At 39.5% G+C, this 252,658-nt stretch overlaps 5 protein-coding genes across 10 annotated transcripts; 1 reads left to right on the forward strand and 4 right to left on the reverse strand.

Moving 5' to 3' along the window:
* Positions 1-15,340: 15,340 nt before the first annotated feature.
* Positions 15,341-69,507, reverse strand: TPH2 (tryptophan hydroxylase 2). 2 transcript variants are annotated; one of them, XM_064655638.1, is made up of 11 exons: positions 69,014-69,501; positions 65,970-66,122; positions 63,329-63,512; positions 63,120-63,220; positions 60,229-60,296; positions 52,799-52,995; positions 50,403-50,538; positions 45,317-45,443; positions 24,385-24,480; positions 16,240-16,373; positions 15,341-16,151 (listed from the first exon to the last, which is right to left on the reverse strand). In XM_064655638.1, exons 1-11 carry the CDS (start codon positions 69,116-69,118, stop codon positions 15,977-15,979), a joined length of 1,476 nt encoding a protein of 491 aa, XP_064511708.1. In that variant the 5' UTR covers positions 69,119-69,501; the 3' UTR covers positions 15,341-15,976. The 2 variants fall into 2 exon arrangements, 1 of the variants encoding a protein (XP_064511708.1); XR_010430766.1 differs by lacking the exons at positions 15,341-16,151; positions 16,240-16,373 and adding an exon at positions 29,805-35,401 and having other exon boundaries at positions 24,394-24,480; positions 69,014-69,507.
* A 9,770-nt stretch (positions 69,508-79,277) lies between these two features.
* On the reverse strand, positions 79,278-115,887 carry TBC1D15 (TBC1 domain family member 15). The gene is made up of 17 exons (XM_064655639.1): positions 115,766-115,887; positions 104,221-104,319; positions 103,900-103,974; positions 103,040-103,178; positions 100,999-101,209; positions 96,926-97,025; positions 95,724-95,921; positions 94,054-94,182; positions 92,143-92,246; positions 91,760-91,854; positions 90,227-90,343; positions 87,397-87,497; positions 86,589-86,688; positions 86,212-86,309; positions 81,999-82,115; positions 81,303-81,389; positions 79,278-80,650 (listed from the first exon to the last, which is right to left on the reverse strand). Exons 1-17 carry the CDS (start codon positions 115,790-115,792, stop codon positions 80,444-80,446), a joined length of 2,004 nt encoding a protein of 667 aa, XP_064511709.1. The 5' UTR covers positions 115,793-115,887; the 3' UTR covers positions 79,278-80,443.
* A 13,384-nt stretch (positions 115,888-129,271) lies between these two features.
* RAB21 (RAB21, member RAS oncogene family) lies at positions 129,272-144,360 on the reverse strand. The gene is made up of 7 exons (XM_064655641.1): positions 143,996-144,360; positions 137,255-137,314; positions 136,962-137,069; positions 133,057-133,120; positions 132,187-132,241; positions 131,687-131,775; positions 129,272-130,774 (listed from the first exon to the last, which is right to left on the reverse strand). Exons 1-7 carry the CDS (start codon positions 144,140-144,142, stop codon positions 130,635-130,637), a joined length of 663 nt encoding a protein of 220 aa, XP_064511711.1. The 5' UTR covers positions 144,143-144,360; the 3' UTR covers positions 129,272-130,634.
* Positions 144,361-155,740: 11,380 nt separating this feature from the next.
* TMEM19 (transmembrane protein 19) lies at positions 155,741-167,308 on the reverse strand. Of its 3 annotated transcripts, none has more exons than XM_064655643.1 (7): positions 167,220-167,308; positions 166,833-166,983; positions 163,720-163,833; positions 162,231-162,368; positions 161,655-161,909; positions 160,440-160,649; positions 155,741-157,585 (listed from the first exon to the last, which is right to left on the reverse strand). In XM_064655643.1, the coding sequence occupies exons 2-7, from the start codon at positions 166,960-166,962 to the stop codon at positions 157,422-157,424; spliced, it is 1,011 nt and encodes a 336-aa protein (XP_064511713.1). In that variant the 5' UTR covers positions 166,963-166,983; positions 167,220-167,308; the 3' UTR covers positions 155,741-157,421. The 3 variants fall into 3 exon arrangements, with proteins under 3 accessions (XP_064511713.1, XP_064511714.1, XP_064511712.1); XM_064655644.1 differs by having other exon boundaries at positions 166,845-166,983; positions 167,220-167,264; XM_064655642.1 differs by lacking the exon at positions 167,220-167,308 and having other exon boundaries at positions 166,833-167,160.
* Positions 167,309-191,087: 23,779 nt separating this feature from the next.
* ZFC3H1 (zinc finger C3H1-type containing) lies at positions 191,088-233,113 on the forward strand. Of its 3 annotated transcripts, none has more exons than XM_064655646.1 (35): positions 191,088-191,725; positions 196,531-196,950; positions 199,597-199,661; positions 199,925-200,120; positions 200,312-200,538; positions 202,133-202,256; positions 203,859-203,956; positions 204,923-205,126; positions 205,852-206,016; positions 207,597-207,734; positions 208,126-208,244; positions 208,574-208,720; positions 209,811-209,985; positions 210,204-210,335; positions 211,032-211,580; positions 211,664-211,773; positions 212,982-213,113; positions 214,094-214,215; positions 214,765-214,866; positions 215,227-215,343; positions 216,198-216,381; positions 218,138-218,324; positions 218,790-218,981; positions 220,887-221,124; positions 222,255-222,360; positions 222,437-222,635; positions 223,112-223,206; positions 224,173-224,283; positions 226,514-226,618; positions 226,708-226,873; positions 227,603-227,703; positions 228,878-228,979; positions 229,580-229,619; positions 232,073-232,135; positions 232,261-233,113. In XM_064655646.1, exons 1-35 carry the CDS (start codon positions 191,140-191,142, stop codon positions 232,396-232,398), a joined length of 5,955 nt encoding a protein of 1,984 aa, XP_064511716.1. In that variant the 5' UTR covers positions 191,088-191,139; the 3' UTR covers positions 232,399-233,113. The 3 variants fall into 3 exon arrangements, with proteins under 3 accessions (XP_064511716.1, XP_064511717.1, XP_064511715.1); XM_064655647.1 differs by having other exon boundaries at positions 199,922-200,120; positions 232,073-232,166; positions 232,261-232,449; XM_064655645.1 differs by having other exon boundaries at positions 191,089-191,725; positions 199,922-200,120.
* The last annotated feature ends 19,545 nt before the right edge of the window (positions 233,114-252,658 follow it).

Here is a 252,658-nt window from a genome sequence, read left to right on the forward strand (position 1 = left end):
CAAAAGTATTCCAGATCTATGATAATAATTTTCCTACATTTGAAAATTACTCCCACTCCGTGTCATTTGAACCACGTCTGTCTTCATAATAGAGACTTCCCATCTTCCACATCAATACATTTAATTCTTTAGTGTTCTGGTGTCAGCAAGGACATTGTTTAAAACTGTTAAGAAACATGCCAGTAAAACATATGCCCATTAAGTAAATTCTATGAATGCAGTGGTACTAAAAGCTGTGCCATTATGTTAATACTATTGAAAACACGTATCTGCATGTAAATGAATAGATATATGTATGTGTGAGTAGCTATTTTGATACAGTAAGTGTATGTGTGAAATCCAGCCTAGTGCTGTCAGTACCAAAATTCCCTGTGGATCCAAACAGAACTTCATCTTATATCTAATAAACAAATTTATAGGTATTCTAGCTGAGATTTTGAAGACCATTAGGAGGAATTGGCATCCGAATTCCATATGGAATCTCAAAAGTTTTTGCTTTGCTTTGTGTCTATGTAGTCAACCACATTAATCAGTAGTCATATACAACTCCAGGTTGCTGTCAAATTATTGTTCACTAATTGCAAATAATTTCAGGTGCACATTTGTATGAACTTTATTTATGAACATGTTTTCCAAGAAGCACAGCTGTGAGTGCAAATGTATACATCCTGTCCTGACAATTCAGTCCTTATCTTGGATCTGCTATTTAGTCTCTCAAAATAAAAAAAAGCCCACAACAGCAAACAAACAAACAAAAAGAATTAAAAAGCTTTTCCTCAGACTTCCCCTGGAGCAATATCCAAAATATACTGTTGGGTTTATTCCTGATGAAATCTTGAAACAAAACAAGAAACCTCCCTTGGATGAACTCCCCAGGCCTGAGCAGATCTAGTTTAATTTGCCACAGTCCTTTGTGGAGCTGCTGTTCCTGGGAAAGCAGCAGGTCTTGATCTTGGCCTCTAACAGATGGCCCCAACAATATGACAGTAATAGCATCTGACATGTGTTGTTTCAATAATCTCTCTAACTCTCGGAGAAGTATGCAAGCGTTACATACCGTGTGCTGCTTCAGGTTGCTATTTTTGGCATGGTTCTGCTGGCATATGTTATGATGAAGCATTCACATCTTACATTTCCATCATAAAATAAAGGGGAATTAAGAGAGTAGGTCCATAAGCCTATCATTTAACCTTGTTCCCAAGGTAACACTTCCTTCGCATAAGGACCAGCTCCACAAAAACCAGAAGTCAAACTGCATTTTGAGAGATTAGCTGTATCGCAGAAAGTGGAGTCCTGGGGGTGTAAGAGACACAAGTTGATGGAAATATTTATGGCCCAGCTCTCCAAGTGTTTCACACTGAAACATAATCAGAGTTTTCTACAATATGTATTAAATAGCAGCAATCTACAATCTAAATGGCACCTGGTGATTAGGGAGCTGTGAGGAGGAGTATCAGAGGGGACTGAGTGCCCTGTCAAGATGAAGTTTTCCTGCTAATTACAAGGGTAATGAACACATCCCCTTTCAAGCCCAGAGGACTTTCTTAAGGAACTTGTGATTTTACTCATTGCCAGGTTTAACAAAATAGTATTTCAGGCAGGGAAATGCTTTCAACTGCAAGCAGCAAAACCTAAAGGAGAAATATTACTGATTTTCACTGAGTGCAAGTCATTGAGATGTCTTAGCATCATAAACTACTCTTGATCGCTTTTTTCACAAATGAGCTGCTGCCAAATAGAGGACAGACGGCAACAAGGAAACCCATTTCAGCTGCTTTCCTCCTCAATTTGCAGTTACACCCCCTACCATTTTTCCCTTAAAATCTTATCTAGCTCCTCATAAAACGATTTATTGTTATTGTCATGTGGGTTGTTTATTCAGCCGATGAAGGACAGGCTCCAACAGCCCTCCTTTGCCTATCCCTTCAGGCCCTTACCTCTCCGTGACTTCAGTCGACTGCCTTTTCCTCTCTCTTGACTCAGCCCTGCTCAGCTCCTGTATCCCCATCTTCCCCTCACAGTCCTGTGCCTTTTTAACTATCTCTTCTCCAAAGAAATAAAGACTCCTTTTAGTGCTCTGAAGCGGTTCTTAAGTGGAGAGGTGTGAAAAAGCTACAGCATAGAAAGAGAGGCAGAAAAAATTGTGGAGTTTGGTTCTTAGCTTTAAAAGATGAAAGACAACTATTTTGCAGCATAGCCTTGAACTTTTCTCCGTCATGTATCCAGAACAAAGGTACCAAAGCTGGAGCGCACAAAGCTACAGTATTCCCACCAGAAGCATTAGAGGTATTTCAGAAGTCATAGCCCCTAAAAGTGGCCACTTTTCTAATTCTGGGTATAGATCAAGAAAACAGCTTAGAAAAAAACTGAAACTAAAAACAAAGAGTCCCATTCAAGTGACATGTATAAGAGTGTCTGACTGCAGTATTGAAAACCCTCTGGGGAAAGGTGAGGGAAAACACAGAGAAAGCAGGGAAGGGGAGGTAGAAGAACTTGAGCAGGAAAGGAACCACTGTGATGTAGACATGGCCAAAAGCAGACCGCTCTTTGGATATAGGGAAGACAGAAACTCGAGCCTCCATGGAGCTGCTGGGGTGTCACTACCAATGCCCATATCTCTGCTCAGGGTGTTCACAATACAGGTACTCACATGGGTCTCCGTGATGGCTCCGATTACACCAGAAAGAGTGGGACAAAGCAAAAGGACAAGAGGCAAACAGCCCACTTTGCAGGAGGGACAATCTCAGCTGGTTTTGGGGAAAGATTTCTACCTTTGGCAGCAGCGCAAGATGTGAAGGGGCTGCCCTCAGGAGAGGTCGTGATGGGTGAGCTGGTGAGAGCTTCAGCTCCCATTTATTCTGCTGTCACCAGAGGGGCTCAATCCAACAACTATGTGCAGAGGACAGCTGATGCCTTCTTCCTTTCTATGACATTGCTCTTCTTTCTTGTGCTTTTCCTACCCCGCATATCCCAGCATGCCCTTCCAAACCTTCAGATAAAACACTCAGCAATACAACAAGCGGCACCAACACAGAGCGAAACTAAGGAGTGTGAGGCTGGTACTTTGCTGAGATGAATGGGGTGGAAAGGGTCACCCTTTTCTGATAAGGCTGTCTGCAGACTCAGACAGACAACATTAATTACGCTGTGGGAAGGAAGATTCTCTTGACAAACAAAACGGTTAGAAATTCCTTTGTTTTAATAGAAGTTTAGGTTTGGTACTCTATGATGCAGTCATGTCAGTCAAATAGCTGAGCCTTGGACACATTGCAGTTAAAACAACATCCAGAATTCTTTATTTTTTTAATCAGGGAGAGTTTTTATGCTAATTCAAATTCCCACTGTACCTCTGGGAGGAATACTGACTCTAAATAGTGATAGTTAAGCTAAAGGAGAAGAAGTAAAACACAAGTAACTATGTCCTAACACCAGGCTTCATATTGCTCCCTCCAGTTCTTAATGCACAGTGCCCAAGATGGACCATCTCTTGGAAGAGATGGACCATGCACTGGTGGCTGGGATGTCCAGCTGACGAGCAATGCTGGGCTCTCTTCTTATAGGCAGAAAACCTCTTATGCCTTGGGTCAATTCTGCTTCCAGATGGTTCCTGTATTTTGGAGGACGAGGGAAGAGACTCTCCCTGAGTTTTAAAATGGAAAGATCACACATTCCTAATTTTGTGAAATTAGTCCTGATTCAAATCAACTTGTTCATGACTTTCAGACTTGCTAAGGGAAATGCCTGACTGGAAATCCCATTTGAACTTAGGCAGTTTTCTAGTCCTAATAATGGCACTTCTGGGTTTTTCCCCAAGATTTAGGCACTGGGAAATGCCAGAGTCAAGCCTTGTGACCCTTAAGGAATTCAAACACCTTTCAAGTGTAAACAGGAAAGGAGGTGGTATTTTTCACGTGTTTCGATTTAGGTGTCTACACTTTACCTAAACTACACTTTTACACCCTCTGTTTTGACACTGATGCCTAAGTTCAGGAAAAGACCTGTGGAAGAAACAGGTATTCTGCCACATTAATTAGCTCCTACGTGGACAGAAAATTGACAGCCTGTTGTCAATGCTGGTGACACAGTAAGTGCTGACAGTAAGTGCTTCTCTGTTCCATAATGAGATTGGTACTTCACTGCCTCAAGAAAGTGGAGAACAGGCAGGATTAGGCTGGTAGAAGATGAAAATTTTATTGGGAGAATCAATCAAGGAACATTATAAACAATCTTTGAATAGAAGGAGCATTACTTTGGTTTGCAACTGAAAGCCCTGGTTAGCTGCCCAGCCAGCACCCGACAATCATGTAGTTGCATTAGCTAGCATGGGGTCTCTCAACTCCAGCTGGTCAGGAGCTTGCAAAACTACTGTCCATTACATCTATTATCTCCCAATTATTCTATTTACAAGATGCTCTCCCCAGGGACCCTCCAGGACAAGCTGCTGCAGAACCACTGAATGCAGCAGTTGTACTGGGGAGGCTCCCCCTGTAAGCACACACCTTGGGCACCCAGGAATCTGCACTGGCAAGCTGTTAGTTTTCACCTATAATTACCAAAATGGCTTGGGATCTGCCTGTCTGCAAGACACTTCTCTCCCCAGGTGATCAGACTGTCACAGTGGCACTCAGTGAATGCGCTCAAGCTGTCGCCTTCCCAATTTAAGAAAGGGCAGGACCTGCTCGCAATGATTTTGCTGGAAAGGGCTCCAAGCTTTGAGACACTTTCCTTAGCTTAAACAGAAAGGTAGAATTCCCTGAAATCTCCTGACTTTTACAAGTACTCCATAAAATCTAACAAAGCTTTTGTAATGCTGATAGCAGTGGCAAAAAGGAGGCATGCAATCAGTATGTGTGAGTTGGGCAGATTATTGTTTATCTATATTTTACTACTCAGCATTTAGTCTGTAAATAAAAAGGACACCACTGGATTATGCATCCAAATCTCTTTTTGGAGAACTTTAAGGAGGAAGGAAGGAAGGGAAAATAGGGTACTGACAAAAAATAAATCAAATTAATGGTAAGACTTGCACTGGCAAAGAAATTTTACATTTAAGAGTGGGACATGAGAGCCCTCCACATTTTCATTAACAAAAGAACTCATGACCTACTATTTCCGAACAATCCGCCCACAGCATACAGATCAAACACCCAAACTATCCACGTAGTGAGAACAAAAAATGTAGCTTGAACTTAATTTGGTTCAATTTTTTCCTTTGAAAATCACCACACATCTTAACCTGATATTCATTTTGCCTGCAACTCCCTACCTGATTTACATTCACATGCCAATATACCTGCTATCAAATTTGCTCACACCATTTCCTTGTAGACCTCGAGAGCTGAGCACAGAAAGTTAATGCTGGTAGTTTAATGCCTTGAGAAGGAGAATTAAAAGCTGTTCTGCTGGCATCAAATTAACCCCAGGTTGTTTGAATATAAAGTATATAGCAAGGGGTGAGTCTCTTGATCCTTATCAGATGGGTGAAATATGCCCACATGTATAGAGACTGAGATTAGCATGAATTTACATTAAAGAATACGAACCTGTGTGGAAGAGTGGGCTGTATGAGGAAATACAAGCACAGGCACACTGCCCATAGGCAATTGCTATTCAGGAGGAACAGTCACATTTGTGCTATGTGATCGATGAACACTGACTGTGTTTTGGCACTAACTTTGGAACAGAATCTTGAAATTAGCTGAAGTCTAGATAAAGAGGTCAAAGAGATTGACGATATGAACTTACAGACTTTAGACAATAATTTTTCCATCAATAAAATATCCTTGCTATATGTCCTACTTCACCACCTCCAGCAGCTCAGGAGAATGAGGTTCCACCTGTGGCTCTCTGGAAGCTCCTCTAACCCAAGAGATTTCCAACACCCTCAGTGTGGAGGGTGTGACCTGGCACAAAGTGACCTGGCCTTTGGACTTTGGGCTCTGACACACAAAGTGCTAAGAAAATTCTTCTGATCTTTGTCCACAGTGGGAGAATCTTCACAAGAATTCTTTGCTGACCTGGAGGGGCTGTTAGACTCTTTAACCAAAGCTGCAGTTCACTCTTAGTAATAAGCCAGTAGTAGCATTATAAATGTAATGAGCTCTAAGTTGCTGCTTTCTTCTGCAAAATCACATTGCTCCATGCAAAACTTTGTTTTAAAGAAAATTTAAGATTTCTTTCATCAACAAGAGAAGGAGGAGAGAAGGATCTCCTGGTGCCACCTCGTGCTATGGACTCTCCTTCCCTCTCCTGCCTGACCAGACAGGGAGCATAAACTAAAATGCCACTCATCCTTTGTGCGAGTCACAGTAACAAAATGCAGCCTCCTCACACTTTCCACACATGCATCAGCTCTGAGACATCACTCAGGCAAAGATTTTCCCAGCTTTGCCACTAAGATGGTGACTGACCTCTGAGGACTCCCATGAGGAGATCCCCCTTCACACAGAGCGAGGACATGAACCTGTCATCAGTGGTTCCCTAGGGTTAATTACCTCCTTTAACACAGCAACTGTAAGTTTTTCAGGATTATATAAACAATGCCTCTCTTCTTATCTATTGAAGTTCCAATCTAGCCCCTCATCACTGTAAATTCTGGGCTGTAATTGTAACACTATTAATGGTTATCCCTCCTCTGTGAAGTAAAGTAATCTTGAGTACACCAATTAATCAATACTTGAACAAATGAACTGAGCTTTTCCCTGGGCTAGGATAGTAATTGTAATTATGAGATGTGATCAGCTGGCAAAGTATGGTTACTGACACTTGCATCTGGCAGAGAAGTGAAGTTTTAAATATCTATCAGAAGATTCTCGTTTCACAGAGACAGTATTTCTTTAAGTCTAGTTAACTACTTGTCAGAAGCCATTAGCTTTAGCTAATCGGTTATCGTTCTTCTGAGAAATGACAAGCAAGAGTCTAGTGGACTGACTCCTGAGATCCCTTGTTGGCACCATCATCCATCTGTCCATGAGCACTGAGCAGAAGGCATCGCATTTGCAGTGAGGTCACAGGGCATCAAAGGGAAAAGCATCAGAAGGCAGAAGGGAGACAGACCAAAGAAAACAGTAGTTTACTACAAGTCCTGAACACTTTGAGGCATCTGGTAGTCAATGTGGGTTAGTTACGTTATGTTTGCTCTGTTTTCTGCATGAGAACCACACGTGTAGCTTTGCAGAACCCTGGGCAGCAATTGCGATACAGAAGACCATGATAAAATCTGCTCGGAAAATAATCTGGCCTCTTTTTAATTTACATGTACACACATACACACACCGGAAAACTGTATTGCCTAATTGAGGAGCCACACAAGATTAATTAGGATGAATGGCAGTAAAATATCAGCTTGTTTGTTTGCTTTAATCTTCTAAAAAGACCAGAATAGGTTAGGTTTTGTTTAGGGTTTTACAGGTCCCAGAACTGTGAAATGTTCAACAGTGAAGCACTTACGCAAATGTGTGAAAGTAGATTTACCGACATCTCAACAAAAAACATTTTTCAGGAATCTGCAGGAAAGAAAGTCTCTTTCTGCAGTACCAAAGATGAAGCCATCTTCTGAAAACGAAACACAAGTCATCTTTCACCATGTTGTAGTGCTCCAGTCAACTGAAAATAAGGTTGCAAGATGGAATCACAGGGAACAAATGCTGCCTGCAACAACTTCTGAGGTGAGAGTGGCAGGGAGGCTGAAAGTGGAGCAGTCACTCTCTTGAACTTGCTGATGCTGGAAAGGGAAGTTTTCTGTTGGTACCAGTTTCTTAACAACAGAGGGAAAAAACTTTTTTCCCAGTTTGTGGTTTCATTCCTTTATGCTATGACCAGTAGAAAGTAGAAACTCAAGAATTTAAGGGAATCCAGAGAAATCTGCTGTAGCTCCTTAGTCACAGCAATAGTTTTGTGCAAATTCTGCCCAGACAGCCCTGGAGCCACCATGATCTTCTTAGCTCAAAGAGTTACTGCCAAGGACCACCACAGCATGGTAACAATCTGGGCAGATTCCTCCTGCTCCTCCAGATACGTGACTTATTTCAGAGCTAACACTAATATATCAAAAATAATCAAACTTAACAAGCAACTTAATACACTTTTCTGGGAGGCTGTTCCATTCAAACACACTGTTCCCATGAGCAGGAGATATGTGCAGTCAGGGCTGGCTCACAAACATTTCCAGTTTAAAAACTGAAACTCCTCATAGTCCAAATGATTTCTGTTCTCAATAGAACTGGGGTTAAAGGCAGAAAAATATCCTCCTGTCTTTTAAAGCAGCTTAGCACATTTACCAAATGCCTCTGGGAGAAGCATCCCTTTTTCACTAGAGTTTTATGTGACCAATTCAGCTGTAACAGTTCTGGCTACTTTACTATTGACAATTTGACAAGTGGACTCAAATGAGAAGTTTTTTGTGATTTCCTTTCACAAACCTGTATGGGGGAAACATTAAACAGAAATTGAAAACCAACTTCCATTAGCATTTTTCTTTTGTACCTATTTTCCCTGGGAATTTAACTTTAATTTTAGAGGAATGTTCCAATAGACTGCAGGAAAGATAACACCTGCTTCATTTCCCTTCCCTCCAGCCTTAAACATGCAGGATTTATACAGTTATTTTTCTTCTTTCCTGATACCACAGCCTTGCCTGTTTATAAAATGTAAGAGGTAGATAGATAATTGTACTATTTCACTAGTAAACAGGGAGGTGAACATGAAACTGAGCTCAGAATTGGAAACCCTGTCAGAGTGTTGGTGAATCACTGTATGAAATAAATTGTTCACTTTCTGTTCAGTCCATTAGCTACAAGGACGGAAAGAATTGCTCTTACAACGCATAATGCTGCAATTTCCTATATTCACTTAGCACTTCCCCTCTCCCTTCTGCAAATCAGAAGCATTACATTTGAGGTTTAATTTGCTCCCTCTACCCACGTTTTCATTCCTAACTCTGACAAACCAAGCTATTGCTCAGTGAAAATGCACCAGCTTTTACATAGCATTCATGCATACAGTGCTCTTCCTCCCCTTTGGAAATTAGGTAATGGCAGGAAAATAGAGGATATATAGAGGCCCCTATGCCTATCCATCAGCAAACAGATGATCTTTTGTTTCTCCTGAGCTTTTTGAGAGATGGTGTAACACAACTGAATTCACAAGACCCTCATGTCATGTGTGTGCCAGATTTTGTGCTGACACTGTAATGAGAAAATCCATACTTGCCTACAGGTACCACATAGTTGCCCATGCCCTTTCCTTGTAACTCTGGGGGAGTCACTGACATTTTTAATAGTCTCAAGAGTTAGGCTTGCTATTTAAAGTAATTCTTCCCTGAAATGGGGCAAGGAAGATTGTATTGACACCGAGACCCCTGACTGTCCTGGAGGGCTTCACTCCAGCAATGAGGCTGGGTTTAGCATCTCAGACAGACCTGTACACTACCACACTGTACTCAGTGCAGACCTGCACAAGGCTGCCCACCTCTGCACAGCAGAAGTTCTGCAGGAGGACTGCAGTGGGAAGGAAGCATGGAGGGATGGTGCTCATGGGCCTCTATTTTGCCTTTTTTTTTTTAAAGCAGAAGCCAGGTTTGAGAAGAAAAGATTTGAAAAAGGAGATCTATGAAATAAAATTCTTGGCACTTCTCAGCTTCTCTTTACTACTTTTCCTGCACATATGACAGCATGTGTTAACTGATCCCACTACACAGACACCCACAGACAAAGTCTGAGGAGTTGCTCCTCAAGTCACAGGAAGACAAACAGTGGCTATTTGAGACCACAGGAGCAGCTTGGGGTGGGAGCTCTTCTCTGGGACTCAGGTGGATTTGTAACTTCTGCCTGTCAATTAACATGGACCAAGAGTCTTCCCTTGGATGCAGGAACTGTGCTGACCAGCACTGGAAGGGAGCAATGAATGAGATCTCAGACAAGAGCAGACCATGTTGCCTCCCCATCTTCTGCACACTGCATTTTTATTCTGGAGTTAACATTTTCTTTTAAAAAATACCTGCAAATGAAATAAGGAACAGCCTTTGCATGCCTGACTTATTACTCTAGCTCTGCTCCAGCAGACATGGATCTATTTCAGAAAACAGTGGCTGAGTTGAGACCTGCAGGTAAAATCTAGCCTTTCTATTTCAAGCTACTTCTAATTGAACTGACTGGCGCTGGCACTAGAACGCCTCTTGGAACATGTGCTGGCTTTGCCGCAGTTGAGATTTTGACTCCCTGATTCCCATTTGATGAGAGACACTTGTTTTTTCATAACTCTACGGGCAAGTGATCTATCAGGGGTGATCATTAAAAGGGAACTCAGATTGATCCTCCTGACAAATTCTGCTAGAGTGGCAAAACCACTGTGTGTATAACCTTAAACTCATTTACCATTATCTGGCCTTATTCACATCTCTGAGGTTTGTAATTCACTGCAAGAAGGGATAGTGAGGGAGGGTAGCACTAGATGTACCCACCAATTGTCAAGCCCTGGGAAATGGCAGCATCACATAATCAGCATTACTCTCACATAAAGTATCAAGACTGGGTTTTACTGACAACTAGAAAAGCTTGAGGCAGAAAACGCTAAGAGCATCAACCATTACATAATTAACATCTCTTTACAACCATTATGAAAAAATAAAATAGTACCATATTCCAAAAGTTCTAAAAGGAAATAAAAGTGATTTTACTTCTGTCTTGTTGGTCTCAAATCACTCACTTTTTCTCCTGTGGGAGAGGAGGGCTGTTTGGCTCTAGAGTGCTTCATTGCTGCTCTGTTATAAGGATTGTATTCATGCTGGAACTCTCACAGAAGCCAGCGATGCAGGCATATTTGGGTTGTGTTTTAGGTCATGTGCCAGTTTAACACACTGAAATCCTGCTGTTTCACAAACCCAACTCCTTACCTCCAAAGGTGGAGTGTGGCAGTGGCAGCTTCTTCTCCATTATTTTCCTGGACATTTGAGATTTCTGACTATATTAAAAAAAATGTCCACCAGAATATCCACCACCCACTTGCATTTTAAAGTATGTGACTATGTAACCATTTCACACTTATTCCACCTGAATAGTCCACTCCGGGCCAAATTCCAAGAAGATGCCAACACTTATTTTTCGTGTTACCCTACCTCAGCTGTTGGCAAAGAAATATGAATTCTTACTCTAAGACACTGGAGGGCCTTTTTAAACTAAATGTAGTTCTTTTGAATAGACATCACTGAATCCTGATTGTTTTGTGTTTAGTTACCTTTTCTCTAGGACCAGATGCAAAATGAAATAAAAGAGGTTTCATAGAGCATTTCAACTGAGAACAATGTTTACTCTTCAAGCTCAGAGAAAATTGCCAATAAGGATGCCAAGGACACCTCTACAGCCTTCACTATGTCATTAGAGGGACTAATTTCTAATAAATATGTCCTAGTATAACCAGAACTTTTCTCCTCATGCCCTGTCCCAAACATACTTTGAAACCCGTAAGAGAAATCGGTCATTGTTGTCCAACTCTTCACTGAGAAGGTGAGAATTTGCCTGTGAAACATCTCCAGAGTTGGAGCGATCGATACCACAGAGCATAGTCATTATACAACAATAGCAGAATTACTCCCTTCACAAATTATTTGGAAATATGATCGTGGTTCCTACTGAGATAGAAGGGAAGCTGTCATATTTCTAAATAGCAACACACTGACAGATGAAACAAGAAGAGAAGTTTCCACGTTGGCAAAGCTGATTCCCTGAAAGGAAGAGCATTGCATCAATCCTTACCTGGCCCTTAACGTGACACCAGGCTGGACAGCAGGTGCAGTCCCCAAGTTCCCTGGGAACTTGGACCTAAACCAAAGTTCCCTTCTGGACTACACCAGTGGGTTTCTTTTCCTTGGAAATCAGGGGAGTTAGGGAGAACAGGCTGCTCTGCACCCAGATTCCACCAAGACACAAGGCTTATATCTGGCTGGAGCACTCAAGTTCATCAGCCTGGAAGACCTCCAGATTCTCTGCATTGTCCAAGGAAGCACAGTCTTCCTGACAGCCCAAATGCAGGCACAGATAGGATGAAATACACATTTCTGTTTTGTTTATGAAGTTGAACAGATTTAAACCTTGTTTGTAAAAACCACAAATGCTGATTGCATCTCAGTCTTCTGACTCTGGGCAGCTGTAACTAGCAGGTAAACCACATAGAGAGCTCTCTCAAATGGCTGATGAACTTAAAATAGAACACCATAGTCAGTCTTTAAGGCTACACTCTGACCATGCATTCTACTCATTCTCTAAGCAAAGATGGAAAGAACCACCCTTTAGGGCTGGTCAAAGACTGAAGGAGGAGGCAGAAGTGCAGGTGACATATAAATGCTCTACAGTGGTGGCTGTTGACCATTACTGCTCTTATGAGACATCTGAAGCCTTTTCCAGGTTGTTGCTCTAAGGGACTTCAAGATGTCATATTCCCTCTCCTCTGGTCTCAAGATGGGACTGACTGTGCCAGCATCTTTCCTGAGAGACAGCAGCCTAACCTTGTTCACTTAAAAAATTATGGAGGCTCTGCTGTCTCCCCAGGCAATCCATCCCTCACGTTTCACTGTTACATAACTTAATGTTCCTTTCCTGCAACTTAAGTCCATTAGTTCTTGAGGATGGAGAACAGCCTGTCCCTTCCTATGTGTTTGAAAAAGGTTATCGTGTCTCCACTCAGCCTCCTCTACTCCAAACTAAGCAATCACAGCTTCCCAGTTCATCACACAGAAGCCAGGCTGCTGCTGGCTGGTGATAGCTTTTCAGTAACTGCTGACTGGGCTGGATTTGCACCAGCAGCCTGTAGGGGAAAGCCTTCAGCAGCTTTAGCTCTCTGAGCCAGGCTGTCCGTTCAAAGACATGAAACTTGATGCAATACAGTGCATCAGTAAATACACATTACAGTACAGTAAATTTCTGGAATTTTCTCCATCACATTAGGATATCATAACAAGAAGAAAGGAAAAGACACCTTATCTCACGAAAGTGCATTTTAGGGCCAAACTTAAAACAGGATTCCCAACAGGTCTTGAAGAGTGGAGAGGGAAAATCCAATATATTGTGTTAATACCTTCCCCATTCCACCCCCTCTATCAAGCAAATTAAATGAAATGCATGAACCATGTCTCGGTTGGCAAATGAAACCTGTTATTTGTATTTGCTGCCATGTCTCAGAGTGTTGTTTTTCATTTTAGACTTTGCACGGTAGTAAAACACTGCAATGCTTTACATTCATTAAGCTTGGGCCCATTTAGTCTGTGCAGGCAAAGCAAGTGCATATATCTCAGACTCATAAAGCATCAGTTCAGAATCACACAGGAAATAAATGAGACTAAGCCAGAAGTCCAATTTCCAGAGTCCAGCTCACTAAAGCTAAACAAGCACCTTAGATAAATATGGCCTATTCTAAATGAAATGTTAGTGTAATTTTGATAACTGTCAATAATTCCCACATTATGCCTAAATGAGCTTGTCATCCAAGGAGATTGCTGTATGGCTGATCTTAATTTGCTAATAAAAACTGCAGAGAAGAATTTCAGCTAAACTGGAACTATTTGATTCATAAAAGTGCAACAATGCACATTTTAAAGCATTCCTTCCCAGTCCTGGCTCCTGACTGGCTGAAGCCCAAAACCAGTTTGCTCTGCAACCTGTAAGAAGGCCGCTTTGTTAAGTAAGAACAATGAGTGATTGTCTCTCTAAATCACTATTATTCCTTACCCCATTATAGTTAATTTATTTTTAATCATGTTGTATAATAGAAATAAAATCATTGGATTAAGCATATATCTAGCAGTGGGAGCCCATTATCCTTTGACAATGTTCTGTTTCATTGACATTATATCTTCACTGTAGACAGTTTCCTTGCCATCATTAGTCCTAAAATGACTATTGGATTTCAAGGGTTTCTCCCTAATCCATAATAAGATTTACTTGCTAACAGCACAAAACAAAACAAAGATATGCTTCTGTTATTTTACTGCTGTTGAATACTTACTTTAAGCTATTAAGAGAATTCAAGTACAAATTCAGATATTATAAGTATTTAAAGTTTTCCTGCATAATTCTGATTCAAGGGAAAGCCTCAGCAACTTTGAAGCTTTGGATCTTTGTGGCTCTATTTTACTTAAGCAAGCAACAACACTTTGTCAGTTCTTGAATCAAATAAGATCTACTATTTCTTGCACAAGGATTTTTTCAGACCAGTTAAAGCAAATCTCAGTACAGTTCATTTTCTCCAGAAATGGCTACAAGGGTTCATCAGATTTCACGTGAAGAAAGAGGCACAAACTTTCCTGCTAGGGTTGCCAGCAATTCCCCTGTGCTAAGTGCTAGCTAACAGTCAGCACTAACGTTGGGAAGTTAAAAACTCCTTTGGCGTGCTGATTCCCATGGGATAATTTAACAGTTATCCATTTGTACAAATGGCAGTCACAGTTAAATCTAAACCTAGATTTTTCCAAACCCTATTAACAGCAGCATTAGAATGCAGCAGGGACCATCCACAGAAAAGAGCCTTTTCTGTTATCTCATAGTTATCTTTGAGGAGGTGACAGATTTCCCTGTGAAAATTATCCTTATAGATTGCCTCTTATTTAAGGATATGCTGGCACTATCAAGTGGTGCTCTTTTTATGCTGAAATTGCTAGAAACACTTAAGAATCTTTGCATGACTCTTTCATCTGGGAGAGCAGCTTCAATAGATACCTATTTTCCATATATGTAGACAAGCTGTGACACTTTCACCCATATTGACATAATCCACGTAAGCCATGTGGTTTCCATTAAGAAGGGTCCATACAATATAGTCAATTCTCCATTATCTTGGCTAATAGGAGAATAGAATAACCCAGATAAAGGAAAGACATGCATAATTATTGCTTCCAGATAAGAGCTGGCTCAAATATTTCTGCACTGTGCTCCCCAGACAGAGCTTGTACATCTGTCAGAGCTTGACAACTTAGAGTTTATTAACTCAGGCGTTACCTGCATCCATCCAATATAAGCAAGGCAGTTTGGGTGTCTCCATGATTTAATCACTCCACAAGTATTCTACTAACTGAAAATAATTTTGGCTATAATTAAATAACAGCTTCCATATTCATCGTTTTATATGTTCTGATACTAATACGGCATAGACCCAGTCATGCATGGACAAGTCAAGGTTGAATGGGGAATAATGAGGAAAAGTAAATTATGCATGAATTGGGGAATGTACAAGGCACACAGTGATGTAGAAGGGCCTGTGGAATTATCGTATTCTCAGATAGCACTCGCAGAGGAAGCATGCTCAGGACTGTCACAGGTAGCAAGTGTGAATCAGAACTATCTTTCTACGTGAATTGTCAGAGGTTTCTTTTTTATTGTGTTGCAATTACTCAGCCACACTGAACTTCTGTCAGTTGAGAGTTCTCATAATGTGTAATCTCCGAGACCTTTTAGTACCAATACACAGCCTTCCTGATCTCAGCACTGGTACACAAATTGTATTGTTCAGTCACAAGAGACACTCAGTTCTGTTACAGATATATGGACAAAACAGTGTCTTTACCACTATAGAAAGAAATACAGATTCTCTTACAAAGAAAATGAAAGTGTCACAAATAATTTTTTCTGGATTCTTATGGAAAGAAAGGGATTATAAAGAAATAGACCTAATGAAATCAACATCATTTCTTAAACATTGAAGTGAATCATCTTACGGAAATGAAACCATTGCCAGTCAAATTTTTAATGGTATACTTGTACATGGTATTGTGTTGAGGAATTGATTATATTCTGCCACATTCTGTGTTGCATTTACAAATTAGCATTGCCTTGGTTTGTCTGCACATTACATCTAGACAGAGGTACACAACAATGCAAGACACAGGCCGAGCTGTAGAGGAAGAACTGATGGGTAAGAGAAGTTAGCCATCTCATGTGATCTAACTGGCTACAGAAAGAGCAACTGACAGCAAATCACAGTGCCAGACATATCAAATCCCTAAATATCTGTTCATTTTGCTTAAAGCATCACATACAGTGTTCAGATCGCTGCGGAGGTCCTGGACAACATTTTCTATACTCCTGGTATCCTTCAGAATCTCAATGCTTTGCGTATATGGATTGAAATACACAGAGAAGGGACGATTGATTGATTTGGCAAAGTCCCTGAAAGAAAAAAAGAAAATTAACATAACTTTTTTTGAACTGCTAAAGAAGAGAAAATTGAATTTTTGAATCAGGGGAAATAATTTACCTCATCTTTTCTTTGGCTTCTTCAAAACTTTCTGAAACAAAGTACGCCTCCTGGAAAGTAGTGATAAGGCATTCTTGCAAACAGGTTGTCTTTGGATCGAATGCTTTCACATTGGCCTTGTCAGAGAGAGCATGCTGCAAAATATACCACAGGACCTGTTAAACTGTGTTTTGATACTGCTGTGTGTCTACATACAACTGTTCATATATACAGCTTTTATATCGCTGTGCTGTATGTTTCCCACGAGCTGGTAGCCCCTCTTGTTTTACTACAATGTTTTTTTCAGTTTGACTAGTGAACATGGTGAATTTGCTACTTAAAAGAGCTCCTTCTATGGAAAATTTTTTTTCCCCTAATAATGAAATAATAAAAAGGAGATTAGAAATGCACCTGCCATGAAGATATACAGACGTAAATGTTCAGCTGGAAACAGGAAAGTCATCAAATAACCATTCTTGAAACATTATCTGTACAACTGCAAATACGTATGTCCCCAAAATGTCATTTAACTGGCAGAATTCATCATTGTCTTGATGGGTAAATTGAGTCTCAACAAACAGTTCATACAATCTGTGCTTTACATTTTCAGGACAGCATCATATACTATTTTCCTGACAGCAAAAGTGAAACTATATATCTGAAAACCCATTAAATAATGCCAGTGTATTGCATAGCGACGAAATGCATTGCCCTTCTGCCACATACACCTGAGCAATAATGCTCCATATAGTACTGCAAAAAAATAGCTAAACAGACACAGGTAAGTACAGGGCAGACACTGGGCAGAAGAGGCATCAAATGCTGCTACTCAGAATAGAGATTTCTGATTAGCCTTTCTCTTTAAATGACTTGCACAGGCCACTAGAAGGACACGAAGGTTTCAAAACTGGAAAGCAGGTACTGAGACATTTTCCAACACAATCTTTTCTAGCTCCCCGTTCGACTTGAATACTTGTGTTAGCTTTTGGACCTACCTTATCTTCCAGAGCATACATATTTTCATTCTCAGTGCTCTGTTATGGCAGTGCAAGGTAAGGAAGAAGAGCATATTTAGGTCACCTTTCAACCTTCTTTAGTCCCCTTATATCTATACACAGTGGAAGATGTGCATGAAAAGCATAAAGAAATGACAGTGAGGAAGCAGATCCCTGAGGTCCAAAGGTGTCTCTGATTTCTTTACTTTCTATCTGCATGGACATTCTTTATAGTAGAGTAAGGTATTAACCTTAAGGTATTCACCACAACTTTTATCCATGCTCTTGCTTATGCTCATTCCTAAATCCCTGTGAAAGGCACTGAAAATATCACATCAGCTCTCAACCTGCAGTCTCCAAATAACAGGACAGAAAACTGGAACGAGAGCCTCTTCCTCCCACCTCCTCTCTCTCCAAAAATAAATTCATGAAAAGTTAATGTATGGAATCATGAAATGTCAGAGAATTACCTTTCTTCAGTGCATGTATCTTTTCCTTCTCACAAAGTTTGCTGTTTCTAGCCAGCCATCAGTTGAACAGGTTTGAAAACAAATATTAAAAATGGTCTGTCAACCAGCATCCTCTTCTAAATGGACTGCAGATCAGGCTCACCTTATTAGGCTACTGCCTATATCCCTGTTGTCACTTTCTCTTTGCAGAGCCACCATACCAGTGAATGCCTGTTAATTTAGGCACTTACCTCCTTCTATCAAAATGAATTTGCTTTTCTTCACTGAAAATTATAATAGATTCCCTAGGAGGTTAACTATAGATTAAAAAAATCTCCTCTTAAGGTGTCTTTGTACTTCCAGGTGAGACTTGATGCCTCAAATGTCTAAAGCACAGTTTTAAAACTCTGACAGGACTGAGTGAAGCCCTATGCCTGGAATCAAGATTATGATACAGGCCATGATTTCTTAGGAACTGAATCAGTAGGTGACCACTTCTGGCTTATGGATTCTTTCCTATACTGTGAAAGCTTCAACAGAAAGGTTGACAGTGTTATCTTCTCTACTTACTAATGGCCTCTGCCAGGCCAAGCCTAGTCCTTGGGACTGAAGCCATCAGAGACGAGAAGGGATTCAGCCTGTGGCTCCTACATCATGAACAACTCCTCTAGTCACTGAGCCCTGATTTTATAAAAGGAGAGAGTTTAAAGAGGAGGGAAAGCTGATTAGTTATCACAGGGGATGTCCTCTGAGAAAGCCTTTCTAGCTATTCTCCTCAGATTAACCATATGAAATGACTCATACACTCTGGATTCCAGTCTAGTTTACACATGAGCAGAGCTGTTGCTTCACAAAGCAATTCTGCAGAGACTGGGATGTGAGGACACCAGAGAATGTGCAACCTGGAAACAGAGGGTAAAGAATTCAGACATGCCTTCAAAGTTAGGTGACAACTGATCAGTTATTCTTAAGACTGCAGTTTGGGAATGAAGTGTCTAAATTCTGATGAATTCCCACCTGAGTCACCTGTCTCCCTTCTAGGACATAGTCTTCAGCTCTTGGATCAATTAGGCATTGTCATGGCTACCAAAGCAATGTTTCCATCTTTGCAAGTCTGGATGGTGCTTTCAAATTCCACAATCTGGCATCTGTAACATCTGCTATTGAGTTGATACGCTGACACCAGCAATGCAAGACTTCAGCAACTGAACTGAGCCTGCAGACAAACCTTCAGAGGGATCAGAAACTGTTTAGTGTGAACTAGAAGGGTCAGGACACTGACTCAAAGCTGACTACAGCATTTTACAGAAACATTACAGTGTTCTAAAATTTTGGTCCTTGGCACTCTCAACATTATGAAGTACATAATCTCAACAAAAAAACTTGGTCTGGTGAGTCCAAAAGCTTTCAAGTTCATGCTATTCACTTATGGTTTGGTTGGACATTCAGTTCTTCAGTGAATTCAAATGAGAAAGTAGATTTCTCCAACAGAAACCTCTTTTGTTATCCCCCTCCAATGAGATGTCAGGGCTAATACAAGGAAAATAGGTTTTGGTAAAATAGAGCATCTTTCCATCTTGTGGATCTGTAATAACTGTCCCTAATGGCCCATTCATATGAATCATATAACTGCTTATGCCAATAAAACTACTGGTGATTCTCCTTCCGTTCGAGAAATAAGAATTTGGAGTGAAACTTCCAAATTAATCATCACTGATTCTGAGGAAAAGCAGCAGTATCAGACAACTGGACAACTTAAGAATTAAACCATTACTCATTACAGGTCTCTCGGGTCTAGGTTGTCTGATGCATTGTACAGAAGATGGAAGATATAGCACAAGATCTAAAGAAGACTTACATGTTTTTGCAGTGGCAGCCGGTCAGAAATACTGGGGTATGTCAGATGGCACCAGGCATTTACACACTGCACAACAGTGAATCATTTCTTAAGTGACCACTATCACTGACACATGAAAAAAGTTTGGTCCTATAATTTCTCTTGAGTATAAAAATTGGAGTGTAATAATACAACCCAGAGCTTTTCAGATTTGAGAAAAAATAAACAAAACAAACCCCAAAAAGTAAAAGTTTCAGCCAGCAAGGGGAAAACTTGAGTTGAGAAGTTGTGTGTGTACCAGTATTGATTTTATTGCCTTGTTATTCTTGGTAGAGTACACATAGTCTTGGAAAACCCTGCTCTTAAATGTTTTCCTGCTTATCTACAACCTAAGTTGCAAATCTGACAGTGTCCTGATATTACCAGAAATTCTTTTTCAGTGGTACAATTTTATATATTGTCTAGACAAATAAGTAAAAGACTTTCTAAAGAGTACTAAAATGAACATCTGGGATCCAGGAGTTGTTTTCTTCATCCTCTTCAGAAAACCGAGCCAAAATTTGCATTTGAATCTTTTTGGTGTTAAAGGCTAATCCTGGCTCTTCTTAAAATAAACGATCAGTAAAACAAAATAATACAACTAGATATTGTATTTGACCTTAAAAATTTATACAGAAAGATTTGAAGACTACCTCTCCGTTTAATATAGAAGCATACAACAGGGATATATGACTTGATCTACAGCCAACTGAAATGGATAGGAGGCTCCTTTAATGAAAGAGTTCAAGAGAGCATCATACAAAGTAAATGGATTAAAATTTCCAAAGACATTTGAACTGCCTTTTAGAAATAGTTTTAATAATTGAAATGTACATTATTTCCACCTTATCTCTAAGCCCCAAATACATACTGTGTAATAGTGTTAGCTAGAGTTAACCTGACTATATTAAGCAGAAATTTTATAACTACTTACTGTATTATTCGTTTCCCCCAGGCTTCATTTTTAATCTTCACTTTCTCCTTATTTTGTTGTGCTTTCCAAGTTTTTTTTTTACTTGATGCTTCCCTAGCATGCACATCAGGAAATGCACTTTTCAGTATCTGAAATTCTAAGTCTAAGTACTGAGTGGGGAAAAAAATTTGAAGGGAATCCTATATTGATAGGTTGGTGCCCACATTTCTCTAGCTTTTACAGTTCTTTGTTACTAAAACTGTTGACCAGATTTGCAGAGTGAAGCAGTGTAATATAGAAACAGAGAAGACTGAACAAGCCATTCACTGCACTGAAAGGACCAAATACTGCTGGCCGTTTACACCCTGCAAACAGTGTGGCTCATTCATTTCTAGAAATTTCTAGAAATTATACATAAAATTGGTCACCACGTTATTTCCTGTGAATACCACTGCATTGAAAAGAGAGCTGATGGGGAGAGCAGTTGGAGAAAGCCTTTTCTTCTTGCTCACAAAAGCATATTAATAACAAATGCCTCTGCAGTCTCAAATGCACCCTCAGTAAACTTGGAGACAAGACCAAGCTGGCATGATTATTGTTCTGCTGGAGGACAGGAAGGCTCTGCAGAGGGATCTGGATAGGATGAATTGATGGGCTAAGGCCAATCGTTGAGGTTCAAAAAGGCCAAGTGCCAGGTCCTGCACTTGGGTCACAACAATCCTACGCAAAGATAGAGCCTTGGGGAAGAGTAACTGGAAAGTGGCCCAGCAGAAAAAGACCTGGGGGTGCTGGATAACAGCAGCTGAATATGAGCCAGCAGCATGCCCTGGTGGCCAAGAAGCCCAATGGCATCCTGGATTGTATCAGCAATAGCATGGCCAGCAGAACCAGGGCAGTGACTGTCCCCCTGCACTCAGCACTGAGGCCACACCTCAAGTTCTGTGTTCAGTTTTGGGCCCCTCACTACAAAATGGACATTATGGCACTGGAGCATGTCCAGAGAAGGACAGTGCTGAGGTACCTGGGGTTGTTTAGCCTGGAGAAGAGGCGGCTCAGGGGGGACCTTATCACTCTCTCCAAGTACCTGACAGGAGGTTGTACTGAGGCGAGGGTAAGTCTCTTCTCCTGAGTAGCAAGTGACAGAACAACTGGAAATGGCCTCAAGTTGTACCAGGTGAGGTTTAGACTGGATATTAGGAAAAATTTCTTCACTGAAGTGGTTGCCAAATATCGGAATAGGCTGCCCAGGAAAGTGCTTGAGTCACCAATCCTAGAGGTATTTAAAAGATGTGTGGATATGGCAACTTGAGGACATGGCTTAATGGTACCTGACAGTGTTGGGTTGACAGTTGGATTCAAGGATCTTAAAGGCCTTTTCCAATCTAAACTATTTTGTGATTCTATAAAGTCAAAACTGAAACAAGATCTACCTTCCTAGTGACAAGGATACTTAAGTATTTGAACTTCTTCACAGAAGTGACTGTGGGCCCACAATCACCCTGTCTTAAGAACGGCAGTAATTATTTCTGAAATATTTTCACTCTGACACCTATGAGAAGCACGTGCATTGCACACACAAGGGTGAGCCTTCCTGGCCATGCAATCTGACTCTCCCATTCATCCCCACTCACCACTGAAATAGCTGGTATTGTCATCATTTTCAGAACAATTGCTGCCATCCATTAGGATTTTGGTTATAATGAGGATATTGATATAATCAGTATCTCCAGAACAGTCTATTAGCATGATTTTTCAGAAACTTTCAGATGAAAGAAGACATTTTCCCTCCCAATAGGTGCTAAGAGAAAAGGCTAGTAAGGGAGGTTGCTTTCCCATGAAACAGCAGAGACTGGCAATGGCTTGATGCAAGGCTGTGCACTGAAGTCATGGGTGCCCAGACATTCTCCTACCTAAGCACCTGCCTGATGTATCTTGTTGACAAGAAGCACATTCATGCCCATGAATGTGGTCTAGAAACAGCTTCTCCCATGATCACTTTAGCAGAAAACTTACGTCATTTTTTTGCAATTTTTTCTTTACCTTTTACCTTCTTTTCTACCCTGGGGCACAGTCCCACAAAGGCTTTCTGGACATTTTTCACCTTATCAGGCCCTTCACAGAGACTATGTCTACTTGTGGTACAGTGCTGTACTGTTCCCACAATACACAAATTTTCAGTAACCAAAATGTCTCATTTAAGTCTTTAAGCATATGCACAATCTGGTGAAATTTAATATCTTATGATACACAAGAGATCAAACCAAATGGTCTAATAGTCCCTTCAGGCATCATATCTACAAGATATATATGTAGAGTAATAGAAAAGTATATAATATTACTGATTTATGGCAAAATTACTATTATATATATATATATATATGGCCATACCTTTGAAGAAGATCAATATAGTCCATTAAGGGGCAAATTATTTAATTTATACTGTTGCTTTTCAAAAGGATTATTCTTTGCACTTAAACTCTGAGATTATTGTTGAGCAAAGAATACGGACCTGGGATCACAAATGTGTGATACCAAACTATGCACACTTGACAAGAATAATGTGTTTGTTTATAACAGTGATGGTAGAAGACTTATTATGTTCTTGACTATCCATTTCCTCATTTTTATGCCCTTAGATTTTGTAAATTATGTGATAGGTATTTTCAGGGTCATAACCTAGCGACTATATCTCTTAGTTTAAATAAAAGGCCTGATTCTCTGCAAAATACTGCACAGAGTTTGGGGCTCGGCACTGAGTGTTGCTGGGCCAGATGAAAACAAGCAGGACATGTTCATCTCTTTGCGTTTAACCATCTTTGCGCTGTGAGTATAGAATATTGCCAGGCAGATAAGGAATGCTTCTTTGGCTGAAGTATGCACAGAACTCAGAGCATCTCTAGTGCAGCCAAGGAAAAAATACTGGAAAAGGTAATTTTCTTCAACCTTTTTCCTTCTACTGAAAGAACAGCAGTTTGACTAAGGAGCTTCACCACAAATATTCTGTTATAGGTGAAATAAACAGCAAAAAGAGACTGGGGTATTTCTATTAAACTGCCAGTTCACTGAAAGCCAGCCCAGGAGGCTGGGAAGATGTTTTAACACAAATAAACAATAGATATATTGCAAAATAGTTTGAAATACTATTCCATATATGCTTTTGAAAAACAAATATTTACCTGCAAAGCCACCAAGAGGTCATTTGGGTCCCTGAAGATACTATTCTTACCTCTCTTTGCCCTTCCCTCCCATCTTGCCAACAGAGAGATGTACTAAGTCTCAAAATACTACATTTGTGACAAAATACCTTTTGTTTGTTTCCCATGTTTTGTATGCATAAAAAGAGGCAATAAATCATCTGCTACAACTAATCACACCATGCAAGGTTAAACAGTTTCACCTTTATAAGAATAGGGCTCTATGTATTGTCTAATAGGCAAGTCTAGCGTGAGTTTATACACATTCCTTAATTGTAAATATGAATAATCTACTGAATGGACCTTAATGAATGTTGGTTTTTTCATATCAATAATGAATCCATTCAAATACACTGGATTACTTACAACACAACCATGTCTGATTTCTAACACTTTATTGTGGCTGTTAAAAATATATGCTTCTCATCCAAACAAACCTTTTAGAGGCCCAAGGCAACCTTACCTGTTAGAAACCATAAGCCTCCTTTTACAAAAAATGAAAATTCAAACAGAAATAAGTTTTGTAGTTTATAGTTGTTTTGGTACTTAGGGACTTACAAGTCTGTTTCATGCTTCAAGTGCCAGCTGATACTTCTAACAAAGCTTTTAGGTCAATACCACATTTTAAGTATCAGCTTTTTATCTTGAGAATTTTAACTGTTATTTGAGAGTCAATATATCTATAACCAACTATTATTTTGTTAAGATTAAAGGTTGATTCTGTTTTAATGGTACATACCTTTAATTCTCCAATAGAAGACAGAAGTCCTGCCCCATAAGCACGTAGTTGTCCTTCTTGCTTGCAAAGGCCAAATTCAATCGTAAAAAAATAGCACTGTAAAATATACAGATATTCAGATACATATAGTGTAGTTGCAAATGGGCACTTAAGCAATGACAATCAGTATCATATTCATTCATTTGCCCCACTTCTTCAGGATTACCTGTCTTGAATATAAACTCAGATACAGTACATTATTACTGCCAAGTAATTTAAATGTCATGTTCTGCAGTAAGGGAGCTTTGAACAAAAATGTGAGATTCTGCTTTTTTTCTGGGCAACCAAGCCGTTCCCAGGAATGGCCAGTTAGGAATAGACAAGCAAGATCATTTAGGTATCAAATGCATTGATAGGAATCTGCAGAGATTTTTGAAACCTTCTGAAACAAATGAGATGCCTTAAAATAAAATTCTGCAAGGTAGTCAGTCCGACTGTCTAGGAACCTCTCAAGATCTCTAGGATCTAGTTCAGTTTTACACTCAAGCTGATACTGCTTTAAAGTCTGCGACATAGTGAATTTACTTAAATGCGTGTGCATAGGAGCCTTCTTGAGTTCAGGCCTTAGTCTTCACTAGATTTTACTCTATCATAAATGTCTGTCATAAATGAAGAACTAATATGGCATTTGGCTTCTTAAATTACAGAAAGAAAATTATAGTCAGTCAAATGAGTCTACTTGACCAATCCATTGCAGTTGTTTTTTAGGTCTACATTCAATCAGGTAACATATCTGAGCTGTAAAATTGATGAGAAGCTGTGAAAGAGATATGCTAAATGAGAATAATATTGTGGTATTTAACTTTGCTGTAGCCACCCAACAAAGTTAAACGTTAGGAAGACCTTAAGAAGCACAGATAGCCCACTGTCCACTAAATGCAGAAGATGACAATCTCTTCTGCTCCTATGGTACTGAGTTTTAGCTTGGTTTTGTTATGAGACATCGAGATTGCTTTTTGATATTAGATCAAACAGTTGAGATTAAGATAGTAACTATTTCTACATATAAAGGTTTTAGGAAGCTGATTTCTAACTTACATGAAAATATTGCACATATATACACACACATCTGTATATACATGAGTTTTTTATATTATCTGACAATTTCAGGTTTTGTGTAAAGAGACATAACTTCACTGAACCTAGCAGATTTAATTGTCTTTGCCGGAAACATGAATTAAAGATAAGAACCAACCCAGTATTTTGTACTAAATCTTGAATTTTTCAAATAACTTAAGAATGGATACCCCACTCTTCCAGTATTTAGCATACTAAATGTAAAAGAGTAGAAATTAACACCTCTTTTAAGTTCAACAAATGTTCAGAAATTCAGAAATTATTAATTGCTTTGCCTCATCAAAGTTTCTGCAGAGCTAGTGATTCATGCAGCATGGCATTGTGCAGAAGGGTGTAATGAAAGAAAAAATAAAAACATGAGCCCTGTGTCTGATCCAAACCTGCTAAGTCAGCTGAGAAGAAGAATCAGTTGCAGAAATTTCAAATGTTTTAAGTCAGATTCCATTGCAGCAGTCAAAGGCACAGACATCCACAAGGGGAGGTGAAAACACAACATCATCAAAGAGAACCAAAAAAAAATCAAATTTCCACCTCTGGCTTTGCTATTGACACAGTTAAGTCAAGCTGGCATAAAATTTTTCAGTATATGCAATGAGCTAATGTCCCCACTTAGAAGAAGACAACTCATTTCCAAAAATGTCATCTCAGGGACAAACCACCAGGTACACAAAATGACAAAGGTATTGCTGTAGGAGCAACAAGTGAAGCTGAGAGACCTACCACCAAGAGTACAAACGCCGCTTTCCTGCCTAAATATTTTGCCAGAAAAACCTTCAGGAGGCAACAGTCCTTGCTCTCTACATGCTGACACTGTCAGCAATGAACTACTCAGCTTTACACTTAAATCTCATCTTTGAATTTGCCCCCTCCTTCCCAACTCCTTTAAAGGAACCCATCAGGCCATATGCTGTAAACATAAACATTCTGACAGATACACAGCAGGATTTGGCTCCCAATAAAACACAGTGATCATGCTCGTTTTCATTCTTAAAAGCAACAGTGGCTAAAAAGTCTAGTGTTTGTTAAAGACCTGTAAGAGCAGCCATGACTTTGTCCCCATATGTGGGACACCTTTCCTGTCGACCTTTCTCAGGCTGAGGAAGACAAAATCAATGTCATGCTGGTCCCTGGAGAAAGTCCAATGCCCACTTAGCAATCTATAGGGCCAGAGGAGCAAGGGAAGAGAAACATTCTCCACTCCCCTAAGGATGTGCGCTCCAGGGAATGAAAGGGGCAGAAGGCAGAGAGCTAACAGAGCCACAGGAGAGAGCAATCCCTGCTGTCCAGGGTGAATGGGTATCCTGTTCGCAAGACAGAGAGACCTAAATTCCACTTCCTCCTTGAGCTTCTTTTACTTTAGTTCAAAAATTATTATAATTGTTACTATTATAAAAGGGAGTTATATTTATGAGCCAACACTTGCTGATGAGAGCCAAACTTTATTATTTACAAGACACGTACTCTCAGTATAACCAACCCAAGTAAAACACATACAAAATGGCAATACATCTGCCTACTACTAACTTGTGGCATCCAACTATAGCATTGAGAAAAGCCCTTCAAAAGAAAAGCTGATTTTTTTATAAATTTGCCATATGGAGCAATTACAATTTACTATTTAAGAGAGTTCTGCTTAGCCAAGAAAATGCAATAGTTCACCCAATGCTGCCATCTTCAGATCATTAGTAAGTGATACACGATTCCTCCCACCTTCCCACTCACAGACATGCAGAGATGGCTCAGTGCATCAACAGAGTCTGCAGGCTCGGTAAGTTGTGCTCTCAAGTCTACAAACATCAAGGCATACTGATAAGGAGGTTAAATATTAACTATATAGAGCCACTTTTCATAGACCAGACACAGAGATACCCACTAGATGCCTCTCTTTGTATGGTAAACCACAATTGTGGTACTCTATATTTACACACAGGAGAACCATTCTGGAGTGGGAATGACTGAACAAAGAAATGGCTGTTGAGATAAATACATTTTTTAAAGCCTCACCTGAAGACAAAAACTGGGTATTACACTGTTGTTACAAATAGGCTGATGAATGCAAGCACAAATGGGGGCATCCAGGCTCTCCTGCTCTGATTTCAAATCTTGGACCTGTCTCTGGCATACTTCCTAGAGTGCGGCCCCAGACATTTGGCTCCTCTACAAACTACAGCAATATCCTGTCATCTGCCTTTACATTCAGTTCTACCTCATCTTTGGGGTGAAGTGCGGGTTTGCTACAACCTATAGAGAGGCTCTTGAAGTTTCTGTAGTTTTTGAAGAGCCTTACACTAAAGTGCTCATCTTGTCCAGGAGCTGCTTTATGCTTTATGCACACACAGAAGCAGCTCTGCAGCGTTTAACATCCTGCTTTGCAGACACTGCTGAGCTCTTTGGGCTGGGAGTCAGCTTAAAGAAGTTGTCTATCAACCTGCACCTCAGGAAGTCTTCCTTCATCCCCATATCACCACTGGCGAATCAGTGCTCAAATCAGTCCAGCAGTTTAATTACCTAGGTAGCCTCGTCTCCTCGGATGGTAAGATTGACAGAGAGATAGAGAACAGGTTAGCAAAGGCATATAGTGCTTTTGGATAACTCCAAAAAAGAGTTTGGCGAAATAAACACTTGAAGAAAAGTACAAAGATCAGTGTTTACAGAGCCATAGTGTTGTCTACTCTCGTATATGGATCTGAATCATGGGTCATCTACCGCCACCACCTGCGTCTCCTAGAATGCTTCCATCAACGCTGCCTCCGTACAATCCTAAACATCCACTGGTCAGATTATGTGATCAATACATCTGTTCTAGAACAAGCAGCAGTCACAAGCATTGAGGCCATGTTGCTGAGAACACAGCTGCGTTGGGCAGGACACATCTCAAAGATGAAGGACCACCGCCTCCCTAAGATCTTGCTTTATGGTGAACTTGCCACCAGCTGCCGCAAGAGAGGAGCCCCAAAGAGAAGATACAAGGACTCCCTGAAACAACATCTCAGCCTTCGTCATATTGATCATCATAACTGGTCCACTCTGGCCTCCATTCGGGAGGTCTGGAGACACACCATCTATAACGCTGCGGATGCTTTTGAGAAAGCACGCAGGATCACCCTTGAGGAGAAAAGACAATGCAGAAAGAATCGTGCCTTGCAGAATACACCATCTAAGGAGTCTTTCTGCTGTGCCTTTTGGAACTGGACATGTCTATCTCGTATTGGCCTTTTTAGCCACCAACACACCTGCAACAAACGTGGGTACAGCCCGTCCTAAATCTTCGTTTGCGAAGCCTAGCCATGATGATGATACTAAAGTGCTGCTCTGTTAGCCAAATCAGCAAAATGAGATGAAGAATCAAAGTGCCAAATGAAGGATTAGAAACAATTTTTATGCCATGTGACATCAATGTAATGATCAAGACTGCACCAGGAGCACAAGACAGTGTTCGGTATGATTTTAATTTATTTCTCTTATTTGTCAAAAATATGTGAAAGATACTTTACAGTCCTATTCATAAAACATTGTCTACATGGGTTTAAAAACTGTTAATCAGATGCATGGAAGAAAATCCTATTAAGGGTTATAAAATACTAATACAGATTTCTTCCTTCAGAGTCCTTGAAACAAAAGTCATTGGCAGCCAAAGCAGTACATCAAGAAAATATCACCGTATGGCTTTAGACATACACTGTCCTCCAGATGTCTGCAATTTGCCTGTGTCAGAGACAAGATATTGGGGTAGCTGGTCTGGCAAAGTATGTGTTATTTCAAGAGTCAGATCAGTTGTCCTGCTATTGACAGGAAAGATACAGGGAAGATCAAGCCCTGGCAAACTCCAAAGTTGGTTTCCAGGGTAAACACAACGTCTGTTCTTCACAATCAGGTACTGCCCTGCATTATAAACTGGACTACCAAAAGAAAAAGAAAAAATCAGTGACAGCTATGACAGCTAACAGAAAAAATCCTTATTCGAGGGTGCTTAGAAATTTTCAAAGGCAGGAAAAAAGGTCTGATAAGCTCAACTCTTCTCACCTGTCTGATTTCTAAGGCTTTGAAAATCACTTCTCACATCACATCATTTTCCATTTGAGAATCTCCCTCTTGGGACCTGTGCAAAGAGCTTGTGTATGGTATTGGATGCTAGTGTCATAGAGTCAGTAGTTCAAAATCTGACTTGTCCATAAAAAGGCCTTTCAAGCCTTTCCACTTTGCCTAATTTTCTTACGGTATAGCTTAGAGACCAATACTTGTGTTCACTTGGCAATTTTCAGCATGATGTATAGCATGAGATTTTATCTGTTCTCTAAAAGTACCTTATAAAAATGTTGTCAGGATGAGTCCTGAGAACACCACGTCAAGCACCGATTTGTTTGTGCTCCCTGTCATGAGGGGGGAAGAATGAGAGATTCAGTAATTGCATGACTGCAACCCTGGCACATGGGCAAGAAGAATCACCACTACAGGAACTGCCAGTGGCAAAGGGCTACAACCCCAAGCTGACATGAAGTAGCACAATCACATTATACATATAGAAAATGACTGCCATGAAGACAATACAATTACTAATGTATGTAAGTACTTGCAAGACCAGTGCCAAATAAATATCCTTAAGAAAACATCTTTACATTGTTTCTACTGGATTTAAGATTTCAAAAGATATTTGAATAGACCACTCAATTCAAATGCATGTGATATGTTCACAATATGCCAAGATTAATTCCTTTTTCTTTAGGAGTCCTTTGATATTTTAGCTCTAAAAACATTCACATAGAGATAAAATCTTTCATATAGTTGTAATTATCTCATAAGTAAATAGTTATATATAGCTGAAAGACTTTTTCTAACTCCAATTATTAGAAATTAATCCTAAGGATTAATGAAATAAAGGTGTTTTCTTTCCCCCTGTAAAAGTTGCTCAAATTGCAACCAACTGTTGACTCAGAAATATCTGTGACTCTCATCTGTGCTTTCTTTCTTCATTCAGAGCTAGTGCAAATAAATTTTTGAATAGTTGCTTATTTTTCAAAGACATCAATAGTCTCCAAAAAAAAAAAAACCAGCTGGCATTTCACATTTGACTGAATTATTCAAAATTCACAGTCTGTTGAGTAGTATCAGGAGTGCTCCACTACAAGAAACAGATAGATGTAACACAGGTAACCCAGGCAACTAGCCAATACAGCACAGTGTTAGAGTCCGGGCATCAAGCAATACTGGCTATTTGACAGCTATTCATGCAGGAACATTACTGAGTAGAAATGCAGGGAGATTTTTGAACAACAAATAAATCTTATGATGAGTTTGTGAATAGATCAAAAGCAGAAAAGAAGTAAAATTCAATAGCTAAGTCTCATTATAGACAATTCGCCTACCTCCAACAAAGGCAGTGACCCTATTCACAGCCAACAGCATTTCTAAATAAGAAAACAAAGTTTAATTTTTTCAGAGTTACCTTCTTAAACTATTTTGTTTAGTCTGCCACTTTGAAATGCATTTAGGCTTAGTGAAATGAGGTTTCCTTTGGGGATTTCAAAGTGAATATATTTAACAATATTATCCTTTTTCCCTCATCTGACTGCTTTGCATTCAGACCTTTCACTAAGGGTGAATGCTCGGAACAATCTCTTTATAAACAGACATTTGGGTAGATGTGGTGCTGCTCATTAGAGCACTGGGGTATAGATACACACCGGCCTTCACATTTCTGTTGACAGCCACAGAACTCAGCATCACCACATGCAAATTCCTCTAATGCAGGGGCTTGACATACTCAGAGAAAGCACGGCCTACAGTGAGCACAAGGGGACTCAAGCCCTTGTGAATACTTTGAAATTATGTTTCTTTATTCAGGAGTTACTGGAGAAAAACTCATAATGGTAAACCAAATAAAATTATCATCATGAGTTTGTAAGGAAGCAAAAGTGTACCTCAAGCAACACAATGCTACAACAGTATCAGTAAGGAGGTAACTCTATACCTCCAACACTGGGGAGTCCAGACAAAACAAGACAATGTCTATGGCAGCTGCCAACCTTGCAGGTGCAATACAACTTCTGAAATAAGATCCGGAGGACAGCCCTACTAACCATATTGTGTCTCCTGAGAGAATGTGTCTTTCTATTGTTCATTCTCGCATGAAGGAGGCCCTCCTGCTACTCTGAAGAGCAAGCAGAGAGAGCAGAGGAATGAAGCATTTTTGGGATTTTTCTGCTGTTCCAAAAAGTTACATCCCACACAGCTGAAGCCACTGGATATCTCACTCCATGTTTGAATTACTTCAAAATAATCTGAATTTAGGTTTGCTCTGCACAAAGATGATGTCTGTCCAGCCTTCTCATTTTATCTCAGTTGAAAACCTTGGAAACCTTTGGAGGTGCAGAATCAGGAACTTCAACACTTACACAGAAAGTCTTTCTGTACAAAAAGCTGTGTTTCCTGGCAAGGCAGCAAATTCCTTTCCAGCAAAGCTAGCTGTCACAGAGGTGGTGCAAAAAATGAATGCCCCAAAAAGCACACTTGCCTCAACTTGCTCAACATGGCCAGAGAAAGAACTTCTAGCTTTTCCAACATAACTAATAGTGCTGAAGCTTAATATGCAGCTAAGCAGACAAGACCACTTAAACTGTAAACTGCTGCTTAGGTCATTTGTTAAACATAAGGCCTAATGCTTTGTTAAACATGAAGCCCTAATGCTTTGCCCTTCCTATTTCCCCTTCTCTATCTCATTTGACTCTTATCTTGAACAACTTCAACTTCTAAAACCTAGGGGTTTAAGGTTTATTAATTTCAAGTGGAGTTACGAAGAAAAAATGATATGCAATAATAACCCATTCCACTTTATTTTACTACAGATAACATGAATTCACATTCAGCACTCCCTACATTTTAGCTAAGTGAGTATTTGCTCATTTCTTTTTCAAGCTGTTGCTTCAAATTTCAGCCATGCAGAGATTTCACACAGGTATTGTAACGGGGATAGTGAGGTCTTTTGACATGATAGTTGAGACTCCAAGAGATGGGGTCCTCTGAAAGTCAAACCATTAAAAAAAAAAAAAAAAGTTGAGTAAACACACGTCACTGCTGTCCAACCACAGTCTTCAGTCTGCGCTGCTTATGTGACACACTTAGTTTGTTACAATCCTTCACAATTCACAGGCTGCAAGCAGGCATTGTCTTTACAGCTTTGCCATTCCTGTTTTCCAGATCTTTGTCCTGCTACTCTTACAAGCGAGGAATTGGCATAAACACAACCTATCAAAGCAAGAACAGTCCTGATTTTATAGGCTACAGGGACAAGGGCTGGCACCTCGTAAGTGTTCTCCTCAGCCTCATAACTTATGCTACAGCTTGGAGAGTATGACTCCTCCAGCATGGGCCGGGAACTTGAACATTGACGTGTGGACATGGAGGTATGACCAAAGCGAGAGCAAAATTCGAAACAAATAAACACACAAGAGATCATTTGTCTGTCCTTTGCCTGACAGCATGCTCGTTTTATGGGTCACTGACACTAGGAATGTTGCCCCAAACTGAATTGCATTGCTTAGGAAAACACTCAGAGAACAGACAGGAACAAACTCACTTTTCTTCCTACAGCATCCAGAGCCAGAATCTCTACAGAAGCCTAGCCCAGTCGTCAGGATCCATTTATCACAGTTACCTGTAGACTTCAGCACTGGTCCAACATAGTTTGTCCTTCTCTAAAAAGACCAACTTCTACTCCCCAGCAAGCACGCTAAGAAGGACACTCAGAAGAGAAGGTATAAAGTTGCAACACTCCATGAAATACCAAGAAAACATCTTCAGACTAGGGATGCAGAGTTCATTCTTTTGAACAAGCTGCAATGCCAGAAGGAAAGCTTATGGGGAAAACTGGCAATGCCACAAGGAAACCGAGTAAGGGGAAAACTGACACAGGATTCTCTTCCACTTATCCTGGGACAAGCTTTTGACAGAATGGTAAAGTAAATCCACAGCTTATCAAGAAGCAAAGGTGCAGCAATTAATCACAGTACAGGCAATCCTCATTTTATAAGCAGGGAGTTTACTGAATCACTGCCCTGTGCCAGTCCACTGTCAGAACTGATTACTGCAAGATACAAGGCCTCTTTAGTAACCACCCTTGGCCAGTACAGAGAAAGACCCCAGTGTCCTCCTTTACCGGAATTCCCATGGGGAAGGCACCAGGTTCATGCAGTGCTTCCCACAATGCCATTCCCTGGAGCAGGTTGTGCCTCCTCTAACTGACAGGCCAGTTACTGTAGATGACACTTGCACTGCAGGGAGTGATGCAGGAGAGCCACTGAGCCTCCCACAACATTTTAGCCAAGGAGGACTATGAGGTTCTTGTATACACGATCAGCTCTAAAAGTCCTAATGTACCCACCAATGAGAGAAAGTCATATCTTCAGAAAGGGGAGAAGTCTCCTGGGGCTGAAAGGATCTCAGAACTTTTGCAAGCCCTGAACCTGTGCGGGCAAAAAACACATTGAAGAGACAAGAACAACTGGCCAGTGAAGTTTCAGAATTCTTATTTCAAGGAGAAAAAACGCACTATTTCTTCACAGTCATATCAATTTCAAATTTATTTCTGAAGAGAAAAAAAGGATAGGACTTCATTCCAAAATTACCAGCATCCACACTTATTTTCTAAATATTTTAAAAGAAAATTAAGTTCTTCCATCTATTTACTGAAAACTGATTTAATAGCTAAGACTTGTTTTCAAACATCACAGTTTCTAACAGCAACACTGCATTTAAACTCAATGTTCTTTTAATCACATAAATGCCAAGGGACTCCCAAAAGCTTTTGTGACTCTTAATGCATTAGCTCAACCTGCTTTGCAAAAAGGAAGCAAAAAAAAGATAGCAGGCATAAGTACAAAAGTGTTAGTTCTATTCATGTCAAGCTGACAGACAGATCAAAGAAGAAAAGTAGCTCTGGGAATTTTAAATATCTATTAATTTTGCTACTAAAAATATATTCAAATTGAACATGTTTTTCACAGCCCCAAACAAAATCTTTCTCAAGTGCAGTTGAGCATCTCCTTGCAGCACCCTGATTTTCAGCAGTTAGGACATGTGAAATGAATCTATCATAACCACAGAATAGTCAACTGAGTCACCACCGAGTTACCTGCCAAAAGTGTGTAAATTCAAAGTGAATCACATTCAGCAATACATGGAAAAAAGTTATACTCAGCAAGTACCTGTGAGCAGAGATCACAGTTCTTCACTGTACCGAAGTCACAGGAATTTCCAGTGGCTGTGGTCCAGGAATAACATACCAAATGTGAAGATCACTCTGAAATGGTCACTAGTGATCAGCAAGAATTCTGTGCTTGTATAGGTCCTAAATTCATTGCAGATGTATAGTATGGATCTGTACATAAGCTAATATGCTTACTCAAAGTCAAAAAATTAATCCTACAAAGGTGTTTACATTCTAGAAATGTAAAATGTCTTGTTAAACTATAATCTTAGCCACTTTTATGTAGTCAAACTATATAATTATTACAATTACAGCCTACTGATTCAAGGGAGGGAAGAAAAATCTTCAGAGAAAAAAGAGTAGTATGTTTTATGGGGGAAAAAATTGTAATATGTGAGTGCCCATTCTTTCCAGCATGTCTTGAAAAAGTTCTGAGCTCAAACTGCTTTATCTAGCACTATGAGCAGATGCCATCTTTATGAATGTCATAGTGATGATCTATAGAAAGTTCTCTGTAAGTTACAGAATATATAAAACTTACAGCTAACAACTGAAACAAGGTTACACAGTCTAAACTGATGCTTTGTCTGATGCAAAAGCAACCTAACAAACAGAATGAGAAAGTGGAGGGGTTATTCGAAGTGTGCCTGAAAGGGCACCATGTTGATGTTCTGTTGACCTTGACAACTTCAGCAACATCTGGAATCAAACCAAAACAACCAAAATTAACAGTCACAAGGAGGCTGTAACCTTCTCTGTAACCTTTTCTTTGGCTTCAACAATGCTCTCAGGCTTAGAGTATTTGCTTTAACTTCCCAAAATCATCAATAAATCAAACAAAAACCTTTACACACTAACTTCATAAGGCCTACTATGTCTAAGGAGTAGCTAACAATTTTGTTGCATGCTGTACCACACAAAGCTGGACAAAGTTTGAGTTTGGACAAAGGAAGACACACAACTGCAAAATCATGTGTCCTCCAGAGTTAATTCTTTTTCCACCAAAATCCATACTCCTAAATAACAGTTTGGGTAAGCAAATGATAAACATTAATTTTACAGCAACAAATTCCCTTTTGTTTGCCTGTGTACAGCTCTATGAGCTTTTAGGAAACAGTACACATAGAAATGAGGTTAGTATTTCGCCCACGGACCTAAACTCATTGAAAGAAACAGCAAAGCCCCCCCGGGTGCTCTGTAGCATCAGCATTGGACCTATAAATATATAATTAAGATATACTTACAAAATTATTATGGTAGATCATCCAAAAACATCTCAATTAAAAATTTATGGGACCATATTCCATCCAGCACTTTGATGCCATTTGATAGAAAGATGATGACAGGCACAAGAACCACTTCCAAAGTTGCAGCATTAAGTAATTAAGCCCTAGGCATACTTAGCTGTTTATGGATACCAGCCATATTTTGTCTTACTTCCATACTTTAATCTCTGCAAACAACGAAAATACCCAAGAATATGCTGGATGAAAGAATTAGACTGAACACATGAGTCAAGTCCAGTCCTTGAACCAATATTTAAACAATTTAAGTGGTTTGCGTGGTTGTGAACATTGTTAGGATTTTTTCATCTCTGTACAGATAAGTATTTGAAGACTCTTTCCATAAGGTAGTATTTGGGTTATGCATAGTAGCTACATGTATGAATGTCCCCTTTTGGAAGCAAAATTATTTACTGAAATATTCCAGACAATAAAAGGAATAGTGCATGGTTTGAGGACTTCAGTGAGGCTGCATCTGGAGTACTGTGTCCAGTTCTGGGCTCCTCCATACAAGGGAGACACAAAGCTCCTGGACAGGGTCCAGTGAAAGGCTACAAAGTTGATTAAGGGACTGGAGTATCTCTTTAATGAGGACAGGCTGAGAGAGTTAGATCTGTTCAGCCTCAAGAAGAGACAAATGAGAGAGGACCTCATCAACATCTCTAAGTATCTGCAGGGAGGGTGTCAAGAGCATGGACCTATTGCTCTGCTTGGTGGTGCCAGGCAATAGGACAAGAGGCAGTGGGCAGAAACTGATGACAAGAAGTTCTATCTGAATATGAGGAAGAATTTCTTTTCTGTGTGGGTGACCACGCACTGAAATAGATTGCCCAGAGAGCTGGTGGCGTTTCCCTCATCAGAGATATTCCAGAACCATCACAACACAATCCTGTGCAATGTGCTCTGGGATCATCCTGCTTTAACAGGGAGGCTGGACCAGATGACCCACTGTGGGCCCTTTCAGCCTTACCCATTCTGTGACCCTGTGATTACCCATAACTGGTTTAGTTTCTGCCTGAATGCAGAATCTCCTGGCTTTCTTCTCCTGATGTGGTTGCTGACCCCCAAAAGAAGGGTGGGGGGTGCAGGATGGCAGCCATGGTTGCACCACAGAGCACAGCAGAATGCACAGATCCCTGAGCACAGGGAACCTGGAGCTAGTCCACCCCAATACCACTGTAGGTCCCAGTCAGCTAACCAGGTACCTGCATTCAGGGAGCTGCTCCCAAGAGAACCCCACCTGCAGTCACCAAAGCTATTTTTGCACAGAACTCCTTAGCTGCTATGGCTCCATGGCAAGCATGGGGAAAGCCAACTCCTCCACCTGCACACCCACAGCACAGACATTCCCTCGGCCCTAAGCAAGACCCAGAAATGGCTGAAATGCGCCACCACATGCTGAAGTCCTTTACTTCCCCATATACCTGTGTGCTGCTGCCAGAGGTCGTCCATATCTTGTACAAACGACTCAAATAATGTGTCAGTATGAATGATACCAACACAGAGCCCAGGATTATCTCTTTCCTTCTACATACACGTGCAGTTAGGAACAGCAGTAGTGATACATTCCAAACCTTTCCTCTATTGCTTTTTTCCCCCATTATTCGTGTAATTTATGAGCACTTTGTTTATAGTTGTTACCCAAAATGTTTGTCCTATTGTTGTTCACTGGAAGCTTATGCTGAGTACTTTCTTTTGTCCCAGTTACACAAGTTGTATAAAAGACACTTTATGCCTTTTTGCTAATACTGTATCTACTCTAGGTCAAAAGCAAAAACAAATACGCAAAAAACCCTATCAAAATTCATAGACTCCTTTCACCTATTCCTCAACCTATCTCAACTGGATCCACACCAAATCAGCAGATGTTTGCCACTTGCGTGCACTCCTAAATTCCACAATTTTTTTCAAAGCTGTTTTTCAGGCTCACTTTCATTACTGTTGTAGCAGAGCAAACATTTGGAGTGTGAGCTATTGAACTACCAGCAAAGATTACTATTGCAGAATCTGCAATTTCTTAATGAAAATGAAGTTGCTTCCAAAAATAAACAAACATAATTAGTAAGCCAGTGCTGTGTGAAATTTGCACCATTCTCTTGTTAACCTATATGTCAAAATGTATACTTGTGTGCATGCAAATTTACATTCGCAGTTCAGTAACCTCACAGATTATGATCTAACCACTTTCGGAAACAAAATGCTACAAGAAGTAAAAGCAAATCCAGTGTCTGGCTGCAATTTGTTATTTTAATAGAGCCTTTTTCTTTAGCGTTTCTAAGTGCTTAGGGCTTGATCTTCATAAATCACATCCTGTATAAAAGGAGCTATATTATTTCTACAGCAAAATTTCTAATTTCTTCCCTGATCCCAATTAAGTCAAATTAGTTCTCTCTTGCATTGAGCTCCCTCATTACAGGGTTGGGCCCAAGCATACAAACTTACAAGCACATTATAGAACAACACTATTTCTAGCTACTTGTGAGCACAAAATTTTGTCTCTTAAGGCAACCTGAGATCCTTTCAAGAAGTAGGTTACTGACCTGACCAACTGGGCACCCTCACAGCAACAGGTGAATCCCCCTTCACCTCCTTAACTTTGAGTGACACAGTACAAAGCACAAGATGTTTATTTTTCACATTAATACATCCTGCGCTGACCTATCCTTTGCCCCTTCTGCTGATCAGAAACTGAAGGGACTCATATCCTTGAATAGCAATGGATCCACTGAATCCTACTTCTGTCCTGCATGCAGCCTATTTCTCCCATCTCTAAACTGCAAACCATGTCAGCCCTACAACATTAGGTTCACTTTTCTACCATACAAAAGGTTCCCACTTCTACAGCAAGCACATCCAAAACTGGCTTAAGTCCACAGTATTACTCTTAATGAAAACTCAGATTAGGGTTCAAACTGCTCATTTACCCTGCTCCACAGACCGGTGACTGAGATATCCTCCCTCTTTTCCAGTTCTAGTTGGAAAAGTGGAAAGGGTTCAGGGAAGGAATAACATCTCAATAGCATGAGGAATAACTAAACAAACTATTGGTTTTCAATCCAGAAAAGGCAAAAACTAAGCAAGAAAATGTGTTCTGTAAAGTCATGATGGCATACAGAAAGCCTACAGGGATGATTTGATCATTCTCTCCTCAAATACAAAAAAAACCCCTAGCAGGAATCAAGTTGAAAACAACAAAAGGAGAGAGTTCACCAGATAGTGAATAGCTGAACCACAGAGCTCGTTGCCAAAGTTACCACAGTTACCACTAAAAATCTACATGTCTTCAAACATAAAGAGCTGTTTCTGGACAGAAATCCTTTCAGGTTGATTACATACATAGAAACTACATTTGGTTCCCAAGTTTCTGAATGGTCACAAGCTTGGAAAAACTTTGAAAATAATCAGAGATGGTCATCCTGTTCTTACATCTCCCCTAAGTAGCTATTTATGACTTGGGTACAAGGCATCAGCCATGGGCCTGACCAGCACAGTAAATCTTACAGATTTCAAACCTGGAAACAGACTCTTCAAACACAGAAGAAAGGCCTCAGCAGACTATCACAATTCCTGCAGAAAACATTGTGCATTTGCTCCCATTCTAGCAACAAAACTCTTCAAATTCTCCTTGTAGTAACTTCTCTGGAGTGCTAGCTTATTTTTATGTAATACACAGCCACCTGGTTTTGAGCTACAAAGCTGGTTAGATATTTCTGCTAAGATTGTTTTTTCCCTTGTGCCACGAATCCCTGATGTGATGACCGTGAAAATGCACTGCAGGAGAACACTGCAGTATTCTAAAATATTAAATATTGATCCCTGGAATCTACAAATTTGTTTTTTCCCCCTTTAGTCCTGTTCTGTGATATATGTACTATCTTTTCTGCCCATCTGCTTGATTATGCATACTGTAGGAAGGACTTCACATCAGTGCTTCAGCTACTTTATCAAAAAGTATTGCTGAAAGAAACCCTTAAAAATGGACACCATTACTTTTTATTAATTCTGTTGTAACATTTTGCAGAGCAAATCCACAAATTTTGGAATGGTTTTAGAGCAGCAGTCAGTGAGCCCAGTAACACCTCACCAATCAAAGGAAAGTAATCCATCAGTAAGTAATCTTTCTCTCCTGATTCAAACACACCTGTGTGACTTTGTAATGGTTAAGAGAGCCACAAAGTTTCATCAGGTTCCTCTTCTGCTTCTTCTGTAAGTTTCAGGTTTTCCACTTGGGCAATTTCCAAATACATCGGCATATGGGTGGTTTTGCTTGGTGAAAGTCAGGAACAGAAACATAGTCCAGGCCATCTACTGATGAACAATACAGATCATAGTATTTTGAGTCTCAAGCTGAGTAGCAGGACAATGTCTGGCTATAGTAATCCATCATACCTGATTGCACCTTTATAGTTCTAGCTTTTACCCTGGGAGTTGATTCATCTTCCCTAAGGGACACACAGCCAAAATCAGAGTAATTTCATATGTCTCCTGTAAGCCCGTCAAAATTTACTCAAGCAGTTTTTAAGTCATATTCACTCCCAGCTCTTCATGCTGCAGCTCCTTTATTCACTAACTACAAGTGTAGCTGGAAGTAACTCTTTTGCAAGAAACTCAATTATGTCACCCCTGGTACTCACTCTTGGGATCTGTCACACATACATGGCATGCTACTGGGATACAGAAAAAAAACTAAGCAGAGATTTTAATGTTAAACTTCAATATGCTCAGTGACTGCCACAGCTCTTGAGCTGTAATACCAGGTTTCAGTTGGCCAATACCTAAGTATTTTTATATGTCAGAATAGCTTCAGCAGGGGAACTGGTCACAGACCTACAATGGTGGTTAGTTCTCTATCTATCATTTCACAACTACAAATGAGAAACACACGAGTAGTTCTGATTTGTCAGACATAAGTTGGAATGTTCAAAATCTCACCTACTTTCATACTTTTCTTCTCAGCTCCATTTGCTCATCCATGGAGGAAGACAGTAATCCAGTTCACAAGCTGTACTTATGGCCTAGCACTACCAGTTAGCCCCTCCAGGAAATCTAATCTTATGTTTGTGAAGATGAGAGACTGCAACAGTCAGTTCTGTCTAGTGAACTGACCACGAATGCTGTATCTTCCCAAAGTTACCAAATGCAATTCAGTCTTTATCCGCAATGCTCCTCTTTCTTCCATTCTGATTATCTCCTCAACAAACATAACGGAGAATTATCCTGAATTATGTGCCAGTTGTTCAGCACGGGAATAGGACTAGAATGAAGCAAACAAGACCAGATAACACAGATCCTGAGGGAAGACAGGTAAGTAAACTCACAGGAATTAACACCACCCAGAGAGGCAGCTCTGAATGTTGGTTTTATCCCATCACATAATTTTAAAATATTTTGTTTCTGATACATACACAGCTTTAGAAGTGAACAAGTCAGCTTTAGAAATGAACCACTGGCCTCAGTCACCATGCAGGCCAGATAAAACACTCGGATCCATAAAAAGCCTGAAATGCATTTAAAAGATCTCATCACAGACAATTCCTTCAAATTCAGAAGCAACTGTTGTGGTTTTCCACATAAAGGATAGCAAGTACAAGACTAATTTCTTGATTTCTACTGTCCCGTGCTGTTAAAATATAAGAACTAATATTAACAAGAAAGATGAAAAAGTGACAGTTTTACAGCTCTAAAGAACTTAATGTTTAAATGTAACTTCCAGTGAGAAATAATTTGAAAAAAACTTGCTGCAATTAATTAGGCCCTAATGACCAAATTCTTGGGTGGAAAGATTTGGTGATAAACTGCACACAAAGACACTCTCTTATCCTCTTTTCTGAAACACCACCAGTTACTGTGCCCCACTGAATTTTATCTATACAAACACATCCTATTCATACAGCATCTCAAAGAGGCAATCTGAGCTGTGCTGAAACAACTTAGCAGGACTCAGGTATCATTTCTGCCATTAGCAAGAGAGGCAGGTTCCTGCTTATCAACTTGCAGCTTCACAAAGATAGCTGCTCTCTGGCTCTCAAGTCCACAAATTACAAGGTAACACTGAAATGTAAACCAAGATGTACTTTTTGTACAATTTTCCTGACAAAACCTTATGTTATGTGCTGTTAAATGTGTTGTAAATTATATACTATATAAATTAGTTGAAACACCTCATGTCAAGTCCTCTCTACACTTATAGTTTGATAGGTAAGCAGAAAAGACAGCCTTTTTTATTTTTGTACTATGTGAAAACAGAAAGATCGGGCATGCTTGAAAAAGCAGCTCAAAAGTGGTTTTAGAAAATCAAAGAGAACAGCATGAGTAATGAGGATGATAATAATTAGCACCCAGACGTGCACAGCAAAATTGTGTTCCTCAAACAGTAACTGCATTATACCACACTACAAGCAAAAAAGTGGATTGTACAAATATTTTGTTCTGTTTCAGTAACATATCTCTCAGTTACTTTTTCCTTTATGTTTTTCCTCTTTCTTACTGTCCTAAAACATTGTAAAGGAAATGGAATCTCTCAATAAATCTCTACAAAGACAGCCTTTCGGCTCTTTCAATATTCCACTCTCATGATAAAGCAAAAGCAATTCCTTTCTCCTTTTCCCTATCTACCAGACTCCAAGAAGATGAAGGGACCTGCATACTTTCTTTTCAGCCCTCGTCCCCTGCAGTCATCCTTCTCCCTCCAGCCGGCCAGCACCAGGGCCTCTGCAATGCTCTCCCATTTAATTCTTGCCCTCAGTGGGGCTGCACAGACGTAACCAATTGCAATTTACCAAACACTTCTAGTCTGCCCAAGGCACCAGACTCCAGCTTGTTCTACATCTAGTGTGTCAACCCTGTGGGGACAAAAACATCAGACATTTCCTTTGCAGCTCAGGACTGATGGGGACAAAGAGCAGATCTATCAAAGCTGATACAGTGTCTTTTTGAGACCAGAATGGAACAAAAGATTATGAAATCACCTATAATAATTCTTCTCTTTCTGGTTTGAATTCCTAGGAGGTGTTTTCTTGTCTTCCTAAAGCCATTGTCCTCCCTGTAATGGCTCAGCTGTTAATGTCACTGTCTTTTGAAACAGGTCACCCTAATGGCAAGCTTGCTTTAGGCATATTGATTCAAGTCATTAATATGCATGCTCTCTCTCCATTCATTTGTTTCTCTATTTACTTTGAAGTCGCTTTGTTGGAACCTGCACTGCTTTTCTGTGTTAAGACTCTTGGCTGGCATTTCTCAGCTTGCTGCATCTCTGTTTTTTATCCAGAACGGAAATGGGACCGAATGTTGCAAAAGCTACTAAATGGCACCTCAAGTGACATTTGGTGCCCAGCTGAATGAATTTCTTGGCCTCCTCACCCTCACCACTGAGAGATATTTTTTCTACTTGCTCTCAAGTTGGCTGTTTACATTGCACATTTTAGGGCAAGTAATATTTCTGTATTTGTTAAGCATCTGCCCCAGGAGAGTACAGCCCCTCACTGTGCTTCTACAAAAAATAACACCACCGGGGTTACCTTAAGTCTCTTTCTAGATGTTTCTTCCACCTGAAAGAGCTATTTCCAGCATGAGAGGAGAAATCAACTTTGACTCAGATATAAAATTCTCAGTGTGATAAGGGAAAGTGATTCAGCTGTCTTCTTTTATTTTTGGCTTTGTGATTCAGGAGCAGCTCATTGTTCAGATGACAGTCAGTCATAACTGGAAACTTCTGTGAGGGGGAGGAGTAAAAGCATTTATATAATATTAAGAGGTCACTTTATATTAAGATCTCTACCCAAACAGATCAGTATCAACTTTGTCCTCAGCAACAGGCCTACATCATCCAAGGTTATTTTGGGGTAAAATATTTGGACACACCATTTTCCTCAAAGTGTACCTACAAGAATGGTCAGTTAGGTAGTTTCTCTTGAGACTGCATGTCATGTCAACATAGGTCTGCTTACTACCAAGTCCTTTCCTAGCAAACGTGGAAATAGCCACACAACTTTCATGATTCCCTCCTACAAACACCACTTTCTTCTCCATAGCCATCTATTAGAAACACCCTGAAGTATGTGAGAGGAGATGGCCATGAACAAGACACTGAGTGTATCTAATTAAGGAGTGAAGTCAGTTTGAATAACTAAATTTAGTGGCCTTTTCTAGAGGGCTGCAAGATTCAAATCAAATAGGTACAAACACCTTTTTTGGCAGATGGGACTCATAGTCTCTACTAAGCCAGTGCACTAAAACTTCTACAGTTTAAATGAAACTGCTTTGACTCCACTCCAGCTTCAGCACAGTTGTTCCCAACCCTTTAAATCCCACTGCGCTTCTTGTGGAGAAAAGCAGTAGTAAGCTGGATAACATTTAAAGTAAACAATTCTTCTGCTTGATCCCACAGAATTTTTCAGGAGATAAAATATTTACATATGGAGCAGGTTTTTAATTTAATATAATTCATTAAATTATTTACAGCATTAGTTTTAACAGGATCCACAAAAGGAAGCATATAGTAAATTAACACAACCAAACAAAGTGAGTGGTATAGAGCAGGAGTCACTAACCTATGTCACAATGCAAAGGGCTGCATATGAGTTACTGGAATATGGCAAGACAGCAGGGCTGACAGGTGGTCACGAGCTGAGAGTCCTGACAGTTTGACAGGGTCCCTCACACAAGGGCCAAGAAGGCTCCAGTTACAATAGCATCTAACAGCTTTAACACACAACCTCTTCCAGTTCACACTGTCTACTGGCTTGTGCCTCACTTGATGTAATACAGAATCCATCTCCCAGCTGCTGGCTGAAGTACTTATCTTGGTCTAGATCTACTGCTGCACAGCCTTGGCTTATTAACTACATATTCTCCAACAGGAGCAGTAGCAAGGATGCAATGTCATCTGAAAATCCATCACACATTGCAATACAATGAAGAGCTGCAAAACACAACAGTGAGTACAGAAATACCAGTGCTATGAGCCAAAGTGGCCACCTGTGGAGGAACGAACAGTGTAGGGATGAAAGCACACACCAAAATGTTTCAGGTTAGTTTTTTTTCCAGGTTACCTTCCCTACTTATTTTCAGCACCTTAAAGTATACAAAATCCATCTCGGCTAGCCCTGAAAATTGCTGATTATTGCACTTAAAAAGTAAAACTCACTACCTAGTGTGACCAGCTTTTGTCTTATTAGAAACAACGGAAAAACACCTAAAGCTCTGTGATTGTCATGTCATAGTCACCTGGAACCTGAAAATGTAGTCAGCTCTGATAAGACAATGCCCATCACTTCATCAACCAAAGAGGAGGACAGATGAGAGAGCATGCCACAAAAAGATTTTGACTCACCGTGGCTAATTTCTGGACATCTTCATCGGATGCTCCCAGTGAAGCAAGTCCTATCTCTTGCGAAAACTGTGCAAACTTGGGATCAGCAAGTAGAGGCACATGTCCCAAGAGTTCATGGCACGTATCCCTAAGGAAATGGAAATGAAAAGAATGTCATTACAGAAATTAATACCATAATAATTCCATAATTAATTTAACATAAGCCATTTTACATGGGTCTGACCTCTACTTTAAAAGTCTTAAAATGAAACACGGTTTTTAGTGTAGTAGTTCTTCCCTGTGAATGGTTTCTGCATGTATGTAGAAACACACACATTTGCTTCTGTTAAATAAGTTATATGTCATTTAACCCTACCTGTTCTGTGATTTTCTCATCATTTCCACATTGAGTGGGAGAGCCTGAGCACTACTGACTTGCAGACTTAGTGACATGAAGACTGAACTGCCCAAAGGCAAGAAAGCCAGGTGTTTCACAAGTATAATTTTCAGCATTTCTTTCCATACGAATCAAGTTCAAAATCCAACATATTCCCTCTTCCTTTTCTCCATTCCCCTTTCCATACCTGGGTAGATCTCCACACCAACATTTTGCCACTTGGCCCTAGAAATTTGGAGCAATATTCACAGAGGTTTCTGTGTGCTTAGTTTCTCATTTAGTCATGAGATCCTACTGCAATTACTGTGTACTTTTGTTATGCAGTCCACTTCTCAGCAAACGGATTTAAGAAAAAGCAGGAAACCCAAATCATTTCAGAAAGAACAGCTGTTCACATCTGTATGTGCATTATTAGTCATGACAAAGTGCAGACATAAATGCACAAAAAACTCCTAACAAAAGTGCACATGCATCATCTACAAAAGCTCTCAAACAATTCTGAAAGTTTTGGTGTTTTGTTCACAAGAAATAATGGACTTGATAGTAAAGTTCACTTTAAAAATCCAATCTGACATTTCCTTTGCTTTTGTCTCTTTAAAGACATTTCTCTTTTTTTTTTTTATCCTAAGCTGTAAACAAGCATTTTAAAGGCAAGGAGAAAACATCAAGTTTTCTGCCTTCTACCCAAAATCATCCAATTTGTGTTTTATAAACTATTTTTGTTTGAAAAGTCACAGAACCTGACACTTCAGTTAAATAATGAACAGAAAAACAACCTCTATGTAATTTAAAATCATCTTACTCAGTATCTTCACCAAAAAGTCTGCACCAACCATGTGTAAGTAGAGAGCAGTAGACATAGTTTCTAAATATGCAAATGAAAATTAAAATTTTTGGTATTCCTAGTCTGCCTCACCCAAAGCTTATCAAATATAGTTCCAGTGCTGGAGGGTCACATACATGCTTCCTTATCAGTCCAAATGGCCTCACTGACAGATGTGTAGCATCATTTGCTCATGTTATAGTCACACTTTTCGGTGAGACAAGCATCTGCCCGAAGTTGTGTGAGACAAGTTTGAGTCAACATCATATATGAGTAATTCATTCAATGAGATCCATAGCTTAGACAGGAGTCCCTTTCTCACTGGACCTCAGACTTGAAAAATTGGTTAGCTCCACTGGTATCCATTTCTTTGTTCCCAAGGTGGTTTGCATCACCTGAGCAGATAATCATTAAAGGTTAATGACCCTTTTTTAATTAATTTAGTTCCAGTCACAACAATTTCTTCTATCATCTCCTGCAAGACTTAGCTTACTAACAATACAAAGGACCACTGGAAAATGTAGTTTGAAGTCTGACAGATACGCCCCAAGAATTCTCAGTACCAAGTAAACCTCAGTTCACTGGAGGAACATGACTTCTCCAACCATCATCTTTCAACACAGAAATGGGCCAAAAAGCCCATTCTCTGGAAGCCCAGAGCTCCAACTCCAATTCTTGCCTTCACTGAAGAATCGACAGTAATTGCTGAGCACTCGTGCTACGCTGCATCAGTCCAGATATATTTAGCTTTGTATCAGTAGTTCAAACAACAAAAGCAAAGACGATCCAGTGGGACTGGCTTCAAGTTCCTGGCTTCAGGTAAGCATGCTTGTCTGCAGGCAGGCTTCTGCAGCAGCAGCACTGCTATTGATACCTGAGTGAGTGTCTACATCTCTGTTTTCCTGTGCTGAAGCCGCAACTCCCAGAAACAAATAAGCAAAGATGTGTTATTCCCAGTTCTGCCCTGGGACACATGGTCTTTGTTGCATCCACCTTTGCGGACAAAATGAGAACAGACAAAGCCTAATCCTATTAATTTGTCTCTCTTGGCAAAAGGAAGAGAATGAGGAGGCAGAAGATATTTCTCTCGTGCTTTTAGCTCATATATTCTTCCATTAAAACTAGGCAAAGTGGTATTTCGCTTGTGCAGTTATAAAGAGGAGAGCTTGAAGCAAAAAGAGTATGAACAAAAAAAAACAAACCCAGAAAGTCTTTCAGACAGAAACATGAACCAGCATTTGGGATTGTCATTAGAGACTCTTAGACTTCCTGCCACTCTGGCCCTTTATAGATAGTCTAAACAATATAATTCTTTGCCTAACTACCAAAGCTTGATTCTTTTGTTTCGTTTTATTCAGAAAATAATTAAGTTCCTTTAATTTATTCACACACATTGCTCTGAGAAAATAAGACTTTTGTAATGCACTTTTTACAGCAAAAGATTTTTCTTGGAGTAAATTAGCTGAGCAGAGGAAATCTACATAGCCTTGTGAATGTAGTAGAAACATAATGAAAATCAGGAAGGAATGTTTTAAAATGCATACAGTAGTGATACAGATCAAACCAAATGAACTCTCCAATTTGTATCTATAGCCTGGGTGTTAAATCTGATGGAAAGCCCGCTGAAGTCAATGGGAGTCTTTTCACCAGGTTTATATCATTGAAATGCAATATTCACCAGCCAGGGACCTGCAGCAAACCTCATTATGATCCCATATATCAACCAGGAGATCTCAGGGCATTGCAGGTACTGCAGAAGATGAAGAGCTGTCCCCACTCAAATCAATTTAGTTTTGCCATTGATTTAAAAAAACAGCCAGGATTTCACTGTACATTTCTGGTAACACTTACTATTTGCTCTATGCTATCAAAAAAACCTAAACATTTTAAAAGGGATTTTCAAATTTTCCCGATGGAGTTCTGATAGTTAGTCTACTTTACTTAACTAATGTGAACAAGTAAGTCTAGAAGAAGAGAGTATAACATCATTAGAAAATGACAGCTTAATTCCTCTGTTAGTCATATCTAGCACTGTTAAGACCATAACCTGGATTTTTAAGTTCAGCCCAAATAAGGAATAAAAATCTTCATTCTAACTGAACTATTGTTCAGACTTTCCAGACATCTAGACCAGAAAGGTTACAAAAAAAAGTAGCTGCCATTACTACTGGGGATCAGCTATGATCCACTGCATAATTCTGAATGTAAGCAGCATCCTGAAAACTACAGGGCTCTCAAATGCACAAATCAATGAACCAGAGAACATCAGCAAAAGCACAGACACGCTTAATTGTTTCTTGGAAAATATTTCTTCCTTTCATTCTGTTGGAGTTATGCACCTAAATCTCCTATCAGTAGATGAAAACATTCTTCTAGTTTGTACTAAGTTAATAAACGTCATCATCCTTTTACTGAACATTGGTACATGCTGCAGTCTGAAACTGGCTTCCCACAGGAGAAGAAATCATTGGTGCAAAACCTGGTACTTCCTAAGTATCATTTATTTTTTCGAAATATCTACAGATATTTTTAGATGGACTGGAAGAGGTTCAGCATCACATATCCAAGCCCTTCTTTCAGGATTTTATGTTGTAGCAACTTGGCTACAAATTTAAGAGATTAAAGTTTAATTACAAAGGTTATAGAAGTGAATGAATTCCTTCAGGGATCACCATCTCCTCCCCAAAAGAAACACATATACAAAACTAGCCTCAGAGCATTTCAGCAAATACTTTGCCCAGTTCAGATGCTGACTAAAAAGGTAGATAAGTGTCTAACAGCACCACCTGGTGACTCCTGCCAGAATAATACTAGCACATTTTTAGATACAGCTTAATATGCAGTTCCATGAAACCTTTTATATACAAAAATATTACTCCGTGGTTTTGGCTGTCAATTCACGAAATCCAAGTTAGGCATGAGTCCAAATATTTACAGAATTGGAGCTGAATATATATGTATAAATCCTTTGTGTAAATTTGGGCAAAAATCAAATACACTCAAGTAGTCCAAGCTGTTTAAACCACAGCTACAATTTCATGCTAACTGCCTGATGACTGATTCACTGCAAAAATGTCAGTCCTGTGGTTACAAGATCAGCAGATGCCTTTGGTAAAACTACCTCCATGTTATCTAACTGACATGTATTGTTCTGTTATTAGTGCACAGAACACACAAGACAAGAACTATAGTCACTTTGATCTTCTTCCCCACTTTTTATCAAAAGATCCTATGCCAAAATATTTCATACGAACTCGCAATATTCTGTTTTGGAAAAGCTGCAATGCTGTCCCATGAAAGCTGTAATTAAAACGTTTCTTATTTCTATCATGTTCCCTGTAACAGGTTTCATATCTAATATTCTCTCTTGGTAAGAGACCAGTGCCTCATGACTTGCTTGCATTGTGTTATAGGAGAGAAATAAAGTTCAGCTGTGAAGCCTGGCCCAAAAAGAGAAAAATGGGAACACGGAAGTCCAAATTATAATTCTAAAAAAAATGTTTTTTTCAGGAGATTCAGGGCTTTTTTTCACAACTTCTTTCTAGTTGTCCAAGAGAAAATAAAACTTTATACATTTTTCTCAAAATTTCAGTTGAAAATTCTATTTTCCACTGAAATATAATCCAAATAGGATTTTTGATGCACCACAATATAACCCAGTTATTCAAGATCATTGTAAAAAGTCACCAAAAAAGTCTTTGAATTCAATTTTGGCTCACCAACATAAAGTATTTTGTCATCAAATCCTTCACCAATGCCATCATGGTGTAAGAAGATTTTCACATTTGTAGGAAGGTTCCTCTTTTCAATCTTGGCAAATTCAGTTGGGTCTTTCAAGAATCTAGTGAGTGTATTTTTTCAGTACTAAAGCAAATGCAGCAACTTACGGTTCCGGTGTGTAGAGAGGATCTGAGCCATGTCGTATATACTGAGTACAGTGAAAAACTCTATATGCTAAGCCAGCTAAAAAATCCCGGGGAGACAGGTATCCAGCAACTGGTCTCACTGTGAAGCCAGACCTTTCTGAAGTGAAGGACATAATAAAAGACCACATTATACATATATCACTATATCAGTTTCTGGTGACAGATCTGTTGTTAATTATTCTACCAGAAGCATGATATGAAGAATCTTGGCTGAAGATCACTGCATATCATTTTCAATTATTATGTACAAGAAGCATTTTGCATTGCTAGAATATGTATAATGAAAACAGCTTGAGGTATTTCAAAGTTGGTTTGAATACCCCTGTCTGGAAAAAAAATGCTAAGGTGCCATAAGTGATGTTCTTAATATTTTTATATCTAGTACCAAATGGGAGAGAAGTTTCCATATCAGAAGATGGCCTCTGTAAAATATGTTAAAAACTAACAGAACAGAATAGGATTATAACAAATTTGTCATTTTTACAGATAAAATATTGCTTGTGACAATAAAATACTGATTTTTATAGTTGAGGTCCTCATTTAAACATTTAATAGTGTTCCTTTGTCAGATTAGTCACAGAGGAGAACAGCTTTAGATTCAGTGACTTTAAAAAGCATGTTTCTCTCAAAAATTAATTCTTCACTCTTTCAAAGTTTTTACAGGAGAATGTTTCAAGTTTTTCTGCAACAGATACTACTACTGCTATATGTAGTCTGAAAACATAGTTCTGAAAGAAGTGTGAGATCTTGAATTTCTAGCTAGGTAGAAAGAATTTAGCATCATTCCTTAGAGACCATAATACAATATATGACAGACCCAGAAAGACACAGTCAAATTCAAAGAATGATGAATCAGCTATTAGTAAATGCAGCTGTTCACAAAAAAGATTTATGGATGAAGCATGGACTGAGGAAAGTTACCCTGTCATTACAAATTTCATTATATCTTTTAGCTAAGGATTTTCTACATATATTTGGGACAAAATGCTCTGCTAATTATTCTCTTAACAGCACATAATTTTTTTTTTTTCAAACACCCATCTCTATAATATTTTAGTTCCTGAGCAAGAGGATTAAGGAACAAATATATGTATCTGAGGGGACCTTTGAGAAGAAATTAAAATCTTAAATTAACTCTTTGGTGGTTTTTTCTCTAGAGCTAAACCCAACAAGTTTGTGTCTGCCACATCTTCCATATGGGATACATTTCCACTACAGATGAAAAATAAGACTATTTTCAAACTTAAATATGTAATATACTGATCCTTTAAAAAATAAAATGAAAGAGAAGTATCACATCATCTAAAGTGATATATTTTTTTCAACATACAAATATAACAACTAGCTTCATGAGGTCTTAAGCACTCAGGAAAGCTTCATATTCATCAGGCTGTAAAACAATATGCCAAACCTGCTTCCCTCTTTAAATTCAGTTATCTTTGCATGTGATTCCCTCTTTTACTTTCCTGGATATTTGGGGGATGCCCACTGCACTTATGAGAACTCCCAACCTGTGGCAATGAGAGAACACAGCTAACTCAGCTCTTTCTTTTTATTATACTGAAGGGCTTTTCTCCCCATGCAAGATAATCATAGAATCATAGAATCAGCCAGGTTGGAAAAGACCTCCGAGATCATCAAGTCCGACCCTTGATCCAACACCATTGTGGTTACTAGACCATGGCACTAAGTGCCACATCCAGTCTCAGCTTAAAAACCTCCAGGGACAGAGAATCCACCACTTCCCTGGGTAGCCCATTCCAATGTCTGTTACTCTCTCTGTAAAGAATTTCTTCCTAATATCCAACCTAAACCTCCCCTGGCACAGCTTAAGACCATGTCCTCTTGTCTTACTGATAGCTGCCTGGGAGAAGAGACCAACCCCCACCTGGCTACAACCTCCTTTCAGGTACTTGTAGAGAGTGATGAGGTCTCCCCTGAGCCTCCTCTTCTCCAGGCTGAGCAACCTCAGCTTCCTCAGCCTCTCCTCACAGGACTTGTGCTTGAGTCCCTTCACCAGCCTCATTGCTCCTCTCTGGACCTGCTCCAGCACCTCAATATCCTTCCTGAACTGAGGGGCCCAGAACTGGACACAGTACTCCAGGTGTAGCCTCACAACGTGCTTTACATGTTCAGCTGTTTAACTTCTCTCAATTTCATACATGCAATACATACATAAAACTGTCTTGACTCAAAAAACTCCCTGCCATGGAGAACATCAAAACCAGAATATTTCAGGCTAAACCAAAGACCACTGACAATGCAGAGAATCTTTTCATTTAATGTGCTTTCCATACTAAGAAAAAAGAGTGTTTTCATTGAACTATATCTACTGATAAACCAAATATGAATCTTACCTTTAAGAAAAATAGAAACATCTTCCAATTGAGGCACATTATCCTCTCTGTATCCACAGTACTTGGTCAGCAGAGGAAAGTTTTTTAAATATTCACGACAGGCATGGGTGGGATAGAGTTTACTGAGTTCCCTAAATACCACCCCCCACGTTTTAACTTCTTCAGCTGTGTACTCCACTCTAGGAATGGGCTGACCACTGTAAAAAAAAATTAAATACAAAATACATCTGAATACAACTAGGTTCTAGACAGATTATGGAGAGCAACATTTCTGCAAAAAGTGTTATTTAAATAAAGGCAAACAGAGACTACTAAAACTATTTAAACTATTTTAAATTGACAACTAGATGCTTTTTTCTCAGAATTATTTCTTGATGTTATGATGTACATATTCTACCATTTTCTTAAGAACTGTATTTCTTTTTAAACAATCACATTGTTTCTTAATCTTTTTACATATCATAGTAGAAAGATGCATTTCTTATATGCCATATTCCTATATCATGCTAGTATTTCTCCACTTATTGCCAAAGATGCCTTTGCAAGTGGACAGCTGAAGATCCCGATCCAGTCTAATGTGTAGTTTCAGTAAGACAGCAGACTGCATGCTCTATACATTCTTTAAAATACACAATATTCACACAGCATCATTACCTAGCATTTTGTGAAGATTAGGCAATTACATAGATGCTTAGAAATTTATAGATCCAATTTAAAAATATATATTCATTGTTTAGACTGTTGCTTACATGTGAAGATATGTTTGGAACCCCAAATTCATCATCAGGAAGCTCACCTCAGAGCCAGTTTCACCTGCCTAGCTGAAATTAAGTCTGTAAATACATCTCTCCTTTTTTTTTTAATTCTGCACTGTTCCTCTGCCCTCTCCCATTTACAAAGATGTACAGAAATTGCAAAGCAGGAGCCTTCCAGGGTACCTGCTAAACTGTTTCTGACATTCAAGATTTGCCTTGAGTAGTTACAGCTAATTCAAAACTGACTGATAGTGTGAACAGTGCAAAGAGTTCCTTCCAACTTGCACTGCCTTGTATTTAGCTGTAAGGAATTTTCCATGTCATGGTCATGGGGCATCATCTCATGTCATTAATTCCCCCTAGAATGTTTTAATCTTTCTCTAGATTTAATATTCGCAATCTATAATATGTAATCTCTGCCATATGCCTTCTCCTCAGGTATCTTCTTTTGCTGCACTGTAATGATGAGGTACAGATTGGCAAAGGGATTCATATGATCCTCCTCCCTTTCATCAGTTCTTATGTCCCATCCCCGTGCCAGGGCTGGACAGGTGGGCACTTCCAGCCCAGTACTGCAGCTTCCACTGTATCCCAGACAGCAGCTGAACAGGTATACTGGGCACGGGGAACCCCACTGCAGCAGAAGAACTGCAGTGCTGGGATTTTGCTAGAGGTTGTTGCCCAGTTCATAATCCTGTCTCCACTGTATAAGGTAACAAGGAACAAGCCCTCATGTCACATTTGATTGCTGCTATGCAGTCCCTTCATGCACACGAGAGGATCACCTGCCCTACATTCATTGTGGTTGTCCCCTCATCTTTACTAAAAACTTACCATTTAATCCCCCTGCCTTTTGCTATATCAAAGGATTTTCATCCATGGCAGTTATCTGTCAGTCAAAGGCTACTTTGTATGAGGTACTTATACTTGTTAAGGTCTCACTGAATACCCAATACATTCACTAGTGTCCTGTCAGCCACTCTTGCAGACGTGACAAGAATTGCAACACATTTAGTGAAGTATTTCTCATCCACAGAAGCTGCACTGGGTTCGTGCCCATCCTGCAGTGGGAGTCAGTCCTACAGGTCTAGTATCTGTCTTCCCCCTTAACACTTCATCAGCCTTAAATTGCCTGCCAGCTCATGGAAAGCGTAGCACAACTATTCTAAACTGTACTGCACACGACAAGCACAAGCAGGTTGCTACTCCATCCACTTGGTGTGCCAGAATACCCAGCCTCATCCCTTTTCCTTAGGCCTGACCTCTACGATGGATACTGCGGTATGGGTCAGCACTGGCCCATCAAGAAGTAAGATACACATGCACCAGTGGAAAAACTCATGTTTCTATTGTCACGAGAAAGGTATAAACACAATCAAGGATCTGAAGCTTGTTCACTGCTCACTAAAAGGTTTATAACTTAGTTATTGTTTCAATTAATTCATTAGTACTAAATTAAGGTTCACTGAACATTAATTCCTGTTGTGGTTTGGACCTTGTTTTCCCCCAGAGGCTAAGAGAAGTGGTAGACCCCAAGGGGTGGAAACCCCTAGAAGTTTTGAAGTTCTGCCCAATGGGCGCTCCTGCAGAAATGTAAACATATCACAACCAGACCGGAAGAGAAGAGTTGTAGTTTTGGTTGTTGTAGAAGTGGTGGCCATGTTGTGAGCCACGAGGTAGGGGCTCTGTGCCCCTTGGGGCCTCTGGCCCCCTCCCAGCCCCTGGCTGGGGGCTGCAGGGACCTGGAACAGCATAAAGCTGGGCTAGGTGCCTGTAGTTATGCCGGGAGAATGTTTTCTCCATGGGCGCAGAACAGCAGCAGGCACTGACCAGAGAAACGGTGGCAGAGAGCCAGGACTGATAAGGACCTGAACTGAAGAAGCAGCAGAAACAACACACAGCACCGCAGAGAAGACTCCTGGAAGACAGAGCCAGGAGAAAGAGAGCCAGCAGCTGAGAGAAAGAGTTTGGGGTAAGACTGATACCAGATCCCCCAAAACTCCCTTGGAGACCCTCTTGGAGAAGAGGGACATGGACTCCTATTTTAGAGGGGCCTTGGAGTATGCAGCACTGGAGAGAGAGAGGAGCTGAGAAGCTCAGAGCGTCCCGGGAGCTGGACTGGGACGGTCAGATGGAATGCGGGGGGAGTTGACCTTGGCTTTCCCCCCTCGCACTGCTGCCACGGTGGCAGCCTGAGAGGCAGGGCACAAAGGCCCTGCAAGAGATACCAGACAGTCACGAAGACCCCCCTGTGTCTTCGTGATATGACGTGGTGATACGACCTTGTCTGGGGTTACGAAGCCCACGGAAGACCCCTCGGTTGAGGCGATGGGGCCGGGGGAGTTTGATACCTCCCTCGTTGAGTGCTGGCAGAAAGCCAGCTATCAGCTGCTGCATGTGGAGAAGACAGACAGAACTTGCTGCATTAGAAGATCCTGCTGCTTAAGGACTGGAAGGGATCTGTCCTTCTTTCCCTCCTGGACTTTTATTTGGAGGGGAGAAGAGATCTGATCCATTGTAAATACTATATGTCATGGTAGAGATAGTTGTGATCGTGTGTATAATGTGATATGGTATTTATTTGTACAGTCATTGTAATATATTCCCTTTCCCCCACTTTGAGTCTGGTGTGTTTTGTCTGGAAAAACCCATCTCACATTAGGTTGAGATGTGGGAGGGGGGATGGAACTAGGGAATTGGATTTTGGGGCTATCTCAAACCATGACAATTCCTTAATAGGATTTATGCATAGGAGAGCTGATCTTACTTCCAGCTTATCATGATACTGCTTTCTTTATCAAGAGAATCAAGGTAGCCAGACTTGATGGAGGATCTACAGCTTTTTCCCTCAGCCCTGCAAACCTCATTTTTCTCACCCTCATATTTCAACAAGCAGGACCCACCTTGCACTCAAACATTTCAATAAATCACAGAAAAAGCCAGCCTGCATAGCCAGCTTCCTCGTGGCTAAGATGACTCTACAAGCTAACCGAATCTGAATTTTTATTTCTCCTTATTAAAATAGGGTCTTTCCATTTTGCCACGGGCATGAGCTATCAACTCATATTATAAATTCCGTCTTAAACATCATATGTTTCCTCCACATTTAATTTTCTCAACACTTTTCCAATCCCTAATCAGTCTCAAAGGACTAATTAGGAAGATTAATGCATTTTCACTATCTTTAGGATAGAAGCTAAGTGAAGGAGGGAGAAATATGGGGGTTTATGGGGTTTTTGGTCCATTTATTTCATACAGCTGATCTTCACTCCTCTGCTCTATTAACATGTCTTCCCCTTCAACACCCAGCTCTAGCAAATATCTGCTCCTCCAACCTCACTTCTTAGTGTTTTTCTCTTTCTCTCTCCATTACAGATGCCACTTTATGTTCAAACAAAGCAGAGCATCTACCACTATAGAACAGTCACAATTCATAAAGAAAACGCTGATCTGGGCTTTTCAACTCAACAACCTTTTACGGAGCCAATTCCTTGCAGTCAAATATCTTTGTTAATTTTTTTAAGGAAACAAGCGTGGTTAGGGTTTTTTTTACGCTGGAAAATGAAAGGTAGAAACACATCAAGCTTCAGTAAGTGATTAGGAAGGTCACTTACCTGGAAGACACTGACAGGTGTTTATCCCCAAGGAAGCAGCCCTTATAACAGAGCTGGTCATTTTGCATAAATCAGTAAACAGACACTAGACCACAGAGGTGAGTGTGATGAGACCACAGTGCAGTGTCAAGACACCTATAACTCTAGGCTCCACAGCAGGGGTAGCAGAAACAGCTCAGCTGTAGCAGCACAGAGTCCTCCCTGAGCTGATTTGCCTTTCCTCAGTATGGCTTAGGCTGTGCTGCAGTAGAATGCCAAGCATGTCTCCCTGGGCCATCTCTACACACGTACCCAGACACATCCTGACTGTACATACCAGCACATATGGCACATCCCTGGGGTTAAGGAGACCTGAACTATGAATGAGATTTTGACACATTAGGTAACTGCCCTAAGCACTGGTCTGCCAGTTATTGTGGTCCTGGCTAAGAATATTTTAAGCCTCCTGTTTTCTCTCTGCTTGCAATAAAAGGACAAGTTTGAAATCTTTTAAAGGTTTGGAAAGAGCAGTGAAATAAAGGAGTACATCTGAGCAACTCTGCTGAAGTACAAGATCTGGCCCCAAAATAATCTCTAGTTATTTTATTTTTGTAATGTGCCTGCAAAATGGTTCTTAAGCCTTCAAAATCCAAAGAAGGAAAAGATTTTTCCTTTCTTTTATCTGTTGTTTTGGGGTTTTTTTCTGGGAATATGTAGGATTACTTTATGCGATTTTGTGAAACGATGTTTCTCACTAGTTTCAGGGTGAAAAAAACCTCACATTTTGAAGCAGAAGACCAACTACACCTTAGTATGCCAGCTGCATGACCTTTCAGCACTAAGCTGAGAGGAAGAAGGGAGGAAGATATTTCCAGCAAGTGAGCAGGTGTGAAATGCATGGCACTACTGCTACTATCACGGGTAAATGGAGAACTATCCAACATACTGAAAGAGCCTAGGAGCACACACAGCCTGCCCTCATCCACAGGTATCCACTTGACATTTCTCACTGCACTAAATGCTAGCACTAACCTCACTGCAAGCATTAGATTGAAAAAAAACCTAATAAATCAATCAGCTGAAAACAAATATACAAACAAAAAAACTGTCTCGATTTACATTTGAAAGCTGCCTAAACTCAGGACTTACCTGGGCAGCCTAGAGAGCTTCTCTACCAAGCAACACTGTCCCAGCAGGCAGCAGCTCAGTGTGCTGTGTGGATGTCATGAGCATCCAGCTAAACAAATGCCACTGTGGGCAGAAAGGGGAACGAATACTAGCACCTACACATTTGTAAGATTGGTAATAGCTTAATGACAGGAATGGGACAAAAGTAAAGGAGAATTATAATCAGAATTATATGCTCACAAAGCAGAGTTAATACTTCTGTCTCCCCAGCCTTCTGCAGGCCCTATACTAGCCTTATAATGAAAAACCTTCCAAAATCCAGTTTTGAATGCTTCCTGACAGGACGTGCCTTCTATAAAGGGAGAAAAAAATTGTGCGTTTCATCTTCTTTAAACAACGTAGGTAGAAATCTCAAAGGAGAAAAACGAAAAACCTGAAGAAGTGTGGTAAAATGAAAAAGATCATGAAATTAGTATGTTCTTTCCCTTGAGAATGAGTGCTTAAGCCTGTTGCAAATAAAACCTAGAGTAGGATTAGAATTAGATGAATGCTTCTGTGACAAGAAAATTGCAACACAGTAGGTGTTTGTAGGTAGAACAGAAAGTTTCTTAACTTCCAGGGACTGTAGAAATTGAAAATACTGACTTGAAATGGGAAAAAAAATCAAAATGAAAAAACACATGCAGTGCATGTATGCACAGGCACCAGCTCCACTGCAGAGAAATGCACTGACTAAATTCTAAGAAATTTGGAGCTGTGTAGGCAAAATTGATAAATGGCACTTTGCAGTATCCAGTATCATCATAGAATTATTAAGGCTGGAAAAGAACTCTACAATCATCAAGTTCAACTGTTAACCCAGCACTGCCATATTTGCCACTAAACCTTGTCCCCAAGTGCCACATCCACCCATCTTTTGAACACTTCCTGCAATGGTGATTCCACCACTTCCCTGAAGAGTCTACTCCAATATCTGACCACCTTATCAGTGAGGAAATTTTTCCTAATATTCAATCTAAACCTCCTCTGGTGCAACCTGAGGTCATTTCCTCTCATCCTGTCACTTATTATCTGGGAAAAGAGACCAACTCCCAACTCAGTGCAATCTCCTTTCAGGTAGCTGTACAGAGTGGTAAGGTCCCACCAAGCCTCCTTTTTTCCAGGCTAAACAACCCCAGCTCCCTCAGCTGCTCCTACACCCTTCTCTCTAAACCCTTCTCTCACTCCACTGCCCTTCTCTGGACATGTTCCAGCACCTCAATGTCTTTCTTGTAGTGAGAGGCCCAAAACTGGACACACGACTCAAGGTATGGCCTCACAAGTACAGAAGGATAATTACTGCCCTGGTCCTGCTGGCTACACTATTTCTGATACAGGCCAGGATGCCACTGGCCTTCTTGGCCACCTGGGTACACTGCTGGCTCGTTCAGATGCTGCTGAACAGCACCCCCAGGTCCTTTTCCGCCAAGCATCTTTCCAGTCACTCTTCCCCCAGCCTGTAGCTCTGCATGGGGTTGTTGCAACCCAACCTGGCACTTGGCCTTGTTGAACCTCACACAACTGGCCTCAGCCCAGTATAGTACATGCATCAAAAAAAGAAATAATAATTTTGGTTTTTAGTGAGCTCTTTCAACTACACTGGGATGCTAGATATGTGTACTCAGAAGTGTGTCAGTGAGACACGCAAACATTTGTAAAATACTTTCTTAAGTCTAAGCATCTGTGAATAAAATGCTGAAGAGAAAGTGCTTGCCTTTCAAATGTTTTACTTGCCTGTATCAGTATCAAAAATGTTACAGGATTCAAGCATCAGGTTTGTAATTTATAGCCCACACTAAACTAGTCCAAGCTTAAAAGATGACTTTGTCTACCGTTAAACTTTATTCTACAGAATTAAATAGAGCATGAATTCTAATTAGTCAGCAGCACAGGGAAGAATTATGCCAGTACTTACTATTTATAGCTCATGGCAAGATCCACAAAGTACTTTCTTCTCTGTCGATAGACATTGTCTTTAAATCCCTTAAGCAAGGAAAAAGAGAGCCATTTACAATAAGGACATAAAATTAGCTGTGAGAATTATAAAATAAATCATTACAGTGTTTATTTAGTACTTAGTTGCATTGTATTTTGATTAACACTGTCTACTGGACTGCAACAGAAAAAAAGGATTTCTTCATTTTTTTTCTTCACCGAAGTCCCACAGGAGACCATTCAAGACAGTTTTGTGCATAGGTACAGTCATTCATCCAAGATGTTGATAAGGGAAACTTTTTCCTGTCATTTCATCTCATTCAGGTTTTCCTTGATCTGAATGGAGATCTACATGCAGGCACATAGCAGAAGAATTTACCTATCCTTAATACATCTTTCTTCACTAGAATCAAGTGTCTAGAGATCATAAGCAACTCATTTTGAAGATTCTTATTTCAGCAGCTGCCATCCTAACCAACACATTAGAGACTGAACCATCAACATCCAGCGCTAAATAGGCATATTGCTTCAGTCTGAGTTACAAAGGAAGGGCTCTACCTCATGGGCTACAGTAAGTTCATACCTTTTCTATTAAGTGCAAAAGAGTTGTATAGCACATACACACTGGCCATTTACAGCTCTTTGTGCTATTCAAAATTAGAACAAGATCTCTTCTACACATATAAAATATGCAGGCACTTCATGTTTTGCATTACAAGAAGAGTTAACTTTTTTCAAGGTAGAACTGTCAGTCTCTTGAAGATAAAAAGGATAAAAACTTAGATAAGTTCCCCAGTTAGTGGCCCACAAAGTGCATTTAAGTTTCCCTTATTCAAAGCTGAAAATTGAAATGTCTTTTTTCCTTATTGCTCACATACACAAACGCAATCACTGAACGGAATGAAAAGATAACATGGTTAGATTTGAAATATTTGTATGAGGTTCCATAAAACTCAGAAGACATTTTACTGCCCCATAACCAAAGCTGTGCTGCTGGGGGAGAGTAAGTGAGGATTTCAGAGGACTGCAGAAAACCTTCCTACACAAAGAAGCTTGTTTGCAGTAATCTGGGCGAGTCTCCTTGTCTCCTTAATACCTTTTGACATAAATGATGAGTTACTCAGGTGAAGACCATTCAAGACCTGGAAAGTCATGGAAGACAGCACAGGGGACTTAAATGCCTGTCAAGTGTAGTGAAACTGAGACTGAAATCATTAGCCAGTACGGAGTGGGTTAGGGCTATGCTGCTGAAGCAGTACTATCCTTACAGGTTCTGTACTAGGATAATTCTCTTTGGTCCTCTGGCACCAAATGCCACCGCTAAGGAAAAGGGCAGATATTTTTAAAAGCCAGTCACAGATTTACACGTTTTTACCCCATTTCTAACACCTAGCATACTGTATGGTGTGTCAATTATGTTTGTAAGAGTTCCCCCAAGGGTAAAATATATATTCATTTAATGCAAATGTCTTTTTTTCATTTTCTGTAAAACTGAAGGCAGAGTGCTACAGTATTTAATGAAGGTACCAGCTCAAAATATAAACAGTATCCAATAGTCTGTCACAGTCATAAACTCAAAGTTGGAATGAGCTGTCACTGCAACCTCTGTTTGAACAAAATTATGGTTAATGGATGAAGATAATCAACAGGCTTTTCCCTTCTGAGAAAATGTGAAGCAAATCCTAGTTTGTCATCAAGAAGCACATGGCAGAAACCAGGATCCTCAAACATGCTCCCTGACTGTGAGCCCACAATGTGGGAAGGGCTCACACATGGCAGAAGTAGCTGTGAATGAAGCAAGATGATGATTATTATCATGTTTGATACATGGGCAAGTGACACCAGACAGGGAAATGGAGCTACCAGGAGACATTGTGATGGCATTCTCCTGGTATGAGTGCAAAGGTGTGAGAATCTGTGCCTAAACTCCCACTGGACCACAGTTTGTGTGCAACAAAAAACAAAGCAGACCTACAGCTGCAGTTTAATCTGACTTTATTACAAGACAGTCTTATGGTCAGATATCTTAGTTTGCCGCCTACTTCCTTTCAGCTGGAAGTTTCCTACAATACTAGTTTAATCCAGCCTATTTTAGGAACTAATACAACTAGCTACCACCAGTATCTTTCAGTCAAGTCGTGCAGAGGTAGAAACTGGGATTTCTAAAAAGGGAAAATATTTTAACACAAATGCTTTCAATCATCTGCCATCTAAAAACTCAGAGGCTAAGCGTTTATGGAAATTAGCTCAAAGAAATAAAACAATAACAAAACCATTTTTCTGTCTTTTGCACTGAGCATTTGGCAACACTGCAAACACAGCTTGTGTGAAATGCAGGTTCAGCTCCTGCCACCAAAGTCAGGAAACAATGTGAGACACGTTCCCACCTGCTGCATTCATCAGAAGCAGGAACATATTGCTCTGTTTTATTTTGTAGTTACCACCTGAGTGACAAACTATTCCTTCATAATTCTTTCCTTCATATTTCCTTCATTATTCCTTCATAATTCTTTCTTCTCTGACACCTGTTGACAATATCAGTTCTTATCTAAGAGCTACTCGTGGCATAACTGAAGGTCGCACTGATCTAAACTCTTTAAAGTTTGAAACCTTTCTATCAACTAGTTAATTTAAAAAAACCAAGCAAACAAGCATTACAAAAGGGGACATACTTGTTAAACAAAGAATAAGTTTTCTAGAGGACCTCCATCTTGTGCATCCTTCTACAGAAAAGGAAAATTAATTTACTGAAACTACTGAAGAGAGAGTAGTCCCCACGTTCTGAAAACAATCAGCAGTCAACAGACTTTTTATCTGACTGGCAAATAACCTGAACAAATTATCTACGGGATAATTTTGTGTTACACTTACAGGGTGATCTGCATCCAGCTCAGATCCATACATCAAAACTCTCTGGGAGCATTTGTCCAATTCAGATATCTTCCTGGGGAACCAAGGGACACAGTCGAGATCTGCAGAAGACAGAATGCAAGTTGAACGTCCTGGAGTGTAAGATTATGGAGATACTTGTCCAAAACGTTTGTCAGTGCCTAAACCAAGTGATACGAAAACAGCCTTGCCTTCTTCGTCAGTCCAGATGTTTTCTGGTGGATTGAGAGATACGATATTAGTTTGAAACTTGAGCAACTGGATTAGTTCATTAAATTCTTTTTTACTGCAGTCACAGTCCACAAAAATTTCCACCTCTGAATTCCTTCTCTTTGATTTTCGTGATTCAATATGAACCATACTCACATGTTTTTCCTGTGGAAAGATGAAATAACAGATGAAATATAGACATACCAGCAGAAGGGCAATATTGATAGCACATTCTTCAGGAAAGTTTTTCCAGTTATTAAAAGACCGTTTTATTGAAAGTAGTCCCTTTTTGTATTTAAGGAATCAGTTAGTGACACATAAGAAATACTGATGAAAAAAAATCTGTACAGAAAGTAAAAATAAAATTATTATATATTTAATGAAGAAAACAAAGTAATGATTTCATTTTATCTACAAAGACAGTCTCTTACAGAGGACAATATAACATAATTTTTTAACAATGCAATTTTATATTATTACTTTTATATTGCTATATTAAATTCTAATGCAATTTTACTAGGCAATGTGCATAATAATAATGTTAATTTAAATAGACTTGAGTGTGCTTCTTTAAATAGATGCTATTAAACATGTATGACTTTAGTCTCTCTTACAAACATGTGAGGAAGAAAATATTTTTGTGAGAATGTGTATCAGTCTCACCTATCTATTGTGCAGCAATTATTGATAGTAAGAAGCATTAACAGTAATAAAATTGTATTAAAATTAAAATGTAATTCAATTTATTTTCTATTATAATGTCCCCAGCGAACACAAATCATGCATCAAAGATGAGAGTGTAAGTACGTCTAGCATGAAAAATTTCCTTTGGGGTACCTCTCAACACAACTACTGGTCTGCCAAGGGTGTTGAGTCACACATCAGAAACCTAAAGCAAACAGTGTAAACATCAGCATCACTGTTAAAACTTCATTCCAGAAAACCCTTCACGAGCCCAAAACGCTTTGTTGAATGGTCCATAAAATTTTAAGTTACTTTCATACAATGACAGATAACCATAATGTGCTATGGCTGTCCTGATCTAGTGCTGTGACAGCCTTGCTTCTAAACAGAAGTTGGATTAGATGACTGCTTTCAAACAATACTTCTATTAACTCTGATTTTTTCCTTTTTTTTGGTCAGACAGAAACTATCTGTTACTTTTCACAACTATCCTTTCACTTACTCAGTGAAGCCAATAAAACATTTTTTGATATCCAAATGGGACGAACTTTGTTCTTGTACTTCCACTTGCCTGCTGTATTTTGCATAAATGGTTAATACAATTTTACATAAATTTACATAAATACCATTTCAGGTGGAGGTCTCCTCTGGTACCGCCAACTAGCAGTCTCTGCTTTTACACCTCTGGCTGTACATACATAATTCTTTCACTGGCATGCTCCATAACATATGTATACAGTGTAGCTAACTCATAACAAATTCACTCTGATCTACCCTAGGTTAAGTGGAGAACAAAACCCCACACTCCCCCCTGCAATACTCAAATTGTTGTGACTACATGAATGGGGGTGATATCTCTGCTACCTCTTCCAACCATATTTTGAGAGGCCAGAGTGACTTATACACCTATTCCCAAGAAGGGGTAGTTGACGTGCAAATCCAAAATTTCAGATATAAACTCACGCAAGCAATTAAGCCAGAGCTGCAGTCAGACATTTAACCCTTGGAGAGAAACTGCATTGAAAACGTGACTCCTTCTGAAACTTCTGTTCACTCCCTTAGGCTTCCCCTCTTCCTATGAAACACCCTGCTTCCTGGCAGCCTCCCTCCTGTGGGTCTAACTCACCTCTTTTCCCAGGCTGGGGAATGTAAGTATCTAATCTACATCAGCCTTGGAGATCTGCTCCCAGAGACAGCAACTCTGAGTGGGGACTGGCAACATCCAGTGCCTCTACACTTACATCCCTCTGATGGTCTGGCCCTAGAGGCAGGCTCCAGACCACCTAACTTTCTCCTCACCACACTGCACAGATTGAACAACCTAAGACTTTTATCATACTGCTCTAACTATGCTCAGACGTGCTTCCAAGCCCTCTTCCATTCATTAAGGTGGCAAGCAGACTACATGCAGTACTAGCAAGCAGTCTGACTGAAAAGCATCAACTGCATTGGGATCTATGGGGAAACAATACTTCACAATTTACCTTCCAGTTAGACACATACGTCCCCTACCCTGCATGTACTTAAAGGTCTCTCTAACTTTGTGACCAAATACTGTCCTGCAGCAAGGCTGCCACCACCACCACCTGATTGTGTGTAATTTAGGTTTTAAAATGCTCTCTGCAAGTGCCTCCTTTCATTGTGGCCTGCACAGACTGCAAATCTAATTCCCGGTGTTGAGTCACACATCGGAAACCTAAAGCGAACAGTGTAAACATCAGCATCACTGTTAAAACTTCATTCCAGAAAACCCTTCACGAGCCCAAAATGCTTTGCTGAATGGTCCATAAAATTTTAAGTTACTTTCATTCAGTTCTGCAGAGTGAGCGTAACTGCACTCTATTCCTTCCGCCACAGTCCATTAGATTTATACCAACAAAGAGCCTGACCTCAGTAGCCTTCATCAGTTCAGTCAGTGTAGAGATTTGTAAGCTTTACCTGGAAGAGTCGGAGAGCTTTCACCAATCCACCAACTTCATTCTTCAGGGAAAACACCACAGCTGTCTTTCCACCTTCAGAAACAGATTCATTTTTCCCATTTCCCTTATTCCCTTTCTTTTCCTCATTTTTCCCAGAACTCGATCTGTTTAGCTACAAATGGATAAAGAACATGATCATTTCAGATGAAATTGGGCATTTCCCGCAAAGAGAAATTTTTGTTAGAAAACAACTGAACGGAACTCATCCAGACTTTACTTATTCAAAAGGTAGTGTGTTTACTTAAAATCAGAATCACAGATCAAAGGCAGCTGCTAGAGACGATTGTGTAAGAGGCCGTTTCATTAAAAAAAAAGCTTAAGGAAAAGCATATAAATAGGATACAAATACCATGGTATTACTAGGGCAATACTATCATTAGTAATAAATATGAAGCAAACGAAGACACTATTAAATTACTGGAAAAGCCAGCAGCTCTGTTATTCTAACCTGACTATTGCTGCAAAATTGCAGGGATGCTATTCTAACCTGTACCAGTCAATTTACGAAGATTTGCATTGGTCTGTACATTTGTATTAACCATTAAATTTAAAACATAAACTTTACAGTCTCTGTTGCAGTACAATTTGCTGTCATGTAACTTTTCCTGAGAAAACAAAACCTCTGTTCATTATACAAACAAGGTGGAAATACAAGCTCAGACTGCACCACAGAATATCAAGTTGGACAGGACCTCAAGGATCGTCTGGTCCAACCTTTCACAGCAAAAGCACGGTCTAGACAAGAAGCCCCCAGCACCCCACCCAGCTGAATCTTAAAATTGTCCAATGTGGGGGATCCACCACTCCCTTGGGAAGATTATTTCAATAGCTGACTGTTCTCATTGTGAAAAACTGTACATCCCATAAAAGAGGAGTTAGCTGAGGAACTCAAAAAAAATTACAGAAAATTACACCATCCTTGGTGAGTCCTACATTCTTTTCACAATTTGGGAGTCAAAGACTGCTTTAAGCCAAACTTCAGCCAGCATTTTCAAAAAAAATGCAATTTTATCACCTTAGATCTTGTCGAGATGCAAACAGTACAGCTTTTATAGACAATTTTTATAAGATGATTTTCAAAAAAACAGCCTGCATTTTCCAATACTCTGTCGCAACTTCAGAAGTTTTGACTCCTGAAGAAATTAAATCTCCAGTGAGATGTTGCTTTTTCATAATCCATAATACATTCACTAAAAATACAAAGACAGAAATTTAAAATCATATACAACTATTTCACATGTATTGAACTGTCTTTTACTAATTTATAAAGCAGCTTACAGAAAATAACCTGAAAATGAAGCTTTTCAAACAGGTCTTAGAACACCCTTTAAATGGCACAGGTTAAACCAGCCCCATTTAAACTAGTTACGGGACATGCTAAGAAGCCTCCATGGTCTTTTCTCACCATTTATTAGACTACATGGAAACAACCTGGAAAAGTTTGCAGAATGATATATGAGTGGTTTCACACATGTTTATTTTTTAGCAACTGAGCTTATATGATTCTGCTCAGTAGGAGATTTGCCCAGGGACAGTTATGGGGAAGGTCACTTTCAACTTCAGTAATATCTGGGATTTGACTAAGTCCTTTTCATATACATCAGGCACACAACACCCACGTGAAGCGACAAAGGTGCCATTTTTATAGCATCTGTGTTTTTTCCATGTGTGCTGCTTTCTAGAAGCTACATACAGATGATCATGGAGTCAACTGAGTGTCTGAGAATCTCAATATCACCAATTCCTCTGGAAAACAAGGGTACTTGGCACCTTCCAAGACTGTCACAGGTTCCCTAATACTCTGATGAAATCATTAACCAAAGCGATGACAAAACCCTCTCGAGCATTTGAAACCTATAACACCTATTCGTTATGCCAGTAGAAGAGGCTGAACTCAAATCTTATTAGCCCTGCTAATCAGTACATTTCATAATTAAATAACAAGTAAAAGATCAACTTTCCTAATGAAAATTAATTATCTGGGGCAAGGGCAAGTACTCAGGAAAAAAAGTCATCTATAGTGGAACTCAGTGAAGAAAGTAACTCAAATATAAAGACAGTAAAACAGATTTATTCCATTTAATTCAATACTTCCAATAGAAGTAAAGCATGTACAAATAGCAATATTTCACATTTCAGTGTAAAGACAATATGCAGTTCACAACTGGTAGAAACTGGTGCATTCTGTTGGTTCTACTCAATTGATCCAAATCTTCATATGTTGCATAATTCTATAGGAGGCAAAATCTTCATAATCCTAAATATTTCACATATTCAGATCAGGTTGCCTTATTAGCCCCTATTAACATTCTTTATTCTTATTTAGGCATACATACATTTATTTACCTGTAAGCATACAGAAATTTATCCCATGCTTGAAATGACCCAAGCATCTGTTGCACCCATACCATCACCTTACAGAGAACTATTTCTACCTCCTGACAGGGTTTCCAGCAGTCTCTGCACGATGCTCCCAGTAGTCCCTGCACCCCTGCCAGCAGGCAGAGGCTGGGAACACAGCACAGCCATCGGCACCAATGCAGTGTGAGTGCAGGCGACTTCTATTTTACCAAAAAAGCTTAATATATCGCCCTGTGAGGTTTACGAGTGCCTTGAAAAGGCAGGTTCTGCTGATCCAAATAGCCCGCAGGATTTACCACAGACTTCCAAAATCCAAGCATTTAAAACCCTCTAAATGCTTTTCTGTTGTTCCAGTAGCAATATGGTTCCTTTCTGTAGTAAGGCTTGTATTACTAATGAAACTTTTTCCGTTATTTACAGACACTTTTAAGGCAGCGTTCTGAACGAGGCAAAGTTAATTTCACCGGGCCCTGCAACTGCTGAAAAACTACTGACTTGACCACGAAAAGAAGCGGACGGGGGACGCACGGCGCCCGGCATCGGGTCCCGGAGGCGCCAGCGGACCCGACCTCGACCCAGTCGGCGGCTCCCTCCCGTCCCCGCCGGGGTCGGGGCTGCCCCGTCCCCAGCCCCGCCACTTACGGTGAGGCTGCCGGCGGCGGGGCGCTCCTCCGGCAGCGCCGAGTCCAGCGAGAAGCCCCTCCGCGCCCAGTACTTACTGGAGAACATCATCATGGCGGGCTGCATGGGGCCGGCGGGCGGGACGGGGGCAGCGCCGCGCTCTGCCCGCCTCGCCCGCGGCCGCTCCTTTTATACGCCCCCGCCGCGGCTGATGGAAACACGATTAGGGGACACCCGTCTCCGGGTGACGAGAGCCGCTGGCAGGCGGACGCCCACGGTCCCCGCTTACCTCCGCTGCCGGGACGGGACGGGACAGCACAGCGCGGGAGGCGAAGCCGCCCCGGGCGCTGCCCGGCCCCGCCGCCCCACGCCGGCGGGAGCCCCCGGGGGAAGCTGTGCCCACAGCAGCCACGGAGGTCCCGCTGCGGAGCGGCTGCTCCCGCCCGCCCCCCGGTCTGCCCTGGGCGGTGCCTTCCTTTCCCCTCACACCGATGCCCGGCGCGGCTGCAGCGCCCCGAGCCCCGGCCCGCCCTGTGCCCCGGCGCGGGCAGGGTGGGCAGCGGGGCAGGGCCGGCAGCGCTCACAGCGTGGGGGCGCTGGGACAGGGCCCAGCAGGGCAGAGCACTGCGGGAGCTGAGCTTCTGCACAGGGAAGTTGTGCAGAGATAGTGATGTGAGAAATTCTTCGATGCAGAAATTCATCTCTCTCCATTTTATAGAGTAATGCTTTGAAAGATATATTAAGGGATAGAAATTAGATCTTGTAAGGAGGACTTAACGTGCCTTATATATCGACGGTAGGTAAAGTCTGACTGCAAGGAGTACTTCCTCTGAAAAAGCGCTTCACTGGAGAAAGCTGTTTGACCGAGGCAGCAATGGCTGTGGTTTATGCCTGAGCTGTGCAAGGGCCAGATGCTGATCATGAGACTCTCTTCTAACCACAACATCAGTAAAACAATTAATTAGTTGTGAAGGTAAAACAATCCCATAGCACTCCTGAAGGTCTTTTATATATATGACAACTTTACTTGTCTCTAAAATACTCATGTCTTGGGGTAAAGATTTATCTATTGAGGTTAAGAATTTGTTTACTCCTTAATTTCAGATTAGTGCTGGCTCAGAAATTTTAAGTGAACAGAAGGCAACCATTGAAACAAGAACTTGACTGCAGTGTTAAAGGTACTCAGTCTCTCAAAACTACTTGTGAAATTTAGGATTTTTAATTTCTCTTACATTCTGAGGTCAATGCTCATTTTGTGACCTGCCACTGTCACTTGCTCTCCCACTTCCTTCACAGTTCTACCATTTTCCAAAACTTCTCCACTACATCCTTTGAATAAACCTTACAGCATGTAGCACTGAACAGCACATCTGGATTGGGAGCACTATGCCAGTTTCCTTCAAATACATACAGTTTTCTCTGTTCCAGTGCTCCAGGTGGGGGAAACTGTCACCACTTCCCCTTGAAAAGCACCATCCGTGACTCACCCTGCAGCTTGCCCAAAGAGGGGCAGCCCAGCTGAATGCAACAGCTGGCTTCACATGGCCCTGAATTGGTATGCATACAGATCACACAGAGATTAAGCAGGAAAAGTTGAAATCAGATCCACCGAAGGTGGGACACTGAGCAGGGAGCTGCACAAGGCAAGTAGCAGAAGTGTCACTGACAGTACGAAGCTTCATGTCACATCTAACTCAGCCTTCCTTCACAACCTCAAAGCCCTTACTTTTGCAAGACAGCACCTTAGAACTAGGATTTACATATCAGCATCAGCAGGGAATCTGTGTTGTTCTTCTGCAAGCCAAGACAGAAGCACAACAGAAGATTTGAGACTGTTTCTCCCATGGAGTAGCATTGAATCTTATATTTTATCATAACAAAGAAAAAACAGCAAAAGTTTCCAGACTAAACTGACTGCTGTCAGTCAGATGCCCCCCTTCTAAAAACAGATGGTCATGCTTGATGTTCAGGACCAGGTCATGTTCACAGATGCCTCAGAACTCCTGGGAGACCTGAAGTAAACCCTTTTAAACTCACCTCTCCAGAGTTTCCCAAGTGTAGCATGCGATAAGGATCCTTTCGTCTGGTTGATACTAAGTTTGTAATAATAATTGGTTCCTCTAACCAAATGATTTGCCTTTAGTGCAAATCAATAATTTTTGTTATGCTAGCCCACAAAGTTTTACTTCATTTTCCCAGTCAGAGAAAAGCATGTCTTCATGTATTATTAGCTCTGTGTCATATCCTAAGTTATCGAGATACGTTCTCTGTCCTGTTTTTTCATTACTTTTGATGATAGGAAAGCAAGTTGGAGTGTTTGGATTTTGATATTCCTACCTACTATGCATGAGATACATAGACACTGTTCCAGCAGTTGAACAATTTATGAGAGTAAGATTGCTTAGCACTCTTCAAATGCTCCACTGACAAAACTGAGCACTACTGAGCTGACTTTTCACCTACTGGCATGACAGAGCATGATTTTATCTACTCTTAGATGCTGGCTCTGCAGCTGGGACATCACACAACTCAACGACCCTACTATTCTGTAGCCTTGCTACTATCACAGCTCTGTGCAGTAACCGGAGCACAACAAAGGTTTTCTGTCTCTCTCAACCCCTTCAGGATGACTCATGAATGCAAAACAAACAAAGGTACATTGTGTCAGCAGGTGCTACGTAACAGGCAAGGAAGACTCAAGTGCTTCAACTATTTTAACCATGCTGTCTGCCCATGTATCCCACAGGAAGATTGCTTCTCCCTGGAGAAGTATTGCAAGTATTTTATAGGTGGACTTTTCCATATCAGTGTCACATCAAAGAACATTTATGGACTGAGAGTTTATTTCGTCTTTGCTCTAGCTGCTGTACAATAGAGCTGGTACGTGGCTCTGGGAATACTGCTAAACTACAGATTTTGTTTAGAGCTCAACTCCTTTTTCTATAGTTAACAGTGCTGTATATGTAAAACAAATGAGCACTCAAAATCACAAAACAAAACACAAAAAATTAGAAGTGTATTGAAGCAATACAAAAATATGTGTTCTAGAACATGTCAGGGTGGCACACAGCAATGTTTTGTCACCTTGGGAAATAGAGCTAATGTTGGTAATAAGAAAGAGATAAGCTTACTTTTATCACTAAAAGGCACCTTATTCGCCTATAATAAGAATTCAGAAACTGCAAGGTCCTCTTTACACACATATTTTCCTATCCTCTCACAAACAGTAGAGTCACTGTTGCCTGAAATCCTTAGCTATGCACTTTTTAAGCTTAAAAAATTGCTGAATTCTCAAGTGAAAATTTAAATCTAAAGCAAACCTATGAGATGTTTTCAATGTTTGAGTCATTTCCCCCTGCTGGAGATACTGGTGGCCCATTTCAGCATAGTTTTCCTTAAAACTATTTGTAGCATTTACTGTAGTTTAACAGGAGGATTAAATTTGCAGTGCAGAGCAGCTAGTATTGACCAGGAAACTAGCTGAATTTACCTCTGGCTCTCCCAAATCACCACCAAGTCTTTGTCCAGAGGCACTACAGCAGGAAGGAGAACTCTAAAGTCATCATGTGGCAGGACAGAGAAAGAAACAAAGCTATGAACACATATAAAAAAAAAACATAAAGAAAGATGGACTCCGCAAGGATCTTAAGTGAAAACAACAACATTATTCAATGTAAGGTCAAAAAGACAAGGTGGAGAACAGATGGGCTTATTATTAATGTAAGAGATGCTAACACAAGAAGAAAATAGAAGTCTCAATACCTAATCAAACCATAACTTAGTTGGCAAAACGACAACTTTGTGAAGCAATTGACAAGTAGACTAGCCAAAGGAGCTTTTTCAATAAGGAAAGTTACACAATCTGTTCCTGTTTATCAAACATACCCACATCAACTCCAAAGTCCATTTCTCTGAGTGATGTACGCCTGGTGAAAAATCTGTGATAAGAATGTACACCTAATTTTTAAGTCATGAAGATATGGGAAGCACAGGTTTTCAAGCAGCCAGCAAAACCATCCCAAGCTCTAGTAGCACTAAGGGGATTTTAATCAATTAACAACTACTGGGAAAGGATATCTACCAAATGATAGACTGGCTAGGAAGACCTGGAAATACAGGTGATATGAAGAACATAAAGTGGATTCACAATCTTTGGATAAAGAAAGGTTCTGAGAAGGAAGCAAAAACTGACAATTTCAGAAAAAAAGAACTTCAATAAATTCAGTTATTACAAGTCTCAAGGAAATGAAACCTAGAGCAGAAAGACAGTTCTTTCCTTGCTTCAGGAAAAAAAGCAGTTTCATCAGGAAACTATATCATTATAGAGGAGTTGTGCTCCTCCAATACACTTTTACTAGTAGTATCGAAAGTCATTAGTTGTCATTACCTTCAGTTCAAAAGAGGTACAGGAGATGAAAACTAGGACCAAGCTAGTAAATGCAGGCAGCGCAACACATATACAAAGGCTGTAGTACAAAATTCAAAGTAATTAGTACAGGACATCAAAAGCAACTATTTAAAAAATATAAATACAGCAGCAGTCAGAAGAATTGAACTATCAGACAACTACTGAACACAAATAAAGGACAAAACAGAAAATAAACTTGAAATTAATTAAGTATTTAATGCACTCTTTTTACATCATTCTTTGCTAAAGAATCATCTGTGACCAGCTGTCTATCCTAATTAATAGCAATGGCAGAGAGGTAAGCTCTTTTCTTTTAACAAGGTGAAGCAATGTTGGAGAATACTTGGGATAAGTCTGACCATAGTAAATGACAGCACAGTAACCACACTTCCAGAGTAGGCTCACTCAACCTCTGCCATCAATAACTATTTTAAGAACTCAGGGGATGGACAAGTGACAAAAGACTGGGAAAAGGCTAAAATAATGTCACTCTCCAAGAAGATATGGGGAGAAAGAAGGGATGAAGATTTATGGACCAGTCTAATTTCATTTGTTTGAGAAAACAGAAGTACCAAAATTATTTGTAAAGATCCAGAAGATAACAGATGATTAAACAGTCAAGACAGATTTGCTGGGAACAAATTGAGTCAAGCAAATCTCATTTCCTCCTATGACAGTCCTGTGGACCAAGGCAAAACAATACAAATCATTCATCTTGATGGTAGGGAAGCATTTGGCATGGTCTGTCATAACATTCTCACAAGAGACAGAAGGAAACCAGGTACAGATGAAACAAATAGATTGTACGATTTTGCAGCTCCTTTGTGTTGTTCACCATACGCTGCACGAATTAACCATAAAAGCATAAAAGGTGTAGCAGCCCAGGGCAGAGTCCATAGAACCAGGACTGCCACTTTTGGTCACAGTAGTTGTACTGTTTTGTAGCTTGAGGAATTATCAAGTCCTTGAACCCAAATACTTGTGCCTTAAGGATTTTCTTGGTGTCTTGCATGAGTTACTCTAACAGTAAAACCAGAAGAGTGTGTGGAAGCTCTCCAAGACCAATGCCCAAAGGCAGCATGCACTCATGTGACTTAAAAGTCATCTGGACCAACTCATACACCCGAGACTGTTTTAGAAAAGTTTCTGGTGTTGCATCTCATTGAGTTACGGCAAGCAAAGCAGAACATCTGAATACCAGTTGCTTACACGTAATGCAACTATTTTTTGCACCAGCTCTAGATGGGCACTTAAAATGTGTCATCTTCAATACAGGAAGGATTTTTTTCCTACTATGATCTCAGACATCATCAAGAATGGCTGTCATCACGCCAAACTGGGTCAGTCTGGGATGAAGTTCACTTTCTGCATAGTAGAAAGTGGTGATGTGCTTTGGAGTTTGTGCCTAGATCACTGTTGCTACCACACTGGGGTTTTGGCTGTTGCTGAAGAGCCTGCATAGCATTGAGGCTTCTCTTGCTGCTTCCCCTGGGGGTGGGCATGAGGCTGAGAGCAAACACAGCCAGGACAGCTGACCTTAACTGACCAAAGTGATACTCCATACTTGTGGGAACAAGCTGAGTCAAGCTGCACCTGCATTCAGTTAATTAGAATCAAAAAGGAGTCTTTCAGCCTTGACGGGTGTTTTGACACAGAGAGTGCCGTGTTCTCAAAGTGGAAAACCACCTAATGGTCTGCATAAGAGCGTGCATGGTTTTTTCCCGTGGCTGAAAACAGTCACGACATGATACGAGTGTGAATGTGTGGAATCAAAACACCAGTTTAGCAAGATCCTGGGAATTCTAGTTAACTGAATGACACTACCAGGTGCTGTTTACCAAAGAACTCTAATAAAATGGAAATGCAGAGAGAGATCTGCGGAGAATCCCGAAAACTGAATGGTGTGTGTGCAGCCTCGTTTTTTCATTGCCCATACCATACCATGTGCCATTGTGCTCAGCCATAAACGCTCACAAGAAGGGAGGAGGAAGAAGCAGGGACATTCATGGTCATGGTGTTTATCTTTCCAAGTAAACCTGTGGTGAGGTCTTGCTTTCCAGGAAGTGCCTGGACACCTGCCTGCCGATGGGCAGTAGTGGATGAAATCCTTTGTGCTTGCTTCTGGGACCAGCATTTGCTTTCCCTGTTAAACTGTCATTGCCTCAATCCATAAACCTTCCTGCTATTTTCTCCCCATCCCATGGGAGAGGGGAATGGGTGAGGGGCTGGGTGGGTGCTTGGCTGCTGGCCAGTGTCAGCTACAGTACACCAAGAGGAAACTGCCTTTTGCTGGACTGCCAGAGCCTGGGCAGCAGTTTAAACTCTAAACAATGGGGCTCTGCAGTTAGTTGGTTAATAACAAGATACATCTGTAGAAACAGTCTAAGAACTAATGTTAAGGTAGGGTATACGTGAGCCTGTATAATCAAAAATATATACTATAATTGAATTCTTTCAAAACAAAACCCATCTAGAAGACCTCATTTATTTGAATTACACAGACAGTTTGAAATATATATTTGATTCAACTGTGAAATTCATTTTGGATGAGGCAAAAAAGTGACATCCTACAATACATTTTTTGTTTGCCATTCATCAGAAAATTCAATGTGCCAAAGATATTCTCATTTAACATGAAAAAATAGCACACATTCTCTAAAAAATATTTAAGAATAAAATCCTCACTTGAACAAGAAATAAATTCAAGCTTAATTTATACAAGGCCTGCACTGCAATAATATAATTTAATTGAATAGCACATTTTCAAGTCCCACTAAACATGAAGCACAACTCATCTTTTAAAACCATAAAAAAACCACTTGAAAGCATCTTTAAATCAAAAACAGTATATCACACATATATGAAATCTGTCTGTTAAGTGCTCAGTTATGTATCTGTGTCTTATCACCTTATCAATGCTCATATTACATCAACTATTGAGCCAGACATAGGTACGTAATTGCACAGAGAGAACCAAGGGTTAGGATTTTCTGCATTAATCCCAGCCACCATAGGGCAGCTCATGGAATTTTTCTTTTAAGAACAAGCACTGATCTCTCTGCCATACTTCTGTCATACAGAGATGGCATCAGCCACTGACCAAATGTTCAGAAAACAGGCAATAGATTTGAAAAATATATTTTAAAGTATTTTGACAGGCACACATAGAATTATTGTTACTAACCACTCTTCTGCAGCCCACAGACCAAAATTCAGTTTTAATACAGCCCATTTAATTACTTTTTTCGAATCCTGTAATGCAGATGCATTTTTAAAGTATCACTAACCTCTTCAGCACTGTCATTTCTGTTGTCCAGCAGGGAACGGTTTGAGGAAAACATAGCTTCTACGTACAGAAATTCAATCCCATACTTGGTAAGGCTTCATCTGCACCACAGTAGGATGCACAAATCATGCTAGCAATACCAAAACTAGTTCACAATCCAAATTCTGAATGATAAATCATTCCCCATAAAATCTTTTTTTCAAGTTAGGCAAGTGTCTTGGAACAGAAAATTATCTAGAAAAGCAAGGAAAAAGTGCCTCACCTATTTTGAACGAAAACATTACTTCAAAAACTGGAAGCTAGAAGAATACTTTTTATGGGTTTCTGAAAAGTTTCATCAACAGAGTTTTAATTTGGTGCTTAAGAATATATTTGAAAGTAATGAGGAATCTGGTTCCTCATTGTTTTGGCTAAAGGGGGCCAAAGAATTTTTTCAATTAGTATGTGAGGAAAAACTGGAGAGAATTATTTATGAGGCACCATCAGCATCTTAAAATTGTCCACTAGAATAATTCAAAGACTTTAGGAAAAATCTTGTTAGCACCAAAATTGGACTTTGTTGAACATCAATGCCTTAATTGTAATTAATCTACAGATCAAAACAAACACATTGCTAATACAATAAACATCACAGTATCTCTACATCTGATTCTGAAAGCAATCAGGACCCATTGTGACATATATATATATATAACATATATAGTCTTAAATTCCTTAGGAAGATTACCCACAACAACCAACACAAAACCTCCACACCCAACATGGGTTTGAAGGCCACTGGCTCTGACATTCACTCTGTGCAAACACAGTCACTGTAGGTGAACAGGACTGGCACTACTCAACGTAACTGAAGTCCTAAGTGATTACTGTGGGCAACTTAGAATCATCTTTTTATAGTTTTCAACCTCCCAGTATCAAAACCATTCCATAAACATTAATATTAGTCTAAACTTGCAAAAACCTCCACCTATTCACCTTTTTGTAAGCTATCATCTTGCCCACAAACAGAAGAAAACATCGAGTGTATTTTCAAAACAAATAAAATTGTCCAAACAGACAAAAGAAAAAGGTCTGTCTTAAAAAGAACTTACATAAATGTTATTTTCCCCTTGGAACTGATAACACTGGAAAACTGCTATGCCTGAAAAGTATTAAATTTTAAATACTTGCCCCCCAAAGATAATTATTTTGAAGTCAAGCATTAAAAAGCAAAACAGGTTTGCAGGAACTATACAAGTATTCCCTCTTTTATAGCCTGACAACTGTAACAAAAACTGTGTTCAGAATTGGTTCATATGTAATAATTGTAATCTAGATCATTCACATACAAAAGAAATTTGCACATCCTGAACCTTCCTGAACCCATGGCATTTCAGCCATCATGATCCTCATTAAGGCCTCTCACAGCATTTGTAGTTTCCACTTAGACTAAATCCATCCCTAACAATCAGGAATAATTTGGTGGACAATGAGGTTCCTTTTGCAACTCTTGGCAAGGCTGCTTGCCAGCAGGAAGAAAACTACAGATAAGGAATGCTGCGAGGGGCATTGAATCTTATTGTTGGGAAGCAGAACAAGCCTACCTACCCAAGCCTTTCACAGCAGCTGCTGCTCACTCTTAATTCAGGCTGATAGTCTTTCTTAGCAGCCATAGCTGTAATTCTAACAAATGACAGAGTTCCACTTAAATAAGCTTTTCCTAAACATTTGAGTATTCATGTTCAGTCAATTATGGTTTTCTTCAAGACCTTAGTGTCTTGCATATAGTTTTTTATAGCTGCATATCCTGAATAAGAAAGAACCATGCATAATTAGCTGACAGGCTTGCCCACTGCATTTCTGCTGTGGACATTTCCCTCCTCCTTCCATAGTTTCGTTTAACATAATTTTTGATAAAAACGTTTTGCAAGTACACTTCAAAGTGAACTAGGTGCTCCAAAAAATACTGAAAGTAACTTGCTTGCTGTATTTGAACCAAAGTGTTGAATATCCAAGTTCTAATGCCTTTCTGTATTGTATGCCATATTAAATTTAACTGCCAAGAAGTACAATGCTTACCAGTGAACAAAGGCATGATGCTTCACAGTAATTTCCTGAACAGGAAATGAAAGGCTACAGATAATGCTGAGCTGTGAATCCCTGACTTTCACTGCATAAGATTCAAGTTCTTATTAACTGATGAGAGATAGCACATTGACAATATTAAAACCAAAATCTATACCGATTCAGCTGTCCAGTTTGTTCACAACTGGTAAGGGAAGTTTAATCAGCTCCCATATTATTGTAACAAGTTGATTTATCTATTAAGGCCTTTTTGTATTACTTATATTTGCTTAAGATGGCACAAATAACATTTGTAAAAGTAAACTGCTTCAGAAGAAAAGAAAGCTCTGCCATATCCCACACATCAACCGCCTAGAGAGGAAAGGTGTGTTCCACTCCATAATATTCTCCCACTGCCCTTCATTACTAACAAAATATATAATATCCATGGACTAACCATTAGCTCTCCCCTCTATCTCATGTTCTTATATCAACAACCAGACAACTAGATTTTTTTCTCTAAATATGATTTAATTAAAAACACTAAATCAGCTTTGACTTTTATTTTATATATGTACAATAGTTACCAAATAATGAATACACTTAATCAATTATGTTAAATTTCACATAACATCAAAGGACATCAGCATGGCATGGAATAAGCTCAATGCCTTTTGCAGATACAAAAAAAAAAAGCATTAATGTTAATTGTGATTATTATTTTGGTTTGTGGTTTGTTGGTTGTTTTTTTTATAACCTGCTTATTAATTCTCCAAATTATGTTGCCATACAAAACAGTGTAAGTATTTAATTGATCAGTTAATATATTAGCAAATATGAACATTTGTAAAGTTTGCAAGAAATCAATTGCAAAATTACCTCAAGTGTAGAACTAAATGTATTCACGTGAAAGTTACCTGCAGTTAGAAAAATTTTGAAAAAGAGCCCATGTTGGAGCTGTGCATTAATTTGGTCAAACTGATTCATATGAATGAACAGTCAAGTTTATTCCGATATTGAAAATATTACTATCCTTTTTATTATTCACAAACATTTGTGTATATAGTGTGTGTATGTGTGTAAATATATATAGGTATATATAAAGTGAAGATATGTTAATGTAAAAATATACTGTTCATCCGCTCCCAATTACACAAAATTCAGTATTTGGACATTAAACTGTGTAAGTACGAATGTCCATTTCAAATCTACATTCAACCAGCAACAAATACTTAGAAGTATTTTTGTAAACATTTGAGATAGGGAAAATCCATTTACAAAACAATCTTCCTTTAGCACATCGGCATCTCTTCAGCTTGAAAATTTTGTACAGCAGCTTCAGATGGCATATTGTGAATCTGCTCAAATTAAAGAGCTCACACTGTCTTAGATCAATGTGTGAAAGCTCAGCAAATGCAGAATTTTCAAATCCATTCTTAATCACCATCCATTTCCAGTTTTCCAGCAAAAACAAAATGCACTTGGCTACAAAAATATTAAGGAATGTTATTGAAAACAAAAGGCTATCTTGGTAGAAGAAACTACAAAAATAGTTAAGTTGAGTCATGTTGTAAAGCTTTAATGCAAGAGCATTACAGTACAGATTTTCTTTACAACCTTAAAGCTTAATCAACACCAAATTTAAATATCCATCTCTCAAGTGCTTGAAAAAGTGTGCTCAGTGAAAGTCTTTCTTCAATGTAACCAACTGAAGTTACGCAGGTGTCAGGCTCTGCGTCTCAGACATCTGCTGAGCACTGTCTTGTGTTCCATTGGCAGCAATTACAGGTGTTGAGATACTCTGATATAACGACGTTGGACAACTCAGCTCAGTTCCGCTTTCATCCTCTCCAGTATCTGAATCCGGTGTTACAGAACTGCTTTCTATCCCCAGAATCTCACTAACGGCTTGAGGCAATTCCTGGAAAGGAGGAGGCAGGAGAAAATATTAAAAATCACTGTAATAAAATGAAAAGAAGTTAATAACGACAAGGTCCCCCTCTGTCCGTCCTGCACCCCCAGTAACTAATTATTCATCTCAATTTAGCTGTACTGAAAGCTACTCTCTCAGCATTACTTGCATTACAGTTACCATCTTCTGTAGCTGCTTTTCAAAAAGACAGCAAAGGGAACAGGCTCAAGAATCAATTCCCACTTAACAGTATTATATTCATTACAAAAATAAAAGTCTAATCAACTATTATAATTACACTTCATGTTATTGAAATTAGTTTTATCAGGTTACCTTTTAGTTTCTGCCTAGTAAGTCTGGTATGCCTAATAAGTCAGCAATGCACACTGAACATCAAATTTCTTGCAATGAGGTTATCTAGTGAGAGTTGAGAAATCACAACCAATATGCACAATCCAGCTTTCCACCAGTGAACAGTATTAGTCTATAAAATAAATCACTCTCGCTTACAGAGTTTCAGAATATAGGTGCTGCATAGCTACAGAACATCCTTTATTTAGGCATTTAGTTATTTCACAAGTCATACATGAACACTTACAGCTAACTACATACTTTTACTGTCTATAAATATTCACAGTAGATATATTCAAAATATCTTTACCTTGCAATTCATCATCTGCATGGAAATTGCTTCTGCTTTGCAGAGTATATATTCCACATCGATTTTCATTGACAGTTCATTGATATGCTAAAAATTCATTCACAAAGGATAGTGAGATAAATGGTAAGTATGCTTTACTGCAAAATACACTGCATATAAGTATCACCTTATAAGCCTGCCCTTAAGCTATGAAATGCTAGACATAGTCTATTTGCTTTAAGAAATGGCTACTCAAAGATATAGTCTGCAACAGCTGGCTTTCACCAGTATCCAAGATCTGCAAGAGGAATCCATGGTACTTCTAAATGTGACAAACTATCTAGGCCTCCTACGTACTTCCCCAGCTTACATTTTCAGAGATAAATTAGATGACAGAAGAAAAAGCAAAAGTTAAGATTAAACATACTAAGCAGTAGTCTGAGGGGAAGAACCATTTAATGATCTCATCACTAAACAGACATCCAATAAACCATTTTGAAAGCATGGAGGATAGACAATCAGTTGACATTCAACCCCTTGGAATATAGTATGCATCTTTTCCTCCCCCGATATAAACCACAATCATATTGCATTAACTGCAAAATGTTAATTAATATTTAACTTAATATTCAAAACACAGCCCCATACTAGCCACTAGTAAGACAATTAACGCTACCCCAGCCAAAACCAGCACGATAATGCATAAGAACTCAGTACCTTTAATATGTCATTAAAGTCATAATGCTTGTCCATTATTTGCTGTTTTTCAGATTCTAAGATAGCACAACAAAGGAGAAGATGAAAATTTTGACAAGGCAATTCTGTCCACATGACCTGTTGAAATAAACAAAACACATCTGAAATGCTTATACTTCTCCTGTGAAAAGCAGTTCTTAGAAAATAAATAATTCCTCAAGCCGAGTTGCTTAACTAACAATAAACTGTTTTTGAAAGCAATTATCTGGAATTTTTGTTTTGGCCCATTAGTGATAACTGCAAGTCTGAGTCACCAAATGCTTATCTGGTTCTTTAAGACTTCTGTGTCTACCACATTGTCCACTATAATGCTATTAAGCTGCTTGAGCTTGTGGTCTTGTGAATGTGTGTTCTGCCTCAGCTCATGTGAAACAGAAGTAATTAAAACTAAAAAATTATTAGTGTCTGCAAGTGTGAATTAGTAGAAGTGTGTCATGCTCAGCAATGCCTTAAAAAAGTTCCTATGGGTTATTAATAAGGCGATAAAGTTGTTCCCAATCCCCCTACTAAAAGAACTTAAAGATATGTACATGCAGGTATTTGGGGGTGGGTGGGTGTTACTTTCTGACTGCAGACACACTAGCTTTTGGTCCCATGAAGGACACAATTAACCATTCTCAAGTTCACTGGGACTAAAATGTGCAACCTCAGTACTAATACCCTCTTTTAGCAAATTCAGGAAAATTTTTCTAAAAAAGTATTTGCACAAATCGCTCTGACAAACAGATGCAGGATTTAAGACAATGGATTTAGTCTCGAAAAAGGCAGATAAGAAAGTAGACTCATGAGGATTCAGTTTTACTTAATTAGTAAAAATCTTTTTTCATCATTATTGATGGAGTACAGCCTTAAAGCTGAGCAAGAGCTTACTTCTACTTGAACTATGTAGCCTGTAAACAGAACGGCATCAATATGAAAGATATCCAAACCAGGTTCACCCAAAATAAGGTGCAATTAATCTTGAATGTTTCGATTAAGATTCAGTTCCTTCGGTCCAGAATTAAATTTTCCATCTTTTTCAGACATCCAATATTCTCTTAAAGCATTCTCACTCCCGCAAAAAGACTGGAATGCAAATAGGCTGATTAACAGTAAAAATTGAACAAAAATGCCTGTAGTCTACCAACCTCAGCCTGTCTACACACTACTGTGTTGGGGTTTTTTAACTTCTACTTCATAAGGAAATATTGACAAGTGTACATTGATTTGGTTCAACATGAAATTGCTGCCAAAAAAAAATCCATACTTTTTGCTACCATTTTTGATAAACCTTTTGAAGTCTGGTGCAGAGCATGCACTTAAGTATATAAATACGTAACAGCAGCATTACAGTGTGCTGAAAGAATGGAAGAAAAGCAGCATTTAAATTATAAATATAAAATAATATCAAAACATACCACTTAAGAGTGATAACTCTTTTCTTATTATTTCTTTCTGAAGCTGCACAAGTAAGGATGCATTTGTTCTAGAGCTACCTCAGCATCCATGAATATTTGTAATCAATACTAGCACGTATGTAAAGTAACTCACCACCAGGTCATTCTGGCTTTATACTATGTGAGCAGTACTAGAATACTGGAGGTATTCTAGAGTACTACACTACTGGAGGTAGGTGTGAGCTAGCTGAGTCATTCTGTTACAGAATTTTTCTTTTGGGATTCTTCTTTTTCCACCCAGCCTTCCTGCACCATCTTGAGAATGAAGCAACCCCCTGTGCAATCTAAAGATTTAAGAGCTGGCTGGAATTACCAGGTGATTTTGCCTGCCTCTCCATTGTCAAGGAGGGACTGAACTGCTCTCAATCTTGGGACATCTAAGCAGCAGGTCAGTATGCTGTCTATCTGGGCTGAGTTTGAGAGACAATGCTAAAATGTAAACCCACCCACGGACACAGCAGTTTAACCCACCTTCATATTTCTGTAAGAAGGCATCGCACGTAACATTGCAAATAACTGCAATCACGTAACATGTCGCAGCTTATCCACACAAGGTAGAATGCCACCTCTCTATCACGTGCAACTCTGTCACAGAGCGCTGGTACAACCACCCACGTTTCCTACCACAGTCTGATTATGGCTCTTGCTCATCAAGTGGGAGAGCTGGGATTTAGCCTCTACTCCAGCTGATGAGGACTGGTATCTCCCATCTCCAGGGCGAATGTCTAATAACCAGTCTAGTGAAGAATCTTTTTCATTCATTTTTGAGATAAAACACTGGAAGTCATGAAGCCAGTGGGAACAGGGAAAAACTGTCCACTGTGGACATACGAGTCAGAGGACAGAAACGGAGATCCACAAGAACACCCTGAAATTACCAGATTAAACAGAAAAAGCCCCAGAAGTTCTGGAACCTCAGATGGTACCTCTCCTTCCCATTCTACCCTCCACAAGTGAGTACGTCACAGGATAATATCGCCTTTAAATGGATTCCCTCAATACACGTGCTATTACAAAAGAGTACATGAGTTTTACTCAGACTGAGATACCAAAAAAATACTGAGATACCTACTGATTACAATGCGAAAATGTCTCCTGTGCCTATAGCTTGCATACATCCCACTTATACATATCCCTGATACCAGTGAAGCTGCATGGCTACGCACAGGAAAAAAACAACCCACTGTAAGCTGGACCTCAACTGTGATAAAGGTGACACTAGCTTTTACATAAAAACATCAACATAATGTCTTAATTAGTTTGCTTTAAAAAGGAAAACAAGATATTCCCCTTCCCATTCTATATCTCCTAGCAAAGAAATTTAACACTTGTAGTAAACATGATGTGCAGGAAGGAACCTACAAGACTATCATATCAATAGGTTTCCATCATCTTCCTGAGAGGAAAAAAAACGCTTGAGAGAGAAACACAGTGTGTTTCTTTTCTCTGTGCATACATATACACACAATAAAACAGAGGTGATAAAAACAAACCAGCCTAGGACTATAAACTGTAAATAAAAATACTGTTGTCATCAACTTAAAAAGAAAAATTACTGTTTAAAAAAATACTGAGAAGATAACATAATACTGGGGATAAGAGATGACTGAATTTCCCCACCGAATCATTATCCTTTATACCTTGGCATAAGAGAATTCTTTTGGTACATATTGGTTTCCTTATTTATGAATGTTATTCGTAAATTTTTCCACCATCTGCTTAAAATACCACCTCAATACTCTATGATAGTAAATTCCACCAACTAATGATAAAAACCTAAAAAAATATTTACTTTAGACAGTTTTAAATACTGGTCCTCCTCTTTATGTGACTCCTTTTTCATTAGTGGAAAAAGTGAATAAAAGCATCAACATTATTTCTCATCCCACCGGAAACATTTTTCATTATATTACAAACTTTATGCATCTGAGCCCTCTTCTTTTCATTACCCTTCTGTTCCCCAACACGTGTGATGTTATGTCCTAGAAAATACTCCTTCCACTCATCTGAACATTTATTCTCTTGTTTGAGTTTTCAGTGGACGCAGCGCCTTTGCTAAATGCATCTTAGACAATAAACCTGTACTGCTGACAAGACTTCTCAATTTTCTTGGAACAAAGAATTAAAAAGTGTTCAACAAAAATATTAGTTCATCTTAATTATTCCATCCTATCCCAATATTGCCTAAATCAAAAAGGATCTCAGTAACCTTGATTTATTGGAACTTCAACATTTTCATGTTTTACATCATGTTTTTTGGCATCATAGGGCTTTATCATCAAGATTACCTAGATCTTCTGACATCATCCTCTTTATGGTTTTGGCTAACACAAACTACCCTGACAGTGCTTTACTCCACTTAATCTAATAAAGTCCTACCAATACCAAGGAATTAATCAAACACACATACACAAATGCTCTTTCTTCTAGCATGAACTGTTTTCCATTAACAGTGAACTGGTACTCTCCACTTACTACTTACACTCAAGAGTCTGATGTGAAGGATCCTGTCCAAACCTTTTTGAAAAAGCCAATTTATCCCCACCAGCTCCAATAAGTATTTTTTTTTATTAACTTCCCAAGTTGTTCTTTTGGCTAAAAAGTCATAAAATATGCTCATTTGTCCTCAGATCATTGCACTAAATATCTGAATTTTTTTTAAATCTAACAGAGTATTAACACTTTTTGTTCTAAAGTCAAAAAACTGCTGGAGTTTGTGTGATGAAATATCTCCTTACCTCCCAGAGTCGAAGAATATCTTGAAAGCTAAATTCCCTTTTGAATCTGATGAGAAGCCACCGGAAGCAAAAATAAAGGTAGCCTGAGTCTTGAGATTCTAGGAATAAGAGTGTTACATTTCATAAGCACCAAATTTGGTAAGACAGCAGGTGAAAAAAAAAATAAACAAAACCCCCTCCCACTTTACAGGTATCCATTCATACCACTTATTTTAAAGATGGTAGCCCCTTTTCAAAATCAAAGATTTTTGCTGGAGGATGGCATATTTTTAAAATTGACCCTGTTTTTCAATAGGCATGGAGCTATTAATTGTGCTATCAATGCACCCAGAATGCAGTAAGCTGTTTCAGTTATTGTGCATGAATAATACACCTACCTAAATAACTGCAAAATCCACTGTCTAGCAAACGAAGCAAAGTACTCAGCTGAATTAGTTGTGTCTTCATACCCTGCATCTGTTCTTCAAAATTCTGATGCTGTATGGAATAAAATATTAGCACTGTCATTTTTATTAACTCTATGATAATTTTGAGATTTGCAGCTATTTTTAAATTTTAAAAAAGTTTTGTTATTGCAACAGTGATTCTCATCCTTTTGGTATTTAACATATGGATATTTAACCATACTTCTATCTAATGAAATGTCTGCCTTTTACTGAGAAGTTTAACTAAAGCAATGAACTCTATTTCTTTGCTAGCACTTTTGTATGTAATAAATGTTAGTTTAAATCAGTCCAAGCTCTGTACTTCCAAGCAGCATGACTGCACTCAAACCAGAAAGACAACTTGTTTTTTTACAGTCACATTGTTTTGCCACATGCACATATAAGCTTCAGTTTGTGGAAAGTCTGAATTGCATCTAATAAATACCAAAAGGCAGGTATGACAGGGAACAATTATCCTGAACAAAATCCTACTTAAGACTCCTGATAAATACAACTTTGTCTGTGATGGCTCTGAGTTACTTCAGAACTCTTAAGGAGACAAGTTTGTCTGTACTGCACAGCAATAGTATTGCAAACCCACTGCAATCTGTAACAATCAGAAAAAGTATGTTGACTCCAAACATAAAAATGACTGCTTTAAAAGAATTCAAAAAACCCAATGCAATTTATAAATTACAATTAACTCCAAATGCTATCTGTAGCTTATCTGTTTACGTGGACTAAAAAAGCCTTATTTTACCATTTGATCCATATATGATACGAAGCACCAAAAGGCATCTACTTCATTCTCCATAACATACAAGACAGGTGACAGCAAGTCGCTCATCCCCTGCACATAACCTTGATGGAGAAAAAGGAGGAGGAAAAAGCAGATAGGAATTTAAAATCAGCAGTTACATAGTAATTTTTCAAGTGTGATGAATGACTGCTAAGCATTCCAAGTTTGTACAGATACTGTAATTCTACAATTCAACAATGATTTTGTAATCCAGAAGATCTAATAAGATTTATTAGTCATTTCTGCCAATCTAAAAAGAACATGAAGCAAACACATTGTTCTAGTAGTAGTTAAAATATGTACAAACTGAGCTGACATCACAATAGATTTTTAGCAAACAAATTCCCATTTAGAGCTCAGGAACATATATTGATATTTTTAAGAAGATTAAATATATACCTTTCACCATCACAAATACAAACTTGTAAATAGTTTCCTTTCTATCTGTAATTGGTTGCCTTCTTCAAGACATTTAAAACTTTCTACTGTCTTCCCACTCCTCCACCCACTCCCAACTGAAGATTTTCATCTCAAATTAATTTAAAGAGATGTTGAGTTTCAATTCCAGGAATACATAATGCAACAGCTTTTATGAAGAAAATGTCACACTTTACACCTTTTTTTTTTTGGCACTGAATATGCTTTAAGGATTCCTTTATTTAGGGAAGTAGGGACTGTTCTGCTTGGATGGTACTTTACACTCAAGCCTAAGACCATTTGTGTAACCAAGTAGACAACAACAAAGACTACTACGTATCAAAGCAAGGAAGGGAAGTAATAGCAAAGCATTGCTTGCAAGAAGCACAAAATATATCTAGACCTGAATCAAGGATGTGCTTTTACGTTTCTATGCCTAGAAGTGGTCAATCAAGTTCATACCCCCTAAAAAGCACTTGCACGCCTTATAAGAAAAGCTTCCACTTAACAGGAGAAGGAAATGCCCAATAAAGCATATAATTTTTGCAAACACCTGTTACATTTTAGTTGTATACAAAAATTCACGATTTTATAGCCTTTTAGTGCCTCTTCCAGCTTTCTTGTTTTGAATTAACCGTTCAATTAAGACCAGGAGAAGACAATGATTTTTACAGATCATTTTTCCCCTTCTTCATGACTCTTCCAATTACCTTATCACTGATGCTAGTGTCAGCTTATCTACTGCCTTACTGCTGACCTCCCTAAGTGAGAGAAGACAATTAATGTGTATGCCTATCATCAGTGGTTGGTTCAACATGACATTTCTCAGTTGGCTGACTCCATTTCTTAATGAAGTAATGGTAACTGAATAACTGAAAAGAGGATTAGAGTTAATGACTGAAAATATGGAGCAGGTGTGAGAAGAACAAGTGAGAACAGAACAAGTAACAGCAAAAAGATAAATAACTGAAAGGTCAAAATTTCAAAAAGTTTTATTCCCCACACATTTCATACTATGGCCAACTAAAAATAAATTCAGAGAAAATTCTGTTCAAGACAGTTGAAAAGTCTCTTACATAATAAAAACAATTTAATTAATGCAGACTTAAGGAATTTATTCAGAAAAATATTGTATCAAAAGCTGTTCTGTCCCCTCCCCTATCTGGCACAGTTTGTGGCATTATATAGATCTCTCTACATCTGCTGTCAAAATATTAAGTGCAGTACTGCACCAGCATTTGAGTAGCTTAGAAGCCTTGGACAGTTACTATGTCAAATTTACTGTATTTCCATTATTATTATTCTTGCTTGCTTATAAAACAAAATACCCACATTTAAGCTGTTTTTAATAGAGTGGGTGGTGAATCTGCTTTAATTTCACTTAAAATGTCACTGTGCATTAATGCAGGTTGAAATGCGGAAAGATGTGGAACAGAGACACATGTTTAAACCATCTCAATCAGTTTTGGTTTTCTCCTTTTTCCAGCCAAAGATTAAGACACTCTAAAGACTTTCAGAAAGGACAAAAGCTAACAAGAACTAAAGCTCTGAAGCATGTTTACTAGCAGTTAAAGATTTATTCCTACTTTCTGTCTTCAAAATCTGGCACGAAGTGGGCTTTTTGAACACCAAAACTTTTCTGAGACAGAATACCAAAAAAACCTCCCAAGTATACAATAGCAAAATGTCATGCCATGAGTGGAGGGGGGAACCAGCTAGAAGTATGTTTTCCCTCCCTCCCAAGACAGTTAACAAAAAGCAAGATTTAGGTATCACATGAACACTATGATTAAAGCAAGATGTTATATGCTCTTCCCTCTGCAACAGATGCATGCACTAAAGTGTAATTTTTGACAGATTGCTAAGTGCAATCCTCAAGAACCAGCTTTTAAAATATTCACAATGACACCATGTTTACAAACAGCTGGTTCAGCATGCTGAGTTTTAATTACAGCAGTGGCAGCTTGTTTATAATTTTTACTGATATATCAGTCTTAAAAATGAATATAACACTCAAGTTCCAAAGACCCAAACCCATTTAAAACTCTGAAAAAAGAAATAAGGAAAAAACCCCAAGCAAAACCAACAAAACCAACAAAAAGACCCCCACAACAGTAGGTCTATGGTGAAGACAAACTGCCACTTAATTTCCAATCCCATCTCAGCTGATGAATTCAGATATCTGCAATAAGCATCAAATGGAAGAGAGGAAGAAAAGCTGAACAAAGTTATCTACATTATTAAATACAACTCTTGGCATTTACAAAAAACATTGTAATCAATACAAGTCCAATTTTATTAAGAGGACTTAACACAAGCAAAGTTGCCCATCAGAAATCAAAAAGGCTTTTACATTCAGATGGACACAACTTACCTAAGTCAAAGTCATACATGCAATAGGTCATCAAAATATCGTGAAGTAAAATCAGTCCTGGGTTATCTTCACCTTCATAGAATTTATTTGTTCGATCTGTCCTGTTCACATCTTTTTCTAAGAAAACAGTCCAGATTTAAAAACATTTTCAAAACCAGTTCTACAAAGCCAGTACCAAATGAATTCAGAATGTTTAAGCTGCTGATTTCTTCCCCAAAGTGTTGCAAAGCTTTGAAGTGTTTGAGACAACTGCATAACTGATTATCATTGCAAAATAAAGAATAATTTAAAAGAAAGAAAATCCTTCCTATCTGCAATAAAAGGATTTGCTTATAAACATATTTTAAAGCTTTCTGCCTTTATTTTTGTTAATATATTTTGTGGCAAAATTCCTGATTATAATTCAGCAAAAATGTTTTACATTTATGAGGATTAAGAAAAATTTGATGTCAGCTAGCTATACAATGCCAGTTATGAATACTTAATGCGATGCAGCATAAACCATAGTTGGAAAACTACCATACGATCAGCTCGAAGACACTGTGATAGTTCATGACAGCACGTTAACAAATCCTGTTTAACAAGTTCCTATAACTCACAGCGAGATGAAACTGCTCTTTCATTAGGCAGTTTTGATGCCTCAAACATACCAAGCACACAGCATACTCTTTAATAATCTGAAATTCAAAACTGATGTCGTGAAATCAGCAAAATTTTGAATGCACTTTGACAAAAGGAGTATTTTGTAGTTTTAGATCTATTTTACAATATAAGCCTAATATTATCACCTACATTTCAAATACTTAAAAAGCAAAAAAATTGCTTCAACAGAAACAAGCAACTGGCCTTTTTTCAACTCTGAATATTATTTTTTTCTGTTATAACTCTCTAAAAATGTAGTTTACTAACCTACCAAGACTCTGACCCTTTCAGTTTGCCTGTTGAATAACTGCCTGAAATAAATTTAGTCTATATCTCAGAATAACACAAAAATCTTGTCCTGCCTCCTGAAGTAACTATTTAGTAATCCTAAACATTGGTGCCCAGATCTCACTATCAAAGAGAACTAAGGATACAAACCACTATTAGTCAGCACAATTTCATGAAATTTTTAAAAGTAGATATAAAACCCTGCAAGTCAGAATGCACATACACAAATCCCTGTAAGAAATTATAAAATATGGACAGACACATTTTCACTGTCTTATTGGATGTCATTATTTTAACAACATTTCTGGTAAAAACAAATCATGACATAACAGAAAATGAAGAGCCTTTTGTTATCAAGTAAAGGAAGTTTAAAAATCCAGCCATTTTGTAACACTAGTGTGTGAAGCTCTGAACTACTCTAGTTAAAAAAGATTTAGTATTAAGTATATAACAAAGTTTGGCCACCTCTGGAAAGAGAAACATGTTAGTTTTTAGTGTTTCTACATACAGGTTCCTCGAAAGGGTACATTTTTTCAACTTCATATTAAACTGTAGAAGTGTGTGAATTTGTCCAGTTAGATACATTTGCAAATCTAAATTTACCTATAAGACTTCGGTAATCTCTTAATCTTGAATTTCTCTTTTCCTGTTCCTCACTGACAGATTTCCACTGCAGTTTCATCCTGAAATATTCATCCCTGAAGAAGAAAGATAATTTTGAAACCAAAACATTCTCAATTACTACATTTATTTGATTTTTTTAATTTAAGTATTCATTCCATTTGTTCTTTGACATAAATGGAATAACATCACCCTGGTTATATAATATTTTTACTTTAATATAACAATAATTCTTAAGAAAGTCTCACATGCTTCTTGCATTCAACCATTTTAGCAGCTTCTTTCAACATTCCAAAAAGCTTTTTATCTTAAGAAAATACGCAGCTTTTAAATTTATTTTGTAACAAAAAAATCACTGTACTCACGTTTTCCTTTTCTGCAGATTTGCTCTCTCTTCTTTAGAGCTATTCCAAGGAAAATACCCCAAAAGAAATTTCCATGCCTCCTTTCTTAAAGTATGGCAGAGACCCTAGGGGAAAATGGATATGAAATATCAACAAAAGACTATTTTCATATTGTGAGGAAAAGTTCCTAAAGCTATACAACATTTCTCAAAGTAACAACTTCACAGAATATGTTGGTTTCTTCTTACAGTGTAGCCAAATCTCATGTGCTAACTAGGTATCACATCTGGAGAAAATGGACAGAAGAGAGTATAATTAAGCAAAAACTGTAGAAGCACTGGATTCATACTCAGATAAGAAAGCAACCTTAGAAAATAATTTTCTCCCTATGTTTTTGCTTCGCTGATAGGAATAAAAAACTTACAGGCATCACAGACTTTAAAAAGAAAAAAGTACCTTTAAAATGTGTATATTTAAGTATCACACTGCTTAACTGCCAAATTTCTGGTCTTGCCACAAACTGATCATGAGGACTAGGCTTCCATATATTTATTTTTTTAAATATATTTTCACTTAGCAAGACATGGCCAACCTTCAGACCAATCTTGCATTTAAAGCTACCAATGTCCACTCAAGAACAGTGTTTGTCAGGAATCTCTCCAAGTAATGCTCAACATCTGTAGATGACAAAGCTGTAGATGTACTGGCTAATCACAGCCTGCTCTCATCAAAGGAGTTTCTTTCAACTCCTGTAGTACAGTTGTAAGAATGAGGTACTTTTGCTATGAGAGTCCTCAGTTTACCAGACCAAGGCCGGCTTGATTCCTCACTATATTTCTTCATTTACCAATAGCATCATCCAATACAAAACTAAGTAGAAACTAGAACTTTTCCAGTAACAGGCCAACAGTTTAAGAGATGCATTTTAACTTCTTTCATTTCTTTTTTCTTTAGTCAGGATGTGCACTTAATGTACTGGAAGTTATTGTGATCTTAAGTCACAAATAAAATAGAGCGCTCACTCCTCTGGCAAGGGCAGAGATAATGGGAAAATGGGCTACAGGAAGAACAGATTTGTAGTAATTCTCATGATTGTGGAAGGGCCTTACCTGGGCACCTCAGGCACATGAATATTAAGAAACAGTCACAGAAACCAAAAAGGGCCTCCTTTTCACTCTAACCCCTTTACAGTACATTACTTAATATATATAGGTCTTTTAAAAACCTGTAATATCAACACTATCATTCTCTACTTCTGTTCAAACAGACTGCATGCTTGCAAATATGCATCAACACACACACAATGAATGCACTAAGGCAGCTGAATTCCCACCAAAAAATAGAAATATTAAAGTAACCTTAGGTAGAAAAGCCACAGGACATAACTACAGTTTTCAAAATTTCCATCACTGAGACTAAATTCACATTCATATTGCAAAACCCTCAGTTCAATTAAAAATATCAGCAAAAGTGTTTAGGACCGCTCTGATGAGGGTCAAATCCAGGCACACTCCTGGGCAAAAAGAGAAGTTTTTGCTGGAGAAGGGTAAGAAAAAAAAAACAACAATTAAAAGAAAAGAATAAACCCAATATCCTAGCACTAAAGTACTGGTCTTTTCCGGAAAGCCACTTTGCTTTCTTTTCTTTATCACTGAAGCCTCTGTGTTTTCAAGTCACTCACTTCAGCTAGCCACCACAAGATCCCTCTCCTCGTAGAGCACTTTGTACGTCTGCAAGACTGCTGAGGTATAGGTTAGCATGAAATCATGCTTTATGAAGTCTCTAACAATACTGACCAGGTCATGCTCAAAGTCCTGCATAAAGCATTACAAGTATAATGAAAACGGCATAACCATGGTTTGGGAAGGAAAGTAAAAGGAGCCAGAATCATAAGACCTGTGGGTCTTTCTGAAATTTAGAAAAACAAGTTACCCCTTTGAATATTGATCGCTTTATGTAGTCCACATCTAAAATTCTTCCTTCAGAATCCATATTCTTAGCCCACTCTTCAGCTGACACAGGCTCTCTTCTACTAACTTCAGGCTGTTTTCCTAGATCGATCTGAAACACAAACGCATTTTATTAATCCCAACAACGTGCTTCGGTAGTTACAAACAACTGCACAAAACTGCCCAAATAGCACTAAGCTTGTCAATTTCTTATATTCAGTGCAACAACATTTTCACATGCACATACCTCAGCAGCAACTCTAAGGATCTAAGGCTGTGTCCACATGAGCAGGAGTGTGGACCAACACAAACAGATCTTTAGAGTAAGATACTCTGTACTGAAGACCTGGCTATACATGTTAATATTTCAGATTTTGGAGGATGTATGTGTGTTTTAAATAACCTTCTATCCCCAAAAACCTCTGAGCTAGCTTCTCATAAACTAAAAGCCTCTATGCAACTGGAAATGTATTAGGTATGTGCAACTCAGCAAACAAGGACAATAGAGAACTTCACTTCAAAAACACATTCCTGATACACACTAGTGCATCTTGAGAGAACTGAAAAACAACTTATGCTCAGAGACGCTATCCCCACACAGACTGCACAGTGTTACTGAGAGATCCATTTCAGTACACTTAAAGGCCTCTTGAGAAACCGCAAGACTGTATGTACTTCAGAACTTCTAACACCCATCCAAAGTTTCAGTTTGTGGTTAGTCTCTCTCAGATCCCAAATTGCATGTTTAAGCACAGCAGAATTCAGCAGACAGTAATTCCTTACTTCCTACAAATATTTTTATGACAGCAAGTCCCAAATGAATTTGTGTTTCAACTCTTTCTTCATAAGTCCAGGGCATTTGTCAGATTAAGACATATAGGTCAGTGTTATTTTCCATATGTAACATTCCTTATACTTTTTCTCATGGATAAATTAACTGATTAAGTGCTAGGCAGCAACTTCCTAGAATTACCTAGTTCAAACAGCTACTGCTAAGATATTAACACTACCTTGAACTCAAGAAAAAAAAAAGCATAAAACAGATAATGCTTTGAAAACATGCAAGCCACTTAAATAGTAATCACAAGCACTTAAAAATAAACCTTTTCCACCTATCTGTAAAAGACACCAACAGGAGCCCACAGTGATTCATGATCCAATTATAAGTTCATTCCAGCTTTGGTTCCAATCATATATAAATCTGTTATTTATACACCCTAGACATTAATCATCCAATTAAATACTTTGTTTTAATCTTAGTCCTCTTAAAAGAAACTGAAATGTTAAAAGTGATTAGGCAAAAAAGTTAGTTATTAATCTGCATTCCCCAATCTTATTTAACCTAGCTCTGACATCAGAGTAAATATAAAACATAAAATCAGACACTTTTTAAGGGAGTGACTCTAAGATAACTATAGTCACCATTTCCTTAGTTACAAATCCCCTTTCAAAGCAAAACTTGGACTTGCATGAATAAAAATGACGTAATCAGAAGTAACTGATGATGATCCTAACTCTTGTGAATAAATGGCAATGCAGCATGTACCACAATTGCATAAACAGTATAACTCACCATGCTTCAAGTCCTACCATTCCTTTAAAGGAGTGCATAAAAACAATCAATGCCTCTGTATCATGCATTTATACACTCACTCGGGTAATGACTTCAAATCCTGGTTCTTCCTGCTGATTTATCTTCAGCCCTGGAATAGTATCATGGATAAGGTCTGCCATCTCTGATGGTGGTCGCCTTTGATTTGATGGGTCACTTAAGCGGAAACTGTCAAAAATATAGTTTGTGACTTTGGAAAATCTTCCCATTGTTACGGTGTATGGATCTCTCTTCAATTTCTGTGTTATAACAAAAAAAACAAGCAAAACACAAAAAGCTTCAGGCTATTTGTAATTCTTATACTCAAAGCAAAGCATCAGGGAAAGTCCCATAGGTCTCAAAGTGACTGAAGTTTCATGTATCAATAGTAACACAGAGCAGTCATCACATGATTAAAAAAATATATCTTAAGTATGAAGATTGGATACCCGTGTTCTTGATAAGCCTGAGCTATGTACGGGACTGGATCAGATCTCCTGTTTACCTTCCAGTGACTAATGGCACAAAACATCATCCTTACGCCCAGTCTCCCTACCTTCATAGAAAAAACACTTTCAGCCATCATGTACTCTGCTAGGAATCTCACATAAAATTTGATTTGACAACTAAATCCAGAAAGTAATGTAATTCACTCATGAAGATTTTCTTTAACTAAACAGGTCAATGGGTCAAAACTCTGGCCTCATTGAAGTCACTGAAAGTTTTGCTGCTGACTTTCAGAAGTCAATAGACCCCACCAAATGATAAGCAGTTTTAGCATTAAAAAAAGCCTTTTTTAGGCAATATTGTCCTCTTTGCTGCTGTATTTCCAGCATCCTTTCAAAAGTGTCAGAAAATATCAATGAAAAATATTTAGTCAAAGAAAACTTAAGAATTATAATTAATATGCTTTGGTAACAACTAAAATTTTTCCTTTTTCCTCTAAAATTTTCTCTACACAAGTGTATAGAATCACAGAGAACATGAATAGGTTTGAAATAGTGCCAGAGGGAAATAAGAAGTTATTAGATCATAGAAAACAACTAATAATTAAGTGTACTTTCTATAGTAGGCATTTGGTTTAGGATACAGTCAATGCTTCTAAAATGTCATTATTATTGGCAATAATTAATAGTAATGCCATAAATGGCATTGTTACTTCAATAATGGCATTAAATCATTATTTAGGGAATATTTCTGTGACATGGTAGGGTGGATTTTTTTGATGCATCTTCAGAATAAAAAATTGCAAGACAATACATACTTGTAATAAACCATATGACGGTTCATCAAGGAGATTTTCAAAAGACTGAGACAGTGACTTCTGAGTCTTCACAAGAAGAACCTGTTCATGATCTGGAGATCTGCAATAAAATTAAAAAAGGTTGTCTGGGCACCACCTTTATTTTCTGAATATATTTTTAGAACATTTACTGGTTTTTGAAGTCACATTTCAGGCTTTGTGCAAAAAAAAAAAAAAAAGGCAGATTTCATGCAACATCACTCTTAGTCCTTAGCACAGGTTAACAAGCTAACACTACACAGAACAGGACTTCAATTTTTCAAAAGATTAGTCTTTGCCATATTCATTATGAATTGTACTTTTTTGTTCTTTTAATAATGAAGCTTTTAAAAGCTTTTGAGAAATTACTCTGGAAGATAACTCCATTTACCTGTAAGTGACAGAAGTTTTCTTCAATGATAGTTTTCGATTTTTGACAATGGACAAAAAGAAGATGTGACATAGGAAATACAGTGAGACACAGTCAGCCTCAACACAATATATGCTGAAACTCCTTTAACGTAACAGAGGAAGTGAAAAGAGCCTATGTCACCCTATACAGTTAAGGAATTCTTTCTACTAATTAGTAAATCTTACATTAAGGAATTACATTACATCAAGGAATACAAACTGCTTTTCAATGTATGGAAACACATCTATACATTTCTAACTAAAAGTATTACAACAGACACTGTCAGAATAATTCTAAGATTCATACTGACAGGAGCTTAAAAAACACCAGAGCCACTGTATTGTGAAACAGAACCATTTCAGTACAAATGTATTTCTGTGTAGACTCCAAAAGCTAAAGGAACACAAACCTGATTTGGCCTAACACTGTATTTGCTCACTCTCGTTCAATACAACATTTACTTCTCGACAGGCTTGCACAGGCAGATGAAAACAATAACAAAGACAGTGGAACCATGCTGCTCCTAGTATTTAATCTGTTCTTTTGTTCTCACACCCTCTCCCAGTGCAATATCCTATTTTGTCTCCTTCTTCTGCACAGGCACCCCATCACTTCCTCAACCAGCTCCTCAATCACAAATTTACTGCTCAATAGGTGACAGAAGACAGAACGGCTCAGAAAGCAGGCTGACATTCAAGCCTTGGAGTTTGAAGTCAGACAGGAGAAAGCCAAGCACTTTGCCATCTGACTCTAATCCATCACACAGACTTACATTTATAAAATACCTCTCTACTGCTCTCTCCCAAAGTTTAAATCCACTACTTCCAGTCTTTGAAAGAAAAATTACTTTTCTTTTTATTAGCACCTGCATCATCTACCATGTTATTAAAGTCAAAGATAAGAACTTTAATAAGCCTTATCTCTCTCCTGTTCCAACGGGACAGGACACTGTTAACACTGACGGATATGAAATGCAACAAGAGATCTCATTTTGAGACAGCCAGACATCATAGTCATAGTTCTGAGGCAGCAACGGTTAATGAAGCTGAACTGGCTTTTGCTAAAAAGCAGCACAGGGGCAAGGACAAGTCACGTATTATGTTTGCCTTAACTAAAAGAATGAACACTTTGTACCATATCTCCTTTTTAATTAAACGCTCTTTCTGGACAGTCAGGTGGGCATCAACAGCTACTTCGGTAATGTTCAAAAATTTGTGAGCTAGACACTTTCTTAAACTTACTCATAATCCTGTGAGTTAGAAAATGTCACCCATACACATAGTGTTTTCTCAATATTACACCAGTGCAACCAAATTAGGAGGCACATAATCCTTAAAGCAACAAATTACAAATATTTTGTGTGAGTTTAGCCACTTCATAACCACTAATTTCATCAATGATGTGACATTTTATAAGGAATGGTGTTAGAGAAGGGCAAAAACTTTTGAGGTAATAGGAACATAAAAAAATACCTATGATAGAAAGATAATTTAGAGATAAGCTAAAATTTTGGCCTTAATATCAATATCCCACATCCTGTAAACTAGAAATTGGGATAACAAGTAATTATGCTGCCAAGTATTTGCCTGTGGCATCCAAGAAGCTGAGTAAACATCTTTTCCTAAATGAGATTGTGAGCTTAGATGCATTAAGTACTAAAGAATGAATAAACATTACAAAACAACAGAAACATGCAGATTAAGTTTGTTATTATCACAACTTGGATGGCATATTTGTTCTTTTCTCCTTCCTCAGAAAAAATTATCATCATAATTCATTACTAGACCCCAGAAAAGAATTTGGTGCCAGAAGCAGACTTTAACTGGATAAGAAAACTAAAACTGGAAGTTCCTGCTCAGCTCAATGCTGAAGTTCATCTATTTTCCATACTGCCATTGCTTTCTGCTTTAAAGTTCCTGAAGTATCTGCTCTTGCATTCATTAATGCTTAGAACTGTTCAAGGTGACAATACTAAACTAAGCAGCTCAGCACACCCTGCAAGCTTGAACACCACCTCAAGTTTCCCTGTCTCATTTTAGCAATTGGGTTAAAAAAATTGAAATATGTTGCTGCAGTACATAGGCAACAGATCACACAGATCTGATATAAAGCTTTCAGTGACTCACCATACAACACAGGTGTTTTTCAAGTGGTTGCTACACCACTTGCCTCAAAAACCTGCCCCAGCCTACCAGCAACTGGTCAGAAGGCATCCACAAATAAGTAAACACAGAGCAGTCTGCTCAAAAAGGAACAATTTCCTCTGGGGGAAAGGGAGAGAGGTGGGGGGTGGCACGACGACAGTATTTCCCCGTGCCTGCAAAGCTGTGAAATTATGAAACTAAGTGAAAGGAGGCTTAAGGAAGAATTAATTTGGAACCTAGAGAAAAACTCAGGATTTAAAATGAAGTTGTCATCCTGGATTTTTTAATCTACATCTGTATAGAGAATATTCTTATTTACAAGTTCATCCTGCCGCCCCAGTAGCCTCTCCTTTGGTCTTCTTGACTTGTCCCCTTAAAAAGCTCACATACATTGCTACAGCCAGTACCATTTCACCAGCCGTTCGCACTGACCACTGACAGCTTCTGATTATCAGCAGCTCCAAAACCATGTCTTGAGACTGCCGAAGTGTTTCACAAATCAGTTCAATAAATATACAACACTCGTGTCCCTATTGGCTTGCTCTCCATCCTACCAGTATTACTTGGCAACAACCTTCCCTACTTGCTGAAGGCAACTCTGACCTCGGTGGTGCTACCAATGTGAGCAGACCCCTCTGTAAGGATTCCGACAGTCATTTCACTACCCACCTTCAAATCTATCAGACTACTATGTTGCAAGTGACAATAGCAAAACACTTTTGAAAACAGAATATCTGTTACACTGATGTTAGTTACACTTGTTATAGGTGTACATGTTACACCTCATTTGCTTCTTCATGCTCTAGCTAGTCTTACTTACCCTACTACCTTCTTAAATTATATTCGTGTCTACATGGTGAGATCAGAACATTTTATTTTATTCTGCACTTACGCAGAATCAAAAAGGCTTTTATCCAAGTGATAAACTTGGAGGTAACACAGTATAAATACACAACAATCCCTAAGTATTTAACACTGTGATAGGGTCTAACTATGTTTACACTCAGACAGTTGATTCACAGAGTAAAGATCAAGCGTGAAATATCCACCATGCAAGAAATTACAGAGAAACAGAATTCTAGGGAAAAACATTTATATACAATTTGATTTAGTTGACAGTGCTGTAAGTTACTCCCACACTCATGTAAATACTCATATATACTTCCTGCAAAGGAGATGATCTCAAATTTTAACACAAATTACCCCATTTAACACAAGTGATTCATGAGGGATTTAACTTCTACAATGAATGTTCATGGGTGGGTGCACCCACTAGAGGGAGCTACCAAGGCATTCGAAACTAGTAACACTTCAACAGATTCTAAAATATTTCATAAATCAATCCAACAATTTTAAAACTTCAGCTTACATTCCAAATGTATATGTGAAATCACAGTTTTAGTCACCTTGAAAATTGATTCTACTTATCTGAAATTCATTACAGGATTTAAGTAAACCAATAATCTGTATTTTACAGAACTAAATTGTCTGATACTTACTCATCCAGCGCAACATGCTTTTCAAGGCATTTAATCAATAGTTTGCTATCTCCACGATGAAAGTGAAGAGCCGGAAGCTTCACATCATCCTTCAGACAGAACACCAAATAGGACCATCCCATGCCTTTTTTGTTTTGTTTGATTGATTTCAGATCTGTCAAACTGAACAGGAATGACCACTTGCTTTCTCCATTTGCATGAGTTGTAGCATCTTAAAAACAAAATTACCACATGATTTCAGTTTGACTTCCAGTGTTAGCAAATACAAATGCATCATATCTATCACTGTTCCTAAAAAACAAACCCAAAATATAAACCTCAGCATTGGTTCTAATAATAAAATGCACACTAACTGCTATTTCTGAAGTTAGTCTTCTACAGACTTCTAAAATAATGAGCAAGTCCATCAGACTGCTCCCCTAAAGCTGTACTTATAGCTTACAGGAAAAGGTTTTTTCACCCAGAGGATGGTCAGGCACTGGAACAGGCTCCCCAGGGAAGTAGTCACCAAGCCTGACAGAGTTCAAGAAGCGTTTGGACAACGCTCTCATGCACGTGGTATGATTCCTGGGGTTGTCTGCGCAAGGCCAGGAGTTGGACTTTGGTGATCCCTGTGGGTCCCATACAACTCAGGATATTTATACTACAATTCTATGACAGAGGTGATCCAGCAGTTAAACGTACAACTGCCATATCAAATACCAGCAGCAAGCTAAATCCAACCAGTACCTCCACCATGTAGTGCATGATATACATTACAATACTGACGCCCACAGTTATTAGCCATGTGTTGTGTAAGACTGCTACCAAAGGAAGGGTGAAGGAACTGAAAACCTTCCCCTCACCCCTCTCTACCGTACTGTGGAAGCATGTATACACTCTATGCAAAGACTGTATACATTTACAGAGAAGGAATTAAATTTTACTTTACTAGAGGACACAAAATTGCCAGCATGCCTAGAAGGAATTTGGCACACACCCTGGCCTACTCCCATCAAATTACAGCAACTGGAAACAAGCAAGAAGTAGCAAAGAGCAAAATTCAAGTCAGTAGTGCTCAGTGACACTCACTGGGGATGAAGACATGCTCTGGTGCCTGAAGATGAAAAATCAGTACAAACTGGTGATGCAATAAACCCTCTATACTCAACAGAGATGCTGGGCTTAGCTATATAGAGATAAATCTCTCTCTATATATATACAGATAGATAGATATCGCTAGAACAGAAAGCTTCTCTCAAACAGAGTATTTAAGGAGCAAGGACTGTGCTTCACCCAAAAACATTCATAATCTGAAGTTCAAACCCTGCACTCATACATGACATAGGTGACATTTAAAACCATCATAAAGATGGTGAAACAAGCAAAATAATCCCCAGTCATAGGCTGTGAAATAATACATGGAAAACAAGTAGTATAAAAAAACCACAATGGGGAGAATCAGAAAAAAAAAGATTACTTGAGAATCACTGTCCTTTCTCCACAACTTGTTTTTCAACATCTCTACCGAGACACTACAACAAAAACTGTGTAGCTACAAAATTATTCTGCCAAAGTAAAAAAAGACCATATAAAAGACCCACGAACACATAACTGCACATTCCATCTCCCCCTGCTGCTGCAGTATGGAAAGGCATTTGAGTAGTAAACCACTTATTTTCTATTTTTATTTCTAACATGACCTAGTTCGAATTCCATTTGTTTCAAAGAATGCAAGAGTCCAATGCAGATAAAATTGCCACTTCATCTAATGATTGTCACAGCAAGAAGACTGGTTTAATGTTCATTTTCAATACAATTCTCTAGCAATTCAAATGAAAAAAAAAGATTGGAGGTAGATGACAGCTATTCTATTTGTGAATTTTTTTCCACATCCAGAGATTCACCTCTTACCACAAATGAATCCTAGCTTTTCAAGTTCTAATAAAATCCATTTTACTGTGTCTAAAAGGCAATTCTTCAGTTACAAGTTACAATAATGAAAAAAAAAACCCAGAACACCCTACAAACAAAAAAGCCCTCCACACTTATTTTTAAGTACCTCCATTTGAATGAGATTTCTTCTTAAAAGAGACTGTGGTGACCATGTCCCATTCTGCTTCATAACTACTTGGACGGTCTGCTCCTCGGGAACATTTTTCTTTAGGAGTTTGAGTCCACTCCACAACAGAACTAGAATCCTGAGAAAAACAACAAAAGCAACTATCAAAAACCACAAGGCATGAAAACTAAGCTAGTTTCCCAGATCCAACATGAAGAACCAGCATCTTCATTTCATACATTAAAACAAAATGTATTAAAATCCTCAGAAACATGATACAGTTCAACACAGGAAATTTGGACTTATGACTAAGTGGATTTACTTAATGAATTCAACATACTAAAATATCCTTGCCTCTCTTACAAACTTTATCAACATAAACTTTTTATTTAAATGTAAAACTTAAATCTTTCATCTTTAGTCACATCCTCTTAATACCACTTAAATACCACATACCATTGCATCTTGCAACCCCCCCCAGACTTCTATTTTTATTTTGCATTAGAACAGCACCTCTCAGTTTTGTGTCTAACTATGAAGAGTGATTCACCAGACTACAACACAGTAGATGCAGAGGGACTGGTGACTGTGATATACTTACACTCACTTTGTCTTCGCTATTCATATGGTTAGTCTCCTCTATTTTATTTGTGAGCCAAGTAAAAACTAAATGCAGTCAACCTACACACGTATCCTAATAACCTGGGCTGCAGTACACAAATAAGATTCCTACATGAAGCTATTAATATCAATGATAAAGAAGTTTTGCTTCCAGTTACAAGATCACCTATGCATTAGTTAACACAAAATAAAATCTCTGGAGAAACAGAATGAAGAACACAGATAACTAACAAACATACCTTTCCAGCACAGAGAATATTAGAAGTATCCAAAGTCTCATCCAGTGGTCTCCAGTCTACTACTACTTCATTTTCCTACAATACAAACAATCATAAAGCATTCAACACTACACAACAAAGTACCTATCACACTATTTATTCATGGTATGATTATGGCACAACTTACATATACATATAAATGATGCAGACAATGTCAAACATTATGTGACATTTGTTCATTTACAAAATCCTAAATGCCTTTTTAAGTAAAGGGCTTGCCAACCATTTTATGTGTTTTGCCAACAAATATACAAAGTTTCCATAACTGTATTATGCAAATACCTTCTCTATGACACGTAGTATTCCTGCTATTAAGCTGTCCTGGTCATCATTTTTTCCACAGGATGAATGAATGAAAACTCCGTCTTGCTCATACACAACCTATAACAAAATGGGTAATGAAAAAAAAAAACGAAGCTTTTAAAATGTTTAAAATTGTTTCTCTCTCCTGTGGTTCTCATTATCATTTTGACTCGCCTACAGAAGTTGAAATGAACACCTCTACCTTGTTAAGGGTTTTGTTACAAAGGTAACCCACCTCCAAGATCTAAGTATTTCACTTACTTAAATCAAGAAACCATAGAAAATGGAACTTGTCAAACTTCCTCTCTAAGCAACATACTGTTACTACTTTGTCAGTAAACCACAAGAAAACACACTCCATACCTAGCACTTTTTAAATCAGCAGGCAGAAGTTCATATGGAAACACTATACAGCTTTTAAAACATTAGAAGGTTTTCTTATATAGTTGCCCTTCCCCCAGATGCTGTTAAGCATGTTGAAATTATAACCTTAATCTAAATTTAAAATGGACCACCTGGTTTACGAAAGATGAATTCCATAGAGCTAAAAAATTGCAGTCTGAGATTAAATGCCTAGTCCTACATTCAGGGCCAGTGGCAAAGATTCCATCTGAAAGGTAGAATACATGACAGTTGGATAAGAAAGGCTTGTGGGAGTGCACACTGCCCATGTAACTTTTGCATTTAAGCATTTACAAAACTCCTCACAGCATTCTGATCATGCTCTTACAAAAAAACAAACAAACAAAAATTCAGAACTCTTGTCCGTCAAAATTCAGCAGGCTCTATAACAATGCAAATGGGTTCTGTTTTACACAGAACTCTTCTAAAAGAAAAGTCCCTTCAATTTTGTGAAAGTGAAATACATCAAATAGTAACAATAATTGTTTTAGAACCATGTTCATTTTCAACCCAAGCTGTGAACACTGATTTAAGAACTACATATTTTTGAAGGCAAAGCCTAGTAATTCTCAACTGATCAGAAACAGATAGTGTATTCCACTGGTACTAAAATATCAGTATCTCTTTTTCTCACTTACTTATTTGCCAAGTTTTTAAAATCATCACTTTTGCAGTCAGGCCAGTAAACTAAAACGTTAAGTGTGTAAGCTTAACTAGCCAGATGAGAAAACATGGCTTAAAAATAGCAGTAAAATTCACTTAAATCACCCTTTCTGGTTTAGTTTTCGTTCTTAAACTTCCCTTCCTTTTACACAAGCAAGAAATTTCAGAAGCACAAATGATTCCTTTCATGGGAAAAGAAAATGTGTTCCCAATGCCACAGCGGTCATGCAACTAAAAAATCTTCATAACAGCATCAGCTCCCTGCCCTGCCCTCCACCAAAACAGGTGATAAAACCAAAGAACATGCTCAGAAGTTTGGAGGGTATTTGTAAAACAGAGGACTTCTCACAATGCAGCTTATTTCCCTCCTACTATTACTTAAGAAAAAAACTTCTCCAAGTTTGAAAGGCTAGAAGGCCAAGCTGTTGAGATTTTCTTATCCAATAACAAGTGCAAACTTGTATTTATTTTTTCCAACTGTTGACTGGAGTCTAGAAGACACAATAACATAACTAATTTGAAGAAAGAGATGGCATTAATCATACAAAAGAATATCTAGAAAGTGCTTTTTCACAGTTAATCCCAATGCAAAACATTTTAAAAGTTACCATCCTTTAATTTTTGCAAATACTGAGCTGCTCTGTTCAGCAGTACTTGTAAGATTAACTCCATAACTGTGTTTGAACAAATCGATTTTGAAAATATGATTCTACAGTAGTAGCACCTGAAGATTAGCTACACTGGGCAACTGTATTTCACACAATGTCCTTAGCAAGCTTAAAATTCAAAAATGCTACTAAGTATTGTTACAGCACCTTACAGTAAAATGTAGTTTGCAACACATTCTTTTTTTTATAGTATTGCAAAACTGGCAAGCTATTCAAAGAGGAAAAGTAATGCTAAATTACACATACAAGTAATTAGTAATACCGAAAGTATAAAATAAAAAGAATGCCAATAGTTAGGTTTGAATAAAACCCCATCCAACAGTAGACAACTGGAATTACACTGTGTAGCTCAATCCCACGCATGGTCCACAAAGCTCCACAAAGGTCCATTTGCTCAGTGCCTCTGCAGCACAACAATCAGGGAAATGCCTGGTCAGCCAGCACACCTGGACCTCTTCAGTAGCCAGGAGAACAGACATTTCAAAACTAGGCAATAGCATCATACACTGCCTCTTGCCTAAAGAGTAGGTTACTGCAGAACATGAAAGATAAATGTCTTGAAATAACATGTGAGAGAAAAGACAGAAAATGTTGGAGGACAATCAGAAGCATCATTAAAATACAAAGGACTTGTGTAAAGTGTGCGTGCAAAATCTATGTAGTGAGATCCTGGTACATATGGAGACACTAGAAGGAACTACACACAAACAAGGTAAGATAATGAGACCACTGCCCCCTTATTAGCAGTTGGAATAACTATAATCCCTCCAAACCTGACCTAAATCTGCCTCAGTATTACCTCTCAACACCCTCTGCGCAGAAAAGCAACCCAATCTCTTTACATCTTTATAACTTTTTGCCTTTAGTGATGGACATTTGTGAACTACAAAGGCCTCATTACCCACTGTGTGAAAGAATTACAGAGTTTTAAAGGATGTCATCAGTTCAATTAGTCCATCATACTTCCTGTATCACAAGACAGCAAAACACACCACTGGCTCACCTTCGTTTTGTACTATTCATTATTTTACATATTTCATCATAGTCTCTTTTTCAAAGGTGAGAAGCAGGTAGAGTCAAGCTCTATCTTTCATTTGCATTTTCATATGATTAGAGCCATCACTCTTCCTCTAAGTCTACACAAAATCAATAAGCACATCATGAAAAAAAAGACAAGTTCATGTCAATAAGTGCACACCACAGGTGATAAGTTAACACGTCCCTTGGGTTTTAATCAAAACCCAAAGGTATCCCTCACCCCAGTATCACGGCCCTTCAACCCATCCACCTAATCAGAATTCTGTGCTCTGCACAGTCAATCCACTGGTTGCAGAAATAGAAGCCCAGGGAAGAAAAGCAGCATCTGTTACTCAGATGCTCAGGGCCAAAACAGCTGTCCAGCAATGAAAGGCCAAACTACACATTTAAACAATGACGATTTTGTTTTTTCTTCCATACCTGTTTGCAAACATCTGTTCAACTGTCCAAGAGATGCATGTTTCTCAGGTTTAGATGTTATTACATAAATGAAAGCCAGACCCTGCTGGTCCCACAAAAAAAAACACAAATGAAAAAAGAAGAGTGTTTGTCAAAGGCACACACCAACACATCCAAAGCAAATGAACATGTAATGTGACAGGAGCTGAACAACTTTGAAAATTACTTGATTTCAAACAAATTTTAATTATACCTGGTAGTTGTACATGTATCAGAATTACTGAAAGGTTTTCAGGCATTTAAGACATTTGAGACATTTCATTCATTAAAGCTAGCTCTATGCAGAACAGTTTCCAGATTTATCCATCCCTGGTATCCTAAAGTTCCTAGAATGCTTCAAATCATAAGCATGACTACCTAAGGCAACTTATGACTGTGAAAGCATTCAGTTGGCAATGTTTTTCTATGAGAAAATTATGGAGAAGATAGGAAAAAAGATTATTAGAGTATTACTTTTTAATAATCCTAAAATTTCAAGTTTGAAATACTGTGTACCCAGGAAGCTTACATTCATCGGTCTTTCCTACTTGTTGAGCAAGTCCACACTGTCAGTCAGCAAGCATGACTCACACCATATTTATTTTTCCAGTTCTACAGAATAAAAACTAGACCCATTGCCTGTCTGTTTCAGAATCCTACCAAAAGCTAAAAATGGATGCAAGAGTTTTCAAATGCTGGTAAGCCACCTTGACCTGATTTTTTTTTTTTTCTATAGGTGCTACAGAAGTCAAAGGTGAATTCACAATTCATTCTAAGCAGTCATAGAAAGCATAAGTGCCACACAGAGATAACAGCTATTCCAACTCATACGCTGACTGAGGGTCTGTATAAACAGGGAACGACAAGAAAAAATTCAGGAAAGCTGCACAAAGCAATAGTTGTCTATCCACCTACTATGAAAAAAACCCAGATGGAAGCAGCAGGATGTAGGCTCAATTTACACGTCATGGCATATGCTAGTTAAGGTTATGGAAAAACTGTTCAAGTATTTATAGTCCATGTCCAGCAAAAAATAGCTTTCTGAAGTCCCACTGTAACCCCAGTAACATTTTCTGAGAAAGAAATTGTATCATTCTTAATATCATAAGGACACAGCATGGACAATTCATATCTCCATATCTTTACTGTATTGCTAACAATGAGCAGTCAACAGGACATGTTTGTAGCTTTTATTGCCAAAGATACCCATAAGCAGAAGCCTCCAGCATACCACACCCACAATTACAATATATGCCAGAACACAAGCAAAGCTTTGTGATTTAATGCTTGCCATTTGATGGCAATTTACAGCCCTGTGCTACCAGCTAGTGAAAGATGACAACATTGCACCCTAAGCCTATGAGGTATAGAAAACAAAAAAAAGAGAGCTAAGATCTACACAGAACAGGATGGTCCTGCCATTTTCCACCTTGCCTGTGCTGGGCACCTAAGTACTAGCTGTGACCATGGCACTGATCATTCATAACTTGTAACTCCTGTTCTTAGGTCTGTAACACACACCAACAACCTGCCAAACTGAGGACATGTAAGAGAATGGAGAAGCACTGCAACTCTCCCAGTTAGCTCATCCCATGTTTCAGACACTTCACACTCATACCCTATGTTCTTGGAGAGTGTCTTCAACTCACTCTCCTTTTCTGCCAGAGAGTACAGCTTGGGGCCAGCATTACTCTGCCAAGACGCCATCCAGCTTCTCATAACAGACATAGCTTGCAGCATTTGTACAGTGAATCAGCCACTGCTCTGGAGTCAGTAATTATTGCACTGTGCAAATCCTGATTTTAACAATTTTTTAATAACAGTTACTTCATTTTTGCCTTGTATTAAAGAATCAGGTAAAGGACCTTGCTGTGGATTCAAGAGCTGAAGCAGCAAGCAGGTGTGCTTATAAGAAAGTCAAAGAGTAAGAAAATTTGAATGCTCCACAGACTACAAATTAAAGAAAAATGGGTCTGTCCACAAACAGTAACAACAGATATAGCAGCCGTGCAGCACCTTATTTTCAGATTCTGAAGGGAAGTAAACAGAACAAAAGACTCAACACCATAAGGAAACAATTACAGGCCATTAAAATAAATTCAATTTAGGCAATGGTTGGCCTGAGAGACCTTACATCCACAAAAGAAAGCATCTTAGTTTAGAATTAAGCTTTAAGTAAGAAGAAATATAACTGAATTTAAAACATAACTCAACTCTGCATTTTGCTGCTTGAATTTCCATCTCCCTCTTTGGAATAGCCGAGGTTTGCCCAGAGCTTATTCACATATCCACTGCTAAACTGTCACCGGGCGCGTTGAAGTACCTACTGCATCAAGAGCCTGCTTCCAATGACCAGGTGCGAGTACATTTGAGTGCTCCACAAAACATCAAGTTAACATTACTTGACCAACATGATCTTCTGCTCCACAGAAGATATGTTACAACTTCTGGCATTCAAATTTTAATAAAATATAAATCATAGATTCATAGAATGGTTTGGGCTGGAAGGGACCTTAAAGATCATCTAGCTCCAACCCACCCTCCCATAGGCAGGGAACCTTCCACTAAACCAGGTTACTCAGAGCCCCATCCAGGCTGGTCTCGAACACGTCCGAGGATAGGGAGTACACAACCTCTCTGAGCAACCTGTTTTAGTGTCTCACTACCCTCACAGTAAAGAATTTCTCCCTAATATCCAATCTGAACCTACTATCCTCCTTCAGCTTAAGGTCATTTCCCTTCATCCTATCACTACGTACCTTTGTGAAAAGGTATATCCTTCTCCAGATGTCTTGTAAGCCCCCTTTAGGTACTGGAAGGTATTCTACGGTGTCTCTGGAGCCTCTTCTTCTCCAGGGTGAAAACCCCCAACACTCTCAGCCTGGCCTCGTAGAAGAGGTCCTCTGATGATCTTCCTGGCCCTCTTTGCTCCAACAGGTCCATATCCTTACTTCTTATGCCAGGTGCACAGCACATAGGGTCTCATAAGGGCAGAGTAGAAGGGGAGAATCACCTCCCTTGATCTGCTGACTACACTTCTTTTGATGCACAGCCCAGGATACTTTTGGCTTTCTAGGCTGCAGGTGTGCATTGCCAAGTTATATTGAACTTTTCATCCATTAACACCCCCAAGCTTTTCCCCCCAGGCTCGTCTCAATCCATTCTCCACCCAGTCTGTACTTATGCTTGGGACTGGCCCAACCCAGGTTCAGAACCTTGCATTTCGCCTTGTTCAGCCTTTTATGTCTTTTGTTTGCTTAGCCTATGGCTCAACTTTTTTCCTAAGACAGTAAAATTTCACACCCTGCTAAAGTCTTAAAAACACCAAGTTTCTAAGTGGAGGTGGGGTGAGGAGGGACAGAATCCCACAAATACTGTTCATACTATGACAAACAGGAGAAAGCTCACAACACCAGGAACCATGTATCATACGAAAGGTTTCCTGCTTGACAACAGTACATTTTTCAAGCTCTGCCGATCTCTTGAAACACAAAATATTTCTGCTACATATATGTAGTGGGTTTCTGTGGCTGAGTTTTGGTAGCGGGGGGGGCTATAGGGGTGGCTTCTGTTAGAAGCTGCTAGAAGCTTCCCCTGTCCCATGGAGCCAATGCCAGCCAGCTCCAGGATGGACTTCCTGCCACTGGCCAAGGCCGAGCCAATTAGAAGTGATAGTAACAGCTCTGTGATAACATATTTAAGAACAGAAGGTTGTCGTGCAGAAGAAAATTCCAGTCAGGGAAGAGCGGAGTGAGAACATGGGAATAACAACATAGACACCAAGGTCAATGCAGAAGGAGGGGCAGGAGGTGCTCCAGGCACCGGAGCTGAGGTCCCTGCGGCCCGTGGTGCAGCCCATGGTGAAGCAGCTGTGCCCCTGCAGCCCATGGAGGACCATTGGGGTGTAGAGACCCACCTGCAGCCCATGGAGGAACCAATGCTGGAGCAGGTGGATGCATGAAGGAAGCTGTGACCCTGTGAGAGGCCCAGGATGGAGCGGGGTCCTGCCAGAGACCTGCGGCCCGGGGAGAGGGAAGCCCACACTGGAGCAGGTTTTTCCCAGGTAGGATTTGTGGCCCCTGGGGGGACGCAGGTCGGTACAGCTCATTCATGAAGGACTGCACCCCACAGAGGAGTGACCCACGGGACAGCAGTTTGGGAAGAACTGCTGCCTGAGAGATGGACTCACGCTGGAGAGGTCCATCAAGGACTATCTCCCATGGGAGGGACCCCAGGGGAGCAGGGGAAGGACTCCTCTCCCTGAGCAGTGGCAGAAACAACAACTGACCGAAACCCCCATTCCCCATCCCCCTGCACTGCTTGAGGGAAGGAGGGAGAACATGGAAGGAAGGAGGAGTGGGGGGAAAATGTTTTTAAGACTGTTTTATTTCTCACTCTTTGGCTCTTATCCTATTAGTAATAAATGTAAGTCCTATCCCCACTTTGAGTCTTGTTTTGCCCGTGAAGGTAATCAGTCACTGACCTCTCCCAGCTCTTATCTCTACTCACGAATTCTTAGCTGTTTTGTGTTCTCTCTCCTCTGTCCAGTTGCAGAGGGGAGAGTAAGAGAGCGGCTTTAGTGGGTACCTGGTATCTGGCCAGGGTCAACCTACTACAATATCCATTAATAGTGGGATATCAGTGCAAATACAAGTCTATTCAGGGTACGGAGAGTAAGAGCTTGGGGTGGTAACATGCTGTTCCTATTGTGAGCACTTTTGTGAAGAGAAATCCTTAATGAATAGAAAACAGAAAGAAGATACAGAAATTTCACAATTATCACTGAACTGCTTTACGTTCAAGCATAATGACCCTTAACTAAATTCAAATTTAAATTCTGTTCAAATAAAACCTACAAAGTACAATATAAACACAAAGAATAATGATTGTATACATAGTAAATTATAAAGGCTGAAAAAGTTACAACAAACAAGCATATTATAGCAGCCTCTGTGCACCCAAATTTAACGAGTACAAGGTGGAGCAAGAAACTGCCCATACTACAGAATACATATACACCTAAAATAATTCACTGTATGTGTGCCAACAAACTACCTGAAGGATGCAAAGCTAATTTTAACATACCACATTTGAAATCTCTTGGCTAGTCCTGGTTATAAGAAAAAAAACCAAACTCAACTGTAAAGCCACATCCCATCCCCCAACAATACAGCACTTAGAACATTATTGTTTAGTAACAGCTACAGTACCACTTGAACACTTCTAGTTCCTGAACTGGCCAAACATCTGAGCTTAAGAACTAAAGCTCAGATGTTTGGCCAGTTAATGCTCTGAAGTTTAACTCCAAGAGCAAGAGCATAGTCAAGTGCAAAATAACTTCTCTGACAGCCCACGTGTCAATTGGTAATTTGAGAAAGATCTAACAGCACTTGTGCTGAAGATACTCTGAACTCCAAGAACATAAAAAAAATTGTTACTGTCTTTAGACCAGTTGCAATAATAGCCTATACACTGACAGGCTAAAATTGAAGTTTGTACTTCTCTCCATACACAACTTTTTACCTCATTTTCTAACATGATTATCTGTTATAAGTGTGAGTCCACAGTCAGTTCTCCAAAATATAGTAAAGAAACTCCCATTTGCTAAGCAACAAAAAGAGAAAAAATATACCTGTCTTCATCCATGAAGTCAAAAGCTCTGAAAACAAAAGACCTTATTGCCAAGTTACGTGCAGAAAAAAATGGCAACTCTAAGAAAGGGCAAAAAACTGAAGCACACTCTGTTCTAGGGCAGATGGTCATTAATAAAGAATGAGTCACGACTCCAGAACTCAACTGCATTAACTTAAGTTTTCCTGAACTGAGTTAACCATCCATATAGAAAAAACACTGATAAGAACATTCTGAGACAGGAAACAGTAAGAAAAAAATAACAGGACAAAAATCCAGGTAAAGTAGTATGTGAGGTAACCAAATTTATAATTCATATCCCATTAATGTACAGAGCAGAAACCAGAGACTATATTAAATAGCCAAGTTCTGAATCCACTGATATTAATCATGTCTAGGAATTTAAAAAAATAAGGAAGAGGAAGGCAAACAGTAAAAATATAAGAGAAACCACAATCTTACATAGTTTGCTAAAATTATGAAAGCTGAGACAATGAAGGCTCTCCCAACTACTTAATATACTGTCATGCACATTCCATAGAATTACTTGGTGTAATATTTTGCAGAAAATAACCCATAAATTAAAATACATCACTTCCATGTGATAAGATCTGCCAAGTGAGTCTAAAGCACCCCACAAACTAATGCCTAGTACTCTTGCAGAAAGGTACCACTTGAAACACCTCATTACAACACCACACTACCATAATGAACAGTGTAATTAATTCACGACACCAACAGCTTGGAAACATGCTGAAATACAAAATGCCTGATGTGAGAATGCTGTACCAACTTACACAGTGTTTATTTCAGCTGGAGTGAAGTTCCACTAGTTTGTGAGCCCTTCTAAAAACGTGCTGCCATCCAAAGGACCAACCTATGGTCCAGTGTGCTCCCAACAGAAAAGTAACGCGGATAAAAATAAGCACAATCAGTTTTATGTGTTATTTCAGCTCACTAAAGCCACTGAGAAATTGAATTAGTACAGTATCCAAGAAAGCAGAAGTGTGACACACAGGTGGGGAAATAAAGAGAAAGATGGAACTGTTCCCAAGAGCAGTGAAACTTCAAACCAGCCCATCCACTTCATGCGCTTTGAGAAAATATAAGTCATTTTTCCTCTGCATTAAAAGAGGCAAAGAATGTTACTGAATTAGAAGCTGCATTAACAAGTTGCATTAGTATTGTGGATGTGGAATAACTGAAACAGAGTTTTGCAATGCCTTAAGAGATTTAATCTCATGCAAACAGGCTTCTTTTAGAGGGACAATGAATACATAGCAAATTCACAAGCAACTAATCCACAGTAGTTTTAGCCTCTCATATAAACTATGACAATATAGCTGCTTTCAGGAGAAACATCATGAAGAAGATCCTGACAAAAGCCTAAGGGGGGGGGGGAACCAACCTGCAAAAATTAAAGTATTTCCCATCATCCCATAAACTTCTGAATTGAGCTTAAAATACACAAAATCAGAAAAAGAAATTCTCTGTATACATAAAAACTGGATGTGCATAGCTAGAAACAGTTGGGAGGGCAGTAAGGCTATCTTTATATTTGCAGCATCTAACAACAGTAATGAACATAAAAATAAAACTGGATCAACTCCAGATGCGCGAATTGCCTGCTCCACGAGTTCTGGTTGAAACAGATATGGTAAATTGGGACAAAGCAAGATTTCTACTGAATTTTTACACTAGCTGGGTGCACTATTCAGCATCCTCGGAGAAGTGCCAACGTGGCTAATTATACATGTTCTCTTGTGCAGAGATCAGCATGAGCTGAAACAATCATTTTCTGCCTTATGTTGGAAAAGCGATTCCACAGCCTGTCACACACTCACCGTGGCTAGATACACAGTCAGACACGACACCGAGATTTTAAATCCTAAATAAAAGATCCACGTGCTCGAGAGCCCAGCACTGCAAAGTAACGCACTTAGAAGACAGTAATGAAATAAAAATATTTCTACAATAAACCAATACAGACACAACCCGTGTCTGTTGGCGGGGGAGGAGGGAGGCAGGGAGGGTTGCCAGTACCTTCCCCCTCCTGAGATCTGAATCCTTGTCATGGTCTACTGCTTCACTCAGGAATACTCGGCAAGGGTCCGCGGCACATAACAACCTTTCAATTACCAAACCATTCGACTGCCAAGGCTACGTACCCGCGCCAGGCGGGTTCCCGCACACTGCCAGCGCGCCGGCGGGGGAAAGGCCACTGCCGTCCCTGAGCACCGCTGGGACACGCGGCCACGTAGACGGGACAAGTCCCGTTCCTCCACCTCCGGCTCAGCGCCAGCGCGGACGCGGGGCCGCCCGCCTCCGGCGGAGAGCGGTGCCCTGACAACCCGGGACCGGGGCCAGAGCCGAGGTGCCGAGGTGCCGCGGGACGCGGCCCGGGCCACAGGTGTGGGCCAGGGAAGGGCCCGAGTCCCGCCCGCCGGCTGCGGCCCCCTCCGGCGCACAGGGCCAGCGACCGGTGCCAGGGCCCGGCCCGCCCGAGGGGCGGCCTCAGGAGGAGACCCCGCACGGCGGGGGGGTAAAAGCCCCCGCCCGGCCATGCAGCGGCACAACTGTCGCTAACCTGGGACTCCCATCAGCCGGGGCGGCCCAGCGCCGGTCCCGGCGCGACCCCTGCGGGGAGAGGTGGGAGAGGGGACGCCCCCGCCCGCCCCCGTTACCTGTCCGCTCGGCGGCGCCGCCGCCATGTTGCCCACGAGTGTTTATGGTGACGTCGCGCTCCTCACGTGCTTCCCCGCCGCGCCACAACAACGCGTCACCCGCCGCGTCCCGCGCATGCGCACTGAGTCGGGGCGGGGAAACGCGGGACGGGCGCTCCCAGGTGGGGGCGGGGCTACGAGGTGGGGCGGGGCTAGTGCTACGGGGCGGGGCTGGAACGCTCCGACCCCGGGGCGGGGAGAGGGGGGAATCCTTTCTTGTTTTGCAAAGGGTGGGGTTGTTTTCCTCGGCCGTTTCTCTCATTTTGAATTCCCTGCACGCACGGAGGCCGCCGTGAGGCTGGCAGGTGCCCAGGTGCGGGCCCTGTAGCGGCCGGAGCAATGGTGACCGCCCCACGAAAACGTGCGGGTGCGGCAGCGAGGGGGAAAGACGGGATTACTCTTTTTTTATTTTTTTTTTTCCAGGTTTTTTTTGTGTTTTTTAAAGCTTTTCCTGAGCCACCTGAGATCACAATTATAATTTGAGCAATGTTGAAAGTTTTATATAAAATACACATCATATTCTCTGTAGTTGTTTTCTTTCCCTTCCTGCTGTTGTCTAGTCATAGAATCATTGAGTAGTTTGGGTTGAAAAGGGCTTGAAAGAACATCTGGTTCCCACCCCCCTGCCTTGGCAAGGACACCTTCCACTAGACCAGGTCAGAGCCCCGTCCAACCTGGCCTTGAACACACTGTGGATGGGGCACCCACAGCTTGTCTTTGCAACCTCTTCCAGTGTCTCACCACCCTCACAGTAAAGAATTTCTTCCTAATAGCCATTCTAAACTTACCCGCTGCCTGTTTGAAGCCATTACCCCTTGTCCTATCACTACATGCCCCTATAAAAAGCCCTCTCTACTTCTCTTGCTGACCCGTTTTAGGTAGTGGAAGGTGTTCTAATGTCTCAATGTAAATATCAGGGTGCCCATAGGTACTACAAAGCTGCCCCAACACTCATATACCAGATGTTTCATCACAGCTGAGCTTCGCGGATGAAGATTTGGGAAGGGCTCTACCCACATTTGTTGCAGGCGCGTTGGTGGCTAAAAAGGCCAATACGAGATAGACACGTTCGGTTGCAAAAGGCACAGCAGAAAGACTCCTTAGGTGGTATATTCTGCAATGCACTATTCTTTCTGCATTGCCTTTTCTCCTCAAGAGTGATCCTGCGTGCTTTCTCAAAGGAAGCAGCAGCGTTATAGATGGCGTGTCTCCAGACCTCCCAATTGGAGACCAGAGTAGACCAGTTATGGTGATCAATATGGCCAAGGCTGAGATGTTGTTTCAGGGAGTCCTTGTATCTCCTCTTCAGGGCTCCTCTCTTGCGGCAGCCGGTGGCAAGTTCACCATAAAGCAAGATCTTAGGGAGGCAGTGGTCCTTCATCCTGGAGACGTGTCCTGCCCAACACAGCTGTGTTCTCAGCAACATGGCCTCAATACTTGTGATTGCTGCTTGTTCTAGAACAGATGTGTTGGTCACATAATCTGACCAGTGGATGTTAATGTTAGTGAAAACTACACCGTTTTTGAGATGATGGCTTTCACCAAGTAACACATTCATATTCATCATGGGACAAAGGCAAATCTTAATTACAATCTCATCCATGTTAGCAAATATTCAGCTTTCGTATATGTACAGATTTATAAAGCCTGAAATAATTCTTCTGATTGGTTTGATTGGTTTTCTTTACCTGGAAAAGTATATAACGTGTGGTATTACTTTAAAAACCCCTGGTTTTCACTTAATGTCTGCAACATAGGATGCTGCTGAGAGCCATAAATAAAGATTTTTTTTTTAAGATATTGGTTATATTCCAACACCATTATAAAATATTTTGAGCAAACAGTATATCCTCAAATATTGTTTATTTGAAATGGACAAATGAGATGCTTGCACGGAAGTGATTTGCTACTCTGAAGGAGCAAAGGTAATTTGCTGGGGTTTGGGGTGGGTTTTGGTTGTTTGTTTGTTTGGATTTTTTTGTTTCTGTCACAAAATGGCATTATAATTTGCTTCTGACCTCTCAAATTAAAAACTCATTTGATTAGATTAACACCCAGTACTGTACTTTTCACCATGGAAAACTAGATTTGCAATTCTCAAGACAAATACTGATTTGTTTCAAAGTTGTTTGTGACTGTATACAAACATACATAAAGATGAGAAAATGAAATAAAAACACAGTCAGAACACAAGTCCTTGTATTAATGTCTAGATCTGGAAAGCTGTATGGGTGTAGCAAAAATGGACATCCTTTCTTTGGTTGTTTCTTTCTTTGAATTTTGAAAGTGCAAAACTGTGTGTTATGGTGAATATAAAAGAGAAGGCTACACATTAAAAAGGTATCACCATTAATTAATTGCTTTGAGAGATGCAGTTGTTACAGCCATCTTTCACACCCACACTGGTTTCATCTCATTTGGTCTCCCATGTGTCCATTGTAATCCTTTCCCCTTCTTATCTTTTTCCTTTATTTCTTTCTCCTTGCAATATAACAATACATTAGTTACACACCCATCTGTAATCCTATTCCCTTCTGCATCCCGTTGTCATCTCTAATCTCCCTGAAATCTGCAGTGAACACTGGGGACTTCTTCACTCAGCTCCATTGCATCCCCTCATTCTGGCCCTTCAATGAAATTGCTTTGTCAAGGTTTCTTTCAAAGTTCCTTTCCTAGAAGAAGCTCAGAATTAAGAGTCCCATCTCAGTTTTGTTAGCCAAATCACAATCTACAACAGACTCCTTGAAGTCTGCTTTCTTCACTAGCATGATTGCCATCTTCTAGTTCTCCTGTCTCTGGGACTTGATCATTAGCATATTGAATCAAAGCCTCTCTTTCTTTGTTAGAAATTGTGTCAATAAATACACATTTATCTCATGACTCACCACCACGTTTCTACTACAACCATCAATCCTGATCCAAATTAAAATCTCTTTTTATAGTCTGCAGGCAGCTAATGGACAAGATGGTTTTATCTTCTTCCAGACTCTCTTGGCACTCATCTCTCTCTCTTCAATATCAATATCCATCTATCTCCAAGGCCCACAGCTCAGTTAATGCCTCAGTCTTAGAGATCTCTCTGGACTCTGTCTTTCATGTTATAGCTCGCTCCCTTGCAGACTTTTTCTTGTACAATAACAACAAAACACAGCTTTCCCTATCTATCCATACAGCTAAATATTTTTTCTTGTACCATTTCGTTTGCTGACAGTGACTGACACGATTTTGATCTGTTTGGACTTCTGCAGAATGTTTTTGCCATTTGTCTAGCCCATGTTACTTTACCCCTCTCATCTAGCTCCTCTTGTCTATCTACTAACTCTCACCCTTCTCCAGGGACCGACATAAAATGCCATTACTCATTTTAAAGACAATTACTTTCCACTCTCACTCACTGCCAAAGGTCCCGCTTCCCTATCAAGTCAACTCAGAGCTAGATTTGCCTATTATTTGTAAAATTTTCATTCAAGAAGTTGTGTGGAAGGCTTTTTCCTCAAGCTGACCTTCCTGGAGCTGTCAACTAAGTAAAGAACTAAAAGATAAATCCCATTTGTATTACTGCTGGACATCAGTTAATTCTTACCTTTCCAAAGTTAGCCCCAGGTTCCTTTCCATGGCACTGCTTTCCAGTGTCTCATTCTGCAGTCTGTATGAACATCCAGGGTTGCCCCATCCCAGGTGCAGAATTCAGCACTTCTCCTTGTTAAACTTCCTATTGTTGGTGATTGCCCAGTCCTCTGATTTGTCGAGGTCTCTCTGCAGGGCCTCCCTGCCTTCGAGGGACTCAACAGTTCCTCCCAGCTTTGTGTCATCTGCAGACTTGCTTAGTATCCCTTCCAGTCCTGTGTCCAAGTCATTTATGAAGGTGTTGAAGAGCACAGGGCCCAAGACGGAGCCCTGTGGAACCCCACTCGTGACAGGTCACCAGTCTGGTGTTACCCCATTCACTACTACCCTCTGTGCTCGACCCGTGAGCCAATTGCTCACCCCCCACATGATGTGTTTATCCAGCTGTGTGCTGGACATTTTGTCCAGAAGGATCCTGTAAGAGACAGTATTGAAAGCTTTACTGAAATCCAAAAAGACTACATCACTTGGCTTCCCTTGATCAACTAGGTGGGCTACCTTGTCATAAAAGGAAATCAGGTTGGATAAGCAGGACTTCTCATGAAGCCATGCTGGCTGTGACCAATGACTGTGTTGTCTTTCAGGTGTCTGTCAATACTTCCCAGAATAATCTTCTCCATAACTTCACCAAGCACTGAAGTGAGACTAACAGGCCTGTGGTTTCCAGGGTCCTCTTTCTTGCCCATTTTGAAAATCGGGACAACATTCACCAGTCAGCTTCCAGTCAGCTGGGACCTCTCCAGATTCCCAAGACCACTCAAAAATCATCAAGAGAAGTTTTGTGATGACATCAGCCAGCTCTTTGAGGATGAATCCCATCAGCCCCCCAGTGTTTGCCCACTTTTGGAATGCAAAACATTTTTCTTACGCTTAAATAAAATTTCTTGTATTTCAGTTTGGGTCCATTTTGTCATGTTCTTTCATTGGATACCACTGAAGAGATCAGCTCCACCTTTTTTACTGTCTCATAATGTATTTTTAGACATTGACAAGATCTTCTGAGCCTTCTAGAGACTGAACAGTCCCCACTCTGTCAGCCTCTGTTTGTATAACAGATGGTCCAGTCTGCTAATTATCTTTGATAGCCTTTCACAGGCCTCACTCTGGGATGTCAGTGTTTCTGTTGTACTACGGAACTCAGCAGCAGACCCAGCATTCCAGAAGTCTCTCACCAGGGCTGGGGGAGTTATCATCACCCTCAGCCTGCTGTCAGTGCTCTTCCTGATGCAACTCAGGATGGCTTTCTTTTCTGGCTCATCACTAACTTATTGTGCACTGCGACACTCAGATCCATCTGTGCAAAGCTGTTTCCCAGCCTGTAATGATGCATTACATTATTTCAGTTTACAAACCTGAATGATATAGAATATCAAGTTCCATAGGCCAATATAGTGTTAGCAGGTTCCTCTCCCTCCTCCATAAGCCCATTAATGAAACAACAGGACAGTCAGTAGCGCTATCCTAAAGTCCAGTCTTTCACACACTACACAGATGGGAATCTAAGAAGGAAGGTATCTTTAGCCTAGGGGCTCACTCTTCATTGGATTTTAATTAACCATCTGCTCTAATAAGGAATCTTCTGTCACATAAAGGTAGTCACAGCACACCAGCCAGCACTGAGTGTGCAGCCAGAGTGTTCCTGGCTTTCCTGTGGCTTCTGTTGCTGTCACAGCTGCAAGCATAGCTATTACTGCTGTGCCAAAAGCTGCAGCAGCTGCTATTGCTGTTGCTCACACAGCTATTTCAGCAGAGTTCCAAGATACTTTCCTGTATTCATAAGTGTCAGCTGCCCACATGCTCAACCACATGAAAACCTGGCCCACAGAAGACTAGTGCAGATTCTGTCAAGTCCTTCCATCACAGGCTTAATTTATACAAACAAAAACCCCACAGCAGAGGAACAAAGACAAATAGTGCCAAAAATGTCTTTCCCTTTGACCTTTTTTTCTCCTCACAAGAAATGGGTATATTCCAAGCCTTGCTTTGACAGATGCAACTCACAATTTTTCTAGGCTACTCCAGTTTGTTGCAGATCATAAGCAGATAGTAAATGGGGTGCTGTCCTGGACTCTGGCTGCAACAAGACACCCAGGAGATAGCTGCAGATCAGGCTTTTTAAGTTCCCCATATTTTAAGAGGTACCAGTCCTCAGAATGAATTGTATTGTAGACAGTAAAGGAAATGTCCAAGGATTTAGCTGTCAAATGCTCTTATTCTCCACACACAAGAGGAAAAGGTTAAAAAAAGAATCCTCCTATCCTACTTCAGAATGAAAAGCGCAGGAGGGAGATAAGGCCCTGGCTACATCTATACAAGTCAACCAAGTAAGCCTAGGGTACTGACCTACAGTCAGCCTTTCTGTTTTATCATTAGCATGCCCTTTTATATAATTATGGCCCATACCACTTAAGGCTTCTCAGACTAATGCCTAGAGACAATGTAAGGAACAGCACAGCCACTCCAAGCAAGCAGCATATAAATATGATTTAAAGGGCAGAAGAGGACTTAACCACATGGATTAAAGCTGTACTACTGTGCCATCTGCTCTCAAGGCCAGAGCTCCTTATGCACCCTGGCCTAATTTATTTGTCAGTAAAAAATCTAGCCTAACTCACCAGTTAGGATCTTCTCTACTCACCAAATGTTTCTACCTCAAAGCAGAAACTGAGAGATGAAGATATGAGAGCCTTTCTAACCTGTTCCTCAAAGAAAACATAACAAACCCCTAACCTGCACAAGGGGACAGACAAACAAATGAAGTACACCTAGACCAAAATTAAAAGGAAGGAAACGCCATTCCCCAGCAGCACTTCTTTGTATTTAGAGTGTAAAGGCATGGAGATGTAAAAAGACATGAGGGCAGTATGCTGGATGATGAGCTTTCTTGAAGTATTTGCACTACATCACATTTTGTATATCCATAACCACAGCTCTGAGTTCATGTTTGTGTACTTGATTTTTTTTTATCTGTGTATCAATAGAATTCCAGAATATGAATCCATGCAAAACATACAGGAGTTGTCACATAAGCAGATAATTATGGTTGGTACAACTGATCACCAGCTTACAATAGCTTTGTTCCCTCAGTGGGACAAGAACTTTTTTTTTTTTAATATAAAAGCAGCAGAGCAGATACCAACATGAATGCTCTACATTTGTCATGCAAGGAAAGATTCATGATTGCATCAGCCTCCACAGAAGGTAGTTGGAAGCTATCCGAGAGTGATGACTAAACAGAAACTGGTCTGTTGTTTGCTGATTGGCACATGAGTATTGCCAGAGCTAGGAATGCAGAGGGAAAGACAAATAGCCCACCGCTTCTACATATGCGTTACAATACCAACAAGCAACATTTCCTGGAAAGAGTAGGAAACAAAAGGAACAATTGTTTGGGGCAGGGAAAGGGCAGAAGGGGGGAGGGGTCAGGCAATACTTACTTCCTGAACTTAATTCGTCATCATAACCCACTTCAGAGTCCATTTCCCATACAGGCTGAAATCCCTAAGTCCCTGAAAAAGAATCCGTGTCCCATGGTGCTGAGCACTGCAGTATACACATACTAAAAGAATGGTCAAGATTCCTTGAAGGCACCTTCACTGGAGTAATTTTAAGCCTCAAACCAACTTCGGTATGGGCACATCTTATAGTTGCGGATTGTTTTGCAACTACTTTATGTTGGAAAACAGTGGGAGAGCAGACTTGCCATCAGAGATGCATTGGATACTCTGCTGTCTCTTGTTATTTGAAATATTCACCATAGGACTCCGATTGCAGGGTGTTAACTACAAGTAGTACACTTGCTCTTCACCACTTAATACAGCCCCTTTAATGAGATGCTGACAGACTTTGGAAAGACTAAATCTGTGAAGTAACTACATTTACTCTAGAAACCTCTAGATTTTAGTTTCTTGGTGAAAAAAATCTCACCAACTAGAAAATATGCCTTCTGACAGAAAACATTAGAGGTTGTGGAGACACTCACTGGCGATATTCAAGAACTGCCTGTATGCAATCCTGTGCAATGTGGTCTGGGATGACCCTGCTTGAGTAGGGAAGTCAGACCAGATGACCCACTGTGGTCTCTTCCAACCTTACCCATTCTGTGACTCAGTGACACAAAGATAGTAGGATACAGCTACTGACTTTTAAAAAAAGTGCAAGTGAAAGGGCTAAGAACACCAAAACAAAAACTGTGCAAACTCCTCTCATCTTGCCCTGCTTTTCCTGTTGCTTGCCATTTTCACTCAGAATGTCCATTCAATTCAAATCCACAGCATCACCTGAACAGCTTTCACTAGGGAAGCATGAACAAGCATTCATTGTGGAGGCAGGACAACAGTAGATTACAAACACATAGCTGGTAGAAAATTCCCCTTAGTCTTGGTTCCATGGTTGACTTCGTTTTGCTGCACATATGCAGTAGCCCTGGGGCTATTGCTAAACTGACAAATGTGGTTCAACAACAACTGTTTCTTCCTCATGAACTTTTCTGAACTGCCGAAGACCAGCTCTGAGAATCAAAGCTGCATTTTACTCAGGCTATGCTCACACTACACTCTCTGGGGTGTATGATAGCATAATTTAAAGCCACCTTGCTGAGCCTGGTTTGACATCTCAATGCCATCTTTCATCACATCATGCTGAGGTGGGTTCAGAAATATTGTATTTGTAACATAAAAAACCTGTGGTCTCAGTTTTTTAGCAAATCTCTTTGTAAGCTAGGTCACTGCCCTAACATCCAGTAACTTTCAGGGTGACTTTATTACAGACTGTCATCAAGTTTCAAATTCTGTAACATAATAAAATGTAAGATATAACAATTTTTAGATGTGACAGTGTTTTCTTTCTGTATTGATTTTCAGTACACCTTTTTTCCTCCTTTCTATTGATTCATTTGCATGAATTGATCACTTCTAACATCAGGCATTGATAGACTGGCAGTCATGATAAAGAAGCTCCGTTTTTTGTAGTCAATTTATTGTTTGGAATTAATTTATCACAGGACTACTTTCTATGAAGGATACTCCAAGATTTATTTCAGAACTCTAGCTGGAGCAATGCACTGGGAAATTTGAGATCTGTGAAGCCTCTGTCAGATACTATTTTTTAATATGATTTTTCAAATTTTCTGTATTCCTACATTTGACAATGTCAAGTTACTTGACATTAAAAATGCTGTGTCCTTTTCAGTGTTTGCTTTTGCTCTGCTAAAGTTTTCTTTCTAATTGATTGAGCCTGCTAAGCTTAATGAGCTTATCTAATGAGAAAACTCCAGTAAAAAAATCATTATACTGCCTGTATGATCAAATAGCACTGATAGCACTTAAAGATTTAGGTATCATGTGTTTTCCTCTTCTTTTTACTAAGAAAAGCCTGATTAGGCAGTTGTAAGTTTTCTGTTCTGAAAAAGAAATTACTTGTTCTCTTCCACTGTGAGTCTCAAATTTGTTGATTTTTCAGAATGTAGTGATAGCTAACTTGAAAAAGGGCCTGCAAATTAAGTTTCAGCATTTCAAAAACATTTGTTACCTGAGTTTGGATCTGTCACAGAATAGCAACTATTTGGCAACAGAGGAGAAAGGAGTCCTTGCTCTTTCCAATCCTCTGAACTTGGATTACTTACACACAACTTCCACTATCCAAGAACCAGGAGTCAGACACAGATGTAGCAAGGACTCAACATTAAACTTCCAGTATTCTCTCTTCACTGGTTTGGAAACAGGATATGACCAATTGCCAGGGAAGATTGCTGTAATACTGCTACTCATCATCCATCCTTGTCACGCTTTCAAATTGCGCATCTTCTGGGTAACCTAACACGAAGAATTAAAACCCCTTGAAGGGATCAGCGAGACTAGATACACTGAAAAAAACAGACCTGTTAAGATGCAAGAAAAGCTCCTCTTGAGAAAAAAACCCAATGTTCTGAAACTGAGGGGAACTGTGTATTACTGCTGTATTACCTATCACTGTCTAGAAGATCTAGGGAAGCAAGCAGAGAACACACGTGTTTCCTTTCTTGTACATAGGGATCCCCAGCACCCAAAGTTTCCTGTAGTAGTAATTCACTAACAACAAGGATCAGTGCAGCCAACAACCAGGAAGCAAGAAGCCCTCTTTTCACAGTCACCGTGCAGCTGCATTAGGTCCATGCTACTTGTCTGAGTGTATAAAGCATTGGAAGTAGATTAAAACAATTTTTGCAGTCTATCATTCAACATCCTGGTACTGAATAAACACAAACAAAGCTCAAAACTGGCCAGTGGAATATGAGTGAGCACCCAGCTCCTCCCTACAGTCAAAGATTATTTTATGGCTGTAGAACATGGCACTCAATTTTAGGCTTTGGCCAATTTTAGTAAACTTAAGTCTTAAAATTTTAAGATTAAGAATCAGGAGATCATCTTGAAATAAGTTTTCATTTTGGAAGTAGAGCAGTTTAACATTTTAATCAGATTACAACAAAAACTTCTCCAAGCCAAAGTATTTTCTGTTCTCTTGGACAGAATAATACTTTGTCATAATGGTGAAAGTTTCAAAGATTCCCACTTTTCAAGCCATCTTACAAGAAATACTCCCGATTCTCCACAACTCTCAACACCATTTCCATCTCATTCTGCTCAAAACAGGGGCAAATGACAGCTCCAAAAATGCAGGAGCAAAGAGTATACATTGCTATTTGATAGAAAAAGCCTACATTTAGTAGACACCTACATCACTGAGACATACAGGCTTGTCTAAATAGAGAGAAAATCCTGGTGTTGAGCAGAGTCCTCCAAAGAATAGCATAAGCAAATGCCCAGCACAGTTAAGAGATAGCTTTGGGGCCTTGTTGAGCTTGCACAGCAAATACTGCCAAAAACTATGGTCATCATCTGGAACTCGTGGACGCAACTGTAGCTAAAGTTACCCTCATATCAAGATATACTTCCTGACTTCTCAGGAAAAAGAAATCCTATGATTTGATGCAAACTAAGATTAACAAAGTCAGTGAACTGTAAATAGTTCATAAATTGGCATATTCTAATTAAGTTTTAAGTAGGTTAGTATTGTGTCTACAAGCCTGTTCAAAGTTAGTTCTATTCTCTTTAATGAAGCAAAAATAGTATTTCACAGAAGGAAAAACAACCTAGGAAGTAACCTTAGAAGTCTTGAATTAGGCATTATCACTGATGAGAAGACTTGCTAGCAACTCAAATAAATGGTTAACTCGGCACCTTACTCAGCAGCCTACTGCCAGCACCCTCAGTTTTTCCTATATGCCTTTTTCTTCCTACTTCTCCTTTTCCTTCCACTAAAAGCAGTAAAGAAACAAGAGGAGGCTGCTTCTAACTCTCTTATTCCCATACTCTACTTGTGGAGGTTCCTGACCTGCATTTGTCCTCAAGGATTCCCATTCCTCTTACCTTCTTTAAACTGTTGGGTTTGGGTTTTGTCTTTGGGGGGGATTTTTTTTTGTTTGTTTGTTTTTCCTTTTTTTTTATTTTGAGGGTTTTTTTGTGTGTGTTTGGGGTGTTGTGGGGGTGGTTATTTATTTATTTAGTGTGTGTGGTTTGTTTTTTTTTTTCCTGACAGCATCTAACATTTGCAGAGAACTCCATTTGAGATCCAACCACATTCCATAACCTCGTACCTTTTTGCAAAGCTTTTTTCATTTCGTTGGGAACCTTAAGTAGAAATTTAATTACTAAGTTCTTCAAGAGCTGTAGGCAGAAATACAAGTTAAAACACCTGAACAATATAAGCAGTAGAATAAAAAGGACTAAGGGATACTTTTCAATGTGGTAGGAAGCAAGAAGACCTGTCCCCAATGTAGGAACACTAAAGAACAGCATGTAATCAAGGTAACACTCAATTACTTGACTGCTTCAAGAGATCATTCAATACAGTTCATTCAGACATTAGATATCCCCATCTAGGAATCCTGTGAAAGGTCAATGCAAAAGATGAAGTCATCATCCCCAATCTTTACAGCTAGTTACACTCACCTCCAGGTACTACACATCTGAATTTTTTAGTGTCCTTGTCTAAACCAGTCTATCAGGTCTTTTATAAATTCTGAACTATGGTCTAAGAGCAGTATATAGTGTCCATAAAAAACTCCTAGCAGAGGCACATACTGCTCCACTGAAGTGGTTGGACTTTAGTTTGTTAAATTTTATTTCAGCAAGTGATAAAGTTTCATAGGTAGCTCAAGTACTCATAACAGCAGCATCAAGACTGCGAGCAAGTCCTTAAAAGTTGTTCTAGTATTTGTAGCAAGTCAGACCATTTTATTTTAGTATGCAAGTAATCTTTATCAAGATTTACTCTAGGAAGTGTGGTCAGTGTTGACTTACCTATGTTGTAGTGGGTATTTGGATGGTTCTATCTGTCCCACAATAGAAGTACTTTCTAAAGACAGATGGCCTTGTTCTCTTGCACTCTGCTCAGAAGAATGAAAAATAGCTTACTTGCTTTCAGCCACAGAAGTCCGCAAAAAGAAAACAGTTCTCCTTCAGATGTACAAACCAGGCAATCTAGATCAAATGCAAGACTCTTAAAAAGCAAACCACATAGCAGTAACACCAGGTTACTTGAGTAAGATCCTGCTCAAATATAGAAACCCAAGCTATTTGTGCTTTCCTATATATCAAATGCAAAGAACATTCTCAGTATCTTTGGTAAAAATGCTTTTTCCTGGAGCTGTTGTATTTTGTCTGCTGACAAGGAATAGCTGAAGTCTTACGTTAATCAGTATAAACAATTCATGTTTTCACTTCTCTCTTGGAAACCACCTTCCTTGACTTCGCAAAGCTATACTTTTGTAAGGTTATATAACAATAAAACCTGTGCTTTGCAGGATAAGTTTCATAAATGAAGTCTAACCAAACCGCAGCTTAGACAAGAAGGTTTCCAGTGAGTATTTCTTATATTGTAGCTTAAGTAAGAAAAGTAACTTGAGAATTTATTTTAAAAAATATTTTCCTAGTAGCAACCAGAACCTTTTTAGCATTACAAAATTGTAGGCTTCCTTACTCCCACCTAAGTTTTCAGCAGTAATAGTTTTAATTCTGTAAGAGACATAAGAGTTAGTATCAACACATCTTTGTTAGTTTTGTAATTGCCAGAAGTCACATGGAACACCCCTACCACAGAATACACTAAATACTTTTAGCTACAGGCAGAAAGATGTATTCTATACACTGCTTCAACTAAGTCTGGCTGAGGTTGGGTTGTTTGATTGCTTTTTTGCAGAGATTGAAAAAAATTAAATTTGAATCAAAAAATATGGAACTCCTATAATGACGAGATTCCAGTCTTGAACATTGAGTTTTGCCAATTTCACTCCTCATATCACTATTTTATCACTTACAAGACTGACTGTTAGATACTGATTTTAGATCAAACTGACCCATTTTTCAATTTGTCAGAGTTCACTGTTGTTAGATGAGAATGTTAACTGTGTTGCTACATATACACACATATAATCACAAATTTTAGATTTACATCAAAGCTCTGTACAGCCAAGAAACTTGACCTTCACTAGCATGAACATATCACCTTTCTCCATCATGCATACAATCATGTCAGAAGAGCACAACAATAGTAGTCTAAGAGAAAGCATCTACACCACAGTTAAGGCAGAAAGGGAAAAAATGCACCAGGATCAGTCTGTATGAAAGCCATCTATTATTTCAGAGAAAATAAAATCAGATTCAAGACAGCACACTTCTCTTACACAGACTAATTTGCTACTACTACTCTTTTTGTGTATCAGAACATACCCATACCATTCAATGCATTCATATGCCATACTAATTCTACCTTTCAGGAAAAGGAAGGCCAAGGATATTCTGCTTTGTCATAGACATCACCTTTACTGTTTCTCCAAGCATGACAACTTAAGTAAAAAAAAGTCAGAGCACAAAACATTTTGAAGTTTCAGGTACTACCATCTTGTGTTTCTTTGTGATAGCAGTTCATACATTTTTTTCCTGAAAAGTGTCCTCCCAAAACTTAAGTAGGCTTCAAAACACTTTACAGGAGAAAGAGTAAGTCAGGAATAAGTTCAATTCTGCCTAGAATCCCCAAAGTTACAGCTATATCTGGCAAGTTTCACATCTTCCATTTAATCACTCCAAATCAGAAGCAATTCTAGTTAATGCCAATTAATTTGTTCACTCAAGCCCTGCAAAACAGGGGGGGAAATGATGTTCACGAATAGTTTATAATGCTGTCTTGGGACACAAACATATTAAAACAGCTAAAGAATTTCCCATGCATCTGGTTTACTGGCTACCAGACAGATGAGGGCTAAAGTTGCTTTGACTTTCAAGGGGTATTCTGAGAGGGCAAAGTAACTGCAGAGGCAAGGTATATGCATGCATCAACTGTTTTAGCTGGGAGTCAAACACCTCAATGTTAAACAGCAGTCCAAAGACACATTCTCTTCCCAATAAGGGGATACTCTAAATACTGCTGTTTGCCAGAAATGGATTAAAAAATTGCTGTACCTATGGATGTACCAAAAACAAAGCTGTTTTCAGGTAGGGGGACTAGAATGAGCAATTCAACAGTACACATGAAAAGCTTGCATCTTTCACTGACTTATTCACTTCACAATCACTGACAAGACTGATGTACATATTTCTGCACCTGCAATTGTAAAAGCAGATAAAATATTTAATATGTAATTTACAATGTATTTTACCAGCTTGGCATACAGGATGAACAGAATATATCAAAGTAGTTGAGTTATAGGCTTGTGGAGGCCCTGCAAAAATATTACTTCATATATTTGGTAATTAAAAAAAAAAAAAAATCAATTTGCTTTTTAGAAGTGATACAATTCCATCTACCACAAAATACAAAGAGCTGCAAAAACGTATACCATTCCAACAACAATGTATATAAGTTATTAAATAATGATCTGATTTAAAAGAATATAAATGAAGCCTTTAAGTAGGTCTTTTCTACATGCATATTATTCCTCATTAAAGAAAAATATGTAAAAAGGCCATTGGTAATTGCTTTGTTAACCACTGTAGAAAATGCCAATTCTCTGGTCACAGACGCCACTAGTTTAGCACTTAAGGTCTCTGCAGTGTTACATGTGATTATTTTTAAATACTGTTAATTCTATTACTCCATTGGTAAAGAATGCGTGACTTGGAATATGGCAGTCTTCATATCAAGAGGGCAGTGATGCACAGTTTTATAATTATCCAGAAGAACAGCACCCTCCAGTGCTCTGTACTTGTGGCTCATCATCAATGATCTGTACACCTCGCCTTGCCATTCCTGACTGACTGGAACCATTGCCTCTTGCTCTTTCGTCCACTTGAGCAGTTTCTATCATTCCTGTAAAGAAAGAAATCTATTAGATGACATTCCACTGCATTTTTACACAAGACTTTGAGATCTTAATCTATCTGTGTTACATGCACAAAGTTCAGCAAGACTGGTTCTCCTATTTGCTATGCAGAACTAAGTACTCAGGTATCACATGGCATAGCTGTAAGAACATATTAAAATCTTTCTAAAGCATCAAACGTCCAGCAGCTCCTGTTAACTAAGGGAGACCTTATGATGTTCAGATATTCTGGAGTTAGCAACTTCAAAATCTAGGTTTACTCATCCATATCAAGAACATTCTGTTAAAAAAACCAACCAACCAAAAGCTCCCACTAATAAAAAAAAAAAAAAACAACAACAAGAATCCCCACCCTCCAAAACAAAAAAAACAAACCCCAGGCAACTCTTCAGACATGCAGGATAAGTTTTCCTTAAGTTCTTCTATCATAGAAACACAATTAATAGGCCAACCTCCCTTTGTTACATTTTTATCCCACATACCATCTTTACCATTTGCCTAGACTGCTGTGTAAAATTTGCACCATTACAGCTTTGAGTTTATGGTTTGTAATTGGCAGCATCTGAGAAGATCTTTGAAAGAGGCTGAAACAGAGGGCTTGAAGCAGGCAGTCACATGAAGCTCGATCTGGGTTACTATTTACGCATGGTAAACGTAACAGCAGCTGGTGCTCCAACAAATGACAGCATGAATTTGCAATATTGTAAGCATCCACACATCAAGCTTCCAGAGCTATTACAGTACGAGTGGCTCGAAGTAGATTCAAATGAAGTCAGTTCTTCGTAGTAGTTTACATTAAAACTTTTCTGGCCTTACAAGCATTTTTTATATGGCCTTAAAAGCTTTTCTGAATTTATTTTATGAACGAGCTCTGTACCAACAAACTAGATAATACCTACTTTTACAAAGGTCAAGAAACAGTTCTTCAATTCCTTTGTTCTGTTTAGCTGAAGTATGATAATGTTTTGCTCCAACAGATTCAGCATACCTGTAGAAATGCAGATACGGAGCTTCATTGTAGTAAAAAGACTCAATCTTCCTAATCCACTTTACATGAAGCAGTAAGATGATCACAAGAGGTTTTATTCTGACTTCAGAGTTAATCTACACATGCTGATTTTATATAAAAAAGGGAGTTGTGTTTAAAACTGCAACACACTAGATGAAATTAGGAAAATTGCATAACTAGAAATGCATTTAAACCACAAATGTTGACTGTAATCACATACAATTCTCAAGTTACAGTTTGGTCAATAAGGGGACTGGGACTCTGACAATAACAGAACACTTAACAAGTGGCAGGCATAAACCAGCAGTGCCTAGCTGGGCAGCATAACAAGTTTATTACTCTAGCATAACTCTGCAATGACTGTTTCCATTAATAATTGGTGTGACTTACATTTCTGCTTCTTGCACTGAAACATGTCTCTCTTTTTCCAAGTCTATTTTGTTACCTGTTGGAAACAAGTTAATAATTCAAGTCTTTGTACTCCAAAATTACCCCAAAATAAACCAGACATGTAACCATTGTACCCCACAATTTTCTCACAAGCTGCCCCAGTAAAGACCAGCTCTTTTCTAAGTCTCAGTCTAGAGCACAATGATATGATTTGAGAATCTCCTTTCACACAAGCGTTTACAGACAATGAAGTGCTACTTCTGTAGAGAGATCAGGATAGCTAAATACCTCCATATAAGCCACTTAATTCAACCTTTTGCTTTTCTTCTTTGATTTACTGGCAGCTTCCCTGTGCTGCAGACATAATTTGTATAGGATATCCTTATATCTAACCTCATGAAAGTGTTTTAATAATTAGATCAGATTTAAATCTAAACCCAGTATTTCTGTTGCATTCCTTTACGTTGAAATATCCAAGCTTTAAGACTATTTCCACCCCACAAGCACTTGACTATTAAAACAGAGAAGCACCTAGTCCATGGCACTGAGAACAGTAAATACCACGAGTCTGAGTATTTGAAAGAAGGATAATACACATTTGAGGTATGTTTCTCTTTATTAAACTACAGTCTGCAGGTGTCTGTACCATGCACTTCTGACAGCATCATTAAACAGCTTATTGTTTTGAACTGAACACTTATTTTTCTCCATGTGATCTACTGAAACTTCTAGCTCCAATTCAATTTCAAATATCAAATTAAGCTTTACCTCTTCACACATACAAGCTGTCAAAGCAGTGTTTGGAAGATGCTGTTAATCAAAAGATATGTTTCCAGTTAAGTCATTAGAATCACATGTTGAAAGACTTACCTACTATACACAAACAGATTTCATTTCCCAACATTTTTCTTAATTCCTTAACCCAGTTTTTTACCTGCAAAAAGAAGAGAGGCAAGTTTATTTTCACTGGATATACTACCAGCTTAGGCTATGCAGAACTATCCCACTTCCTTCATTAACCGTTTACTCTAAACTTGAACCAAACATGTTTAGAGCAACATGGATGCAAAAATATAGCTACATGTCTCTTGTTCAGTAGCTTTTAGTTCACAGGTGAATTTAAGAGCAAGTGACTTGGGTAAAATGGTTCAATTACTCCAGAAATATAACTCACCACACTCGTGTTAGCCCCACTCCAAAGAACAAGTTCACTGCATGGGCCACTTTAGGTCAGGCATGAGATCTTTTATCAACAGGCACTTACTGACAGTGCTGGAGGTCTCAGGTGAGGCCAATCAGCTGACTAGGGGGCAGCACCCAGCACCCAAGAGGGATTTAAAGGGCTGCTGGGAGCGCCAGCGACCCAGAACACAGCGAACAGGAGCAGGCAAACAGGAACGTGGCACGGCAGTTAGTGAAGAAGTTCATGCAGGCAGGGCAAGCAGGAGGGGTCCAGCCGCTCCCAGATCTCTTGGAGGAGCTTTTTCTTTTTTTCTTTCCCCATCATAACTCAGCTTAAGCCAGCAATGGTTTCCAAAAAAGCAAAAGCTGTTGCTGCTGCTGTTAAGACAAAGGGTGTGTCCACACAGATGGAACCCCTTAAGAGGGACACCAAGACAGACACAGCTGTTCAGGCCTCTGGCGCTGTGCAGTGTTTGAGCCTGGTGTTAGTACCAGAGGACAGTGTGAGTGGGGTCTGTGCGCGATGCAAACAGCTGAATGGCTAAGAAGTATTAGGGAAAGTGAAAGGGAAATTAACTGGTGGAGTCACACCCTTTTCCCCTCAAAAGAAATCCAGCAGGAGACGGTGAAGCCCTGCCTCTCCTGCCATCAGGCAGTTGGAGGGGCAGGTAGATGGAGGGGAATGGAAACGGGTCCCTCACCGGACAGGTAAAAGAACCCCCTCCCAACCCCCACCATCCCCCCGGGGTGCCCTTAGACAACAGATATGAGGCCCTGGACTCAGAGAATCAGGCAGAGGACAGACAAGAGGAAGATCTGTCTGGAAGATCTCCTGTTTGCACCCCCTCTACCAGACAGGTTACAACTACAGCTACAAAGAAAAAAAGAAGGGTAGTTGTAGTTGGTGACTCCCTTCTGAGGGGAACTGAGGGCCCTATATGTTGACTGGACCCATCCCACAGGGAGCTCTGCTGCCTTCCTGGGGCCCAGGTGAGGGATATCAGTAGGAGACTCCCTCAGCTAATTCGGCCCTCAGATTATTATCCACTGTTGGTAGTCCAGGCTGGCAGTGATGACATCAATGGAAGAAGTACCAGGGCAATTAAAAAGGACTTCAAGGCACTGGGTCGAATAGTTGATGAGACAGGAGCACAGGTGGTGTTTGCCTCAGTTCCTGCAGTAGCAGGGATCAATGAAGAGAGTGGAAAACCCATCTTATCAATAGGTGGCTAAGGGATTGGTGCCACCAGCGGAACTTTGGGTTTTTTGACCATGGGGCAAATTCCATCATACCTAGTCTCTTCAAACCAGATGGGCTTCATCTATCTAGCAAGGGCACAAGGACTCTAGCCCATAAGCTGTCAGGGCTGATAAGGAGGGCTTTAAACTAGGTTTGAAGGGGGAAGGGGTAGAAACTGGGCTCTCCAGAAAGGAGCCCAAGGGTGGACAGCCCAAGTTAAGAGTCAAATCAGTAGCCCAGCTGAAGTGCATGTACACCAATGCACACAGCATGGGTAACAAACAAGAGGAGCTGGAAGCCATCGTGCAGCAGGAAAGCTATGATGTAGTCGCTATCACAGAAACGTTGTGAGATGAGTCGCATGACTGGAGTGCTACCATGGGTGGCTACAGGCTCTTCAGAAGGGACAGGCAGGGTAGGAGAGGTGGAGGGGTAGCTCTGTATGTTAGACAGTCTCTTGACTCTGTAGAAGTTGAAATCAGTAACAATAAGGTTGAGTGCCTGTGGATCAGAATCGGGGGAAGGCCAACAAGGCTGATATCCTGGTGGGAGTCTGTTTCAGACCACCCAATCAGGATGATTGCGCCAGCAGTGCCCAGGTGGCCAAGAAGGCCAATGGCATCCTGGCCCGTATCAGGAACAGTGTGGCCAACAGGTCCAAGGAAGTGATTCTTCCCCTGTACTCAGCACTGGTGAGGCCACACCTGGAGTACTGTGTCCAGTTCTGGGCCTCTCAGTTCAGGAAGGATATTGAGGTCCTGGAGCAGGTCCAGAGAAGAGCAACGAGGCTGATGAAGGGACACAAGCACAAGTCCTATGAGGAGAGGCTGAGGGAGCTGGGGCTGTTCAGCCTGGAGAAGAGGACGCTCAGGGGAGACCTCATCACTCTCTACAACTCCCTGAAAGGAGGTTGTAGCCAGGTGGGGGTTGGTCTCTTTTCCCAGGCAACTATCAGCAAGACAAGAGGGCATGGGCTTAAGTTGTGCCAGGGGAGGTTTAGGTTAGATATTAGAAAGAATTTCTTTACAGAGAGGGTAATCAGACATTGGAATGGGCTGCCCAGGGAAGTAGTGGATACTCCATTCCTGGAGATTTTTAAGATGAGACTGGATGTGGCACTTAGTGCCATGGTCTAGTAACCACAGCAGTAGTGGATCAAGGGTTGGACTTGATGATCTCAGAGGTCCCTTCCAACCCAGCTGATTCTATGATCACAAATGATACTTTAAAAGTAGAGGCACCTGAACTGAGGTTAGATTATAACAGATGTTTGTTTCCTGAGAGAATGGATGGGACAAGAGTGTCGAGTCAGCTGATGGTAAGGTATCTATCATCAATTCCGTTGTCATTCTTTGAAGTTGTATGATCACTGCACTGACTTAGTAAGTGCTATTTTAAGGGAATTTAATCGTGAAGAGAGGCAATCACTTCAAGAACCTAGAAATAGTTAGGCTACATGATACAGTAGTAGCTATGCAATAGCTTTTGCAAATCAGCCTTCCCTGTTTTTTTCCTGCAAATTTAAGTGTTTTGGTATCACAGAGTTTTTACTAAGTAGGGCTCAGCGTGAAAAGGTACAAGTTGAAGTAAACTCACAATTCTGCCAGTCGGGGCAAGTGTTTAACTACTAGCACAACTGCTTTACTTGCCTTACACGAGGCTATTTAAAATAGTTACAACCATTGTGAAACTGCACCCTTACACTATTTCTATCACTGCTAACCCAAGCCTTGCTGATAAAACCACAATTTCTTACTTCTCTACACAGAAGTCCCATGAGTTTTGCCACAATCTAATCAGAGACAAACTTTAGAAAAGAGTGTCACTAGTTTTCAGCTGGAACATAGAGTGATAGCACAGCTTTGACACAGGACTATAAAAAACTCACGGCTCAAACTGATCAACTAATAATGCTATTAAATAATTAGCTATCAAATTTCAGGTTTTGATGAGGATTTGAAGTACAAATATCTATTATCCCAGAGAACATAATGTTGTTGTATTGCAATTTCAGTGTTCTCAGATCTGTAAGAAGTCATGTCACTTAATATCTTTTAGTAATTTGGTTTATACAGTAGAGATCAGTATGGTATACTATAAAAACAGCACTGGTTCGTGTTTACAGCCTGCCACAGGTAACTCACATATCTAATTCTCTGGTATTCTTTGAATAACCCTGCTAGAACATCAGTAGACTGAAAAAGTCAGCCTTCAAAAGAATACTTCCATTCTATGGTCTAAATTTGCAAATGTCATATATATTGCTGAAAACAGAGGATTCCCATTTACACATATCACAGATTACCCTTTAATCAGTTTACATCTCACACAGATGTAAAAAGCTGTCCAGTACCTTTTGAAAAGAGTCTTCATCTGTTATATCATATACTAGAATAGCGCCATTGGAATCCCTGTAGTAGATAGGCCCCAATGCATGAAATCTTTCTTGACCAGCTGTATCCTGTATTTAAAATACACTTGTTAGCATTTAAGACAAAGCAAACAATACTTCAAGGAACTCATAATAATTACAAATTTTACTTTATTAAGAAGTGCCTAACATTTGAGATATAGTAAGCCTAAGTATTTTTTTTCAGAAAAATATTCTAATTAGCTATGGGAGAAAAAATAGGGGAGTAAACATACCCATATTGCAAGGTTTACTCTTTTTCCACCAATATTTAGCTTCTTCGTAAGAAAAGATGCCTGGAAAGCAAAACAGATTAGAGTTAAGTTTTACATACCAAATGCTCCATTTGACTTCAGATTAATTTATTAATAAAAACATCTGAATCAATAAAAGACAAATTTCCAGATCAAAATACTCTGTAAACCAGAAGGCTGAGTCAATACTAAGCCAGTTAGTCACTTTACTATAGTTTGCCAACAGTCTGTTCTAAATGAATTTGGCTTAAGCCAGTCATTTACTACATCTTTTTGCTGTTGTTTTGAATGATTTAGAGAGGATGAGTTGTGTGGGAAGAGTCTGAATTCACAACACTGATAAGTCTAAGCTGAAATCAAAGCATTTCACAGGAGTACGTGAAGTTTGGGTAGGAACCAGCCTAACTGGATTTTTAATTTGCAGTAATTGGGCAAAGCACTTCACTATTAGTGAGCTACTAGAACAAAAAAACAGTATGAGTTAATCACTAAACATCTTGGAACACTAGTATTCCCCAAGTTTCCTTGTCTATATCTTTTCCCTTTTTTTTTCTTCCCCTCTAAAGTGAGCCCACAACTCATCCTTCTCTGCTTTTTGGTTCTGTGCTTTTGTTTGTTTGAGGTGAAAAGCCTCAGAATAAGCATACAAGCTACTTCAGAATCCCACTACATTAATTTCTAGAAATGTTTTACAGGTCCAGAGCATATTGCAAGGTTAGTCTAATTTCAGTAGCTTGAGTAGATCTGGTTGTCTCGCGTGATCCACATTTTCAAAGACCACCTTTGTTACCCAGTCCATAATTCAATGGCTAAAAAGGGATATAATTTAATACCAGTTTAATGGACCAGAACAGGGTCTGAAGGCATTGATGCATTAGGAACCCGCTCCCCCCATTCTGAAGACTAGCAGAACATGTTAACATCAGACAATTCAGTTGCCAAGGGTTAACTTTTGTTTTCTGCCTTAAATTATATTCAGTTTTCCTTTCAGTTTCACATCAACCTGCATCTGGGTTCAAACAAGTACAGTGGTATTTTACGATACACTCATCACAGATTATTTTAGGCTGGATTGTAGCAACTTAAGAGGAGTTCTCTGTATGAACACTGACCAGCCATAGAACCAGAGTCACGTATGTGGAAAGTGCCATGGGCCAGATGAGGTGCTTGGACCAGCTTGCTGCTTAGCTACACAAGCAACCAGTACATACACAGAAGACCACAACAGTTCAATTGACAGCAAGCTAAATTGCTGTCCAAGTGCCTGTTTGGAGTGCTGCCTGTATTACAGTCAAAGTCATCCAACACTCAACTGCTAGAGCAGCTCCTGCTCTTCAGATACTTTCCTAATATCAACTCTGGCATCTGTACCACCTAAGGTGAGACGATTAAAAAAAAAGCCCCTTTTCATATTTAAGTTGCACCTTCCACCAAAGCTTTCCATGAAGTCTGATGAACAGAATAGACAGAGAGAGAACATACCAGAAGAAAAACACTCAGATATTTTCCAAGAGCAGATAGCAAAGAACTCATCACTACAACCATTGTGTTCAACATAACAAAACAATTAACCCCTTCAGTATACAGTAAGAGGACATAAGAGTCTGGAAAAAGTTCCAGGCAGCATGTTAAGTGGATTTGATCCTCTAGCTAACCTGTAAACAAACAGCTTAACAGCAGAATAGCAAATCTTAAACATCAGAAAAGATTTAATTCTTTAATCAAAACCTCTATAGAAAGTAGTTGATAGCTTTCAGCTAGCTGTCCTTGAGGATTATCTGATCAGTACCAAGTCCTCATATCATAATTTGTTCTAAGTTTAAAAGCCAAAGGCTTAGAGGTGACTTCAGAAATTTTAATTCAGCAATAACTGGGCCATATGGAGAGAAGATATGTTTAGGCACAACGAATCAAGCTTACCTGCCGATATTTTATTGATCTGCTGTACTACAGTACTCAATATTCTATTGCAAATCTCAAAGGAAAAGGTCTTCTGAGCACTGTTTGCTTTTGTCACAACACCAACAATCCAAATCTGCTTAGATGATATGAATTTCACACACAGGGTTTAGAACCACATTTTGGCACCAAAAGGCAGAAAAATCCAGAAAAATAAACAGGATTTATATTTAAAAACACAGAGAACTCAGTATGCATGAACTTATATCACTGTAGTTACACTGACCCAATTAATAGCACAAGTATATTTCCTATCTGACAGAGCAAATATCAGAGTAGGTTCATCTGCATACTTAAATTTTGCTTCACTATCATCAATCCTTCAGGTACTACAGCTTTTGAGTGGAATACTGTCCTTTACCATTAAGAGTAGAATATTCCATCTTCTATATACCCCAGTACTAGAAGACCCCTACATTCAAGTAAGGCTTTTTAGTATCTCCTGCAAAAATATCCATAACCACAGGAGACTGTCAAGTTATTTACTATTGGGCTATTGTACTTCCTCTCTGTATTAAAACTTGATGAATTTGTACTGATTAAGTTTTAGTCTATCTAAAGTCTTAGGCCTATAGTCAAAAAAGGATCCTATAGCAGATACCCTGATTACAAGCATGTTTGTCTGATAACAACACTGGAAGCCAGTATTTGAAGCAGTCATCATTAGTAATGAGCAGAAAGCTCTGTGAACATGCTGCAAGAAACCATCAGTTCTACATTACAGATTAAATGCTTCATTCTTCTTGATTGTGTCCATATACTGGAAGAATACAGTTAGCAGGCTCTGCTCTTAATAGGTATGGGTAAGTTTGATGCATTTACTATCAGTAAAATGCATTTTCCATCCACAGTGGCAAACGCAGTGAAGACAAATCAACTAATATCCACCTTTTAACAAACACATATCCACCCCCTTCACTCATTCTGAGGTGAGGAAAAAAAAACCCAACAACAAAAAAACCCAACCCATGTGAACAGCAGCACTATGCAGCTTTTAGAAATCTGGGGAACCCAACATGTAAGGAAGAGTATCAGCTTCTATTTTGAGATAATTTAGGGAAAAAGTCAGTTGCCAAGATTCCAAATTTTGCCAAGTTTCAAAGTCAAAGCCTTTGAAATCAGAACAGTCTACGCAGTGTTGGGTAATTACACATGAAAAAGGATTCAACATTTTCTCTGATCTCCCAAAAAATTACCAAATTGAGTACTGCAGTTTTAAGTTTAAGTTGTGGCTTGATTTCCAATCAGTAACTCCTTTCTGTATTGATTTAATTACTATGAAAATTAATTTTTGCTACGACTTTCAAAAACTCATGGATATACAAAACCACCATTAATTCAAAGATAAGTAATTGCAAACAACTCTTTGAAGGAAGCTACTAACTTTGGTATTTTGACTCTAGTGTTTCATGACTGGTCTGAAGAATACTTAGGCACTTAGAAGAATAAGGATAATGCTTTTATAAGAGTTAAAATTCCAATTTTTCTATGTGTCTGTAAGAAATCTTTTCTTTCTTTTAATTCTTACTTCTAAGAGCTCAGTTTCACATGTCCACCATGCCCTGTTAGGAGCTGACAAAGGGGCTTGAGTAGAATACAAGAAAGACCCAGCTGGAAGAGATTCTCCTGAAGTCGATGAATAAAAGCAGGTGTATGTCACCTGCCCCTGACTGTTTCATGTTCAACAGCAGCAGGCCAGGCATACAAACACTGCATACAGCACTGAACTTCCTTGCATTGTCTTCTGCCAGTCCCCAAGTATCCTGAAAGCCAACACAGCTTTTCCAGTTTATGCAAGTCCAGCAAAGCCATCGGGATCTCTATAGTATGATTATATCAGCAGCTCTCTTGGGTTGGATATTTTGAAAGTCCTCCACACATTTGAGAGATCAGTACTTAGTAGTTGTATTTATATTGAGTATCTACCCGATTTTAAAAAAGAAAGTTTGACAGTAAGTTTATTATTGGAGTAATTCTAGCACAGTTCCCCTGGTATCAACTCATAGCTTAGAATTATTATATCAATATGAGAGCACTGACCTCAATATTTCAAACAATGGGAACCAATTCTAACTGTCCCACAAGATCTGATAACCACGTTATGGATTGTATTCATTGCATGCAAAAACTCCTACCTCTCCTGCATCAGCTTTTCCACATTTTTCCACCTAGATGTTTTCTCATCAATATCTTAAGTACATGACCTGACACAACTACAGCAACACGTCAAAGGAAGTTCCAGTTCACTCCAGCTAGCATTTAGAGAAGGGGGGTGTGGAGAGCAGAGAAACTGCTCCCTTTTAGTTAAAGTCTTCTGTTGCACAAAAGAAGCTTTCCTGTTTGGGTGTACACAGAATAACTTCACAGTAGAGTAACATCCTAAGTGAAGTTTCCAGAAGGCTTCAGTCTCACCACCCTTTTTGTTGCAAGCATATTGGAATAAAGCACTATGCAATACTTTCCTTTTTTAAGTCAGAGAAAACTGTGGATGGAGAGCCTCTTGTCTCAATATCTAGTCATCTTTTCATATGATTCATCACTGTCGCTCCTTTGCTGGACCAGAAGCAAAGCATTTATCTAATTTTGGCTTTATTGGAACAAAATGAATTTGTTGCAATACTTTGAACTCTTTCCATGAAACAAAGCAAACTTATCAGATTAAGCCTTTAATCTTAAAAGGCAACAAACCAAGGATGCTTTCCAAATGTGATACTTCATTGCTTAATCAGATAACCTAGTTTCTCTTATTTTTAAGGAATATTTTAATTTAATAGTGGAAGAACGTACTTTAACTTTGTTCTAGAACTGTACAATGTAGGAAAATAGGAATAAAAAAGATAATACTTCACAAGTGCACATGACGCATGGTAAGGTTCAACAGCAACTGACATTATATTTTATGATCAATAAGATGTATCAGTGGCTAAGGAGGCTCAGAACAGAAAAGCAAATTACTTGAGAAACACCATGCAATCAGTCAGAAGACACAGGTAGCAACCAGAAACCTAGTAACAGTGGAGAAACAAAATCTCAGTATGAATGTGAGCACATGCTTCCACTCCTTTACGCACACCCCTCCAGACAGTCAAAACCAGAAGCTCTTGAGCCACAGTATCTACAGATATTTTCCTATCAGCATTCTGGAGCTATTTAAAGTTGCATTTTATGACATTTGTGACCCAAGTCTGTATTTCAAGCTATTTTTGCTGATAATTTAAGGGTTTCCACTACAGATTTAAAGAACAAAAACCCAAACAACAAACACGCTACATCACAACAACCGACTCATTTTACATGGGATATGAGAATTCAGCTACACATCATTTTGTTGCACTTTAAATGATTGTTTGCTCAGTGCTGCACTTCAGCTGCACATCTGACACCTACAAGCTATTAGTCACATCTGTAGCATTCCAAATATCTTCTGTGGCATCAGAGCTACAGTCAGCTTGCCATAAATACCACACCATGCCTAGTAAACCTACCAACAGATTAACCCAAAAGCTAAGTAGAAGCACAGGGTAACAGAGTTTAAAACATATTCTTTTTAGCTCTTCAGAGCAAAACTGGAACAACATTATCTGTTTAGGAAACATTCACTGTATTGTTTCTAGTGCATCTATATTTAGGGAAAGTTTCACTATTAAATACTTCTGAGATACCCAATTAAAGAATTTTCCCCTAAATGCACGAGAACAGCACATAACTACCCTAACGCTCTTTTTTTGGCATCACCCACTATTTCTTCTGTGCTTTAAGAACCTCAAAAGTAGTTCAAAACCCACTAGTGGCCCACCAAGTGGCAGGGTTTGTTTCCTTATTTTAAAAAAAAATATTAAGAGCAGTATGTATTAAACCCCACACTTCCATATACATGCTCACAACTGCTAAGAAAGATGCTGTGCAACTGGTGGAACCACAAATAAAAAGGTTAAGCAAGCTGACACATCCCGAAAGACTTAACATACCACCCCTACACTAAGTTCAAAACATATTTTCTGACACCATGCACAATATAAGCAGTTTATTCTGTACCATGCCATCCATCACTAATAGGTCATGAAGAAAACATTGTTTTCAAGCAGACACCCTGCCACATTTCATAAGTGGAACATCACTCTGTAGTTCTTTATAAATTAGCAGACAATACTGCTGATAATCTGACCATAATTCAGGGAGCTATCGTGACAAGCAAGTAAGCCTTAAGAATCTTTCCTGTTATTAAATCATAAACCTTAATCTTATCAATCATTTTGTGAAAGCTTTTCTCTTTAAACAGTAGCATTTAGGCAGCTCCAGTGTTGGGATTTGAGAACATGGGGAAGACTATGATTAACAGACATGCAGCACATATGAAACACTTAGTCATCAGTCCACTAACAGTGATTGCAATAACAAAATTACTTTCGCATCATACCTCCCAGGACTCACATGAAGACTTTCATATATATAACTGCAGAAAACGGAGCAGTTAGCATGCAGAGTAGAAACGAGGCTTTAAAGTATTGAAAGCTTAGACATGAGGCGTGAAAAGAGCTAGAAAACTGGCTTCCAGAGAACACGGCCTGGGACAGCCACCATTAGCGAGCGGAGATGGTTACTCCGGCTTCTGCTAAGCTGTAAACAAGGCACGGGCCGGCAGCCCTGGGAGGTGCGCGAGGTGGGGGGAGAACAACAACGGGACCCCCCTCACCGGCACTGCCCCCTCGCCCCGGCCCGGCCCGGCCACCCCGGCAGGCGCTCCCCGCCCGCCCCGGCCCGCACCTGCAGGGTGGTGATGTGCTTGTCGTTGAACTTGTTCTCGCAGTAGCGCAGCACCAGCGAGGTTTTCCCCACGCAGCCCTCCCCGAGCAGCACCACCTTGAAGGAGAAGCTGCGGCCCCCGGCCGCCGCACTGGCCCCCGTCGCCATCCGCGCCCCGCCGCCGAGCCGCGCCTCACATCAACGGGCCGCCGCCGCCCGCCGGGACGGGAGGCCCCGGGGGAGCGGGAGGAGGACTGGCGGGGACGCAAAGGCAGCGCCGAAGCCGCGGGGATGGAGGCAGAGAAGGAACACAACCAAACCTGCCCCGCGGCCGCAGCCCCGCTGCCCCTAATGGCGGCTCCTTCCTCCTACGTCACGCGCTGCTCGGTCACGCGCAGCCCCCGCCGCCAATGGGAGGGGGGGACGCGGCGGCGGTGGGAGGGAGGGTGCGGGGCGGGGCCAGATGGAGGGGGCGGAGCCTGGGGGCGGGGCTTGGGGCGGCTCCTCCTCCCCCTCGGAGCTGGAAAGGCGGGCGGGTTTTGGACGCGCGGGTGGGTTTGTTTTTAAGTGTCAAATTAAGGCTTTCTTATGCAACGAACGTACCTGCCGAGCGTTTCCCTGTGGAAACGAAAAGCCCCTAACAAACAGGCTATAAGCGTCACGGGCACGGATTTTGTTCCAGCTTCAAAGGCCCCGTTCCAGTGGATTAAGTTACACTAGTCTATTACACTGGTCTGTAAATGTTTGCAAAATAAAAGTCCATAGTAAAGTACTTTAAAACAGAGATGTGGGAGCAGGTAAGGAAAAAGGCACGAGAAAAACGTTCTTCCGTCGAGTTCCTTGATTGTAGGGGTCCGGTACTGTTCCATACACAAGAATCGGATAACTGCCTTGTAAAACTGGGTATCATTCCTTAATTAAAAGCAATCCTCACAAACCGATCCAAACAACTGCAGGCGGCGTAGTCTTTCTCTAGTGATCACGTAGTGGCAAAAAAAATAATGCTTAGGAAAAGGCTCCATAGTGCAGTTTCCTTTGTCAGATAGTATTAATGCTCTGTTGTGTGAGAACGACGAGAGGAATGAACAGAGAATGCGTCCAGGAGAACAAAGATCAGATTTCCTGCAGCAAGAAGCAATACATTCAGACACAAAATGGATTGGTTTTATTTCCTCCAGATGTAAATAAAATAAACCTTTTTAGTAAATTAAAGAAATGGGACAAGGTAGAAAAATCAATGAACACACAATCTTCAGGCATATCTTTTCTTTAAATAAGTTTCCAGTTTTATTAGAATGTAAGTACTTTCAGCAAGTTACTATAAAAATACTGTCTTGCTAGAAAGTGATGCTTGTTTCTGTCAGTCATGCCTTCTGTGTATAGTCAATAAAACTGACTGGCGTGTTAGTTATTCTTTCAGGCTGAACAGAAGAAGGAGGCAAAATGGAGTTCAGATTAAGATTGCCAGAGACAATGGAAATCAATGGTCATGAGCACAAGCTGCTTCCAGGGCCCAGCAGGTTGAAGCTTTCCTGGGTAACTGCTGGCAAATGCACCTGCTGAGACACAGACATGCTGTCTTTAAAAACCTTCTTGTGCTTACAGCTTTTTACTGTTGTCAACAAAAGCATACATAGATTCTTTACAAATACATGGGATTAAATTGAAGAATAGACCTCATTTGTACTTTTCAGTTCTTCTTTGAATGGAAGCAACCCACATATCTGTTACATCTTATTCATTAAAAGGGTACTTTCTGCATGGGTGTTTTTTAATCAGTCCTAAGTGTATTATTATACTGAACACTGTAGCTGAAACAGAGGTTATCTTCCAGTGAGAAAGAGACCTGAAGCTTTGGAAAGGGCTGCACAAGACACACCCTGTATGAAGTCTATGTGCTGAATGCACCTGACAGCATTTTTCTAACTGAGGGCACAGCAAAGCATAAGGCACTAACTGAAGCTCAGTTCTGGCTGACTATTTCTCTAAGAATCCTCTGCTGTGGTGCAGAGACAAACAAAACGATGCATTTCCCACTGACAGTAGGCTGCTGCGAGTAACTACGGTATCCCACCATTTCTGCTCTCCTTTCTCTTGTCTGGAACCTTTGATTACTGATTTTGTTGTACTTTCCAAAACTTCAGCCACCAGTACTAAATGAAATTAGAAGGCTGATCTGGCTGATAATAGAAAGTTCTGTCAGAGCTACCTGAAGTGTCACATTTCACTGTAATCTGCAGGTTTAAATATCTGTGACAGTTACCAAGTTATTTTAATGGTGCTAATTTAACTTGGGAAGTGTTTCTTTTGTTTCATCGAATTTGAGAAGAGAATGTCTCTTTTTCCTTTAATTTAGTGCGCTTCTCCTTTTTACACAGTTTCCAAAAAATGTTTTTAGAGACCTTCTGTGTTAACTGTGTTGCTGATTACATCTGCATGAAAAATGTCTTTTGAGACATATTTTATATTTCACAAAGATGCTACAATATTCTGTATGTTATTAAGTTAATGTGTTATTAAATAACACCAGTGTATCCATTGCCATGACCTTTTATCATTCTTGGTAATAGTTGGACTAAATGATTCTTGTAGGTCCCTTCTAACTTAAGAATATTCTGTGATTCTGTGATTTTACTTAAGTCTTTTACTTCACAGGTGGTGTCATCTCCGAAAGTGAAAATAATGTACTACTTCCAGCTTTCATTATTAGATCTCCTTATAAAAATATTAGATGTATTAATTCCACTGTGAACTGAAGTGCATGCAGTAGTTGTCAGAGGAGATACTCTAGCTGGTCAAACCTATAACAGCATAAGCAGCACCTCCCATGCCATGGATGACACATAACTGATTTCTGGGATAATTATAAGTTTCCTGCAAATTATAAAAGTAGCAGTTGATTTGCAAATAATGTCAGTCTTATATTTCCATTTTTTCCCTTGGAAAATATTTTTGAGCATAATTTGCCATACTTGCAGTAAAACGTTCTGATTTTATCAGATTTACTTGGAAAAGAAACATAGTACTAAATCTCTGCCAAATAATGTACAGTTGTATAAGATCAATCTCCACAAGAGTACAAGATGTCCAAAAAAGCAAGAAATCAGAACAGGGAAAAAACCCCAGCCCAACAACAACAAAGACCCACTTAAAATGAAGTTAGCAGTATTGTCAAAAAGAAAGATGGCTATTCAGGTTCAGAAGATAAAGAATAAAGATGAAGAGTAATGCATGTGAACCTGAAGAGAAAAAACCCCAAATAATTCAGAAAGAATCTTGACTGAGAGGGACTTTTCTGAACGTGTTTCACCCACTCATTGACTGCTGAGAGCCTTCATGTACCCACAGGGATATATTTGACAGGTCCAGTAGTGCCCTTGGAGGCTTTGTGCAGTGTGAAATTAATTTATAATTTAGAAATAAGCAAAACATAGAATCTAATTTCTAGCTAAGAAACAATGCCAATAAGGAACAACTGAGTTTTTTTCTTGTAACAAAAAAGATTAGTAAATTCTAAAAGTTCAATTCTCCATGTTGAATAGGAATTGTCTGTAAATGTTTTTCCCCCAGGGTAAGCAGTTCTGAATTCTTTGCCACTTTGCATTATCTTTTTCATACCTACAGGGCAACACATATGGCAATGCCAAATATCATCCCCATGCAATCGTGACAGATCCTCTCATTGACAAGTGGATGTGTGCTAAGAACAGCTGCTCCACCATGCATTGACCCCTTGCTCTTGGTGTTTTCACTTGCAGAGGCAAAAGCTCTGTTTCAGCTCTAAATGAGAGGCCCTAACCCTCTAGGAGAGGGTAAACCCATGGCTTACAAAGTTAATAAGTTTTAAAGTGTCAGAGTTAGAAAGACAAAACTTCCCTCCCCCAGAAGTCTGTTTACTAGATCTATGTTATAACCATACTAAGAATGAAAACATTAAAAAAAAAAGGAAGAAGAAAAAGTAGAAATGCTCATTTTAAACACATTAAACAAATGCTGGCAGACCAGGGAAGTTCCAGAGGAAGGCAGAACTGGTCAAAATTTAAAAAGTAAAAATGGGACCCATGCAATCATAAACTATCTAGAGTAATACCAGGCATTGGCAAACCTTATTTAAACAATCATGACGATGTTTTCAAATACAGAAGCAGACACTTTCAAGGACAGATCCACAGCTGTATTTACTTCCCGGAGTGTATAACAGATGAAACTTTCTACCAGAGTAACTTGCTGCTGCAGGAGATAGGGAAGTCAGTGGCACCATGGGCTCGCTCAGACTCTGCTCAGTGACAGTGGTGTGCGAGCAGATCCGCAGTGAAATCTTGCATTTTGCTGACTGTGAGTCAGTCACGGCAGTAATAGTAAAAGAAAGGGTTTTATTTACTGGTTGATAAGCCAGTAAATTTTCCAAGAGGTCTTATAGCAGGAATGAGAACATGGAAATGAAGCATGGGAGCCAACAGAGTTTCTCAGGGATATCCTAAAGCCTACTGGTTTCAGTGCTACTGAGCTTCAGTTAAGCAGTGATTATCTGAGAGGATAGGAATGAGCTGCTCTGAGCAAATCTGTTTTGAATCATGGAAGGCTTACTTAATCAACTATATGTCTTCATCCAAATCATCATCTGTATAACAGCAACCAGCCTGTTTGCTGACCTGTTGCACATAGGCTTGCACAGCCTTCTGTACACACACAAGCCTTGATACACCCATCTTCACCACGGCATTCATACCTTCCCCTGTGGGGAGGAGCAGATGATGACATGAAGAAAAGTAATGATGCAAAAGAAAGATTAATACTTAGATGAAGCATTCAAATATTATGAGTGCCAGTCAACAAAATCTAAAGGAAAAAACAGGTCACATCAAAGGAGACTGAGATGAGAGTACAGACTTGACTGTTCAAAGGTAACGTCATAGCTGTACTAATTTTTTCTGGTTCTTGACTTAGCACCACATGTTAACAATCAGAAAAATAATTGCTTTATAATGCAATAAACCACAAATTCACTGCGTCAAGAACTGGATGAGTGGTTCAGAGTAGTTATCAGAGAGACAGGTGTATTTGAAAATTGATGTTTCCTTTAGGGCTTTTTGGGGTTCCTAAATGGCCTGTAAAGTAAATATAAAATCAGTGCTAATCAAACTTGATGTGGTACTGTCAGTGTAATAAACAGTGATAAGAATAGGGTAGCCAGCAAAAACTGTATAAAATGCTGTCATCTGAAAAGTAGAAACATTGTAAAGAATGTAAAATTGTTAACTCTTAGTCGATGTAAAGAATTACAGAGTCAAAACCTAACAGGTATCTAAGTATATGACTTTAGCAAAAGGGTGGAGGTAATTCCTGGATATGAAATAAGGAAGTAATGAAGAGGTTATTTTATCTCAGTGCATAGCGTCGATAAAACTAGTACTGGAATTTGGCATGTAGTTTAAAAATAGGGCACAGAGCAGGAAAAGGCTCACTTTGGTCAGCTCATCAGTGCTGTAGCAGGAATAGGCACAAAGAAAGAACTAATAGGAGGAATCTAAAGCCAGAGCATTCAGATTCAAAATGAAACAAAAGTTGTTAAAACAAAGACAAATTATCAAGTGAAGCAAACAATTCATCATCTTCTGGCAGCTTTGCATGAGGGTTGATGGGTAGCTCGATGGTATGACTTTGGCCAGACACATATTGTATTTCAGGCAGTCATCAGGCCCAGTTCACAGGAGATTGACCATCTCTACTAGCTCTGAAACTTAATAATAATTTTAAAATAATTTCTTTTTTTATAATGTATTCATCATATTTACTGCTGAAAAAAAAGCTAGTCAGAATTATTAATGGCTCAAATGAAAACCACATCTCACCGAAATGTAGTGCCTTCAACTAAGACTTCTAAAATTTGGAGGAAAACTTGTATTCTAAACATATACTTCATGGGAATGTGTGGAGCAACCCCAGGACTACATTGTATGGTTTAAATTGAAGCAATTTATCCTAAAGCAGTCCTCAAAACGAGAAAAAAAATTTAATATCACCATTAATATAAATTGATATAAAACTTCCTGCTACTCTCACAATATATTAATTTTATAGATATTTTCCTTTGTAAAGTGTTCCTTGAAGCACTTTCCTGTGCAGATACTGTCAATGAGCAGGTAAACAAACCAGCAACAACAATTACATGGTCAATTACTATTCCTGCTTGGTCTTGCATTTTAAAATATTGTGTAAAGGACAAGTAACTAGACACCAGGATTATCATGCAAACTCTTAAGGCAAGTGCTTTCATTTCTACTGACCAAACAAATAAAATAGAATCTGCCAGCCTATTCCTTTCCTTCATAATTTCTTCCCTTAGAAATTTCTAATTAATGAATAACCCAGTTTCAAGAAAGTCACATAGACAAAATGCAAAAAAGAGTTTATCAAGGTCAACTGCATATTACTTTCAGCAGAATGCATCCCATTAAAAAAATATCTTCTTGCTGCTTTGACCAGTCAAGTATTTTCTTTTAAAATGTTTGCATTTTGTTATTAGAAGTGGAGAGCTGTAGTGATAGAAATTTTGATCTCACTTTCTGTCTAGAAAAATGCTTAAATATGACTCCTGCCCCCACACATGAAGCAGGTGATGCTCCAGGGCATTATGAGGGACTGTGGGGTTACATCTGTCTTTTCTGTTCTGCAGGAAACAAATCTGTGCTGTCAGAAGAAGCTTGACATTAACAGTCCCATGGGGTCTCAGGCTGCCTGATTAGATTAGGATTACATTTTTAAGAACCATGCTGTAACAAGTGACAGGAGTGATGTGTTTCTGGCCAAAATCCTCCACTCACATATGAGTGAGAGCACTACACCAAGTTGCTGTTCCATTGTACCCTGAGCAGGCTGCCTGCCAGCACAGGGTTAGACAGCCTCCGGAGAGTAAATGCAGTGGTGTATGTACACTGTGTGCATGTATATATGGACAGATAGGTATGTAATTTTCTATTATATGTATATATATTGTGCATATAAAAGGTGAGATTAAGAGTAAGATTAAGCTCATTATAGTAATTCAAATAACAATCTATGTCTCTTCAAGTGGGATGGCCTTTGAAAAGCCATTATTTATATCAAACAGTTTCTTCATTAACCAGTAAAAAACATCCCTGTGGCAGGTTTGCACACCCAGCCAGCAGCAACTTCAACACTGTAATGCAAGATGTCCTTCAGGGGTGACAGGTTGGTATTGTCTTGGCTCTTCTGCACCTTCTTGTCTTGTGTAACAGCAAAGGTTAGTTTAAATGGTGGCCCTTTCTCATCTGTCTTGTGCTTACCATATGAGGTAAGGACAGTGGTCCTTATGTCATTATCTCCCTGTACTGCAAGAGGAAAGCTGTGAATCTCCAAGGACAACAGGCATAAGGCTAGATTCAGTCATCTTCGCCTTTCAGGTGTGAAAGCCTGACAGCAGTTTTTAAATGGTGTATAGCAGACACCTCTGAGCTCCCAGCTCTGTCAAGTCTCACTTCTTGACTCCTGTGCTCCCCAGCAGGGGCTGAATTACTGCTGCATATTTGAACTCCAAAGCTTCAGGATGTTCAGCCTCTAAGGTGAGTTAAGAAACATCCACAAAATGCAGGTCAGATCCTAATTGTCCAGGCCAATTCTCTTTATGTTAATTTTTCCTGTGGGCATCTAGCATTGGCCAGGTTCCATGAGGCATGCTGAGACCTCTCCTCTGATTTGATGGTACACTTGATGGTTCCTAGAAAAGTTGATGTCTCTACTTGTGTTTGACAAAGGAATAATACAAGATACAAAAATTTAGAGAAGGGAAACAGAGTACTTTCACATGACTGGGATACAAGAATTACAGGCAACAAGCTAGTGCCTTGGAGCCTCAGGGTCCGTTTTGGTGGCTCCCTACTTCACTTTTGCACAGGACAGTTGTTGCTAGTGTAAAAGGAAAAGATTGAGGGAGTTGGAGAATGATCATATTGCAGTGGAGGCATTCTAGAAAAAGATCTGACCTTGCAGGTGATGTTTTCTACTTCTCAATTACACTGAGCTGTAATTGTGAATTCTCCAAGGAAATGTGAGCAATTTCTTGGACTTCCATTTTCCCCCATATTCTATTAATACCTTAAAGGAAGGTGTGAAAGAAATCATCTATTACTATAAATAACTTGTTTGAAAGGTGAAGGCTGAAATTATCTGTGTATCTGAATTGACTTGTTCCACAGGGAAACATAAAACAATTGGTTATGGACTTTAACACAATGCCAGTCTCTCTCATGCATAAAGTATGCTATAATATCACTCAGTCTCCACACTTTTCTATGCATTGTTCTGTGCATGAGTTTTCTCTGACCAAAGGTGTTGCCTTCCTGTCTTCAAGGCAACAACGTCTGTACCTACAGGGTGAGACCTCTGGGGAGCAGCACTACAGAGGAGGTGCTGCCAATGGAGATCATGGATCTGAGCAGCTCAGGAACCAGAGCTGAAAAACATTCACAACATTCCCGTTTATCAGTGCTTGTTTTCTCATAAGTTGGCAGGAAAAAGATAAACTCTCACAGGTGGCTGGGCCAAACACAGACCAAAAGTATCAATATCTAATTAAGCCCTGATACATACATCATGAATCAGCTCCTTTCACTTCTTCATTTTAAATTATATTAGGATGAGACACTGAATGCAATGAGGTGATGCACATCTATTGGGAGTACCATAACCAGGGGCATTTGGCAGTTTAAGGCAGACCAAAACTCCTGCTGCTTTGGGGGAGCATTTGATGATATCAGCTTTCAACAGTGGAGTGATTTCAGGACTTAGGAAGTCAAAAAGTGGAATAATAAAATATCAGGATAACAAGTAGTAGTAACAAAAAGAGCAGGATGACAGAAGTCATTGCTTTCCTAATACTGGGCTGAACTCAGCATAAGTCACTGCAGCAAGAGCTCTTCAGCAAGAAAAATCAGAGCACAGTCACACAATTTTATATGATGTCTTCTCAGCTTTGCAGCAATGGCTGCAGCTGTAAACACCTTACAAAACTAATTACTGAAGGTACTAAAACATATTAACAAATGAGCACCAGAAGACTTTTCTTACTGCTTTCTACTGATGTTTCCTCTAATTGCAGGATACATTCCTAATTTTTTAAACCATTCTCATACTTGCTAATGGTGTGGGTTTGAACATCCAAGGCCAATTTGGACAGTGATCACATTGCAATGTTTAATTCTGCTTTATGATTGTTTGAACCAAGGCACAAAAATGCAGCTACCAGGCAAGAGAGGTGCAAACAAGTTATGCAAGGCTCCACAGGTGAGTCGGCAGGTCCAGCCAGGTAACTCCCCGCAAACTGGCAGTTCTTTCCATGTTGGTGGTATTCCCCTTTCCAAAACCCCTTCCCTCAACATGGGTCAGGCTGGTTCTTCCACATTTCAGCTAAATCCAGTCTTCTCTTCTGCTGGAAGACGAGTTGACCAGCTGGATCAGGAAACATCACTTGCCCCTGCTCTAAGATGGCAAATCCCAGAGCAGCACAGAGCAAACATTCCTGCTAAGTGGTCTGCTATGGGAGGATACATTTATCCTAAAGATATTTTCCAAGTGATAGTGTATGACATTATTGCTTCATATCATCAGTCGGTCACGTGGAAGGTTTCCTGGTCAGAACTCACATAACGGTGGTCACCTACTTTCCTGTGTATCCACCGTCTTGTGCTTCAAGGAAAACTCTGACATTTAAGGATGTGGTAGACTGCCATCACCAAAGGTTTTCAAATCCCATTGGACAGATCAATTATTGCTACATAATGTCACTCAAGATCCCTTTCCCACAAAAGGTTGGACCAGATGATTTGTCAAAGTCCCTTTCAACCTGGGTGGTTGTGTGATTCTATGATTTAGTTAGTGGTTGTAGTGGCAAGACAGTAAAATTGACCCATCTTCTCCTGTGGGATGAATATTGTAGAAAAGCTACTGAATATTTCTGGTGGAATTTATTTACTTGGAATCAAGTTTTACAGACATAGGAGTACCCAAGTACAAGCTGCAATTTGCTCAGCAGCTTTGTTTCTACATTTATGTATTTCATCTTCCTTTATTGGCATTAATATTTACTGAAGATGGCTGCAGGCTTGGGAACACTGCAGGGATCCACATAGTCTGAGTGAATTCATGTACCTTCTCTGATTTATGCATTAAAACAAGCCCATAATTGTGAGAGCTGCACCCCATCCCCCAACAGAAGCACTATTTAAATTGAAAATTATTATCCAGTTACAGCAATAGCCAGAAGCAGAGACTGTAATGTACCTACAAAGCTTTAAGTGAATAAATTTTCTGTAAAAAACAGGTTAATTCCTGCTTGAAGAACAGCTACTTAAGGTCAATTTGAAATGTTAGATAATGAAATGTAAAAAAAAGCCTGAGTGGGGACCAAAGTACTGCTGGTACTTCTGGTAATCCTACTTACAAATCTGAGATGCCCAACCCTAAGAGATTTTAATGTGAATAGTGCCAGAGTTGGTGCTGTAAAATACCAACAGTAGTTCATATTGTTTCAGCCCTTTATTGTCAGAAAAAGTCAGTCTGCTGAACATCAGCTAGTGATGTTCTCACCAAGAGAAGTGATATATCCCCTTTGCTTTTGTTGGTCCCAGAGAACCATGGTTTATATCTGCAATGATGGACCACTCAACAGCAGCATGCACAGACCCAAGACCACCTACAGCTGTAACAAAAAAACAGAAATAAAAAAAATAAGTGCATACTAGTGACTCTGACACCAGTATACTTCAACAGCCAGAATCAGGGCACCAAGCCTGAGCGAGACCTGCCTAAAGATTTCTTGTCTTCAATTATGCCAAAATTTTACTTGAACATCTATCCCATCCACAAATCGAGGCAAGCATGAGTACTTATAATTCACAATTGTAACCTTTTCAATTAAAAAAGTTTTGAGTGTACACTCTTGGTGCTGTGAAAATATTGGTGTCACTTCAATATGAACAGAAAATCAATGACAGAGGAATATACTATGGGTACTGATGGTTCTGAAGTAAAAGAATTATTTAAGTGCTTAAAGAATGGAATTAAATTTGCTAACTGCAGTAACTTACTTTGTAATTCCAAATCTACCAATTTCTCTGGTTTTCTTCTAACTCTTCCTCTTTTTATCCCTTTCCTTTTTACTTCCTGCATTATCTGTCTCTCCAAGTAGCATACGGACAGGTGGTATCTCCGTCTGCTCTCTCCTGAGCCCAGGAACTGCTCTTAGTGACACATATCAATTTAGAGGCAGTTTGTCACATTCTGTAACTTCTTCCCTGTATCCCATTCTATCCTCTCCACCTCCCCTTGAAGATATCAGTCAGCTACTAAACAGTTAAATGTAACCATATTTCCATAAGCTATACTCCACTCAATATTATATACCCAGAGTTAACTGTCAGAGTAACTGTCCTTTCCAGAGTTCAAGAGTGCTCAGGTCTTTCTGTATACTGGAAACATATGAGAGAGAATTTCAAAAGCAACTCAAGTGTCATCACTAAGACATGAGAAATAAAAAAATCCAAAATAATGGCCTTTGAAGATCCTAACTACAGGAGTTCATTTAGATCACATTCATTCATATGATCACAGATCAAAGGATTTCATGCTGCGATGAATTTGAAATCACAGATGTCTTCTCACTATAACAAGCTGGTTTTCAAATGAGACTCGTATTAAATAGTCCACTTCAGTGTCTGAAAATATACTTCACTTCAGGAAACATAAGAATCTAAAAATAAGGCATTTAATTGAAAAAAAAGTATCTCACAAAAATTGTATCTCTCTCAATTCCAGAAACCACAACAGTATTAATAAAATCTTAAAAGACAACTAATACAGCTTTTATTTAGAAGCAGCATAAATCCAAACAGTGCAGAAAATTCCCAAGGGTTTATTGTTACAGTTTAAGTGCATATATTCCTTTTATAATTTTGTGCCTTTTCACAGGAACAGACAAAGAGCAGCTACAGAATTTGTTCTTTTCACAAAGCCTTTACTACTTCAAAATATCATCTTTATAACTGGGTAATATAGTGAACTAATTCCAGTGATGAATTCCAGATTTATATAGACTTGATTTCTAAACTCAAGGTGTTAAAATTTTTTTAATATTCCCACCAAAGGTGACATAATAAACAATTCAACTGAACTAAGACAGGCAATATACACAAGACATTTGTAAAAAAACCCAGATGTTCAATACAAAATACTCACCTATCTCTAAAAATAAAAAGCTTTTTATAAGTTAACAGTATGGGCCCCAGTTTCTGAATGTCAACAGTGAGAGGTTATTATGAAGGTATCGCTAAAGTTTAAATACCATCTGTACTGGCTGAAATACTTCTATCTCTTTTACAGATGAATGATGGAAGACACAATCACCTAACATAGGAGCATGAGCATCAAAAATTAAATTTCCATTTTTAAATGGTTTATGAGCATGAGTTCCACCATTTACTACAAGGATAAACTCTGTAGCTTCTTTGGCTGAGGCCATCATCTCTGGATAGAAGCCCCAAACAAAATGGGAAACATTTCCACTGCTGAGAAATAACCCAGGAGTATAGTTTGGTCAGAATGGTAACCATTATGGAACAATTCTGTGCTTATAGAAAAAATGTTCTATTTCTAAAGAGATGTATGTGAATTCACAACTGTTATCTTTAATTTTACATTATTTAATAACTACCACAGTATTGACGATCTTCATAAATATCATTAGTTTTGAAATAAAGATGCCAAAAAAGCACAGAAAAAGTTATTATTCTTACTGGAACAGCTAGTCACTTTCTATTTTAAATTTGGATTGTTGCTTGACATTATGGAGCAGCATCACTTTTATGAATCCTATTCTCAGGAAAGTGGAGATATTATCAGGATATCGAATAGACAACAAGGCTTAACTCTCTCTTCCCTGTCCAAATACTTCCAGAAGATCTTACGTACTGTAAACTATGGGAAATAGCAGAACTCACCCACTTCAACCATGTTGCCATTGCCTATATAAAGCTGCAGTGTACTTTGTGTCTGGTTTGGACAATAGCCACAATGCTCCATCACACCAACTGATATGGATTATATTTCTATTTCCAGCTTCTTGCCTTTCCAGATGCTGAAGACTGGAGAGAACACAGATGCCAACACTTCAGCTCCATGAAGATAAATGAAGCAAATGCTTCAATTCACTTGGCAATGACCTACATCCATCTGAAGAGCAGCAAGAGCATATTGACAAAGTGCCTTCCAAGTCCTGAGAGATGCTGATTGCCACATGAGGCTTACAGCCTTAGTAAGTTGGCTCTCTGGAAGTTCCAGATCCCTCTCTTCAACAGAGTTCAAGTAGAATCCCTTAGAGTCTCTGAGTAAGACTGAACATACATCAATCACATGCAGAAAACCTTAGACCATTTCAACCCCTTGGCCAGAAAAACCATGCCATGCCTGGAAGCACCAAAGCAATGATTACAGAAGAAAAAAGATTTACTGCGTTGTTGTCTAATATAGGTTTTCCAGATATGTGCTTGGAGTGTTTTGTTTGGTGGTTAACAACCATTCCAATGTTCTGGTCAAAACCTGGGAAAAGAGAAAGACTTCATTTTACAATGCCAACCAAACTAAAAAGACACTTAGTAACCAAGTGTATGCAGCTTCCTAAATTTATTTTACCATTATGGTGTTAAACCTCTGTAAGAAGACATCATCAGACTAAACTAAATTACAGTCAGTTTAATTTGGTACCTTCAAAGAATGGGGTATAAATGCAATACTTTATGTTAGAAATTACTTCTTTTGAGAAGTTACACTTCTGTCAAATCTACTTCCCTCTTTATGTAATTTCACAGCAAAGAAATGAATGAAACAAGCTAAATCAGAAGAAGAAAAAGCTGTTCCAAGAGTCATTCTAAAGCAAAGGATGCTGTTTTGAACAGAAACAACTGATTAGCAACATGTATTTCCTGTCAAGACGTATTTGTTTTCAAAGGAAAATTACGGAAACAACATTATTACTTGATCTGACAGAAAGCAAGCTCCTTCCAAAGGTTGAATTTATAAATTTTATTTACAGAGCAGTTTTATACTACCAGCAGCTGGGGTTTTTTTCCCTAGTACGTAGGTAATTTCTTGCTCTGCCTCTATATTATCAATACTCTAGTGTTGAGCTTCATTAGCTACTACTGTACACACACCACTACCCTGTATTTTGTCCAGCTGTACTACTCTATATGCTGATACAAAGATACCATTCTAGAATGCTTGATTTTAATGCCAACTCACACTGTAATGAAGTATACCTGGGTACATGTACATGCATACATTCAAGGTTCATATGAAGGAACCAAATCAGTATATTTTATATTAACTTTTTTTTTTCTTCTTAGATTTGAATATCTGCCAACACCCACAACCTGGAAATTTCAAAATAAAGCTGCTGCTTTATTAAAAAAAAAAAAAAATTCGGCATCTCAGACCAAACTTAAAAAACCCCACACCACAAACCTCCTTGGCAGGTATATAGCTGGTGTTACTGTTACCTTTGAATCATACAGTTAAATCTAGCTTTAGATAATGCAAAAAAGCTACAGAAAAATCAAACTTCAAAGACTAACAGTTTAACCCTTAACATTTGCTGTATTTTAGAAAGTAGTAAGTTTCCTTGGGAAAAAGAGGGAATAAATTTTTCTAAATATATCCCTCAAATGTACATAAAGTGTAGGTTCAGAGCTTAAACAATTAGGTAAAGTAACAGCAAGTCCTTCCATTAGCTTTGTTACCTACAGAATAGGTACAGCTTGAGACTGATAACATGGGCAAATTTTAATCTAATTCTGTACAGCTATTCAAAGCTTTAATTAACAAAGGTGTGGGCGGGGATGGACCTTCTTTTAGAAACAGTAGGTACCACAGGCTATTAGATACACCAAATCTAGGAATACTACCAAAAAGAAAAACACAGAGAACTAAATAGCAGTACAAGTTAATGTTTTCAAAAAAGACACAATTCTTTATCACCACTGTCATATTGTTTCTCAAGATGCTGCAGAGACTAGAGTATTCCTTATGAGTCCACATTGAAAAGAGACTGGAAAAGTAGGTTAAAGTGAGGAGGCACACAAAACCAAACAGCATGCATGACATGAGCAGCACAATTTCATCTATGTCACAGCATATATGTACCACAGCATTTATGTGCATAATATAGCATACATACTCCAGCAGTCTTTATGAACTTGTAAAAGAAACTGTGGAACTTGTATACTGTCCCTGCTGGAGCTAGCAAAGGAAGTTGCTGAGCATGAAAAAAATACATGAAATGAAGAAGAAACAGATGCCAATAAACGCAAACATGCATTAGCTAGGTTTACCCCACCCTCTTAATGCATCTGCCTCATTAGGAGCTTGAAACATTGTCTGACTGCTTAAGTGTTTTCTCTTTAGTAGAGAAATATCTAAAAATTCAGCAAATGATTGAACACTCCACTTTGGTCTTTCCTGGAATTACAAGGAATAGAGCATAAAAAATGCTGGAAAGCCAAATACAGAGCATCAACAACGGTCTGTACTTCTCACTGCAATGGTAGATCTAAGGGCCTTGTGTTTCTCAGGCAGTTCATCTGCACATTCACACCTGGACTTCCAACTAATAAGTATCCAACAACAGAACCTGGAAACTTAAGTTCTCTCTGTAAGCAAGCTGTTAAACACAACAGTGTCAGATATGGTTTTTAAATGATTTTTAAATGTAGGGTACATTTACAGCTTAGCCTAAAGGTCGTCTGTAGTGTTTATTGACAAGCAATGATCCTTCAGGGCAATGAGTAAACACTGAAATAATTTAGAATCAGCCAGCCAACAATTTTTTTAAAAAATAGACATGCTTTTTTTTATTTACAGTCACAGCTAGTTTATGATAAGCTTAACTTATAGGAAACAGTAGTCTGTGAAGCAGTGAAAAAACTAAGAACATAAAACATTGTTCACATTTTCCTGGAGTTTTTCCTATTTAATTCTTAAAACTGAGACTTCAGAGTTAGGAATGGAGCTTCTGCAGTGACAACTTAATCCAAGCAAATGGATAAAATTAAACTGACATTTTCTCTTGTAAAATGCTACGATAATTAGACAATAGAAAAGGAGAGGGCAGCAATGACTTCTTCCAAGGTAACATGTTGGAGATCTCTGGTCTCTTTCAGTAATCAGAAAGACATTAAGCTACAGTAAACAAATCAAAATTTGGAAAAGGAGCCACTGCCCTTGCTGGTTGTCATTATCATGTCCATTACTTTTACTCCCTTTCTCCTTTGTGCTGCTACTTCTGTATTTTTTCCATTTAAAAATCATGCCCTCAACCCTTCTTGAAATTCGAGTCCAATTTTAGGTTACACAAGGAAAGTGGGGGGGAAAAAAAGGAAGAAAAGAAGAATCTTACCACTGTATTGCATTGTAGCTCCCAAATATGAATCAACAATTGATCCCAGTAGGCCAGCTGCTGCACCAAACACAATAATGGGCCATTGTGGAGCAGATATTTCCAGATCAGTCACAAAAATGAGTTGTGTTATGAAGTAGGCTATACCTACTGACATGCCCCCAAGCAAACTTGAGAGCAGGCCTACTAATGTAACTCCTCCATTAGTACCTAAATCAAACAAAACAAAGCTGATTTAAAACCTTTTTTTAAAGACTTATATTTATTCAAATGTTTTACATAACATCAAAACTGTTTGTACTGACCTTCTCCCCTTCTATCCACAAGACTCTGCTACTGCAGCTTTTATTTACAATTCTCAGTGTGCTGTTGAGAAGATTAACCTGAACCATTATGGTCTATTACTACTCTTTTCCTGTCTCTAGGGCTACTTATCTAGAAATATTCACTAGCATTAAATTAAATAAAACCAAACAGCACACCTTTCAGTGTCACCTGGTACTCATCTGTTGTAGGTCATGGTGGGGGCGGGATAATAAAAAGAGATTTGTTCCAAAAACCAGACCAACCAGATTCAAGATGTGCATGTTATTAAAGCAATACCTCCCTAAGAAGTAGTATTTTGTCAACACATTTAAAGAAAAGAAGAAAATCCATAGACAGGAAGATAGTTGACAGCTCATTGAATAAAAATCTGAAGAATGCATATAAAGGTAAAAAAATACTTCCCATGCATTGAAATTCTATCCAACAAGATCTGAAACTGATCAATATGCCAGCAAGACTCAAGATAAGACACAGTGCTTTAAGGCAGCAATGACATTCACTGTGAAGACAAGGTTTGACAGACAAAAATTTCACTTGCACACCCTTGGTAAGATATTAAAGGAAATGAGTGATTTGGTTAAGAAGTGAATTTTCTGCATTGTCTGTGTTGAATATATATATTCTACTCATTAAAATATGAATGCCTGAAAAAAATGAGTTGATAACTTGTATTCTTTATATTATTAGCAACATAAACACTTTTAATAGAGATGAGAAATGACAGTATTCAGAATGATTTTAGCTCTGTGGATCCTGTGTTGGTGCATCCCAACCAATCCCAGATTTCTGATGTTTTTCTCAGTCTTTCTTGGAACTATTCAAGTTGGATGCATAATTCAAAACAGATTAACAAAATATTCAGAACATGTAGAATAGGTAACACCTTACCTACTGGAACCTGTTCCCAGGTTGTTATCAATCTTGGTTTACTTTTACTCATAACAGTACCAATCTCTGAAGCCCATGTATCACCAGCAGAGCATGCCAAAGCTCCCAAAAGGGATAAGCACATCCATGACGCTGTGTATTCCTTTGAAAAGTCAATAGGAATTTCACCTGGCCCATTTTCTATCATATATAAGAGAGCCAGCTCAGTAGGAACACCACCATTACAGAATACTTGAACCCAATTCCTCTGTCCACCTGAAGCAATAAAAAATAAATTTCAGTAATTTCAGGCAACAGTAACTGACAAGCAACAGCACGAGACAAAAGCAAAACACACATATATAAAGTTAAATTTAAAAAGACACATGTTCCAAACAGAAACTATATGGCAATTTATTAAACAGAACAGAAGCAAAAGCAAAGTCACTTGCTAATGTTACAGGGATAAGGGTAGAGGGGAGTCACAACAACAGTGTTCCCTACTGTGGATGTTACATCTAGTCTGACCCTTTGAAAGGAATATGCAGTATTTATTCTCCACAAGGGATCCAAAAGCATGAAAGTATTTTGGCTTACCTTCTTTGTATTCTGAATCTATTTGCTTCTTTCTATCTTTTTTCCATTTAGTAAGTTTTGAAGAAGTAACAAAAAATACAAACAAAGAAGAGAAGAAACTGTAATTTGCAACTGTAAGGATAAATCCAACCACCAATCCTACGAAGAAAAAAGAAGTATATCAAGTTTCTCCATGTAACAATACTTGCTTTGCAAAGCAGTTAAGTATTTTGATTTTTTTTAAATATGAAGTGTATATTCATGATACCTAAGACAATCATGCAGTAACAGATTCTACTGCTAAATTGCTAATTTAATTGCTACTGCTTGTGTGATTTTTAAGACCTCCTTTTGCCACAAATCAGTAATACTGTGCAAAAATAAAAGACATAGCAATAAAAAAACACAAAGCAAAATCCAGAGGATATGTAACTGAAATTTAAGTACTCTGCCTGAAGAATATTCTTACTTGTATAAGGAGCAGATATAGAGCTGTGACTGTGACTTTATCAGCAAGTTTATCATCAGTTTAGGTATCAAATCCCATGTCCAAGGTCTCTAAGATAACCACTATAACCCTCCTCCATATCTTAGCAGATGCTACTTCTCCTTTCTGTTCTTTTCTTTTTCCGTTTCTGATTTTCATGCCATCTTTTAATTTCTGTAATTTTTTTAAGTATTTGAGCTTCTGGAGGTGATTAATTTTTATGTCCTCCTTTACAAAGGAGGTCTCATTTCACTCCCCATCATGAGATTACAATTCTAAATGACTGAAAGAAAATTGTCTGCACTTAGGGCAGACGCCAATATAAACCGCCTGGCAGAGCTGTTACATTAAGAGGTAAAAACAAAGAAGAGAAAAAGAGTTTTTTTAATTTCGAAAATGTCACAAGACCAGGGTGAATCACCTCACCCAGAAATCTTGCATCAAATTTCAATAAACACTATTGTACACCGTGCTGCAGTTTTTATCATGCGGTCAAGAAAACTTTATTGAAATGGTCATTTGTTTGAACTAAAGTACAAATTTAATTTTCTTATTTTTGGCAGGCCAAAAAATGCCTAGAACCGCCTCTACTACAGTAAGGAGAATCATGTTCTCTTAACTGGTTCCCTCCCTAGGCAGGTAGGGTGCTGACATGGATCAGTTTTAGGGTATTTCTTTAGCACTACCTCTGCCATTTCTTTAATTCTCTGTGAATCCATCTATACGTTAAACCAAAACATGTGATTTAACTGCATACTGTACTGAAGTTTAAAAGAATTCTCTGGGTTTACATAAATCTAATGACAATATTAATCAGATTACAAACAGCATCACAAAATTAACTTCCCTGTTTAAACAGGCCTTAGAGAAAAAAATCAGTATGAATTTAAGGTATATATGCTTATATTTATACTTTTATTATAACAGAACTAAGTAGTAAAGTCTTAAAAATTACAAACAACAAAAAGAACATTAACTTTGTTTACTAAATGTTTAGTTTAATAGTCTCAGAAAAAAACATACCTCCCAATGCACCACTGTGATCAAGACTCTTCTTCTTAAAACCCTGTGCAGCAATAATTAGTGGAACCAAGACTGAAAAAAGCCAGCGCCATGGAGAAATGGGTCGTAAAGTACCTGATAAATCAAATAACAGGGTTACAGATGATCCTTATAAGCCTTTTCAATGCCTTCATATCTGAAAAATTATTATCTTCTAGTATATACTTAAAGTCTGATCTTAATAGAGATTAAAACTTTTTACCTTCTAGAAGAAAGGCAGTAATTTATTGAGTCTTTTCTGTTTAAAATAACATATCTTTTAATTGGATAATAATAAATCCTTTATTAACGTCTTTTATTTTGGTGAGTGTTCTAGAATTTCAGAAGGAAATAAATACATTTAGGACATTGATATTAAATTGTCTCCTTAGAAGACAGTTGCTGTGGATACTAGTGCTTTATGGAATGGTGTGGAATTACAAGAGCCAAGCAGGATATTATTTTCCTGTTCTGCAGATGCAATAAATTACTGCCTTAGCAGTAAGATCCTTAAAGCCTTTATATTTTAGCACCTCATTTTGACTTTAAATTGGAGGACACAAAGTTCATTGCAAAAGATGCCAAAAGTAGATCTTGTAAAACACTGAAATTTAACAGTCCGAAAAGAAATTATTCCTTAATACTAAAGTTTAGAAGTCTTCCATCCTTGTTGTCTTAAGAGACAAGGAAGCTATTGATTATATCCTGAACTACACTATTTACTGTGATAGAATTTCAATACCAAAAAAAGCCAAGAAAGACAATCCATGAGGTGAAAGTGAAAGCAGTGTGACCACTTTATGATAAACATCGGCACTATCAGTTCTTCTGAGCTTGATTTAAGGCTCTTAAAAATATCCTTTAAGCTGATGACTATAGCAAGATTTCAAGTTACAGTTTTTGTTTGAAAAACCCACAAACTTTTAAAATGTAAAGCCAATAGTTAATCTAGTTTTGAGCTAAAAATCTTGAGAAGTTATTTATTACATATGCTATACAAATACAAGACATCACAGATCTTGCTTTGAAGTAAGTCTCAATCTTATAAAATAGAGACTTCACACAGGCACAGCTTGGCTTGCTGGAGAGCTAAATATGATGGTTTTCAACAAGAACTTTTGTGTTAGCAGTACCCCAACCTTCGCACATACACAGGCTCCTTGGTGCAAAGCAGGAAAAACGTCTGTGAAATCACAGTAAGACACTAATTGCAAGTGCAGATTCACAAGACAAAAACTTCTCTTCTGTGTACTGAAAAGCCCCAGTCCCATAGCAGGTGAGCAAGGGAGTCTTGCAGACAAGGGCTGACTCAAGAATTCAGAAGACAAGCAGTGGCTGTGTATGAAGAGACCTCCAGTGCTATAGCCTGGTATTGCTTATCACAGACCAAGGCAGCTCTTAGTGTAAACTTCAGTGTGAGCAGTACTGGAAATCAAAAGGTTTCTTTTTCCTTGGCTAAGAAATAGAATTTTCATCTTTTCAAGGACATTTTTAAACTAACCTTTTTGTATTTCACTGAAGGGGAGAAAAGTATTGGTATTGAATTACTCCTAAATATAAGCAGTTAGGACTAAGATAGAACACATTCATTGGTTTATAATGGATTCTTTGGCACTCCCACTTTACCAATATTTTGGTTACTGTTTGGTGCTTAAGCATTCCTATAAATTGTAAATTAATAAAAGTATGTCTGTAATATTTTTGTATTTATGTTAAAGACTGTGAATTTCATCACTTGTATGGGCTTAATCTACTAAGCCTACTAACTATTATACATTTCATTCACCTCCTCAAGCCAAGGTCTTTACACAGTCTCAGGCAAATGAACAATAGAAGTTGTATGTCCTTCTTGTTCCATTATCATTCCCTACAAACAGGAGGATTAGTCTGCAGTCCCCTCCTTTCTATCACTCCCTATATCTTGATTCACTTGATACCGGGTGTTCCACTCTTCACTGCCAATCACCTGAGACAGCAGGGACTGGAATATCCTAATTATCAGAAAAACTCAGAGAGCTATATCTTTAGAGAGCGGACATACACAAATGAAGTTGCATGTTTAAATACAACTTGGTTAGCTCTAAATGACACAAACAAAGCCAGCTTGTGAAGCCCACTTCTGCCTATCTTCTGCAAGTGTGGCATCTCACTACAAGCCAAAGAAGTGTCCAGACAACATAGGTTTAATGCTGTACCAGAACTAATATTCCATCCTAAAACCCAAAGCACGGAAAAACACTGAGCAGAGACATCCAACTGCCATTGCAAAATCAACTTATACTGGTGGTATATTTATTTTAGCTTCTGGATTCAGAGTGACACTGGGCAGTCAAGGGTGTTCATTCCGCATCCCTAAGCGCTCCCAGCAACACTGCAATGACACTGGAGCTCTTCCTGAATTAAACTGGCTGAGGTCTTAAGGACCTGCCCTGAAAAGCAGTTAAACTCTTCTAGACTTGAACTGATACTGAAGGCTGTACTGCTCCTTTCACACGCTGCTTTAAGAACGGCCCTAGAGGCAAAATGACAGACCACAAAGAGCACTTGCATCCCTGCAGCTGTACACAACTAAGCCTCAGCTGCCTCAACAGAACATTGAGCTGACAGTACACACCTATGGTAGCCACTCCATGCATACATCCCCAACTTCTTATACTATTACCTCTGCTTCTGTTTTCCTTGACCAAGGAATTCTTCTTGCATGCCCTGTTCTGCACGTTGCTGCATGTGCATTCCTAGAACAGGCTGGCACACTCCTCCCGTGCTGTCACATACTTTTCCTCATCCAGAAAGACCTCTGTCAGCTCGCTCTTTCTTTTCACTTTTTGTTTGCTTTCTTTTAGGGAAAGAAATCACAAAGGATACCAACATCTTAAATTCTACAGGATCCGTGGGCGGAGCTGCAAGTAGGTAGCTGTCAGCACCTTCTAAACCACTATCACGTACCGTCAGCGGTGAGATTTTCAGTTCTACTGACAAAGAACGGGGTTGTGCACACCTCTCTTCCCATTTTTTACGTTAAGCCTGCAGGGGTTGGATGGGAGGGTTCGCCCCTGGTCATGCCATGCCGGCCTCTCCTCGGCCTTTGGACTCACCGTAGTACGTACTTGCAGTCATGGACACGATCCAGAACGCCAGCGAAATACAAATAAGCAAGTTCAGGATGACCATATTCGCCATCATCTTGAGGTACTCTCTGAAGAAATCCTCCTGGTAATAGGGCATGGGAAGCCAGGGGGAGAACACCTGGCGGGAAAACAAAAGGCGCAGCACATCAGAGACACCGCTACCGCCACCACCATCTCCTCTCCCTGCCGACCGGCGAGAGCCACGGCCGGGCCCGGCCCGCACCGCCCCCGCGGCGCTGCCAGGAGGCACCGAGGCGCTCATAGGGAGGCTCCTGCGGCCCCCCTGCTCGGCTCGGGGCCGGGCTGGGCGATGGGTGGCCGGAGGCGCTCGCACCGCCCGGCTCCGTCACTGACCTGCTCCCCTGACCGTCAACGCCGCCACCATCCCGCCCCGCGCCCGCGCCGCGCATGCTCCGCCCGCCGCCACAGCCCCAGCCCGGCCCCGCCCGCGCCGCCGCCGCCGGGAGAGAGCGGGAGTCGCTCGGGCCTGGGGGCGCCGCGGCCGCGCCCGGGCGGTGCCTGCGCTCTGTGCAGCTCTGTGGAGATTTCTCCCCTCTCTGGTATCGGGACGGGGTCTTCGCCAGGCGCTGCCCATAGAGATCCAGTTTGCGAAATAAAACCAGCAATGACACTCATGAAAAGCATGAAATCTGTTGAAAATTGTCGATACTGAAACAAAGAATTGTAATTGGACTTAGCATAAGCAGGCCTTGTTTAGTGTGACTTAGCAAATTAGAACACTTAAACAAATAGGCAAAACTGCTAGCTACAAATAGGGAACTGCCCTTGTGCGAGAGACAGATAGTTAACTAACTGTTGCTTCAAAACCACATAAACAGGCTTGGAGAAATAGATAGGTAACGAACCCTTGTTTTTAGGCACAAAGACAGGTGTTATCAAGAAAGCCAGAAAATGTGTCTAAGGCCTAAGTAAAATAGAATGCTATTGTAACGTGGGCTTAACTGTCTAGTTTATCAGCTACTAACCATAGAAATGTAAGAGTGTATGGCATTTATGATAAAACTGCTATATAGACCCACTGAAATCGTGGAAAGGGAGAAGACATATTTGTGGGGTTAACCCTGTGTCTTTGGCAAACAAACCGTTTGTTGGTTGATTCCTGTGAGTCAGTACCAATGAGTGTCTGGATGAGGTTTGAAACTCATTGGAACACTGCAAAGTTCATTAGCACCAGAAGAAAGAGACTTTAAATGTTTCCTAAAGTTGCCTTGGGATGAAAACATGCCAAATCTGCCTGATAGCTTTTCTTGGGGCATACCAGACTTACTCTCAAAACACTCAAGTTGTAAATAAGTTGACAGTTGTTACAGGAAAGGCTCCCACTTGAACACATCAGAGGCTTTGTCAACAAAGCACAGAATGAAGTAAAACTCCACAGCTTTTCAAAACTCCATTGTTTTTAGGGAGCAGCCTCAAACAAAAAATACATAAGAAATAAATGAAATAATCAAGACTTTGGGTATCACAGAAGATAATGTTGACGTAGCAGTTATGTATTCAGGATTTGTTCAGTGGAAGGTAGACCAAAACCTTCAAGTTTATAAACACTGGTACAGATGAGTCATCTCATGAACATCACCAACCTCAGGTGCTTTTTGTTTGTGGACTTGTGGGAGCAGCAGAATAGAATATTTATTTAAGTATTCATTGAGAGGCAGAGTAATAGGAAAAAGGGAAGTAAAAGATCTTTTATATACAACAGGAATAGTTTTTAAACTAGAAAATTCAAGTGAATATTCTTAGTTTAAGAGTTGATAATTTCCCTACTGAATTTAAGATTATTTCTGGCTTGTTGGCACCCATTTATCTTTGAGGCATGGTCTATTATTTTTCATTCAGCCTCTGGAGTAGGTTTCTAACAGGATTTGAACACAGTCCAGGTTGTGGATTCTTTTGCAACAGAAACTTCGGTATATGTTTGTGTGAAAAAAATACTCAGTTATCACTCAGAGCTTCTTCAGATGTTACCTAAACTAAGGACCATATTCTGCAAAGATTTTCAGATACCTGATTTTAGCTGAAGAGAGTAGGCCTATTCCAAAGGTAAAAGTTAACACTTGCGTGTTGTCTAAGTCTGAAGAGACTAGACTGTTTGCTAAAGAGGATGAGTTGTGAGGTAGACCAAACTCCTCTCTCTCTCTGCAATTGTAGTGTCAGATTAAGGGGCTTTACTCGAGGAAAATGTGGAAAAACAGGAGAAATAACAACCCTTTATTAAGAAATATATGAATGTTAGCAAAAAGAAAGAAGAAGAAAAAAAAAAAAAAGTAACACAAAACAAAACAACACCAGCAACAACAACCACAACAACAAGCCTAAAAGAGTACTCCTCTGTCCTTTAACACGGTCCTAATTGCGGTCTGCAGGGGGCGCTGTTGGGCCGCTGGAGCTGTAGGACCTGCAGTACCTGGTTGTGGTCGGCAGGGGGCGCTGTTGGGCCGCTGGAGCTGCAGGGCCTGCAGTACCTGGTTGTGGTCGGCAGGGGGCGCTGTTGGATCGCTGAAGCTGTAGGACCTGCAGTACCTGGTTGTGGTCGGCAGGGGGCGCTGTTGGATCGCTGGAAGGTGTAGGACCTGCAGTATCTAGTCGTGGTCGGCAGGGGGCGCTGTTGGGCCGCTGGAGGGTGTAGGACCTGCAGTATCTAGTCGTGGTCGGCAGGGGGCGCTGTTGGGCCGCTGGAGCTGCAGGGCCTGCAGTACCTGGTTGTGGTCGGCAGGGGCGCAGTGGGCTCCAGCAATCACCCGCGGGAAGAGGGGGACCGAGGGGGTGATCCCGGGCCGCGTGGGGAAGCCGAGGAGATGGGGGGTCCTCGTCTCCGTGGGGACAAAAAGGAAAGCAGGCTGCCCACTCCCACGGGAACTCACCGCTGTCTTGAGTGGCAAAGTCTCACTGCAGTCTCAGGCGGTGATGTCTCCAAAACTCTTTCTCCTCTCCCGTGGGCAAGCAAAACTCTCCGATGAAGCACAACAGCTCCGGCGGGCGGGACAGTCAGGCAGGTCGAAGCCAACAGCACAAAAGGTCGAACTCCCCAGGATTAATAACCAAAAGGCAGCTAGACCTCCAGTCCCCCTCCCAAACCCAACTGCCTGTCCGCACCCCGAGCTAGCCACCCCCAAACCCCTCCTCTCACCTTCCCGGCCAGGGCTTCCCCCTTTCCTGCCTCCTTGCCCCCTTCTTTTCTTTCTCCAAATGGGCCATCAACTCAGGCTGGCTACATCTTTAGTAATGCTAATAACCTCCCTTCCCCCCGCTCACTCCGTTTCTTTCCCTTGGAGTGGGGCAGGGGGAAGGAAAATTCCCTGATTTCCTAGTCTATAACATTATCCACCCCTAATTTTCCTTCCCCATGCTGCCACACTTTATCAAGTTAAATCTTCGATCCTCATACGTACATGCAATACTCCAACTATATACACATCCACTAATAGGTAGATACACATACAGATACAGGTGCAGGGTTACATACAGATACAAGTATACAGTTACAGCCAGCTCACCCCAGAGTAAGGTTTCCTTGAGGTATGCACCGAGTTTCTCCATCTTCCTGCATCACCCACCAGGTGCAGCCGGGCCCTTGGGCAAAAACAATCCCACGAATGGGTTTGTCTTTGCTCGAGGTAGGGTCAACCCAAACCTTTTTCCCTAACACACCCCTCGCGTGAATCACGGGGACCTTATCTCCATCCACGGTGTGGAGGGACTCTGACTGGGCAGGACCGGCTCGGTTGATGGAACCTCTGGTGTTAACTAGCCATGTAGCCTTTGCTAGATGCTGATCCCAGTTCTTGTCTGTCCCTCCACCCAACGCTTTCAGGGTGGTTTTCAACAGTCTATTATGTCGTTCAACTTTCCCTGCGGCTGCTGCGTGGTATGGGATGTGGTACACCCACTTGATGCCATGTTCCTCTGCCCAGGTGGCAACTAAGCTGTTTTTGAAATGAGTTCCGTTATCTGATTCAATGCGCTCTGGGGTACCATGTCGCCACAGGACTTGTTTTTCAAGGCCCAGGATGGTATTTCGGGCAGTAGCGTGAGGCACCGGGTACGTCTCCAGCCATCCAGTGGTGGCTTCCACCATAGTAAGCACATAGCGCTTACCTTGGCGGGTTCGTGGCAGTGTGATGTAATCGACTTGCCAGGCCTCCCCATACCTGTACTTACTCCAACGTCCACCATACCATAAGGGCTTGAGTCTTTTAGCCTGTTTAATGGCAGCACAGGTCTCACAGTCATGAATAACCTGGGAAATAATGTCCTTGGTTAAGTCCACCCCTCGGTCTCGTGCCCATCTATGGGTGGCATCTCTGCCTTGATGGCCTGAGGCATCATGGGCCCACCGTGCTAGGAACAACTCTCCTTTGTGCTGCCAGTCCAAGTCCACCTGTGACACCTTGACTCGTGCAGCTCGGTCTGCCTGTTCATTGTTGCGATGCTCCTCATTGGCTCGGCCTTTGCGCACATGGGCATCTACGTGGCGGACCCTCACAGTGAGCTTCTCTGTTCGGGTGGCGATGTCTTGCCATGTATCAGCAGCCCAGATGTGTTTTCCCCCGCGTTTCCAATTGGCCTTCTTCCATCTGTCCAACCATCCCCACAGAGCATTGGCTACCATCTACGAGCCGTGTCCAGAGAGATAGGGGCTTCGATTCCCTCACAAACACCTCCTCAATACCCACATCTTGGGCGATAGATCTCAGGAACCTCGCTTCACCGCCATCAAGGTGTATTGCATCACCTGTAGAGTCTCAAACTCGGATCATCCAGACCAGAATGGGCTCACTCGGACGACGAGCAACGTCTGCCCGTAAATTCCGGAGGTTATTATACGATAAAGACTCAGTAATGATTTCTGGCTCCGGAGCAGCCGCTTGTGAGGACTCTGCCTCTCTATCATCATCAACTAGGCGAACTGATTTGGCTTTACATTTCTTCCTGTGGATAGTGGCAACCTCTGTTGGTTTAGTCTGCTCCTTAGTTTTTGCCTTATCCTGAGTCACCTTGGTATTAGGCATCTTGTCCTCATCTTTTCCTTTCCCCGGAGAATGCTGCACCATACCAAGCAACTTCCTGTAGGCAATGGCCAAGGCCCCGCATGCAGCTGCCACCTGCTTCTCCATGGATCCATCACGACCCCTCTCCCTCACAGCTTTCATTATTTTTATAGGGTTCAGGAGTTGTTCAAGGGTAAGTTTCCATGTCATGGGAGCTGAGCAACTTTCTAGGAATTTACTCATGTCCTCCCATAACCCACGCCACTCGAGGTTTTCCACCCCTGGGTCAGGCTCCTGAACGCCTTCTCGGTAATTCTTGGCCTTGGCTTGGTATATCAGGTATGCTATAGTGGCACAATTTAGGATGAAAAGCCCAACAATTGAAATGTCTCGGACATCTAAAAATGATTTAAACTTCCCAGAGGCCATTGTATTGTATCCAAAAGGGAGCTGGAAAAAAGGTTGGGCGTGTGCATTCCCCTGTGTGTCTCCATAAGAATGGGTACTATTATCCTTAAAACCCCAGAGAAAACAGCTTAGGCTAGAGCAGTAGTGCATCCTTGAGGATATGTTCCGGATGAAAACCACAGGAGCTGAGTTTGCCGTGTCATATACCCAATGCGCAATCTCAAAGGTACTTATTGCAATGTAAGTACTAGTGTCCGAACTGAAACACGTTGACAGGTGGGACAGGTATCTTGGCATGGTTATATGCCAGAGGAAAGCAACAACCCCTAACATCATGGTGCCTACAAGTTCAAAAACGCGTGTCAATCACACAAGGGGTTCAAAACGCGCGTAACTCACACAAAGGGTAGTTATTCTTTTTCCACTTTTCCTCTTTCGTGCCCCACGTTGGGCGCCAAAAATGTCTAAGTCTGAAGAGACTAGACTGTTTGCTAAAGAGGATGAGTTGTGAGGTAGACCAAACTCCTCTCTCTCTCTGCAATTGTAGTGTCAGATTAAGGGGCTTTACTCGAGGAAAATGTGGAAAAACAGGAGAAATAACAACCCTTTATTAAGAAATATATGAATGTTAGCAAAAAGAAAGAAGAAGAAAAAAAAAAAAAGTAACACAAAACAAAACAACACCAGCAACAACAACCACAACAACAAGCCTAAAAGAGTACTCCTCTGTCCTTTAACACGGTCCTAATTGCGGTCTGCAGGGGGCGCTGTTGGGCCGCTGGAGCTGTAGGACCTGCAGTACCTGGTTGTGGTCGGCAGGGGGCGCTGTTGGGCCGCTGGAGCTGCAGGGCCTGCAGTACCTGGTTGTGGTCGGCAGGGGGCGCTGTTGGATCGCTGAAGCTGTAGGACCTGCAGTACCTGGTTGTGGTCGGCAGGGGGCGCTGTTGGATCGCTGGAAGGTGTAGGACCTGCAGTATCTAGTCGTGGTCGGCAGGGGGCGCTGTTGGGCCGCTGGAGGGTGTAGGACCTGCAGTATCTAGTCGTGGTCGGCAGGGGGCGCTGTTGGGCCGCTGGAGCTGCAGGGCCTGCAGTACCTGGTTGTGGTCGGCAGGGGCGCAGTGGGCTCCAGCAATCACCCGCGGGAAGAGGGGGACCGAGGGGGTGATCCCGGGCCGCGTGGGGAAGCCGAGGAGATGGGGGGTCCTCGTCTCCGTGGGGACAAAAAGGAAAGCAGGCTGCCCACTCCCACGGGAACTCACCGCTGTCTTGAGTGGCAAAGTCTCACTGCAGTCTCAGGCGGTGATGTCTCCAAAACTCTTTCTCCTCTCCCGTGGGCAAGCAAAACTCTCCGATGAAGCACAACAGCTCCGGCGGGCGGGACAGTCAGGCAGGTCGAAGCCAACAGCACAAAAGGTCGAACTCCCCAGGATTAATAACCAAAAGGCAGCTAGACCTCCAGTCCCCCTCCCAAACCCAACTGCCTGTCCGCACCCCGAGCTAGCCACCCCCAAACCCCTCCTCTCACCTTCCCGGCCAGGGCTTCCCCCTTTCCTGCCTCCTTGCCCCCTTCTTTTCTTTCTCCAAATGGGCCATCAACTCAGGCTGGCTACATCTTTAGTAATGCTAATAACCTCCCTTCCCCCCGCTCACTCCGTTTCTTTCCCTTGGAGTGGGGCAGGGGGAAGGAAAATTCCCTGATTTCCTAGTCTATAACACGTGTTTACAATGTATTTTCTCCAGGCAATTAGAACCAAAACTTGGAAAAGGTGCTTTAGACAAGGCTTTATCTTATTTCTGCTGTATTTATTGATAACAAAGACAGGTAACAACCAAATTTTATCCGAACTAGAGATCCCTAAAACATTAATACTAATGTAGTCGGACTAACTTTTGGTATATCTAGTCTTCCTTCTCACCTCCCAAATTTTTATTAAACTTCCATCTGAGCTCTGAATTTGAGATCTACGAATCAGGGACTAAGTAGCTGGGCTACTTTGTAAGCAGCATAACACTGACATGACATTGCTTAGACACTCCTGCCAAAATCTAATTATCTGAAATTTTCAATCAGGCCAAGATCAACTCTATTTAGATTGATGGCTGAACAAGTAGCTGCTTGTTCAGGTGTAACCAACTCCCATAAACTTATTAATTCAAATACACCCTTACCTGCAATAAATTGTAAAGTAGCACTTGGCACTGATTTAGGAATATGCCAGACTATTGTACTGGTTTATCCACAGACCTTGCATCTTGGTTTAAAGCCAAAGGTGCTGCTGCTGCTGCTGCTGGAGTTTACTTAAGTGAGAAAAGGAAAAGGGAGTACTGCTCTTCACGCCCGGTGTGAGAAAGGTGGTTCTGGTCATGAAATCTTTAACATCCATGGCATGAATAATGTTGGCTTTGACTCCCTTCTCAGCTCTAAGTCTTTTGTTAAATGTGACTTCATACATTCCTCTTCCAGTGTTTTTAATTGCCAGTAAATTTTCCTGCAGTAGCTCAGTACACATTAAATGTTACAAATATATTAGAAAACGAAAAAGGAAGGAACTCTAAGTTAGACTTCTTTCTGCATTTAGAAACTGAAAGAAGTAGCCACGGTTTTAAAAGTAATGTCTACAGCAGTTACTGTAGTTGGCCCATGTGTTTAAAGTCATCTTTTCTAGATGTTGTCCTTTTTTTACTAGGTCCCGTATTATTCTAATAAGAATAATATCACAACACTTTTAATAGGTAAAAGTTGGGGTTTTTTAAAAATTTAAATGGCAATCTAGATGCTTGCAGTAATGTGCATTCAGAATTAATGTATTTAAAAAGCCATCCCAAATCAGTAAGAAGAGTATTATGTATATTTAATACATGCAATACGTACATTTCATAATCAATTTTTACTTATAAAACCCCCACATTCCTCATTCATACCTAATAATATTGATAAGCTTGAGAATTAAAAAAATGGCAAGTAAAAGTTGCTTGAGACAAATAGACCTGAAAGCTTTTCCTCACACTTTCCCCTACAAATACATACTTGGAATAATAAAAATCTGAGAAATTAAATAAGAAAAAGATTGTCAGAGCTATAAGCTGCTCAATATTTAGAAGAGTTTCTTCCTACCTTTTACCTAAATGTACAGGATGCAAAGCACGACCAGCGCAGTCTAGAAGGAGACAGGAATGTGAGATGATTAAAAGCAGCATGACAAAATGAAGATAATAACATGTTACTGCACAGACCATGCTAATCACTCTTTTATATGCATTCTTTTCCCAGGAATACATTAGAATTTAGTCGATTTGCCATAATACAGCATAACAATTCCAAATTTTCATGAAGATACAAAGATCTTAGAAGCAGACTTTCTGGGGGTTTTTTGTTTTGTTTTGTTTTTCTTTTTGTTTTGGTTTTGGTTTTTTTGGTTGGTTGGTTTTTGTTTGTTTGTTTTGGGTTTTTGTTGTTGTTTTGGTTTGGTTTTTTATCTCTGAGATAGTACTTTCCATTTCTCTTTACTGTTTAAAACATTATTCATATTTGTGCTTGATAGAATGCATTATGAATAATATAGATTGAAAGTGAAATACCAATTTAAACATCTATTCTCCATTGTTAAACTTGTCTTTTCAAGTGATTGAAGACAAAACACTGTTAAATACATGAAATTAAAAATCTGTAAATGTTGTTAACATTGTACTAAGTATAGCTGTTTGCAAGGGCCTTGAATAATATTCACACTCATAGAAAAGAAAAATAGTAAGACTGTAAAATTTTATGCTTATAGTATCATTAGATAGTTACAGAAAACAGAAGGGAAAAAGTAATACTGCAGATAAATATTTGCCTTAAGTAGAGCATCCATAATTAGTAGTCGCCTGTGAAAATACCAATGAAATTGCAAACAGTAATTTTCATTCCAGAGGAGTTGCTATACAGATGAATTCATAACATTTTTGAGGCAGTCAAAAATGTCTGTAATTAGCACTATGGGGAAACTATTCATAGCAGGATTTGTGGACTATAAAGCAGCAAATGAAGAGTAAATATACAACTGTCTCACTGAAAAAGAACAGAACACAGAAAGAAGCTTTAAATATTATATTTATTAAATATGTGTAGACAAGCTTTAGCTTTGTGTCAAATCAGTTTATCAGTGACACCAATTAAATTTATTCATAGTAGCCTAAAATGTTTTCAGACATTTTCAGAGTATCCAAAGTGGTACTTTGCCTTCCAAAATTGATTTGGTATTTCAGTGGGTATATCAATTTTATTTCAAGTTAAGCATTTTGTACAGTGTGTTGTCAACACTATTCTCATCCCAAATCCAAAACACAACACAACACAACACAACTACTAAGAAGAAAATTAGTTCCATCCCACCCAAAACCAGGATAGTGTTTTACTTATTTCAGTTCATATGATTAGATGAAATCAATTCTATCCTCTTTTCTCGTTGAGATTCTGGGATACTTTCACTGATATAAATCCATCCCTTCTGGTCTCACATTTTCTCAGTTGGAAATACTTCAGGATGGCATTATATATCCTGAGACTACCCAGGATAGTTTTCTGATGAAGCAAGATTGTCTTTTTTCTGGTCATTTACTACACATGACCTACATTTTTACTATTTGTTTACACTGTATTTTTCTATGGCAGCAAGAAATTCAGGAAAGGACCAATATATGGAAAGCAGCAGGTGTTCAGGCTTCTCATATTTCTAGTATATTTTTACTTTACACAGGGAAGTTAAAGAGATTGATCTAGATTGTAAAAATAAGATAATTAAAAGAAAAAAGGTTCAGCAATGGGTAATTCAGTAATGGGGAAGAGTAAGTAAGGCAGGTAAAGATCTGAAAGGACTATGCACAAGGAATCACCATCTTCAGTCATAGGCTTGCCAAGATGGTAAAGAGGCTTTAAAGTTGCTGAGAGAGGGGAACCTCTATCCATCCTACTCCTACCAGTTTAATGCCAGTGCCAGCAAGAAATGCCCAGAGTCTGGAGAAGGATCATAAGTCATCATGAGAGCACCTGAAGAGCAGCACAAAGGAATTCCAGACACTCCAGACAGAGAGTTGGCTTCATCAAGGGGTCCAACTGATGTGGCTTCATGCAAATGCTCATAGCATGGGGAATAAACAAGAGGAGTTAGAGACGTGCACTCACCTGCAGGGCTACAACCTTACTGGAATCATGGAGACATGGTGGAGACAAGACTGCAGTGTTGGAATGGAAGGATATAGACTCTTAAGGACAGACAAGGGAGATGCAGAGGTGGTGTTGCCCTCTTGTGAGATCCTGGATCTGAATCTCACTGAATTATTGACATGGGTTGGAACCTACTCACTGTATGTGTGTGCATCTAGGGACGGGCTGGGCCTGGACCTGCAGGTACGTAGCAGAGCCAGAAGGCCTGCACATAAGGCCTGTGCTGAGGGCACAGGGCAGAGCTGGAAAGCAAGGCCTGCTGCCCACGCAGAGCACATGGCAGAGCTGAAGGCCCTGCAGACGGGCTGTCGGTCAAGGCAGACCTGCCTGGTAGCCGACCCACACCACACCCCTGCAGCCTGTGACTGGCTACAGCACAGCTCACTCTGGCCTAGAAGGCACTGACCGGATGTCCTGCCGGGGAGGGAAAACTGAACTCTATAAATATATGTGGTGTCTCTCTCTCTCTCTCTTCTCCCTCTCCAGCTGGCACCATGTCAATCATTGAATTTTGTTGGTAACTATTCTCCTTTCTCTCCTTCTCTCTTTCTTTACCCCTCTTAATCTGTTTCTTCTGTTACTCTTTTCCTTTTCTTGTGGGTAACTTAAAACTAATGAACTGTGTTTTACTAAAGGTGGTATATGGATTGTTTTTAGTGGGTGTTTCCTGTGGAATGGGTCTTTGTGCTGCATGTTTTAGTGATATGCTTTTTTTCTTGGTTGTATTTTACTCCAGTAAAAACCTTTTGCCAAAATCTCTCATTTTTCTCACTATATTAAAAAGAACTTCTCTTAGAGAAGAGTGTGTGACTCTTTCTCTGGACACTAATTAGAGGTTATAACGAACTAAAAGGCTTTTAAAAAAGTCTTAAATAAAAATGTAACTGCTCTGGGCAGTTTATAGCTTAATCTGGAGCGCAACACCTCTATGTCAATGACCAGTTGGAGTGCGTGGAGCTCCACCTGTGGATAGATGAGGATCCCCCAAAGGGCCATGAGTCCTACCCGGGAATAACCTGCTCCGGTGTGGATTTTCCTCTCCACGGGCCACAAGTCTCTTGAAGGACTCCGCTCCGTGCTGGGCCTTCCACAGGGGGTAACAGCCTTCTTTCATGCATCCATCTGCTCCAGCGTGGGCTCGGCTGCACCACGGCAGGCCACTCCAGCCCCGGCCCGGCTCAACTCGGCCGGGGGGGAGGGAGGTCAGTGCCCACCGGCAGGGGCCACGCTGCCGCCCTGGCCTAGCCCACTGGACACTCCCCCACCCCTCGCAGTTCACCTTGGGGGCTTTGGCGCTGTTGGTGCTATTTGGCTCCTTGGGCAGGACGGGCTCCAGCATGGGCTGCTCACAGGGCGGGCCCAGGGCTGTGGGGCCGCTCTCCGCAGGGCCGCACACTCTGGCCCCGGCCGCCCCTTTGGGCTCCAGCACGGGCTGCTCATGGGGCGGGCCCGGGGACTGCAGGGCCGCTCCTGCATGCCCTGGCCCCAGCCCCAGCCCTGGCCGCCCCTTCGCAGAGGCCGCCGGTGCCTGCTCCAGGCTAGGTGCCGAGAGGCCCGGGTCGGGCTGCCGCCACCTTCCCCCTCTCTCCCCCCCCCCGCAGTGGGGGAGGCGGCGGGGCCGCCCAGGAGCTTCGATCAGCTCTCCCCTGGCTCGAGAATACTTCTGTGCAACAAACTTGTTCTTAAATATGTTATCACAGAGGCGCAATTATTGACTCTCCCTTGGGAAGCAGCAGGAAGTCCCTCCTTTAGCCAGCTATCATTGGCTTCACTGGGGGGGAAACTTCTAGCAGCTTCTAACTGAAGCCACCCTATGTAGCCCCCCCCACTACCAGAAAAAAACCCAGCCACCTCAACCCATGACATCTCCATCGACAGATAGGAGCGACGTCATGTTCATGGGAGACTTCAACCATACCAGTATCTACTGGAAGGACAACACAGCAGGGCATAAGCAATACAGGAGATTCCTGAAGTGTGTTGATAACTTCCTTCTCCAAGCGATAGAGGAGCTAAGAAGGAGAGGTGCTTTGCTGGACCTTGTTCTCACCAACAGGGAGCACCTGGTGGATCACGTAAAGCTCAAGGGCAGCCTTGGCTGCAGTGACCATGAAATGGTGGTGTTCAAGATCCTTAGGGCTGTGAGGAGGGCACACAGCAAGGTCACTGCTCTGGACTTCAGGAGAGCAGACTTTGGGCTCTTCGGGGATCTGCTTGGCAGAGTACCATTGACTGGCATCAAAGCTGCATCTTGGCTCTTTATCACTGTATGAGGCAGAGCATAGTCTATGCTGACAGAATAATAGCTATGCAAGGGAACAGGATTGGCTGGCTTTTAGATTTAGATAACTTTTAAATTATTCAGAATCATTAAGTTACATACATTTTTATCCTGTGAAAACACATGTCCTTCCACATCTGCCTCAATACACATGGGTGTAACTTGTAATACATAATGATTCAGATCAGCAGTTTGACCTGTTTAGGCAGACTGAGAAGAAGTGATGGAACTATGCACATATATATTTTTTCCACATAGATCATAGTTCAGTTTTAGGATCCTGTTCTGGTTTAAGCCCAACTGGCAATTAAGAACCTCACAGCTTGCTTACCTCACCCCCAACCCTGGTGGAATGGGGAGTAGAATCAGGGGAGAATGGGGAGGTTGAGATAAGCACAGTTTAATAATTGAAACAAAGTAAAATATATTAATAAGAGTAAATAATAATAATAATGATAATAAAAAGTAAAACAAGTTATGCACAATACAATTGCTCACTACCCGCTGGCCAATGCCAGACCCAATCCCTGAACCCTCACTGGCCCCCCTTCCAGATAACTCCCCCAGTGTATACACTGGGCACGATGGTCTATGGTGTGGAGTACACCTTTGGCTGGTTTGGATCACCTGACCCAGCTATGGTCCCTCCCAGGTGTTTTTTGTTGAGTACCTCCTCAACAGAGGACATGGCAGAGCATGACACACAAAAAAATCCTTGGATAAACACAACGTGTTATCAACATTATTGGCATACTGAATCCAAAACACAGCACTGTACCAGCTACTGAGAATTAACTCTATCCCAGCCTAAAACAGAACAGATCTTTACCAAAAGAACTATGTCACATTTACCTTTACGGTGTTAGCAAACAATTCTCGTAAATACTGCTGAAGATTATTTTCTTGTTCTCCTGACCTCAGAGATCCACTCAGTATCATAAATGGGTATTGAAGCCCCGGAAAACCCCATCACTGTACACAACACGCTAAGGTAGCACGATTGTTTTAGTTTCTGAAAAAAAAGTTTTGAATAGCGGGGGGGTGGGGGTGGAAAGCGTTCTTAATCTGTGGAAAGAACCTTCATTTATTCCCTAGCATGGTCATAACAAACATAAACAAAATGTAGTGCTCTGCTTTTCCAGATAATATGAGATCCTTCAGTTTTGGGAAGTCTAGGACATCACTATAACAACAGGAGGTTGCCAAATCTTGCTACATTTGTTATATTTCTTGATGACATTGACATCGGGTAATATGGATGCAGAAATGAGAATGACTTGGATTCAAACAAAATCATCCCAGAAGAAATCTTGAAGAAATAATAAAAAGTAAATATTTTTGATACCCAGGATTATTTTAGTAGAATGGATCATGATTTTTTAAAATATATTTTGCACTCTTCTGTCTTGAGACTTCACCAGCCTGCTTATTATTTGAGACTTCCACCTGTAAATCTGTTCAACTATCTGGAATTCATCCTAAATGTTTAATTTCTCTTATGTCAGCCACTGATTTAGAGGTAAGCCTTAGGCATGCTGGAGCTGTTCCAGTCCTTGTGAGCAAAGTACTTGCATTGAAAAAACCTTTTTTTTGTTCCTAAAGATTCAAACCCAAAAGAACTTTTGTCAAAGGCTTTGAAAACAAGAAACTCAAGAACTCTTCCAGAGTCGATATTGCCACATGGACAGCTTCTGAATTTTTTTATTTTTTTTTCCTGAAAACTGATCTTACAGTTCCACTAGAAAATGCTCACATCCAAAATATAACTAATAAGGAAAAATTCTCTGTACAATAATTAGGCCACTAGTAGCTGTTGGCTGACGTAAGGTACTGAAACTTTTGCAGAAATGGCTCATGGCATGATGTTCAAAGATTCATTGTCTTGGGACACTTGTATATATGAAAGTTAAGTTGAGTCTATAGAAGTCACTTTCTCCTATTAATTAAAACAAGGAGATTCCTGCAATGTGTCCCCCCTCTAAAGTCAATTGACATTAGGGGAACTGAACAACAAGTAAAGAAATTTTTCTTTCTCCGTTAACTAAAAGAGAACACTTTAATGATAAATTTATACTGCTAAATAAAAAAGTAAATAGCAGCTGGGTACAGATGAAGCACTGACCTCTCAAGAATTGACATTGCTTAATTATAAACTTCATTTCCAGATGTATTTGGACTGCCCTGAGGAGACATTTCCAGGAATTCCCTAGAGAGTGGGCTAGTCTAAGCACCAGTTGGCCTTGAGGGACTGTATCCAAGCCCACTTACTTAGCAGCACAGCCAAAGTCAAATATTAACCTTCTGTACCATAAACTGGGGCCTCTGTGACTGTCATCACCTTCCACTTCTGTTTTCTTGTCAGGTTAACGTTCCTAAGCTTTCCTGAAGATAGCATAAAGAAAAGATGTTTGGAACTGGACAAAACACTTGAAATTCTTTCATTTTCCTACATATTCATAGTTCAGATTACATTTAAGAATAACAGTAAAGTGCTGCAAGAAAAGCTGAAAAATTGTCCTGGCACCAAGAGTCATGTCTTTTTCAGCTGGTATGAAAAGACATCAAATGGAAAAAACTAAACAAAACCCAAATAAAATAAATCACATAAGGTCATTACAGATAGTTTTTGATTGAAAAAACCCCCACCTGGATACTCTGGTCCTGAGTCACACCCTAAACTGTTGCTGTTCCCCAACCTGGTGCAGCCCTCTTTTTAAAAGGGAAAACTCAGCATGTTTCCAACTCGCATGGACATATTTTTGAATAAAAATTGTCTGACTCCTGTCAGCAGCCTCCTGTCTCTTGCTGTTCTGTCCTGCCCCTGTCTATGGAGATTGCCATGACTGTCCTTCTGTCACAGAACAACTCTTAGCACCCTTTCATGACATCAGAGATGTTCTCCTACAAAAGCCAGACATAATCCTTGTAGATTAGTCCTGTCCCTGTGGCTCTGCAGGGCATCCATAGAATCACAGAATGGTTTGCATGGGAAGGGACTTTAAAGATCATCTACTTCTACACACCCCCCCCCCTCCCCACCCCAGTGGGCAGGGACACTTTCCACTAAACCAGGTTGCCCAGAGCCCCATCCAACACGGCCTTGTCACTACCAGGATGGGGCATCCACAACTTCTCTGGGCAACCTATTCCAGTGGCCCATCACTTTCATAGTGAAGAATTTCCCTAAGCCTACCCTTTTTCAGCTTAAAGCCATTCCCCCTTGTAAAAAGTCCCTCTCCAGCTCTCCTGTCAGTCCTTGTTTCTAGGTACTGGAAGGTGCTATAAGGCCTCCCTGGACCCTTCTCTTCTCCAGGCTGAACAACCCCAGCTTTCTCAGCCAGTCTCCATAGGAGAGGTGCTCTAGCTCTGTGATTATTGCCAACCATGTACAAATTGCAGAACTTGCTGTCCTGACTCACACCTCCGTACTTGCACAAGAGCCATCAGTTTTCCTTAGCCATCTGTGTCACACTAATTTCTGATATGCCTTTGGGGCTATGCACAACTCTGGGTATCTTTGAAAACAACTGAGCTTCTTAACATCCCTTGGCACTCTCATGCAAGCGCCCTGCTGCTATGTCGAAGGTCTTCTGCAAGCGTTACTATTACCTGCTCTTCTAGCAATAGTAAAATGCTAAACTCATGTTTTCCTTATGATGATATGAGAAAATGCCTTAATTGATCAATTGGTGGGCCTTTCTGGCTGGCCCACTCCTGAATATGCTCTCATCAGCCTTTCCACAGACCAGTCACCACTTGCTTCTCTTTCAGAACAGTCTGTTTTACAGGACCCAGCCCTGGGAGATGAAAACACTGTCTGGTTGTACCAGGGCTGCCAGTTACACCTTGATTCCTTATGGTTGATTCCTTTGTTGAACCTCAGGTTCTCCTCCCTTACCTTGCCGGTGTGACCCACCTGGTGGGGTTATTGTAGCAGTGTAACAAACATGGTTTGCCCAAAATTTTCTGTAAGAGCATAACAATACTGCAGCACTTGTCCAACTTTTTCAGTCCATAACATCAGATAAAGGGTGAAAACCAAAGTTGCAGCATACCCAGACACATGGGTTTCTTTTGTAAATTTGCAAGTGGATTTTATGGAGATGTCCAAATGCTGTAACTACAAATACACTTCTGTAATCATAAACATTTTCTTAGGATGGGTAGAGGTCTGCCTGTGTAGAAACACAGATGCTACTACTGTCACCAAGAAACTTTTGAGAGAATGCATCATTTTGATTCCACACAGTGGAATACCCCTGGTACTACAAAGAAACCAGGGGACTAATTTCTCAGGATGTGTTGTCCAGGGGTTCTGTAAAGCCCTACAAATCCAACAGGATTTACACTGTGGAGCTGTTGAAAGGAAGAAATCTGTTTAAGAAATATACTGGCCAAAATATGTGAAAAAGCTGGCCTGAAAGGGCTGGATACTTTTACTTTGGCCCTAACATACGTCAAGATCACTGTGAATAAAAACATATGCTATGTCCATTTGAGGTTATATGGGTCAACCCATAAGGTTACTGCATGTCCCACCTAACCCACCACATAGATCCAAGCTACAGGTGACTGTTGAGGTTATGTTGAATTACTGCAAGGCTCTTACACTGGGAAGACTATTTGTTCACAGGTTAAAAAAAAATAATCCTTCCATAACTTGCCTCTGAATGTGACACTGTTGGGGACCATAGACCTGAGTCTACACTGAGGTGCCACACAGATGACTCAAGATAGACAGCATGGAATCCATAAAGATGCTCTGTCCTCCAACAGTTGAAAGTCTTTATATCTTCGTATAGACTATTAAAATAGCTTTCTTCAGTTGGCCTACCATTACACTAAAGACTTAAATGTTTCAAAATGCTGGGTGTGTTCTCATATCCCTCTTCACTCTAGTGAAGGTGTCATCATGCTTCCCATAGCATGTAATTTGTCAGTAAAACAACCAATCCGGAATCCCCTGAGGGCAGAAATTCCTTGTCCAAGGTCATCCTCGCTGAGAACAACTGGGAACCGATCCAAGTTGATCCAATAAAGACATGCATGAAGCTTCAACTCCTACTCACCAACTGGGATTACTCACACCTGGGAATACTTGTTACTTTACAGCAAATGCAACATGCCACCCGGGACAGAGTAATTCTCAAAACTGCAGGACATGATAGGATATTGCTTCTATATGTTTCTAAAGTGTTTTTAACAAAAAGAATGGTACTCTACCTTTCATACATAGATTACAATGCTACAGTACAATTTCACACTCCTCATCAGAAAAAAACCTAAAATAATTGTATGAAATTAATGTGAAATGTATTTTTTCACTCTTTCTCCTTCCAACATTCTGCATGGAACCAAACCCATTGCATTATTTATCTGTCAAATAGAAAAGTTACAATTGCGTATATTATTTTAAATCATGCTATTCTGAGCTTTTAGTTTAGATTTTATGTTTTAAGGAATATTTGAAGTATCTAAAAAGCACTGAGGAAAAACCATGAAAATATCAAAATCATGGAAAATGGTGCAACTTAATCTTCTGTATATGTACTTGCATATATATCCAAGTGTAAAAAGTTACAACAGACAGCTGATCTGTTAAATATCTCTAACCTGGCTGTGGCATCCACACACTATAAATAGCAATATAAATAACTATAATCAACCATGTACACAATTTAAAGAATGAAGGAACACAAATCATCCCATCAAAGGGCAAAAAAAGCATTACACACCACAATTTTTGGGGTTCACCTTGGACTAGGTGTACAATACAAGTGCAAAATCAACTACAATACAAACTCAACAGAAAAAGCCTACAGTCTTCTTTGCCTTAAAGAGGGAACTAGTTCTATGGTTCAGTTTCTGACCTTGCTTGTTTACTGCTCCTCAACATGCTATTCACTTCTAGGGGTCCTACTGAAAGGCTTGTGTAGAGTCTCCAGTACCAACACAGGATCTTCAGCTGAAAACCTGTCTCAGTTCGAAGAGACTGGAATGTTTGCTAAGGAGGATGAGTTATGAGATAGACCAAACTTCTCTCTCTCAGCAATTGTAAATTCAAAATTAAGGGGCTTAATCGAGGAAGTGTGGAAAAAAACAGAAGAAATAACAACCCTTTTTTAAAAGATATACGTATGTTGGCAAAACCAGTAACAGAACACAAAAAAACTAGACAATAGTCCTGTACCCAAAAGTCCCCTTCAAACAAAAGAAAAAGGTCTCAGTTCTAATCCCGGCCGGCAGGGGGCGCTGTTGGATCGCTGGAGGCGCAGGGCCTGCAGTTCTCGTGTTGACCTGCAGGGGGCGCTGTCGGGCTCTGGCGGTCACCCCACGGGGAGGGGGGGGGGTCTGGGGGTGGTCTCGGGCGTGGGAGAAGCCGAAAAGAGAATGGGGACCCTTCCCCCAATGGAAGAAGGGGGAAAGGAAAACAGTCCACCCCCAAGGAACTCACCGTTGTCCTCAGATGGTTTCCCAAGGCTCCTCCTTTCTTCTCCCTTAAGCACAAAACCTCTCAGATGAAAATGCAGCAGGTCCGGGCCGAAGACAAAGACAGCCTGCCCGCAAGTCGAGGCCAGCAGTCAGGGCTGACCAGGGCGAGAAGCCAGAAAGATCGGCCTCCAGGCCTTCTCTCCAACAGCACACATGCAAGACCCCCGTCTCCATCCCAGAGCGAGAGCTCAGCCAAACCTGACCTCTCCCTTCCGAGAAGAGCCAGCAAACCCCTCCCCCAAAACTCCTCCCCTCTCCCCCCAGCTTCTGATGGGCCATCCATTAGGGATGTGGTTCGGCCAGCTAGGTTCTTTTGTAAAGCTAATTGCCCCCCCTTTCCATTCAAACTCCGTCTTTCCTACAGTGGGGGCAGGGGGAAGAAAAATTCCCCCCCTTGGATTTCTGACCTATAACAAAACCTCTGGGGATAAAGGGTGCTGAGGTTCCCTAGAGGAAACTGCCATTCTTTTTAGCAACATCTAACAGGAGGAAGTTAACTGCTACTTGAGTGTGTTACATCTGAAGTTACCTCCAGTGATTATTTCATGTTCCTAAAAATAAAGCCTCTTCCAAAAGAAAAAAGCTTTTTGTATGCACTTTGTAAAAGACAGAACTCTCAGAACCAGCTCTTTCATCAGACTATTAATACCTGATGTGAAAATCTAAAAACACATTCTCACATCTTCCAGATTTTAAAAAAGTCTTCTTTAGTAACTGATAGGTACTGAATAATGGAACAGTCATAAAAATGAGATTTTTCTCATCACCAAATGAATGTCTGAGAGCATATCAGTGTGACTGATTCATATTTTAGCATTAACTCACCATAAATACCAAAGTAAAGATTACAGTCTACTTTTTTATTTGAAAAGCTTTTATAAATAGTCTTGTTCAAAATATCTCATTTTAATCTCCTATCTCATATAAGTATCTCATATTTATGCCTTGTAATTTTAATACATCCAAGGGAATATTCATTAAGGCATTTAATATAATTTGCTCAGATATATCTCTTGGTAAAATATTATTTGATTTTAAGCATATAATGAGGCAACTATTTAATTCTATCATTTACTGTGCAGCTCTGTCTGCAGTCTGAATGTGACTCTTTGTTCTTTTCTTCAAACTTACTGTTTCCTCTAATTTTTACTTCTTTTTACTTTCATATGCCTTTGAAGACAATTAACTGTGTTCAATAAAACTTAATGTTTATTTTGAAGTTGGATGTTCCTTCTTGGATAGAAACTGCTTTCTTCTTTGGAAGATTTCACAAAGGTTTCTGTTAAAAAAAAAAGGACAAAAAGAAAATCCAGAAGAAGCAGAACAACAAAATGACATGAAATTGTGCAACTACCGTAGTGCCAAATTACGGATTAACTGACCATTGTATCAGCTAGCACAGGCAGAACACAGGAACAACCACAAAACCAGGGAAGAAATGCAAAGAATACATTTATTTTTGTTACCTCACTAGCAGGGGGATCCCCCCTGAACCTAGGATTGTAATTGACACTTGCAATGCAGGAAGAAAAAAAACAATCATACAATTAGCTTCAGTCAAACCTTACAGTACCAAAAGATACAAAATGTCTTTTATATTCTGAAATGTGGCCCAGTCTTTATAACTCATATGGAGCTTCTGTATAAACAAAGTTCACTTTACTTCTTATAATTGAATGGTAAACATGTTAGTAATTTTCTGCTTCAGACTTTGAAACAAATCAAATTCCATGCTCCAGTATTAAAATGTATGCTTTCCTATATTTTAAATTATTCAATTTGTACTTTACTGAAAAAATTGTTTGTATTTAATACAAAAATTTCTTCTGCAGCAATATAATGTTTCAAAGGCATGAAGTCACATTCAGCTAAAATAAATTTTTTCTTTTAAATTTACACATTTTTAGACATAATGAAACATTACAAAATTTTTTCGTCTATTATCCCTGCCATAAGCAAGAAAGTTTCTTAATGTTTTCTATTTGAATGGCAGCTCCCTTGCAGTTTTTGAATGCTTATGGCCTCTGTTCAAATGTGTAGGTACCAAAAATATCAGAAAAACACATTCTTTTTACAGGTGTCATTTTATTCCCTTTACAGAAAGGAATTTAAAACTATCAATTTTTCTGTTGACTGTGATGAATCTGCTTCTTCCTGAAAATTTAGAATTACTTGCCTGATAACCCTGGATGACATTAAAAAGCAGGCAGTATCAGATTACTGAAATGAAAGAAGGGACATATGATACCACAGGATATGCAAACCACTGGAAGATTCTCAGGATCTTCTTTTACAAATGGTTAAGTGCCTCAGAGAGAAATTTATAGTACAGATCATATAGCATTGTTGAATAAATGCAGCATACTTGTCAGATGAACAACAGGCAATACACAGAAACAACAGAGTGGGAATACCCACATTAGGTTAATTTCCCATAAACAGCTGCTATTTTGCCAATACCAATTTTCCTTCCCAGTCTAGAAGATACTAATACTAATTTCCTTCTGGTGTGTGAAAAAGAAATAAAGGTAACTGTACAAAGGAAACAGGAACAGATATGCAAAGTTCTGGGGATGTCCAAGTAGGAAATGTGTGCTGGGAGGGAAATTTCTGCAGCTTATATGTAGTGATACTGAAACTTCTTTGTAACTACAGTGGATTAGATTTCAGACACGGACATAGGCACCTAGCAATGTTTAGGAAACCTGCTTGACCTCCAGCTGCTACTTCAGAAAGTTTTCAGTAGGTCTTGTGTCATATTTGCATATGTTTTAGTGTTGTGGGTTATGTAAAATAGCGTAAGCCTGATACTTAGAGATCCCAATTATTTAAACAGAAGTACTGACACAAATAACACTCTACTGTAGAATGATGGCTACCTGGGGGAAAGGAAAGGGGAAGGAGGGAAGCAACAAACTTTGAACTTACTTCATTCTTCCCTGTAAATATCTTCACAGAATCTACACTTTTTTAAACAGAGGACATTAGAGAAATTTAGAACATGAGATACACATTCCATTACTCTACCCTGATTGTATAAAGGCAAGTCATAGTTTGTCCAGTTAGGTGAAAAGTGTTTTGAGCAAAGAAAAGTAATCTTTCTTGGCACAACGTTTTGGTCTTTACAAAGCATATACATTATCCACTCTCTCTATTCTAGTTGGATCTAAAGAAAATCTAGAGAGAAAGGCAAAGAAGAAAAAAAATTAGTAATATGATCCTAAATTTTATTTTGGTGCTTGTGATTTTATAGCACATTATTCACTAAAAAAACCCATCAAAACACTTTAATAATTCACCTTCAGGAAAAGCGCAAAGAGGCAGCCTTCTTTCTCCAAGTTTGAGAACCATGGCAAATCTGCAAAGACATTTAGCATGCGTGACAATTGAAAAGAAACTCTCAGGGACTGTGCTAGAAGTTTAAAAAGTCAAGTTTTGTGTATTTTCCCAGAGACACCAATCCCACTTAGAAAGGCTTTATTTAAAATTAGGTTTCTCCTTCCATGCCAAAAAGCCATTAGTCAGCACCTTGGTAGGATGCTGCATCCCTAAACAACCAACAAGGTAGTGTTGCCTAAAAGCGGCACTTAAAAGAAACCTCTGAAACTCAATCTATGAGTTTTAGCAGGCAGGCTTTCCTTATTACAGCGTGCTGGATGATTTCATCATGCTAGGTGCCCTGGTAATCATTTTGCCAGTGTTCACACAGAGGTATCTTCGCTACACCTTATAAATTTACATTGTGTGAGTATTCATTTTCATTCCCTGCATTCCTGTTACATATTCCTAACTTTTGACAACACTTAGTAGCATATATACATAAGGTCTCTGAGGGGCTTTGCCAAGGGTCTTTGGAGGTCTTTTCTGTTTGGAACCCCCAAAATTCTAAGTGACCGCCTTATGAAAGACTTCAAGACAATTGGGTTGTAGAGTGGTTTTAGAGTGACTTGGTGTTGCCTGCCTGGCTGCTTCAGTTCCCTTCTTGTTTCTTTATTTGGCTTGGCTGGTTTCTTTAAATGGAGGCTTTGGTTACACATATGGTACATTTCTGTGGCAAGCAGTACTAGCTCTCAAACTGTCATGAGGAGCAACAGGATGCTACTTTGAGATATGAAAATAAAACAAATGCTTGAAGGCGTTTATGTAATTGCTCTACGCTCTCCAGTGCTCATTTGTCACTTCTATCACAAAAGCCATTAGGGCCAATCTGAGTTTCCAAGCAGTTATGGGTCTGGACAGCTTTGCAGAAAACTCCTTCTTAAAAATTCTAACAGCAGTTTAGCTGCTGCGAAGGTGCGGGGGGGGGGGGGGGTAATGTCTGAACATCGGCTGTTTTCTCTTCTTTAGAAGCCTGGGTTTTGTTTGGGGGAGGGGGGCAGGAAGGCAAGGGCCCCACCAAACGAGAAAGGGTAAACAGCACCCTCAATGAGCAGCCAGGAGACCCCAAGCCCCGAAACACCGTGGTTGGCGTAGCCCGGACGGCGCTAAGGGGAGCTGCCATTGACACTCCTGCGGCCGCCATGTGACACAAGCCTCCTCACGCAGCGTGGTGCCCTTCAACAAGATGGCGGCCTCCCCCTTGCCTCCTCTACCAAGATGGCGGGCCGCACCCCCATTGGCGCTCGCCCCGTGCCGCCGCCACGCTATAGGCTGAGCCTCCGGCTTTCTCCGCCCCCCGCTTCTCACAGCCTTGCCGTACTAGCAGAGAACTACATCACCCAGGATGCCCCGCGCTAGGGGAGTTGCCCCACCCCTTTTCTTACGCAGCACGGCGCTGTCCCCCCGGGCCGGAGGAACGGGGCGTGGTCTCGCGAGAGCCGGCGCGGGCCGACGGGGGGGGGGCGCGGGGCGCGTCCAGACCGTTGTCGTGGGCTCATGGCGGCCGCGGAGGCGGCGACCGCGCCCGACCCCAGCGGGCTCTCCCCGAAGGAGGAAGGGGAGCTGGAAGACGGCGAGATCAGCGACGATGACAACAATGGCTTCGGGCCCTGCGGCGGCGGTTCCCAGTCCGGCGGCAGCCGCGGCGGCGGCAGCGGCAGCAGCAGCAGGCCGTACTCGAGGCGCCGTCCGCCCCCCGGGCTCCACGGGAGCGGCTCCGTGTCCTCCTCCCCCGGGCGACCCTTCCCGCGATCACGGCACCAGCCCCCGCCCGACACGGGCCACGGGCACGGCCACGGGGGGTACCGGCCCAAGGACTCGTTCCGCTCCCACCCGCCTGCGCCGCGGATGCCGCCGGGCTCTCACTCGGAGCCGGGCCCCCGGCTCTCCTTTTGGGAGCGCAGCCACAACGCCCTGGACCGGTTCCGCTTCCGCGGCCGGCCGTACCGGGGCGGCGGGCGCTGGGGCCGGAGCCGAGACGGCAGCGACCGGCCAAGCAACCCTCCGGGAAGGCCGCCCGGAGGGGGTGGCGGCGCTGGGTTCAGTAGCAGCCAGGGCTGGAGGGAGCCCTCGCCTCGGAAATGTATCCTTGAGACCTGGGGGGGAGCGGGGGCGGGGAGACCGAGCAGCTGCGGTGGGCCTGGGTGTGGCGGTGCCGCGCTACGTGGCCGAATGCTCTGGGAAGGGGACGCGTTTCCCTCTTGCTCTGGGAGGGGGATTCCCGCAGCGATAACGGAGAGGGAGGTTCCCGTGCCAATCCCTGGGGTTGGCTGGGGCAGCCAGCCCTGCTTCTCAAGGCTGCTGGGAATCCGGATTACCGCCGTGACCTGGCTTGCGACTTGGTCGGTCGGTCCCGTGTAGGGAAAAAGAAAAAGCGTAGCCTGGGAGGAAGCCTTTGTCGATTGGATCCCGGGCGGTTCCTTTTCTAGCCCGAAGTGCAGATATTGTGAAGCGGGGTCAGTCTTTGGTGCGGCAGTTTTAATGTGTATAATTAGTGTCACAATTGTGAAGCTAAAACCCTGAGCTTGTTAATTTCCCATATTGGGAAATGAAGGATCTACTGTTGTTTTTTTTTTTTTTTTTTTTCATTTTTGCCTCCTGCCTTTCAGAGGCTGTTACACGTAGGTTTAGCTTTAGTCAGTATTAGCTTAGTTGAACTGGGTCTCCACACGTGAAATGTGTTTTATATTGGTGTTCAAAGGAAAGCCATAGTCACCATTCCTTGTAGGATGTTCTCCACTGACTATTCTTAGAGTTGTTTAGGAATAGAGTTCTGATATTTTGTCCTTTTGTGAATGAAAATGTTGGGAAAAGCTCCCCAAATTTTTCTTTTTTACTATAAGAAGAAACAGAAAAAGGTGAAGCTGAGTGTAGCTTAGGGCAGCCTGGTTACTTGATGTAACTTCATTGTTGCCTAACTGAAAATGTAAACAAGTGTACAAACCACTCAGAGAGATGCAGGTTAAATCCTATTCTCCAGAATTTTACAGTGTTTTATTGTCCTCCATACCAATAGTCCCAGGATGTGTGTTTGCTTGACTGTGCTGGTTGATCCTGGGAGCAGGAGTTTTCCCGACTTGTGGCAGCACTTAAGGCTTTAAAAGCTACTCCTTGGATCCTTGTATTCTTTCAGATACAAGATTATTTATCCATGTAACTTTTTTATTTGTTTAAATGTGGATGGAATATGTAAACTAGTGATAGAGATGCTTTTATTTAATCTTGCCTGGTACAGTTACAGCATTACTGAAGTCTTCATTGGAACTCTTCATTTAAGGATGCTGTCTTGAGCGGCAGCAAGTGAAGAACTGATTTGCCCAAGGTTGCACAGTAAGATAATTCTAGTGCTGAAAATAGATTTTAAGGCTTGTAATTTGGGATGTTGCTCTGAGTAGCTGAAGATGGTTACTTTCTGCCTAAAGAGTAATTTTCAGATAATTTTCAGGGCAAATATATCTATTGTCCTAAACAGACCCTGCAATGTTTGTTAATACTGATACCGAGTCTCCTTCCCACTTTTAATGAAAAGAACTTTTAGAAACTACTAATTCCATTTTCAAACTGAAAGTAGAAAATGAGGAAGTTGGAAGTATTTTTATTCCCGATACTTAAGATGCACTCTTCTGTTTAAACACGGTAGAGAATGTTCTAATATTCTTGCTCTTTAATAAGTGAATATTCAGTTTATGGATCATATAGTTAAGGAAGGCCTGTGATTTTCTCTTGATACAGGTTCTTTTCTGTATTTTTCATATCCTTGCCATCTAAAGGAGTCAATATTAAGAATTCCTAAATATTAAGGTACCTCCGTGTTGCTAATATTAATGGAGTAGGGGTGTAGTTTATTGGAATGTGATTTCAGAAGAGACTTTCATATTAGCTGGTACAGGGAGGCTCATGGCCCAGAATTGTATTTGAAGTCCCCCAGGAAAGTAAAATGTTTTAAGAGGCTGAGTCCTGATTTTGGCCAGGAAAGAGTTAATTTTCTTAGTAGCTGGTATAGTGCTATGTTTTTGATTTAGTACCAGAATAATGTTGGTAACACAGTGATGTTTTAGTTTTTGCTGAGTAGTGCCTACACTAAGTCAAGGGCTTCAGTGTCCTGTGATCTTCCAGCAAGGAGATGCAGAAGAAGCTGGTAGTGAGCAAAACTGAGACCCAAACTTGGCCAAAGTCATATTCCATACCACAGAATGTCATGCCCAGTGTATAAACTGGCTGGGAGCCACTGGTGTCTGCTTGGGGACGGACCGGGCATCTGTCAGTGGGTAGCGAGCAGTTGTGTATCACCTGCCTTTCTTGGGCTTTATTCTGCTTTCTCTTTTTGTTATCTTTCTTTTAATTATAATTTTACTTGGTGTCTGTTATTAAACCATTCTGTTTTCAACCCACTTTACCTCAACCCACATTAGCTTTTTCTGAGTCCCCAGTATGGAGGGGAGGGGAGAGTGAGAGTGTGGCTGCATGATAGTGAGTTGCCGGCTGGGATTAAACCAAAATAGTCTGGTAAAACAGAAATTGCTTACTTGCTTTATCCTTGGAACTAGTGCTTTGCACAATACTTTGTAGGAATATATATGTAAGTGGAGTAAAGGACACAGTGGAACGCTTAAAGAATTCTTAGCTTTTAATAGGCTTTTCTCTTTTAATTCCTGGCAACTTTAACATGAAGCTGTTAGATAATCATTCTGCAGTAATTCTTGCATGGAGAATTGTGGAATTTGAGTCTGAAATATGGAGCCAAAATGAGACTTTCTATTTCCATTGAATTGTGAACTCTTAACAGTGTACATTTTTCTTTGTTTCTAACCCCCCAGTATTCCAGTTTCTTCAGTTAGTCCTTTTTTTTTTGTTGTAGGATGATGTTTCTCTTGAGTTGATTGAAGCACAATTGTTTTAATATATATATGCCTCTCTGCCTTTCACAGCACTCCATGGAGTCTTGCATTCTGTGTGTAGAACCACATATAAAAATTTTCTACATATGCAAACCACGGAATTTCTGGTTAACGTCATTGTGGGAGCTTTAATGATTGTATTATCCTGAGCACAGAAACCATCGCAAAAATTTGTCTTATTACCCAACTCTAGATGACTTTAGAAGCTATTGAAGGATTTCAATATCAAATAGTAGTTACTTATTTTTATAAATTATATTGTCACTTAATTAGCTTCTGAATTTCTTGTGACTCACAAAATCACTAATATAGCCGGCCTTTTGAGAGTAGAAGTGTGTTGGAAGTGAATTTGGCAAATATGCTTATTGCATAATTTGGTGTTATACTGCACACAGCTTTCAGTATTTGCAGCCAAATTATAGATTGTTTGATTGCTTTCTGGATTTGATATAGTTTGTCTTTGGTAGTTCATCCTTTTTGGGCTGACACATGAGAAAGTATCGTATAACAAAACGTTTGCTGGTATTATGGAAGTTGCTTTTGTAGGATACATATCAAGATTCTTCATACTTATGTTAGAACTTAACATAGTGAAATATCCAAGTAGTTTGATGCATGTTATGAGCAGAAGACAAATACAAAGTTAATTTCCTCAGAATTCAGTATGTCTGATGTGGGAACAAGCTGAGTCAGTCTGCACCTGCATTTAGTTAATTGGAACCAAATTGGATCGACCATGGCTAAGTGTTTTGACAGAGAAAATGCTGTGTTTCTCAAAGTGGAAAACCACTTAACAGTCTTCATGTTTTTCTCATGGTGGGACACAGCCACCACATGATGCAAGTGTGAATGTGTGGAATCAAAACACTAGTTTAGGATGATCCTGGGAATTCTGGTTAACTAAAAGACAAGACCAGGTTCTGTTTATAAAAGAATATAAATAAAAGGGAAACACTGAAAAAGATCTGTGGAGAAATCCCGAAATCAAATTCTGTGTGTGTGTGCAGCCTCGTTTCTTCAGCACCCATATTTGCCATATCTGACAGCTATCTTACCTTTCAGTTTTAGTCCATTTATTGTTTTAAGGGATGATGTTGATAAAAAAGCATTTTGCGTAACTGGGTCTGAGTCAGCTGTTATCACAATGAGGTTGATACTGAAAGTTGATTGAGTCAAACCTGGCTTGGTATCCTAAAAGATTTCCTCTGGAGCGTGATTATTTTTCAAGTGTCAGGTTAAGGTGAGAGGAATTGAACCTCTAATATTGAGAACTTTTATTCTGGATACAGTTGCCTAAGAATATTTCCATTGCCTGTATTCAACAGCATGTTGTTAAGAAAGTCTATCCCTTGGGCATCCGTGGACAGTCTTTTCTGAGTAATTAGTAATTCCCAATCCTCTCTAGCATTTTTGAATGTTTTGATTGCAAGTCTCTAGTCACTTTTTTAAGTTCCCTGCAGTTGTTGATTGATTCTTCTGTGCTTTTGCTGAGCTAGATTTACTGCAGTGTGTAATTGTGCTGTGGCCAGATGTAGCATTTTATGAAAGGATAAAATGAGTAAGAATGAATTTAACTAGTCTTTTTCAGAATGTGAGATGGGGAATCAATACTTGAGTTACGAACACTTGAAGTCTGACTTTGTGTGATAGGGAACAATCTCAGCATTACAGGTGTTGTTTCTGGGAGGATGGTGTGAGCAAAAGAGAAGACTTTTCAACAATTCATTACCTTCTTGTCTTAAGTAGGATATTTGAAATTGTTGGTTTGAGAAAATGTTTATTTAAGCTGTCAATATGTAATAATGGTTATATGTTTTTCATGCTGTTTGTATTTATAAAGGATATTTTTCAAGCTAGCCTGAAGGTAAAACAAAAATGTAATAGAATGATCTTAATTTACATTTGTCTTAATTTAGTCTTCAGTGGTACTATTGCCACTGTGTTAAGGTTATACATGTTCTTGTCTTAAATTTCTTGACCAGTAATTCAGCCAAAACTTTTGGAAGGTCCCCATCTAGAAAGCAGAACTACTCTTCTAAAAATGAAAGCTCTGTGGAAGAAAGTTTTGAGGATCTGCTCTTGAAGTATAAGCAGATACAATTAGAACTAGAACACATTAATAAAGATGAAAGACTGGCTTTGAGCAGCAGGGAAGAAAATGAACAACAAGATGGTGATAAAACAGTGGACACTGAGGACCAAAAAACTGTAGAAAATGACAGTATTAAAACGGATGCTGTAAAAGAAGTACCTCCTGAGGAGAAAAATCCGGTTATGGGCTTTCAGGCATTTGAACTGAAACCTCTCAGACAAAAGCTGCCTACTCCAGCTGAGAGGAGCAGATTAAAAAAAGGCAAAGAAGGAATGAAACAGTCCTTGCAAAAATCTGAAGTTACAGAATCTGGCCAAGGTAAATACTTGTAAAGTTGTTTTAGCTTGTAAAGTTCTATTTGCTTGCTATTATTATCATAGTATTTATTAGGTGTTGGGGAAAATTTTACTTTATGAAAATGTTAAAATTTCTAAGTTAAAGGTTTAATGTACTTTTGTGTTTTGTAATTCCTTCAATTACATAAACAGGCTTGGTAGCATGTTTTTCATTTTTTTTTGTTTTAAATAATGTATTTTCTTAGACTGGTAGTTTGGCAGAAAGCATGAGGACAAGACTTGAAGGTTTTAATTGCTGTTCATGGTAGAAATTGTTGACTTTTCACTGAAAGTTTTACTTCTGCTTTTCCCTTGTTCTTTCTTGCAGAAGCAAAATGTTGTTAATTTTTAGCTGAAAAGAGAACATTTAGAGACCTCTTTTTCTGCATTTCATCTTTGTTTGCTTTCTTTAGTCTTTATAAGATATTTTCACCAGGATTATTTTGATCATTATTGATATCCACGAGTAGTGAAGAAATCATAGGCCAGGAGTAGAAAAGGTTTGTGTAAGAAATGCAGCCAAAGGGTAGAGTAAGTGTCTTGTCAAAGATAGTTCTGGACTGCAGACCAAAGAGTGTAATTGCTCAGATGCATTAACCAGTTCATGAGAAACAAGTGGTTGTGTCCAGCTGACCTGTGGTAAAAGTCCTTGAGCTTACTACTAAGTCTGCAGCAAAATAAGACAGCTGACTTCAGCTCCCTACTCTAAGGCTTCATGTAGTTCTAATAAGTGTTTGCTGTGGTTGAGGGTGGTGCTTGTGGATATCACTTGTCATCTGATGTTAAGTAATTTGTCAGTGTGTGTCAACTGCCAATTTGAGTGGGAAGAGACATAGTGAATGAGTGGATTAAGAGCACTGGTGTGTAATTAGGAATGCGAAGAAAGGTAGGACTAGAGCACTGAAAGTCAGAATGACTTATGTGTAACTTCAGAATGAGAATTTGGAAGACAGAACCAATAAAGAAAAGAAGAGAAAACTGATAGTTAGTAATCAAACCACCTTATTCTAGGTAATTGTTCCCTCTTGTGTGTTTCCTATTAATAAAAAGAAAAAATAATTCTGATATTCTTTAAGAGGTAATATAGTTTTTATTGGCAGACATGAAGAAAACCAATGAATTTTTGCCATAGAAGAAGAACTAGTAGCCTACGGGAAGACAACATAGCAGGGCAGGAGTAAAACAGCTATTTAAAAAGCAAAACAGTCTCAGAAAAAAATCCAGCTTCAAAATGTAACAGTACTGAAATTGAGAATACAGTTCATACAATAGTGAAAATAGGTGCTATAGTATATATAGATAATATATATGCTATATATATTATATACTATCCTATATGTATATTATATAGATACTTTAATAGATGCATATTAAGAGCATTTAATTTTTGCATGCCGCTCAAATGCATGACATGTGAATGATCTGAAAGCAGAGAGATTATGTATGAGTGCCTGTTTATGGCAGTGTAATACAGCCTTCCAAGGAAAAAATCATCTGATTTGAGTTTTTGCAAATTCACATGTATCAAGTGAATGTATGCTATATGATTATGCATGTTTTGGGAAATCAGCAAAATTTGATTTTCCTGTTGTATTTAAATGGTGTACTGGATGTTTCTACAGACCTGTAGCATTTTTTAAGTTTCATTTTTGTTTAGGTGTAATGTCTTGATATGTTTTAAACAGTGCCTTTCTGAGTGTGCCTTTCATAAAATGTTAGGAAGAGTAAAAGCTGTACAGACTGCAAATTTATTTTCTACCAATTTGAATTATGGGAAGGAATCTCTCTTTGAAGAAAGACTAATATAGGAGAACACCAAACGTCCCTAAATGTGTACTTCCTTCCTCTGGTGCACAAAACATATATATCTGTGGTTAAATAAAAATTGTGTAATTATATATTTGCCATCAATTATATTAATAATTATTGGCTATAATAATTATGTAGCACTACAATATATACAGCATTATGTATGTTATATATAAACCAGTATGTTAATATGTGTGTACATACATTACAATAATCAGATGGTTATATTATGGGGAGTCAAACAAATTAATATGTCAATATCTAAATGTTTAGTGGGATATCATTACTGTTTACTATTCATTTATATAGGATAACCTTTTTCTGTTTCCATTTGGTGTGAAATGGAGCAAGTGTGTTCTTACTGCAGCTTTGGGCCCTTATATTTAATTCTGCAAAAGAAAGACCAGTTACTCAAAATAGCTGCCAGTGGAATATGAGATGCTCAGGACAGCAGCTGATACAAGATGGTAGTATAAAACAGATGGCAAGAAGTCTTCTTTTTCCCTTCTCTCCAAATCCATTTTTCTCTGCTTCTTGGGGAAGTACCTACCAACCTTAAGGCAGAGAATTATTAAGAAATGACAAATACTGCCTTGAGCTTATGGTGTTATGATGATGTGGATTTCATCAGACATGCCCAGTTTACGGGAATGTTTGTTAATGTGATCTTACATGTACATCTGCTATTCTGTTTTAGACTATGTATCAGTTATACTGATAAAATAGGTTTGTATAAATTAAATTTTGCATATCGTTTTAATGTGGCTCTGCCTCTTGAGAAACAGCTTGCTCAAAAGTGTGGTATTTTTATTTTTGAAAGGTACAGAAGACAAAGAACAAACATCAGTGCAAAAGCTTAGCAGTTCGGATGTTACATCTGAAAAGGTAATGAAGTATTCCTCCATAGGTGAGGCATGATTGCATTGTGATACTCTGATGCCTTTTTCCAAATGGCAGTCTAGAAATGTCCCAGTAATAGAAGCAGTTAATTTTTAACAAATGACACTTATTAGTAAAGCAGGATTTTTAAGCCTTCTTTTGATAAGAACATTTGGGAAAGACTTCAAAAGACCTTGTAAAGAAAAAACTATTAAATGATGTTTCTTGACTTTTTATCTTGTCCTTTCTTCTGTTTTCTTCTCAAGAAGCTGCTTGATGATGAGGAGGAGATGTCTGAGTTGCAGCTTAGACTTCTTGCACTTCAGTCTGCTAGTAAAAAATGGCAGCAAAAAGAACAACAGGTGATGAAGGAAAGCAAAGAAAAATTAACAAAAATGAAAAGTGTAACGCAGAAAGTCAAAGCCAGTACAAAAGCACATTCGACGAAAAAACCTAGTGCCACAGGTAATAAGTTTAATGTTACTGATATGGCTGTCAGTGGCATGGCCTCAAAATACCCCCTATTTCTTGCAACCTTGAGCAATGAACCTTTAGTCGTTTTAAACCCCCATCCATCTACTCAAAACTCTTGAATCTAGGATTAGGTGGAACCAATTAGATAAGGTGGGGTTAATCATGTATCTTTTTATTTAAAGGCAAGCAAGCTGTGAGGAAACAACAGACAAAGACATCAAAGAAGATACAGCAACAAAAGGAGCTAGACAGGCGTCAGAAAGAGGAAGATCAGAGGAAACAAGAAGAAGAAGAAGAGAGAAGAAAGAGAGAAGAAGAAATCAGAAAAATTAGAGACCTCTCAAATCAAGAAGAGCAGTACAATCGATTTATGAAGCTAGTTGGAGGAAAGAGGAGATCAAGAAGCAGGGTAATGAATTTTGTTACATAGTGTTCAGGTGTTACATTTAGGATTCAGGAATGATTTCTGTCTTGCCCTACCTGGTTCTATGTGTCACCATCCCATCTACGTCCTCCCCCTTTTTTCTCTCTGCTGTCCCTACTCCCAGAATAACCAAAGCAGAACAACAAAAGAAAAGCTCCAAATATTTCAGTATTTACAGTGTTTTTATCCCATGCTAGATGGGCATTCCCTTTAGGTTTGGAAAATCAGTTTTGTATGAGTTGTACATTTGCAAGTCAATGGTAAAGCATGTTTCTCCTAGAGACACTTTGGATGTTGTGATCAAGGAGCAGTCTGTAATTTAACACTAACTGATCCATGAAACTTTCTTGTCTCTCTTCTCTTGGATTGCAGGTTTTTTTTCTCCACATTTTCAAACTTTTTCTGTCTATATGTCAGTGGCCTGCTTCTTTTGAAATGTTGTTTGAGGGTTTGGTTTCTTTGTAGTATTTTTTAATAGTAGTATTTCAGTTATTTTGTCAGGGCATACCATATGCTCAGACACAAAAGATGATTAATTACTTTAGGCCTGCTACAGGATGACAGACTTCTGTGAAATTTATGAAGTAATAGAGTTACTGCAGTGGTTGCAATGCTGCACTTGTAGGCTGTTCTCATTCTTTCATTTTGAGATTAGCAGAAGGCACTTGATTAACTAATGTTCTGTCTCTAAAACATTGGTACATTACAGAAAAAATGACTGTTCAGCATTCTTTCAGCATGGAAGCAGTACAGCTGCTGTAGCTTGATGCTTGAAGTGCTTGGAGCTACTGATGCTGTAAGGAGAAATGAAACAGCATCTAAGAGAATTGGGACTCCCTGTTTGAGGTCATGATATAGGAGAGTGTTATAAATATTTAATTATAATAATACTGAGTGGAAAATTGAGACTAAAAATGTTTGACTGTAAACAGTAGGAATTCTAAAAGCTACCTAAGTGTCTCCTGTATGCCTCTGAAAGATAGAAGCTGAGGAATCTACGAAGTCATACTTAGGTGTTCTGCATATATTTGGTGCTGAACATTGATTGGCATCCATATAGTGTTAGGAGTTCTTTAAATAATCTGATTTATGAGTTGGCAGTTTCTGGGCTTGTCTCAGGGTGGTACATGGCTCCTTGTGGGACAGTAAAAAGATTCTCTACCTGAGAATTGTTTCTCAGAAGTGTAGGTCAAGTGTTTTTGGTAGTTGCCGTGACAGGTTAACAGAAATAATAAAGCATTTAATTCTCTTGCAGCGTTTCAGAAATATATAACCTTGCCAGTTTACCAAATATATAATTACCTAATAGGTATTTAAAAATTTCTTCTGTCCATCATAACCCCCTCTCCCCATCATCGTGGAAGAGATCTAGTTTTAAAACTGTTAATTTGTCCAGTCGCTACCTGCGATAGATTTGATTAAAAGGTTTGTTCTTTTTGTACAAGAAAAATAAATTGTATTTATAAAGCAATAAAAGACAAAATTGTAAGGACCTTTTTCCAAAATATACTTCTTAGAGGTTTGTTCTGACATAATAATGTAAGACCAGCTAAATAAAATACTTTCTTTGTGTATTTAGTCTTCAGATACGGATTTGAGATGGTCTTTGGATAAGCAGTCTACAGAGAGTGCAGGAGGCATATATCAGTATGATAATTATGATGAAGTTGCTATGGATACAGATAGTGAAACTAACTCACCAGGTAAGACTGATTTACAGTTTTCTTCTGGAGTGATTGGTGAGAATAGGTTAAAAGCAGGAAATAAGCCATTCTTTTAGTAAGAAGGTGTTTGAGATGTCTCAGTTCTAGAACTAACATTTTAAGGTGAGCTAATTCTGTTTTGTTTTAACATTGACTCTTTCCATCTCTGTTGGAGTGGTATTTTTTAAGGTCTGCAGGGTTATACTGTTCTCATTGTAGTGCTGTAGGTTTTATTCTTGTGCGCTCCCAAGCAGCTGTTGCAGGAAGTGAGGTTCCAGGCTCTTGACTGGATAGACAGCAGCTTTGCAAGAAAGGGGGGGGGGTGTCCCGGTGAACATTGAGTGACATATGGGTCAGCACTATGGCTTTGGATGATAGAGGCCAATTGTCACTGCACTGTAGCACTGTGACTGTGAAGGGTTGGAGGGGGGCTGTTAAACACTGAGACTGTGGCAGCTTTCTGGTTTCACAGTAGGAGAAAGAGAGTGACATACTAGAAAGAGCCTAGCAAAGGACCTTTTTGACTAAGTGAAACTGTTTCAGGCCTGTTTTTCATAGAGTTCATTGTGAGACTGGAGCATTTGGCTGATGGGAAGAAGACCAGGAGAGCTGAATTTGTGTTAAGAAGGTGTGGGAAAGCTTTTGCTCCTGTCTTCAACTACTTAGTGGGCAGTTACAGAGAAGGCAGAGCCAGACTCTAAAGTGGAGTGGGCAACAGAAGGACTAAGAGCAACAGTTAAATTGTAGAAAAATAACTTCGGATTAGATATAAGGGAAAACTGCACGGAAGATGGTCACATACTAGAACAGGTTTACTGGAAATGTTGAGGAATCTCCATCCTCAAATATACTTGGAACTTGACAAGTCCCTTAGCAGTCTGACTTTGGGGGCAGCCCTTGTGCTGGGACATATATCTCTTCCAGAAGTCTTTCAGCCAAAATCGTTTATTGACTCTTGAGTTTGAGATGCATTTTAAGGTTTCCGTGTTCGATCTCAACATATGGAGTATTGAGAAAACGTCACTAAGCATACTACTTGATTGACTACTTTTATTCTCTTGCTTTACATCTTCCACCATTTTTTTCCTTTTTATTTCTTTTTCTTCTTTCTTGTTAGCCTTCCCTATAGTTACTTTGCTAAAGTACCACACCTGCTACTTTGTGAGCTAAATGAATCTTTTCTTGATAAAGTATCTCAAACTCTAGTTTTATGTTTCAGAATTTATCAACTGTGCTTTTGGTCTGCTTCTGTCCTAGTTTGTATTGTGTTGTATTTGTGGTGGCCAGTAATCAGGAGACTGAGATAGCTTGTTTTAAAAGGTAAATTCTTGCAAATTAAATCCAATATGAGGGCTAAGTCATTACCTTAGCAGTACTATTTGGCTGTACTTACACACTGTATGTAAAATAGAAAAAGTTCTTTTTATGTACATATATGTAAGAAATAAATGCATTGTACTATGTCTGGTGTTACCTTTGAAATTGGTGCATAGTGAAAACATTTGTCTCCTGCTACATTAAATCAGTTGAAGTATAAGCATGAGTTGCTGTTTAGTAAATACCTGTCAGATTTCTTACACTCAATATTTTTTTTAATTGCAGCTTCTTCCCCAGTGCAACCTCCTTACTTTGAATGTCCAGTAGGATATTTTCCACCTCCAGTACCACCAATTTCTTTGCCACTACCACCTCCAATTCCAGTAAGTAACCTTGAAAGGAGTATGCTTCTGAAAATGTTGATAGTTCTAATTTCTGATTTATAATGCTAAAGTTGAGATTAAATTTAGATTCTATTTTTGATACAGTTCTCTATTTGATGACTCCCTTGAACTGTCTGGTAGACTTACAGTTGCTTTTTTAAAACTTCTTTTTAATCTGTCTTTTGGCTGATCCAATTCTTGTTTAATGTAAGTTTTCTCTATTGAATTAAATTTTTCTTTTTGTTGTTAGAAGCTGTGCTTTTTCACACAGAAAGCAAAAGTTGTCTGAAGTACATAAGGAAAAAGAATGAATTGGAACTGTTAGCATAAGGCAACTTTGCCTCTTATCTCTAGACCATATGTGTAGATAAGCTTGTTCTCTGACTTTTTGCCTTGGGGAGGGAAAAACCAAAACTATGGCTCATCAGTCTTTTGTTCAGACTTTGTCCTTTTGACTGTACGTTGTCTGTCTTCTCACCCACAGAGTCCTCGTGGAAATAGAATTAGTGTGGGGTTTTTTTCCCCACCAATTTTCTTTGCTGAATGATTGTTACTCTTCTTAGTAAAGCAGTAGAAAGTTGCCATTCCCTCTCATGACAGCTTCTGAATTTTTGACCAAGGGAAACTAATTTTGTTAGCTAAGACAAATTCATAAAACTGCTTAAAGACTGCTGGTCAACTATATTTGTGTGGCTAGACTCTCTCTGGTTCAGAAGTCTTATTTAGTTTGTATGTCTCCACAGCTTCCACTATCCAGATGTAACCTTGTTGTTTCCATTAACTTGTGTGAGTAATTACTAATTGTTTAGTGGCAACCTTTGACTGTGATCTAAATGCAGTTTGAATTTTAATTAAACTGTCAGTTTGTTACTTTTAAACCATGAAACAATTTAAGTCTCGAACTCTGTTAGGTAATCATAAAGCAGTAGTAATTTTCACGTTTCAAACCCTTGTTTTACTTCCCAGCCTGTACCGTCTTTGAGCCATCTCTACATGGAGGGTATTCCTTGTGTTTCTCTTGAGACGCCTCCACCTCTTCCCCCCCTTCCCCCTGAAGAACCTGAACAGCCACCAAAACCTCCATTTGCTGATGAGGAAGAGGAAGAAGAGATGCTCCTAAGAGAAGAATTACTCAAGTCTCTAGCCAACAAACGTGCTTTCAGAGCTGAGGTATTTCTTTGGTTTTTGAATGTAAGCCTCTAGATGGCAATCTTAACCAAAACTTAAATGTGACTTGCTGATTGAGGATTACAGGGGTTTTATGCTGCCTTTCTCATCACTTTAAAAAAGAAATCAAGAAAAGTGTCTCTGAATTTCCATCACCCTCTGACCCCTAAAAGAAACTGAAACAAAAGCTACCCTGGAATATCTTTTGAATTGTAAATTGTAGCTTGCTGTTTATTTCTGAAGAAATTATGAAACTTCAAGGTGCTGAAAATTGAGTAAGTTCGGGCGAATGGGGATTTTCTGCTAGAAAATGTTTATTATTTATCAACTGCTCATTAGAAAGCAAGACAAGTAAGTTTATTTTAGACTTCTAGCAAGAGGAGTTAGGAGAAGTTAGCTATTTTGGGGGTTTTTTTTGTTGTTGTTTTGGGGATTTTTTTTGGAGTGAGAAGCAAAGTTTGTGGTTTTGAAAGTATACATTGGTTTTGACCTTATTAAAAGGTTGTGATCTTTTGCAACTGACCTGTGAATAACTGGCATGCTCTTGTGTGCCTTTTTGATATTACTGCAGAATTGCAATGTTTGTCTAATACATTTGGGTAGTCTGCCTAAATGCCAATTTCAAATTCCAGGGCATATATGAAAGAGTCTCATTTATACTGACATCTTTTTAAATAGCTGTGTTTGGTGTGTATTCTTAAGACTGTATTTTTGATTTACTTTTTTAGGAAACATCAAGTAACAGTGGTCCACCTTCCCCTCCTGTTCCAGATAACTTACAGTCTGTGCCAAGAAGCAATCTGTCTGCTGTCAGTATTAATACTGTGTCTCAGCCACGGGTGCAAAATACAAAGTTTGTTAGAGTACCAAGGCTTCCACGAGCGGTGATCACAGTAAGGAAATACTGGTGCTTTCTACTAATAAGACTGTGAGTTGAAGGTGACCTCACTTCAGGTGAACAGCAAGTTCAGACTTAGGTATTCTAGTGATACGACACAGAAAAGTGGAGCTTCAGTTAAATGTTTGAATTATTAGCAACTTAGGTAATCCATATGCTCTTCTGGAAAGAATTTGACACCGAAGGAAGAATTTATAGCTTAGGAGAGCATCAGAACACACCAGCATGCAGTGAACTAAAAGATCGTAAATACAGTTCTCTTACTTTCTTTTCCAGATTAGCACAGACACTGTTGCCAGAGAAGACGTAGTCTTGCTCTTTCTCGTGCTCCTGGCTATCTTTGCTCTTTGTCCTGCTCCCTTCTTTGAAAGTGGGGTCTGGAGCATCAGTGCCACTGCTTAATTATTTAACATGCAAAACTGGTTAGAAAGCTAACCATATGCGAGAAAAAGTACTTTCCCTCTAGGGGGAGTTGAGTTTTTTTCAGTGAGCAGTGTGTGCATCAGTGTTAGCATGTCTGAGTGTGGATGGATGAGAATATTTGTGAGGAGTGGACCAGTGCCTTGTTCTGTCTTCTTGCACCAACATAAATTGAGATTTCACCTACCTGTCCTATTGTTGTGCAAAAATGATGCAGCTCTACTACATTCAGAAGTAGTAAATATGACTCATATTTTAAGAATTGTCCAGAAAGAGAATATCAAAAAGAACTGAATGTGGAAATTGAGTATTTTTCATTTTAACAAGCAGGGTTTTTTTGATAGGGTTAATGCTTTAAAAACCACTTAGAGCTTTGAAGAGGTTCTGTCCTGAGGTAAAGGTTAAATGTATAACTAAAGTTGTCCAGACCTGCAGTGGGAGATGTGAGAAGAGCAGTCCTGGAAATGCAAAATAAAGTTTTTTTTCCAAGCTGTAATTCCAGAGCATTTGAGGTTAATCTAAATTGTCTGCTTGTTTCTGCATCTTTCTTTGTACTGGAATTGGCAGTTATCTGATCTTCAGTGAGTGTTTTAAGTTAGTGATTTTGGCAAAAAGTGATTAATTTTGTTTCATCTGTTCTTTACATACTATTGCTGTTCTGCCAATTAAACTGTCTCACTGTAAGGTCAGCTAAGTACAGCTGTGGGACAAGAGGCATCACAACTGTGTAGCAGAGAGATGAGGGAGTTTTGGTATGTCTGCCACATTTCTAATGCAGATTTGATTGATTGTTACCTCCCAGTTATTTGAGAAAATTTCTTGCAAATGACAGATGATAAGTTTAATTACAATTGAAATAATTCAATGAGTATAGGAGTTAGAAATTTGAGATTTGTGTGCTATGTCCATGGAGATGTAAGTATGCTGCAGATACCTGGGAATAGGTTTGGCACTTTCATCTTAGTGCCAAAAATGCATACAGTATTACTTTCTTGTAGTGGAGATGTACAAATGCTTATTTTTTTCTTATGTGGAATTGATGTGCCATAACAAAAGGAGTTAACCTCCTTTTTATCTTCTAGTAAATATGTCCTCAGTTATACCTGTGCCTCTAACTTTTTCTTCTTTCTATTAAACTTTACATTCTCCCAACAGCTTCCAAAACACAAGTCTGTTGTGGTTACCTTAAATGACTCAGATGATAGTGAGTCTGATGGAGAGCCATCTAACTCAACTAGCAGTGTGTTTGGAGGACTAGAATCTATGATAAAGGAAGCAAGGAGAAATGTTGAGGTAAACACTCTCAGCATTTTAATAAGTTTATTTGGTAATGATTTTGCTTTGTAATTTGGTCAAGAAATACTAGATTACATCAGAAATGGGCAAGAGTGAGTATGTTACTTGTGTCTGGACAATTACATTGTAATTTGGATTGCACAGGCTAATCAAAATAATTTTTTGTTGGATGGCATCCTGAAGGTAGAATTTGTAATATATTTTGGGTTTGGGTTTTTTTTTTTTCCAATTAAAATTCAATGCATCCTTAAGCAAAAAGTACAGCCTGAAAGATCTTACTAGCCTTGCACAGTTTTAAGTTTGTGCTGAAATGCCTCTTAAAAATGCTATTTGGTAGCTGTATTTTAAACCAGTGTGACTGGTATTGACTTGAATCTCATTGTAACAGGCATCAAAAATCAAAGCCCCTCCAAAATCGGAAAAAGAAAATGATCCAATGAGAACTCCAGAGGCTCTACCAGAAGATAAGAAGATAGAATACAGACTTTTAAAAGAAGAGATTGCCAGGTACAACTGAGTTTAATTGTTAGTGTAAAATGTGTATTATTGGTAGCCCTTTACTAGTTTACTTTTGTAATTGGAAGGAAAATCTGAGTTTGAAAACCTTCAGGTTTTTCTCTCATGCAATTTTTAGTAGGACAACATAGAAGTCTAAAGAAAATCCTTGGTTATGAACTGACTTAAAGTAGTTGATTGCAGTTGTGGAAAGTACTTTTTCTTTTAACTTTAAATCTTGTTCTGCTACTCTTTTTGAAGATTTTAAAATTATTGGGAGTATACATCAAAATGAGTGTTGAAGCTACTGAAAATCTTTGCTTTTAACATTTCTGTTTCAGTCGTGAGAAGCAGCGCTTAATTAAGTCTGATCCACTGAGGAACAATTCGTCCCCTGCAAATTCTGATGGTGAAGTTGATGGAATTGGGAGAATAGCAGTAGTGACAAAACAAGTCACAGAAGCAGAAGCAAAGCTGAAGAAAAACAGGTATGTATTACTGTCATAAGTCCTACCTTCTTTACTTAGCAGGATGGAAGTAGTAAGTAATGTTTTTTAACGTCTAGCATTTAAAGTACAGCAAATGTTCAGTTTCCTGTTGTCTTGAGCTATTCAGCCTTTAATTCTATTGCTGTGCAAAAGGAATTGTGTGGTAGTGCCAGTGTGGTGTTTGGTAACTTTTAAGTGTGGTTTGTCATTCTGACTGTTTTTAGCTGTGTTCAGTGGTTAGAATATGATCTGTGCCACCTAATAACGATGAAATATGAAAAAATGAGTGTTCTTTTCACTATTGGTACACTTTGAAGTTAGTGAGTTATGCTTGATATATATATATACATATATATACATATACATGTGTATATATATATATATGAATGAGTGTTTCTGCAGAATAGGTATGCTGTTTGAATCTTTCCCTGTGTGGCTTTTCTCTTTTAGCATGCCTCTTCCATATTTCCCACCCTTATTTCAAGTTACTGTGGAAAGTATAAGTGCTTTGCATCCTGTTCTCAGCTTCTCTTGCCACTGGATTATTTCTGTGTGGTCTTGTGAACAAACTGATTCGTGGTCAGTCATCAATTGAAGGACAGTCTTCCCTCCTCCCTTTATCCACAACCATTTACTCAAGTTTTTTTCTCGCTTCCTTTAATGCATTTAATGCTTTTTGTATTTATCTACTGTTGTGGCATAATATTATGGCTCCTAATCTGCTCATGTGCGTATGTGTCCTAAGGAGGAACTGGGTTGTTACTTAACAGAAAGCAAGAACATGTGTGTTTTGGATGTCATAATATTAAAAACAGTATTAAAGATACATACATACATTCCTTCCGTTGTCATTGTAACTAGAATGTTTTCATCTGTGTTATACTGACATGGTGAACTTGGGATGCTGAAACCTGCTGTGTGTACTAACAGTATTTATTATGGATGTTAAGACTGGAGAAACTTCAGTTGTTGTTTGTTGATGCGTGAGGAGAGCTGTGTTTTTAAATAAGTGGGGTTTCAGAGGAGCAATGATAGCTTTGAGCAGCTCCCCTTTGGAAAAAATCTTATGATGTGCCTTTTCTACTTCTAGAATGCTGTTGATGAAGGATGAATCTGTCTTGAAAAATTTATTGCAACAACAGGCCAAGAAGAGAGAGAATGTTCGAATTGCTGAAAATAAAATTAACAAATTGGCTGAACAGCTACAAGCAACAGAGAAGATCTTGAATGTTAATAAGGCGTTTCTCAAGAGGCTTCAGGAACATGTAACTTGCACTCTGAAATGTTTCTGTTTCCTAGAGTTGGAAACCTTGAAATGGGAAGCCTGATTTTTGGAGGCAGTAGGCTTTCTTAGAATTAACCATTAATTCCCATGTAGTTATATTATATTTCATTGATTCATCTAATTGTATTTTATTATGTGGTCATATCTGTAAATTTGCACCTAACTGTAGTATTTTGTTTGTTTATTTGATTTTTTAAGATTCATAAAGTTCAACAGCGAGTTACAGTAAAAAAAGCTCTGGCACTGAAATACGGAGAAGAACTTGCTCGAGCAAAAGCGGTAGCAAGTAAGGAAATTGGGAAACGGAAGCTAGAGCAAGATCATCTTGGAGTAAGTCAATGTGCTATTAAATGAAACTACTTGAAAAAGAGTAGCAATTTTGATTAAGAAAATTCAAATGGAATTTCAGGAAAACATTTCAAAAGCACTGCAGGGAATCTTCCTAATGGTTGTGTGCATTTTTGAGGATTCAACAAAAAGGGCATTAATGAGTTGAGAAAGAAAACTGTTCAAAGCCTACATTTCTATGGTAGGGGAATGCTGTGCATAAATAAATAAGAGGAGCTATGTTCCTGTGAAGGAAGGCAGGAAGTACTTTGCTGTCTGTAGGTATCAATGATTTTGTTAAAACTATCAAGCGAAGTTGCTGAAGAGGGGTGGGCTCTGATATTGTTTTGAAAACAAAATGCAGAAAAGCAAGGCTAAAATATTTTTGTAAATTTTTGTGTTTGCACTCCCAACATCACTGTATGTACTTGCTTTATAGCTCACCTTTTAAGTGTGGCCCAAACTTCTGTTTAAGCCTGTACATTATGTAGGCTAACTTTTATCACAAAACCTGCAAACCTGCCAGTTGAATTGTGACAAACTCTTTTCTGATTTTTCTGCTGTTTGTTGAAATCTTCAGGCAAGACTTTTTAAAATATGTTTTTATAAATTCTGAATTAAACATTTTGCCTATTTTTTACTTCGTGTCAATAATCAGTAGATGAGAAAATGAAATAAAAGGAATTTTTTTCTTTTCAGCCAAGCAAAATGTTGAAATTGGAGACCTCCCCTGCATCAAGTCCGAAAAAGCATTCAGCAGAATTGATCGCACTAGAGAAAAAACGACTTCAACAACTAGAATATGAATATGCTCTTAAAATTCAGAAATTGAAGGAAGCCCGTGCACTTCAAACCAAGGAACAATCAAATGCTACACCTCATGCAGAAGAGGAATCTGAATTTACATTACCTCAGCCATCACTTCATGACCTTACACAGGACAAGTTGACTTTGGACAGTGAAGAAAATTACTTTGATGATGAAGTTCTGTCTAATTCAAACCGAGAACGAAGGAGATCTTTCAGAGAATCTAATTCTTTCACTAAACCAAATCTTAAACACATGGACACTCCAAAGCAAGAAACTATAAACAAAGTTTCTAAAAAGGCTTCAGAGGAGCCTGAGCTCTTCCTTGGGTTGAATATTGATGAACTGAAAAAACTTTATGCTAAAGCTGACAGCTTGAAAGAGCTGCTGCTGACAAGTACTGCCTCTATAGTACCTAAGGAAGATCTGTTGTGTGGTCAGGTAAGTGTTTTACAACTAAACATGAAGCTTGTCTTTATTAGGTGGTGTTGCAACTACTGTGTATCTGTTTATCTGTTTCCTAGGAAATTTCAGTGGATGTGGATTTTCTTACATCTCAAAATAAACAAACCGAAGTGAAACCATTTCCATTTGGACCATATCGTAGTCCTCTTCTAGTATTTAAATCCTACAGGTACGAAGACTGTAGCTCTTTGACTCGTGTCTGTTTTCTTGTTCAAGTATTCATCACTGCTCTGTCCTAGATACCCAGGCATGTACAGAAAAACTAGGCGTAGTGACAAACTTAAACAATTTTGTCTATTTTATGGAATCTAATGATTTTAGTCACGTTTTCTGGTATGTACAAGTCCCTTGTTTTTGTGCAGTATGCTGCTTTTACATTGCATTGCATGCTGCTTGATATAACTAAATAAAAAAAAAATAGTTAAACATTTGAAAACAGGATTTTTATATCCAATATGAATATGTAAATCCAAGAAGCATATTTCAGTTATGCAGTCTCTGAACTTGGCTAGGATTTACATTGTCTGAGTCGAGATTTATCCAGTCATCTATTTTTGGATTCCTGCTCAGTGGAAAAAGGCATGAGCACAGTGATTCATCCTGACTTGACATTAACACCTGCAAGTGTAATCAATTTGGCACATCTGTTTTTTGACTAAAGAGAATTTTGTTCCTACACATCAAATTTGAGAAAACAAGTCAGGAATTTACAATGGAGCAGTTGAATCCTACCATATGCTTCAGGTTTTTTATTTCTATGCTCTTAAGTAGAGAAAGATGGAGGATGCCATCTTTACATGAGTATTCTTTTTAACTTCGTGTAGGTTATTACTACACGAAGGAAGGAAGGAACTAGAAATCCCGAAGTTGACGTAGTCAAACTTTAGCTAAAGATCTAAAATAAGCTTTAGTCTGCTCAACTCAGACTGGGTTTTGTTTGCTTACACATTGTAAAATCTGTTCACTGTTTCTTCAGGTTAATCTTTAACAATTCTCTTTACATTTTCATTTGATGTTGATCTTAGGCTGCCTAGAGCATGAGATTTTCTAGAAACTGCTGAAATGCAGTTTGTTGTTTGCTTTCCGTACTGGGTCATTACTGCACTTCCTGTTTTCGTATGAATGAAGTTCTGCACCTAAAGAAGAGAATACTAGAGCAGAACTTATTTAGACTGAGAAGTACTGTGGTGTTCTCTTCCTCTTCCACTTTTTCTTTACCTTCTTCTTAACTTGTAGGTTAATGATGCTTTTGGTTAGTAGCATGGTTTTGGAAATAAGGAGATTTAATACAGAGAAACTAAGCTTTGATTATTTTTTTTAGAGAACTGATGTCTTGCCTTGTACACTTCATCACAATAATGTGCTTTTTCATTTTAGGTTTAGTCCGTATTTTCGAACCAAGGAAAAACTGTACCTCAGTTCAATAACGTATAGCAATATGATTGAGCCAAAACAGTGTTTCTGCCGTTTTGATTTAACAGGCACATGTAATGATGATGACTGTCAGTGGTGAGTTCTCTTTAATTTTCTTAATTTCAACTATACTTCTCTTCTTGATTTCTGACTGTCTGAAATAAGCATGGTTTTCATTTCTTTAAAAGGTCTGGATATATGATCATATGCACGAGTTCTGGGCAAGGTTATTTTTTGATACCCTATTGCAGATAGTTAGTTGGAAGGGAAAAAAACCCCTTTTATCTAAGCCATGAAGAAAAAGAAGGCTCTTTAGATGTATATTTAGAAAAGTAGTATAGTAGAATATTTCATCTTTTGGTTACCTAGTAATTCAGATGGGACTGGTCTCACTTCATAGCTTCATAACTTCAGGCTATCATAGAACCTTAGGAAGTGGTTGATACTGTTAAGCACACTAGAGAAGTAAAGCATACACCAAATACATAATTAAAAAAATAATACTATCGTAGTAGAGTAATTCTAGTTTTCTGGGAAAATACTGGCTAAATTTGTTTCTTAAGACTGGAGTTAAATTGTATTTTAAAAATCACTTGTTTAACAGTGTTGTGCACTTAAAAATGGATATGAATTGGTTAGAATTAAACTCAATTTGGAAACTTATAATTGCTGGAAAAATATAATAGGAGTGAACTTTAGCTCTTCTGGATCAGCTTTTAGCTGTTGTCATCAAACCATCATTTGATTCTTCTAAATAAAAAGTGATATCTAATTCTTGTAACTACCTTATTTGAACTGTGAAGTTCTACATACTGTGGTTTTGTGTTATTGCAAAATGAGTGTATAGACATGTATTTTAAAGAGTAAGTGAAATAATGGGGACTAGGATTAAGTTCCTGATGCAGACTTAAGTTCAGAGAAGGCCTAGATATATTTGACCAAAATGTCAAAGCAAGCTGTAGTGTTTTCTGTGGGTATCATTTTCTTTATGCCTCGCCCAACTGTGCACTAAAACAAACTTTCTTAATAATTTGTTGCTGTGATTAATGTATTAATTGCTTATTTGTTTATTTTAGGCAGCACATGAAAGATTGCACTCTCAGCCGCAAGCAGCTGTTTCAGGATATTCTGTCTTACAATTTAGAACTGATTGGCTGCTCAGAAAAAAGCACCGATGAGGAGATCAGCACTGCCACAGGTTTTTAAGAGTCTTTTGTTCACTTTGGTATCCAAAGATTTGCTTCTGAAGGAAATGGCTTTCATTAAAAGCCCTGAGCACAAGGATTTTGATGTGAAGCAATATATGTTACAACTATGTGAAACAGTAGGTTTCTTCAGTTGTCCAGTTCAGTCCTTTGTAGTGGTTAATTAACCTTGGTGTCTTTACAAAAAGAAAAAAAATCATTGATCTGAGGAATATTTCACTCAATAAAGTATTGCTGGGATTCAGGGGACTGGGGAGGAATGAGCATGGAATCTTTCCCTCTTTCCTTCCTCAGTTTTGTAACTACTGGACTGATCTGTTTCAGTGGAGCTGGAATTTCATAACAATGCCTTTGCCATATAGGCAAGTTGCCAAAGAGAACTTAGTTATTTTTTCATTTCTTTGTGCTAGTGTGTTAAATTACCATACCTCTTGAAGCAGTCACATTTTATGAATTTAGCATATATTGTGCTGAATTGCTGTTAAGTTACTTGAATGTTTTCATTTATATATTTACCTAAGCTACAAATATTCTTGTTTCAGAAAAATATGTTGAAAAACTTTTTGGTATAAACAGAGACCGTATGTCAGTGGATCAGATGGCTGTTCTTCTGGCCAGCAATGTCAATGAGAGTAAAAGTCACAGTAAGTAACTTGGTAGATGAAATACAATATATATAAACTTCTTAAAACTATGTAAGTACCTTGGTGATTTGGTAAACCAAGAATATTTTTTTTGTTGCTTAGTTTACCTCGGTATTATAAATACTGATTATGGTAAGTTAAAGGCAGCAGAGTTTGTTTTAAGGCAATAATGTAATAGTTTTGGAGTGCAATTTGTAGAAATGACTTATGCCCTTGATCACAATAAATTTTAAATAAGTAGTATTGAAATGTATACACTTGTGTTGTACTCATAGAATCTTTTTATCTAAAATCTAAATCTAAAACCGTTTTGTTCTTGAATACAGAAAAGGAAAAGAATTTCTATTACTTTGTTTACAGCACCTCCACATACAACATGGAAAGAGAAAAGGAAGTGGAGGCCAAAGTACTGGAGAAAACCCCTGTTAGATAGTAGCAGCAGTGAAGAGGAGCAGTTTGTTGGACCTATTAAATATGGTAATCTGGATGTGTGGCTTGAATGAAAAAGAGCACTGAAGGAAAATACCTATCAACCTCTTCCAAACACCTGATTTTCTTAAGTAGTTCTTGAAAAAACTAGTGATTTTAATAGCTCTCTTGGCTTTATACTTCCTGCATGCAAACGTTTTCGGGTAAAGTTTGATATAAGTCGATTGTATTTATACCAGATTCTTTTTCCTGTAATATGTGACTGGAAATAAAGGTGGAATTTCTAATTACCTGTTATTAAAGGAGCATAAGGAACTAATTCCCTAGAATGTTTCAGCTTTGTCCGTGTATCATTGGGATTTTTTAAAATTTTTATTCCACGCTGAACCCTTAAGATAACCTCATGTGTTCAGTTATCTTAAATTCTTACCGAGTTACAATTTGGTGTGAGGTCAGCAGTTAAAAAATTGCTGGTAAGCAGCATTTGAGACTTGGAAGCTTGCTAGAGTGTCAGTAACATGACAGTGTTTCACATGTGACTCATGCAAGTAGGAGCTTTTGGATTTGTTAGCAAATCTTCTAAAAAGGATTTTTAGAGACTCAGAATTTTTCTTTGTCAAATGGGTCTAGTTCCTAATGCTGCCGAAATAACTGGCTTAGTTGATGTCTCTTGATCAAGTCAGCCTTTTAGGGCTGTTTATTTTTTTCTTCACATTTGAAATATAACCAGTTCTCAACAAACAGCATGGTTTTAAGTTTTAAAGGATGTTGAAATAACCATATTTTGCTCTGGTCAGTAGCTCTGTTTGAAATATATAAATGCACCTCTTGTGTGAGTTCTGATCTTACAGGTCACTTCTGTTTCGAAAATAAATTTTTTTTTTTTTTAATATTTTTTGCAGCACATCCCACAGAACATAAAAAAAGAGTTCCAGTGCTTGATGCTGTGGTCACTCCAGATGATGTCCGGTATTTTACAAGTGAGACTGATGACATTTCCAACTTGGAAGCAAGTGTCCAAGAAAACCCCTGTGATGTACAGCTTTGGATTAAACTTGCGTATAAATACTTGAATCAAAATGAAGGGTATGTCTCCTGCATTTTAGATTGGATTTTAGACACTTGCTGCATTTAGGTTTGATTTAACCATGCTTCAATGATCAAGTTTCCTTTTTGATATTTAAGAATTTTCTTTAACAGCACCACAAATAATTTATTACTTAAGAGCAGATTAAAAAATAGATTAGATCAGATTTCCTGCTGTACGTAGTATTGCATATGAGTAATAAATTGCACTGATGGTTTATCTTTGGGTGGATTCTGATTCAGAATGGAAGGTGATGGAAAGCAGTGTGGGAGAAATAATTGTTCATGTTTGAAAAGTGCACAACTTAACGTGTTTTAAGATTACAGTGGAATGTTGTGCTTTCAGTGGTCAAGTAGTGGACCAATAAACTCAAATCAGTTACTCCTCTACTACAGGTGAATGGTTGGAATAATGTTTGAAATTACTTACATCAGAAAGCTTTCTTATAAGAACAGTTCTGCTAGGTGGTTTTATCCCTGTAGAAATGGCCCAGTTGAGTGCTTGGTTTCTTGTTTTATATTTTTTAACTTTTGGATTTCTAAGTTTCTATAGCTTCTCTTCCTTAAAATTATACTGCAGGGTACCATGTTTATGTTGGCAGTCACATCATTTCAGTGGGAATTCTGTCATGATGATTTCATCCATCATGACGATTGACTTCAGTTTTAATAATGAGGTACTGACTTAAGCAACTGCAACAGGGAATGGAGAGGAGCAGCTCTGCTTTACGAGCCTCGTTTAAACTGTAGATAATGGAAAAGGTAGCAAAAGATCAGTTGAGCTGTATCAGTAGGTGCCTGAACAATAGAAGGGATAGAACTGGAAAGGCTGATACTCAAAGGAAAATACTACCAGCAAGTGGCAGTGTAAGAAGAGCACACTTAAATATAAGTGTTCTTGGGAAATGACCAAGAAAAGAAGGGAGAAAACCTAATGGAAAACAATGCATCCTTTTCTTTAAACAGCCACCTCCTCTCTCAGTACTCTGAAGAAACTTGAGTGGTGTGGTAGGTGAACGTCGTGATAGAAGGGGTTGGGAAAGCTTCAGACTTACGGTTAATTCTATTACTTTTATTTTGGGACTTCTTTTCCTCTCTGTCTATGCAAAATAATTTCAAAAGATGTTTTCAGAATAAATGTGGCCTCAGAAGCATTCTGTGGTTTTATGCGAGTTTGTCTATGAATTAAAGCTCAGCTTTGTGGTTTGCAGTATAGTCAGTTATTTGAACAAATATTACTTTGTGGGTATCATCTCATGATAGTTATCTCAGTAAGTAAAATTTCATTTTTTTAAATGGTTTAGAGGCAGAGAACCTGTATGACATGCTTATGTTCAATGACTGTAGAAAGTCAATACATAACAAAAATATAATAACTTACTTTACTATACCTTTGAAATTCCTACTGAAGTTCTTAAGCCTGTGCAATGTAAATGCCTTTATATGCTTGCAGCTTGAGAACTTTGCTTACAGATGAATCTTACCCATTTTCATTAAACTGGACTCTTATTTGAATTGGCACTCTTTTCCTGTTTCTCTCGTATTTCTGTGCACTGTGATAATTGCACGTAATAATCTTTGAAGGGTGAAAACCTACTGAAACTTTGATAGTAAAGGACAACACATTTAAAAAAAAAGATGGCTAAGTGTGTATGACTTCCACTCTAATTCAAAGCGTTCATTTTCATATTTGATATTGTGTAAGTCATTATACCAACACAGGTGATGCGAGTGCTTTTCTTTTTAACTTCTACAGCTCATCATCTGAGTGTTTAGATTCTACTTTAAATGTTTTGGCTCGAGCCCTTGAGAACAACAAAGAAAATCCTGAAATTTGGTGTCATTACCTCAGACTTTTCTCAAAAAGAGGAACCAAGGAGGAGATACAGGAAATGTGTGAAACAGCAGTGGAATATGCTCCTTCTTATCAAATCTGGTGGACAGTAAGTAAAAAAAAAAAGCGTACGTGAAATGTTCCTGTAAGTGTGCGTTTTCTACTGTAGAAAGCCAGGACATATGACAGGGAAAGTGTGAAATGAAAAGCACTGTAGCTTTTTGAAAACTCAGAAGTTGCTCAGAAAATGAAGCGACTCAAGTTCTGCTTGCAGGTTATTTGTAGAAATCATCACTTTTCCTCAGGTAATAAAAGTTATTTCAAATCAAGATGTTTTGTTGCTTATTTTTTGTTTCTTAGGCTTTGCAAAAATTGGTTATTAGTTCTTACATGTATTAAAAGTGGTATATTTTGAGGTTTAATGTGAAAATTTGGTGTGAGGGAGGGAAATACAGTTCATAAGATAGTGAAAGACACTATTCAAAATCTTTGATTTCTGTGATTTTTAAACATTGGCTTATAAGCTTTACTTGTATTCTGATTGTTATTATTAATGTGACTTATTTCTCTCTAGTTTTTGAATTTGGAGAATTCCTTTGATGGAAAAGACTATGTATGTGGGAGGATGTTACAGTTCCTAATGGATGTGACGAGGGGAGGAGAAAATCCAAATCTTGTGTCCTTTCAGCTGCTGGAGACTCTCCTCTACAGGGTTCACTTAAGCCTGTTTACAGGAAGACATCAGAATGCTCTTATTCTACTGCAGGTAACTCCTGAGTTACACCCCAGGAGTGTCTTCATACCTTCACCTTTTTAATGCCTGTGACTCTGATAGTTTCAACTTGAGAAGAATTGTTTCTTCCACTAGGAGAATTCCTTCAGCAAATAGAGGATTCTGTTTTGAGATACGATGCCATTGTAAAATCTGGATATACCTTTAGGGTTTTTATCTATTTTGCCTTGTTTGTGTAGCTAATAGCCTAGACCACTATGTTTCAAAATAATTCCTAGAGACATGCTGTATTTCTTGACTTCCAGTAAGTCATTGAGCAGTTTTTGCAGTGAAGGCCCTGTTGAGTAATGTATTGCCTCAGGTATTCAAAATTACTACAGAAATTATCAAACCAGTAGTTCTTTGGAAAAAGCATAGTATGATATTATCTAACGGTATTGCCCTGCTCTCAAATCTGGAGACTGTTTAAATCGGATTTTATTGCTCTCATGAGCTCCAAAGTCACTGAGTTACCTCAGCCTAAAACTGTGACTGTAGAAAGAATTTAGGTGACTTGTTATTTTTGTGTAGGTGATAAAAGTGGTGGCTGAGGGTGAGATGGAGTGCTGACATCATCCTCTCCCCAAAGTGGGAGCTGCTGTCCTTTCAGTTGCAGCTTTTTATTCCTCCCAGCAGGTGATGCCTGTTGTTTGCTGCAGCCTGACATGTTACTCGAGGTTTGAGGCCCTTGCAGTTTGGTCTGGCTCCAGCTGGAATGGGAAGGTGCAATGCTATGATGGCTTCCCCCAAATGTACTGAGAAATGTAATTCTGAATTACCAAAAAGAACAGAGGGAGAAGAAACTCTCTGTCAAATTGAGATGGAAATCCGGAGTATATGGGAGAATAACACAGATTGGTTTCCCTTACTTTTCTGCAAAGCATAATCACAAAGCCAAACACTTTTTCGACACTTTCTTTTACTATTAATCTGGAATGTGTAGTTGAAAAGAATGTCTTGAGGAGTGATTATTTAACCGTGTTTAAGTAGCTGCTACTTCAGAGTAAATAGCAGTGTGTCTCTTTAGAAGACTTGAAAGCAATTTTTTTGAAGTAAATATTTTCAAGAGCGAATAAGTGAAGTTGTTTTGAAACATCAGTTTTCATCTATTTCAGGATGTGTGTCCTGCTGAATTTTGTATAAATTTGCAAGTACATTCATTCCCTTGAAAGTGTACTCTTTGACCATTCTGCCTTTTGCCCAAAAAATGTTGGCACATCACTAGTCATGAGATTCTGTTCTGTTTCAGGAGCAGTTTGTGTTTAGACTTTATCTAATTGCTTGCTCCAGTTGTTTTACGTGGGATCTGCTGATTTAACAGGACTATTCTATCTTTGTGTATAATTAGTTGAAAAATTTGAAACAATATCCTTGTTCTTGGTAAAGTTTCCAAGACATTTTTTAAAACAGTATGTCTAGAGGTGGTCGTTGCTTCAGTTGATTTTTGACTAGCTGTAGCTTAGTAGCTTTATAGCTAGACCTTAATAAAGAAAAACCCCAAACTAACCAACAACCCCAAACCCACAAAACCTAGTAGGATATATTAAGCTGAATCCAGCTTGTAGATGAATTGTCTCTAGAGCTAATGTATTCTGTGTAACTGGAAGTAACTGGAGAATTAATCAGAAAAATGGAACACGTTGGGAGATGCATGTTTTCAAAGTGTCTCTCTTTCCAAAGGAACAACCTTCTGCATTTTTTCTGAACCTATTCCTAGAAATCATCCATATGATTTGCATAGTCATGCATTCACATAAACTGAATATGATGATAATTGATGTAAAGAATTAGTTCCTGTCCTTTCTGTGGAAAAGATTTGAGAATATTAAAACTCACTCTTCCTGTTTCTTTTTCTGTTCTTAAATCTTAAATGTAATGTATTTCTTTTAACCTTTGCAGAATGCTTTAAAATCAGCAAATGAAAAGATGATATCAGAACACCTTACTGTAAGTGACCGTTGCTTGGCTTGGCTGGCTTACATACATTTAATTGAATTTGGTATTCTCCCAGTCAAGTTCTATGATCCAGCAAATGTCAGTCCTTCAAGGATTGTGCACAAAGAGCCATTTTTAATACCATGGCAAACAGTTCAAGATGTGAAGACTGATCCTGATGTACTGTTAGCTATGTTTGAAGGTAAGCTTAAGGAGGTAAACTACTTCATACATGTTTTAAATCAAGAAATATTATCCAACTTCTAGAATTTCAAGGCAGTGCAATATTGCTGATGACTCCGTTGAGCCATTGGATTAATCCAGTGAATATTTAATTTTGATTCAAATGGAGCAGTGAGGAAACTCCATGTTCTCGTGTCCTTAACAAACGCACTGAGTTTTTTTGTCTGTGGTTCAAAGCCACAGCCTTATCTTGATAGAATATGACGATTCAGAGAAAAAGACCAGTCAGTGGCTTGTGACTGCTAGTTTTCTTGGGCTTAAGCAAGCATAAAGCCAAGCTTCTGTCGTCATTCTTTCTTACCCTTTCTCCTCTTAACAGGATGTGTTTATTGCAAAGTTATTCTCCTGGAATGTTGTTAGTGTATTTCCTTAAAAGAGGCAGAGAAATGCATGTCTTTATCTCAATTCAGAGTTTAAATAGGCTTTTTTTTTTTTAAGATGTAAAATGAAGATATTAGAAGAAATTGAGTTCTTGATTTGTGTTGCTGCCAGAGGTAGACTTTATAGTAGCAGACAAATGCTATTATGTAGCATTTATAGATGTCAGTACTTAGCGTGTTAGCCAGCAGCAGTATTGAGTTGCCACTGAGAATATGCTGGAGGTGGTAATGCAGTGTGGAAATACTCAAGGATCAATGGAGTAACCCAGCTGTGGGAGAAAAGGCAGTGTAGCCATGATAATGGGGATAACTCTTTATGATACGGAGAAGAAAAATAATATCCTATATTAGCTTTTGTCTCAATAGCTTTCAGCAGCTATGCTGGAAATCCTGGGATGTGATTTTAAATATAGTGATATGCTTCTGTCTGTAATATTGCTTTAGTGTTTCATTGGTAGGAAATTGTTTTTAAAATGAATAAGAGATGAAACTGAAAGATTTTTGTCCTTGCAACATGGTTATAAGTGTAAAGACAGCTTTTCTAAAGATTGTCTTTTTCTAATAATTTGCAAAAACAGCACTCTCAGTAATATCTTTCCACACTTACGTATTTTCATTATGTTAAAGGAGACTTTTTTCATGTTAAAGCTTCAAATAACTTCGATGTTGCGTGAGGTCTAAAGGCTTCATTTTTACTTTTCTTTTAAAGATGCGGTCAAAACATGTACTGATGAAAGCCTTGAGGCTGACAAAAGAATAGCTGTCTGCTTTCCTCTCTACAGAAACATGATAGCTTTGCTGAAACTTCTTGAAAGGTAAGTTGTTTCAAGATGATTTTGACTGGAGTACTCAGCTGTTTTTTTTGAAAATTTATCTTTACTTTTCTTTAAGGTGGGAGTCTGCTGCAGAACTTTGCAGGTCTTTGTTGGAGCTCTGTCCTAGCAACTGTCAGCTCTTGGAGAGTTTGGCCACCTTGTATTTGCAGATGGAGCAGAGTGACAGTGCCTACAAGGTGTGGATTGGAGCTTTTGAGAAGAATCCTCAGAATGCAGAAATTTTTTATCGGTTGTGTAAATTTCTTGTTTCACAGGTAATACTCCACTCCAAAACTAATTTGTTGGTCTGCTAGATTTATTAAATTCAGATTTTGTGTGTTGTTTGAAATACTCATAAAATGGATTAATCTTAATTATATTTTTGTAATATCTAGTGCTCCTTTATGTAGATGGGAAAAGTATAATTGGGAAGATAAGTGAAATGATAAAAGATAATAATAAAAATGATATAAAATCATAAATTTATAGTTTAGATTGTTCTAATTCAGTGTTGATATCCTTAAGCAAGAATAACAGAAAGTAAAAATAGAACCTGTAATATTTTTTCAGCTTTTTTCTGCTGCCTGCTGAGTGACCCAGTTAGACTTCATTCTTGAGAGAATGAAAACAATGGAGCATTGCAGAGATAGGCACACCACTTGTTATTTATTTTGGTTAAGTTGTTCTTACCATTTTCAGATTGATGTGTGATTTTATTTTTTTTTAATTTAAAACCCAAACAACAAAACAGGAAAGATCAAGCAGTATTCTTCCACTGTTGCAAGACTTTGTGGCAGCTTTCTTTGAGAATACATGCCAACAGCATGGTCCCATGGATCTCTTAAGGTACATTTAGAGTATTTTTTTAATTTAAATTTTGGCAATATTGGCATTTTATTGAATAAGAAGATAGTCTAGAACTTTTAAACTCTTCTTATTTTTTAGCTTGGCATGATTTGCCAAAACTTCAGTGAATGATGATTTGGTAGTTCATAAGGTTTATACTTGTTTTTGCATAGACACTAATTTGTAAACCTATGAGCATTTAAAGATAAAATAGCTAGCAAGTTAAATGTCTGGATTTGGGCAATGAAAATCAATCATATATATGTGAAAGTTGGTTTTGGTTCCCCCCCACCACCCACCCTTAAAGCTGGGAGCCTAAAATAGCATATCTAAAACACTCTATTTAGACACTTGCAAAAAAGCTCAGTCCAGAGGTTCAGCATGCTATTAATCAGATTATTATTGATGAAAAGACTCAGGTTTGATATGTAGCCTGATGATTTTCCACTTGAATCTTAGCACCTAATTGAGAGACTTCACTGAAGTTTTGAAATATGCAAGTTTCTTATGACCAAAGTAGATGCTTCTGAAGTCCTTCAAAGCAAAAACCTTTTGTGCTAAGGCTTAGGCAGCTGAGGTTTTGTAATGTCTAAGTTAGGTATTAGATTTTATTCCTGCTTACATTTGTTTACATGAAATTTAGTACTGGTAAAGTAGTCTAGTTGATTGTATGTAGGCAATTCTGCCATAATGTATTTTACTTGGGCCAGGGAAAGTCTCAGATAAAAGTCAACATTTAGTTCTGTACATAATGAGGGAGTAAATGCCTTCTATATTAACTATTTCTATGTTTCTGTATTGCTTTCTGTATAAATTGTATCTAGTTAGAATTAAACTAAATCTAGGAAAAGTGTGTATTTTTTAGTATTTTTCGTGAACTGGACTTTTGAACTGATTGTTACATCTACATAGCAGTCTTCTATGTAGGATAATATTCTCATTTACTACTACTTTTTTCTCTTGTAGATATCTCTTGAATTTTCCAATGCCAATTGAATTTACATCACCCCTCTATAAAGAACATCTTACGGATGATGTTATTAACCAGCAAATCCCATATCTGTGGCAGATATACTGGTGAGATTTTTGTAAAGAATTTCTGAGAAACAGCTCTTGGGTCTGAGTAAATTCCATTTTCAAAAGGCAGAGTATTTATTATTTGCCTAAGGGTGTATCACTTTGGGTTCTTTCCGTAAAGGATTTACCAGTCCTTAGAAAACCTACCAGCCTGCTTCACAATGGAGATAATTTTATGAAACTGAATTGCATGTCAAATTCTACTCTTGAGAAATCTTTCAGAAATTCTGACCTATGGGAACAGTAATAGGTGTGTTCACCTCAAAATGATTTTTTTGGTTTACTTTTGTTTTAGGTTGCTACTGCTAGTAGTGTTCTTTTTCCTGGCTTTCAGTTGTCTCCCTATTATTTTACAATAGTTTCCCCATTCTGTTTAGTCCTGGTCTCCCCACCTTCCTTGACCCGCTTTTTCAGCTCTTCATGGAGAGAAACCCCTCCACAGTAAACTGACCTGATCTTCTGCAAGAGATTGCAGAGGAACACATTTTTGTCATGTATACACAATCTTCTTTTTTCATTTCTTCCTTTTGATAGCAGCAGTATACAGGATTGCCAGACACCAAAGTACTAGCCATCTATAACTTATACTAGTTACATAACTATGATTACTGAAGTGTTGGCTTAGGCTGTTTAAGAAGTTTACGACTTCATGGTCTGGGTTTGTCAGTCTTCAGAAGTAGTTATTTGGCTTTTAAGATATGTAGAAGGGGCAAGGATGATAATGCTTCACATACTGATTGAGGACTCCTCAGAACTTCTTCACCACTCTTGCTTATAGTTTTTAATTGGTAGACAGTGTACAGGTAAAATCTATGGTTTTCAAGTAAACTTAATCTAAACCTTATATAAAGGTTATCTTAATGTTTTCTTTTTGCATTGTCCATTAATACCAACTGAAATGCCTTTTTTTTTTTTAACAGAAAGTACCTCTTCACAAGATCAGTTTTGGGTTTGGCACTTACACAGTAGAAGCGTTGTTACTAAGACACTTGAGGTCACTCTTTAGTCATAAGGGACCTTGTCTTAAGCTCAGGTGCTCCTGTATTTTAGCACCTGCTTCTAAGAAGGGAAATTAGTGCTCTTGTATTAAATGCCTAAATTACTTTCAGAGCTAAATTACTTTCAGAGTGTCTCTCTTTCAGTTTTGCTACAGTAAGTGTATAGGTATCTGGGCCTGCAGATCTGTCCTTTCTTTCTTCAGGTACAGAGGACAAAACATGTAAAAGTTCACTTTTAGCAACATAGAATAGGTTGAAATCAGCAAAGCCTCAAAGCTCATGTAAGAGTGTTTTACTTGGGGAGATCACAGTGTGTGTACGTGTGTGTGCGCGCACAAATGCATACACTCGCTTTTTTAGAAAGAGTAGCAATTGGTGATTTAGTGCGTAGTTCTTGGGGAAAACAAGTAGAATCAGCCACTCTGATTATATGACCCTAGTCAGGAGGGTTCTGTAGCAAGGTAGCAACATCAGCCCTATCTTTGTATTTCTGTAATCTCTTTCATGAGGTTGTTAGTTTTTTGGGTTTTTTTTTCTCCTCATGACTTAGTGAAAGTCATTTCACTACATACTTTCTACCACTGTAATTTTACACTTTGAAATAAGGATTGTTCATAATGTCTTGATCAAAGAATGTGTCTACTTCTGTCTTTGGCGAGGTACTGTATGTTGGTCTTACTGTATATTTTTTTGAGAAGCTGTTGAACAAAATTAAGGTGGTTTTTTTTTTTTTTACTTTTCTTGTCAAGTTTCTTTTTTTTCCTGATGTGATCAGGGTGTTTCTGCCCCAGATCCTGGTAATACTTGTTTCAGAACACTAATTTTGTTGCCACAGTCTGATACTATTTCTCAAGTGGCTTTAATCTGACTTTGAAATGTAGTGTTCTGGAGCTCAAACAGAAACTCAAGAGTTGTCTCCATTCTGTGGCAGTTAGAGCATTCGTATTAGAAGGATTAGTAAACGGAGACTTTACAGGAATAGAAGATAATTCTTAAGATTTAATTTGTTTTTAAGGGTTGCATTTTAAACTGCATGGTTGCTTTATTATTGTTACCTGCTTTTGAGACTTACCCATTTTAATAAATTGACTGATAAATTAGTCCATGATACTGCTAAACTGAAAACACTGTTTTTTCTTGCATCTAAGGATGGGAAATTCTTTATTGTGTTTTAGTGTGCAATAACATGTATTGTTTGTGACATACAACACTTTATCTTTTTATGTAAACAGTTTGTGCCAGTCTATTCATGCGAGTGTCGGTGAAGCACTGGATGCTTATGAAGCAGCTCTGGGGGCAGTGATGCAACAGGAAACTGTTCAGAACATTTGGTTAGAGTAAGTTCGTAAGGGAAGAAAGTCAATTAATCTCAACTATTAAGTGAAGGCTACCAGAACCATCTATTTTTTTTTCTTTTTTCTTCCAGTTACCTTGTTTTTATCAATAGCAAAGTTGTTGGATCCAACAACAAGGTTCAAGAATTCAAGCTTTTTACTGATCTAGTGAACAGATGTCTGGTGACAGTCCCCACACGATACCCAATTCCGTTTAGTACTGCTGATTATTGGACCAATTATGAGTTTCATAATAAGGTAAAAATGCATCTGTGGACAGTTTAAACTAAAGAGGCTGATGACCTGTTAGCAGGTACCTGTAATCTACTTGTTCAAATACAGCACCAGTAATATATGAACACTGTGAAAGCTAGGAGTTACTAGGAAAAGAAGCAACAGTCTGAGGGTAGTAGTGTTTTTAGCAGAAGAGTATCTAGCAGCAACCTTTTGAATAAAGGGTGTGTAAGGCGAAGAAAAACTTTATGCCATGTTGTAACGCTGTGAATAGAGCTGTTAGTGACAAATTGTTTTTTTCTAGAGAGAAGAGAAAATGTATAAGGGAGGGCAGATATGGCTGAGCACAAGTGGTCTGCAGAGCTATAATACTGGCAGATGGAAACAGTATTTACGCTGTCATTTTTTTCTTGGAAAGTACAGTCGTTGAGAAACAGAAGGAGTAAAGTTATGAGTAAAAACAAGTTGAGCAATTACCCGAACAGACTAAAGCTTATAGAAATCCTGGATCCCATTTTGCTAACATGCAGTGCGTTTCTCTTTGCTCACTAAATGCAGGCTGGAGGGACTAATATGTGGTGCTAGCAACTTGACACTAACTTTTTATTGTACAAATTGATTTCTGTACCCATGAGTGATAAGGTTTGAAGGTGGCAACTCCTTTAGTCATAGTGTTCATAGTTTGTCATTCCATTATTCTTAGCAAAGTAAGAGCTATAAAGTGGATTAATGTTTATAATTCAAATTCTACAGGTAATTCTTTTTTATTTGAGCTGCATTCCAAAATCTCAGCATTCCAAAACCTTGGAACGGTTTTGTTCTACCATGCCTACTAATCCTGGACTTGCACTGAGGTATGTAAAAATACTTATAATCAAGACCAACAGACTGTTAACATAACTACTGTTTTTTGTGTAAGACGTGCATGATTTGCTTTCTACCATGGAAGTAAAACTCTTCCTCTATTATTGCATGTTGCTTGAGGCATATTGTGCCTTCTGACATCATCTCAATCTTGTGTTTGACAAGGTTCTATTCTATCTACAGACAGGTTATACTTATACAGGAATTAGCTCTGCATTGTATGTACATGATCAGTGAAAGTGGTCAAAATTTCAAGTGTGTAGAGAAATGTCAGATATATGTTAAAATCTTGTTGTTACTTGTTGATCTATTACAAGTACAATTCTGGCATAGAACAAACAAGAATGGGTACACCAGTCTATAACAGTGCACCTTAAGCACTTAACTTGATATTTATTTAGCAAAGAGAAACGAATATTTAAAAAAAAATCTTATGGGAAAAAGAACCAGTAAATGTAAGCATTGCACTGATTCTTACTTGAACAGTATTTCAAAATGCGCTCTTCCAGGATTAGGGAGTCCATGTTTTACTGAATTCAGGTGCACTGAATGCATGAGTATTTGAGTAGTTTTGAAAAGTCCCGAAACACTGTTCATCATCAGCAATGACCCCAAAGAACTCAAAGCAAGACTTGAAATGAGCGTGTGTGGTTGTGGGCGTGGGGAGAGTATACCTGCCTTTGGCACATGAAGTTGAATGACTTAATTTTAAACCAAGTTGCGATTCTGTCTAGATGGAACTTGCAGCTCCCTTAAACAATGTTGATACTGCATGAAATGGGTGAGCAGAACTGACTAAACAGTACTTCTAGCCACATGACTGTAAAACTAATTTACCTCCTTTCAAATGTGCAGTTACTTTGTGCATGCTAAAAGTGGATTTGTATTCCACTTGTAATCTTGTAATGTGCCAAGATCATATTTTCTCTCTGATTTCGTACTTCTTAGTTATTCTCTGAAAGTGTATTTTAACATTTTTGTTTTGTTTTGTTCTGAGAGCATGATCAGTTAATATTGTATATGGTGGCTTGGGTTTTTTCCTACTTGCAATTCTCAGCTCAGATTAGGTATAATAGATTTTGTATAGTGTGTTTGTATCTTTGGACAGCTTTTATGGTCCAAGTGATTAGAGCAGTGTTCCTTTCTCATGAATACCTTTTACAGACTGCTTCTGCGATACTGGGAGGAGAGCAATGTTCAAATTCTGAAACTACAAGCCAAGATGTTTACATATAATATCCCAACATGCCTGGCCATCTGGAAAATGTAATGCAACAATCATACATCTGTTTTCATAGATATTGCTTTTGTTTATAAGGTTTACATCACAAAGGTAAATCTGAAATGTCCTTCCAATTGGGCTTGTACTGGAAGCCTCTCTTTCATTAGCTTATTATTTAGAGAGTAACTGTTTGTTACAGCAGACAGAGGTACTGTCACTTCTTAAAAATGAGAAATGAAATTTCCCTCTTGGAGAAACTTATGTGAATGGATATTATGCAGATAAATATGAATTATGTATTTACAAGTTGCCTTTTTAAATTCAACTATTGACTTCTGTCTCCCCCCCTCTCTACCCCTCCCCTTTATATATCACAATAGCAGTATTCTCCATTATCCAGTGATGCTGAACTGATCTTTTTCTTCAGTGTTTGTTCATAATGGGGAACAACTGAAATGTCTTGCTCATGTAAGGTTGTTTTTAAAAAATGGCTATTTTTATCTTTTCATGTAGATTAACCTCATTGGAATTTAGTCAGTTTCTTCTCAAGGAATTAGTAATTCCATTCCACAGTCAATATTCTGCCACTAATGGCACTTAAAATAATTCAAGAATAAATGTTTGTATATATTTCTTTTCCTCAGAGCCATTGCTGCCGAATGCTTTCTAATGGGACAAAGAGAAGTAAGTCAACACAGTGTACTAAAATGAGTAATTATGAAATTCTATAAGACTTCTCATATCTTGGCTTTATCCAAAGCAATGGTCATCTGTAAACCCAAGATTCCTAGGTAGTTGAAATATTCTTGTTTATAAACATCACAACATTTACCTCAAGTGTGAGAAATGTCTTTGACAGTCAAGGTAGAATGGACTGTATAATGAATGAGTACTTGGGCATACTGTTTCTGTTTATCTTTCCCTTACTGAGAGGGCTGTATTCTTCTCCTATTTGATTTTTTTTATTTTTTTTTTTTTTTTACCTGGAGGAAATTGCTAGAACTTAAAATACAGTAGAGGGAAGAAAGACTTGTTTTGCTGAAAGATGCTAATGACTGTCTTTACAAGTAGATAAGAAAGCTGGAGAGGAACTTCTTACAAGGGCATGTAGTACTAGGACAAGAAGGAATGGCTTCAAACCAACAGGTTTAGATTGAATATTAGGAAAAATTACTGTGAGGGTGGTGAGACACAAACAGGTTGCCCAAAGAAGATACAGATACTTTATGCCTGGAAGTGGTCAAGGCCAGACTGGATGGGCCTTTGAGCAACCTGGTCTAGTGGAAGGTGCCCATGCCAGGGGATTTGTAACTAGATGATATGTAAGGTCCCTTCAAACCCAAACCATTCTTTGGTTCTGTGAAGTAGTTGGAAGAGTGGGTCTGCCAAATGAGTGTATGTGAAGAGTTTGAATAGTTCCTGACCACCCAAAAGACATCAGTTCTTTTTCTCCAAAAATAACAAGGTTACTTACTGGTACTTAGGGAAGGGAAAAATCACTATATACAAATACAAGAGGTTTTTGGCACAGCAACTGAATCACATTTCAGTTCAAACAGAATGATCTTCCTGGTATTGCTGCCATCAAAATATTCTTCTGCCTGTGGAAGGATGCTATGTATTTGGGGCTGGGGGGTTATCATGAGGGCCTAGATTTGTGACTCACCACTTGCTTGTGGTGTCTTTGAGCTAACTTCTTTGCTGTATCTTGTTTTGTGTCATTCTTTTAGTGACTTCTTAGCATCCTTCTTTTTTTGTCTGTGGTCTTTTTTTTGAATCCATGTTAAAGCTGAACTGATCCATAAGGGGTAGCATGGCTATTGTTAGACTTGCATATGAAATATTTTCTTTCCTTTTTTGCTGTCCCCTAGAATGTTTAAGAAGAACATCCCCCAAGCAGAGTTATTTGGTTTGTAAGATCAAATAATTCAAAGTCAGGAGATATCAAAGGCATGGTTGCCTATTCAACCTTAATTCTGTCTCTGTGTTGGTTTGGTGTAATCTGTAATTAGTCACAGATCCCTGCTTCAGTCATTGTATTAGATGGACTACATCTTAAGGCACTGCCTATAGTAAGGCTGGTGACTGAAAAGATCCCTGAAAAGGCTGGTGACTGAAAAGATTTGTTTGGTTAGAAAAATATATTTCAAATGCATCAAAAAGAGGGCCTTTAAAGAAAATGAACCAATTAAAATGAAGGCATATGTGAAACATTGTAGCTGGATTACACCCAGAAGAAATCGCATGGTTTTCTTCTGCAACCACCTCACTAACTTTACAGCATGTGGTAAAATCACTTAAGAAGGTACACACAGTGCAGTTGGGGTTTTTTTTGGGCGGGGGGGAGGGGGGTCTTAGTTTGGGATGTAGTCAGCACTTAAAACTGTTTACACAAATCAGTGATTGTTCCAGATAATTAGATTTTCTAGTAAACAAGTAGGATATTGGTTTAAAATTGAATTGTGATTCAGATTCTGGATTTCCTGTTCCTGGAGAACCTGTCACTTATTCTCTTCAGAGGTCACGTAAAGGTTTGTTAAAAGAATATAAAAATGGGTACAAGTATTTAAAATGCCAACAAATACCTCCCCTAATGACTGATTGAAGCTGGTACTTTAGATACCAGTAGTTGGAGACTTGAGTAAGTACTAGCATTAAATGTTTTGGTCCTCTATTTTGAACAATAAAATGGTAAAACCATTTTCTTTGAGAATTGCAAAAACTCAGACTGATTGTTAAAGTACACATAGAGGCTGAAAGAAAAAAAAACCATGAAACAGTTATTTTTATTGCAGGATTGGGATGATATGCAATAAACAAGACCTTGAGACTACATATTGAGTGGTGAAAGAGAAATATTCAGTAAGCTGCTTCATTCTCTGAATGTGTTCCATCCTGTGCAATGAATGAGGCAAGAATCTTGTGAAGAAAAATACAATGTACTCATGTAACTAATCATGTTCATACAAGGGTCAGAATTAAGGTCAGACATAAACTTGCCTTTGCTTTTAGTAGCAATTTAATGCTTTACCTCAAAAGTATTTTAAAAATTATTGCAAGAGATTTTTGTGCTTCAAATCATTCATTTTGAGTGCATGAAATTGTGCTGACTTTTAATACTTGCCTTTATTTTGCAGGTCCATCATTTATATCAGAGAGCCCTTCAGAAGTTACCTCTATGTGCAACACTGTGGAAAGATGTAATGTTTTCTCCTTATGATTCAGTTTGAGGTTTCATATAAATTTTCTGCATATCCCATATCCATAGATGTGGTGATGCTCAGGCTCTGGCTAAATCTTATATCTGCTTCCCCCTCTCTTTCAGCAACTCTTGTTTGAAGCATCAGGAGGAGGTAAAACTGATAACCTGAGAAAACTAGTTTCCAAGTGCCAAGAGGTTGGAGTCAGCCTAGATGAGCTTTTAAATTTAAGCACTTACAGAACAGAAAACAAGAATTACTGAACACTCAGTATGGTCAGCCATAAGTCCTATAAAATGCCAAAATCAGTTGAATGGTTCTTCAGGCTGATCCATGCCCTAAGATCTGTGTAAGGCAGATGAGTATTGCTGAGCATATCAAGTCTCCGATCTGCTTTCCTTGAACCTGGAAGCAATTAACATGACCACCTTCTGGAAACATGAATTCCCTGTCTGGCCTTGCTTCTGGGCCCTGCCAGATTCTCATAACGTCATCTACGTAAGTATAGTTAATCAAAATGACAGACTTTATTTTTTTATGTTTTCTTTTTATTTACTATTTTCTTTGTTTTGCTGTTCCTGATTCACTTGACACTCTCGCTGATGCCTGAGAGATATGTGTTTCGGATTAATTTACTGGGCTGTGTTTACAGTAAAAAGCAAGTAGTCCATTTTGGGTTTTTCCTTTTTTAAACCTTTTTTGAGACTTTTTCATTACAGGATTTAAAACAAAAGCAGCCGCTCTTAAGGAAAGTGTAACTGCCGTGGCCACAAGTATGCTTCTTGCACTTGAAGGCTCTAAGAGGGTTGCTTACTGCCCTTTTCTGCATTGGACTCATGGCAGAGACTATTAAACTTGAAGATTAAAGAAACTATTGCAAATGCCAGTGCATCAGAACCTAAGAGTGGTCAATTATGTGCAATTTTTTGTAAAGAAATTTTAATTTATAATAAAGTTTAACAGTTTAAAGAAAAATAATACTGATCTGTTTTGTTTTGGTACTACCTTGGGGTATTACAGGTGCTTTCACAGAGATAATCTCAATACAAGCTGACTTCTCAAAAAAAAAATCTGGTGTCTTTTTTAATTTTGATCAAAAGGTAGGCAAACGTGCTTGAGCTGCCTATTGTGGATGTAGAATAACTACATCCCTTGTTTTTTTTTTCATCCCCTTGCCTCAGGTACACAGATGTTTGTCCCATAATGACTATTCCTATCAATAATACCACTTCAGTAATGGGAAATGCATTTTATATTATCCTTTTTGCCTTAAATGAAATGAGGCCCACTTTCCAAAGTTGCTCCATGTACATTGCAGAGAGATGCTGTCAGCCCGCTGAACCAGTGATGAGGCTGTTCACATCAGGTTGGCTTTCCACCTGTTTTTCCATCTGTGCAGAATCATATCAAAAGATGGTTGTAGTACCTATTGCATAGATGATTTATGAAGATGCCAATAAATGGGTTGGTCTTCATGTTTGAGGCAAAGTGGTTTGTGACGTACAGCTTCCAGCAGCTTTCAAACCCCTTACTTTAGCTCAAGTTAAGCATGCAGACTACAAAACCGGTATCAGAAAAGCTGACTCAAGCCTGTTCTTCGTTGTAGTAGGGTAGTATCTTGGGTTTTTTCCACACTTATGTAGTATGACACAGACCACAAAAGTGCAATACTTAATTTTTTTAAATTAAAAACCCCTCAAGTTTGGTAAACGGTGGCTTATATCGCCCAAATATTTTTTTGTAATTTGTCTTTAAAACTTTGCAGATAAACAGGTATTTTTCTGCAGCAGTGTTTATTTTAGTGGGATACCATTTTACCTATTCCACTATTAGAAATAGAAAAGGTGTCAAGGGTTACAGTGCTTTTAATGCTGCCCTGTGTGTTCCTTACCTTGGGCTTGTCTTACACTTAGGGCTCTTAACTTTGTGACCTTTCTTGCCTTGCTGTACAGTGACTTTATAACAAAAGGCCTCATGGCTTTTCCTGAAGAGACCTTAAGCTTTACATTACTATCAAGGATTAATCATGGATACACTACCTTAATGGCTTCTCACATAGCTGAAGATAAGGGCAGGGGGAACCAAAAACCCACAGTGTTCTGGCTTACACTGGCCTTAATCCATATTGTTTTGATTAAAATACTCATAGTTTATTAGTGTGGCCTTTTAACCCAATTTTGCTTGATGGTATATGGAAGTGACTAACCATAATGGGAATTGTTAATGTAGGAGCTGACATGAAGAAATATGAAGAAGCTGTATAATTTTTAGAGCAGCACAAGCATTTTCTTTCACCAGGCAAGAAATAAAATGCACTGCTGGGTAATGTAGAAGTGCCAGGAAGAATTTAGTGCTTCCACAGGTCTGCACTTACCATGGAATCCTCTCTAGGCTTTGGTATACTCACAGCTATAGAGAGAGATTTCTGTTTCTGAAACAAAAAAAAGGGGCTTTCTATCTATCATTTGGGAAACTTAATTCTTCACCAGGAAGAATGGAATTTACCAAAGGTATTAATCTACATATTAGTCTTTCAAATTAGTGATCTTTCCTAAGGACTTCTGTAAGAAATTTCTGATTATGAGCAATAGTGGTGAAGAACTGGGAATAAAGGATAACTCCAGTTAATCAAGCAAACTACTAGCAGCTTAAGAGGAAAAGTAACTTTAGGGGCAAAGCACAGTAATTTTTTTGTAAAACCATTCTGTGCTCAGAAGGGTTACTTTATGAACAGGGATTTGATTATTTGGTCTTTAGTTTAAATCTTTCTGGAAATAAAGTCTAGATTTTTAATAGTACTGCACCAAACTATTCCCACTACAGTATTCTTAATTTTCTGGCTCTTGCAAAGATGACAGAGTATTGAACAAAACCTTCAGCTGCATTTATTAGGAAGAAAAATAAATGGAAATTATTGTTTGTTTTAGTAAGTAGATTCAATGAAGACCTACATGAAGATAATCTCTTTTGGTATTAGTCATTTTACTGCTTATCCAGATCAGCTTCTGGGATGGCATGCTGTTTACTTTTCACAAAAGTTGCATTTCAGCCTCGCTTTGTTACAGATGTACAAAGTGAGGGTATGTTTTAAGTGCAGAGGGAAGCAACAAGGGGAGGTAAGCAGGAAAGTTTTAAAGAACTGTTTAGGTAAGAAATTTAGATAGAAAGGTTACCACTGCCCTGCTGCCTTCCATAAGTCTTGGTGTTCACCTGCACACAGGGGACAGCTGGGGCTCTTACATTGTTACAGTTCGATTCACTACCAGGCAACATACCTGACAATCTGTAAATGAAACAGTTTTCACACTGTGACTTACAAACAGTTCTTTTCACTGCTAGAAATAACTTATTTTCATTGAATTACATTAATTTCACTTTCAATGTGCTGCTTGTGTTTGAGGCCCTTGGACTGCCTCTTACCAAATCATAAATAATAGAAGAGCATCAACCTTCTCTTACTGCCTGGGATTGTGTGGCAGAACCCTGTGATGTCCATTTCCCTTTACTTACATGATTCTTCAATTCATCTAAAAGTTTCTTAAACTTAAGGGGAAAGGAAGAGGGGAACAAAGGGAAGTGCAGAATCTTGTGCTGAGGGAGAAACAATGCCAGGCACCTGTACAGCCTGGAAAGAGCTTTGCAGTAAAGGACACGGGAGTACTGTGGACAGCAAGTTGAACATGAGTCAACAATGTTCCCCTGTGGCAAAGGTGGCTGCCACCCTCCTGTACTCCCTTAGGAAGAACACACTCAGCAGGTCAAGGAAGGTGATCCTTCTCACCAGCACTGATGAAGCCACTGATGAAGCAATGCATCCTGGAGCACCCCACATATATTGAAAGGCTGGGACTCTTCAGCCTGAAGAAGGCTTGGGGGAAGTGCTTACCAATGTGTAGAAAAGGATATAAAGAGGACAGAGCCAAGCTCTTAGTGGTGCCCAGTGGTAGATCTAGAAACATTAGGCAAAACTGAAATGTGAGAGGTTCCGGCTGAATATCGGGAAAAGTGACTGAGCACTGACCCAGGCTGGTCAGAGAGGTGATGGAGACATTAAAAAGCTGCCTGGGCATAGTCCTGGGCAACTGGCTCTAGATGGCCCTGCTTGAGCAGGGCATTGGAGCATGTGATTTCCAGAGATCCCTACCAGCTTCAGCCATTTTGTGATGCTGTTATATTCCTGGTGTAGGTAAATCTGTGTGCTTTCGTCACCTTTGTCTTATCAACCTCACCTGCTCCTTAATGGTTTCCATGCTCCTTTAGTCAAGTGCAGAAAGCATAGGGCCAGGCCAGCAGTCTTGGTCCTTTCCTGTCATCTCTGGCTCAGGCAGAGTTGTGAGCATGTCATCTTTTGCACTTGGGACTAACTTTATAAATGCTTCTTACCTTAGTATATACAGTAGCTGAAGAGCTAGCTATGGACTTCATAGTTTCTTTAATGCTTTTACTGAGGTGCTGCCCCACTGGACACCTTTTGTTCTATATAGTCAGTGCAGTGATTGCTGATAGAGACTTCCTGCCCAGTTTTATTCATTCTGGAGACAGCCGATGCCTTCAATGAAAGTGGTATTGTAGTTTTTTTATTTTAGCTTTTATTTAGATGATTGGCAGAAACAAAAAGTAGATGGTTTAAACTGAGAAGACTAAGGAGGTGTTGATCTTGTATGGCAGGTGGTTGAGACCTTTCCTCAGCTCTGAGAGGGCCAGGTGTAGAACTGGCTTGCTTTCAAAATCCTTCAGGCATATTCTTTGTGCATCTGTACTGCCACTGCTGTGCTCAGTAACTACTACTTGAAGGGAGTAGCTGGCTTCTCAAAGTAACAATATCCTGCCAAACATTAGAAATTCACATCATCTTCAGAGGAGCTAAGTGAAAAGGGGCAGTGAAAACTTCCACATCCTGCAGCTTTCCCAAAGAGCCTAATTACAGCTCGAGCCCCCAGACATCCATTGGTCTGTGGTACTGTCTTGCATGTATACCATGTCCAGCTGGATGCTTCCACAGTATCCAAGATTGAGATTGTGTTAATAATGAAAGAAAGGTGCTTTTCTCTCTATTCAGGAAGAATCCTGGATTTTACTACAAATGTTCTGTGAGATGGGTTTGTGTCCCCAAGGCTCCAGAATGCTCATCATAGAATCACAGAATCATTAAAGCTGGAAAATACCTGCAAGATCATCAAGTTCAACCTTTGACCTAATACCACCCTGCCCACTAAACCATATTGTGAAGTGCCAAGTCCAGTCATTTTTTCTGAACACTTCCAGGGATGGTGACTTCACCACTTGCTGGAGAGCCTGATTCTCTTCTTAAGCTGGTCAGATCCCAACTAAGCCCCTTCCTCCTCACAGATAATTTGAGTTCACATCCCATTAAATATCATTCAGAATTACAGGGCAATGAAGTTTCTATTTTATATCAATAAACAAGAAGCCAGATCACCCAAATTTGTCATGGAATAATTCAGCTGAGGGATGAGTCATCTGATCAGCCTTTTAGCATTGTGAGCTGACTTCTTCCATATGAACATGGAAACGCAATCTGATTAATAATGTCATTTATTTCCACTAGTAATATTTCTTAGGATTTCAAATATAAGGTTCCCAAGCAATGGTTGGCTAGTAAAACCAATTGCAAACCCATTTCCCTTTGCAGTTTTATGTTGATGATTCTGGTCACATCTCTGGTAGACAGCTTTCTGTGCTTTGGTTTTGTCTTTTCCCCTCCCAATGGCCATTATCTTCCTGAGCTGTTGTGTAACAAACTGAACTCCATCATCTTGGTTTGAAGGACATCGTTTGTGGGTCCACAGAAAATCACAGTCTGTTTTAGTGATGCTGATTTTGGTGAACAGGGAGAGTGTGTGATATTTACATTGTTTTAGGAATGCAGAATTCTTAACAAATTGCCCATAATCAAGCCCATTTATGTTTATGGAGTTTCCCTGTCAGTTCTTAAAACCCGACTTTCAGCTTCTGGCTAATAAAGTATTTTATTTCCTTGGTGCTGGGAGTCTCAAAAAGAAATAATTTGAATAATTTTGCTAGATGCTGTGTCATGTTGGTGCATCTGAAAGATTTCAAAGGTAGTTTCTAAGTGAGTTGAATGTAAGCATCTATGTTTTGTATTTAGTTACAAGATAATAATTTTGTGGGTTATGTGTCCAGTGAAGAGACTGTTCATTGACTATCTCAACCTACTTTATCTCACATATAAGATACACTAGTTAGATCTCTATCCTTTAATGGGAGTGTAATTGTACATGCTCCTAACTAGCTCAGATACAGTACGAAGAAAGATGTAACAGCACTGACTTCAAAAATTTTCAGCACTTTCAAATCCTTTAGAAATTTGAACTAGGTTACTGATGTACTTATAGTGCACAGAAATATTTGGAGCTGCATCTTGCCTGGGCAATCTAGACTGAAATCAGCGGGTGTCCTTACACGACCTGCCATTTCACCTGAGACTGGGGAGCATCCTACCATTGGTTTTAGGGAATGGTCAGGAGTGAGGTGAGAGCGGAAAAGGTTTGTTTTCCAGAACAGAGCAGGAGTGTTAGCTTATCTTCAGGATGGCCTAATGTTTGCAAGGAGCCAAAGATAAAAATTTGGCTTAAAAGAGGATATAAATGTTAACTGCTACTTTTTTATTGCATGCAACTATTTATTGTTGTCCTACCTGAGTAGCAGATAATAAAGCAAGAGTATGGCCTGTAACTGAAACTTAACCTTGTAAAACTGTTGGCAATGAATTATCCATGTGTCTGTTTGCTCTCTGTTAATGGCAGCATAAAATGCAACCATAAAGTTTGCATTGCAGCACCTGGGGTACTGGCAGAAGTGACTGTATCATGGCTCAGTAAAATGTTGACAAAGAGTAAATGGGAAGAAGCCTTTCAGTGGCAGTCAGCAGGGCCTGATCTAGCAGAAAATAGCACAGAAAATACAGTGATGCTGTGATATAAGTGACTTGCTTCTAAGAGTCTGAGCTGGGAAAAAAATGTGTCTTTGAAAAAGGGAATGATTTTTATGTAATTTCTCACTGGTACCACAGCTTATGATGGCCACAGGTGATTTGTGAGGAACATTTGCTCTTTGAGATGATAATCTTCATTGATTTCTATATCTTCTTTTTATTTTCATGACAGCTGTCAATCTGGCTCTCATTTGTGACCCTTAGAGTTAGGTCAGTCCTTTTTCTGGTCAGTTTGAGAAAACTGTGGCTGAGGAAAGGTGTTTGAGGAACTTTTAAGTATGGGTCTTGAGGGCAGCAATGTTTCCTCCTGGATTGGCCAGAGTTAATACAACATGAGAAGAAAGACAGAAGAACTGCTCCTACAAGCTTCCATAAGGAAGTTTTAGGTATGATTTTATGTAAAGCAGAAGTAGCCCATATTTTTTCAGCATCTAATCTCATCAGCTCTCTCCTTTCCCTCCTGCGGTTTTCTTTTCCCTCTGTGTCCTGGTTTAACTCCAGTCAGTAATTAAGTATCACGCAGCCACTTGGTAATACTGCCCACTCCTCTGCTGGGATCGGGAGGAGAATGGGAAAGAAGGTAAAACCCATGAGTTAAGAACAGTTAAATAACAAAAAATAGTTCTGTTTTCTTCCCAAAAACTATCTTCTTCTCAAAAACTTCTGCTGCTGTGTTGCCCCACATGATGGTATTACCGATATATTGCAGGTGTTCCAGAACTTCACCCTGTTCCAGTGCAGTCTGGATCAGTCCATGGCAGATGGGAGGGCTGTGTTTCCACTGGGGCAGTCGATTCCAGGTGTACTGGACATCCCTCTAAGTGAAAGCAAATTGTGGCCTGCCCAAGGGATTGAGAGAAATGCATTGGCAATCTCTCTTGTGGCAAACCGTTTGGAGCCTTTGACTCCAGGTCGTGTTGGAGTTGCAGCATGTCCAATATGGCAGCACTCAGCCAAGGTGTGACTGGATCTGTGGGTGACTGTGCATTGTTTGGGCCAAAGTAAATCATATCTAGCACAGCTAATTCCCCTCGGGTACTGGATACCTGTCTCTGTGGTAGCTCACTTCCCTGGGTGACATAAAATATCATTCTTGAAGGGGTGCCTTTCCTTCACGCTCCACAGGAGTCACCTCTGGAGGCTGAGGACTTGTAGCCCTTTTTCAACTGCCTTGTCAATGCCTCCTTCTCTAGAAGTTGATCCCAGCTGCTTGGTTTCCATACCCTTTAATTCCAGGCTACTAGCCTCTTACCCCAGAGTCAGAGCAGCCAGGTGGTAATGTGCTCACCTGGTCAACAGCTGAAACATTTTTGCATATCCCACAGCTCACTCCGGGATAGGGATCCTCTTGTTCTGCCTCTTCCTCCTGTTCTTATGATGGCCCTGCTTTACCCTCCTTTACAAAATGAGCTCTTTTGTGTCCATTTCTTCTTGTGCAGAGGGGCCACTGATACCAGCACAGGCTGGTCCTCTGGTTCAGCTGCAGGGCCTTTCACCGGGGTTGGAAGAGCCACAGTGCCTGCCACTGTCATCAGATCCAGGGAGATTCTTTTCCCTTTGAGGATACTGAACAGTGTTGAACAGGGCTCAGTAGGCATGGGCCAGGGCCCAACACATTGCAGTGATTTGTGTCTATCTGGAATTACCAGGCTGACAATATCCTTTTCCCAAATATTTTACTAGTTTTACACTTCTTCAGGTGGGAAGTTCCAAAACACTGGGGGTGCCTCCTCTGGTAGGCACTTGCCCATACTATCCCACATACCCAGCTACTCAAGGCTGTCCAACCATGGGGCAGATCTCTGGGTGCAAGAGCTATGGTAACTAGCCTGGAGGAGAAGGGGAAGACGAAGGGAGGTGTCTCCCCCATGGATTGGGTCTCCGAGGAGAAAAGGTAAAAGGTTTAATTATTAACAGTTTCCAATAGATGGCTCACAAAGTACGCAGGTGATGGCAATGCTAAGTACAAATACCAGGGTAGTTTCATGACCAGCAATTCTCTCATATCATAAGCCAGCATTTAAGTATAACATGATACAACTCCGAAAACAAGTGCAACAGCTCTGAGAGCAAATAAAATCAACATTGTGAGCAGTGACTACGAATAATGAATGTTTATAACAAATTTGTTCTAAGTCATTCTAATCAGATTTGTCATTATTTAACCCTTCGTTGCCCTACAGTGAACACCAAAAAAAAAGAAGTGTTGCAGTTTAACACCAGCCAGCAACTCGGTACCACAGGTACCACACAGCTGCTCACTCACAGCCCCTCCCTCCCTGGTGTGAAGGGGAGGAGAATCAGAAAGAAGGCAAACCCCATGGGTTGATGTAAGAAGAGTTTAATAATTTATAAATACACTAACAATAACAATAATATAATTGTAATGAAAAGGGAGAAAAAAAGAGAGAAATAACCCACTTCCCAAAAAAGCTCCACCCAAACTTCCAAGTGATGTCCAATGCTCACCACCTACTGATTGACACCCAGCCTGTCCCTGAACAGCAATCCCCCCCTCCTGGCCAATTACAGTTTTATTGTTCAGCATGATGCCATACAAGCTGGAATATCCCTTTGGCCAGTTTCGGTCAGCTGTCCTGGCTGACCAGGAGAAGCTGAAAAGTCCTTGACTTTGTATAAGCACTATTTGGCAACAACTAAAACACCAGTGAGTTATCAGCATTATTCTCACACTAAATCCAAAACACAACACTATACCAGCTACTAAGAAGAAAATTAACTCTACTCCAGCCAAAACGAGGACTTTGAAACATTCTGCAAACTTCTTTTCTCTAGAAGAGATGTTAAGGCACTTTTCTCTGCTGGGATAGACTGGATAGATTTCAGTAGGAAGATTAACACCATGACCTGACTGTTCAGAACTCTGTACAGTCAAGAAAAGTCAAACTTTGCCTGATATCTCTTGTTGGAACATTCCTTACATGGCCATAGATAGATGAAGAAGGCTGAAGTATGCTCTCTAAACTATGCAGTTACAGGTATGATAACCATCATTTCTGGAAAGTGATTGAGAGAGGATCAACTACAAATCTCTCTACACAGAGGACAAACTCAGTTGTTAAAAAAATAATCACAGAAATCTTAAGATAACTGAGGCTATGTCTAAAGATAGCTGTGCAGGGTATGCTAAAGGTTTGATGATGGATGCAGGAGATGGTGCATAGCAAGACCAAGTCCCATGGTAGGTGCATACGACAGTGCTGTGTTGTCAGAAGCCAAATGCAGGAGACGTGGACAAAGCCAAAGACTGATTTATGGGCAACAATCTTGTTCAGCCTGCAAAGAACTTGTTTTTATAGTGGGGGTCTGTTTGCTCCTGCTCAGAAATGCCCAGGAGGACTGGCACATGGAACTTGTGCACCAGCTCTCAATGGAATAGTTTTGACTCGTTAAGTAGGAAGTCCTGCATCCACATGCTTTCTGATTGTAAAGCCCCAGCATAATCTGGTGGATTGTCTGGAGATTAGCGTGGAGAGAGAAAGATACCACACCATATGTAACGTAAGTGGATTTATAATGGCATGATAAGAGAGAGGAAAATGACCAGTGGAATTCATTTGGAAGGCAAAAATCAATGTTTTCTGTCTGAAATCAGGACATGAGTGAGGCGGTGTCTGTAAAGTGCCAGTGAACATAAAGCATGTGCTTTTATCACTTGTTCAGCATAATCCTTCCAGAGTGCTATATTGAGTTGTTTTTGAAGGCCTTGTGCCAGGGCTTTATCAGATCAATCAAGATCAAAGGTTAGGCTTGATTATTATTTTTGTGTGTCTTTCTGCCTTTTTTTCTGCCCAATTCTACTAAGCACTCCAGAGGCTTTAAGTAATGAAAAGCATTTGTTGGAAATGGAGCAATGAAAACTGTTTCAGCCTGGCCTTCTCTCAACCAGCATGTAAAGGGGTGCAGAACACGGTGGTACAACACCAAGGCCTGAGCTCACTCCGTGTATTGTTGTAAGACTCCAGGTTTTGAGCTACGAGCTCATCGAAGGGGTTTTACTTTAAAAATATACAAGGCACCAAAAATATCTGCCCTCCACATTCATTAAAAGGGCCTTCAGTTCTTTAAATACCTTGAGAGAGCACATGCGAAAAGACACTGCATGTTTTCTCAGGAGGTTAAATAACACACTTTTACTGGCAAACTTTACAAAATAAGGGAACTTGGCAAAAGCCTAAAGGGCAATATTTAACCAGAATAAAGCATTCCACAAGGCAATGACTTAGCACATGCTAACCCATACCACTTAGCAAAATCCAACAGCTTTAAGTTACCGATACATGAAGAAAGGAGACTGGGAGAAGAAGTAGTAAAGAGAGAGAGAGAAAAAGAGATAATTAGCTACCATCCCAGGTCCAGCATAGATCCAGCTACCAGGAGTCCAGGAGATGGCAGGGCCATACCCACAGAATGGCCACACGGTGCTGTTTTTATCTGCTCCGGCCCCCCTGTGGCCACTCCCCCCTCCCCAGGTGGTACCTCGGTGTTCCAGCCGATCTGGGGCTGGGTTGGGGCTCCAGGGGGTGGGGTGTGGGCAGTGCTCCTGGTGTCCAGTGACTGATAGCTGTGCCAGGGCTGCCCAAGGAGGCTCCAAGGGGCTGACATTTGACCTGTCCCTTCACCCCCTCCACATGCACTTGAGTTGGTCCGAGCCAATAATTAATACAATAATCCAGTTTCTCACAATTGTACACTAATTTTTGATGTAGTGGAAGTCCTAAATTGTAATTTGTGCAAATGGCTGCATAGAGAATCATCTATAGAAACCTGGAGTGAAGAAGCCTTGATCCAGTCACTGGTGAGGCTGGCTACTGTGCCACATCCAACACTGGGTTTTGTGTTTCCTAGGTCACAGCAAGTGGACAATGGAGCAGATTGGAAAGTCTCTAAGCAAAGTCAATAAATCCACCTAGTTGCCCTGGGTATTGTGCATCCAGATCTGCTGGACACACTGATAGAATGTTAAGCCTACAGCCTGGACTCTATCCCTCTAAATCATTTATTTGTGCCAGAAACTCCAAAACATTAGTTGTATTAGTTGGATTGGGCAAGATACAGACTTTATCTTAGGCTAATAGTTCAGTGTGTCAGGCTCCCTGACATGGTTTGGGTTCATACAGCATCTGTCCCAGTTTTATTTGGTGAATTAATGTAGATCAGACACTGTTCCAAAGATGTTTTATGGACAAGACAATTCTATTTTGGGGGAAAGAGGGACTGGAGGGAGTGTAAGTGTGCAGACTTGGGTAATGCTTTGAGGGCAGACAATATTCCCAGATAGTTTAGTTCACAGTACAGAAGTAGCCACTCTGTCTAGAGGCACATAGCAGGTTGTATGCTGGTACTCTAGAACCAGAGGAGCTCATAGAACCAAGCACACTGACAGAAGCCTCCTGGCTTTTTGCTGGATGGAACTGGGATCCTTGAAGTCCTGAGTGCCCAGAGTGTTGAAGATGTCTTTTCCTGGAGGCAGCTGCTGAGCTGCTGGCACTGCCCGAGTGCTTTTCCAGCTGAAGCCCTCCAGTACAGCTCACATCTCTTATCCTTCAGTTCCCCTGAGCTAGCATGAAATGTCAAACTTCTCAGGACTGTAGTGATTAAAGAACAAGTATATAAACAGTTATGCAGGGTGAAACAGGGGAAGCTTTCCTAATAATATGATTATTTTTCCATATGGCTTATAGAAACTGTGGTGGTGATGATGGCAATGAAGATTCCAATTTGACTGATCAGCCAAATGTGTGAAGATTGTGGTACTTTCCAGGACATTTCTGCTTTTGAAGCGTGTTTAAGACTCTTGTCATAAATACCTGCTGTAATTTGCTCACCTGTATGCTTGCTGGGCTGCAAATATTTAGGTTGTGCACATGGGCTCCTAAAGTGGGCTGCAGTATTGACCATTTTCTTGGCTTCTCCAACACACTTCCTATGTCCCACTTGCCTTAAGATTCTGGAATCGGGAACTGTAACAGTTAAACAGATTCAGGACGTCTCTGTTCCATCTCCAGCCTTCCAAATGCTTTGGATTTAAAGCCTATCTTTTTTGATGGATGAAGCATACAGGAACATGTTCGTTTTGTAGAATACCAAATGCATAGATATGAATAACAGTAACTGCCAATACACTTAGTTTCTTTGATTTCCTGACCATTCTTCTGTATGGACATGGGAGTCCTCTGTACATGTTTTCCTAGTCACTGTTTCCCCAGATCTCGCTTGTTTGGGGTCTGCTTTCTGTGCCTTTGGCTTTCCTGATATAATTTTCCTCATGTGGCTGATGAGATCCTTTTCTCTTATAATGCCGGAGCCCTTTGATCAGTTTCTCAGTTGATCTTTTCTTTAATTGTTGCCCTTCTGCATTTAAAAGGTTTTGCTGTGAGTGGCAACCATCTTGCTGATCAAGGATGCTGTATTTCAGATGGAAAACCACTGAAGACTAAGGGTTCCCATTACCAGCCTTGAGTCCATCTCCACTACCACCAAGGTGGGAGAGGCTGTGAGCATACCTTCTGCCAGAATTCCCCAAATTTGCACATGGAGTTCCCTCAAAGTGTCCTTCTGAGCCTTTCAGAAGAGGGAGGACTCACTGAACCAGAAACTGAAAAGGGAAGTGAATGTTTCTCAGCAGCAGTGAGGCACACTTGGGCACATGATGCCACCAGGTGACTGGCAAAACAAGGCTGACTCTCCCTCTGGCCCTGACTGTTTGTGACCCCAAAGCTGCATCCCTGATGGAAGAGGGAAAAGGCTGAGTATTGCAGGGCAAGACAAAGTAAGAAATCTCAGTTTCCAAAAGGATGTCTGGGAACACTCTTAGCAAGTGTCTTCCTCTGTCTGTCATCTGCTGTATGAATTCTGCTTCTGGTCATATTACACCCTCAAATCCCTTGGGATAAGCTTTTCCTGGAGTGTTTTCTCATGTCTCCCTTGCAAATAAAACCAGGGCACATTTCTGTTACCTTAGTAAAAGATCTGTGACATAGTTATTGCAAATCTTACTCACATTAAAAAAATACTGTTTTTAAAAAGTGAGGGCTTAATTTTTAGTCCGGGTCCTTCTTCTGAATCTTTTAATGGCTGGTTAATGTCACATTGGCAGCCTGAACTTCTGAGCCACAAAATGTGAAACTTTAAAGTTTTTTCCTTATAACAGAGGTATTTGGGGTAGAAAATCTGAGTGACATGAAAGGAGAAATTTGCCAGGGAGCTCTAAAGGGGAAATAGAGCTTAACAATCTTTTTCTAATTATCATAATAGAGTGCCATTATCAGAAATGCTCTGTGCTCTATTGGGATAGAAAGTTATGTTAAGAGAAAACAAAGATATTCGATCCTTCATAGATCAAAGCACTTTTATGATGCTGCTGTCATTATGAAAGGCTCTTGGTGTAAGAATGGTACTTGGTGGACAATGGCTCTAGTGTTTGTTACTTATTTTAAAAAAAAATTAAAATCAGACCTAGTGTATCATTTATGAGGTCTCAGATTTGACAAGAAATGCTTCACTCTGCCAGAAAGCAACAGTTTTTAGGACTATGCTGTAGTTCACTGTCTCCACTGTGCTAACAGGAATATTTGGTACGGGAATAAACACTTGCTCAAATCCACTGGAGTGAAGGAGATCCTTGCAAAGCTTCTGAATTCTACATTGTAAAGGCCTGTGGGCTTCCTTATACCTTTTTCTCCTTTCTCTTAATGTCTATTTGTGGTCAGAATATAGCTCTGAGAGCTTCCAAGCAGCTTTTTTCCTTTTCTGTTTTTGTGGTGGTTAGAGCAGCCAGATGTTGGTCCGTGACCAAAGCTCCAAAGTGTTCTCCTAACACAGATAATAATAAAAATAGAGAGAAATTGATATTGAGAACAGTTCACCTCTGGCTCACAAAATGGATTTCTTACTGCTGTAAAACCCTCTGAGGCTGAGGAAAAAGTTGAAATGCCAAAGTAAGAGCATGGAGTTCCACAACTTGTGGAGACCTGGATTGTTGAACAAGTTCATGTTGCCATCCTGTGGGTGTATACCAGACCACAGCAGCCTTTCCTGTTTTCCCAGAACCATCTGTAAACAGAGTGAATCCTTCCACTGGTTCTGTAGATGACAGCAGCTTTTGTCCAACAGGTACTTCACTAAAGAATTTCAGTAAGGGCGTGAAGGTAAATGATAAGCAATTTGTCCCTGAAAATCTGCCATAGCAGCTTGCAATTCATATTTGTGATTCAAACACCACTCAAAATACCAGGATTGTACAGGCTTAAAGACCTGGAAAGACCAACATACACCCATAGTGTTGTGTAAAGAATAGCTAAGACAATGGGAAAAGGAGAGAGAATGTTATTTGAGGGAAAGCCTATTAATTTTTGTAGGTAGAAAAGCAGTATTCAGGAATAGAACAAATTATAAATACTGATATTTTACTTAGACCTGTATTTCAGTTCTGTACAAGCTAGTATTACCTATTCCTATTTAAGTTGAATGAATAGAAGAAAAAAGCTATTTGAACTTTGAATAATTTGCCAGTTTGCCAAACTTAGCAATGAACCCAATAAAACACAATGATTTATTGTTTTGTTTGTTTTCTATTGACCCTTGTATACAGGTGAGTTTTTAAATGATTTTTCATGGAAATGCTTTGTTTTAGCCTATCTTTATTTGCGGACCATCAGTCAAAGGAAGAGAATAGCGTCATACTGTGGATGCACATTCATGTCCTGGAGATCTTCCTTCCCCCTTTTACAATACCAGTAAAGGGTATTGTACAATCCTCCCCTGTGCCCAGCACATGGGGCCATACACAGTTTGCCCACTGCTATTTTTGGTTTCTCTTTGCTGCTTTTTTTAAATGAGGCACTTGGTGACCATAAGATTTTTAAAATGCTTTTGCTCCAGCACCTCCAATGGTTTTCTTGTGTTTCTTCCGCAAGAAGAAACTCAACCTCTCTACAACCTCTCTCTGTTTCCTCTCTTAGAGATCAGTAAATTTCTGTTAAATGCTCTGCTTGTAGTACTTTTAAGCCCAGAAGGCTGCCTTCAGTCCCAGAGCTGACATTTCCTGAGGCAGACATTCTGGCACCACTCACAGCATGGACAAAAGCCTCCAACTCAAGGGCTCTGGCTGGAGAGCTGGAGCATGTTCTCTAAAGAAGTAAACTCCAAAGGAATATTTTTCTGACACATAGTCTTTTTTTTTTCCTAAGGTAATTGCACAACCTTTCCGGCCCATGGCTATCCTACAGTTTCCAGTCTGTCCTGACTTTACCTCCCTGACAAGTACTACAGTGAAATTGTATTTTTCCCTCACAGAGCACATTGACTTCTTGCCTTTGTGATATGGAACACTTGCCAAACTCTGCTGTCAGTGTTTCTAGCGTCCATCCTGTGTGCTTTATTGCCTTATTTCAGCTCGGTAAGAAATGTCATTCTCTCTTAGAGACATACTGTCCCAATGTCTCAGGACTTGGTGTCTTTAGCTCTCTGTGTCCTTCCAGGACAGGAAGGAGAAGCCCACCTGAGTGGCTAGGTTGACAATGACTGGGTATCCAGGGGAGCAGAAGCTTTTCCAGAATATCTCCAGTTGCCCAAACGTACCAAAACCCCCACAAAAGACACAAATGGCAACAAAACCTCCCTAACAAAAAAAACCCATGGAAAATTCCAACAATATGGAGGATTATCTGTATACTGGGACAAATATGTATCAAATAAAGCAAAACTGCTCATTCTTTGCATTCACAGTTGGGCATTCAATTACATCAGGAAACTATTTTCCCCCATCACATATTAAGATGCCAATGACTGGCTCTTCACTTGGCTAGCGTGCCATGGTTTAGACACATTCTCATCAATCATCTCTTCTATGTACTTCCCTGGAACAACATTTTTGTCTTCTCTTTCATTTGCTGACTGATGACAATGCTCAGGGACAGAGGCACTGAAGCATTTGTTAATGCAGACTTAAGACTGATTTCATATTCTAGAATTCATTCTTGGCCACACAAAGCTCTCTGGAGTTCACTTTCCGAGTTAAACACAAAAGAGGCGTAGAAGGACTTTACAGAAGGCCCCCTGATTCCAGTAGAGCAATTTCCCCAGTTACTTTTTTCTTAGAAGGCTGGGAGAGCTCCTTCCTCCAGGAAAAGGTTAGTCCATAAATGGGAAATGCTGATAATAACTGCAGTGACCTCTACAGATAGTCCTGAGAAGCTGTTGTTATGCATGGAACCAAATTAATAACTGCAGACACCTGTCAAAACAGTGATTGCATATCAAGAATGACACCACATGAAAAAGGAGATGTTTGAAACTTCCTTCAAGAATTAGTTTTGGAGTCCTGAGACTTTCCAGGCCGGCTGCAGAAGACTCTTGGTATGTGCATGCATAATACTTAGTGGAAGTCTTTAGATTCACAGATGGACAGTTTCTCCCTTGTTAATGAAGCGTATTTTTTGCTTGACAAGTGGAAAATGTTGCCACCTGTGAAAAGATTAGATATGGATTTTGAGCGGACTCTTTGTCTGTGACTGAGGTTTTTAGAAATCCTGGCTGTGGGCCAGCTCTCAAGAGGAATATTCTTAATGTTTGTTTTTTCCTATGACTGAGACGGGATCTTCAGATAATTTTGACAATGCCACAACAAATTGTTTTATGGAGAGAACATACTCATGTTTCCTAAGTCTCTAGAGTCACTGGAGCACAAGTCTGTGATTCTCATTATATGAACAAGATGTTCTCAATGTTGATACTGCCTTTTCTTTCCAGTATGCTTACAAGGGTTAGGCATAACACATGGAATCCCTTCTGCTTTATTTACTAGCATGGGTAAATTTGCTTTTTTCTTTAAAATTTCTTATCACATGTAGTTGGGATTCTGTTCAAGCAAAGACAGATAGAGCACTGAATCAATTTCCTAGGCTTAACTTCGAGGTGTGTTATCCTGCAGTACCTGAGCATCTTCACAATTACTGTTCTTTATGGATCTGGAAAGGATTTTCTAACACTGTTGTTGCTGCTGTTGTGATCCTAATTCCATTTTTTGTTAGCTTTCCCATATCCATATCCTTATTCTTCTGTCTCCACTTCCTTGTCTTCCAGTGCTTTCCTGAAGGAAAACATTAATTCTGCTACATTTTTAATGATTTGAGCCTTTCTTAAGTGGTTGATCAATGCAACTTTCAGCACCTTAATTTTCATATAGCAAACTAAACTGATGACAGAGAAATTCTGATTATGATATTGTTTCATGTAACAATCAGAGGAAATAAGTGGTGCCCCAGTTAAGCTGAAATTCCTATTACAGAAAATATGGATAGGAGGTAGCTTGACACTGTATTGCAGCAGCTTTCTTGCTGTCTAGTGCATGTAGGTCACTAAGGCAGGAAGCAAACCTGGAGCAGCAGGAACAGCAAGGACTGTGCAAGTGGTTGGTCTCCATTTCAGATCAAGTATGACCACCAGATTAATCAGAGATGTTCTCCCCTCTTTTGGGAGTGGAGTCTGAAGCTGCATGCCCACCTGACACAGCACTGCTTGTGCAGCATCATTCTTGTGCTTCTCTGCTAGTGTGTGCTAAGGCTTGGCCTTCATCCCCATCCATTATTCTTACAGGTGATCCCACCCTCTTTATGGCTTTCATTATATCTCAGACTAGCTCTTTTTTCTTTTTCAGGCCACCTGAAACTTCTCTGAGGACTGAGTTCCCAAATAAAACTCAGTAACGTATCTAGTGAGCTAGAGCAGTGAGCAGATGGCACGGTCTGTCTGCTCTTCCTAAATAACCTGTTGCACAAGCCTGCAATAAACTCTCTTTCAGTTGTTATTGCAGAGAACACTACATGTGTTTCTTGCCCTACAAGTGCTTTAAGGGAGAAGTCACCTCTACACAAGTGTGATAGGACACTGGCCAGAACACTGAAGTTGTGACTTCAGGCACTGCTGCTCCCTATTTGGTATGTAAGTCTTTTCTCCACATATCAAGATGTTGCTTGCTGCCTCTTTTTCCCTTCTGCACTTAGGCTTTAACTTCCCTTCTTCTTATTCAAGTTGTGGTATTTTCCTCCTAAAGTAACACATTTTCATTCTTCTTCCTTATGGCCCCTGGCTCTAATATTACTTACACCATGTGGTGTAAATTAGGTGCATGTGAAATCATCTTTTCTGCCTGTTTTCTATTGCTTCCATCTTTTTATATCCATTCTGAGCTCTTCATCCTTCACAAAACTTCTTAATATCCCCATAAAACTCCACCCACACTGTCTCTTGAAGCCCCCTCTCCTCCCTAAGTTATGCAACTCCCCTATGAAATCTTTGTCATGCTTCTGTTTTTATCTCCTAAAGATAATTAATGACTTTCCTATTCCTGTTCACTGCTGGTCCTGTCCCACCTCAATAAGACTATTCTGAAACTCACCCACCAAAATTACTTCTTCTCCACTGGTCCTTCTGGCTGAAATGACCTTCCTCAACCTAGCCTCCTTATCTATCCTGAGAACCTGCACATTCCTTGCCAGAATCCATTTACATCTAGGATAATTTTACTTTCTTTTTTTAATCTTTGTAATTTGCTATTTGCCATATGCAATGAATTCCTGACTAAAAAATTGCTTTCTCAGAGTTTTTGCTTCATTGGTATTTTATCTCTTTCTTTCAAGTATTTCATAGAAATGACCTACAATCACCATCTCTGAAAAACCAAGCACATGTAACTGTCCCATGCTGCAGTCTGTCCTAACAGGAATGCATCCATTATCTCATCTGTCCTTGATGCCTAGATAATGATATGACTGCTTAGCTACTGCCTGTCTTTAATTCAACTGAGCTGGAAGTTCTAGTGCAGCCTGAGCAATCTGGGTCTTGCTAAGTCCCATGTTTCTGGTCCCACTTTTCATTTGCCCTTAGCACCTCCATCCACTTCATACCTCATAGTGCTACTGTGTCATGGTTTGAGATAGAGGATGGAGGACAGAAGAGGAGCTGCTGCTTAAGGACTGGAAGGGATCTGTCCTTCTTTCCCTCCTGGACTTTTATTTGGAGGGGGAGAGGAGACCTGATCCACTGTAAATACTATATGTCATGGTAGAGATAGTTATGATCGTGTGTATAATGTGATATGGTATTTATTTGTACAGCCATTGTAATATATTCCCTTTCCCCCACTTTGAGTCTGGTGTGTTTTGTCTGGAAAAGCCCATCTCACATTGGGTTGAGATGTGGGAGGGGGGATGGAGCCAGGGATTGGATTTTGGGGCTATCTCAAACCATGACATACTGCCTCTTTGTCCTGTATCAAATGAACTTTGCTAGCTGTTTGGTAATCCCCTGACCCACTTGACCTGCCACATAATGGGGGTGGAGAGAAAATAAGGAAGCGTGTGGGAGAATTTGCTGTCTCATCAGAAGCAGCAGCCCAGTGCAGCTCAACTTCACCTCTCATGTGGTCCATGTGGTCTGAAGCTTGGGGGTACTTGTGCTCATTCATTGCCTGACCTCGTGCATACCCTTGTCCCACAGTTGGAAGTACCAGTCTTAGCTGTGGC

The sequence above is a fragment of the Pseudopipra pipra genome, chromosome 5 (assembly GCF_036250125.1).
Source record: "Pseudopipra pipra isolate bDixPip1 chromosome 5, bDixPip1.hap1, whole genome shotgun sequence".
NCBI classification, from domain to species: Eukaryota; Metazoa; Chordata; class Aves; order Passeriformes; family Pipridae; genus Pseudopipra; species Pseudopipra pipra.

Excerpts from the sequence above, each read along its gene's own strand:
- TPH2 (XM_064655638.1), bottom strand. The coding sequence starts at position 69,118 with ATGCAGCCCGCCATGATGATGTTCTCCAGTAAGTACTGGGCGCGGAGG. Across the intron at positions 63,513-65,969 it reads AAGCTCTCCGACTCTTCCAG|GAAAAACATGTGAGTATGGT; the intron begins GTAAAGCTTACA and ends ATCTTTCCACAG. Across the intron at positions 60,297-63,119 it reads AGCTGGATGCAGATCACCCT|GGATTTAAAGACAATGTCTA; the intron begins GTAAGTGTAACA and ends TCCTTGCTTAAG.
- TBC1D15 (XM_064655639.1), bottom strand. The coding sequence starts at position 115,792 with ATGGCGGCGGCGCCGCCGAGCGGACAG. Across the intron at positions 103,975-104,220 it reads TACTACGTGTCATAGAGAAG|GAAAATGAAGTAGTAGTAGA; the intron begins GTATTTGCATAA and ends TTTGTATTGTAG. Across the intron at positions 101,210-103,039 it reads GAAATCTCATTCAAATGGAG|ATGCTACAACTCATGCAAAT; the intron begins GTACTTAAAAAT and ends TTTGTTTTTAAG.
- RAB21 (XM_064655641.1), bottom strand. The coding sequence starts at position 144,142 with ATGGCGACGGGGGCCAGTGCGGCGGCCGGGGGCCGCAGCTTCTCCTTC. Across the intron at positions 133,121-136,961 it reads ATGAAGACTCTTTTCAAAAG|GTAAAAAACTGGGTTAAGGA; the intron begins GTACTGGACAGC and ends TTCTTTTTGCAG. Across the intron at positions 130,775-131,686 it reads GTTTCTTGACCTTTGTAAAA|GAATGATAGAAACTGCTCAA; the intron begins GTAGGTATTATC and ends CTTTCTTTACAG.
- TMEM19 (XM_064655642.1), bottom strand. The coding sequence starts at position 167,127 with ATGAGCGCCTCGGTGCCTCCTGGCAGCGCCGCGGGGGCGGTGCGGGCC. Across the intron at positions 163,834-166,832 it reads GACTGCAAGTACGTACTACG|GTACTTTACGACCCATTTCT; the intron begins GTGAGTCCAAAG and ends TTGATTTATCAG. Across the intron at positions 160,650-161,654 it reads CTGGGAACAGGTTCCAGTAG|GTACTAATGGAGGAGTTACA; the intron begins GTAAGGTGTTAC and ends TGTTTGATTTAG.
- ZFC3H1 (XM_064655645.1), top strand. The coding sequence starts at position 191,140 with ATGGCGGCCGCGGAGGCGGCGACCGCGCCCGACCCCAGCGGGCTCTCC. Across the intron at positions 224,284-226,513 it reads TATCTGTGGCAGATATACTG|TTTGTGCCAGTCTATTCATG; the intron begins GTGAGATTTTTG and ends TTATGTAAACAG. Across the intron at positions 232,136-232,260 it reads GTGCAACACTGTGGAAAGAT|CAACTCTTGTTTGAAGCATC; the intron begins GTAATGTTTTCT and ends CCTCTCTTTCAG.